Source organism: Sus scrofa, chromosome 16 (assembly GCF_054392235.1).
Source record: "Sus scrofa isolate SSC_HxYL_T2T_F1_AM1 chromosome 16, Sscrofa_HxYL_maternal_Yorkshire_Landrace_v2.0, whole genome shotgun sequence".
NCBI classification, from domain to species: domain Eukaryota; kingdom Metazoa; phylum Chordata; class Mammalia; order Artiodactyla; family Suidae; genus Sus; species Sus scrofa.
This window is the reverse complement of record NC_139398.1, coordinates 83,681,242-83,969,599: the sequence shown is the minus strand read 5'-3', so window position 1 is coordinate 83,969,599 and position 288,358 is coordinate 83,681,242. Positions and strand designations below refer to the sequence as shown.

Sequence of the window (288,358 nt, the reverse complement as noted above, 5' to 3'; positions counted from 1 at the left end):
GAACACCAAAGACCCTGTTCTTAAGGAAAACGCTGCCTCTTATACCCATTTTCCTTGGAGACTGAAAACACACACACACACACACACACACACACACATATGAATAGACTCTGTGCTCTGAGTTTCCCCAGTTTTACTTTGCTTGACTGTTTCCCAGATACTCCCCCCTTGGGGGCGGGGTCACCCACGGCCATCCCCGCAGAACCTGAGGGCGACAAAACCTGAACCTGAGTGTGACAAAACCCATGCCGGGAGGCACTGAGTTCCTTCCTGCTTCTCCCCGAGGTGGGGAGGGGACCTCAGCTCTCCAGGGACTCGAACCACTTATCTTTGTCCACAAAGTACTGGGCCTTGCAGGTGCCCTGATGCTGAGGTGTGACCTGGACCAAGTTGTCCCTTCCTCTGAAGGGGTTCAACTGTGCCTCTACTTGCCTGCTGTGCCCCAGTCAGAGATGGCACCTGGGGCAGCTGACAGACTGTTATTTTTTTGTCTTTGCAGTGGGGCTCACCCCTTTCCCTGCCTCCTGGAGTCAGCGAGCAAGGCTCATGATGACATGGACATGGCCTCCCAGGACACACAGGTACAGCAGGGTGCAGGCAGCATCCTGTATGCGGGAGAGGCCTGGGTGGGGGAAGGTGCCATCTGTACCTACCAGGCTACTGATCTTGGGGGCACAGGGGCAGCTACCATCCATGTCCTGTGTCTCCTGCTCCCTGGCATCCAGGGAGCAGTGGGTAGAAGCAGGGATAGGCAGCTGTGTGAACCTCAGTGGTTACGAAGCCAAGGAGGTGCCCCCCTGCCCCCTGGAAAAAGTAGAAAGAAGCTTCGCATTCACCCCTTAAACTCTGGAAGCCCCATCACTGCTTTTGCCTCTTGATTCAACCCATGACCTCACTCCAGTCCTTGATCTGTTGTGACAGCCAGCCTTGGAGCCAGCCTTTACTTCAGCCCCAGGCCCCACATCAAGCCTGGGCAAAGCCAGAACCTGGGGGTGCCCGTGCCTGAGGAGGAGCGCAGAACTGCTGGCAATTCCCCCAGGCCCCAGGACTTAATCCTCAAGAACCCCCGCCCCTAGCAGAGGCCTCCAGGAAGGGCCACCTACTCCCTCTTCCAGGAAAACAGAGGCCAAATCAATGTGGTCCCATGTATTCTTTTTTAGTTTCCATAGCTCACCTGCCCCGGGTGTGATGGTGTGACCCAGGGCGCCTGGTCACATCCACCACAGGCCACATGGGGGAAACCCCTCTGCCCACACCCTGCCCCTCCTCCAGCCCAGCCCCTCGCAATGAAAACCATGTCTCTTAAAGTGCATTTTGCAGCCTGAAGTGCTTGGGTTGGGGGCAGAAACTTGGTCAAAGATGTTTGGGAGATGCTGGACACTTGGCCTCCTTCTTGGGAATCTGCAGTGAGTGCATGTGAGCACATTAAAGGCTCTGAGAAGTCCTGCAGTTTGCAGAGCTATTTAAGTGGAGTGAACCTAGAGTTTCCCAAATTATTTGGCCACCAATTCTTTTCCTTGCTGTCACCATTAATGTCTAATGAACCAGCCTATCCCAGCCAGGTTTTGGCAAGAGTTACAGGAAGAAGCATGTGTTTCACTCCAGAATGGGCCCCAAGGCGCCTGGCTGACCTGTCTGCCCAGGGCTGGAGAAGCAGAGTCCCATCTGAACCCTTAGAACTAGAAGAGGGTGAAGCCCAGACCCCAGGGAAGGAGGAGGGCAGCTGCGGAAGACAGGAAACCTCAGTTCCAGTGAGTTGACTTTTCCTACCTGCTGGCCCGAGGGCCGGGGGTGGGGGGTGGAGGGTGGGCGGGGGCTCGGGCAAGGTCCATTGGCTCCTCGACCTCAGTTCTTCAGTTGGCTTTCTGCTAAAGCTGGCTAAGAACCTGCTTGAAGGATCTTCAGTGGATTGGGGGGGGGGGGGGCGTGTGTGAAAGCATTTAATTAAAATGCTTGTCTCCAAAAGATCCAAAGCTTCCTGAGAAGACTCCTGAATCCACAGATGGGGCTGGACAGGCTTGCGGAGGTTAGTTACCCCAGCACCCAGCCCTTCACACTGACGGGGAGACTGAGGGCTGCGGCGGGGGGGGGGGGGTAGTGGAGAGTGGGCGTGGAGGAGACTGGAAAGGGCTGGGGGCCCGAGAGAAAGGAGGAGAAAGACTAAGTCCCAGATCTCACCTCCCAGAACCTGGGGAGAAAGAAAAAGTACGATAAGGTAGAACCTGGGAGTTCCCGCTGTGGCTCAGCGGTAACAAACCCCAACTGGGATCCATGAGGACGCAGTCTTGATCCCTGGCCTCGCTCAGTGGGTTAAGGATCTGGCGTTGCCATGAGCTGTGGTGTATGTCTCAGACATGGCTCAGATCAGGTGTGGCTGTGGCTGTGGTGTAGGCTGGCAGCTGTAGCTCTGATTTGACCCCTAGCCAGGAAACCTCCACATGCTGCAAGTATGGCCCTAAAAAAAAAAAAAAAAAAAAAAAAAAGGTAGAGCCTGGGTGACAGATGAAGTCCTAGTCCCCTGGCTCTGTCGGTCCTACTTCTCCCTAGGTTTCCTCATCTGTCCACAGGCGAAATTCTGGCTCTGGCTGTTGAGGGCACTTAGAGCCACTAGGTGGCCCCCGTGTCCTGGTGGCACTAAGACTGAGGGAGCTGGAGGGCTGGGGAGTGAGCCTTGCCTGGTCCAGGAGGAGCAGCCCAGCCTGTAAGCCCTGGATGGACCAGACTCTGGGCCCGGGACTCTGTCCCGCGTCCTGCAGTTGGCAGGGCCTCCAGTGCCCCCTCCCAGCTGCTCCCTTTTCCTAGTTTGGTTCACAGGGTGTGGCCCACGTCCTCTCCGGTCCCCTAGTCTGACCTTGAGACAAATCCCCCAGTGGGACAGGGAGGGACTCCAGGGCCATTTCAGTTTCTGCAAATGGTTTAGAGCTGAGAGAAGCCGGGGTAGAGGGGGAACGTTGAGTGGTTGATGAGGCAGCAGCGAAGCTGACAAGTTAGGACCAGGGGGGTGTCGCCTCTTGCTCAGGTGATCAGTGTGGCGTGGCTGCCCCCGGGGGAGCCTCAGATCCACCCCCAACCCCAAGTTGTGCAGGGAGAAAGGGGGAGGGGAGAGGATTCCTCTTGTTTGTTCCCTGCATCAGCTCGAGGGGCAAAGCTGCTCAGGCCTGGGCAGCCCCATGGGTGGTGCTCTGTGGCCCGAGCCCCCAGGCCTCATGGGCACGCAGCCTGGCTCCCCCCTCACTCCTGTCCTTGTCCCCGCCTGGGAAAAGGACCAGAGGTCCCTGCCGTGTTCTCTGCCAAGTCCTGGAGAGAAAGCTGTGACCACAGGCGTCATGGTGGCCCAGGCCCTATGTGGCGAGGAAGGAGACCTCCGTGGGGGTGACAGAGGCCAAGGGGAAGGCGGGGGAGGCGTCGGCCCCCAGGACCCGGTAGAGCAGCTCCTCCTTCTCCTGTTGGAGCTGCCGCCGTAACTGGATCTCCTTCTCCAGGGCCTCGCGGGCAAGGAGCAGGTCCTCTGAGAGCTGCCTGTGGATGCAGACAGGGCCCAGGGTTGCGTGTGGGGAACCGCCTCTTGGGGCCTCTGGCAACTGCAGAGACCAACCCATTCCTCCAGGAAGCCGTCCTCGGATGGGCCACCACCCCATGGCTTGCCTGTCCCCAAGAGCCAAGTCTGTCTGTGGACCAAGGAGTGTGGGCCTCACGGGCAGACAGTTCTGGGCTCGCACCTGCTCCGCCGCTTCCATGTGTAACTTCAGACAAGGCATTCACCCTGGCCCAAATTTTAAATGGGAGGGTAACAGGACTCGGCTCCGAGTAATTATGAGCATTAGAGCGGATAATGCGTAGTCAACAGATTACGTGTGACACACGATCCCAGCTCGCGTTGACTGAGCTCTCACAGCTGGTTCCTTTGTGTGGCTTCTGGAGCGCTAAGCTTCCTGTTCCTTCTTCCTGGACTGGCTTTTCCCATGGAGCCCACTCAGCCAGCATGGGGACACACAGAGCTGCCTCAGCCCTGAGACTTGGGTTTCTGGGCAGAGCTGGGCTCTCGGGACTCTGAGCTCCGGAGGAGGGGAGCCACTTTCCCCAGAGGGGCCTGAGCTCATGGGTCGATCCCTTCCCCGGGCCTCTTGGAGACTCTCCCAACTGGAGATTTTAATAAATAAAAGGGGCTGGGGGTGGGAAGAGTCGGGGTGGGGGCCGCTACCTCGACACAACCATCTGGTTGTGGCCTCGGGCGTGCAGGTCCTCGTTCTCGTGCTGCAGGGCGGTGATTTTCTCCTCCAGCAGCAGGTTTTTTTCTTTCTGTAACAAATCAGAGCGAGCTCAGGAAGCCACCACCCTCATTCGGCACAGTCCGTGCCGTCCCCTTCCTCTTATCTGTGGCCACGGAAAAGACTGGTTCACTTTAGAACAACCGTTACATTTCATGAAGCAATGAGATAACTGAGAACAAGGCGACTCAGGCAGGAGCCAGGGGCTGCCAACTTTGCCAGGCAAGACTCTTTAAAGACAGCAGATGCCCACTATCATCTGAAATTCTCCACCAGCTCATAAGAGGAAGGCTTTTTGGGGTTCTCCAAAAGTCAAGCATGTATAATTTATATAAATGTTATCTGTTGTGCTATTCTACAAAAATGGTTGAACACAATTTATAGGTGACATCCGAGATGGTCTGAGTTAAAATCTAGGTTGTATTGGGAGTTCCCGTTGTGGCTCAGAGGGTTAAGAACCCAACCGGTATCCATGAGGATGCGGGTTCGAACCCTGGCCTCGCTCAGTGGGTTAAGGATCTGGCATTGCTGTGAGCTGTGGTGTAGGTCGCAGACACGGCTTGGATCCTGCGTGGCTGTGGCTGTGGCTGTGGCTCAGGCTGGTAGCTACAGCTCCCATTCGACCCCTAGTCTGGGAACGTCCATATGCCGCAGGTGCAGCTCCCTAAAAAAAAAAAAAAAAAAAATGTAGGTTGTGTGGCACATAGGAAGCCAGGAGACGTCTTCTGGGACAATATAATACCTGTGTGCATTCAATCCTAGGTTCCCAAGGCCTCCTTTCTCCTGGAGACATAGCCACCTGTGTCCTTAACGCCCACCACTGCCCAGGCCTGTCCCGGCTGACTCTGGCTTCCCATATCTGTCTTTTTTTTTTTTTCCAGCCTTGACTCATTTCTCAGCTCCCGTGCAATTTGTGACACTGGCCAGCCCCTCCTGATTAGCCAGGCTACCTGCCCCAGTGTCACCCAAATGACAACAAGATGCGTAGACAAGAAAAGTACAGGACCTGGATCAGAAGGAGCCACTGCTGGACCCAGACCAGCCTCAGCAGCTCAAGGGCCAGCATGGCCAGCAGGTTGAAGCTGGTGTGACCAGGCAGGGCCTCCTCAAGGAACCATCCCTCTGCACACCGGACAGAGGAGATGCCCACAAAGCGGAAGCATGAGGCTGCCGCCCGCCCGCCCCCCACTGCTGCTGCCCACAGACCACTGTCTCCGTGAGGATCAGCCGCTTGTCTAGGTCATGAATCCGCTCATTCTTCATTTCGATGACAAAGTGTAAGCTCTCCAGCTCCTGCTCCCAGAACTGGCTGGGGCTCCCGTACTCCTAGACAGGGACAGGGAGTGACCTCAGCAGACCAGCTGGAGGGAGTATTGGGGGCAGGGGGGTGGCAGGAGATCCCACCCTCCCTCCCCTTTCTGCCCCCAACTCTGTTTGACTCAGGACACCTGCTCCCAGCCCATGGCAAGTGCTTGATCGAGTGCTTGATGGGCTTTATCTCAATTCTCGACTAACAGAGCCCCTGGAGGCACGAGCTAGGACCCTTGCAGAGGAGGACACCGGGGTTCAGAGGGGTTACGTTGCTTGCGCTAAGTGGGAGGTTTGCTCCTTACACCTGGTTCTCTCTGAATCCAGAATCTGAGCACTCGACCACCTCGCGGGCCTCTCTCTCTCTCAGCCTCACCTTCCCCCTTGGTGACAGGGGACCGATGTTTCCTCCAGGCCTCTGTGAAGGTAAGCGTCAGGTCTGTGCCCTGAACTTGAAGAGGGACTGGCCTTTCCTATTGCCAAGACCTGGACCCTCCCTGGTGAGTCCAGAAGGAGAGGCCTTGGCGATTTTGCCACCTACCTGGATGTGCTTCTTGTAGTCTCGGCTCAGGATGGACTCCTCTACCCTCTTCATCTTGGCCTGGAAGGCCTCCAGCTGTGCAGTGAGGCCATCAATGGTCTCCTGCCGAAGCAGAGGGAAGAGGAGGATGAAGGGCTGGAGGTGACCCCCAGGGAGGGGTCCGTGTTGGGTTCTTCAGTCTGCCTTTGCTTCACCGAGCAGTGCAGGCTGCTTCTATTTGACCCACTGCTGCTGGAAACGTACATCCACCTCCTCCGTAGCCTTGGGGCCCATATCAGGGCATTCAAGGCCGGTGGTGGCCTGGCATTCAACACATATGCAAATCAGGCGCAATGCCCTTTCCCATTCTCACCTCTCACTGCTCCTGTCTCATACCTCCTAGTGCAGCCATACATCCTGTCACTGGTCCAGCTGCAAGGTGCATTCTTGTCTCCTTGCTTCTCCCCCGGCCAAGCATCCCTTCCACCTACACCTCGCCCCCCACCTTCAGGGTAGTGCACCCCATATCTTGGCTCACAGGCTCCACCACGTGGTCCCTGTCTCCCCCTCCAGCCTCAGCTCTCCCCCACTCATGCTCTACACTCAGGCATCATGGACCTGTTTCAGTGGGTACTCTATCATTTTGCCCTTTCCTCTCTGTCTATAAACACTTTTTTTTTTTCCTTTCTAAAGCACTCTTCCTATCCTTCTTCATCTGAAAAAATTCTAACCTGTCCTCAGGCCCCAGCTTAGATCTCACTCCCCCTAGGGAACCCCTGACCAGCCCAGCTGGGTCAGATGCCTTCTTTCCTGCTTCCACAGCTCCCTGTGCATCCACCCACCTGCTCTAATCACAGTGTGGTATCCAGGACAGGAAGTCTCCAAAGCCCTGGGAAAAACAGGCCCACGCTACTCTCAAACCAAGGCCTCTTGAGCTAATCATGCGGTCACCGCAGCAGAGGCTGACACGGCTCAGCTCTTCTCACCTGCAGGGCCGCCTTGGCCTCCTGGAAGGAGTGGGTAAGGGCTTCTTTCTCCTGCTCATAGGAGGCCCGGAGGACTGTAGAAAAAGGAGACGTGCATGAGTCCAGACACCTGACCTTTCATCCTAAGCCCTTCTGGCAGGTCCCATGAGGGCCAGAGAGCCCAGGTGACCCCCTAGGGATGAGGAGTCTGAGGATGCTTTTATTCATCCTTCTATCTCATGGGCTTGGGGCTAGGCCAAACTATAGGAGGTATTTAATAGAAGCCCAAGGGAATGGAAACAGATGAGATCCTGGGAAGACCTGTGACTCCTACACAACTGTGGCTGCCACCCAGACCTTGGCTGAAGCCAAGATCCACAGATCTTGCAGCAGGCTGTTCATCTCAGACCACAGCATGCCGTGGAAAATGCACAGGGCTGATGGTCTGTCAGGTGGGTTGCCCAAAGCACAAAATCACTGAACAAATCACTGGTTGTCAAATGATAGAAAAACACTGTGGCAAGTACATTAGATTTGGGGCCAGGAAAGCTACCTGGTCTTGATTCTGCTTTCTTCTGAGAAATCTGGAGGACATCCTTTGAAATACTTAAATGTCCTGTTGCCTCAACTGTGAAGTGGGTCTAAGTAAGCCTGGTCTAGTTGTCTCTAAGGGGTGAGAAAAAGACACGCAAAGGCTCTCCAGGCTGGGCACTGCTGGGCAGGGCTGGACTTATCGCCTCCCAGATTTAGAGAGTTGATTTTTCATCCTGCCTCCCCTCCAAAGTTCCTTTTGGAAAATTCCGACTTTGTCTTAGCCAAAAGAAGACAACAGGAAAATGACCAGTTACTGGGTGGGATGGGAAATAGGAGAGAAGCCAGGAAAGTGTAATGCAGCCAAAGCCAGGTACCCAAGGCAGCAGGCAGTGACACAAGGAAAAGAGTGTTCAGTAATATGGGATGGAGCTGTCAGAAGTGGATAAGCTCAGCTATCTAAAAACTACAGGCTTAGATTTTATAAATTATGGACATAATTTGCTTAATTAGTTGGCATATCAAGACCAGTTCAGTTCCAGGTAAGAGGGAGGAAGTTCACTCCATCCAGTCTAGTGACTTTAGCTATAAAATCAGGACAGAACGAATGGAATAACTATTTTCAGGCTCTGAAAAGTAAATGGTAGGAGGAAGACTGGGCAAGAAGATCAGAATTCAAAATGCCACTCAACCAATATGTCTAACTTAAACAAGACTCAGAATCTGATGTGTTCAAATATTCAAAATGCCCCAAAGGCAATACAAAATTGCTCAGCATACAAATCCAACATTTCTCAGCATGCAATTCTAACTACTAAGCATGCAAAAAAAGTGGGACAGCTTTCTCAACTCTCCTGAGAAAAGGCATTGAACAGATGCCAACATCGAGATGCCACAGATGCTGGAATTATTAGGACACTTTCCTATTACATAGAAAGCCACTCTAAAAATGCTCTAAAGGGTGAACACTCTTCAGAAGAATCGAAAACCATAAAGTCTTACCAAATAGATATTAAAAAACCAAGATGAAATTTTAAGTAAAAAAACTCACTTAGTGGGCTCAAAAGAAGAACAGGAGTGACAAAAACTTAGACAGCAGTAGAAATTACCCAATCTGAGTTCCCGTCGTGGCGCAGTGGTTAACGAATCTGACTAGGAACCATGAAGTTGCGGGTTCAGTCCCTGCCCTTGCTCAGTGGGTTAATGAGCAGTGTTGCCGTGAGCTGTGGTGTAGGTTGCAGACGTGGCTCGGATCCCGCGTTGCTGTGGCTCTGGCGTAGGCCGGTGGCTACAGCTCCGATTCGACCCCTAGCCTGGGAATCTCCATATGCCGTGGGAGCGGCCCAAGAAATAGCAAAAAGACAAAAAAAGAAAAAAAATTACCCAATCTGAACAAAAATAGAAAAATATTGGAAAAATATGGACAGATCTTCAGGCACCCATGAGGTAATCCCCAAATGTCTAATATTTATGTCATCAGAGACTCAGGATGCAGGGCAGAAAAGTTATTTAAAGCAAGAATGGTTAAACACTTCTCAAGTTTAGTGAAATGTAATCCTACAGATTAAAGGTGTTCCCAGATCACCAAAGTAAACCCAGTGAAATCTATATTCAGACCTATCATTTTTGAAAGCCAATGACAAAAAAATCTGAAACAGAACCAAAGGAAAATGGCATATTGCATAGAAGATACAAGTTTGAATAAGTGTAGATTTCTCATTAGAAATATTGGGACTATGGGAGTTCCTATCATGGCTTGGTGGAAAAGAATCTGACTAGCATCCATGAGGACATAGGTTTGACCCCTGGCCTTGCTCAGTGGGTTAAGGATCTGGCATTGCCATGAGCTGTGGTGTAGGTCACAGACTCAGCTCAGATCCCAAGTTGCTGTGGTAGGCCAGCAGCTGCAGCTCTGATTCAATGCCTAGCCTGGGAACCTCCATATGCCTAATCCTAAAATTAGGATTAGATGGAATAAAGAACATCTTAAAAGTGCAGAAATAAACAGTGAATCCAGTAAAAAGTGTGCTTAGGAAAGAAGGTGAAATAAAGACATTTGAGTTGAAGAAACAAAAGAATTCATCAGCAACAGACCCTGCTCTGAAAGAACTGCTCAAGGAAATTCTTTAGAAGAAAGCCAATGGTATCAGAGGGCAACTTGTAACTTCAGAGACTAAGGACAAGCAACAAAACTGATAAATAGAATAGACTTGTTCCTCTTCCTTTGAGCTCTTTAAAATATGATGGTTAGAAGCAAAAATTATAACATTTTTTGATGGGGCATTCAATGTATGTAGATGTAATACCTAAGCTAAGTACAAAAAAAAGGGGAGAGGAGAGACCCACATCATGGTAAGGTTTGTACATCATGTTTGAAGTGGTAAAATATTAATTCTAAGTAGGCTGCTATGCATATTGTAATTCTCAGATCAATAACTGATACGTACATATAAATACACACATATACACACACAAAGAGATACAGTAAAAGAGACTAGGTAAATTAAGGAATACTAAAAAATGTTGAAATATTCCACAAAAAAGCAGGGAAGAGAAAATAGAGGATGAAAAAACAGAACAAATGGAAATAAGTATGAAAACAACAGATCTAAATTCAACCATATCAATAACATTAAATTGTCTAAACAGTCCAAATAAAAGAAAGGGATGTAAAAAGAAAACCCCAGGGGTTCCCATCGTGGCTCAGCAGAAATGAATCTGACTAGGAACCATGAGGTTGCGGGTTTGATCCCTGACCTCACTTAGTGGGTTAAGGATCAGGTGTTGCCATGAGTTGTAGTGTAGGTCACAGAAGCAGCTCAGATCTGACATTGCTGTGGCTCTGACATAGGCCAGCAGCTGTAGCTCCGATTAGATCCCTAGCCTGGGAACTTCCATATGCCACGGGTGCAGCCCTAAAAAGATGAAAAACAAGCAAACAAACCCAACTATGTCCTATTTATAAGGTACCCACTTTAAATATATCATTAGTAGGTTAGAAGTAAAAGAGTAGAAAAGCAACATTCAAGAATAAGGAAGATTTTCAGGGATGAAGTACATTACATCATGATAAAGGGGTCCGTCCTGTCTCCAGGAAGACATAAGAATATTAAATATTTATATACCTGCAATCGGTCTTCAAATTATATGAAGCAAAGACAGAACTGAAAGGAGAAACAGACAAATGCATAATTACAGGTGAAGATTTCAACATTCCTCATAAACAAGGCTTTACGAATTATAAAAAGAATGAGATATAAACTGTTATCTGACCATAATGGAACCAACCTGGACATAGTTGAACACTCCTCAGATAGAAAAGGTAGACACTCGGAATAGAGAACTGAACGACACCATCAACAACTTGATTTGATTCATTTCTAAAATCAGAATATATATTCTTTTCAAGTGCACATGAAACATTCACAAGATAGATCATACCCTGAATCACAAACAAGCCTTTACAAATTCTAAAAGGAATGAAATATAAACTATGTTCCTCGACCACAATGGAACCAAACTGGAAATCAGTAACAAAAAGGAACTGGAAAAGCTCCAAACCTTAGAAGGAAATGCACTTTTATTATTTATTTATTTGTCTTTTTACCTTTTCTAGGGCCGCTCTCACGGCATATGGAGGTTCCCAGTCTAGGGGTCGAATCAGGGCTGTAGCCACCGGCCTACACCAGAGCCACAGCAACATGGGATCTGAGCCACATCTGTGACCTACACCACAGCTCTCGGCAACGCTGGATCCTTAACCCACTGAGCAAGGCCAGGGATCGAACCTGCAGCCTCATGGTTCCTATTCAGATTCATTAACCACTGAACCATGATGGGAACTTGTGAAATGCACTTTTAAATACCCAAGAGCCAAAGAAGACGTCTCAAGGGAAATCAGATATTTTAAACTAGACAAAAATAAAAACATAAAATATCAACTTTGTAGTTGATAATGCAGTACCTAAGGGAAAATTTATAGCACTAAGTGTTAGGTCTCAAATCAATAAGATTCTACTTTAAGAAAGGGAGAAAAGAGCTAACTAAATATAAAGCAAGCATAAGGAAGGAAATAAAAAGAACAGAGACCAATGAGATTGGAAACAGAGAAATGGGGAAAAATCAGTGAAAATAAAAACTGGTTCTTCGAAAGGATTAATAAAATTGATCAACTTTAAGCAAGACTGACAAAAAAGAGAATGCAGATTACCAGTTACAGAAACTAAAGAGGGGCTATCCTTATAGACAGAAATGACATTTAACACAATAGTCAGGGCCCACTATGAACAATTCTACGCACATAAACTTGACAGCTTAGATAAAAAGAACCAATTCCGGAAGCACTACCAACTACAAAAACTCATCCAAGGAAAAATACACAACCAGGACGTTCCTTTAACTATTAAAGACGTGACATATGTACGTCGATGCTTTCTGGAAAAGCAATGTCAAAGCACATCTTTCCTTGTGTTTATTTGCTGCCAGTAAATCCTCTTTGGTCGAATGTCTGCTCAAATCTTTAGGTTTCACGGACACATTCTAGCAAATATTTAAAAGTGATATAGTACCAAGTTCCCTTGTGGCATAGTGGTTGTCACTGCAGTGGTTCAGGTCACTGCTGTGGTGTGGGTTGGATCCCAGGAATTTCCACACACTGTGGATGTGGCCCATATATATAGTGTCGGCTCTATACAATCTCTTCCAGAGAAAGAAGAGGAAGTGACATTTCCCAACTCATTCTATGAGGCAAGCTTTCCTCTGACGCTAAAACGAAACAGCACAAAAAAGGGAACTACAGACCAGCTCTTATGAACACAGTAACATCTTCAAGAAAACATTAGCAAATCAAATTCAGTAATATACAAAAAGACCGCATGGGTAGTTTTTTTTTTGGGGGGGGGGGTTGGCCAGGAATATAAGGCTAGTTCAAAATCTGAAACTCAATGCAATCTACCATATTAATCTGAAGAAGAAAAAAATCATATGATTATATGGATCATAGATCTAAATGAAAACTTAAAACCATGGAACTTTTGGAAGAAAACCTAGATCTTCATTACCAGGAGTTCAGCAAAGAGTTCTTAGACAAGACACCAAAAGCATAACTAATAAAAGAAAAAATAACTTGGAATTTATCAAAGTTAAAAGCTTTGCTTTGTGAAGGCTATTAAGAGAATAATAATTTTTAAAAAGCCACCCACACAGACTAGGAGAAAATACTTGCAATTACAAAGGATTTATATCTAAAATATATGAAGGTCTCTTGGACTTCCTGCCAGGGCGCAGTGGGTTAAAAACCTGACTGCAGTGGCTGGCTCAGGTCACTGGGGAGGGGTTCCAGCCCCAGCCAGGAACATCAGGTTAAAGAATCTGGCATTGACCCACTTGTGTCTCAGATTCAACTCCTGGCCTGGGAACTTCCATATGCCCTGGCTGTGGCCATAAAAAGACCTAAATAAATAAATAAATATGTTTATATAAATATATATTTGTGTACATATAAACTCAACAGTCAAAACAAACAAGCTAATTATAATGAGCAAAAGATTTGAAGAGATGTTTGACCAAAGAGGACATACAGACAGAAAATAAACACAAGAGACACAATTAGATTATTGAAATGCAGGATTCCCTTCTGGTGCAGCTGGTTAAGGATCAGTGTTGTCACCGCAGTAGCCCACGTCACTGCTATAGTGCCGGTTCGCTCCCTGGCCCAGGAACTTCCTCATGCCACAGGTGCAGCCAAAGGCGGAAAAAAAAAAAAAAAAAAAAAAAAAAAAACCAAACAAAAACAAAATCCCAAAGATTATTGAAATGAAAATTACACCTACAATGAGATATCACTAATTATCATTAGATATCATATTAGAATGAAAATAAAAATTATTGACAAGTGTTGGTGAGACGGAACAGTGGAACTTGCCTATCACTGATAAGAATGTAAAATGATGGCCCCTAAGGAAAGCAGTTTGGTCATTTCTTTTGTTTTTGTTTTTTGGCCAAACTGAGGCATGAGGAAGTTCCTGGGCCAGGAATCGAACCACAGCTGCAGCACAGCTGCAGCAAGGCTGAGTCCTTAACCTGCTGTACCCCAAGGGAACTTCCTAGTCATTTCTTCTAAAGCTGAACTTACATTTATCATATGACCGTTTCACTCCTAGGTATTTACCCAAAATTTATGAACACACAGCAACGGGAACACAAATGTTCAGAAGAGCTCTTTTCATAATTGCCTGAGGCTAGAAATGACCTGAATGTCCTGGGACCCGGGGATGAGCGAACCCTGGACCACAACAGCCGGGAGAAAGAAGGCACTGTGGATACCCCTGAACACTTACAGCACTTAAAGGCATCACGATGAGGGAAAGAAGCCAATGCTGAAAATTACATTGCACCATTTTGTTTATATAACAGTCTTAAAAAGACAAAACCATGGTGGTGGAGAGGAGATCAGTGGTTGCCAGGGGATGCGGTGGGGGAGGGTGTGAGTACAAATAGGCAGCCCGAGAGAGTGTTTTGGGGGTGATGGAACATTCTGTGTTGGGTAATCTGTACATGTGTTAAAACTTATGAAACTATATGTCAAAAAGTCAATTTTAATGTACGATAATTTAAAAAATAAAAAGAGCAAATAAAAGACAACAAAAGGGCATCAGATGTGAAAACTAGACTCTCCCAGTTATCTGCATACGTTCCCCCCAAACAAATAAAAGCCCATGTACTTCCCCCCATGTTATGCTTTCAGTCACTCATTTAATACACACTTACTGAAGAGCAAGTAAGTACCAAGCAGTTTAAAATGACTATGAAAGAATTCTGACGGATGGGAAGAACTGAAGACCAGCAGTCCCTTCCCTTCTGGGGTTTTTACCATAAGATAATTTTCTTATTGATATATTTACATTGCTAAAAATATCAAAGCGGAGCTTAGCTTAGCAAAGAAACTTATCTTCCCATAATAGCCTTGGGACGGAGGGAAGGTAGATTTTAGAGAACTGCAAAGTGGACCAAGCATATGCGTGACTGGGTCACTATGCTGTGCCGCAGAAATTGACACAACACTGTAAATCAACTATATTGTAATACAAAATAATAAAAAGTGGACTAAGGTCAAGTGACAGGCCCAGTTTCACAGGATACATTAGTATTAAAACACAACCCTTCAGATTTCCAGGGCAAGGGCTTCAATTCTGTTTCAAAATGTTTTGTGCTAATGTTGAAATATGTTTCAAAGTTGTTAAAATTGTTCAGACCTCTGTTCTAGTTATTTTATTTCTGGGGATCTAAGGATACAATGTAAAATGTGGGCACATCTGTATGCAAAACACAGTGTTACTTACAAGAGTTAAAATTTGTATGTCCAGACTCACAGGAAATAAGACAAACGATGTATATAATGCTCTAGACCTTACAAACATTTTAGTAGCAGAAGAATTACCTAGAAACATGTTCGCTACAATGTTAAATAAAAAAAAAAAAAAAAAAAAAAAGGATACGAGTTCCCAGAGTGGTTCAGTGGTTAATGAGCCTGACTAGGATCCATGAGGACCTGAGTTCAATCCCTGGCCTCGCTCAGTGGGTTAAGGATCTGGGGTTGCCATGAGCTGTGGTATAGGTGACAGATGGGGCTCGGATCTGGCATTGCTGTGGCTGGTGTAGGCCAGTGGCTACAGCTCCAATTCAACCCCTGGCCTGGGAACCTCCATATGCCACGGGTGTGACCCTGAAAAGACAAAAACAAAACAAAACAAAATGAAAAAAAGTGATATAAAATTTTACATATAAAATATCTTAACTATGTTTTAAAAAGATAAGTAATTCTGGGGAAAGAGCTCATGCAGATACTGGTGATTAAAGAAAACATTTTCTTTTTTTTTAATTTAATCATTCTAATTTTTAAATTTAATTTTATTTTTTTAATTTTCCCACTAAAGAAAACATTTTCTAAGTCAACCTCAATAGCATCAAAAACCTAGATAAGCTTCCCCAAAGAAGCCGTACAAATGGCCAAGATGCACATGAAAAGATGCTCAGCAAAATTAGTCTTAGGGAAATGCAAATCAAAACCACTATGAGATATGATTTTGCCCTCACTAGGATGGCAATAATAATAATTATAGTAGCAACAAGGGAAAATTAGTGTGGTGTAATTGTGACCCTTGTGCATTGCTGGTGGGACTGAAATGCCTGTTCAGCCACTGTGGAAAACAGCCAGACGGTTTCTCCAAAAGTTAAGCATAGAATTACCACATGACCCAGAGGTTCAACTCCTGAGCTACACCTGAGGGAACTAAAAGCAATTGTTCAAGGGCGTTCCCTGGTGGTCTAGCTGTTAGGACTTGACGATTTCACTGCTGTGGCCCAGGTTCCATCCCTGGTCTGGAAACTGAGATCCCACATCAAGCCATGGAACAGTATGGCTAGAAATAAAAAATAAAATATAAAAGAAAGTGTTTAAGCAGGTGCTTGTACTGGTGGCACTGGTTCACAGCCCAGGTATCCATCACCTGATGAATAGATAACAAAGGGTGGGGCATCCGTGCAATGGAATACTATTCAGCCACAAAAAGGAATGGCATAATAAAAATTGGGGGGGAGAAAGGGATCGGGTACAAATGCACACACTGCAGTATGGATGAGCCTTGGAAATGTTATGCTGGGTGAAGGAAGCCAGGTGTGGGGGCCACAGATTGTACCATTCCATTTACATATATATACATAAACTTTGCCATACCATCTCTACAAGGATGTTATTCTAATGATAAAATCACCAGTGTGGCAAAGATTTTACAAAATGGGGTTCACCGCGTAAGTATCATTGCTTTTATAAACAATGGCAAAAGTCTGAAATTGCCAAAATGCTTAACCAAAGGGGCTCAGTTAAATGAACAACAGTACAAACTGGAATGCTATGTACTTGCTAAAATATGTGCTACAGGAATTTACTGACAAGATATTAATACAGTTCAAAATGAAAAAATCAAGTTATCTCCTCCTCCCAAAGTGTGTGTGTGTGTGTGTGTGTGTGTAGATATATACTCTTGGTAGATACAAAAAAAGAACTCAAAGGGATCTATATCAAAAGGTAACAGTGGAGTTCTTGTCGTGACTCAGCGGTTAACAAAACCGACTAGTATCCATGAGGATGTGGGTTCGATCCCTGGCCTCGATCAGTGGGTTAAGGATCCTGTGTTGCTGTGAGCTGTGGTGTAGGCTCACAGCTATAGCTCTGATTCGACCCCTAGCCTGGGGACCTCCATATGCTGCCGGTGCGGCCCTAAAACAACAAAAGACAAAAAAAAAAAAAAAAAAAAAAAAGGTAATAGTGACTAGTTCTGGATGGAGTTACACACAATTTTAATTTTCCCAGTAATAAGATAATAAGTGCTAATAATTATCTGCTAAATATCTTGTGAAATATCAAAGACTTCAAAGACATCTAGATTCTATCTATCTATCAATCTATAAATTACAATATTTAATTCTCATAAAGACCCTATGAATAAGGGTTAACTAACTTCTTCAAGGTTATACAGCTGGAAAGCGGCAGAGCTGGAGTTCAAACTCAGGGACCATGGCTGCAGAGACTGAGCTCCATCCATTGTGCTAAAAGATCTTTTTAAAAAAATCCATATATTCTCAATTTTATATGATGAGCGCATTACATATAAAAAGTTACTTGGAAAAAAAAATCAAACTCACCATAAATTCTAAGGAATGTCATAAACATGGGGAAGGAAAATGGATATTTAAAAATTCTCCTAGGAAATCTCAAAGGATACTGCAGAAATACAAAAACAAAGAAACAAAAAAAAACCCATAAGAGAATACTGTGAACAATTACATGCCAACAAATTTGACAACCTAGAAGAAACGGACAACTTTCTAGAGACTTACAGCCCGCCAAAACTGAATCAAGAAGAAAGAAATCAACTGAAAAGACCGATCACCAGAAATGAAATTGAATATATCATAAAAACACTCCCTACTAACAAGTCCAGGACCAGATGGCTTCACAGGCCAATTCTTCCAAACATACAAAGAAGAACTTATACCCATCCTTCTTAAAAATTTCTAAAAGGTTGAAGAAGAAGGAATACTCCCAAAGACATTCTATGAAGCCACCATCACCCTAATACCAAAACCAAAGATACTACCAAAAAAGAAAATTATAGGCCAATATCTTTGATGAATATAGATGCAAAAATTCTCAACAAAATTTTAGCCAACCAAATCCAACAATATATAAAAAAGATTGTATACCACGACCAAGTGGGATTCATCCCAGGTTCACAAGGGTGGTTCAACATTACACCAATCAATTAACATCATACACCACACAGACAAAAGAAAAGGTCAAAAACCACATGATCATCTCGATAGATGCAGAGAAAGCATCTGACAAAGTCATACATCCATTCATGATAAAGACTCTTACCAAAGTGGGTATCAAAGGAACATAACATTTATGATAAACCCACTGCAAATATAATACTCAATGGAGAAAAGCTCAAAGCTCTCCCACTAAAATCTGGAACAAGACAAGGATGCCCACTCTCAGCACTTTTACTCAACATGGTATTGAAAGTCCTAGCCATAGCAATCAGACAAACAAAAGAAATGAACGGTATCCAAATTGGAAGAGAAGAGGTAAAATTGTCACTCCGTGCAGATGACATGATACTATGCATAGAAAACCCTAAAGACTCTACACAAAAACTACTCAAACTGATTAATAAATTCAGCAAAGTAGAAGGGTACAAGATTAACATTAATAAATTCTTTGCATTTCTGTATACTAACAATGAAATATTAGAAAAAGAATATAAAAATACAATACCTTTTAAAATCATAACCCCCCAAATTAAATACCTAGGAACAAACCTGATCAAGGATGTGAAAGACTTACATGCTGAGAATTATAAAACATTAATCAAGGAAATTAAAGAGGATTCAAAGAAATGGAAAGATATTCCATGCTCCTGGGTTGGAAGAATCAATATCAGAAAAATGGCCATACTGCTCAAAGCAATATATAGATTCAATGAAATCCCTATCAAATTACCCATGACATTTTTCACAGAACTATGACAAACAATCCAAAAATTCATATGGAACCATACACGACCCACAATTGCCAAAGCAATCCTGAGGAACAAAAACCAAGCAAGAGGCATAACTCTCCCAGACTTCAGGCAATATTACAAAGCTATAGTCATCAAGACAGTGTGGTACTGGTACCAAAACAGACATACAGAACAACAGAACAGAATAGAGAACCCAGAAATAAACACAAACACCCATGGTCAATTAATCTTTGATAAAGGAGGCAAGAATATAAAATGGGAAAAAACAGTCTTTTCAGTAAGTGGTGCTGGGAAAACTGGACAGCCATATGTAAATCAATGAAACTGGAACACACCCTCACACCATGCCCAAAAATAAACTCAAAATGGCTTAAAGACTTAAATGTAAGACAAGACACCATCAAACTCCTAGAAGAGAACACAGGCAAAACATTCTCTGACATCAGCCTTACAAATGTTTTCTCAGGTCAGTCTCCCAAGGCAACAGAAACAAAACCAAAAATAAACCAATGGGACCTAGTCAAACTGACAAGCTTTTTTTTTTTTTTTTTTTTTTTTTTTTTTGTCTTTTTGTCCTGTTGGGCCACACCCGTGGCATATGGAAGTTCCCAGGCTAGGGGTCTAATTGGAGCTGTAGCTGCCAGCCTATGCCACAGCCACAGAAACTCTAGATTGAACCACGTCTATGACCTACACACACCTCATGGCAATGCTGGATCCTTAACCCACTGAACAAGGCTAGGGGTCAAAGCTGCAACCTTATGGTTCCTAGTAGGATTCATTTCCGCTGCACCACAATGGGAACTCCAAACTGACAAGCTTTTGCATGGCAAAGGAAACCATAAAAAAAGACAACCTACGGAATGGGAGAAAATAGTTTCAAATGATGCAACTGACAAGGGCTTAATCTCTAAAATATGCAAACAACTTAGACAACTCGATGGCCAAAAAAAAAAAAAAAAAAAAAAAAAAAATCAACAACCCAATTGAAAAATGGGCAAAAGACCTGAATAGACACTCCTGCAAAGATATACAGATGGTCAACAAGCACATGAAAAAATGATCAACATCCCTGATTATTGGCGAAATACAAATCAAAACTGTGAGGTACCACCTCACACCTGTCAGAATGGACATCATTAACAAGTCAACAAACAACAAATGCTGGAAAGCATGTCAAGAAAAGGGTACCCTCCTACACTATTGGTTGGAATGTAAATTGGTACAACCACAATGGAAAACAGTATGGAGGTACCTCAGAAAACTAAATGTAGAAGTATTTTATGACCCAGCAATCCCACTCTGGGGCATATATCTGGATAAAACTTTCATTGAAAGAGATACATGCACCCCTATGTTCACTGCAGCACTATTCACAATAGCCAAGACATAGAAACAACCTAAATGTCCATTGACAAATGAATGGATTAAGAAAATGTGGAATGGAATACACACAATGGAATACTACTCAGCCATAAAAAAGAACAAAATAATGCCATTTGCAGCAACATGGATGGAACTAGAGACTCTCATACTGAGTGAAGTAAGTCAGAAAGAGAAAGACAAATATCATATGATATCACTTATATCTGGAATCTAATATATGGCACAAATGAACCTTTCCACAGAAAAGAAAGTCATGGACTTGGAGAACAGATTTGTGGTTGCCAAAGTGGAGCGGGTGGGATGGACTGGGAGCCTGAGGTTAACTGATGCAAACTATTGCATTTGGAGTGGACAAGCAATGAGATCCTGCTGTATAGCTCAAGGAACTATATCTAGACACTTGTGATGGAACATGATGGATGATAATGTGAGAAAAATAATATACATATATATGTATGACTGGATCACTTTACAGTAGAAATTGACAAAACACAGTAAATCAACTATAATGGAAAAAATAAAAATCATAAAGTAAAAATAAATATTCTCCTAGGAGTTCCCATTGTGGCTCAGTAGATAATGAATCCAACTAGTTTCCACGAGGATGTGGGTTTGATCCCTGGCCTCACTCAGTGAGATGAGGATCCGGCATTGCCGTGAGCTGTGGTGTAGGTCACAGACATGGCTCGGATCTGGCATTGTTATGGCTGTGGTGTAGACCGGCAGTTGCAGCTCCAATTTGACCCCTAGCCTGGGAACCTCCATATGTTGCACATGCAGCCCTAAAAAGCAATAAATAAATAAATATAAGAAGTCTATTTGTCTAGGTTTTCCAAACGTCCTATAATGAAAAGGGATTGCTTTTAAAATGGAAAGAAAAAACATCTCTCAGCCAAGACAAAACAAAGCACGGGGCCAGACTTTTACTTGCCCGAAAGGACAAGTCCAAGGACCTGCAGACTCCACCTCTGAAAAGGCCAACTGCTTGTGGACCAGAGGTGTGAGGGAGGGGCCAGTGGGGGTCCCCGTGTGAACTCGGCAGGTGGAAGGAGGGGTCCATCCCACACCCTCCCAAGTGCACCTTGTCCTTACCTTGCAGAGCCTCCTCATGCTCTTTCTCCAAGACCCTTCGCTGTTCATCCAGTTTCTCTCCAAGCTCTAGCTCCCTTTCCTTTTCCACCTGCGGGCAGAGGGTCCCAGGCAGGGTGAGTCTGGGTAGTTCAGGGCAGCCCCACTTATCTACCCACAGACCCCTGAAGCCTGTGGAGTTTGGGATCAGAGTCCTGCTCCCTTGTCTAAGTGACTCTAAAGACAGGTGCCCAGAGAGGACACAGCAGGTGGGGCTGCCTTTGCCCTCTTTAGGGCTTAGAGGGAGCTCCCAGAGAACTACCAGGTGGAAAGGGGTTTAGGAGTCTTCTAACTCTGCTGCCATGGAAGCAGGAAGCCCTTTGCTGTGTCAGTGTTTCCCCACATTTTACTGCACAGAATAAATCTCATCAATTACAGGACATCAGTTACAAGTAAGTGCTCAACAGATAATAGACTCCCTTCTTGGCAAAAGGGGCTACAACCATAAACCCAAAAGTTGGCCCCTGACTCTGGGATTGAACAAGGTTAGCTGAGCAGGAGGAGAAGGGCTGGGACTTACCTGTAGGGCCCATTTCTTCTTGTCCTCTTCATGTTGCTGGAGAAGTCTGGCGATAGCCTTTGGGTGCTGCCCAGCCTCCTCGGATGTGCAGAGACGGACAGTCGTGGCTAAACAGGAGAGAGAAGAAAATCCAGAGCAGAGGTTGGGTCGAGGCCCAGCAGAGAGGGGAGGGGAGGGTGAAGCTAAGGGGTGGGGAGCCTGGTCTCCCCTCAGGAATGGTTTCAGTTGGGCATCAGCCTCCAGAGGCAGCCCCTTCAATCTCCCTGGCTTTGGGGACCCTCCTTCATAAAGTGCAGGAGCCAACAGTCTCCTAGAATCCACAGCAGAGCTGCTAACTCACAGGACACATTCAGACCACAAAGGGGCTATTGCCCTACCCAATATCTAAATTAAAAAAAAAAAATACTGGGAGTTCCCTGATGGAACTAGCAATCAAAGATCCAGTGTTGTGGCTCAGGTCCCAGGTTTGATCCCTGGACTGGGAACTTCCACATGCCCCAGGCATGGCCAAAAACACCATAAAACACCAAAACACCAATAGTGGCTGATGCTCAATAGCTGTGTGGCCTTTACTCAATACTACAGACAACCAACCTTTTTTCTTTATAGATTTTACTTTAGTTTTATGGTCATACCCATGGCATATTGAATTTCCTGGGCCAGGGACTGAATCCAAGACACAGATGCGACCTAAGCCACAGCTGGATCCTTCACCTCACTGCACCAGGCCGGGGATTGAACCTGCACCTCCACAGCAACCCAAGCCGCTACAGTCGGATTCTTAACCCACTGCACCACAGAGGGAACTCCTGTCCAACTTTTCTTGAAGAAGCCAAAGAAGTGGCAGTGGGTGCCTTTGGGTCAACCAGGAGCTGGACTGAGGAGCAGCTGCCTCCTCGTCCATCCAGGACGTGGCTCTCCCTTTGCTAGTGTCCCCAGTCCTTCTCGCAGAGGATGCTGGAGGGGCCACTTGCTGGTCACTCGCTCTACTTGCTGGGCCCTGTGTATGTGGCCCTCACCTTTGGCATCTGCCCAAGCTGGGGGCGGAGGGGCTGCTGTGAGCCAGGAGGAGATGCCAACAGGAAGTCTAGTCCTTGCTCCAGGAAACTCCCCCACAGGCCCTGCTGATGCCACTCTGAGTCCAACAGGCTCTGGGTCTGACCCAAAGCTGGGACCCACCCTCCCCGTGCCTCAGTTACCCAATATGTGAAATCAGGATGATAATGATACCTTACCTACCTCATGGGGCTGTTGAGATGATGAAGTTAGAAAACAATGGGGATTAAAAATAACAATAGCAAGGAAGCTTCCCACACTCAGGAACATGCCCAGCTCTGTTCCAAGTATCTCACAGGCTTTCCACGCTGAACCCTCACAATCACCCAGTGTGGTGGGCACTCTGATCAGCCCCATTTCCCAGACAAAGGAACTGAGGGCCCAAGATTACCCAGTTCATAATCAATCAGGATAAAAGGCTACGAACCTACATAATCTGATTCCATAGCAGACACTTCAAACTACCACCCTGTTCTGCCTGGTCCCGCATAAAAACCAGTTAAGTGTACAATAGCCGGGAGTTCCTGTTGTGGCTTCAGTGGTTAACGAATCTGACTAGGAAGCATGAGGTTGCAGGTTCAGTCCCTGGCCTTGCTCAGTGGGTTAAGGATCCGGTGTTGCCGTGAGCTGTGGTGTAGGTTGCAGACGTGGCTCGGATCTTGTGTTGCTGTGGCTCTGACATAGGCTGGTGGCTACAGCTCCAATTCGACCCCTAGCCTGGGAACCTCCATGTGCCACAGGAGCAACCCAAGAAATGGCAAAAAGACAAAAAAAAAAAAAAAGTATATACAATAGCCATCATATGGGAGCAACCTAAGTGTCCATCAACAGATGAATGGATAAGGATATGGGGTATATGCACGTGTACACATACATACAATGGAATATTACACAGCCATAAAAAAGAATGAAATTCTGCCACTTGCGACATAGATGGGCCTAGGAAGTATTATGCTTAGTGCAGTAAGCCAGGGAGAGGAGGACACATATTACATGTTATCACTTATATGTGAAATCTAAAAAATACAACAAACAAATGAATTTTTGTTTCTTTTTTATGGCTGCACCTATGGCATATGGAAGTTCCTAGGCTAAGGGTTGAAGCAGAACTGCAGCTGAGGCCTACGCCACAGCCATACAGCCATGGCAACACCAGATCTGAGTGGCATCTGCAAACTTCACCACAGCTTGTAGCAACGCTGGATCCTTAACCCACTGAATGAGGCCAGGGATCAAATCCATATCCTCAGGGAGACTAAGACAGGTCCTTAACCCACTGAGCCACAATGGGAACTCCATGAATGAATTTTTAAAAAGCAGCTGTCAGCAGCTTGGGTCACTGCTGAGGCATGGGTTTAATCCCTGGCCCAGGAACTTCTATATATCATGGGTGTGGCAAAAAAAAAAAAAAAAAAAAAAAAAAAAAAAAAAAAAAAAAAGGAGTGTAGTGCCAGGCATTTGGAGATGCTCAATAAATGCTCTTAATTGTTCGCTAAATTCTCTAATCGTTCCTGAGTGGTCATGACAAGCATTAGAGGGTAATACTAGCATTGTTAGCGTTATTATAAACATAGATAAACGTAGTAGTATTATTATTACAGGACTAGGCTGGGTTAGGCACAGGGTTAGATGAGAAATGTGAGGAAGAGGCTGTGCTCAGTCTACCACGGCAGGAGGACTGAGCCCTGGGTCCGGGGTTGGGTGGGAGGCAGTGATCACGGTCAGAGAGCTCCGGCCTCTCATAACTCCTGGGGCTCCGGGTTGCAAACGTTGCTCAGCAGTCCAAGTCTGGCTCCGACGGGGGAGGAGCTTCTTAAAAGATTTACCATCACTACCAATGCAGTCTTCAGCCCCACTTCCAGAGATCCTTGTTTAGTGGCTCTGTGGTGGGGCCCCAGAATCTTTATCTTTGAAAATCCTGCCCCTGCCACCAAACCCCCCCTGCCCCCGCGCCCCCCGCCAGGTAAATCTATGTACAGACTGGAGAACCAATCTGACCCAGTTGCTTAGCTGCTACTTGAACTTCATCCACAATATTCCTGACAGCCTCCAGGTGGTAATTAAACACTTTCAAAGATGGGGCGCTCATTCTATTATGAGGCAGCTCTGACATCTTACCCCAATGACCACACAAAACATCCTCTGAGACCGAACTGAATTCTGCCCGCCTGTTTCTGCCACTGGGAGGCCCTAGTCTGACCTCTGGGTCACACTGAACAAGCCGCATCCTTCTTTTCTGTGACGGCACTTCAGTCACTTGCAGGGAACGCTTGTGGTTTACAGCCATGTCCTCTGGTGCTTCAACTGCTCCTTACTAGACATGGTTTCCAGAGTCCTCCCCAGCCTCATCTTTCTCCACTCGACTGTGGCCAGGTTTTCGGGATTCCCTTGAAAACGTACTTTCCAGAAATCCTGCCCCAATTGTGGCATCAATAACCAGGAACAAGGGGGAATTATCACCTCCCTGATTTTAGACACGAGACTCCTATTAATATAATCTAACTAAAATCTCATGAGATATTTACTTATTTTATATATATATATAAATGGTTTTTAATTTTTTTCATTATAGCTGGTTTACAGTGTTCTGTCCATTTTCTACTGTACAGCAAGGTGACCCAGTTACACACACATGGATACATTCTATTTTCTCACATTATCGTGCTCCATCACAAGTGACCAGACATAGTTCCAAATGCTACACAGCAGGATCTCATTGCTTATCCATTCCAAAGGCAATAGTCTGCATCTATTAACCCCAAATTCCCAGTCCATCACTCCCTCCCCTTCCTTGTTGGCAACCCCAAGTCTATTCTCCAAGTCCATGATTTTCTTTTCTATGGAAAGGTTCACTTGTGCCGATATAAGTGATATCATGAGAGATTTAAATAGCCATATCATGCCCACTGACTACAAGGTAGGAAAGCTCACAGATATCAGGGGGGGCATGTATAGGGCTGGCTACTCACTTGTGTCACCATTGAGGGGCCCCAGTTCCTGTGGCTCTGATCTGGGTGGCTGATCTGGTCCTTGGCGCCTCTGGAAGAGATGAGAGAGAAGGACGAAGGTGGGAGGTGAACATGAGGACGGATGCTATGGTAGGATTCTTCCAAAGGCAAACGGGAATTTCAGTTGTCCAGCCCCTGCCCTGTGTCCAGATTTCCTCCCTCATCATCCCGAAGGCAGCCCTCCCTCCGTTGGGGGGGAAGAGGATCCCAGAGCAGGACGTCTCATCTTGGCCAGGGAAGCCCTCGTTGGGGATGTTGAGCTGGGGGAGCTCTCTGTAGATCCTTGTGGTTTGGCTTCTGCCACCAACGCATGGACCCCTCCCTGTCCATTTCTTCCTTCTCCAGGGACCCAGACAGACCTTCTGCTGCTACCCTCACCACAGTTACGGCTTTCAGCTGTCCTTCCCCACTTGAATTCCCAAGCCCAGTTCACAGACAAGCCCCCTTCCCTCTTTGGGCTCGTGGCTACCATAATTTCCAGCCAAGCTCCCTGTGCTGAAGGTAGAGCATCACAGTTCAAGCCATGGTTCTGCTATGCTGCTTCTCTGCTAGAAAAGGATGCTTCTCCAACTACAGGGAGGCAGCAGTACTTAATGTGACAGATGTGGGTGAGATGCTGTAACCAGCATGGACCATGCACTATGCCATTTTGTCCGCACTATCTTGGCTAATCCTCAGAAGGACCCTGGGAAATATGAATGCCCCCCAATTTAAAGATGAGAAGGCTGAGGCAGGTGAAGACTCAATCAAGGCAGATTATGGGACAACTGGCACAGTCAAGTATTTGAGCCACTCCTAGTGGGCGCTTGAACCAACCTTGGCCAGTGTGGTTGAATCTGATCAAAGGAAAGAAGTGAAACAAAAGGACTTTCTGTACCGCAAAGGAGTGTCAGTGGTTCCCAGATTGCAGTTTCCATAAATAATTTTTTTTTTTTTTTTTTTTGCTTTTTAGGGCTGCACTTGTAGCATATGGAAGTTCCCAAGCTGCAGCTAGTAGACTACGCCACAGTCACAGCAATGTGGGATCTGAGCCACATCTGTGACCTACACCACAGCTCGTGGCAACACTGGATCTTTAACCCACTGAGCAAGGCCAGGGATTGAACCAGAGTCCTCCTGGACCCTAGTTGGGTTTGTTACTGCTGAGCCATGATGGAACTCCAAAATATTTACTTTTTTACTGTAACTGTAATAATAGATAATTATTAGAATAAAAATTTTTAACCGTTTTCTGAACTTAAGAACGAATGAAATGCTGTTAGAAAGCATACTTCTGGTTGAGGAGGGAAGAGAAGGGAAGGCTTCTAGAACATTCTGCTCCGCCCCACAGTGCCGGGCACAGAGCCTGGTACAACATGAACCCTGGCAAACCAAACAAGCCAGTTGTCCCACCCCCACCCCCCAGGCCCTAGTCCCTGTATCTTCTCAGTGGCTGGCAGGTCTGACAACTAAGCCCCCCTCCGCCCACACTGTGAAGTCTCAGCCCTCCCTGACAAGGGGAGGGATGCCTGGTCCAGGCACAAGCTGTCAACACAGAACTCCCGGGAGGTGACAGGAGCCACCTCTCCTCCCTGGGCTGGAGGAGGAAGGGAGATAAACATCACCAGTTGCCCTTGTTGTCACCACTGGTTACACTAATCTGGTCAACGTTTTTTATGGGAGTGAGATTTTCTGAATTCCAGTCAAGGCTTTTCCACCAACTTGCACACATCTCTTCCCTCCCTGGGGCTCACACCTCCTCCTTTGTGAAGTGGGGGTGAGGAGCGCTTAGTTTCACCCAGCGATTTGCACGGTGTTCAGAGGGTCTGAGCTCCACTCCTCACAACCGCGCTGTGAGACAAAGGTTATTACATCGAGGAAACTGGAGCTCGGGGAGGGAAGACACGGGCACGCGGGGCCCTGATGTCCAAATCAGCAGAAGAACAGGGTCTCTGAAGATGAGAGACTGGACCAGTGTGAGTAAGAATTCTGGGATTCTTACATCACCCAGATCTGGATTCAGATGCTAAATCCAACACTGTGGGAGCGCATGGCCTCTTCAAGCCTTGGTTCCCTTGTGAGGCTGTTTTGAGGATTAGATACGGCACCTGTGACATCTGGTCCATCCTAAGAGCTCGAAGCTGGCACACAGGTGCTCCTTTAAGTTGGAAAAGCACAGGGAGCACAAAGACCCACGGGGCTTTGCTAGATCTCATAGGCTGCCATTGGCCTCAGGTTCCCTGAAATAAGATCATTAAGATCTTATCATGAGAAACTGTCTTCTCCCAAATAACCACCCCAGAAGGTGAAAAACTCTTCTTCACCAAGAGCTTCCAGACCTTAGATGGGACATGGCCTTGTGCTCAAGCATCCAGATCCTGACAACGCCCCACCCCCCTAACTCCCCACAATGACATTCAAGACTCATCATGGCCGGTCCTCACTCTGTCGTTCTTCTCTCCATTTTTTTTTTCCATTGCTTTTTAGGGCCGCACCCATGGCGTATGGAGGTTCCCAGGTTAGGGGTCCAGTTGGAACTACAGCTGCCAGCCTACACCACAGCCACAGCAATGCCAGATCCAAGCCGTGTCTGTAACCGACACCATAGCTCACGGCAATACCGGATCCTTAACCCATTGAGCAAGGCCAGGGATCGAACCCACAACCTCACGGTTCCTAGTCGGATTTGTTTCTGTGGCATCACAATGGGAACTCCTCCATTTTCTTAAATATTGGCATATTTGTAGACATCTCTTTCCAATGATAGTGGCAGGAATATATATTTGTTCATTACTGTAATATTATGTTACATCCTTCTATCTTATTTTTTCAAATATGAGCATTCACTGCACAGCACTGGATCCAAGTGTTACATCCTTATGAATGAATTTAATCATGTAATCAATAATCCGCTGCTGAATATTTACATTGTTCTATTTTTGAATTTCCAAATCATGGTTTAGTGAACATATAGATTTGTAAGATTTCTTTTCTTTTTATGGCCACACCTGCAGCATATGAAGGTTCCCAGGTTAGGGGTCAAATTGGAGCTGCAGCTGCTGGCCTGTGCCACAGCCACAGCCACAACCATGTCAGATCAGAGCTGCATCTGTGACTACAGCTTGTGGGAACTTAGATCCTTAACGCGCTGAGCGAGGCTGGGGATGGAACCTGCGTCCTCATGGACACTATGTTGGGTCCTTAACCCGCTGAGCCACAGCAGGAACCCTGATGTGTAGGATTCTTTACGCATCTAAAATTATTGGCTCTACCGTCCAGAACGGTTCTACCAATTAACTCACCTACTAATCACACACGAAAAGGCCAATTTTCACTCCAACATTGCCAGCAAGAACTAGTATCAACTTTTTTTTTTTTAAATACTGGCCAATTTGCTAGGCCAAAACCAAACCAAGCTGATGTCTTGTGCTCCTGGCCCCAATATGCACCACTGTGTGTTCCAGACTCCCCCAGCATGACATCCAGTCAATAATTTTTCAGGCTCCCAGGCACAGCTCACATATTATTTCTACTTGGTCTCTTCCCAGGGGTGAGTTAGTTCCTGCCTCCTCTTTGCTCCAGGGCCTGTTCAGACACTCATGCAAGTAGCTACCTAGCTACCTGCGCTTCTCGTGCTAATCCAAGGGGGGCTCCTTGGGGATAGGGACCATTTTTCAAACCCACTTTGGAGTCACCCCCGTATCTGCTATGGTGCTCAGAAGAGCATTTCCAGGCCCAGCATCGGCCTCCTGGGTTAGGACCACCTGGAGGGTTTGGGGGACAGGGCTGCCAGGCCTGGTGCTAGACCTACAGAATCTGAGAGTGGCGTATGTGCTGGGAAGCTCCCATCCAAAGCCTGAAGAGATGCAGCTCAGAGCCGAGCAGGAATTGACAGGCAACGACTGCAGGGAAAATTCCCAGGGTGGGACCCGGGCAGCTTCCTCGTCAGAGGTCATGGAGCAGAGCTCACCTGGCAGTGGGAGAGGCCACAGGAAGGCCCCCTTCCAAAAGCAGAGTGGGGAGCCTGGGGGCGGGGGGAGGCGCATCCGGCCTGAACTCTGGAAGAGGGGTGACTGCTTCCCATGTCAAGAAAAACCTGGGAGAAAAAGGCTATGAGGCGGCCGCCAGCAGCACAGGATGCTAAGAGGCCATGCGACCAGGGTTCCGGCTTCGCTGTGTGACTTGAGGGAAGTGCTGTCCCCTCTCTGGACCTCAGTTTCCTATCTGTCATGGGCCAGGGTGAGAACAGACATTCTCGTCCTTCGGAACCCTAGGGCAGACCTTCCACCAAGAGGACTGGACACAGAGGCCCTCCGGCTTGGTAACAGCATAGTGCTGGGGCCCAGCTCCTTGATGTTCGGCTGACCAGAGCCCTGCTCAGGGGTCAACCACAAGCAAACCTGCTTTCTGGTAGAATGAGGCTGCCCTAAGCAGACAGAGTCTGGGCAGAAGGGCGGGACGGCACCCAGAGCTGCGGGGCAGGGAAAGCCAGGCCAGCTTGGACCAGGCCTGCTGAGACCCCCTCGGATACGCTTGCATTTTGGGGTGTAAACTGACCAACTAGAAAGTGCCCAAGAGGAACAGACAGGATGGGGTGGGAGGCTCAAACCAAGTCACAGGAGGAGGAATTCCCGTTGTGGCTCAGTGGTTACTGAACCAGACTAGCATCCACGAAGACGTGGGTTGGATCCTTGGCCTCGCTCAGTGGGCTAAGGATCCAGCATTGCTGTGAGCTGTGGTGTAGGTCACAGATGGAGCTTGGATCCCCTGTTGCTGTGGCTGCGGCGTAGGCCGGCAGCTGTAGCTATTTGATCCTTAGCCTGGGAACTTCCATATGCTGCAGGTGTGGCCCTAAAAAGACAAAAGACAGAAAAAAAAAATTTACAGGAGAAAGTGTTAACTACGGTTGATCAGCCTTGAGAACAGGCAAAAGGAAAACAAATCCCCGTCCCCAAACCCCTCTGGCCGCCTTCCTCAAATCTCTGCAGGACTCTCTGTCATGGCGTGAAATCCACACTGGAGTCACCCCAGTATCTGTTATGATGCCCAGAACAGTATTTCTAGGCCTCATACAGGCCTCCTGGATTAGAACTACCTGCCTCATACCTGTCATGAGGCAGAAGCTGCTGATATGTTGGCCCACAGCCTTGGAGGGCAGGATGGTGGCTAAGGACTAGAAGTTTCCAGGAGATGTCTCAGTTCAACATGAAGAATTTCAGAACTGTCCCAACCAGAGATAGGCTGTCTCACTTGAGGGCGAGGTAAGGTGGTGGCAGTGAGCCCTCCGTCACTGGAAGCATGCAAGAAGAAGAAAACTCCATTCTGCAGGCTGGACTGAGTGATCACAGAGGACACTCAGCTCCAACAGTCAATAATTCTATAAAGCATCCCTGAGGTTCAACAAGGAAGGACCCCTGGCAAACATCAAGTGTTTAGCTAGTGCAGGTGGCATGGAAAACCCACCAACATTAACAGGGTCTCGGGCTCTGTTGAGTGTTATTTGGGTTGCAGTATTTTGTGAATTTTCAGTCTTAAACTAAAGCTTCTGGAACAGACTCCTTGATTTCCTTCAAATTCTGAGCCTCACTGGGAAAGAATGAGGAAGGCAGAAGCAACTTGGATAGGAGCTGCCAGCTCTTCCTTCCCTTGGGAATCCTATGAGGATGGAAGCCAAGCCCTGAGGACTGCTCAGGCTTTCCTCAAGACACTTGGCCTAACCTTGCTTTAGGGACCACCAGTCCATCCTTTTCCTGGCCTTCCGGCGCTGGGTATTTCTGACTGAGTGGTGTAATTTATGGCTACATCCTTGCTACTTAGTATTTAGTCATCAAAGGACTCTTAAGAGTTCACCTATGGAGTTTCCTTTGTGGCTCAGCAGTAAACGAACCTGAGTAGCATCCATGAGGATGCAGGTTCAATCCCTGGCCTTGCTCAGTGGGTTAAGGATCTGGCGTTGCCGTGAGCTATGGTGTAGGTTGCAGATGTGGCTTGGATCCTGTATTGCTGCGGCTGTGGTGTAGGCCAAGAAGCTACAGCTCTGATTGGACCCCTAGCCTGGCAATCTCCATATGCTGCGGGTGCGGCTCCAAAAAGCTTAAAAAAAAAAAAAAAAAAAAAAAAAGAATTCACCTATCTCTCTGTCCACATAAACTGCAGCCCTGGCTTCTGGCTTCCCTCACCACATAGTTCTTGTCACACATGCCTTGGCTGAGGAAGGCTTCCTGGGACCCAGGAAGACAAATTTGGAAGGGACCCGGGAGACAGACAGCTTATCCCAATCCTCACCCTATTTCCAGATGGAAAAACTGAGGCCCAGAGGTGGGGTGGGCAGTGCTCATTGGAGGCCACTGAGAAGGGAAGCAGCGCTCTCAGGGGAATCCAGACTCAAGGCGGAGCCCCTTCGGCTTCCTCCTCCACACCCGCCAGATTGATTCAGGTAGGGGATGGAGCCTCAAGGGACTCGGGGCGCAGCCTTCTGCAGAGTCAGCTGCCTTCCGGTGTCAGGAGTCAGCGTGGGTGTGGCCCCTGTACTCTGAGTGTGGGGATTTGAACAACCGCAGTCAGAGCCCATTGGCTGACGGTAAGAGGCAGGAAGGAGGTGGGGGCGGAGGCCCCAGGGGCCCCTTCCAGGGCTTCGGGTGGAGGAAATGCAGGCCCTAAATGTTCATGGCTATTGAGAAATGTGAGTGTTGTCACCCGGACTACGGAGGCTAAGGTGTAAGAACGGCAGCATCATGGGCCTCAGCTTCCCCGTCTCTAAGATGGGCAGAAGTATTTTGCCAAAGCAACACCTGACTTTGATTTCACTGTCGCACCGCCAGGGACACTCACGATTTAGTTTAATGCATTCATTTCACACAGCGCCGTGTCGACATGGCCCAGCGCCTGCCTGGGGACATGCCAATGTGACCGAACAACCAAATGAAAGGTAGGAGCACCAGCCGGGGCCACTCAGCTTCAGCCCCCTTTCCTGCCCCTTCTCTGAACACCTGCAGTGTGTCTCGCGCACCCAAGTCAGGGGCGGATGTGGTCTCCGACCCTCCTTTACAATCAGCTGATGAAAGAGACGTCAGGCGAGGATGGAACCACTTCCCTCCCAGGCACCTGCTGAACCTGACCTTGGCAGACGGTGGGGTCACAGGCAGGGCCCAACTGCTCATTCACAGATGGAGAGGCTGAGGCCTAGGAAACCCACTCCAATAGGCCAGATCCCCTTCCTTCCTCCCTGGAGCCCCCCTTTTCCTGTCCCATATCTGCCTGCTCTGGTCGCCTGAGGAGGCCCCGAGCTGGCCGAAGCACGAGGCACCATTTCTGGCATTTGGGTCAGCGTGGGGGCAGGAGAACCCTGGAGGAGCAGGACAGAAAACGGTGTCAGGGGCCACGGTGGGGGAAGAGACAGGCTGAGCGACAGATACGTGGCTTCGGATACCCAGCAACCCAATGAAGAATTCCCCCAGGGGGAGGCCAGAGTCTGGGCCCTGACTTGCTACGTGCTTGCTGTGTGACCTTGGGGGAACACCCTCCCTCTCTGGGCTTCTGCTTCCTCCTCTCTACGGCACGGAGTTAGGCAAGAGGATACATCAGGGCCCTTCTGGTTTTGATACGCCGCAGATGCCCAAGAAGGGGCAGAATGAGGTCATCCTGACGCCTCATCCTTTGTCAATCCTTGTCACGCTTGTTGGCTCAGGGCAGGGCTGGCGGGTGACACTCCGCTGTCAGCCCGAGCATGGAGAGGGTGCCTCTGCAGGACAAGGAAGGAGGGCCTGTGCTCAGGAGGGCCCTGGAGGAAGTGATGCCCCAAACCCCGCGTCGCACCCTCTGCTCCTGAGCAGCCCCTGCGAAGACTGTAAAAGGGGCAGGCGTGCCCAGAGTAGCGGATGACAGAGCCCAGAAGCCACCGCCCAAGGTACATGTGGCATGTGCCCCCACCCTGTGATGGCCCTGCTAGCAGAGAGAGGTGCCATTAGTGAGGACAAGGGTACCACCAGGGTGCTCTGGGCAGGGTCACATGTAATAGCGAATCACCAGAAAACAGCCTCACCTCTGCAACGGGGCACTGGCTCGATCCACTGAGACACATAACCCTGGGCAACGCCATCCATGTGTTTAAAATAAAACAAAGTAGGGATTTAGCAACAAAGGCAGAAAGACACTTGGTAGAAGATTGATATGCAAAACAAACTATTTCTACCAAATAGAACTGCACAGGAAAAACTACCTAGAAAAGCTGACGGCAGTTAGTTGTCATCTCTGGAGAAAGGACTAGAATTGCTGTGGTCCAGGAGGGGAGCTTTGTTTTCACCTCAGTGCTTAGAATTCGTAAAACAATCGTGCATTCAAGTTTGACTCGCAGAGTTCCCTTCGCGGCTCAGCGGGTAACGAACCTGACTAGCATCCATGAGGACGGAGGTTCAATCCCTGGCCTTGCTCAGTGGGTTAAGGATCAGGCAGTACTGTGAGCTGTGGTGTAGGTCACAGATGCGGCTCGGATCTGGCGTGGATGTGGCTGTGGCTGTGGCTGGTAGCTGTAGCTCTAATTTGACCCCTAGCCTGGGAACCTCCATATGCAGCAGGTGCAGCCCCAAAAAACAAAAAACAAAAAAAAAAAAGTTTGACTTGTGAAGGAAGAACTTAACAACAGGAGGGATAAATACCTCTCATGGAACCTCAAAGTAGCTGCGGGGGTCATTTTAGAGGTGGGCGGTCGAGGCCTGGAGAGCGAGCCCACCACCTGAGATCACAGAGCACGATGCTTAAAGAGGCAGGAATAGGACCATCCCTGACCGCTAGTCCACTGCTCTGACCTCTGCAGATGCACAGCTGGTGTCCAAAAGCACCTGGGCCTTGGTCTAAGCACCTCCTTCTTTGACATGCTCCCTACTCTCCTGCCAAGCCATGGTCCCAGCAGGAGGCACAGCGTTCCTCCTGTGCATTTTGACTGGGGCAAGGTGGCAGGGAAGAGGGGGGAGTAATTAACCATAAAAATAAAAGAAAACTACGTTTGCTAGGACTGCTGTAACAAATGACTGCAAGGTTGCTGACTTGACACCACAAAAATTCATTCTCTTACACTTCTGGAGGTGAGACGTCCAGAATCAGGTGTCAGGTGGGTTGGCCCCTCCTGGAGGCTGCGAGGGAGGTCCTGTTCCATCCCCCCCACCCCCCGCCTCCTGGGGGGCTGCCAGTAACCCCAGGTGCCGCACCACTCCCATCTCTGCATCTGTCATCACATGGCCTTCTTCCTGTGTGTCTGTGGCCACATTTTCTCTAAGGACACTAGTCCCCGGATTAGGACATAGGCCGTAATCCAGGCTGACCTCACATTAACTGAATTACATCTGCAAAACCCTGCTTCAAGAAAGATCATACTCGGAGTTCCCGTTGTGGCTCAGCAGTTAATGAACCCGACTAGCATCCATGAGGATGCGGGTTGAATCCCTGGCCTCACGCAGGGGGTTAAGAATCTGGCGTTGCTGTGAGCTGTGGTGTAGGTTGCAGACGCGGCTTGGATCCTGCGTGGCTGTGGTGTAGGCAGACAGCTGTAGCTCCGATTGGACCCCTAGCCTGGGAACCTCCATATGCCGTGGGTGTGGCCCTAAAAAGACAAAATAAATAAATAAATAAGTAAAATATTAAAAAAGGAGGTCGTACTCATAGGTTCTGGGTGTATGTGAGTTGGGGGGGGACACTAACCCATCACAGACAACATCTCTGAGGTCGGAGCTGTTTCCTTAAGGAGAGAGCAGGGGACGGGGTTTCAGGGGGCGGTGGGGAAGTGGCAAGATCCTCGACGGTCCTTGCGCAGAAGTGACCAAGAGCTTCACTGCCAGGGAGGAAGGACGCTGGAAGGAGGTCAGTTTGTACATCACTTATCTGGGGGGAAAGCCTGGATGTGGGATGGACGGTTTATGCCTTTGAGGCGCTTGGCCTAGATGTTCTGGAGGTTTCGGGTTTGAAAACAACCTGACACAAGATAAATGATTTTTAGGGATGCATCGTCACCCGGTGACAGAAGGCGGGTGGCTCGTCTTCAGATAATGGATAGATTTGGATCGATGGATGCCAAAGATGGATGGATGGTCTCATTTGCTCTTGCTCCTTCTCTCTGCCTGCGGTGGCCTGTGGGAGCTCCCCTGCCCCCACCTGCAGGTCCTGGGCCCAGGCCGGCCCTCTCCCTGGTCATCCAGGTATCCAGGTGGCTCACATGCCCTGCGGGTGGTGGACACAGAGAGGACAAAGCACAGGCCTCAAGGATGGAAACCCAAGGGCACCCCAAGATATCAGAGCCATCTAGCCATCGTCTGATTCTTTAGTTTATAGAAGCCACCCTACCTTTTTTCCAGCTTTTTTTTTTTTTTTTTGGTCTTTTTAGGGCTGCACCTGTGGCATACGGAGGGTCCCAGGCTAGGGGTCGAATCGGAGCTGCAGCTGCTGGCCTATGCCACGGCCACAGCAACTAGGGATCTGAGTCGTGTCTGTGACCTATACCACAGCTCACGGCAACACCAGGTCCTTAACCCACAGAGCGAGGCCAGTGATTGAACTCGAGTCTTGGTGAATGCTAGTTGGGTTCATTAACCACTGAGTCACAATGGGAACTCCCCATTCCAGCTTATTTTTTGAACACGAACGTTCAAGAATGTTCTACGGGGGCCCTTTGGAGCTCCATTTCAGAGAGGTTTCAGACTTTTGCTCACTAGCCGACCTATGAACAGTGAGATGCCAGGTGGCCGTCTCTCCCACCGGGAGGGCTGCCATCCTGATTCATTCAGCAGCCTGCGTCCAGACAACGGAGGTGAGGTTTTATCTTTTTTGCAATTTTCCTAACAACCACAACAAATACAAGAGGTGGCGTGAAGCATGGTCCCCAAACTCAACACACCACTGACGCAGCGATGGAAGTTTGAGGGGGCTGGGGGCCTGGTCAGGCTCTCAGGGACGTCCTAGCCCCCTGGGAATTCAACTTCAAAGGAACAGCTACACATGCAGGACAGGTGTCGCCAAAGGTTGTTTCCCCAAGGAAAGGATGATTAGCAACTTTTCCGATGGGTTTCAGGTCACAGGGCACCGCTGCCCCTTTCTAGCCCAGAATTCTGGTTTTCAGAGGGTGTATGTATGGAAGCCTCTATGGCCTGAGCTGGGGCTGTGAAGTGGGGGGGTGTCATTTTGTTCACTGGGCAAAAACCACTAGCTCAGCGGCCGCATACACACCCAGACGCCCACGATTTTGGGACAGAGGGCTCAGTGCCTAGAAAATCAGTTTCCTTCTACAGACCCTCTGTCCGATCCTTGGCAAAGAGATTTAAAAGGTCAGATTTAACACCATGGACTGGGTTTCAGGGAGGCCCCAGCCTGCTTCTCATAGGTGCCCCTCCACCTGCACCTCCGGCTTCAAAGTCACACTTTCCCTGGCTTAGGATGAAAACATGAGGCTAGGAGTGGAGAAGTAAGCAATCAAGCATCCAAACTGCTTCAACAAGGCAAGGAACATTCAAAGGACATTAGATGGCCATTAAAAATCACATTTCTGGAGTTCCCGTTGTGGCGCAGCGCAAGTGAATCTGACTAGGAGCCATGAGGTTGCGGGTTTAATCCCTGGCCTCGCTCAGTGGGTTAAGGATTTGGCGTTGCTGTGAGCTGTGGTGTAGGTCACAGATGCAGCTGGGATCTGGCGTGGCTGTGGCTGTGGTGTAGGCTGACAGTAACAGCTCCAATGGGACCCCTAGCCTGGGAACCTCCATATGACACAGGTGTGGCCCTAAAAAAGCAAAACAAGTCACGTTTCTGGAGTTCCCATCATGGCTCAGTGATAACGAACCCAACTAAGATCCATGGGGATGTGGGTTTGATCCCTGGCATCACTCAGTGGATTAAGGATCCGGCATTGCTGTGAGCCATGGTGTAGGTCACAGACACAGCTCGGATCCAGTGTGGCTGTGGCATCAGTCAGCAGCTGCAGCTCCTATTCAGGCCTTAGCCTGGGAACCTCCATATGCCACAGGTGCAGCCCCAAAAAGAAAAAAAAAATCACATCTTTGTGGACTATTTAACAACATAGGAGAACCCCTGAGCAAAACATTAAGTAACTCTTTAAACTTGATTCCCACCTCTGTAAAAATAGTCACACTCACATATATCCTGTGTGCAGGAAAAGAGTAGAAAGAGAGACACCAAAATGTCACAGAGGCCATCTCTTCATGGAGGGATTAAAAACCCATTTTAAATGTCTTTATCCTTGTCCCACTTTTGCAATCTTGCCTCCAATATTGTAATAATCAGAATAAGAATTCGGTGTCTTAAGTGGAATCCTCAACAGCTGCCTGTCCTAGGCTGGCATCTCCTCTTCAGCTCATGCCAGTCTTTTCTGACCTTTGCTTAAACTTCTCCACGATGGGGAACTCACTCCCCTTCTTCCTCGTGAGAAATAGAATCGGGCTCCCTCGGACTCCCCGTCCCCAACCACAACCGTGTCTCTCGGAACAGCAGAGAACAAGGCTGCCCTTGCTGCTTGATGATACCTCAGAGGTCAGAAGGCAATGGCCAGGCTCCAGGCTTCATTCTTCCAACCCTGACAGCCTTCCAAGGACATCAGTGTCCCCCTATCTCCCCCATCCCTGTCCGGTTTCCTTGGGGATAATCCAGGCATTGTCCCCACATTCTCTCCTATCAAGGTCGGTGTATCAGGGACTCTAGGAGAGGCATGTTTTTCACCTAACCTTAGAACACCCCTAGGACCCAGGAGCTAACATCATGCCTATTTTACAGATGGGAAAACTGAGGCACAGGAAAGCCAAGTCCCTTCCACGGTCACTTAATGGATCCCCGACGGAGCCAGGACTGAAGCAGCACCTGACCCCGAGTCTGGGGTGTCGAGGTGGTCAGTGAAGACGTGAACCCAGTTCTAAAGCGTATATGCCCCCTGTGTCTGGTTTTGTTTCACAACTGGTTGTGCCCGTGCTGCTCCCTTCCATGTCATTCACTTCTGCATCTCCGTCTCTGTCCCCTGGTCTCTGTCCCCTGTCTGTCCTGCAGGGCTACTGACAACTGACTATTGAGGACCTGTTGCCTGAGGTCCAGCTCCGGGACAGTGCTGGGCCAGGGGCTCTGACTCAGGGTTGGGCCAACCAAGGCCAGAGCCGATGCCCTGGGGGCTGGGGGTTCAGATGTCACACCAGGCACACACACAGGGGCTTGACCAGGAGGCACCAGCTATCTGTCCCCACCACCGCCCAGAGGGAGCCAGTAACCTGCTGGGGTGGAAGGTCCCTGAGTATCCCCATGTCACTCCTACAGGTGAGTCCAAAGAGGGCTTGTTTCCTTGGCCCCACCCCTGTCTGTCGGTCCCTTCCCAAGTCCTCCCAGGGGATGTCACCATGTCAGCCAGGGTCTCTGCCAAAGGGCTTAGGAAGGACCTCACAATGCAGATGGCACCTCAATATCTTGCCCAGCCTGCCAGCGATCTCCATTCTTTTTTTTTTTTTTTTTAAACCAGAATTTCTTTTGTCTTTCTTTTTCGCTGTACCCTGGGCATATGGAAGTTCCTGGGCCAGGGACAGAATTGAATCCAAGCTACTGCTGTGACCTACGCCACAGCTGAGGCAATGCCAGACCCTTTAACACACTGCCTAGGCCAGGGATCAAACTCGTACCTCTGCAGCAACGCAAGCCACTCTAGTTGGATTCTTAACCCACTGGGCCACAGCGGGATCACCCCCCAGGATTTCAACTTGTCCCCAAAGATCTCAATAACACTTGGCCCCAGGTCAGGCCTCTCAGTGGGGTCTAGAACAGCTGGTCAGCTAAGGCCACCAGGCACTGTCAACCCCAGGACTCAGCAAACCCTCAGGTGCTTGCCCTTGGTGGGATCTCGAGAAGTTCCAGCAGTCAAGCCAGGGAAGTCCCCTAAAAGCCCCGGCCTCATTTCTCACTGCTGGCCAACTCCTCTCTCTACAATAAGCAATGTCACCCCACGCTTTCTAGGGCTCAGCCTCCATTCAGGCCGTCTTCTCTGTTTCAACTGGGTAACTCCCTACCCAACCTTCAACACCCAGCCGAGGCCTGCCGGCCCTTCAACCCAGAAGCCTTCCTGTAGCTCTCGAGATGGGAATCAGATACTCAAGCCACACCCTGGGCTAACCCCTAGCCTGGCTCTTACGTGGCCCTCATTTAGTCACTCAAAGATTTATGTGGCACCAGCTCTGGGCTCTGGAGGGGCAGTGAGGCCTCGGGCGGGAGGTGGGGGCGATGCTGTGTGTGCGCACGTGTGTGTGTGCAGGGGTGGGGGATGCTCTCTGCAGCTTGGCCACCAACTGGCTCTGTGACTGGGCACACAGCACTCCCTCCTGAACCTCAGGCTCCTCACCTGTAACACGGGGAAGATTCTGCAGCTCAGCCAGGCTTTTGTGAGGCAGGCAGGATGTGAAAGTACTCTGTCAACTGCCACTTAGGGTGAGTCATTGTTGTCGTGACCTGAGCCTCCAGCGATCCGAGCTCATTTTTGTACCACCCATCCTCAGAGGCCCCCTGCCCCCAAGGGGCTGAGAGCCTGCGAGGGCGGGTGGGGGATGAGCCTGGAAGCTCATGCCTTCTGGGGGAGGGGGTAGCACCGGGATGATAAATAGAGCAGGAGCACAGCACAGAGGGATGGCAACAGGCATGAACTTTAAACAAAACTGGCTTATAAATCCTGCCACGCAGGGGCACAGGCCTGGCACTACTGGAGGAGGAAGACAAGCCAGGCTGTTCCCAGGCAAGAGGGTGGCGGCTTTAATGCCAAAGGGCTTTGGGAGCCACATGAAGCCACTGGAAGCATCACATGGGGCAGAGGCAACACGGGTCTTTCTCCAGGCTTCAGCCCAGGTGGTACCCAAGGCCCTTTCCCACTGGGATCGCCTGGGCCGGCTTTATGCCCTTTACAGCTTAGGACAGGGGGTCCAATTCAGGCTGGGCCGGGGACAGACAGGGACAGCTGGCAAAGTCTAGGAGGCAGGGGAACCCACGCTCGCTGGGGTCTCCTCTTCCAGACTAAGAGTCAAGGCCTGGAATAGGGCTCCTCCTCCAGCCTCTTCCCGCCACCGTGTAGATGGAACTCACCCTTGGCCCACTTTGCAGGCTGAGAGGTTGACACAGGGGCAGAAAACACAGACTCTCAGAAGCCATCCGGCTCACCTCTCTCCCTCTGCAGTTAGAGGGAGAAACCGAGGCCCAGAGAGCACGGGGGCTTCCTTGGGGGTCACACAACATGTTTGTGGCAGAACCAGGATCAACACTGAGGCTCAATGTCCACCTGACACCAGCCTGGTTCTAAGTCTCAAGCCAGGCTCAGGTTGATCTGCTCATGCTCCCAATAGCCAGCCCTCTGCTTCTGCTGCTGAAGGCCAACCTCAGTTTCCCTGTTGGAGCCAGAGAAGATATGAGGGTTTCTGGGTCAGAGCTCTGAGGGGTTGTTTTTTTGAACTGGGAGTAAAAAGGAAGGCAGGGGAGGTGCTGTCCTTGGGACAAAAACTCTTCTCCCTGAAACAGGCACAGGGCAGGGAACAGGATCACTGGGGTTGGGGACAGTGTTAGAAAAGCTTGTGCTTGGGCACAAGCAAAGCAGGCGAGAGAGAGACTCAAGTTCAATGAGCAGCTACTAAACAGTGTCACCGTGTGGGGTCTGTCAGGGTCTCCAGGGGATGGATCGCCAAGTTTATAGACCACCTCCTCCCACCTGGCTGGAGGACAGGTGGCAGTGGGAAGAAGGCTCAGAACTGGAGGATAGCCCCTCCCCTCTCTGTGCCTCTTGCTGTCCTCTGGTTCCAGGCTCTGACCTTCGAGGCTTGTCAGACCCCAAGGGGCAGCTGGTCCCACTGCAAGAAACCCGAGTAGCGAGTAGCGTCTCCTGGGCCCTAACCCAGCTCAGAGGCCCCTGGCGGGGGGGGGGGGGGGGGGGAAGAAGAGCTGCAGACGGCGGTGGATCGCCTCCCTGGTTGGCCCCTCCCAGCTACCCCTAGGACAGCCCACATGCACCGGCTCTGGGGCCTGAAGAGGCTTCAGACCAGCACTTCTCAAACTTGAAAGCCTATTGTAATCACCTGGGCATCTTGTTAAAAGGCAGGTTCTATTTTAACTCCCCTGGGGCACAGCCCCAGATTCTGCATTTCTAACAGGTCCCAGGTGATGCCCATGATATAAATCCACGGACCACTCTGCGTGTAGCAGCCCTGGACATAATCTGCTTCTTAATGGTGGGAAAGCCGAAGGCCCAGAGGGGTCAAGTCACAAGTCCATGGCCACACAGCGAGCAGCTCCGACCGACCAAGGAAAAGGGCACCTGCCATAGGCACTAACATTTTCCCAGTCTGCCATCCGGAATGAGCTGCTTTTCCCGGGCCCTGGGGCCGTGTTTGTAAACTCCGCTGCCCCGTGCAGCGCAGTCCAGGGCCGGGAGAGAGAGCGCGCCGCCCGGCCGAGCCGTCCCCACCTCCCTCAGTGCCGGCCTCTAGCAGTTGGGGAACCCAGGGAGCCGAGGGTCCCCTTCGGCGTAGCGGTTCCGCACTCCCTTCCCCTCCGAAGACAAACTTCTCCGCCGGCGCCCTTTACCTTTTTGGGGGGTTTGCAGCAACTCAGCCTGCTGTGTCCGCAGCCCATCCTCCTCCGGGGGCTCCCGGACGCCGCTTCCCAACTCCGGGGCCCCCAGAGAACCTTGCGGTCCGCGCCAGGCTGCCCGCTCCGCGGTCGGCGAGACCCTGAAACTGAACCTGGAAGCGCAGACTTGAGCCGGAGCTGGGGCGGCCGCGCGCCGTAAATACCCGAAAAGCAGGGCCTCCGAGAAGCCCTCAGGGCTCACAGGGGCGCCGCCTGAGGCAGGTGACCAGAATCTTCGTAAATGATAGCGACTCGGGTCAGAGCGGAAAAGATCCCCACGAACAATGGATTCTTTTCCAGGCTCGCTGCCGAGAAAAGGCCAGATAATTGCTACTAAAAGAATTATTTAGTAACACAACAGCTAGCCTTGATTGAGAGTTTCTGTCGTGGCTTCTTTGCACACATTATTTCTATTTCTTGCTCTCTCTTTGCCGCAAAGGTATGATTTCCTCCATTTTACAGGTGAGGAAAATGAGGCTCAGAGATAGGATTTGCCTAAGCTCCTGCAGCTAGGAAGTACCAGAGCCTAGATAAAATCCAGTTCTATGTCCAGAACCTAAGCTTCCAACTACTTCCCTACAAATACATAAGACTGTGAAGTTTAATTGTAATGCCTCCTCACTTCTGGGTCTATAACTCTTTCCAGTTCACAAGCATTTGTAATATTCTATCTATCCAACTTTGTGAGGCAGATGCAGGGAGAACAGGACATAAATATCAGTGCCCGGGAAAAAGAACTTTTGTGTACCCTCGCTTTTTTTTTTTTTTTAAACTAGCAGAGGTTTCCAGCAGTGGCAATCAGAAAAAAGACACCTAACTTTGAAAATTAGTGTGAGTGCGTATGCTAGAAACTTATACACAGCCCAGAGACCCTTGGAAAGGTGGACTGATGCAAGGGATGTACGGTGATGGATGGAAAAAGAATGTGAGATCGCAAAAGAACTTCCCCCTCCCCAGAGTAGAAGACCAGTTGCAGCAGGTTCAAAGAAAGGAACCTGAGGACACGGGCAATATTGGGTTCTTGGAAAGAAGAGTCGTGTAAGGCGGTGGTTTACAAAGTATGATTCCCCAAAGCAGCAGCAGTTAGACATACAGACTACCACACGAAGTGAAGTTAGTCAGACAGTTGAAAGACAAACAGCATATGGTATCACTTATCTGTGGAATCTAAAAAAAAAAGGATACAAATGCATTTATTTGCAGAACAGAAACAGACTCACAGACTTTGAAAAACTTACGGTTCCCAAAGGAGACAGGTGTCAGGGGTAGGGGAGGGGGGATGGACCAGTGGTTTGGGATGGGCACAGGCACACTGAGGTATATGGAATGACTGGCAAATGGGGACGTGCGGTATAGCATGGAGACCTCTACCCGATCTTCTGTGATCGTCTGTGGGAAAAGAGTCTGAAAGAGACTGGAAGAGTATACGTGGATAACCGCATCTCTTCCTTGTACAGCGGAAATTATAACAACATTGTAAATCAACTAGACGCCAATAAACTTTTCAAATGAAAACAACAACAAAAGAAATACAAACTCGGGGAGTTTCCTGGTGGCCTAATGGTTAAGGATTGGGCATTATCACTGTTGTGGCTTGGGTTCAGTCCCAGGTCTGGGAATTACCATATGCCATGGGCCTGGCCAAAGAAAAGAGAAAAGAGGAAAGAAACACAGATGCTCAGATCCCACCCAGACCTATGGATCCTAAACTCTGAGGAAGGGGATCAAGATTATCCAGCTTCCCAAGTCCTGAGCATATTCAAGTTGGAGAAGCACCTCTGCAGGATGGGCTGAATGGGTAATGAAGAAAGAGGTCTACTTAAATTATAATGATTACGGAGTTTCCATTGTGGCTCATCAGGTTAAGAACCCAACTAGTATCTGTGGGTATGCAGGTTCAATCCCTGGCCTCGCTCAGTGGGTTAAGGATCCCGAGTTGCCACGAGCTATGGCTTGGGTCCTAGGCCTTAGCTGCAGCTCCCATTTGACCCCTAGCCAGGGAACTTTCATATGCAGCAGGTGTGGCCCTAAAAAGAAAAAAAAAATTAAAATGATTATGAACTAGAGCTCATGATTTACTAAAAACCCCAACCAACCAACAAGCAAATAACCAGAACATAAATATCCAAGAAAAGAAGCTTAAGTTAATTATGATTTATCCATAAAAATAGAATGTCATGTCACCAATAAAAATAATGATGAGGATGAAGTTTTAAAATGTTATAAAAGGTAACAAATTCATCCTTATCTTAAAAAAGTGTGCATAGTGATTACCTCTAGATGAGGGTGAGATTTGGGATATTTAAAGCTATTCATTTTCTTATCTTTACAACATGAGTATATGCTTATTACTATTATAAGAAAATGACTGTTGTAATAAGAAAAAGTTTTCAAAAAATATGTTTTTAAACCCAGGTATGAGATTGAGACAAGTTTTTCACCATCAAGTGGGTATGTGAGGAGTTCCTGTCGTGGCGCAGTGGTTAACGATCCGACTAGGAGCCATGAGGTTGCGGGTTCGGTCCCTGGCCTTGCTCAGTGGGTTAAGGATCCGGTGTTGCTGTGAGTTGTGGTGTAGGTCTCAGACGCAGCTCGGATCCCGTGTTGCTGTGGCTGTGGTATAGGCCGGTGGCTACAGCTCCGATTCGACCCCTAGCCTGGGAACCTCCATATGCCGAGGGAGCGGCCCAAGAAATAGCAAAAAGACAAAAAAAAAGTGGGTATGTGAAAACTCAAAGAAATAGACAGTGGTTATGAATGAACTACCTAGAAAAGCAACGTAAAGAGCAAACAGGGCCAAAAATTGGGGGGTGGGGGGATCACACCAGTAACGCCCTGTGTGGTCTGAACCTGTTGTTTCTCCTTTTGGAGAGTTTCTCATCTGAACATCAAAGAACTGAACTTTCTACACTGATCTTGAATCTTAATGTCAACAGTTGAAATGAATAACTTGGACTGGTAGGTAGGAATCAGGGAGGCCAATTCTGTTCCCCAAGCCTCTGTTCTCAGGAGCGCTTGCCTTCAGCATCTTTAAGCTTCCTGGGAGACCAGGATCAGATTGCCTACTTCCTCTCAACTGGCTTTTCAGTTATGTGCTTTGAAGTTTCCGACAGAGGGAAACCCCGAAAGAGCTTCTGGTAGGAACTTGAGTTTGAACAAGTTGCTAATGAGATTTGGGGTGGTTGATGTGCTAGTCAGGTTCAGTTAGGTTTTGCTGCAGTGATGAATACAAATCTCAGCAACTTATCATGAGTGAAGCTAAGTTTTGCTCATAGCACATGCCCAGCATGGGGAGGCAGAGGGCTCAGCTTCACAGAGACACTGACACCATCCTGTGATGCAGCCATACCCATGCCATGACTTCAGGGGCTGCCAGGACAAAAGAAGGCAGGTACTGAGAATGGTGCCTAGAGTCTTAAGTCCTTCCACTCAGGAGAGACACATATCAAGTGCACTCGCATTTTGTTGACTAAAGCAAGTCCCATGGTCATGGCTGACTTCAAGAGGATGGGGAAATATACTTTGTGCCCAGGAGAGAACCAGAAATACTTGTGAACGGCGGAAATGCCTACCATAATTAGCAATCAATAAGCAGGTACAATGATGTGCCCATTTCTTGGGCAACCAGGATGACTAACGACCTCGGAAACTCCTTGGTTCTAGGGACATTGGGATTATTGGCTACCCTATGGGCAAGGCAGAATGAGGACGCAGTTCTTATCTTAAATTAGTTATAATCTGGGAGTTCCCACTGTGGTGCAGCGGAAATGAATCCAACTGATGTCTATGAGGATGCGGGTTCAATCCCTGGCCTCACTTAGTGGGTCAAGGATCTGGCATTGCATGAGCTATAGAGTAGGTCACAGACACAACTCAAATCCCGAGTTGCTGTGGCTGTGGTGTAGGCTGGCAGGTATAGCTCTGATTTGATCCCTAGCCTGGGAACTTCCATACGCTGTGAGTGTGGCCCTTAAACAAACAATCAAACAAACAAAAATTAGTTAAAATCTATTTTTTTTATATTAGACCTCTACATTGAGAAACTTACCAAAGCAGGTTATAAAGCGAGTGTTGAGCCCTAGTCTGGAAACCTCCATGAGCTGTGGGTGTGCCCCTAAAAAGCAAAAAAAAAAAAAAGTGTATTCCATATGGAAGTACAAGCATTAAAAGGAGATAAGAAACCAGGCTGGATGGGGATGGGAAAGGAGCACCTCCAGGAGAAATACTAGAGCCAAGGGCCATTCATGCCAAAAGGAATCCTAGACTCCTAGGTTGGGATGGGATCTGATGCTTAGCCTCGGTTGCTTGCCACTCAGATAAATCTCTTATAATTTCCTTTCTATCGTCCCCCTTCCTACTGGGCTGGTGCAGTCTGTGAGTCCTTCCAGTGATGGGGAAATCTCTACTTATCTTTCAGTATCTAAGGGGAAGAGGAGAAGCAGGAAGGAGTAATTATAAAGAGGAAGGAACAGCATGGGTCAACTCAGGGTAGAGTGTGGAGGCTGGGACGTTGGGGAGCCAGAAATTAGTGTTGGTGACTAGGTCGTGGGTAAAGGGACACAAGCTGAGGATGGGGGATCTGCTCTTTGGGGAAAGATTGGAAAGAACGATACGGGAATGATCCTGAACCTCTGTCATATGAAAAGTACAATATACTCACACGTAAAATGTTTTGCCTGGAACTTCAGGAAGTTCAGGGCCCCCTGCAGCCCACATGGTGGGGCTGCTTGTAGATCTCAGGTTAAGAACTGCTCAACTCAGGGGTCACTAAACATCTTTCCGGCCTTAAAAGCCTGCTCTGTGCAGGTTCTGATTGAGCCCAATTGTTCCCCAAACATGTTGTCTGCCTGAAGTGACTTCCTTCACCACCCATCTCTGTGGGTTATCATTCTGCTTGTACATCAGTAAGCAGCTCAGATGCCCTCTCCTTCCAAAAGCCTTGCAGCACCTGTTCTACAGCTCTCTTGCTTGGGTACTCTGCGAGTCTCCCTAATGGACTAAGGGTCACACAGCTCTGCCTCCTCCCTCTACTTAACCTGGTCCTTAGCACATCGTGGCAGAGACTTCCAGTCCCCTTACTCAACTTCCAGTCTTCGCTCTTCCTTGATGACAGACTCCTGATGTTCTCTGGGATGGCAATGTGCTGGGCTGTCAGACGACTTAGCTTCACTTGCACCAAAGGATGGTCAGTGATATGTAAGGGGAAATTACTGGTTGGGGCTTCCAGGAAAACATTTAACAGAAGAATGACTCAGCTGGGTGTAGAGCTCCCCCTTTCCTTGCCTCTGCTTTTCCTGCCTGGAATAGAGACATGATGGCTGAATTCCAGCAGCCATTTTATTACCCTGAGCAAAACGGTGGAAGGAGCCTGGATCATCAAAGCATTTATGGAGCCCCAACACCAGCTTTGATTAACTACTTCCTAATATTTTCACATAATAAACACCACATGTATTTAAGCCACTGCCACTGAGATTGTCACTAGCAGCAGAATGCAATTTATAACCAATTCAGAGGTCACTCAATAAGGTTTTTTTTCTATTGAATTTAATTAGAATAAATTACTCTTGGAGACACTATATGTGCTCCAGCTTCTGGAGATGGGACATGAAGCTCCGATGAGGAAGTTATCCTGGATTTGACAGACCCTTGATGGACATGTTGGTTTTGACAGCTTTCTCTTGGAAGTAAACATTAGAGAAGAAAACGAGAGGGAACCTAAAATTGTTGCATTCTCAGGGTTCTATCGGAGTGTTTCTCAAGGAGTGAGCAGACTCCTTTGCTTCAGAATCATCTGGAGTCCTCTCTCCTTTCCCCATCCATTGAATCCAGCGCCGGGGGACTGAGTCCCAGGAATTTTCACGATAAAATTTGAAATTGTTTGCTCCAGTGGTTGTGGTGGGTCATCTCACCAGGGAATCAAATTGCTGCATGAATTGTATTGAATCATAGTGAATTGAATTAATGGGGAGGTCCCTGGAAAGGAGGACTGAGTGTGAGTAATGCTAATTACAAGCAGACATCTCTGCCTATTTTCCCGGGAGACCTGTGGTTTGGGACTTGGGGGCTGCCTCGGGAGAGGCGACTAGATTCACTTTACCACTTTCTTCATAAGAAGAGTGAATTCATATCCGTCACCATGGGTGAATGCTTCTCTGGTCCAGGAAGGTCAGATGGAGGTCCTCAAGGAGCTTCCACGGTGACGGTGACACAGAGGAGGTGGCTACAGAGCATCACCTAGGAATTCTAGGGGACACTGCACATCACCTCTCTAAATGGGCTCCAGGGTCTGGAATCAACATTTCTTTACATCAGTGGTTCTCGAAATGTGGTCCAGATATCAACAGCATCAGCATCTCTTGGGAAATGGTTAGAAATGCACACTTGGAACTCCATCCCAGACCAGCTGCCTCAGAAATGCTGGGTATGGGGCCCAGAAATCTGTGATTTGTAAGTCCTCTGGGTAATTCTTTTTTCTATTTTTTGTCTTTTTGCCATTTCTTGGGCCGCTCCCGTGGCATATGGAGGTTCCCAGGCTAGGGGTTGAATCAGAGCTGTAGCCACCGGCCTATGCCACAGCCACAGCAACGTGGGATCTGAGCTGTGTCTGCAACCTACACCACAGCTCACGGCAACGCTGGATCCTTAACCCACTGAGCAAGGGCAGGGACCGAACCCGCAACCTCATGGTTCCTAGTCGGATTCGTTAACCACTGTGCCATGACGGGAACTCCCCTCTGGGTAATTCTGATGGGTGTAGGGACCCGAGCCACAGAGGTGATGACGACAGATCCTTAACTTCTAGGTTACCAGGGAACTCCCTGCTTTCAACCTTTCTGTCCTCCTGACAGCTTCCCCCTACCCCCCATTTTTCAAGATATTATCGAAGTATAGTTGATTTACAATGTTGTGATAAGTTCTGCTGTGCAACAGTGATTCAGTTACACATACACACGCATGAATTCTCTTTCAGATTCTTTTCCTACATAGATGGTCACAGGATATTGGGTAGAGATCTCTGTGCCATATAGCAGGTCTCCCTTGACCAACCATTCCATATACCTCAGTGTGCATATGCCAGTCCCAAACCCCCAGTCCACCCCCACCCCCAACAGCCTTTTTTTTTTAATGGGCACAGAGATGAGAGATAGATTGGGGTCCAGGGCTCAGTGAGTCTCATTTTCCTTAAGACATCCTTGGCTGGGCTGAGGCCTCTAGAGTCTAGGCCACCTCTACCCGCACCCGCCAGGTGAAACACACTTGGGGACTGTTCCACAGCTTCTGAGCCAGACCCTGAGCCATCTCACATCTAGGGACTAAGGGCGAGTCCTTCCGGATAGAGTCCTCCGATGAGAACTTGCTGGTTTAAATGTAATTGAATGAGCAGGACTTCACCACTAGCTGGGAGCTTTCCAGGCCCAGATCAGGGTTGGATATGGACATGTCTGGTTGCATCTAAGTCACCCATTTACTGTCCCCCCCTTCTGTTATCAGAGGACTGTTTGTACCTTCTGCACTTTGCCACCTGATATCATGTCTCAATTCTATTTAGTTCCAAACATATTTATTGTATATTCTTTTTTTTTTTTTTTTTTTGCTTTTCAGGGCCACACTTGCAGCATATGGAAGTTCCCAGGCCTGGGGTTGAATTGGAGCAACAGCTGCCAGCCTACACCACAGCCATGGCAATGCCAGATCGAGCTGAATCTGCAACCTACACCTCAGTTCACAGCAGCACGGGATCTTTAACCCACTGAGCAGGGCCAGGGATTGAATCCTCATCCTCATGGATACTAGCGGGGTTTGTTATCACTGAGCCACAAAGGGAACTCCCTAATATATTTTTAATGTGATCCGAGTTTCCGGCAGCTCATCTCATTCTCATATTTGAAAAATTGAATATTTTCCTACCTATGTCACCTGCTATGTAACTGAAATTCCTTTTTTTTTTTTTTTTTGGCTGTACCCAGGGTATGTGGAAGTTCCTGGGCTGGGGACTGAATCTGTGTTGTGGTTGTAGCCTGGGTCACAGCTGTAGCAAATGCTGAATAATTAACCTGCTGCACCACACAGGAACCTCCTGTCATTGAAATTTAAGCAATGTTTTTCAGACAGCTTTCCTAATCCAGGTTCTGGAAAACCTGGCATGTGCCTTCTGGATGCCATGTTCCTTGCTCCACTCCAGTGGGAGCGTCTTACCCACAGGGAACTAACTGGAGTGAGTGGGAGGATGGTGAGGCAGGGACTGTTTTCCAAGCCAAAAATTGGAACACATGACTTAGAAAAGGAATTTTTGATATACACACACACAAACACACATATATATATATTTTTTTCTTTTTAGGGCCACACCCATGGCATATGGAGGTTCCCAGACTAGGGGTTGAATCAGAGTTGCAGCTGCCAGCCTATGCTGTAGCCACAGCAATGCCAGGTCTGAGCCACGTCTGCAACCTACACCATAGCTCAGAGCAGCACCGGATCCTTAACCCACTAAGCAAGGCCAGGGATCAAACTTGTGTCCTTATGGATACCAGTTGAGTTTGTTACCGCTGCGCCACCACAGAAACTCCTTGACATTTATATTTTTTTTTATCGACTTGATTCTGTTCATTTACTATTTGCCGACATACTGGAATTTCTGGGACATCTAAGTGGTTTGTGGGGAAAAAGGAGACAAAATATTTGTAAATGGGAGCAAGCCAGAATACATAAGACGTATGGTCTAGGTTCAAGGTTTAAAACCCAAATGTCTACAAGGCTGGTAGGTTTGTAATGGGCCTAAGACAGGGGTGGGGTGTAAACTGGGGAGTTCCCATAGTGGCACAGTGGAAACAAATCCAACTAGGAACCATGAGGTTGTGGGTTTGATCCCTGGCCTCACTCAGTGGGTTAAGGATCTGGAGTGGCTGTGGCTGTGCCGGTGGCTGGCAGCTGTAGCTCCAATTTGACCCCTAGTCTGGGAACCTCCATATGCCGTGAGTGCAGCTCTAAAAAGCAAAGAACATTTTTATTTATTTATTTATTTATTTTTGTCTTTTTTTGCCATTTCTTGGGCTGCTCGCGCGGCATATGGAGGTTCCCAGGCTAGGGGTCAAATCAGAGCTGTAGCCACCGGCCTACGCCAGAGCCACAGCAACGCAGGATCCGATCCAGTCACTGCAACACCGGATCCTTAACCCACTGAGCAAGGGCAGGGACCGAACCCGCAACCTCATGGTTCCTAGTTGGATTCGTTAACCACTGCGCCACGACGGGAACTCCAGAACATTTCTTTTTTAAATTAAAAAATAAATAAATAAATAAAAGGCCCACAGGTGGGTAAGTTGGGGTGGATGGGCCTTAGCAGGAAATGAAACCCCAAGATGGCCTGACCTAAATTTTCAAGAGAAACTAGAACTCTGAGGCGGGGGAGGGTTAATGTAAAATCTCTCTCTCTTACACACACACACACACACACACACACACACACACACACACACACATGCACACACGCGCATACACACACACACCCCAACATGAAAGCTAAACAAAATATCTACAGGAGGTGAGATGGCCTCTGGTCCAGCTAAACAGATATTGTAACAAAGGATATGGAAAAATACCATGGAAGCAAAAAGGAGCAACAGAGTCTATCTGGGAGGAAAGGGAAGGGCAGGCTTCCCCAGAGAGGTGACATTTAACCTGGGCTCTGTAAGTTAAGCAAGGATTCTTCTTGTCAAGAAAGTGAGGAACAGCCCCGATTCAACCCCTAGCCTGGGAACTCCCATATGCCACGGGAGCAGCCCAAGAAAATGGCAAAAAGACAAAAAGACAAAAAAAAAAAAAAAAAAAGCAAGTGGGGAGGTGTAACACTGTGAGGCGATGGGTGTGTTAACTAACCTTACTGTGGTGATAGTTTTTGCAATATATACATATATAAAATTAAAATTAATCAAAGAAAGTGGGGGAGAACCTTCCTGCCCAGTGCCGTGTGGGCTTTCAGGGGCGCTCTGCCACTCTGGGAGGCTGGAGTGCTGGGTGAGCTTAGGGACTGCACACAGAGAACCTTGGCAGCCTGGCCGAGATGTTCTTATTTTATCCTGGGGACAATGGGGGCATCACCCTCAGATTGCTTTATTTGCGGTCCCTCTGGGGCGCGGGTGGAGGCCCGACAGAAATCTCTATTCCGGAGCCATTGAACAGGAGGGAACCGGTCCAAAAAGCACTTGGAAGAAGAGCTGCAGCCCCAAGTCAGGCTCAGGCCCTGCCCCAACTGCGCTCCCGGCCTCCACCCTGAGATAATATGGTAACCAGGCGGGCACTGCAGGCGAGTGTAGGTGCCCCCGGGTAGGCGGTGGGCAGAGAGCGGTTTCCTCTCCTCTCCGCCTGGGAGGTGGCAGCTAGCAGCCGGCAGTGTTGTGGTTACCAGGGCCTGGGGTTACAACACATGTTTGTTTTTTAAAAAAGTTGCAATACCTTTTAAATCAGGGCTCTGGACAGGATCCAAGGACAGTAGCAAGGACCAGCCCCCATGGCGCTTCTTAAAGAAGCAGCTGCAGAACCTGGATCTCTGGGAGGGCCCGAGTTCAGGCAGGGCTTAGAGGCTGGCCAAGTCTGGAGGGAGATCAAATCTCCAGGGCGCCCCATCCCCCCTCCTCCTTCTTCAGGGCACTTTGGCATAGGGAGCGCTTGAAGATAATCAGTGTTTGGAGCTATCTTGGAAAACCAGAAGCAGTGGGTAGAGGAGCCCAAGAACACGGGGTCCGGCTCATGGGGAGGAAAGACTTTCCACCCGGTCCAAGATTCAGCAGTCTGGCTTGGCAGGGAGTGAGGTCCCCACTGCAGAAGGTATGCAAGTAGAAGCTAAAATTGGTAGGGCAATGCTGGAGAATGCAGGCAAGGGCCTGCTGGGGTAGGGGTCCTGAGGGAATGGATGCTATTGATATATATATTTTTTAATATATAATGATTTTTTTTTAATTGTGAGTGGAAGGGACCTTTGTTGTGGTCTCTTTGCAGAGAAAGAAGTTCTTCCTCAAAGCGATCAAGATCAGGATTGGAGTTCCCGTGGTGGCACAGCGGAAATGGATCCAACTAGTAGCCATGAGGGTGTGGGTTCGCTCCCTGGCCTTGATCAGTGAGTCAGGAATCTGGTATAGCTGTGAGCTGTGGTGTAGTTTGCAGACACGGTTTGGATCCTGCCTTGCTGTGGCTGGCAGTTGTAGTTCCCATTCGACCCCTTGCCTGGCAACTTGCGTATGCTGCAGGTGCAGCCCTAAGAAGCAAAAAAAAAAAAGAAGAAAGAAAAAGATTGGGATTCTAGAGACTTTCATTTTGGTGCTTGTTGGTGGGAACATAAGATGGTGCAGTTGCTATGGAAAACAGTAGGAAGGTTTCTCAAAAAATTAAAAAATACGTTAATGTGATGCAGCAGTCTCATTTCTGGGTATATATCCAAAAGAATCGAAATCAAGGTCATGAAGAGATATCTGTACTCCCACCTTCAATGCAACATTATAACATAGCCAAGGAGTTCCCACTGTGGCTCAGCAGTAACGAGCCCAACTAGTATCCATGAGGATGTGGGTTCGGTCCCTGGCTTCGCTCAGTGGGTTAAGGATCTGGCATTGTCGTGAGCTGTGGTGTAGGTTGTAGATGTGGCTCAGATACTGTGTTGCTGTGGTGTAGGCTGGCAGCTGCAGTTCTGATTCAGACCCCATCCTGGGAATCTCCATATGCCACATGTGTGGCTCTAAAAAGAAAAAAAGAAAAAAACAAAAAACAATAGCCATGCTATGGAAACAACCCGAGTGTCCGCTGATAGATACATGGATAAAGAAAATGTGGTGTATGCATGTAATCAAATTGTATTTAGCCTTTTAAAAAAGGAAATTCTGCCACTTGTGACAATGGCTGAACGTGGAAGACATTACGCTAAGTGAAATAAACTAGTCACGGGACATGTACAGCATGATTCCGCTTTTTGAGGGTTTCAACTAGCCTGTCTCATAGAAGCAGAGTATAGAATGGTGGCGCTGGAGATGTTTAGTACATCAGTGTCTGCAGTCAGCAGTTTGAAAGCACTGGGCGGAGAGGGTGGATCTTTGCTAAGCGGTTTTACCCCCAAAACAAAGCAAAAACAAAAACCAAAACCAAAAGGGCACAAGGAATCTTTCAGAGGTGATGGCCGTGTCTGTTACCTTGGCCAAGGTGATGGTTTCAGAGGTGCACGCATATGTCCCAACTCATTCAATCACATATGTTTATGTACAGTTTTTTTTTTTTTTTTGTCTTTTGTCTTTTTGTTGTTGTTGCTATTTCTTGGGCCACTCCCGTGGCATATGGAGGTTCCCAGGCTAGGGGTTGAATCGGAGCTATAGCCACCGGCCTACACCAGAGCCACAGCAACGCTGGATCCGAGCCGCGTCTGCAACCTACACCACAGCTCACGGCAACGCCAGATCGTTAACCCACTGAGCAAGGGCAGGGACCGAACCCGCAACCTCATGGTTCCTAGTCGGATTCGTGAACCACTGCGCCACGACGGGAACTCCCTATGTACAGTTTTTTGTATTTCAATTACACATCAAGAAAGTTGCCTTGGAAACAAGAGAGACTCTCATTCGGATCCTTGGCTTACTACTGATTTGTATTTTGACTCTGGGATAATTTACATGCATTCACTTCTCGGGCCTCATCCCCACCCGACACTTTCCCCAGTGCCTGGCACTGTGTAAGCGCTAGCAAAGATTTGGGGAGCAAATGAATGAATGAATGAATGAGCTGGATTGGATGCAAAGCTGGAGTGGGATCAGCAGGCTTCAGAGGCTACCTGAACTGCCTGAAATTACATACACAATTGCGCATATTCCAGCAATTCCGTTTTTTTTTTTTTTTTTTTTTTTTTCTGGGTAGAGGGCCTATGGCTTTAATTACCGTTGCTCTCATTTAATGAGGATTTGCTATGATATGCTAAGGTCTGTACATACTTTATCACATTTAATCTTCAGGAGCCAGGCAGAAGATTGGAGGGATTACTCTTTCCACTGTACTAAAGTGGAAACGCTTTGGGGGAGTATAAGGACTTGCTTAGGGTCATATGCTCGCTCGAGTGGAACCCAGGTCCATCGGCCTCCACATCTAAGCTCTAAATCACCGTGGTAATTCACTACAGCTTTCCAAAGGGGACTGTGGCCCCTGAAGAAGAGCAAACATTCTAGGACTCTGGACTTCTATTTCTCTGCGGGATCGTGGGGAATGGGGAGCGAGGGGGGTGGAGGTGGAGGAGGCAGCAAGCCAGCCTGAACAGGGCAGCGCCCACGCCAGCAAGGGCTGCTATTTACAGCGGCCCCAGAGCCCCCAGAAAGCAGGATAAGGGGGCGGGCGGGGAAGAGCAATGTAAGAGGAGCCCCGGAGGGGGAGAGGGCTATCTCCTCCCCCGCCCCTGCTGCCTCCAGCTCACCCTGTCGCCTGATGTCTAAATAAGGCTTAGAGGCACATTCTAGGCAGCTAAAAATAAACTCCGGCTCCCCCCCCCCTCCCCCGCCCTTGGGCTCTGGCGACCTCCCCAGCCCCGTCAGGGCTCCCCCTGGGCAGGACCTGCCCTCGGAACACACCCTCACTGGAGCTATAGTCTCTTCTCGCTAAGACCCCAGGGTTCTGGTAGGAAAATTTCCCACGGCCAGAAGACCTGGACAAGATGTCAGGATTCCCCTGGTCCTACTCTTGGCTCTGCCCTAGGAAACCTGGGCAAGTCCGTCTTTTCTCTGAACCTCATGCAAAATGCGGGCGTTCGACGAATGATGTAAAGCGTTGGCATTTCTGAATGAAATCAGGATCCCACAGTCTGCGGTCAAACTTCTGAGTGTGCCCACTGGAGTTCTTCAGGGTACATCTGTCCTGCACACTCATCTTTAGCTCACCCAGTCTTTTATTAGGATCTGAACTAGCTACCCATCCTTAGCGATGTGAAACATTCACATAAAAGCCTGGATTTCCAGCTTCTCTTGAAAAATCAGTCTGTTTACACCGGGCCAGGTGGCTGGCAACAAGGAGCACGAATTGGGTAGTGGTTGCCCCCTGCCGGCCGTTTGCGGTACTACAGGTAGCGACCGTCACCCTCACTCAGGCTCCCGCCCAGCTGGGCAGCGATCTTGTGCGAGGCACCTGGAGTGAGCACTTTGCGTGCCAGCGGATTCGGTTTTGCAGGCCAGCGCTGGAACATTGGCACTGCTCTGCTCAGCAAATGCTTGTTGAATGAATGAATGACATAGCTAATAGAATGCTTTGGAAACCGTATTACCAAGCTGCTCTCAGCTCTGGTCCCCCTGTGCGCAGCAAAGCCAGTGTACTGACACTGTGTGGAGGTGAAGCAAGGACCAGCATTTATTGCAGGGGGCCAGGGAGGGAGTGGAGATAAGCCTCAGATCTGCTCCAACTTAGTCTTTTGAGTTAGGATTTTTTTTGTAAGGGGAGGAACAAAGAGGATGGGCTTAGTCATCCTTCTGTGACATTTCTTAATTGTCGTTTCGGGAGGTTAGGTTATCTCTGGTTTATAGTTCTCTGGCCAGATGGTTCATGGCTCAGGGGTCTATTAGCTCCACTTGCCCTGGAGAAACCACCTGCGTTTACCATTCACGATGATACCTATAACAACTATTTCAGTACCTTAGCAACTTATCAACAATGACAGTTTTAGTTATCAGACTCTGGTTGGTTATCGTTCAGTTAGCACGGGATTGACCTCAGAAGGGACAAGAAAGGGAACAAAGTTTGGGTAGAGAAGGCACTCAGTTTTAGCGAGACTTGGTTTCAGCTGTCAAGAGCCTCATGAAGGAGTTTTAACAACGGTGCTGACCAGCTGAAATCTGTTGCCAGTGCATTGCAAGCCACTGTCCCAGAGTCCAGGTCCTAAGCCCTCAGAAGGGGCAAGATCCTCATTCTCTGCCCCCACCCAGCTTATTGGGAGTCACCAGACAGTTAAGGACTCATTGCCCTAGCCTCCTTCCTGATAAGTCTGTGGGATTGTTCTTGGTTGGAAAATTACTGGCAGGAAGAACCAGGGTGTGTTCAGCTCCAATTATCCTTGGGAGCCATTTTTGGAGAGCAGCAAAGGGGCAGGGAAGGAAGCGGGAGGGAGGCAGGTGGAGCAGAGCTGTTCAAAGAGCAGACCTCAGGACAGCCTGCTTGGATGCCCCCAGCTCCCCTCGGGCAGCTCACGAGCTAGACACTGCGTAGAACCCAAGAAAGCTGCATCTGGACTGACCTTCAGACATCATGGACTCCATCCTGCCTCAACATGCAATGGGGAGATGAGCTGCAGAGGGAGAACCTGGAAACAACAGAGGCTTTGTCCTTCCTGCTCTGTTTCAGTAAACAGAGGCGGCAGGGAAAGTTCACTGGCAGCCATCCTCAGAAGCAAACAGCAACTCCATCTGTGTCCCACCCCTGCCTCTCAGAGGTGAAGAGTGTCTGGTCCTGACCATGCTATTTATTCCATGGTCCTCAGGTTTGCAGCCTTGGCATCATTAGGAGCTTCTTAGAAATGCAAATTCTTGGGCTCCACCCAGGGCTGCAGAATCATAATCCGCATTTTAATGAGATCCCAGGTGTTTTGCAAGGTATTACCATCAGAGAAAAGCTGCTTTGGTCTAGGACTTTGCCAAGCTGGCTGCACCTTGGCATCCTCTGGGGGTTACATTTTAAAATGTTGCTACCCTTACAGTAGAAAAAAAAAATGTATTGGGGAAATAACAATTAAAAAAATTAAAAAAAAAATGTTCCCGCCTTGTCCCACCCTGGACTGCAGCCTTGGCTCCTGGGTGATTTGTTCAAAGTTCACCAGGTGATTCCAGTGTGTAGCTCTAGGCAAAGGCTCTAATGAGATGAAAATTTGGGGGGAATCAAAGCAATGCAAACTTGGAGCTTCCCACCCTGGGCCCTCAGACAGAGGGCGATGGGGGAGGCTGTTTCTTAGACACTTTCCCCAGCCCTGGCGGGCCTGCCCGACCAGTCCAACCCCTGTTCCCCAAGGCGTTTGTCAGGCCTCCAGCTGCCCTCCCTTTTCAGAGGGGTGAGGTGAGAAAGGGGTGAGGCTCCTATTAGCCTTGCAATTCTGCCCAGGGGTGGGGCCCTGAGCTGGGAGGCTAGAAACTTGGATTCACATCCCATTGCTGCTGGGTGGCCCTGGGCAAAGTCTCGCCCTCTCTGGGCTTCAGTTTTTTGACCTCTAAAATGGGCTAGGAGTTCCCGACGTGGCGCAGTGGTTAACGAATCCGATTAGGAACCATGAGGTTTCGGGTTCGATCCCTGGCCTTCCTTGCTCAGTGGGTTCAGGATCTGGTGTTGCTGTGAGCTGTGGTGTAGGCCGGTGGCTACAGCTCTGATTAGACCCTTAGCCTGGGAACCTCCAGATATGCGGGAGCAGCCCTAGAAAAGACAAAAAAAAAAAAAAAAAAAAAAGGGCTAGTCAGAGAGGATTGAATAACTTCTAGTGCCCCTTCCAGTTTTATACATATACAGACAGGCCCTCAAACTTGCAAGGGACCTTGGAGATCACCTAGTTTGATCTTCCCTTCTTACAGATGGGAAAACAGGCCCAGTGACGGTTAAAGGCATTGTTTAAAGCCAGAAATACCATTACTATTTAGAGAAAAATGTTGGCTTCAATGGAAAACTCTTCATTGTCTAGAGCATGCCCTTCCGCATGTCTGCTCCTGGTTCCCTGAGGGTTCTGGGACCATCATTGCCTCTGAAGCTGTAGATAATCCATAACAATGGAAAATCATCTTTGCCTATGGAGACACAATTTTTTTGTCCTGTGGAGGTTAAATTCACTTCCCTCCCCCACTATGGAAGAGGCCAGTTTTGCCTCCATTTGTACTTGTATTTCAGTATTTTTTTTTTGTCTTTTCTTAGGGCCTCACCTGCAGCATATGGAAATTCCCAGGCTAGGGGTCAAATCAGAGCTGCAGCTGCTGGCCTACACCACAGCCGCAGCAATGCAGAATCCGAGCAATATCTGTGACCTACACCACAGCTCATGGCAACACCGGATCCTTAACCCATTGAGCGAGGCCAGGGATCGAACTTGCATCCCCATGGACACTAGTTGGGTGCGTTACCACTGAGTCATGATGGGAACTCCTGTTTCAATATTTGTGATCCATACTTGTGTTTATTCTTTGGATTCTCCTTTGCACTGGTTGTAACATCTCACAGGTTCCCTCATTGAAGGAGTTAAAAAATAAAATCACTTATCTGTATGAGAGTTATGATTTTACCCTCTTTTAAAAAATATCCTTTAATGGGGAGTTCCTGTCGTGGCTCATTGGAAACAAATCTGACTAGTATCCATGAGGACACAGGTTCAGTCCCTGGCCTCACTCAGTGGATTAAGGATCTGGCATTGCTGTGAGATGTGGTGTAGGTTACAAACACAACTCAGATCCCCCGATGCTGTGGCTGTGGCGCAGGCCAGCAGCTACAGCTTTGATTCGACCCCTAGTCTGGGAACCTCTATATGCAGTGGGTGCAGCCCTAAAAAGACAAAAACAAACAAATAAAACCAAAACAAACCAAAAACCTACCCTTTAATAACAAGAACAGTCAAGATTTAAAGCCGGCAGTCCGGGAGTTTCCTTGTGGCACAGAGGGTTAAGGACCCTGGCACTGTCACTGCAGCAATTTGGGTCACTGCTATGGCGTGGATTTGCTTTCCAGCCTGGGAACTTCCACATGCTGCAGGTGCAGCCATAAACCCCAAAGAAACCCCAGAGTTCCAGACTAAACTTACGATAGAAACCCACAGGTACCAAGCAGTAACAAAATTGAGAGATGTACGACCTGCAGGGGCTGTGGACACTGCAGAGCCCAGGCCCCCATTAATGACAGCTCCGCTTCAATGGACTGTTGCCATGTGGGAATGTGGCCCAGTGTTTCCAGATCCTCTCATTTTTTTTTTTTTCAGGAAAGCAGAAATCCATAATTTAATGGGCAATCACCTGCTTTTATTATACACTGGCAACCAAGTAAAAACCAAGTATACACACTACTACATATATAAAGTAGATTAAAAAAAAAACAATCCAAGGTCCTACTGTATAGCTCAGAGAACTATAGCTCAGTATCTTGTAACAAACTATAATGGAAAAGAATCTGAAAAAGAGTATTTCTCTCTATATATATATCTATATCTGAATTACTTTGCTGTACACCAGAAACTAAAACAGGGTAAACCAACATTACTTCAATTAAAAAAACAACAAATAAAAATTCTAAGAAACACCACGTAGACAAACAGATGATGTCTGAGGCTTGTATAGCCAGCTATTTGTACCCATTTGAGGTGTCCCCAATTTCTTGTTTGTAGAAAAAAGCCCCCCCCGCCCCATTTTTTTGCCTTTTAGGGCCACACCTGTAGCATTTGGAAGTCCTCCGGCTACCGGTGGACTCGGACCTGCAGCTGCTGGCTCACACCACAGCCACAGCAAGGCTGGATCCTTCACCCACTCAGCAAGACCTGGGATGGAACCCATATCCTCATATCTAGTTTATAACCCGATGAGCGACCTCAGGGAAAAAAGCCTTTAATCTCTTAGGCCTTCCCTGAATTCCAAGAAGCAGATTCAATCAGTTACTAATTAGGGAAGTGAGAGAATGCAAAAAAAGGGAAGAGCAGCTCCAATGAAAACTTAGTGATGAAACAGTCCCAGCTCCTCGGGGGATGTACGTCTTAATCTGATATATACCTTTGAGTTATTCTGCAGCATCTGAGGCTCCCACCCAGCTGGAGGATGGCAACTACTTGCTGAGACCCCAGATTGGTAGACTGATGATTGAGATTCCTGGAACACACTGTGTTACCTCACTACCAACCAATCAGAAGCAAGTCATGCCCCCTGCAGCTGGCATCGCACGTTTCCTTTAAATCTATTCCCTGAAAAGCATCAGAGAGTCCGGGGTTTTTGAGCAGAAGCCACCTGCTTTCTCTGCTCCAAACTCTGCTTTTTCAGTTTGTTTGGTCTCACTGTGCATCAGGCACACGGCCTTGGGTTCGACAAAAGGGCACTTCCCACCCCAGCCTTTATATACACACATACGCCAGGAGCACTCACCCCAGCACACACATGCCTAGCTGAAAGGTCATCCCAGGCCATGATAAACACGACAGTGACAACAATTTCCAAGGCTGCAACCCATCACTCCTAGGATGCAGGTGCTTTAAGAACAAGGGCCTTGTTTGAGTCTCACCACTTTTATGTATGTGTGGACCCAGTGAATGCCAGGTGCTTTATATCACTGGATATCAACTTTGATTGCACGTTTGGTTTTTGCTTTTATTTGCTTTTTAGGGCCTCACCTGGGGCCTATGGAAGTTCCCAGGTGAGGAGTCGAACAGGAGACACAGCTGCTGGCCTACGCCCCAGCCACACCAATGCAGGATGCGAGCCATGTCTGCGACCTACACCACAGCTCATGGCAACACTGGATCCTTAGCGCCACCGAGTGGGGCCAGGGATAGAACTCGTATTCTCATGGATACTAGTCGGGTTCATTACCGCTGAGCCACAACGGGGACTCCTTGATCGCACATTTGAATCACCTGGAATAAAAAAATTTCCAACCTTGGGTCCCACCTCCATAGATTTAGATGCACCTTGTCTGGAGTGTGGCCTGGGCATTAGGGTTTTTTTTTTTTTTTTTTTTTTTTTTCTTTTTATACCTGCACCTGTGGCATATGGAAGTTCTTGGGCTAGGGGTAGAATGGGAGCTGCAGCTGCCAGCTTATGCCACAGTCACTAGCCACAGCCACACCAGAGGTAAAAGCCGTGTCTGCAACCTACACTGAAGCTTGGGCAGCACCGAATCCTTAACCCCCTGAGCCACAACCAGAACTCTGGAGTTGGGAATTTAAAAGCTCCTCAAAGAAGTGCAGTGTGCAGTCCTGGGCTAGAAATGATGGCCTGGTGGTCTGGGCCATTTTAAATTTCCCGTTGGGCTCTTCTCCCAAATGTTTCTATTTCTCCCAAAGATGCTCAGAGTCCACCTCTCCTGAGAGTTATCAGACATATGAATGCGGCCCCCCTGCCCTTTGCATTATTTAATCTGATTTCTTGTCTTTCGGTATTAATACTTTTGGATAATTTCCTTATGTCTTGTCAACCCAAAAACCACATGATGTGAGAGCTGTGAGTTTCAGTTGGGAACTTACTGTAGCCAAACGATAGCCTCTCAGATAACCCCGAGGAACTGCTCTGAAGAGGTCGAGGTCGAGGTCGGGGTCGGGGTCAGGGCGGAGGTTAGTATTTGTGTAGTTCTGGCGAAGGGGTACATGCTATCAGGCACACGTCCTGGGAGAAGGTTGCTGCTGGTCATGAGGAAGAGAAATATTAGATAATGGTTTTAGTGCTTTTCAGATTACGGGAAAATGCAAGAATCTAGGTTCATAAAATGTTTTCCTGAAAACATCGAACTATCCGAAAGCCTGTTCTGTGAGTTTTCTCAGAGCAGAGGGCCTCGTCCTGGCCCCTGTCCCTGCACTCCTTTCAGGCTCTGCTGCAGGTGGAATTGGATGGTGGGCCGCAGTCTTCGTTTCAGTCTCTACTTGCCAATTGCTTTTCTCCAATGTGGTGGTGTGGGGGTGTGATATAGGGGTTGGGGCAGGACCTTTCTTTTGTCTACCTGTTGAATCTGTAAGTGAATAACTTAGCACTGGGGGGTTATGTATTATTATTATTTTTAATCCTTGTTTTGCAAATGAGGAAACTGAGCCCAGAGAGGTTAAGACCCTGCTCTGGCTCTCCAGGGATGCAAGCCTGGGTCCCCCTGACTAGAAGCAAGTACTTTGAACAAGCCTGCGTCCTCTTCTGATTTGCATCTTTGTGATGGTCTTGGTTTCCAGCCCCTGTGTCTATGGCCTTCCAGAATCTCCTCCAAAGCCCTTCAGGTAGAGATGCCAGGCACTCTAATCCCCAAGAACCATGCCCGCTCATTGAGAGGTTCTCCCAGGGGGCCAGGAGCCTTGACATTTTACTGCCTAAGGCCACTGACTTCTTGTGTGAAGGAGCAGAACTGAGGCTGAGCAAATGGAGTATTTAGGAGCTGGGAAGAAGTGGTGTTGGGCTGTGCCCCCGAGTCCTGCAATCCTTGCAATTGCCCAGCCATGAGACTGAACCTGGAGAGAGTCAGGGACAGAGACCTCAAGGATTGGACAGGGACTCTTACAAGTCAGAGCAGAGGTCCTAGAGCATTGCAAGCCCCTGTCCCCGCGCCCCCCACAGGTGGTGGCAGGCAGGGCACAGCTGCACCTCTGTTATACCAGGGAGGAGGAGGCTGTTAATTATGGGGGAATGATATCAGAAGGGCTCCTTGGTCCTGGCACAGTGGAAACAAATCCGACTAGGAACCATGAGGTTACAGGTTCAATCCCTGGCCTTGCTTAGTGTGTTAAGGATCAGGTGTTGCCATGAGCTGTGGTGTAGGTCGCAGTCGCAGCTCGGATCTGGCGTTGCTGTGGCTGTGGCCCAAGCCAGCAGCCGTAGCTCCGAATCGACCCCTAGCCTGGGAACCTCCATATGCCGCAGGTGCGGCCCTAAAAAGACAATAGACAAAAAAATAAATAAAGAAAGAAAGAAGGGCTCTTTGGTTGCCAGGGGACTATTGGAACATTGCCCTGCCTCCTGTCTCTCCACCCCCCCCCACCCCGCGCCCCAATGGCTCTTTGGGTTAGCAACGCTTTCGAGGTGCCATTGGTTCCTACTGATGACCGAACATGCTGGAAACCATTCTGGTTCCAGGGCTAGGAAGATCGTTAGCTGAGGGTCAGGCCACCCATGCAATTAAATTTAATGCTGATTAAATTTTTACCTTAAGAGGGGGAGACAATCACGAGGATAAGATAAGAGTAAGGCAGGGCGGGGTCAAGCAAAAGATGTGCAGAGAGAGGAGAGCAGCTGTCTTTTGGGGCCTGACCATACACGTGAGTAACAGGGCCTTGGCAGGTGCAAAGATGAAGCAGGAATGTGCTGGAAGGAAGTTCCGCAGCCCCTTTCCTATTTTCCAGTGAGGCTCTAGGCACACCAGAGTTGGCATCCAGGTCCCCCACCCCCCACCTACATGTCCATCTAGCAGCACGGTCACAAGGACAACTCTTATACCTCTGGGGGATCAGCCTAAGGAGAAGTGAATTCTAGTTTTGCTTGCACAGTGTGACTTGGACAAGTCCTCTCCCTGGAGCCTGAAATTACACTTGTGTGTAATGAAGAGGTTATGCTAAATGAAAGAGGGAAAGGATTATCCGAATGGGAGGAAGACGTGCAATTAGAAAAGCATATTAAAAGATCAGGTTAAGTCTGGAGCTTAGTTAACAGTAATACATCAATACCAGTTCTTAGTTTTTATAAAAATATCCTTATGCCTTAATGTTAACAGTGGGGGGAAATAGAGAGTTTTGTGCTGTTTTTGTGACTTTTCTGTAATCTAAAACACATTCTAAAATTAAGTTTCTTTAAAAAAGATCATTAAGTTTTTGGAGTTCCCGTCGTGGCGCAATGGTTAACGAATCCGACTAGGAACCATGAGGTTGCGGTTTCGATCCCTGCCCTTGTTCGGTGTGTTAAAGATCCGGTGTTGCCGTGAGCTGTGGTGTAGGTTGCAGACGCGGCTCGGATTTTGCGTTGCTGTGGCTCTGGCGTAGGCTGGAGGCTGCAGCTCCGATTCGACCCCTAGCCTGGGAACCTCCATATGCCGCTGGAGCGGCCCAAGAAATGGCAAAAAGACCAAAAAAAAAAAAAAAAAAAAATCATTGTTTTAAAAAATCAATCAACAAAGATCGATTATCTATTATGCACCCAGGCACTGGGTGGTGGGTGGTGGGTGGTGGGTGGTGGGTGGTGGGTGGTGGGTGGGGGACCTGGATGCCAACCCTGGTGTGCCTAGAGCAGGCACTGGGTACCTAATAGTAGTGACCAAAAGTCACTGTCCCACTCCTTGTGAGGTTTACCATCTATCAGTAATTTCTCAGGAATAATATCCCTATTGCTTTTTTAAAACACAAACTTTAACTACGAAGTGTAGTAGCTTAAGGAAATCCTGGTTGATGTGATACATATAAGTAGAATCCTTGCTCTGTCACTTCCTAGCTGTGTGACCTTTGCAAAGCTAACCTGCCATATCGTGTAGGTTTCCTCACTGGTAAAATGGAGCACAAAAAGCTATTCTCTCATAAGTGCTTAACAGTGCTTGGCATTTACTAAATATTAGTAATCCTTATGATTATGGTAATTATTAAAAAGACTCAGTAATTGTAACAGCTATGAAGAAGCAACAGGAAGCGTGACATTTTTGTCAAGGGCTTGAGTGTGAAAACACGGTGATTCTTCCAAGCAGTGATGGTATTCGGAAAAAAAAAAGAAAAAAAAAAGGCAGTAACAGCAGAGTTCAGACACAGCCCTCCCCTCCCTTGCGCTCCGGCCCGCTCCCGAGCTAAGCCCCGCCTTCCACGGCGCTCTGGCCCCTCCCTTCTCGCTGCTCAGCTCCGCCACGCCCTCCGGTATGCTTCAGACTCCGCCTCCGCCTCCTGAAGGCGGGGCCTGACGCCCACGCGCGAATCGCGGGACCGAAGGAGGAACCTCTAGGGGGTGGAGCCGGGAGAGCTCTGTCCAATTCCCGGCCAGGAAATCTCATATCCAGAGAGGGCGGGGCGAACAGGGAAGTGGCTGCATTCAGCCTTGCATAGCAATGCACAGCTTTGCATAAGCAATAGAGGTAGGCTTTTAAAGGCGTCGTCACCAGCACGAATCTTGTAGTTATCCCGGCGCGAACCCATCTTTCGTGATGAGCCCTCTGATGCAGGCTCCGCTTCTGATCGCCCTGGGCTTGCTTCTCACCTGCCCAGCGGCTCCTGCACTCCTCCTCCCGAACCAGGTGAGCGCCCTCTCCTTTAGGAGGCTGCTTCCAGCATCCCAGCCCAGTTCGGGGTGTGCGGGTTGGGGATGGAATATAGGGGAGACTACTCTGGTCTCTAGAATTACTTCTCTGCAGCAGAGATGCCCAGAGTCACTAACTATGGGATTCTAAGTGGGTCCTTTTCTCTCTGCGGTTTCCCTCTGAGTTTTCAGTTGAGTTTCAGTTTCCCTATCTGCGCAAACGGCGGGCTATAAGGCCTTGCTCTGTTCCAGACTATTTTGGAAGGGTTGACCTCACTCCTGTCTGGCTTTCCTGTCCTCTTTCCTATCATCTGAGTGAGATTTTGCAGAACCGCAAGACCCAGGCTCTGCTCCCGGGTCCAGAGACTCAGGCCAATTTACCTGGCCTTTTTTCCCCCCATGAAAAGGCTTAGCACCCATCCGCTCCCCTCTGTACTGCTCTGAGGCGCTGCTTGTCCTGGTGGGTGGGTGGGTTTGAGAGGCTCTTCAGACCAGAAGGCTCAGACTTGTTTCTCTGATAACAAAGTTACAACCTTGCTTCTGGGTGTGAATCGCAGGGAGATTCCAGCCTCCAAGCTTCCCTCCTCTCTTCTCGGTCACCAGACCTTGGGAAAGGGAAGTTCTGTCATTCTGAGACGAGAAGCCTAGTTCCTTTTGCCTTTTTGCTGCACAGCTAGGGGCAAGATACTTAGGGTCAGAGGCCCAGCCTAGATTCCCTTCCCTCCAACCTCCTTAGACATATTTGTCCGTGGAACTGGGCGGTGCAGGGAAAGTGGAATGGGACTGGGAGACTTGGCTTCTGATCCGTCTCTAATTCATGCGCATGGCATCTGGGTTCCTTGAGGTTTGATCTTCTCATTTGTAAAATGGGCCTGAGGATGCTAACCTGCCTCTCTCCAGTGGCTGTGGGTGAAGGGAAATTCTTCCCTGGATGGAAAGATCTTAAACTTAGAAACTGATAGAAGCTGGCAGCTCAGCCTCAGTCTACCCCAGGGACAAGGAGTCGATTTTGACTATTGAACAGAGGAGCAGCTCCTGGCCAGAGGATTCTCTGAGTGCGGTTGGGAATGCTTCTTTTGGCTCCAGGTCTGACCGCTACGAGGTGGCCTCTGGCTAAGGCTGGAACTTGCCCTGCATTCCTGCTCTTCTGCATGTCTTGGCTGTGGATGCATGCCATCCCAGACCAGAGGGTCTTACAGTGGCAGTTTTGGAGAGGTCATGGGACGTCAGGGAGTTCACTCACTTTACCCAGCCCCATAGAGGATAGGGGACTCATCCGAGATGACACAACAAGGGGGGCACTTCCCATCCTTTTTGTTTGTTTTTGCGTTTTAGGGCTGCACCCGAGGCCTATGGAGGTTCCCAGGCTAGGAGTCGAATCAGAGCTATAGCTGCTGGCCTACACCACAGCTCACGGCAACGCCGGATCCTTAACCCACTGAGTGAGGCCAGGGATGGAAACTGCAACCTCATGGTCACTAGTCAGATTCATTTCCACTGCGCCACAATGGGAACTCTGCACTTTCCATTCTTATCTGCTATCATCTGGGACTTCTGTGGGCTCATGTGATTCATAACCCTGACCCTGAGATCCTGGGCCAGATGAAGAGAGTGGAGCCATGGTGAGTTGTTTGAGCACCAGGAAACTCTTCTTGCATGAACCGATCTCGTGACCCTGGGCTTTGATGAAACTTAGATAATAGGGGAGAATGTCTAGTCCCAGGCTGGACTTAAGGTAGGCGCTTAATAGACTTGCTGATGCTGTCTAATGACTGTCATTTATTGTGTACATCTCTGTGCTAGATCTTGAGCCTTGTGCTCATGAACTTTTCTAGGGAATACTTTTAGACTTACAGAAAAGTTTGCAAAAATAGTACAGAGTTCCCATACACTCCTGACTCTGTTCCCCCTAATGTCAACATCTTATATTCCCGGGGTACATTTGTCAAGACTGAGAAACCAACCTAGGTACATTACCATTAGCAAAACTGCAGATTCCCTTGGATTTTACCGATTTTCCCCATTAATGTCCTCTTTCTGTTCCAGGAGCCAATCCAGGGCACCACATTGCATATGTTGTTCTGTCTCTCCTCTGGTTGGTGACAGTTTCGCAGTCTTGTGTTTTCATGGCCTTGACAGTCTTGAGGAGTTGTGGCCTGTACCTTCTGTACACAGACTTCTCACTCTGAAGATATAATTATGCACATTTAATAGATGAGGAAATGGAGCCTCCAGAGGAGAAACTGACCCATGTTCTCAGCTGGTGATAGTGGCTGAGGTATGGTTCTAATCCAGATCTGTGATTTGCCTTTTTGTTTGTTTGTTTGTTTTTGTCTTTTTTTTAGGGCCGCATCACTGGCATATGGAGGTTCCCAGGCTAGGGGTCTAATCAGAGTGACAGCTGCCGGCCTACACCACAGCCACAGCAACGCTGGATCCTTAACCCACTGAGCAAGGCCAGGGATCGAACCTGCATCATCATAGATACTAGTCGGGTTCGTTACCCACTGAGCCATGATGGGAACTCCGCAGATCTGTGATTTGAACCCATATTTCTTTCCTCCTCATCTGTGCCTTTTCCCTTTGCCATATGCTGCCACTTCCCACATGTTAGCCTAGGCTGGGATGCCAAATAGCTGGTGCCAGGCCTGGCTTTAGTGGGCATCGCTAGTCCATCATACTTCCTTTTCCAGATGAGTCTGGACACAGCTGCAGAATTCATTGCCACAGAACCCTCTAGTTGGGCAATGGGAAAGCACCTTGTTGAGTCTCTGCAGGGCCTGGGGGAAGGAGGAACTGGGCTCTGGACATCTCCCCCAGCCTGGAATCAATCCGCACTGTGAATCAGGCTGCCTTAGCATCTGAAAGCAGCTCCAGAAAACAGCTAGTTCTCCCACCCACCCTCCAGCCCAACTCTTAATCCCAGACCCTCTCATTTGACAGTGGCCGCCCACCTGGTCTCCCTCCTTCTACATGTGACCCTTTGCAGTCCATTCTCAACAATAAACCAGAGCATGGCACTCTCCCGCAAAGGCAGCCCATTGCACTTATAAGAAATCCAGCCTCCCAGTGATGACCTGTGAGGTCTTGCATTAAATGACCCTGCAACTCCTTTAAGCTTGTCTGGGTCCCTTGGCCCCCATGTCGAGCCCACTGCCTTGGAGGGCCCAGAAGAGCTGAGCGTCTTCCCACTGCAGGGCCTTTGCGCCTGTCCCCTCATCCTGACATTTTCTGGACTTTCATGGCTGACTCCTCATCTTGCTGGAGTCCAGCTTAAATATCACTTCCTCATCACCCTATTTGAGTCCTTTGTTACTCTCAACATAACCCTCTGTCTGTTTCTTTTATGGCACCCAGGGATCATGATGGGTAATATTTTCTTACATTGAACTGAAAGCCCCTCAAGGTAGGGCAGGCACATTTCTAATTATTGACCTCTGTGAACAGCACTTAGCTCTGGGCCTGTAATCATTGCTCCATTAATATTCGTGGAATGCATGTGGAAGGAAATGTTTGTTGGTACCAACCTTGTCTGAGGAGCCTTGGGGAATGCAGCATGAATCAGACCCTGTCCTGCCTTTCTTAGTCATGGCCAGGTATTTCATTTCAAGGAACAAAAGCCCATTCCAAGAGATCAAGTAAAGGGAAGTTTATTCCAGGTATACAAGGAATCTCACGGACCTAATGGCAGAAAGTGGAGGTTGGGATGTCTAATGGCCATCATTTCGGGAGCCAGCTCATGCTCTGTGCCTGGCACTGCGTTAGGAGCTTTATGTACATGCTCTTACCCTCATAATATGTTTGAGAGGAAAGCATAAATGACTCTATTTAAAAGACGCAGAAATGGCTGGAGTTCCCTGGTGGCTTAGTGGGTTAGGGATCCAGCGTTGTCACAGCCATGGCCTGGGTTGCTGCTGTGGCTTAGGTCTGATCTATGGCCCAGGGGCTTCTGCATGCTGTGGGTAAGGCAAAAAAAAAAAAAAAAAAAATCCAACAAGATACGGAAACTTCAGCTCCAAAGGGGAAACTGGTGTATAGAATCACATGATATTGTAGTCGAGCTATGATTTCAAGCCACATGTGCTGACTAAAGCCTTGACTTATTCCTTATCTCATTCCATGCCCTTAGCAGCTGCCCCCATGCTGCCTATTTAGATGGGGGTGACTGTCTTTTCAGTAGACCCAGCAGAGCCTTTGGTTCTCGTCCCTTTGGCTTGGTCATGCGTGGAGGGGTTCTGGCTCCATCTTAAAGCTTATGACCTCATGACAGCTCAAAGCCCAAAGTCCTTTGCGTGATTCTGCCTCCGTCTCACCTCCCAAACTGGAGGCAGAGAGAATCCGTCAGCTTAGCTTGAGTTAGGTATTCTCTTTTGGCCCACTGACCTTTCGCTGTGTTGATGCCCAGGGGTGGGGCGTAGGCTTGGGGATGTGGGACTGGCAGGTTTTCCTTCTAAGATGGGGTGGGCATGGGGGGGCATGGCCTTCAGGGACTGGGAAAGGTGTGAGTGGGTGGGCAGGGTCTGCATGGTCTAGGAGGTGTTAAAGGTCATGGACAGGGTTCCGTTGGGGGGGGGAGGTCGTGGGGGGGGTCGTGTGTAATCGGACACAATGGCATCAGGAGCCCTTGGGATGTGAAGAAAGAGGGGAGGGGACAGGGTGGGGCATGAGCAATGGGATGGGAGAAAGAAAGCACTGGTTAGGATGGGGGGAGTTTGTTCATCATCGAGTGGCCCCCTAGGGATCTTTTCATGTGTGTCCTAGTCCCTCTCTGGGTGCCTCCCTAAGGGAGGGGGGGGGTTGGATGCTGTTCCGTTTCCCACAATAAACACAGTGGGGACAGTTGTGTATTCCTGCTATTGTTCCTGGGCGTGGAGTATGACAGCCTGGGCACAGGCTGCAAAGGCTTCCTCCAAGGATAAGCCAAGATGAGCTGGGGAGGAGTGGGCAGCAGGACGACGGGCCATCAGAGAAGGTATCTACCTAAGGCGGATATGGTTAGTCTCCTCTTGTGCAGTTCAAGGCCTGTTATATCGTGCTCTGTAGTTCACAGCACACTTTTGGCAGATTATGCCTTTTCGGTCTTTTTCGGTTTAGTACTGCCTCTAAAATGGTGGGACCAGGTGTAGAGAGGTGGAGGTGGAGATGAAGCCCAGGAAAGGCACGGACTCAGTTCAAGGGCACGCCATCAGTGACCTGTGCTGTGAGTGCTGTTAATTCTGACCTGCGAGAGTTCCTTTTGTCAACTTTTCTTTTCTTGCTGCCTTATTGTCCTTGGCTCTCCCAGCTCAGTCACTTCTCCTGGGAAAACTGTGATGGCGGGAAGGACCCTGCGGTGATCAACAGCCTGACTCTGAAACCCGACCCTATTGCCATTCCTGGGAACTTGAATGTCAGTGCTGAGGTCAGGACCAGTGTTCTCCTTAATGATCCTCTGAAGGTGAGCCCAGGGGTGTGGGGGTGGGACCCGGGCTGGGGGTGGGGGAGGTGCTGGAGGGAAGGTATCTTGGCCAGAGGGCAAAGCCCTGAGGCATGTGTGCTTGGAAACAGAATCATTGGGAATCCTGGAATCCCGGAGCAGCAAAAGAAGCATAGATCATCCTTTCATAAGTGTATGTGCCTTTAGTATTTTGTTTAGAAATAACCAGTTCATTCAAGTCTGTTGCCGGTTTGGGGGGCAGGTATCTGTTACAATTCCATATATTGTATTCCTTTGCTCACTCACTCATTTCAGTTGCTGCCTTTATACCACCTTTTTTTTTTTTTTTTTTTGGTCTTTTTGTCTTTTTGCCTTTTCTAGGGTCGCTTCCACGGCACATGGAGGTTCCCAGGCTAGGGGTCTAATCGGAGCTGTAGCTGCCGGCCTACACCAGAGCCACAGCAACGTGGGATCCGAGCCGAGTCTGCCACCTACACCACAGCTCACAGCAACACTGGATCCTTAACCCACTGAGCAAGGCCAGGGATCGAACCCAAAACCTCATCGTTCCAAGTCGGATTCGTTAACCACTGAGCCCCGATGGGAACTCCTATACCGCATTCTTGTAAATCTTCAGCCTTTCCCGGAGCCCCAGTTCCCTTTTGACTCTTTAAAACGTTTCTGATTTGGAATCTGAAACCACCCTTCGACTTGGTTAATCACCGCCTCTACCTCATAGGTTTCTCTAAGAAGTTGCTGAGTTAATGATACAGAAAGTGCTTTGCACAGGGCCTTGCACACAAGATCTGCTCAGTTACATGTTAGCTCTTGTTATTATTTCCTTTAGTATCAGTCTCTTCCTGTGGCCCCTTTGACCCGGACAGAGTCCTGGATGTGCGCACAGCTCTCAGCCTCTCCTTCCCTCTGTACCTCTTCTCTAGTCTTCTCCAGCCTAGGTCACTGCATTTTCTTTAGCTACTCTTCGTGATTTTCTACCAGGGTCCCACAGACCCATGCTCCCTCTCCTGAGTCTGGATCACATGGCCCTTTGGCGGGCAGGCCACCATGTTTGCTTTCCTGCCGTTGCCATGCACGCTGTGGGCGTTGCCATGCACGCTGTGGGCGTTCCCAAGAGCGCTGATGCAGTGCAACGGACTTGGAAGGAAAAGGCTGGTGAAATTCTTTCTCCGCCCCCGTCCTGCTTTTGCTGGCTTCTTTGTAGGCCCTTAAGATGGGTTCCCCCACCCTCTTTTCTTACAGATCTTCCTTAACTTACATCCCAATAAACCCATCATAAGTCGAAAATATCATTACGTCGAAAATACATTTAATACCCCTAACTTACAAACATCAGAGCTTAGCCTTGCCTACCTTCACTTGCTCAGAACTTTTATATTAGCCCATAGTTGGGCAAAAGCTTCTAACACAAAGCCTGTTTTATGATAAAGTGTTGAATATCTCATGTAATGTATTAAATACCAAACTGAAAGCGAAACTAGAATAGTCATTTGGGTACCGAACGGTTTAAGTGCATCAGCTATTTACCTTTGTGGTTGTGTGGTTGACTGGGAACTGTGGCTTCCCGCCTCTGCCAAGCATCACAAGAGAGGACAGTACTGCACACCAGCCAGCCCTAGAAAAGATCAAAATTCAAAACTCAAAGTACAGTTGCTACTGGATGTGTATTGCTTTTGCACCATCAAGTTAAAAAAAATTGTAAGTCGAACCATCCTAAGGCTATACTTTATTATCGTCGTAAATTGAGCCATTGAGCTTTGTAAAAACTGGACTCAGATTCCCACTGCCCCTGCCCTTCCTCTGACATTTCTTAGGTACATATTTTTGATTTAGTTCCTTTATCTTTTCAGGATATGTGCATACTAGCTGTTAAATGAAAGCCTTTTACCACTTGTGTAGCAGAAAAGACGATGAGCTTCATTGCACAGATAAGGGAAATTGAGGCTCCGAGAAGAATGTAATTTGCCCCAGGTCCACATTCAAGGCCTGTGTCCTTGTCTGATGTTTCCTGTTCCTGAGCTCTGTCTGGCCAGAAGGTAGAATTAGTGCTTGGAGTTTTAGCAATGGAGCCAGCCAAAGGGGGAGCCTGCCAAAACTTTTCCTTTGCCAGGCAAGATCCCTTTAGGAGAGGTGCCCGGCCTCAAGCACTGCAGGAGCCTGGAGGGATTTTGAGGTCAGTGGCCTCCCCACTTGTTACTGGGGCCCAGACGACTGGTCCAGGCCATGTGGCCTGTTAGCGGCAAGAGAGCCACCTCCTCCTCTACTTTGCTGAAGTGAAATCAGAAGTCTCACCTGGCAGTTCCTTGTGGGTTAAGGATCCAGCGTTGTCACTGCTGTGGCTCTGTTTACAGCTGTGGCCTGGGTTCAGTCCCTGGATGTCTCACCTACGACCTGGATGAACTTGACCCCAGCTGCAATATTTAGAAGTCAGATAGATGCCCCAGATTCTGTGAGCCATGGGCAAGAGCAAAGCCTGTCCAGGAACTCTTCTTTCTTCTTTTGATGTGTTTCACAAGATTTGGCATAATTTAGAACTCCCTTTTTTGAGCTCTCAGGTTCCCCCATCTGAGACCGTGGTCCCCCATCCTCAGGAATCATACATTGCTGTGCATTTGGCACGCATGCATATTTCAGACTTTTAGACACCTGGCTTTCAGGGCTGATGATCTTTAGCTTTTATTTTTTCCCCTCTAAAGTCCTGTACCTGCAATGCCCCTGCCTGAGCCCTGTGATTGAGCTATAACTGCCCTCTCCCCACTCTCATCAAATGGTTCCCCTTCAAGTCAGTTGCTATCTGTCATCTTCATCCAGAACCGTGCATCCCTAGCCCTAGGCTAGAGGCCAAGAAAAGAAGTTGTTTTCAACCTGCAAGAAACTTTGACTCTTAGGATGTCAGCACCGGTAGGTCTCTCCCAAGATTAAGAGATCCAGATGCTCTGAGATCAAGATGGAGCAGAGGCCTGAGAGGGGAAGGAACTTGCTCCAGAGCCCCAGCAGGGCGGGGATCCTGATTCCACTACAGGTCAATGCCCCCATCTGTCTTGTTGGGCCAGGTCCCACGACATCAGTTTGTTTAAGTTGAGCTGCGGGGGTGCCAAGAAAATATGTCCTGGACTAGGGGGATTGGTGGTCCCTTCTTACTCAGCCTTGCTTGCTCTTCTGAGCCATATCACCAAGTAGCCTGAGAACAAGAACTGGAAAATCAGCTATGGTTCGTAGTCTGCAACTGGTAGCATAGCTGTGGCCTTGAGTTTGGTGCACCCGTACTGAGCGCCTCCTGCGCCGGCTTTGTCCTGATTGGGGAGGCCTGGCTTCTGGTGAGTGCAGCCCCACCAGCTTCCAGCTGGTAGGGGGAACCCAGGGAAGCTTTGGTTCCCACGGGTCCCCTCAGCTGGGTGTTCTTGTTCAGGGCAGAACTGGCTGAGCCATTTTCACTGGGGTGATGGCCAAACAAGGAGGGGTATTGGCCAAGGGAGAAGGTGGAACAGGTAGTCTAGTAGGAAGTCAATGTTGAAGATGAGGGAAGTGAGAGAGAAGAAATTCCCCAATACCAGGAAGTGGCCAAGGGATGTTCTGCCCAGGCCCTCGGCTCTTCCTAGGCGAAGGGGTTGGAGCAGGCTTGGTAGGGGAGGAGACAGGAGGACTGGCGGAGGGGGCCTCCCGTGCACGGCGGCGGGTGGGGGATACTGTGTGAGTCAGCAGAATGGGATGGGACACATTTGAGTGTCCACTTAGGATCCAGGGCACACAAACCCCTCTTTTCCTCCTGGGTCTGGATCCTGACACTTGGGACAGTTGGAAGACTGAGTCCACAGCCTAGGGAGTCAGCCTGAGTCCAGAGGGCTCAGGGGGAATAAGTGTCCATCCAGGATTTCTTAGAATCAAAACTCCCAAATCAAGTGAGCCTGGAGGCCGGGTTTCAGAGTGTGCTGGACTACCAGATCTGAAAGTGGTTTCCTGCCGTTACCCCCACGAGGAATCAGACCTCCTCCTGCCCTTTCCCTACAGTTTTCCCTGATACCTTGCTCAGGGGGGACACAGATATGGTTCTAAGAGAGCTCATTTGGCTCTTAGGCAGCTAACACTTAGTGACTGTTTAGCACGCACCAGGCACAACTGGGTCAGCCCCAACCTCCAGAATGGGAGCAGAATCGTGGCAGCCTTTTCTCATCCAGCTTCTCTCTGAGCGCAGGGGTCCTTCTGTGGCTTCCCCAACTGGGTCCGGAGAGCCCACCTCTTCTTAGGGTAGTTCCGTTGTAGCCTCTGTTTAGAAGATCTTCCTCCAAATGATCTCCTTGGCAATTCCTGTTGTTTTAAATTCAGTCTCCTGTGACTGTACAGATAACACAAGATCCAAGAATAGCAAATAGGTTTCATCTTGGTAACTGACTCTAAACAGCTGCTGGTAGCTGCCTGAAGTTCTATGAAGGAAAAGGATCTGAAGCCAAGATTGGGCTCGGAAGGAAAGTTTAGAAGCAATGCCACAGTTAGCCAATGAGCAGTGAGATGACAAGCACATTTCAACTTCAACCAATGGGTAGTGACTACCTAAGGAATTCTAAGACTTTGTGGTTCAGTGTGGGGGGCGGGGGAGGGAAATTTGCCTTTGATTATCAATGTCCACCATGGGCACAGGAAAGAAAAAGACTGGGCATGTGCTGTGACATTGTCATTTCTGAATCAGAGCATCTCCAAGATCCTATCCAATTAAAATACAATGCTGATCATTGTGGAGTGCCCATCGTGGCTCAGTGGTTAACAAATCTGGCTAGCATCCATGAGGACGCAGGTTCGATCCCTGGCCTTGCTCGGTGGATTAAAGATTGCCGTGAGCTGTGGTGTAGGTTGCAGATGCAGCTCGGATCCTGCGTGGCTCTGACTGTGGTGTAGACTGATGGCTACAGCTCCGATTGGACCCCTAGCCTGGGAACCTCCATATGCCGTGGGTGCGGCCCTAAAAAAATAAAATAAAATAAAATGCTGATCATTTAAAGAAGCAGAGGAACTGGCATGTTTGCTTGGAATTTTACACTTTCTCTAACTCTCTCACCAGGTAGAATTAACTGTGGAGAAGGAAGTTGCTGGCTTCTGGGTCACAATCCCATGTGTGGAAAAGATGGGGAGCTGCACCTACGACAACATCTGTGATATCCTTGAAGTCTTAATTCCCCTTGAGGATACCTGCCCAGAACCTCTGCACACCTATGGCCTTCCCTGCCACTGTCCCTTCAAAGCCGTAAGTATAGGGAGGGGAGCGCATGTGACTAGGCTGGAGGCACCCTCTTATAGATCCGGATGTCTGCGGATGTAAACTGATATGATCTACCGTGAATCACTTACCTTTGGAGGGCCTCGGTTTATCCGTCTGTGCAATGGGAGACTTGAAGCTCGACTTGCCTTCTGCTGCCCTTTTGCTCTCACCTCCCGGGCTCTGCAGAGCTGCTGCAGTGTCTAATCTCACACTGCAGATTAGAATGGGAAGAGGGGCAGTTCGTGTCTGCAGTCCTAGAGGTCCGTCCAGGACAGAGTCCCATCTATAGACTCCCACTGATCTGGGGTCCACTGCCTTTCTTTCCCACAGGGCACCTACTCACTGCCTGAGTCCGAATTCATCCTGCCTCAACTGGAGCTACCTGGCTGGCTCAGCTCCGGGAACTACCGCATCCAGGGCATCATGAGCAGCAATGGGAAGCACCTGGGCTGTGCCAAGATCTCCCTCTCCCTAAAGGGCAAATAAGGTGGCACCCGCCACTCCAGAATGAAGGGGGTGCAAAGACGGCATCATCTTCTTCTGTCTTACGTTGACCAAGGCCAAGTTCCTTTTTCAAGCACCTTTCTAGAAACAATGACACTCTCTCACTGAAAGTTGTTTTATGCCCTCTATGCAATTTTTAGGCATGATCCAGCAGCCTTAACCCAAGGGAGGTTGAGCCTGGTGGTCTGTAACAGCCCAGGACCTCTGCTGGGCTGGCCACTGCATTTTCCTCCTCACCCCATGGCGTCCTCTTTAAGAACTTAACTCTTCTTCTAAACCATCAAGGAGGGGGGCTAACACGTTTTGTGACCCCCCCCCCCAAGTTCAGACTGAACCAATCTTGGTCTCCTGAAGTACATTTATGGTTTCCTCATTGATTTTTTTTTGGTGCACTGACCTAAAAGCAGTGTGAGGGTACTAACAGTTTTTATTTTTCTCCAACATTCTCTTACAATGAAGGGTCTGATGTAGTTGCTCTCACCCTATTTGTTCTATTAACATCTAGGATTAATTTAGTGTTCTTTTCTAAACTGGTCCAGTTAACCGCGGGGCACAGTGTTTCCTGGAAAGGCAGGGCGTGTGGTGAGAGTGATGTTTGAGGATGCTCTGTGTTTAAGATGGTCTGCAAACAGGTGCCTGTGGAGCCAAGTGCAAGATATTGGTGAAGGATAAGGACCAAAGGAAACACGGTACTTTTGGGCTTGCCTGTCATTTTTTTCCCTTTACATAATAGCACCACTCTGAGGCAGCCGTTGCCCAGTCGGCAGGAATAATCAGTGATGTGGGGACTGGGGTGAGTTGGAAAGGACACATCTGGCCCAGAGTGGCAGCTGCTGTCACGCTGTAGCCAGTAAGAGTACCACAGGAGAATCTGGGCCAAATATTCTCAATTTTTTCCCCCCTAGAGAATCCAGAAATCCAGCCTTTGATATAAAATTATTTTTAAATATCGGTCACAAATTATTTTTTATAAACACTGAGCAGGCAGAAGGGACCAAACAGTCAATGGGGAAATCTGGCTCCTGGGGGCTGTTTGTGACCTTGGATGTAAGAACATGTATGCCTTGTCCTTTTAACCTTGAGACAACTCCTTCGGCACTGCTTCTCTCTCTCTCAGGCCAAGTCCATAGTGCCTGACCCTAGAAGGCTCCTCCGGGGCCTGGGGAGGCAGCCTCAGAGCTGTGAGCTCATGGATCAATGGATGCCAGCGTGGCCTTGGCTCGCTGTCAGGGTGAGCGGGGCAGGTGCTAAGGAGCTGCAGCAAAGAGATGCGGACTCACATCTGGTGCCTGGGTTTGTTCACCGTCCACTTCCCCTGTGACAGTGTAATCACTCACGACCAGCCCCAAGTTCTGGGCAAACATGAAGCCTGGAGTGGTAATAAAATCTTTTTTAACTTGTTCAGAATTCTTCCTTGGTCGTGGCTACATTTTTTTTTTTTTTTTAATCAATCACATCTTGGGGTTTCCAGAGCTTGTTTGCAGTGGGCTATTTCTGCTAGGAGTTGGTGGCAGTGGGACAGGTGAGCCGAGGCAAAGCCACAGACTAACTCTTCTGTTTGTCTCCTGTGCAGACTGTTATCTCTGCTTCATTCTGTCTCCTCAGCATCCAGCTTCCTTGGCTTGTTTTCTTGCCTTCCCATCGCAGTGTGACCTCTCCAGCCTTTTTTTCCCCCTTCTTGGATCTTTGGGCATTATTCTTAGCCATATTTTATTTTATTTTATTTATTTATTTATTTATTTTGGTCTTTTGTCTTTTTGTTGTTGTTATTGTTGCTATTTCTTGGGCCGCTCCCGCGGCATATGGAGGTTCCCAGGCTAGGGGTTGAATCGGAGCTGTAGCCACTGGCCTATGCCAGAGCCACAGCAACGTGGGATCTGAGCCGCGTCTGCAACCTACACCACAGCTCACGGCAACGCCAGATCGTTAACCCACTGAACAAGGGCAGGGACCGAACCCGCAACCTCATGGTTCCTAGTCGGATTCGTTAACCACTGCGCCACGACGGGAACTCCCTCAGCCATATTTTAATTCATATCCTTGCATAGAATCTCAGTAACTCAGCTGGTCTTTGTGCCTCATGCTGTGCATTTGGCTCCAGTGCTCCTCCAAGTCACAATGGAGACATTGGCGGTGGAGTCAGGGGTGGGGGGAAGGTGAGAACCTCAAATCACAGGGCAAAGTGGACTTTGTAATAAATGGTTCTGAGCCAGCTGGAAAGCTACTTGGAAAAAGTTGAAATTAGGTCCATATTTTATATCACATGTAAGAATAAACTTCAAGTGAATCCAGGGTCTAAGAGTAAAAAAAAAAAAAAGAAACTAGGCATTTCCTTTGTGACTCAACCTGACCGGGGACCATGAGGATGCTGGTTCAATCCCTGGCCTTGCTCAGTGGGTTAAGGATCTGGCATTGCCATGAGCTGTGGTGTAGGCCACAGACATGTGCTGGGATCTGGAGTTGCTGTGGCTGTGGTGTAGGCTGGCGGCTACAGCTCCGATTAGACACCTAGCCTGGGCACTTTCACATGTCACGAGTGAGGCCTTAAAAAAAGTCAAAAAGCCAAAAAAGCCACAAAAAAAAAAAAAAAAGGAAACATGGGTGAATAATCCAGAGGCAATAAAAGATTGATAAATTTACTACATAAAAATAAAAAAATTAGGAGTTCCCACTGTGGTACAACTGGAGTCCTGGGACATAGGTTTGATCCCTGGCCTGGGAACTCCATATTCAGGGGGGTGGCCAAAAAAGAAGAAAAAATTTTAAAAGAAAAAATTACTTGGTGGAGCTCTCTTGTGGCTCAGTGGGTAAAGGATTTGGTGATGTCACCACAAGCTGCTCAGGTCACTGCTGTGGTGTGGGGTTTGATCCCTGGGCTGGGAGCTTCTGCATTGCCATGAGTGCTGCTAAAACAACAAAAAAATTACTTGGTAAAAACACCAGTCAAAAGACTGGAAGAAAATATTTGCAGCATATATCATAAAAGGCTAATATTCCTACTACAAATAATTAAAAATTAAGGGACAAGGGATCAAGAACCTGATAGAAAAATTGGGAAGATAAATGAACAGACAACAATCACAAACATACCCATTTATATAAAGATACAAAAAACTCTTCTTGGGAGTTCCTGTGGTGGCACATGGAAACGAATCCGACTAGAAACCATGAGGTTGCAGGTTCGATCCCTGGCCTCGCTAAGTGGGTTAAGTATCCGGTGTTGGTGTGAGGTGTGGTGTAGGTCACAGACGCAGCTCGGATCCCACATTGCTGTGGCTGTGGTGTAGGCTGGCAGCTATAGCTCCAGTTGGATCCCCAGCCTGGGAACCTCCATATGCCACGGGTGTGGCCCTAAAAAGACAAAAGATAAAATAAAAAAAAATATTCTTAAACATGAAACTTATCAGAGAACTGTAAACCAAAACTACCATATATAACATTTTGTCACTTCTCAGATCAGGTGCACCACTACACCCCACAAGCAAGGCTGTGTGAAAACAGGTCCTCAAACACAGCTGGTGGGACTGCAAACTGGTCCAGCCCTTTTGGAGGGGATTTTGTCAGTACCTAATAAAACCGCGTGAGCTCTTATCTTTGACCCAACCATCCCACTTCTGGGAATTTCCTCTGAAGATACACCTCAAAAAATACAAAATACCTATGTACAAGATTATTCATCGTACGTTATAACTGCAAATATTGGGGACAGCACAAATGTCTATACATATGAGAGTGACTGAATAAGCCATGGTGTAGCCACATGATAGAGCGGTAAAAAAGAATGAAGATGATCTCTATGCATCTATATAGAGTCATTTCCTGGATATATATATATATATATATATATTTTTTTTTTGTCTTTTTTAGGGCCACACCCATGGCATATGGAGGTTCCTAGGCCAGGGGTCCAATCAGAGCTGTGCCATTGGCCACAGCCACAGCAATGTGGAATCTGAGCCACGTCTGCGACCTACACCACAGCTCACAGCAATGCCCGATACCCAACCCACTGGGTGAGGCCAGGGATCGAACCCACGTCCCCATGGATGCTCGTTGGGTTTGCTAACCACCGAGCCACAATGGGAACTCCCATTTCCTGGGTATATTGCTAAATGCAAAAGGCAAAGGACAAAAAAGTATAAAGTACCACTACTTCCAATGTAAGAAAGGAGCGTAAGAAAAATAGAAATGTATTTGTTCATTTGCACAAAATAAGAGACAGAACCTAAGGAAGTGAGTTATTTACAGAGGGTGGGAAGGGAGTGGGAAAAAGGGACATGACAATAGTATAATAATGAAGAGGGTGGAATATTTCTGAGTATATCTTTTTGTGTATCTGACTCTTAGGACCCTAAGAATGCTGCTGATATCCAAACCATAATTAAAATCATCCAGGAGGTGGAGGGAATTCAACATGGAATACAAATGGCAGCAAAACCTATTTCAAAGGAACAGTACAAGCACACTGAAGCAGGTGGCCAAAAAAAAAAAAAAAAAAAAAAAAAACCCAGCTAAGTCACAATATTTTGATGGGAAACTATAAAGCTAAAGACAAAGTAACTACACACAAATACTGTATTCTAGTAAGTCAATTTGCTTTTCATAGAAGTAGCAGTGAGCAATTCTGAAAGTATTTTATGTGTTATATTAGGACCAAGAAAATGAGTAAACATATCATGCCTGATGATAGCATGGGGACATATTGAAAGGACACAGGAATCTACTTGGAGCTCTCAATGGTCAAATCTTGGACAATTTGAGCAAGAAACTAATGACAGTAATGGGTTATAATCTGTAGAATAAAAATAAATATTCATGAGCATATACTCAGTAGAATCCCAACTAAATGGAGAAGGAATGATAGATACAGGAGAAAAAAAAAAAAAACCACCATTGGGCAAATATCACTGTAATAACTGTTGCAGACAAGAAATATCTATGGATGCTAAAATCATTGGATGAAAGTCTGATGAGAAACAGGATTTTGCAAAGTCTCAAGAAATCTTCCTTAAAGGACACAATACAAGAAGAAACCTGGCAGACACCACTTAACCGAAGTTAACTGGTGATCAAAGTTAACACCATCAGTGATAAGACTTACTGACATCAAGTACCTCCCATACAGTGCACTGATAAAGGACAGCGACACTTCTCCGGTGTAGTCAAAAACGTATAATCTCAATTTCATCACGAGAAACATCAAACAAACCCAAATTGAGAGACATTTAAAAATAACTGGGTAGGCTTCAAAAGTGTCAGGGCCATGAATAGTAAAGAAAGACAGTCACAGATCAGAAAAGAATATACGAATTGTGAGATCTTGGATTGGGTGCTGGATTAGAAAAAGGACCAGAAATAGAATTTCACCAGTGTTAATTACTTGGTTTTGGCACTGTGCTATGTTTGGGTAAGATGTTAACATAAGTGAAAGCTAGGTGAAAGATACATGGAGACTATTATTTTTGCCACTTTAAAGTTTTTTCAAAATAAAGATTGCAAAAAAATATTGTTGAAGTTTCTCTATGACCAATGAGAAGTGTTACCAAATAGAGGCTTATCAGGGATTGTAGAGTCTGAGTCAGTGGGTGAAGTCACAGAGGGTTTTCCTGACGAACTTATAACAGATCTGGCAAATGAGTAGGAATTAAGTAGGTATAGAGGGGGAAAGACTGCCAAATAGAGGGAATAGCATATGCAGAGGCCATGCAGCAAGAGGGAGCTGCTTTTTTGGAAACTGGGCAAAGGCTGGGGTGGCTGGAGGGTGCAAGAGAAAGGTGGGGAAGGACCAGATCACAGGGCCTTTTAGTTCATGTGTGAGCCTCCCTGACCAGCAAGTCCAACTTCCCAAGTTACAGTCCACCTGAAGAATTTCCCTTAACAGGGCCATATCACTGAAGTTTCACCTCTAAGTGGCATCAGTATGCCAGGTAGAAGTTCTGACCTTTTTTTTTTTTTTTTTTTTTTTTTTTTTTAACCTTTGAACTCAGATCAGGTAATTGCTTTGAGGGGCTCCTATGTGGGTTTGTGTCAGGCTCAGTCTAGACATTGTTTGCTAGTAACAAATCTTGTAGATCCTTCAGGGAGTTGCCTGTCAGTTTCATTCCCAGGGTCACAGTGGCTTATAAACCATTGCCTCACTTGTATACACTTAGTAGCCAACTTTATTTTATTGGCCGTGTCCATGGCATGCAGAAGTTCCTGGGCTAGGGATCGAACCCACAGAAGAGCAGTGACCCAAGCCACAGCAGTGAAAATACCGGATTCTTAACATGAGGCTATCGGGGAACTCCATATAATATATTCTCTCTCTCTCTCTTTTTTTTTTTTTTCTTTTTCAGCCTCACCTATGGCATATGGAAGTTCCCAGGCTAGGGATCGAACCTGAGCCAGACCTTCAACTTATGCCACAGCTGCAGCAATGCTGGATCCTTAACCCACTGCACTGGGTGGGGGATTGAACTTGTGCTGCATACAGAAGTTCCCAGGCCAGGGATCCAACCCCCGACACAGCAGCAGCCTGAGCGGCTGAAGTGACAATGTCAGATCCCTAACCCACTGAGCCACACAATAACTCCTTTTTCTTTTTTCAGTGGGCTTGTTGAAGATCTGAATTCAGCCTCTCTTTAAAATGATTTTGTATATAAGTCCCCTCTATGCCTCAACCACAGTCCTTGTCAGTCATGTTAAGACAGATCACATTCATGGAGTCAAGAAATGCAATGAGAAATGATTCTGAAGGTCTTGGGGATCAGAAATCCCCCTATAGCCTCTGTATTCTCTCAAATATCTCTATTCCAACTACCAGGTCCCAGTTTTTACAAAAGCAGCACATGGCAGCAGAGAACGCAGCACACATTGCTAGAACTGGAAAGGCCAGTTTGGGTCCTATCAGTGATCTCAGAGTGCTGGCTGCAATCAGAAAGTGGGTTCTGTAACAGTCATATGGTGACCTGAGCTTCCCCATCTGGTAGCTTACCTCCCTAATCTGATTTTGCATATTGTTCCATTCTGCATTCAAACCAGGGTTGGTTATCTACCACCTGCAGATTGTTCAATGTCACCAGAAGCCGAAACTCTTGCATTCCTTTTGATAGAGGTTCTTTTGCAACCCAGGGTCTATTAGTTTCATGGAGTTTGTGATTGCTCCTAAAATTGCATACGAAATTTAGTATGTATGCATATACGTGACTTTTATAGAAGGAGGATCCATGGCTTTTATTAGAATCAACAAGGTGTATGACTACCACCAGAGTTAGAAAATACTGACATGCAATTTATTGTTATATATTCTGTAGTAAGACTTCCATATATTCCCTAAAGTCTCACCTCCTCCAGGCTCATGGTCTGTCCCAAAAGAGTAAACATCTCATGACTTGCATAGCTTTCTTATGTAGTGATAAAATGCTACTCTCCACATCTCTTTCCTGCCTGATGCCACAGCTACTTCACATCTCCTCTGAGAGGCCATTGCTTAACATCTGCCCATTGGTAAATGAATGAAGAGGCATTGTATCTGTGAAATTACTAATGGCACTTTTCACAGAACTAAAACAAAAAAATTTTAAATTTGTATGGAATCACAAAAGACCTTAAATATCCAAATAAATCTTGAGAAAGAAAAATGGAGCTGGAGAAATCAGGCACCCTGACTTCAGACTATACTACAAAGCTATGGTCATCAAAACAGTATGGTACTGACACCAAAAAAATCCCAGAAATATAGATCAATGGAACAGAATAGAAAACCCAGAAATAAAACTTATGTACCCATGGGCAATTAATCTATGACAAAGGAGGCAAGACTATAAGATGGAGAAAAGACAGTCTCTTGAATAATTGATGCTGGGAAAATTGGACAGCTACATGTAAAAGAATGAAGTTAGAACATTCTCTAATACCATACACAAAAATAAACTCAAAATGGATTAAATACATAAATGTAAGGCTGTATACTATAAAAACCTTGGAGGAAAACATAAGAATTTTTTTTTTTTTTTTTGGCTTTTTAGGACCGCACCTGCGGCATATAGAGGTTCCCAGTCTAGGGGTCAAATCGGAGCTGCAGCTGCCAGCCTACACCACAGCCACAGCAACTCAGGGTCTGAGCCACATCTGTGACCTATACCATAGCTCATGACAATGCCAGATTCTTAACCTGATGAGTGAGGCCAGGGATCAAACCCTCAACCTCATGGTTTCGAGTAGGATTTGTTTCTGCTGCACCAGGACGGGAACTCCAAGACACTCTTTGCTATAAATTGTATCAATATCTTTTTGGATCCACCTCCTGGAGTGATGAAAATAAAACCAATAATAAACCAACAGGACTTAATTAAACTTAAAAGCTTTGCACATGGAGTTCCCATCATGGTGCAGTGGAAATGACTCTGACTAGGAACCATGAGGTTGTGGCTTTGATCCCTGGCCTCGCTCAGTGGGTTAATGATCCAGCGTTGTCATGATCTGTGGTTTAGGTCACAGATGCACCTTGGATCCTGTGTTGCTGTAGCTGTGGCGTAGGCTGGCAGCTGTAGCTCCAATTTGCCCCTAGCCTGGGAACCTCCGTATGCCACAGGTGTGGCCCTAAAAAAAAAAAAAAAAAAAAAAAAAAAAAAAAAAAAAGCTTTGCACAGCAAAGGAAACCACAAACAAAATGAAAAGACAACCCACAGAATGGGAGAAAGTTTTTGCAAACACTGCAACAAACAAGAGATTAATCTCCAAAACATATGAAGAGCTCATTATAAAAAAAAAAAAAGACAAACAACAAAAACCCCACAAACAACCCAATAAAAAAAAGGGGGGGCATTAGATCTAAATAGATATTGCTCCAAGGAAGACATACAGATGGCCAAAAAGTACATGAAAAACTGCTCAGTATCATTAAATTATTATAGAAATGCAAATCAAAACCACAATGAGATATTATCTCACATCAGTCAGAATGGTCATCTAAAAAACTCTACAAACAACAAATGCTGGAGAGGGTATGGAGAAAAGGGAACCATCCAACTCTGTTGTTGGGGATGCAAACCGGTATAGCCACTATGGAGAACAGTATGGAGGTTCTTAAAAAACTAAATATAGAACTACCATATGACCTAGCAATCTCATTCCTGGGCACATATCTGGAGAAAACCATAATTTGAAATGACAGCGTGCCCCAATATTCATGGCAGCACTATTTATAAGAACCAAGACATGGAAGCCACATAAATGTCCAATGACAGAGGAATGGATAAAGAAGATATCGCTCAGCCATAAAAAAGAATGAAATAATGCCATTTGCAGCAACATGGGTAGACCTAGAGATTATCATACTAAGTGAAGTAAGTCAGACAAAGACAAATAGCATCTATCATTTATATATGGAATCTAAAAAAATGTTACAAATGAACTTATTTACAAAGCAAAAACAGACTCACAGACTTCAAAAACAAACTTACAATTACCAAAAGGGAAGGGGAAGGGATAAATCAAGAGTTTGGGATTTATATTTATATATATATATATATTACTATGTATAAAATAGATAACTAACAGGGACCTACTTTAAAGCATAGGGAACTCTATTCAATATTCTGCAATAACCTATATGGGAAAAGATGCTGAAAAAGAACAGATATATGTATAACTGAATCACTTTGCTGTACACCTGAAACTAACACATTATAAATTATACTCCAATATAAAAAAAGAATAAAAATTTAAAAAGCATATGTAAATAAACTATTCACTGGGAAAAAAGATGCACTGCAGGATGATAACTTTGCTAACCCCAGCTGGGATTCTTCTTATTTAGGCCATAGAACTAATCATCAAATAGAAGCTGGGGTTGAAAAGTGATTTTACCTATAAACACTCAATATGCTATAGATTTATGCTCTTGTATACTTTCCTGTATGGGTATTACAGTTTGATGTTTTCAAAGAGTGGTGTTTCTATTAGAGTAAAACAAATCATTAAAGTTTCCCATTATATTAGTTTTCTTTGGTCATAAAATCAATATATTATTGTCAAAAAAAATACTATAATATGGAGTTCCTGCTATGGCGCAGTGGTTTAAGAATCTAACTGTAGTGGACCAGGTTGCTGCGATCCTGGCCCAGAGCAATGGGTTAAAGGGATTCTGCATTGCTGTGTAGGTTGCAGCTGCTGTTCATATTCAGTTCCTGGCCTGGGAATTTCCATATGCCATGGGCGTGGCCACAAAATTAAAAATATTTTTTTCACTCATAATTCAACCCATTTAGAGAAAATTCTTTTAACAGTTGTGTATATCCTTCAAAACTGACTATGTGTATATGACTTCTTTTTAAAAAAAGAACAAAAATGGCATCATGCTTCATATTCTCTTTTTAACAGCTCTGAGTTAGAACTGATATATAATAAAACTGCACATATTTAAAGTGTACAATTTAACACCTAGGAAACCATTCTCACAACTGACATAATGAACATATTACCCATCAGTTCTGAAGCCTCCTCATGCCCCTTTGTAATACCTCCTTCTCACCTTCAAGCAACCACATTTTTTTTTGTCCCCTATAGATTAGGTTGCATTTTCTAAACTTTTATATGACTAGAATAATACAATTTGTACCTGGTAGTCTTTTTAAAATCTGGATTCTGTCACTCTATATATTTTAAGATTCGTCCATGTAAATTTTTTTTTTTTTTTTTTGCTTTTTTTAGGGCCATACCTGTGGCATATGCAAGATCCCAGGCTAGGGGTCAAAATGGAGCTGTAGCTACTGGTCTACACCACAGCCAAAGCAACGTGGGATCTGAGCTGTGTCTGTAACCTACACCACAGCTCATGGCAATGCCAGATCCTCAACTCACTGAACAAGGCCAGGGACCGAACCCACATCCTCATGGATGTGGATTCGTTACTGCTGAGCTGCAAGGGGAACTCCTCATCCATGTTACTGTGTGCATCAATGGTTTGTTCCTATTAATTGCTGAATGGTATTCCACCGCTTGGATATACCATAGTCTGTTTATCCACTCACCTGTTGATGGACATTTGGGATTTTCCCCACTTTTTGCTATTCCAAATTAAGTTATTATAAGCATGTGTATACATGTCTTTTTATAGGTATAAAATTCCTTTTCTTTCAGATAAATATCTTAAGGTAGAAGAGTTGGATCATATGGTAGGTGTGTGTGGAATTAAGGAACTATCAGACTGTTTATCAAAGTGGTTGCACCATTTTCATCCACAACAGCAGAATACGGGCATTCCAGTTCCTCCATATCCTTGCAAATACCAGTAGGGTCGCTCTTTAAAATTGTTGTCATTCTAAAAGGTATACAGTAGCATCTTATCATGGTTTTAATTTGAATTTCCCTAATTACTAATGATGTTGGACATCTCTTCCTATGCTTACTTACCATCCATATATTTTCTTTGGTGATGAGTACATTCATATCTTTTGCCCATTAAAAAAAATTAAGTTGTTTTCTAATTGTTGGGGTTTGAGAATGTCAAAGCTGGAAAAATCCTTAAGAGCCAGTTAGTCCAATCCTTCATTTCACAGAATGGGAGAGTGAGATGGAGATGGGGAGAAACTTGCTCAAGGTCCCACAGGAAATCAGTGGCAGAGGCAATGTTAGACGAAATTACTGCTAAGTTCCATTTTTGTTCTGTGACTTTCCCACTTAGGCCTGTAACTAAACAGAAATTCCTCTTCCCCCACTATGTACTTTTCTAAACCCAGTGCTTTCAGGGCAGTTACTGCAGAACAGAGAAGACAGCTACTTTTGTACTTATATTCATGCTTGATCTTTGTTTTCAGGGATATCATGGGCAAAAGGCATCCTTCTTCCTGTTAAATGAGGCTGATAAAATGAATGGCTGAATGTGGTTTTGGTGCAGAGGTACAAAAGGCCTCCAGAGAAATCCCCAAACCAGAAGAGAGATATCAGCCCTGACTTGTGTCATCGACATTTCTCTCAGAAAGATAAAGAAGCCACTAATTCACAGAGAGATGTTGAGGTTTGATGAATGTATATAACATCCACAATAGGAGTCAAACGGGGGATGGGAGTAAGGAAGAACTCTTATCATAAAAGTAGACAATTATGCATAGACACCTGTGGAGTTTGCTATGGAATGGCTGACGGGTTGGATCAACTCATAGAGGGCTTGGTATGTTCCAAATACACACCCCAAAAGGCCCAGCATGCTGATCATGATGTCCTTTGCAATGGTGACGCAGCTCATGTCTTCAGGGTAAAAGGTGATGAGCTCCAGGAGGGGCGGGATGATGAGGGCCAGGGCGCTGCTGCTCACGGAGCCCACCAGGGAGATGACCAGGTCCAGGCGGGGGATGAGGATGGCTGAGACACCTGCAAGGGGGGAAGAAACTTAGAACCGCTGAATGTTCCTGCAAGAAGGGAGCCCAGAAACAAGCCATTTCTCTGGAGCCTTATCATTCCATGCCTGACAGGCCACTTGGAGCAGTGGGAAAGGTGCCTGCTGTGACCTGGAGCAGCAGGTCAGGCACTGTGGCTCTGGACTCCCACCCCTCTTGTAACTGCCAATATACGTGCTCTCCTTTAACGTTTTATGTCTTTGGGGTTTTTCTCTACAGTTAAACACCAATTCATGATAGGGGACTTGTCCTTAATTTCTGATAGGAAGGAAGAGGGCACAGTGAAAACACAGACTTTTGTGCCACGCAACTTGCATTCAATTCCCAGCTCTGTTACTTACTTGCTATATGATTTGAACATGCTACTTGATTTCCTGGGTCACAATTTCTTCAACTGGTAATTTAACACAGCTAGGCTATTACGAATATTAGATACTGTCAGTACTGTGCCTGGCAAACAGGAAGCATGTAGGATTGAATAAATGATACTTCTTCTGCCCATATGCCAGCCAATGTGTACTTGCTATGTGTAGACAGTAGAGTATTTACTATGCCAACTGCGCTGTTAAGCCCATTTTTCAGTGGAAAGTTGAGGATCAGGGAAGGTGAACTAGCTTGCTTGGCTAGTGGCGAGGCCAACGACAGTGAAGTAGAGACACTTTCATCCTACTCACAGGTCAGACAGACCAAGGCTGTGCGGACGGACAGGTCTGCAAACAGCGCCCAGCTCTCTGACACCTGGGAGATGACGATGGGGATGATGATCTCGGCCGGGACGTGGAACTGGAGGGCGTAGGTGAAGAAGATGCCGATGGAGTAGAGCAGCTTAACCGACTGGTACAGCCTGCAGAGAGAGGGATAATACACACAACTTGATGTGGCTCCTGGGCAGGGCCGTGCAGGCCTCGCCCACTGCTCGGAAGCTGGTACTTGTCACTGAGTTATAGAACTGCCTAACTTCCACTGATTTAGCCTGATCCGCCATCTGAGCCACCTGGGAAGCTTATGAAAAGTGCACATTCCTGGAGATTCTGATTCAATAGGCCTGGGCCTCAGGAATCTCTGCCTTTTATTTTCCTTGATTGATTGATTGATTGCTATTTTAGGGCTGCACTCTCGGCATATGGAGGTTCCCAGGCTACGGGGTCAGATCAGCCTTCGCCACAGCAACAGCAGTGCAGGATTTGAGCCACATCTGTGACCTACACCACAGCTCATGGCAATACCACATCCTTAACCCACGGAGCAAGGCCAGGGGTCGAACCAGCAACCTCATGGTTCCTGGTCGGATTTGTTTCTGCTGCACCACAATGGGATCTCCTCCTTTACTTTTTTAAAGAGTAAAATTCATAGTACAAAAGTCATACCATGACTCCACCCAACTTTTGATGGCCAGTTCCTCCCTTCACAGACAGTTTTCTTGAATAGAAATAGAGTAGGTACAAACTTATACAGAACGTAGCTACATACACACAGTAGCAACCTCTAGACACTGCTGAGCTACGTTTTTGTTCACTAAGCATTCTCAGATTTTGTTCCGCATTAGTACATACAGATCTGGCTCTTCTATTTAATAGCAGTTTGGTATCCTAACTGCATGGATATACTGTAATTTTTCAACCAGTCCCCAGTGCATGGATATTTAGATTATTCCCAGTCTTTTACCAGTAAACAGTGCTGCAAAGGATATCCTTGTATCTACATATCCATGTGCACATACTATACAACCCCAGAAGTAAAAATGCTAGGTAAAAATACATGTGATTTAACCTTCTGAAAACTCTTGGAAAAGGGAACCCTTGTACACTTTTGGTGGGAATGTAAATTGGTATAGCCATTATATAAAACAGTATGGAGGAGGTTTCTCAAAAAACAAAAACAGAACCACCAATTTTACTGCTAGGTACATATCTGAAAAAAAAATGAGAACACTAATTCGAAAAGATACATGCACTCCAATGTTCACTGCAGTATTGTTTACAATTGCCAAGACATGGAAGCAATCTAAGGGTCCATCAATAGAAGAATGGATAAAGAAGATGTGATCTATATGTACGTATCAATATATATTCCATTATGTACATAATAGAATACTATTCAGCCATAAAAATTAAAAATCGCCATTTGTAACAATATTGATGGACTTGGAAGGTATTGGGCTAAATGAAATATATCAGATAGAGAAAGACAAATACTATATGATATCGCTTATATGTGGAATCTAAAAAATAAACTAGTGAATGTAATAAAAAAGGAAGTATATCCCCATATGAAAAGAACAAAATAGTGACCTAATCAAACTTAAAAGTTTCTGCACAGCAAAGGAAACCCTAAACAAAACAAAAAGACCACCCACAGAATGGGAGAAAATCTTTGCAAATGAATCGACTGACAAGGGATTCATCTCCAAAATTTATAAACACTTTCTGCAGCTCCATACCTAAAAAACAAACAAGCCTATCAAAAAATGGGCAGAAGATCTAAACAGACAGTTCTCCAAAGAAGACATAGAGATGGCTAAGAAACACATGAAAAGATGTTCAACATCATTCATTATTAGAGAGATGCAAATCAAGACCACTCTGAGGTACCACCTTACACCAGCCAGAATGCCCATCATCCAAAAGTCTATAAACAATAAGTGCTGGAGAGAGTGTAAAAGGAACCCTAGTACACTGTTGGTGGGATTGTAAATTGGTGCAACCACTGTGGAAAGCAGTATGGAGATTCCTCAGAAAACCGAAAATAGAACTACCATTTGATCCAGCAATCTCACTCCTGGGCATCTACCCAGAGAAAACCAGGACTCAAAAAGACACATGTACTCCAGTGTTCATTGCAGCTTTATTTGCAATAGCCAAGACATGGAAACAGCCTAAATGTCCATCGACAGAGGAGTGGATCAAGAAGGTGTGGTACATATACACAATGGAATATTACTCAGCCATTGAAAGAAATGAAGTACCAGCATTTTTTGCAACATGGATGGACCTAGAAATTATCATGCTAAGTGAAGTCAGCCATATAATGAGACACTAACATCAAATGCTTTCACTCACATGTGGAATCTGAAAAAAGGACAGACTGAACTTTGCAGAACAGATGCTGACTCACAGACTTTGAAAAACTCATGGTCTCCAGAGGAGACAGTTTTGGGGGTGGGAGGATGTGTGGGTTGTGGGATGGAAATCCTGTGAAATTGGATTGTGATAATTGTACAACTACAGGTGTGATAAATTCATAGAACAATAATAACAAAAAAAGAACAAAATAGTGGTTACCAGAGAGGAGAGGGAATGAGGGAGAGATAAGATAGAGGTAGGGGATTAAGACATGCAACCTACTATGTACAATATAAGGATATATTGTACAACACAATACAGGCAATATTTTATAATAATTATAAATGGAATACAACCTTTAAAAATTGTGAACCAAGCCAAAACCAAATATTGCATTTGCAAAAAATGAAAAAAAAATACACTCAAGCAGATAATAACAGGAGACCATCCAACCAAAAAAAAAAAAAAAAAAGAAAGGAAGAATGGAGAACCATAGAATCAACTGGAACACAAGGTTCAAATGGCAATAAATAATCATCTATCAATTATCACCTTAAATGTCAGCAGACTGAATGCCCCAATCAAAAGACACAGAGTGGCTGAGTGGATAAAAAGGCAAAAACCTTCAATATGTTGCCTACAAGAAACTCACCTTAGGACAAAAGATACATATAGATTGAACATGAAAGGGTGGGGGAAAATATTTCACGCCAATAGACATGACAGAAAAGCAGGAGTCGCAACGCTCATATCAGACAAAATAGACTTTAAAATAAAAGACACAAAGAAAGACAAAGAAGGACACTATTTAATGATTAAGGGATCCATCCAAGGAGAGGATGTTACTATCATCAACATATATGCCCCAAACATAGGAGCACCCAGATACATACAACAAATATTAACAGACATAAAGGGAGATATTGATGAGAATACAATCACAGTAGGAGACTTTAATACGCCCCTCACATCAATGGACAGATCCTCTAGACAGAAAACCAATAAAGCAACAGAGATCCTAAAGGAAACAATAGAAAAGTTAGACTTCATTGATATCTTCAGGACACTACATCCAAAAAAAGCAGAATACACATTCTTCTCAAATGCTCATGGAACATTCTCAAGAATCGACCACATATTGGGACATAAAGCGAATCTCAATAAATTTAGGAGCATAGAAATTATCTCAAGTACCTTCTCTGACCACAATGCCATGAAATTAGAAATCAACCATGGGAAAAGGAAAGAGAAAAAACCTACTCCATGGAGACTAAACAACATGCTACTAAAAAACCAATGGGTCAATGAGGAAATCAAGAAGGAAATTAAAAACGACCTTGAAACAAATGATAATGAAGACACAACCTCTCAAAATCTATGGGATGCTGCGAAAGCAGTGCTCAGAGGGAAATTTATAGCAATACAGGCCTTTCTCAAAAAAGAAGAAAGATCCCAAATTGACAACTTAACCCTCCACCTAAACGAATTAGAAAAAGAAGAACAAAAAAGACCTAAAGTCAGCAGAAGGAAGGAAATTATAAAGATCAAAGAAGAAATCAATAAAATAGAGATTCAAAAAACAATAGAGAAAATTAATAAAACCAAGAGCTGGTTCTTTGAAAAGGTGAACAAAATTGACAAACCCCTGGCCAGACTCACTAAAAAGAGGAGAGAAAGAACCCAAATCACCAAAATTATAAATGAAAAAGGAGAAATCACAACGGATACAGCAGAAATACAAAAAACCATAAGAGAATACTATGGACAACTATTTGGCAACAAGTTTGACAATCTGGAACAAATGGACAATTTTCTAGAATCTTACAGCCTGCCAAAACTGAATCAAGCAGAAACAGACCAACTGAACAGACCGATCACTAGAAATGAAATTGAAAATGTCATAAAAACACTCCCTACAAATAAAAGTCCAGGACCAGATGGCTTCACAGGCAAATTCTATCAAACATATAAAGAGGAATTGGTGCCCATCCTCCTTAAACTCTTTCAAAAGGCTGAAGAAGAAGGAATACTCCCAAAGACATTCTATGAGGCCACCATCACCCTCATTCCAAAACCAGACAGAGATACCACCAACAAAGAAAACTATCGCCCAATATCATTGATGAATATAGATGCAAAAATTCTCAACAAAATCTTAGCCAACCGAATCCAACAACATACCAAAAAAATTATACACCATGACCAGGTTGGGTTCATCCCAGGTTCACAAGGATGGTTCAACATACGCAAATCAATCAGCATCATACACCACATTAACAAAAGAAAAGTCAAAAATCATATGATCATCTCAATAGATGCAGAAAAAGCATTTGACAAAGTTCAACATCCATTCATGATCAAGACCCTCGCCAAAGTGGGTATAGAGGGAACATTCCTGAACATAATCAAAGCCATTTATGATAAACCCACAGCAAATATAATCCTCAATGGGGAAAAACTGAAAGCCTTCTCACTCAAATCTGGAAAAAGACAGGGATGCCCACTCTCACCACTGCTCTTCAACATAGTTTTGGAGGTCTTAGCCACAGCAATTGGACAAACAAAAGAAATAAAAGGCATTCATATAGGAAGAGAAGAGATCAAACTGTCACTGTATGCAGATGACATGATTCTATACATAGAAAACCCTAAGGACTCAACCCCAAAACTCCTTGAACTGATTAATAAATTCAGCAAAGTGGCAGGATATAAGATTAACATTCAGAAGTCAGTGGCATTTCTGTATACCAGCAATGAAACATTAGAAAAGGAATACAAAAATACGATACCTTTTAAAATTGCACCTCACAAAATCAAATACCTCGGAATACACCTGACCAAAGAGGTAAAGGACCTATATGCCAAGAAGTATAAAACTTTCATCAAAGAAATCAAAGAAGATGTAAAGAAATGGAAAGATATTCCATGTTCCTGGATTGGGAAAATCAATATTGTAAAAATGGCCATACTACCCAAAGCAATCTACAGAGTCAATGCAATCCCTATCAAATTACCCATGACATTTTTCACAGAACTAGAACAAACAATCCAAACACTTATATGGAACAACAAAAGACCCAGAATTGCCAAAGCAATCCTGAGAAACAAAAACCAAGCAGGAGGCATAACCCTCCCAGACTTCAAGAAATACTACAAAGCCACAGTCATCAAAACAGTGTGGTACTGGTATCAAAACAGACAGACAGACCAATGGAACAGAATAGAGAACCCGGAAATACATCCTGACACCTATGGTCAATTAATCTTTGACAAGGGAGGCAAGAGCATAAAATGGGAAAAGGAAAGTCTATTCAGCAAGCATTGTTGGGAAACCTGGACAGCTGCATGCAAAGCAATGAAACTAGAACACACCCTCACACCATGCACAAAAATAAACTCCAAATGGCTGAAAGACTTCAATATACGACAGGACACCATCAAACTCCTAGAAGAAAACATAGGCAAAACACTCTCTGACATCAACATCATGAATATTTTCTCAGGTCAGTCTCCCAAAGCAAGAGAAATTAGAGCAAAAATAAACCCATGGGACCTCATCAAACTGAAAAGCTTTTGCACAGCAAAGGAAACCCAAAAGAAAACAAAAAGACAACTTACAGAATGGGAGAAAATAGTTTCAAATGATGCAACTGACAAGGGCTTAATCTCTAGAATATATAAGCAACTTATACAATTCAACAGCAAGAAATCCAATCAATCAATGGAAAAATGGGCAAAAGACCTGAATAGACATTTCTCCAAAGAAGATATACAGATGGCCAACAAACACATGAAAAAATGCTCAACATCGCTGATTATAAGAGAAATGCAAATCAAGACTACCATGAGATATCACCTCACACCAGTCAGAATGGCCATCATTAATAAATCCACAAATAACAAGTGCTGGAGGGGCTTGGAGAAAAGGGAACCCTCCTGCACTGCTGGTGGGAATGTAAACTGGTACAGTCACTATGGAGAACAGTTTGGAGATACCTTAGAAATCTATACATAGAACTTCCATATGACCCCCCAATCCCACTCTTGGGCATCTATCCGGACAAAGCTCTACTTAAAAGAGACACTTGCACCCGCATGTTCATTGCAGCACTATTCACAATAGCCAGGACATGGAAACAATCCAAATGTCCATCGACAGATGATTGGATTCGGAAGAGGTGGTATATATACACAATGGAATACTACTCAGCCATAAAAAAGGATGACATAATGCCATTTGCAGCAACATGGATGGAACTAGAGAATCTCATGCTGAGTGAAATGAGCCAGAAAGACAAAGACAAATACCATATGATATCACTTATAACTGGAATCTAATATTCAGCACAAATGAACATCTCCTCAGAAAAGAGAATCATGGACTTGGAGAAGAGACTTGTGGTTGCCTGATGGGAGGGGGAGGGAGTGGGAGGGATCAGGAGCTTGGGCTTATCAGACACAACCTAGAATAGATGTACAAGGAGATCCCGCTGAATAGCATTGAGAACTATGTCTAGATACTCATGTTGCAGCAGAAGAAAGGGTGGGGGAAAAACTGTAATTGCAATGTATACATGTAAGGATAACCTGACCCCCTTGCTGTACAGTGGGAAAATAAAATGAAAAATTGTGAACCACTATGTTTTATACCTGAAACATATAACATTGTACATCAGTAGTACTTCAATAAAAAGAAGTTAAAATTTTGATAACTCTTGGCATATCACCTAGCCTACCGGAATGCTTGCCTCCCTATATTCTTGCAAGATCCCAGTGCGTGAACACATGCTGGTCTGTGCCATTGTGTTTTATTAAAACTGGCATTTCTATTATTATTAAGGAGACAAAGCATCTTTTCAAATATTCTCCTGTGAACTTTTTCTCATGCCCATTTCTTCTCGGGTTGTTGGTGTTTTTCTCATTGGGCAGGGATATTTGTTTATTCCTTCTTTAAGGCTCTTTTGGAGAATCTGATCACTAGCCAGGTTCAGAGAGGGTCTGAAGTCCTTTCAGCATCTGATGTGTGCTTTTTTTCCAGCTGATGCTCCAGAAGTGCCCTACCCAAGGAGGCTACTGGCAGCCTGAATTGCCCAGAATAAGACCAGCATATTAGGCTGATACCCAACTGCTGTAAAATAAGCCACAACTGCATAGAAATTCCATGTTCATTATCTCATCTAGTTATTACCACAAAGCAGGGAGTGGATGGGACTGGTGATATTTTTGTCATTTTACAGATGTGGTCTTGTAGGAAACGAATGTCCATCATCCTATCCACTTCAAAAAGACCAAGGTTGTAGGGGAAGACATTACAATGATAACAGTTAACGCTCGATGAACACGTATTTCGTGCCAGACCCTTTTCTAAGCATTTTATGTATTAGCCAATTCATCCTCACAATCACTTCCTGAGAGGATGTAGCAGTCATTTGTGCTGCTCACCAAATACTTTCTTGTCTTCTGGACATGTGGCACAATTTCACTGCCCTGTCCCTTGGAGTGAAGCATGGCCATGCAACTTACTTTGACTAATGAAGTGTGAGCGGAAGACACATACGTCACTTCCTAGCGAAGTGTTAGCAGCTTCGTGGTAAAGGGCATGATTCGATGTGCTCTTGGCCATGGCAACCACCAGCATTTCAGGGAGCAGCTGTTCCATCAGCCTTGGAGAGGGATGGTGCTGAGCTGAGCCCCAGCCATCCCATAGTGGACACGTAGCATGAGTAAAGAATTAAGCATGTGTGTGCGCTCAGCCATTGAGATTTTGGAGGTGTTTGTTTCGAGAGCATAACCTGTCCTGACTGATACAAATAGGCAAGAGTATTATCCTTATTTTATAGAGGATGGAAATGGGGTCTCCAAAATTAGGTAGCTTGTCCAAGGTCACATAAGAACCAGGATCAAATCCCATTGCTCAGGTGTAGAACCTGTGCCCTTAAACACTTGGTTTTGCTGACTGAGTCATTCTGCACCCAGTACTGCCAGAATCATGATGGTAACTAATACTGGATGAATGTTGTGTGCCAGTACTCAAAATGTTTCCTGGATGAATGAAGAAATGAGTAAATGAATCAATGATTGAACGCAAGAACTCCAGTCCAAGTTCCAACTGGGACATAACAGTGGCAGCCTAGGTTCATTTCTGGAAGTAGGGATCCGAGCAGTGGTCCATTCGCAGGACCCTCAACTACTACTTTGGACTGATACTTTTTATTGTTGCTTTTCTGTTTCCCAAACACCCCTGGATCATTCCTGTTTGAGAGCCTTTGAACCACAGAGTCAGAAAGATACAGTTTCGAGTTTCAACTTCTCACTAACAAGGCGAGCTAGGAAAGTTACTTACCCCCTCCCCACATAACAACCTCCTCATCTATTCAGTGGAGTAGATAATAATAATGCTAACCCACAGGGTTGTTGTGAGAATTATATGAGATAATACACAGTGGCTGGAAGAGCAAACATACCTGTTATTATAATACCACTATTAGGAGTTAATATTCATTGGTAATAACTCAAGGATGCCGCATTCTCAGATCCTGTGACTCCCCTCCCCATCCTTCTCCCCGTGATGGGCAGAGACGTACCAGCAATTGGGCAAATTGAGGGTGATGCTGGCCTGGGTGTTCGATCCAAACTTCATGTAGCCCAGTGTCCCCAGGCAGATGTAGAGGACGATGACAAGAGACATCCCCAAGTACAGAACAAAAGAAAACTGCTGTGGATGCTTCATCTGGTTTTTGAGAGACAGAACCTGAGGTGAAAGGAGGTTGAGAAAGAAAAGGTAAAAAGAGAGGTAACAGGTTCCCCCACAAGCACAGACATCCTTCTCCAGGTGGCCTAAGGTCAGGAAGGGGCCACATCCCCTTTCATTTCCTCCCATATCTTCTTTTCTTTTCTTTTCTTTTCTTTTCTTTTCTTTCTTTCTTTCCCTCTTTCTCTCTCTCTCTCCCTCTTCCTTCCTTCCTTCCTTCCTTCCTTCCTTCCTTCCTTCCTTCCTTCATTTTCTTTCTTTCCCTCTTTCTCTCTCTCTCTTTCATCTTTTTGCCTTTTCTTGAGCCACTCCCGAAGCATATGGAGGTTGCCAGGCTAGGGGTCCAGTCGGAGCTGTAACCACCAGCCTACACCAGAGCCACAGCAACTCGGGATCCGAGCCGTGTCTGTGACCCACACCGCAGCTCATGGCGACGCCGGATCCTTAACCCACTGAGCAAGGCCAGGGATTGAACCCGCAACCTCAAGGTTCCTAGTCAGATTTGTTAACCACTGTGCCACGACGGGAATTCCATTCTTTTTTTTCTTATTTTAGTCACACTGCAGCATGTGGAAATCCCTGGGCCAGGGATCAAACCCAAGCCACAGAAGTGACAACACTGGATCCTTAACCACTAGGCCACCAGGGAACTCCCCTCTCCATTTTCTACAGTCAAAAGGGCCCCATTCCTGGACTTCCCCTGTGGCTCACAACATAGCTACACAACATTGCTTCTACCAAAGCTGCCCCCTGCCACCCCGACTCCATCTGGGCTGATGGTAAATTCTCAGTCTTCAAGGCATGATGTGGTGTATGGAGCAGGTGGTGCTCTGTGACTGAGTACTGACTTTTCCTTCCACCCGGAGAAGATTGTATTCTGCACTTTTCATAGTGCTATTATTTAGACACATGGAACAATGACTGGCTTCCCTAGAGAGCACTGGGGACCATTCCCCCAAACCCTGTACTTACTATACCGACACCTTCAAATGTGAAGATGGCTGTGCCGAAGAAGAGCAAGAAGGTCTTCCAGCTTGCCATCAAGGGGAGGTTCCTGGGATCTGGAATCCCCTGAAAGAACATAGAAGGACATTGGTTTTGCCTGAGCATAGAAGTCACCGCAAATCTGGTAGAGCGCTGGGCTCACCGACATCAAAAGAGACAGCGTTAGAAGCATCCATGAGATACCTACAGCTATGTCAGCTTTCTCATCTTTCAAAAAAGTTGCTTATTTTTATTGTGTTAAAATACACTTAGCACAAAGTTTACCATTTTAAACATTTTAAGTGTACAATTCAGTGGCATTAAAGACATCCATACTGTCATACAACCATCACAGCACTCTCTTTTTTTTTTTCTTTTGTCTTTTCAGGGCCACACCTGCGGCATATGCAGGTTCCCAGGCTAGGGGTCCAACAGAACTGTAGCAGCTTGCCTACACCACAGCCACAGCAATGTGGGATCTGAGCTGCATCTGTGATCTACACAACAACTCACGGCAATGCCAGATCCTTAACCCACTGAGCAAGGCTAGGGATAGGACCCGCATCCTCATGGATGCTAGTTGGATTCGTTAACCCCTGAGCCACGGCAGGAACTCCGTATCACCGCATTCTATCGCCAGAACTTTATCGTCATCTCCACTGAAACTCTGCACCCATTAAACAACAACTCGGAGTTCCTGTCGTGGCTCAGGGGTTAAGGAATCTGATTAGGAACCATGAAGTTGCGAGTTTGATCCCTGGCCTTGATCAGTGGGTTAGGATTTGGTGTTGCTGTGGCTGTAGCGTAGGCTGGCAGCTACAGCTCCAATTAGACTCCTAGCCTGGGAACCTCCATATGCTGCGGGTATGAACCTAAGAAAGACAAAAAGACAAAAAAAAAAAACAAAAACAAAAACAAAAAAATCAATAACTCCCTATTTCCCAGCCCCTCATGACCCCCTATTTGGCTTTCTGTCTATATGAATGTCATGATTCTAGTACCTCATACGAGTGAAATTGTCCTTTTCTGATTGGCTTATTTCACTAATAATGTCTTCAAGTTTTATCCATGTTATAGCAGGTGTCAGAATTTCATTTCTTACTAAGAAATACATTGTATGTATTTACCACATCCTTACAGATGAAAAAAGTGGGACCCAGTGAGGAGAAGGGAATTGCCCAAGGCTACTCTGTGAGTGGCACAGTCCAGGTAAGAATTCAGGTCTTCTGTTTTCCAGTTTCTCTAACATACATTTCCCATCACTTCTCTCTGAGCCATGAAGTCTCCTGGCTGATACAGTAGCTTTCATAGATCAAGAAAGAATGATCATTTAAGAGACTCCTGTGGGCAGAATAATATCCATATCCTAATCCCTGGCATCTCACATATGTTACATTACAGGGCAAGGGAAAATTAAGTTTTCCGACTGAATTAAGGATGCTAATCAGCTAATTTTAAATTAAGGAGATTATCTTGGATTATCTGGGCAGCTCCAATATAATCACAAGGATCTTTAAAAGTGGGAGAGGGAATCAGAAGAGAGAACCAGAGAGAACCAGAGAGATGGCTGCGTGAGAAAGCCTCAGCCTGACGTTGCTGGCTTTGAAGGGGGAAGTGTGCCATGAGCTAAGGTATGGAGGCAGCTTCTAGAAGCTGGAAAAGGCAGAGAAATTGATTCTTCCTACAAGCCTTTGGAAAGAAGTGCAGCCCTGCTGATTTTAGCCTGGTGAGATCTCCAGAACTCTAAGATAATTTTGTGTTAAGGCACCAGATGTGTGGTAATTTGTCACAGCATCAGCAGGAAACTAATACCAGTGCAGACTTTCAAAAAATGAAACTATAATGGTGGAATTTCAGGGCCTGTATGTAATGATAGCGCAGCATGGGCTTGGGAGGCAAAATGTCTGTAATTAGTGGAAAAATTTCTGTTTATCCGTCTCCTTGTTTGTGAACTGAGGATAAAGGGGTACTACTTCCAAAATAGCATCATTGTGGGAGTTCCCATCATGGCACAGTGGAAACGAATCCGACTAGAAACTATGAGGTTGTGGGTTCAATCCCTGGCCTCGCTCAGTGGGTTAAGGATTTGGCATTGCCATAAGCTATGGTGTAGGTCACAGACGTGGCTCAGATCCTGTGTTGCTGTGGCTGTGGTGTAGGCCAGCAGCTATAGCTCCAATTTGACCCTTAGCCTGGGAACCTCCACATGCTGTAGGTGCAGCCCTAAAAAGCAAAAAAAAAAAAAAAAAAAAAAAAAAAAAAAAAGAAGAAGAAAAAACCTCATTGTGAAGATTAAATGAGTTAATTTACTTAAAGAACTTGGCACAAAGTAAATCAAATCCCTTTATCATCCACGTATCCTTTGTTAACCTATTATTGTTCCAATCGGGGTTGCTTATTTGATTGAAGTTTATCTCCCCAAGTGACTGTAAGCTCCATGAGAGCAAACACCCCATCAGTTTTACTTATCACTGAATCTCCTGCCCTTGGCACAATGCCTGGATCACAGAAGCTATCAATAACTGTTCTTGAATGACCCACTGCTGTCCAGCATCGTCATAATGATGATAAGCATGACAACTAGCTTTTACAGGTTGTGGAGCAGAAGTGTTCAGAGTCACTTTGGTAGGGACTGCTCAGAGCAGGTCACCTTCCTCACTTTCAAGGGCTCATAATAACAGCGACCCTCCCCAGGGGTTTCAGAAGCCCTGGACACTGACCCCCTTGTGCGGTAGTTTCAGGCACAGACCTGTACGATATATTCAAAGATCAGAGCCATGCTCCCCAGGGTGGTGATGTTGGCCAGTGTCGAGAAGATGGACAGCACCCTGAGGTTCTGGATAAACACCAGCAGGACCAGGAAGGGCAGGATTATCAGCATGTAGAAGCGAATGTCCAGGATGGGGGTCAGCACCAGGATCTTCCTGGGTTGGCAGGTGTTGGAGGTCACGTGGGCTTCTTCCACCATCTGACGTGGGGCACAACGAAAGGAGTGTAATTAGAGTTGCCACATTAACACAGGGCACCCAGTTACGTTTCAATTTTGGATAACTAACACATGACTTTTTAGTAAAAGTATGTCCCAGCTATTACTTAAAGACACGCTTATAGTTAGAAAAATGGGTGCTGCTTATCTGAAATTGCAATTTAACGGGGTGTCATGTACTTTTATTTGTCAAATCTGGTAACTCTAAACTGTAGTGTCCATGACTGTGACAACTAGAAACCCTTAGAATCATCAAATCTCAAGGCCAGATGGTCCTTTTGTCATCTAGCCCAATCTCGTCTCCCGTAATAAATGGTTTTCTTTCATACATCCAGAGAGCAGGGATTGATTACACAGGGATAACTTCTTCGACTTTAGATAGCCCTGAAAGTTAAAAAGCTCTGCATTTTGAGCAAAATCTGTCTGCTTGAGTATTCCATCTACAATGCTTGTCATATTTCTGGCTATTTGAGCGCCCAGAAACAAGTACGCTCCCTCCGTTCCATGAAGCCAAGAAAGAATGCTATGACTGATTTGTTATGCCTGTGAGGAGGGCAATGAGGACAAGGCTGCCACTTGTTTGCCTTAATTTAGTCGTCGTCTACATGGCAATCCTAAGGTATCTAAAGAAAATCTCACCAACATTTTTAACCCCCAAATTCTCAGTCATTTCTGATTGGACCTCATTGCAAGCCTCTCTCCCCATCCTGATTGCACACCTCCAATGTTGCTTTGGCTTCCGTATGATTCTTTTATTTCATTATTTTTGTTTTTAAATTTTTTGAGTAGAGTTGACTTATAATGTTGTATTCGTTTCAGGACTACAGCAAAGTTAATCAGCCATATGATCCCTTTAAAGAGTGATTCTCAGGACAGAAAGAACTCCCTTGTCTGATCAGGGAGTAGAAATGAAGGCATCTCCTCCCATAATCTGAACACTATACTTTTGCTAGTGCAGCCCTGCCAGCAGGAGGTCTGCTTTTCCCCTACTCAGCCCAGAAGAGGCCTCTTTACCTGTTGCAAATTATCTGCCATAAACATAAAATAAACACTGCAGAAGCCCAGTTGGGTGATGATTAATAAGAAGCTGACAGTGTACCTGAGAAGGAAGAGGAGAGGCAGACAGAGGGAGAAATGAATTATTTTTAAAATGAAAATAAAAATTATAAAAATGCATTTATTTTTATTTTTAGAAAGTTATTTCCTTTGTTATTATTTTTAATATTTCCCCTTTTTTTTAATTAAAAGAAAGTTTTTTTTTTTTTTTCCTTTTTAGGGCAGCACCTGCAGCATATGGAAGTTCCCAGGCTAGTGGTAGAATCAGAGATGCAGCTGCTGGCCTATGCCACAGCCACAGCAACACAGGATCTGAGCTGTGTCTTTGACCCACTGCAGCTTGCGCCAACAACGGATCCTTAACCCACTGATGGAGGCCAGGGATCAAACCTGCATCCTCATGGATACTAGTTGAGTTCTTAACTCATGAGCTACAATGGGAACTCCCCCATTTTTTAATTAAAAAAAAAAATTCAAGTCCACAGAAAAAGTTGAAAGACTAATATACCTAACATTCTTTCACCCCTTAACTAGATACACTGGTTTTTAGCTTTCAGTCTTAACTGCATTATGTGTGGACGGATAAATGTGTTCTTCCATACAGACCCAAGCGTGTGCATTTTTTCAGGACTATACTATGCGAAAATTAATTGCAGGTTTTATAACACATCAACCCTAAATACCATAGCATACCTCTTTTAGGACTATGATACCCATAAAATCAACTTCAATATCCTCAAATATATAGCCTACATTTTAAATAATGCAATTTTCTCCAAAATATCTTTTATAGTTGTTTGTTTGGGTTCTTTTTTTTTGGCCTCACCCATGGCATGCAGAAGTTCCCAGATCAGGACTGAACCCACGCCCGTCACAGCAGTGACCTGAGCCACAGCAGTGACAAGGCCGGATCCTTAACCCCTAGGCAACCAGGGAACTCCTATAGCTGTTTTTTAGTTTTGTTTTTGTTTTTCTGGTTCAGGTTCTTTTTTTTTTTTTTTTTTTTTTTGTCTTTTCTAGGGCTGCGCCCACGGCATATGGAGGTTCCCAGGCTAGGGGTCTAATCGGAGCCAACAGCTGCCAGCCTACAGCCACTGCAACGCAGGATAGGAGCCATGTCTTCGACCTACACCACAGCTCACGGCAACGCTGGATCCTTAACCCACTGAGCGAGGCCAGGGATCGAACCCTCAACCTCATGGTTCCTAGTCAGGTTCGTTAACCACTGAGCCACGATGGGAACTCCAAAGTTAAGGATTTTTTTTTTTCCTTTTGTCTTTTTAGGGCCACACCCGGGGCATATGGAGGTTCCCAGGCTAGGGGTCTAATCAGAACTGTAGCCACTGGCCTGTCCCACAGCCACAGCAATGCCAGATCCGTGTCTGTGACCTACATCACACCTCACGGCAACACCGGATCCTTAACCTACTGAGGGAGGCCAGGGATTAAACCTGCAACCTCATTGTTCCTAGTCGGATTCGTTAACCACTGAGCCACAACAGGAACTCTGTTCAGGTTCTAATTAAGGTTTTTACAGGCATTTAGCTATATGTCTTGAGTCTTTTTTCAGTTGGAGCATCCTGTAGACATCTACATTTTTGGTTTTCTACAATATTGGCTTTTTGGGAAGAGTCTAGGGCATTTGTCCTGTAGAATGTCCCACACATGGACTCATCTGTTTCCTCATGGTTCAGATAAGCACCTTAGGCAGGCACACCACAGAGGTGATACTTGGTACTTCCGTTTCATGATGCTGGGAGGCCAGAGTGCCCTGTGGTTCCACCGTGAGGGTGACTGCTATCCCCTTCCCCAGGGGAGGGGTACCTTTCCTGCTTTGTAACCTGGGGGTTAAACTTGGAGATGGCATGAATATCCCATCCTTTTTAAACCAAGGATTTTAACATTCACTGGTGATCCTTGCCTCAATCAATTATTTCATTGGTGGTTGCGAGGTGGTGATTTTCTAGTTCTCTCATTTAATCTTAGTTTATTAGCTAGCATTTAAGATATATTCTTCCTTCTTATTTTTCATCACAATAAGTTCATATTAATTAGGAGTTCTCGGCGTGGCTCGGTGGAAATAAATCTGACTAGTATCCATGCAGGTTCGATCCCTGGCCTCACTCAGTGGGCTAAGGATCTGGTGTTGCCATGAGCAATGGTGTAGGTCGCAGACATGCACCGGGATCTGGAGTTGCTGTGGCTGTGGTGTAGGCTGGCGGCTACAGCTCTGATTTGACCCCTAGTCTGGGAATCTCCATATGCCGTGGGTGCAGCCCTAAAAAGACAAAGACCAAAAAAACCAAACAATAAATTCATATTAATTATTCCTTATTATATTATACTCCATTGTTATCTTTATTCTTAAATTGTCCTGAATTTGGAGATGCATTTTTTTTAAGAGAACATAAATATGTCCCTCTACTTCAGTTCTAATGTTTAGACTCATATTTTTTAAGATTGGTTTTGTAGTAACCATTGCATCAGAATCATCTGGCATTTATGGTAAGTATATAGACTCCTGGCTCTCACATCAGCCTATTGAGTCAGAAGCTTGGCAGTGTCATGTGAGACTTCAGAACAGAGATGTTTTTTGACTTTACAGTGGAAAATTTCAGACAGGCATGAAAGAATGACAATAATTCAGTGACTCCTCGTGTGCTCATGCTTCAACAACTAACTTTTTGCCAATCCTCTTCCACCTAGTCTTTCACTGCCACTAAAAACATGCTTATTTTGTTGGGGTATCTGAAGCAAACTAGGGACCTAAATTCATTCCACCTGTACATAATTCAACATGCAGCTCTAATGGACAAGAATTTAAATATAACCATTATACCATTATCAACCCTTAGAAAACTAATGATAATTACTTACATCATTTAATATTCCATCTATATTGGCATTCCCATCATGGCTCAGCAGTTAATGAACCCAACTAGCATCCACGACAATGCGGGTTTGATCCCTGGCCTCGCTCAGTGGGTTAAGGATCCTACATTGCTGTGAGCTGTGGTGTAGGTTACAGATGCAGCTCGGATCCCGCGTTGCTTTGGCTGTGGTGTTAGGCTGGCGGCTACAGCTCTGATTAGACCCCTAGCCTGGGAACCTCCATACACTGAGGCTGCGGCCCCCAAAAGACAAAAAGATAAAAAAAATTCCATCTATATTAAAGATTTTTCCAATTGTTTCAAAAATGTCTGTTTTACAGTTGGTCTGTTAAGTCTATTTATTGCATTTTGTTATTCAGTCTCAAGTTTTTTAAACTGCTATTTAAACTGCTTTGTTTATTTTTTTTCCTTTGCAACTTTAATTTTTTTAGCTGGTATTGAAGATAGCAAAAAACTATCCCGTAGTATGGTTCCACTTTCTAGATTCAGTAGATGAATTCATAATGTCATTTATCTTGTTCTTCTATCCCCTGTGTTTCCTATAAACTGATATTAGATCTAGTGGTTTGATAAGATTAAGGTTTTCTGTTTATCTTTCTGGAAAGGACATTTCAGAGGCAGTGCTCTGTAATCCCTAACATATCCCATTATGAGACACATCATGTTTGGTTGTCTCGTGTCTAAACATGAGACGCTGAGTACATGGGGTCAGGTGATGTGAGTGTATTCTTTCTTTATAGTTTTCCAATGATCTTTCACAATGAATATCCAGTGATGATCACTGCTTACATGAATAGAGAGTTTTTGGTTATTTTGTTTGTTTGTTTTTTGCTTTTTAGGACCACATCTGCAGCATATGGAGGTTCCCAGCCTAAGGGTTGAATCGGAGCTGCAGCTGCTGGCCTACACCACAGCAACGCCAGATCCGAGCCATGTCTGTGACCTACACCACAGCTCATGGCAATGCTGGATCCTTAACCCACTAAGTAAGGGCAGGGATTGACCCCCATCTTCATGGATACTAGTCGGATTCATTACCACTGAACCACATCAGCAACTCCCAAGGAATAGATAGTTTTTAATCAAACTACTCGAGTATCTCCTAATGTACTAAAACTTACAAATCCTTGGTTTACATAAAATAGTTTCCCAAATCTTTCTCAGTTGTTGGGCCTCCAGAGAAATGGCACTGTGTAGTGGATGAGAGCTGAATGTTCTGATGTCAGTCCTTGCTCTGCTGTTAACCCCCTGGGTAAACTTGAGCAGCCTTATCTGGTTTTAATTTTCCTCCATTTAAATAAATATGGGTATAGTGATCTCCAAGGACCCTTCCTGCCCGAAAGTTTTTTTCAGGGTTTTGTGAGAAGCTGACAAATCTTGGTGAGAAGGGATGGATAACTGTGAGATCTCCATTACTACTGCCCATGCCTTGCCTGTCTGATGATCGGAGTGACTCCTAATCTGGAGATCGGTGACCTACTGACATTCCCAAGAGAGGAGTTGCAGGAGGGATCTTGTCAGGTGAGGGGCTGACTCACCACCCCCTGAGGGCTCTGCTGGGAAAGGCCAATGTGTTAGTGCTTGGTTGAAACTTTGCTGCACCACTAGCTCTGTCTACGACCTTGAACATGTCATTCTGTCCCTGGGAGCCTTGGTCACTGTATTTCCACCCAATAAAGACCCACCTGCCTCACAAGGTCATTGAAAAGATCAGAGGCAGTCAGACATAGAAGAACGTTTTGTATACCACAGACCTTTTATCCAGCAAGGGAGCAACCTAAATGTTCACCACTTGGGGAAGGATTACATTAAATCTTAGGATCCATCTGTATTGGGGAACATTATAAGCCTTACAAAATAATGTGATCGGGAGTTCCCTTCGTGGTTCAGTGGTTAATGAACCCAACTAGTATCCATGAGGATGTGGGTTCAAATCCTGGCCTTGCTCAGTGGGTTAAGGATTGGACATTGCTGTGGCTGTGGTGTAGGCCGTCAGCTGTAGTTCTGATTTGACCCCTAGCCTGGGAACTTCCATATGCCATGGGTGCGGCCCTAAAAAAGCAAAAACAAAAACAAAAACAAAACCCAGACAAAATAAGGAGGTCAATCTCTATGTCCCAACGTGAAAGAAATTAGAGACATTTTGTTAGATGTTTGAAGGCACAAAGTTCCAAAAAAAAACATTCCAACTGATATACAAGAGAACACAAAATATGTCTATTTCTACTTGCACACAGATACCTTGTACATGCAGAGAAAAGATCTAGAGGCATATTTATTGACTAGCTATCATCAGTTAGTTCTTGGATGAAGCGTGGGATGGGGGTGGAGCTATGAGAGGAGATTCTATTGTTTGATAGTTTGCAGTAAGAACACATTCGCTTAAAACTTGTGTAACTAGAAATAAAGGAAGAACAGATGAGGATTATGATTGTTGTTGTTCCTACTACTGTGGCATGTATGACTATTACCTTCCCCACACCGAGTGGGTCCTCAGCCAGGCGTTTGGGCAGGTTTCGAGGCCATACATCATGGCTTCTCCATAGTTCACAAAAGTTTTCTGCAGCCTAAGGAAAAAACCAGCAATGCATAACTTAAGATGTCATTTTTAAGCACAATTTACTCCTGAAGTGAGTAATTGTTATACATTTGTGTGTAACCATGGAGTATTCTGGTAACTGCTTAGCAACGGTATTACTGAGATATTTTATAATGGTATACTTTAAAAATCTTCAGAATTCTGCCTCTTTTTTGTTTTTAGTTGTCTTTTTTCCCCCCTTTGGTCTTTTCAGGGCCACACCCATAGCATAAGGGGGTTTCCAGGCTAGGGATCAAATTGGAGCTGCAGCTGCTGGTCTACACCACAGCCACAGCAACGCCAGATCCAAGCCTCACCTTCGACATACTCCACAGCTCGAGGCAATGCTGGTTCCTTTAACCCACTGAGCGAGGCCAGGGAGCTAACCTGCATCCTCATAGATACTAGTCGGGTTCTTAATCCGCTGAGCCACAATGGGAACTCCTGTAGTTATCTTTTTAAACACTAATATTTAATTGATATTATTATTATTTTGGTAAATAGTAGCTATGAATTGATTAGGTCTGCAAACAAGGACAGAGTGGATATGGAAGCTGTGAGGTGGGCACACCTGGTTGGGGAGAGGAGGAAGGAGAGGGCTGGGGAGGGGTACAAGTATGACCAAGTCAGTAGTTCTGGTTTTTCTGGACTTATATTCTCTTGCTAAGGGTGTTGGAACATTTGAGATGCTTGCCAGATTCTGTGCAGAGGGGATGTTTAGGCTCCTGCTCAGTATCCCTGTAGGATGTTGCACCCAAGTTCCAGCCTGTCCCTTTTCCCTGGGTGGCCCTTCCTTGAGGAGGGGAAGGCCTTGCTGAGGGCTGTCGACAGGGCAAGTGGGAGCAAACTGCCCACGTCCCAGATCCCTGGCATTAATTGCATAACTAAGGGGAGTAGTTGGGAGAGGGAAAGGGCCCCATACTTGTCAGGACACCAGGGTATAAATCCCAAACATGCCCCTCATATGGCTGGGAGATTTTGAGCAAGTCTCTATACTTCTGGGCTTCAGTCTGGGTTTTGGGAGGGAGACAGTGAGAGATGGACATGGTGATGCACTGGGAACAGGGCATGATGCTTCTGTTTTTATTATTACCCATTGTGCTTGGCACTTGAAATACAAATGAGGTCACATTGCATAGGACTGGCAGGTTTGAGAATTGCAAATTCAAAAGCAATGCGGACCAGGCAGGACTCAGATACATGGTGAGAAGGGCCTGGGTATGAGGCAGAATAGGGAAGAGCGGAGATAGCGGCCAAGCCTCTGGTACATGTCTGGTTCCAAAAGGGGTTGATCAGGATGTGACTCCATCTGAATGATGAAGGAATGAAGCCTCAGAGATGTCAGAGTGTCTAACTGGCAAGAAGGTGTAAATTTTTTTTAAGTGAAATTTCCAGGTTTTTGAAGCATTGGCTAAAAACAAAAGCCCCGACACTGTAGAAGTCCCCCCAAATATATCTGAAAGCCACTGTCAGCTCTTAGGCCATGAATCTATAACTTCCATGTCAGAAAAAAAGGAAAAACAAGTCATTAAAAACAAAAATCAGCCGGGTCTGGTAAAGATGGTGGAAGAGTAGGGGGACACGCTCACCCTCTTCCACAAACACAACAAAAAAAACCACACCTACAGGATAAATGACTTGCACAGAACAGCAACCAATCACTTGCAGAAGAACCTAAACTCCAATAATGGCAAAAAGTTCGTGACATTACTAGGCAAAACAAGAGAAAAGAGGAGAGTGACAGAAGGTGAATCCGAGCAGGACGGGCGCTCCCGAAAGGGAACTGCAGAGGAGAAAGGGATCCTGCACCCTCGAAAGTCACCTACTCAGGGGAAAGATCAAATGAACCAGAGGAATCTCCAGATGCAGAGAAGAGTGCAGTAGTAAGTTGGAGTTCTGAAAAGTAGATTGAGAACTGAACGGACCATCTAAACTATGGGCACAGTCACCAAAAATTGAGACGCCTGGGTGGGGGCTGGGCACCGAGACCTCGGCTCCGGAGGTTAGTCCCCAGGAAAGGGCTGGGGGGCGGGGAGGAGCGGAGACTGCTTGGGAGGTCTAGAAACTGGTCTGTCAAGTTTGACGGGGCAGAGACTGCCTGGGAGACTAGAAAGCAAAGCTGTCGCAGGGGAAGGGAGCAATACTCTAGGGGCAGGGGAGTGGAAAGCCACATCAGAGGGAACCCAGGAGAAGAGCCTGGTCTGCGCCCATGCTGGGGAGGGGAGGGAAGAAGGGGTGGGTCCCCATAGAATACTCCCCATGCCACAGCAAGCTTACAGGCCCGCTAGCTAGCAGAAAGCTGTGCTTCCTAGTGCATCCTCTCCCCCCACCCCTGCCACCCCCTACACACTCGCCAGACCTGGGGCTGCCTGCCATCCTGGAGGGTTGGTCTCAACAATTGCCTGAAGTCTACCACCGCAGGGGCTGTCCCTGCACAGGCCTGCTTGCCCTTTGGAGGGGCTACACCCCCGCAGAGCAGCACCAAACAGCACCAGCTCCCGAGAAAAGGCCTGCAGCCCAGAAAAGCTAGATCAAGCCTAGCCAGGCCTTGAAAAGATCTGCCTAATTCTCGGACAGTCTTTCTGAGTTGGGCTGCCCTGGGGAGGAGCCTCTTGGGTTGGCAGTGGCCCAGCTAGCTTCCCAAGCCCTCAGGGGGGGCTGAGCTTTTGCGGATCAGCTGCACAGGACTGCCAGCTCCTGGCAGGACCCCCTGCAGCCTAGAAAAGCTGCAACAAGCCTGGCCGGGCCGTGAAAGGATCTGCCTAATTCTTGGACAGTCTTTCTGAGTCGGGCTGCCCTGGGGAGGAGCCTCTTGGGTTGGCAGTGGCCCAGCTAGCTACCCAAGCCCCCAGGGGGTGCTGAGCTCTCCCAGATCAGCTGCATAAGACTGCCAGCTCCAGGCAGGACCCCCTGCAGCCCAGAAAAGCTACAACAAGCCTGGCCGGGCCGTGAAAAGATCTGCCTAATTCTCGGACGGTCTTTCTGAGTCAGGCTGCCCTGGGGAGGAGCCTCCTGGCTTCGCAGCAGCCCAGATAGCTGCTCCAGCCCTCAGGGGATGCTGCACTACTGAGGAACAGCTTCCCAACATCGCCAACCCCTTGCAAGAACCCCACAGCCTAAAAACACCAGAGCAAGCTCTGCCTGACCGAGTGAAATCTGCTACCATCGTGGTGTGGACCTCCCAGTCCTGTCTGCCCTCAGGAAGTCCTCCTTTGCTTCAAAGAGACCCTGTTAGCCCCATCAACACTCCAGAAAAGCCGCACTGCCTCAAAAAAGACTGACCAACAACGCCAGCCCTCAGGAAACATTCCACGGCAGTGAAAAGGCAAACACTGCCCAGTCACGTAGAGTACAACTCCCTCAGGAAAAAGAAAATAACAAGCAAGATGAAGAAGCTGAGAAACCACCCCCAGCCAAACCAACAGGTGAACTCACCCAAAACAGTCAACAATGAAACAGATCTCTGCAGTCTGACAGATCCGGAGTTCAAAAGAGAAATAGAGGGAGTTCCCGTCGTGGCGCAGTGGTTAACGAATCCGACTAGGAACCATGAGGTTGCGGGTTCGGTCCCTACCCCTGCTCAGTGGGTTAACGATCTGGCATTGCCGTGAGCTGTGGTGTAGGTTGCAGACGCGGCTCGGATCCTGCGTTGCTGTGGCTCTGGCGTAGGCCGGTGGCTACAGCTCCAATTAGACCCCTAGCCTGGGAACCTCCATATGCCGCAGGAGCGGCCCAAGAAATAGCAAAAAGACAAAAAAAAAAAAAGAGAAATAGTGAAAATACTGAAGGAATTAAGAGAAGATATGAACAGTAATGCAGATACCCTCAGAAAGGAACTAGAAAATATAAGGAGGAGCCAAGAAAAACTAGAACATTCATTTGCAGAGATACAAACTGAACTAAGGGCAGTAAAAACCAGAATGAATAATGCAGAAGAACGAATCAGTGATATGGAAGATAGAATAATGGAAATCAACCAATCAAGTCAGCAGATGGAAAACCAAATCAAAAAACAGGAAAGCAATATAAGAGACCTATGGGATAATATAAAGCGGGCCAATCTACGCATAATAGGGATTCCAGAAGGAGTAGAAAAAGATAAGGGAATGGAAAATATATTTGAAGAAATTATCGCTGGAAACTTCCCAAATCTAAAGGATACTGGGTTCAAGATACAGCAAGCACAGAGGGCCCCAAACAAACTGAACCCAAATAGACCCACACCAAGACACATCATAATAAAAATGGCAAAAATTAGTGATAGAGAGAGGATCCTAAAGGCAGCAAGAGAAAACCAGAATGTTACCTACAAGGGAACCCCCATAAGAATATCAGCTGATTTCTCTACAGAAACACTACAGGCCAGGAGGGAATGGCAAGAGATATTTAAAGTGCTAAAAGGAAAAAATATGCAACCTAGAATACTCTATCCAGCAAGAATATCATTTAAAATAGAAGGGGAAATAAATTTTTTTTCCAACAAACAAAAACGAAAAGAATACAGCAACACAAAACCCAGGCTAAAAGAAATACTGAAAGGGCTTCTCTAAACCAAAAAGAAAGGAAGGAAAGGGAAGAAAAAATAAAAAAAAAAGAAGAGGAAGAACTAGGACTGAGGAAACCACAATCAGAGAGCAGTCACTCAAATAAGCCAGCATACAGATTTAATCATGAACATGCTTCAAACAAAATAAAATTAAAAAGGAAAAAAAAAAGAGTCGTCAAAATCATAAAATGTGGGCAAGGGATGTTAGGAAATAAATAGACCCTTTTTGTTTGTTTGTATGTTTCTCTTCTTAATTTTAATATAGTAATGAAGCGTTTGAACCTACAGGACCATCAGGCTAAAACACACAAGTATAGAAAGGGGTTAGCATACTTAAAAAACAGGGCAACCACAAGCCAAAACCAAATATTGCATTTGCAAAAAATGAAAAAAAAAAAAACCACTCAAGCAGATAATAACAGGGGACCATCCAACCAAAAAAACAGAAAGGAAGAACGGAGAACCATAGAATCAACTGGAACACGAGGTTCAAAATGGCAATAAATAATCATCTATCAATTATCACCTTAAATGTCAGCAGACTGAATGTCCCAATCAAAAGACACAGAGTGGCTGAGTGGATAAAAAGGCAAAAACCTTCAATATGCTGCCTACAAGAAACTCACCTTAGGACAAAGGATACATATAGATTGAACGTGAAAGGGTGGGGAAAAATATTTCACGCCAATAGACATGACAGAAAAGTGGGAGTTGCAACACTCATATCAGACAAAATAGACTTTAAAATAAAAGACACAAAGAAAGACAAAGAAGGACACTACTTAATGATTAAGGGATCCATCCAAGGAGAGGATGTTACTATCGTCAACATATATGCCCCAAATATAGGAGCACCCAGATACATACAACAAATATTAACAGACATAAAGGGAGACATTGATGAGAATACAATCACAGTAGGAGACTTTAATACGCCCCTCACATCAATGGACAGATCCTCTAGACAGAAAACCAATAAAGCAACAGAGATCCTAAAGGAAACAATAGAAAAACTACACTTAATTGATATCTTCAGGACACTACATCCAAAAAAATCAGAATACACATTCTTCTCAAATGCTCATGGAACATTCTCAAGAATCGACCACATATTGGGACACAAAGCTAACCTCCATAAATTTAGGAGCATAGAAATTATCTCAAGTACCTTCTCTGACCACAATGCCATGAAATTAGAAATCAACCATGGGAAAAGGAAAGAGAAAAAACCTACTCCATGGAGACTAAACAACATGCTACTAAAAAACCAATGGGTCAATGAGGAAATCAAGAAGGAAATTAAAAACGACCTTGAAACAAATGATAATGAAGACACAACCTCTCAAAATCTATGGGATGCTGCGAAAGCAGTGCTCAGAGGGAAATTTATAGCAATACAGGCCTTTCTCAAAAAAGAAGAGAGATCCCAAATTGACAACTTGACCTTCCACCTAAATGAATTAGAAAAAGAACAAAAAAGACCTAAAGTCAGCAGAAGGAAGGAAATTATAAAGATCAAAGAAGAAATCAATAAAATAGAGATTCAAAAAACAATAGAGAAAATTAATAAAACCAAGAGCTGGTTCTTTGAAAAGGTAAACAAAATTGACAAACCCCTGGCCAGACTCACTAAAAAGAGGAGAGAAAGAACCGAAATAAGCAAAATTATAAGTGAAAAAGGAGAAATCACAACGGATACAGCAGAAATACAAAAAACCATAAGAGAATACTATGAACAACTGTATGGCAACAAGTTTGACAATCTGGAACAAATGGACAATTTTCTAGAATCTTACAGCCTGCCAAAACTGAATCAAGAAGAAACAGACCAACTGAACAGACTGATCACTAGAAATGAAATTGAAAATGTCATAAAAACACTCCCTACAAATAAAAGTCCAGGACCAGATGGCTTCACAGGCAAATTCTATCAAACATATAAAGAGGAATTGGTGCCCATCCTCCTTAAACTCTTTCAAAAGGCTGAAGAAGAAGGAATACTCCCAAAGACATTCTATGATGCCACCATCACCCTCATTCCAAAACCAGACAGAGATACCACCAACAAAGAAAACTATCGCCCAATATCATTGATGAATATAGATGCAAAAATTCTCAACAAAATCTTAGCCAACCGAATCCAACAACATACCAAAAAAATTATACACCATGACCAGGGTGGGTTCATCCCAGGTTCACAAGGATGGTTCGACATATGCAAATCAATCAACATCATACACCACATTAACAAAAGAAAAGTCAAAAATCATATGATCATCTCAATAGATGCAGAAAAAGCATTTGACAAAGTCCAACATCCATTCATGATCAAGACCCTCGCCAAAGTGGGTATAGAGGGAACATTCCTGAATATAATCAAAGCCATTTATGAGAAACCCACAGCAAATATAATCCTCAATGGGGAAAAACTGAAAGCCTTCTCACTCAAATCTGGAACAAGACAAGGATGCCCACTCTCACCACTGCTCTTCAACATAGTTTTGGAAGTCTTAGCCACAGCAATTGGACAAACAAAAGAAATAAAAGGCATTCATATAGGAAGAGAAGAGATAAAACTGTGCAGATGACATGATACTATACATAGAAAACCCTAAGGACTCAACCCCAAAGAGAAGAGATAAAACTATGCAGATGACATGATACTATACATAGAAAACCCTAAGGACTCAACCCCAAAACTACTTGAACTGATTAATAAATTCAGCAAAGTAGAAGGATATAAGATTAACATTCAGAAGTCAGTGGCATTTCTGTATACCAGCAATGAAATATTAGAAAAGGAATACAAAAATACGATACCTTTTAAAATTGCACCTCACAAAATCAAATACCTCGGAATACACCTGACCAAAGAGGTAAAGGACCTATATGCCAAGAAGTATAAAACTTTCATCAAAGAAATCAAAGAAGATGTAAAGAAATGGAAAGATATTCCATGTTCCTGGATTGGGAAAATCAATATTGTAAAAATGGCCATACTACCCAAAGCAATCTACAGAGTCAATGCAATCCCTATCAAATTACCCATGACATTTTTCGCAGAACTAGAACAAACAATCCAAACATTTATATGGAACAACAAAAGACCCAGAATCGCCAAAGCAATCCTGAGAAACAAAAACCAAGCAGGAGGCATAACCCTCCCAGACTTCAAAAAATACTACAAAGCCACAGTCATCAAAACAGTGTGGTACTGGTATCAAAACAGACAGACAGACCAATGAAACAGAATAGAGAACCCGGAAATTAACCCTGATACCTATGGTCAATTAATCTTTGACAAGGGAGGCAAGAACATAAAATGGGAAAAAGAAAGTCTATTCAGCAAGCATTGCTGGGAAACCTGGACAGCTGCATGCAAAGCAATGAAACTAGAACACACCCTCACACCATGCACAAAAATAAACTCCAAATGGCTGAAAGACTTCAATATACGACAGGACACCATCAAACTCCTAGAAGAAAACATAGGCAAAACACTCTCTGACATCAACATCATGAATATTTTCTCAGGTCAGTCTCCCAGAGCAAGAGAAATTAGAGCAAAAATAAACCCATGGGACCTCATCAAACTGAAAAGCTTTTGCACAGCAAAGGAAACCCAAAAGAAAACAAAAAGATAACTTACAGAATGGGAGAAAATAGTTTCAAATGATGCAACGGACAAGGGCTTAATCTCTAGAATATATAAGCAACTTATACAACTCAACAGCAAAAAAACCAATCAAGCAATGGAAAAATGGGCAAAAGACCTGAATAGACATTTCTCCAAAGAAGATATACAGATGGCCAACAAACACATGAAAAAATGCTCAACATCGCTGATTATAAGAGAAATGCAAATCAAGACTACCATGAGATACCACCTCACACCAGTCAGAATGGCCATCATTAATAAATCCACAAACAACAAGTGCTGGAGGGGCTGTGGAGAAAAGGGAACCCTCCTGCACTGCTGGTGGGAATGTAAACTGGTACAGTCACTATGGAGAACAGTTTGGAGATACCTTAGAAATCTATACATAGAACTTCCATATGACCCCCCAATCCCACTCTTGGGCATCTATCCGGACAAAACTCTACTTAAAAGAGACACATGCACTCTCATGTTCATTGCAGCACTATTCACAATAGCCAGGACATGGAAACAACCCAAATGTCCATCGACAGATGATTGGATTCGGAAGAGGTGGTATATATACACAATGGAATACTACTCAGCCATAAAAAAGGATGACATAATGCCATTTGCAGCAACATGGATGGAACTAGAGAATCTCATGCTGAGTGAAATGAGCCAGAAAGACAAAGACAAATACCATATGATATCACTTATAACTGGAATCTAATATTCAGCACAAATGAACATCTCCTCAGAAAAGAGAATCATGGACTTGGAGAAGAGACTTGTGGTTGCCTGATGGGAGGGGGAGGGAGTGGGAGGGATCAGGAGCTTGGGCTTATCAGACACAACTTAGAATAGATTTACAAGGAGATCCTGCTGAATAGCATTGAGAACTATGTCTAGATACTCATGTTGCAGCAGAAGAAAGGGTGGGGAAAAACTGTAATTGTAATGTATACATGTAAGGATAACTTGATCCCCTTGCTGTACAGTGGGAAAATAAAAAAATAAATAAATTAAAAAAACAAAAACAAACAAACAAACAAAACCAAAAATCAGGGAAAGGCTGCCATAAATAACATAGATAAGAGAAGCCTATATGGTAATAGGATGGTCCCAGCAGGCTTGAGGGAAGAAAAAGATTTGCAGGTAGGTTAAGGGGTAGAGTCAGACTGGTCTTGGAATACTGGCTCTGCCACTTCGTAGCTGTGACCTTGAGCAAGGCATTTAACTCTTAAGCCTCAGTTTACTCATCTGTAAATACGAAGAATAGTGCCTGCCATAAAATTTGACTGTACCAATAAAAAGAATTGTACTCTATAAAAATAAAAGAAGGCTTACAAAGCTCTTGTTACATACCTGGCCCAATGTAATTGTGCAATAAATTTAATTGCTGAATGGATATGTTCTTCATAGCATGTTTTGTGAGCTGGAAAGTACTGCACAAGTTAGGTGTGACTGATATATACTCCAGATACAACTCTTTGGACTACGATAATTTGACATTAAAAGGAGCTTCGTTTAACAACCCTCCTTTGACTCATGAGGACTTTCTGTACACATATGAGGACATATTTGGATTTGCCTGCCATGGGAGCAGCTGAGCTCTGAGGAAAGAAAGCCACCTGGCTGTTGGCTGAAAGGAACTGTGGATTCACCATGAACTGCTGGCGTGTAAACATGAAACTCTCAGCACTGTTCGTTTTCACTACATTTGTCTTTTCTTTCTGGAATTTTGTTTTGCATTGAAGTTTTTTGGTTTTGGTTTTGTTTTCTTTTTAGGGCTGCACCTGGGGCATATGGAAGTTCCCAGGCTTGGGGTCGAATCAGAAATACAGCTGCTGGCCTACCCTACAGCCACAGCAGTGCAGGATCCCAGCCGCATCTACAACCTACACCATAGCTCATGGCAACCCCAGATCCTTAACCCCCTGAGTGAGGCCAGGGATGGACCTGTATCCTCCTGGATCCTAGACAGCTTCGTTAAGCACTGAGCCACGAAGGGAACTCCTATATTGAAATTTTGAACATTCAGACATTGAGGATTGTATGTATGCTTTACTAGGGATTTAAGTCACTGTGAATTAGTCATCCCATTGCTAACTATTTATTCACTGTTACTAAATTGTCCAATAAATGGTTTACTTGAAACAAATTTGCCTCATAAGGTGTGTGTACTAGAGTTCAGGGAGGTTGGGGGTGGGGAGGTTAAGAGGAAAAGAAGGATGTATCTGGCGTATGCACAGCAGTATGTAGAGCATGTCTGCATCTTTTATCAATTTGATCTTTCTACACGTGGATATTTGAGCTCAGATGGTGCAGGAGCTTGGCAAAATTGTCCAGCTAGTTAGCAGCAGAGTTGGGCCTGGACCTAGGAGTTTCAAGCTGGGATTTTTGTGTGCTTTTTCAGGCCACACTCATGGCATATGCAAGTTCCTAGGCTAGGGGTCACATCGGAGCTACAGCTGCCAGCCTACGCCACAGCCACAGCAACGCAGGATCCACGCTGTCTGTGACCTACACTACAGCTCACAGCAACACCTGATCCTTAACTCACTGAGAGAGGCCAGGGATCGAACCCGCATCCTCATGGATCCTAGTTGGGTTTGTTAACCGCTGAGCCACTAAGGGAACTCCTTCATCTGGAATTTTAATCACTCCTTCTGCTGCCTTTGTAGCACCTAGAGCAGCAGGGGCAGTGGGCTGGAGAAGTGCAATGCAGGGAATCTTAGCACATCCTCAGGGGAGGCCTGGCGCCAAGGGAGAGAGATGCGGGACTCTCACCTCTGACTCAGGTGATGAGCACAGTTCAACAGGATGACCATGCAGTGCACGGTGAGGATCCCGATGGCCAGCAGGCTGAAAGGACCGACCTGGAGGGGAAAGCAGGGGTGGGCACAGTGAGCCACGGATGGCTTGCTCCCACAGCTGGTCCTCTCCCTGCCTTAACAAAGGTGAGACTGTGGGATGAGAGCCCCTGCCCGAATGTCCTGGTCTCCCTGGCATCACTGCAAATTGGGTGCTAGAATACTCCTAGTAATGGAGAGCTCACTACCTCTCAGGCAGCCCAGCCTTTATTTCCTCATCTGCCTTCTAGATTCCTGATTCCTTTTTTACACCCCAGCCCTCACCTCTTTAAGATGCTTAAAGATCAAGGTTCCTCGGGACTTGGTTCTCTTCTGCTCGTACAAGGTTATCAATAGAGGCACCACTGACATTTTGGGCCAGATCATTTTTTGTTGCAGGGGGCTGTCCTGTGCTTTGTTCAGCAAATCCCTGGCCCCTACCCACGAGGTGCCAGTAACACTCCTTTCCCCCACGTGCCCCCCCGAGTTTTGACAACCAAGAATGTCTCTAGACACTGTACATGTCTTTAGTTAGGTAGGTGGGTGCAACATTGTCCTTGGTCCAGAATCACAGCTCTGTCATGTCTAAATTTCCATATCCCTTTTACTTTTTAACTACAAATTGTATATATTTATGGTGAACCACATGATGATTTGATATACATAAAAATGTTTACTATAGTGAAACTAGTGAACATATCTTCTCACGGAATTTCCAATTTTTTTTTTGTTGCGTGAGAGATGAAAAAGCAGGGCTCATTATGAATCACTATCTTTCAGATGTGATCACAGGGGCATAGAGCAAACGAGGGACTCTCTCAGTCCCTTTGTGCAGAACACCTGTGCCTTTACTGATGTGACCTGTGCTCACATTATCTATCACAAAGGGGCAAATGAGCAATGAAGAGCATCACTGGGTTGCACCAGAACGTAGCCTCCATCCAGCAGAGACCTTTTTTTTTTTTGTCTTGTTTATATCTATATTCCTAGGGCTTGAAATATGCCCAATACATATTTCTCAAATGAATCATGATTACAGGTTTTGATGTAAGATGGAGGATAAAGAAATCTAATAACTCTTAGGAAGCAAAAATCAAAGGATAAAAGAGCTATTGTAAAAAGCAAAGACTGGCAAAGAGAGTTTGGCTGAGCGCCATGTGGTCATAATACGCTTAGGAATCCTAAAATTCTAGAATCCTGAGAATTCCAAGCGTCCCATCTCTGGGTTAGAAGTGATACAGATTGGACATCATGTTAGAAGAAGCCAGGGTCCCCATATGCCTTTCTTAGACACACAGGTCTCTTATCAGGCTTGGTGAGAAGGAGAAATTCTCTCTGACTCATGAAAAACAGCTACCTATCCAATTCCATAGACACGAATTGGGGCTTCCAGCATGCCAATCTCTACAGCAGGTATTGTGGGGCGGTGTAAGGATGAGTCAGAGCGTTCTTGCCCTCAGAGCTTTCAGGTAAGTTGAGGAAGACAGGTATATTTAAAAAGTAAGTATGTCTCATCTTCGTAACTGCTGTAAGAATTCCAGATTAGGTGGACGTAACCTCTAGAAAAACACAAGGTAAAGGCAGAATTAATTGTAATAGGAAACAAATTTTACAGAGGAGGCAGATTTCAAGGACAGAAATAAAGGAAAAGGGAACAGCATGAGCAAGAAGACAGAGGTGGGAGGGCACAGGTAGTGTCAGGGGATTGGTGAAGCCTTTGTAACCTTCATCTCCGGAGCCACTTTCTCACAACCAATCAAATGGTTTGAAACGGGAGTCACAGGCTCAAATGCTTGGGGAAACCAAGCCTTGGATATAAAGGAATGAAATGGCACGGATATATTCCTAGGGAGTTGGGAGAACTGTTGCAAAGTAACTCAGTAACATATGTGAGGGGGGGGGAGGGTCTTTAGGAATAGTGGTGGGGAAGGGGAATGAGATGAAGGTGATGGAAATGTCCAAAGTTCTGGGAACGAGATAAAAGAGGTTCTGGGAATGTAATGTACATTGATGACTACAGTCAGCACTGCTATACAGTAGATGTGTAAATCGCAAAGAGAGTAGATCCTATAAGGTCTCATCACAAGAAAATAAAAAACATTTTTGTAACTATATGAGGAGATGGATGTTAACTACACTTCCTGTGGTAATTGTTTTGCACGATACAGGTCAAGTCACTATGTGGTACACCTTAAATTTATACAGAGCTGTATGTTCATCATTATAAATCTGGGGGAAACAAAGAGAATGGCCTCCAGGCATGCTCCACTTGGCTCCTGGTTGGCTCTAGTGGATTGATGCCAGCAGGTACATTTCCTGTTGCCGGGAGTACCCCCAAATTGCCCACTGATAAGCAGTGCTAAGGCCTTAGGGACCAACCACCCCTTCCCACCAAATGAGTAAACTTGGTTGCCATTGCACAGGTCTGTCTTACCAACAAGCCGGCGTTTTTCATGGCCAGAGGAAGCCCCAGGAGCCCTGTGCCAATGTTGCATTTCAACAAATGGATCAAGGTTTGCATCATCCTGTAGGGGGAGCACAGGATATGTTAGCGGATGGAAAGGCCAATAGGCTTCTTTCAGCTTCTTCAGCACCCTCTGTTGGGAAAACGGACAAAACCATATGAAGTGGACTCTGGTTGAACTCTCAGTACCCAAGATCTGTTCTGGAAGCTCTAGATCCAGGGCCGGTATTAGTTCAGGTGACTCAACAAATTTAACAGAGAGTGGGCTCTAAAGAAAATGTTAACCTGACCCCCTTGCTGTACAGTGGGAAAAAAAAAAAAATGTTTGTTAACAACTGCTATCATACTGGGTAAGTCCCTAGTACCGGTTTATTCATTAATTAATCCAGTGATTTCTTTTGTGGTTTATTCGCTCAAATATATTTATTGAAATTTACTACATGCTTGGCATTTGGATAGACAATGAAAAAAATTAACAAGAATTTTTCTCAACTTACAGAGTAATTATTGGTGCCCAGTCATTTATTAATTCACTTAATAGAAAAAAAAAAACCAACATATGCTACAACATAGGGAGTGTTTACTGGTTTTAGTTCACCCTTTCATCTATTTACTCAACCAATAATTCATGGTGAATTTATTCCATGCTTTGTATTGGATGCAATTTAATAACAATTGCTACACTGCATACAGAATGCTTACTATGTGCCCAGCAGGGTGCTAGGTAGCTAGGCTCCATTGTGTTCCATGCCTGTGTTGGCAGCTCCTGTTCGGGCTCCCACTGGGGAGTGGGAAGGTGAGAAAAGGTCATGAGAAGAGCATCAAAAAGCAACTGAAGTGAAAAGTTGACTACAAAGCATTGAACTCAGACGTAGGAGCACAGGATTCTGAGTTCCAGCTCTGCTATTAACCTACTGGGTTTGGTCACTATTTGGGGAACGTCCTTGGGTGCTTACATCTCCTGTTTCTTCCTCTGCCCCTCACTTCCCCTTGCAAAAAGAAAGAGAGAGAGAGAAAAAAAGAGAGAGAGGAGAGGGAGAGAGATTGGTTCTGACTCCGTCTACCTCCCAGGGATGTAGTGAGAATCAGAAGAGGTAATGACGGGGAATCTTGGAACTGTGAACTGCTCCCAGATGAGGGGGGCATCATCATTGTCATCATTGTCATCATCACCACCACCGTGGTCTGGCCTTATGATGCTCTCCTGTTAGAACGGGCTTCCGAAAGGGCTGGGTCGATAGAAAAAAAGGCGAGCATGGGCTGGTTTTTAGCAGGTGGAGGTTTTCCCTTCTCCTGGAACACAAGGTACCTGGAGGAGGCTGTTGAAGGCACCTCCTTGTGCAGGCTTTGTGCTGTCTGGGGGGCAGCCTGGACAGTGGAAATAAACTGACCAAGGTCACAAGGCGAGTCAATGCCCATGTCTCCAGATCTTGTCCTGTTGGTTAGGGTGTCAGGGCTGTGTCAGGTTTCTGCATTTCAATACTCACCAGGGACAGGGTTGGGGCTGAGAGAAGAGTGTGTCCCTTGGGACCTCTATAACTTTCTGTTATCTGTTAGTTCAGTCTATTCATCTAAGCAATGGAGGTGGGGTGGGGCGGGGGTGTGACAAGCTGACCGTTCACTTCCAACAGTAACTTGTTTCTTGGTAACTGCAGTTATTGGAAGATATGTCAAAGCAAAACACTCCTATTTTCAAAAATCTTTTTGTTAATTCTTTAGTTGTAATTTCTCCAAAAGATGTACTCCTTTCATGCCCTCTGTCCCTCCAGCCTTCCTTTCTTTCCTACAGCAGAATTTTCCCCCACCTGAATCAGATCGCTTGGAAAACAGGAGACAAAGGTTTGGAGAAAACATTGCCCCTTAGTTAACAGCATCATAGAGCAGGGATGTGGGGAGTTAAAACCCATGTCGAGAGATCCCAGCAACTTAAAAAAAAAAAAAGGTTTTTTTCTTCCTTGTAGAAGGAAACACTCGAATTCCACCAAGTGGAAATAACTACCTTTAACACTGATTAACATTCCCTGTTTCTCTTTAAGTGCACACAAGTTTTACACAAGGAGCGCCATTATAATACTGTATTTTAATTTTCTTTATGACTAGTATGTCCTACTGTTTTCCTATAACCGTAGATTTCTTTCATCCCTCCTAATGGCTGTGTGTGTGTGTGTGTGTGTGTGTGTGTGTGTGAGAGAGAGAGAGAGAGAGAGAGAGAGAGAGAGAGAGGGAATATGAGTAATAGCAGATGTCCTGAAGGAGAGGAAAAACTTGAAATTGTTGAGGAAAGAGCAGCCAGCCTGAGGTAGAAAATTATTCCTGCAATCAGAAAGCTCATGTTGGGGGTGATTATCTGGGTTTTTGGCAAAACGTGTGAAACAGGTATAATATCCAGAATCGCATGGATCACCCATCTTAGAGTCTGACGGTTTGGTCTTTGATCCGTGCGTCTCCTCTTCAATGGGAATAAATGTGTTAGTAAGAGAAAAATGGGACGATGTGGCCCAGAGCGCCTGACCTCAGATCGGGAAGGGCAGGGCAGCCACTTACGACAATCCATTGGCTTCCTCTGCTGGATGGACACTCTCAGAAGTGATGCTACTGCTACTCTCCGAGAGTGACTGGGACCTGTCATCCAAGGACTTGACCTTGCTGTCGCAGTTCCTTCCAAGCAAGGATATCTTCAACATGGTGGGCTCAGGGTGAAGGCCTGTAACAGTCTGGAACCAGCCTCCCATGGGTTTTTCTCCAGAGAAACCAAGGCTGCAGGCCTGAGATGCTGGCTCCTAATTCCTGAGGGTGCTGGGCTGTGGCACTGGTGAGAGAGGGAAGCTGAAACTGGCTATGCGCTTCACCTGGCTTCGGGGGACTTAAGAGCGTCTCATCTCAGGATGATCCTCGGGGCCCCTGGTGATCGCCCAGCCTCACTCCAGGACTTGCCCCGGCTTTTAGCCCCTCCCAGTTTAGCCCTTAGTGCGTTAGGGCCGAGTGAACAGTGCAACTGGGAGGAAGAAGGCACCATTGGACTGGAGGTCCCAGTGCCTGGATGTGGGCCCAGGCTCAGTGCGCATCTGTCTCTGGCAAAGAGGAAACCAGGGCTACCTCACAATGGAGGCTGCTTGGCCAATAAAGTGCTGCTGAAATGCAGGATGCAGGTGTGGCCCAGCAGGGGGTGATTTGCTTAACACCTTCCCTGTGTGGGGGTGGGGTGGCTTTGTTTTTTAATTGATACATAGTTATTTACAATATTAGTTTCAGGTGTATGACATGGCGATTCAAAATTTTTACAGACTGTCCTCTTTAAAGTTATTATGAAATATTGGCTATGTTCCCTGGGTTGAACAATATATCCTTGTAGCTTATTTATTTTATACACAGTAGTCATACCTTTTAAGCCCCTAACCCCATTTTACCCCTCCCTCCTACCTTCTCCCCACTGGTATCCCCTAATTTGCTCTAGTCCTTTGTCTCACAGAGTTGGTTATATTTTTATTTTTTTTGTACACTCCACACATAGGTGATAACATACAGAATCCGTGTGACTTAACTGCACTAAGAATAATACCCTCCAGGTCCATCCATGGTGTGGCAAATTGCATTTTTTTTTTAGTGACTAATATTTGACTGCGTGTGGTGTTTTTTTTTTTTTTTTTTTTTTTTTTTTTTTTTTTTTAGGGCTGCACCTGTGGCACATGGAGGTTCCCAGGCTAGGTGTCAAGTTGGAGCTACAGCTGCCGTCCTATACTACAGCCATAGCAATGCAGGATCTGAGCCGTGTCTGCGACCTACACCATAGCTCATGGCAACGCCAGATCCTTAACCCACTGAGTGAGGCCAGGGATGGAAATCGCAGCCTCATGGTTCCTAGTTGGATTCGTTTCCGCTGCACCACAATGGGAACTCTGATTGTGTGCATTTATATATATCTGTTAATGGACATTTAGGTTGCTTCCATATCTTGATGATTGCAAATAATGCTTCTATGAGCATTGGAGTGCATGTATCTTTTTGAATTAGTGTTTTTGTTGCTTCAGATATATGCCCAGGAGTGGATTTGCTGGATTATAGGGTAGTTCTATTTTTAGTTTTTTGAGGAATATCCATACTGTCTTCCACAGTGGCTGTGTCAATTTACATTCCCACTAACAGTGTACAAAGATTCCCTTTTCTCTATATCTTCCAATGATATCTCATTGTGGTTATGATTTACATTTCTCTGATGATTAGTGATCCTCAGAACTAGACAACTTCACAGATGAATTCTACCAAACATTCAAAGATTTAATACCTGTCCAACTCTAACTCTTCCAAAAAATTGAAGAAGAGGAAATGCTTCCCAACTTCTTTTATGAGGCTAACCCCCCCATACCAAAACCAAAGACAAAAGTAAAATTACAGGCTGATATCTCTGATGAACATAGTTGCAAAGATCTTCGACAAAATATTAGCAAACTGAATTCAACAATATATCAAAAGGATCATAAAAGATTTTGCAGGAGTTCCCGTCATGGCTCAGCAGAAACGAATCCGACTAGTATCCATTAGAAGATCACAGGTTCAATCCCTGGCCTTGCTCAGTGGGTTAAGGAGCGGCATTGCTGTGAGCTGTTGTGGAGGTCGCGCATGAGGCTTGGAATATTTGTTTTTTGGAGGTTTTTTTTGGGGGGGGGGTTGCTGCACCCATGGCGTATGGAAGTTCCCAGGCTATGGGTGGAATCAGAGCTGTAGCTACCAGCCTATACCACAGCCACAGCAACTTGGGATCTGAGCCACATGTGTGACTGATACCACAGCTCACGGTAACACTGGATCCTTAACCCACTGAGTGAGGCCAGGGATTGAAACAGCGTCCTCATGGATACTAGTTGGGTTTGTTACCTAATTCCTTTAGGTGTGAGGTTAGATTGTTTATTTGAGACTCATTGGTTCTTGAGGTAGTCCTGTATTGCTATAAACTTCCCTCTCAGAACTGCTTTTGCTGTTTCCTATAGATTTTGATATGTAATAATTTCATTTTCATTTATCTTCTGATAATATTTGATTTATCCTTTGATTTTTTCATGGACCAAATAGTTGTTTAGTAGCATGTTGTTCAGTCTCCAATATTTGTGATTTTTCCAAATTTCTTCTTGTGGCTGATTTCTAGTTTCAGGCGATTGTGATTGGAAAAGATGCTTGCTATGATTTAATCTTCTTATATTTATTGAGACTGGCTTTGTGTCCCAACATATGGTTTATTCTTGAGAAAGTTTCATATGCACTTGAAAAGAATGTGTATTCTGCTGCATTAGGATGGTATATTCTGTAGAAATCTATTAAATCCATCTGGGATAATTTTTCATTTAAGGCCACTGTTTCCTTTTTGAAGTTGCCAGAAAATGTTGACTTCCACAAGAAATAGATGCTTCCCAACTTATTTTATGAGGCTAACCCATTGATGTAAGTGGGTGTTAAAGCCCCCTACTTTTATTGTGTTGCAGTAAGTTTTTCCCTTTACGTCTGTTGCTAATTGTTTTATGTAATTCAGTGCTCCTATGTTAGGTGCCCATGTATTAATCATTCTTACATCTTGTTGAGGAATTGGATATTATTTTATATATATATATTTATTAAGTTGAAGTCTATTTTGTCTTTTTTTTTTTTTTTTGCTTTTTAGGGCTGCACCCGCAGCATATGGAAGTTCCCAGGCTAGGGGTCAAGTTGGAGCTACAGCTGCCAGCCTACACCACAGCCACAGCAATGTGGGATCTAAGCTATGTCTGTGACCTACACCACAGCTCATGGACACGCTGGATCCCCGACCCACTGAGCAAGGCCAGGGATCGAACCCACATCCTCGTGGATACCAGCTGGATTCATTTCTATTGCACCACAACAGGAACTCCCTATTTTGTCTTACATGATACTTTCTTTTGGCTGACATTTGCTTAGAGTATCATTTTCCTCCCTTCACTTTTAGCCTATGTTTGTCTTTAAAGCTGAGGTGAGTCTCCTGGAGGCAGCATATAGTTGTTTTTTAAAAATATCCATCCACTCAGTGTCTGTTCGTTGTGAATTCAATCCACTTGCATGACGATTATTATTGATAGATGAAGACTCAGTAGAGCTATTTTGTCTTTTGTTTTCTGGTTGATTTGTATCTCCATCGTTTCTTTTCCCTGTTTTTTGTACCATTTTGGTTTGGTGGTTTTCTACGGTATCATTCTCAGTTTCCTCTTTATTTTATATTTTGTGCTTCTGCCTTATGTTTATGTTTCGTGACTGCCCTGAGGTTTGTATACAATGTCTCTTAGATAAAAGTCCTATTTCTGGTGAGAGCATCTTGTCTTCATGTACATATACAAGCTCCACTCTTTTCCTCTTACCCAAGTTATCCCTTTTGTATTGTGAGTTTGTTACCAAATTGAAGTAACTATATTTTTTCTGCCTTTGCTCTTCTTTTGCTATAATAAAGGGTTTGCAAACCTATTCTGATACTAGAATTGCAATTTTCTGGTTGTCTATAACCTTGCTCAATGTTTTGCGTACTTTTGCTTTTTTTGTTTCTGGTAGAAGAGCTAATTTCAACATTTCTTGTAAGGCAGGTCTAGTGATGAATGCTGATAAACTCCCTTAGTTTTTGTTTGTCTGGGAAAGCAGTTCTCCTCCATATCTGAATAATAATTTTGCTGGATAGAATATTCTTGGGTGACAGTTTTTACTCTTTCAGTATTTTGAGAATGTCATTCTATTCCCCCCTGGCTTATATGGTTCCTGCTGAGAAATCTGCTGATAGACTAACGAGGTTTCCTTTGTAGGCCACCATCCTTTTTTCCTCTGGCTGCCTTTAAAATTCTTTGTTATTGACTTTTGACAATTTTAATATTGTGTGTCTTGGAGAAGGTCTTTTTGCATTGAGGTAATTAGGTATTCTCTTAACCTTATGGACTTGTATATCCAGTTCCTTCCCCATATTTGGGAAATTTTCAGCTATTATTTCTTTAAAAAGCTCTGCTCCCTTCTCTTTTCTTCTCCTGAAATAGCCATTATCCTAATGTTACCTTCCCTAAAAGCATTGGATATATCTTATAAAATTTACTCATTTTATTAAAAAAATTATTTTTACATTTTTACTTTTTTTTTTTTTTTTCTTTTTAGGGCTGCACCTACAGCACATGGAGGTTCCCAGGCTAGGGGTTCAATCCGAGCTACAGCTGCCGGCCTATGCCACAGCCACAGCCACAGCAATGCAGGATCTGAGCCACGTCTGCAATCTACACCACAGCTCACAGCAATGCCGGATCCTTAACCTACTGAGTGAGGCCAGGGATCGAACCCACAACCTCATGGTTCCTAGTCGGATTTGTTTCCACTGCGCCATGATGGGAACTCCAGAATTTACTCACTTTAAACACCTTATTTCTCTTCCCTCCTCTATTAGTATCACTTGTAGATTTCTATCTTCAAGCTCTCTAATTCTCTCTTCCATGAGGTCTGCTCTATTTTCAGTGCCAATACATTTTTTTAAATCCCATTTTTTGAGTTCCTTGGTTCCAGAATTTCTGTTTGATTCTTTTTTTAGAATTTTATTCTCTTTGGTAAATTATTCCTTTTGTTTGTTAATTTTACTCCTGAGCTCATTAATCTGTTTTTTGTGTTTTCTTATAGCTCGTTAAGTGTCTTCAGGACAGCTATTCTGGTATAATGTTATCGTGTTGTTGGTTCTTGTTCCTCTCTTTGTACATTTAAAGTTAATGATGTTAGCAGTTAGACTCCTTTCTTCTTTGTTCAGGTAGGTGGCACTATAACACAAGTTTTTGGTTTCTCTTACCTGAGCAGCCCCTGGTCATCCCGGAGAGTCGGCACTTTACACCTTCTGCTGTCTCTGTAAGGGGTGTGGCTCTGTGCCTGTTATTGCTTCTTGTGCCTCTGAGGTCCTTGATGCCTTACTTCTGCCAGAACCACTGTTGTCACTGGGATGGTTGGCTCCTCCCTAGTGTCTATGATCCCCTGAGTTGCAGGCTCTGTTGCCATGGGGGAAGGGGGATGGTACTGGGGGCGTGTAGAGCTGGGGTCATTTAGGTGCCTCTACCATGTCTGGTGCAAGGGTTCCACCACTGCAGATGAATGGGTTATGTGTGCCTCAGTGGCTGGAGAGACATGTTCTGGGCTCCACTGCCACTGCTACCCAGGTCCCTGTGGCTCCAGGCACAGCTGTGGTCAGGAGGCTAGAGTCATGGGCACTACCTCTCCTCTGCTACTGGGTTCTCTGAAGCTGTGGGCTCAGATGCCATGGTCAGAGAGCTGGGATTGCAGGGACCAACTCTGCTGTTCCCTGGGTTCTGCCTCCTCTCTGTGTTTCTGGCTCCTCTACCCACCTTTAGCTGTATAGACGTATGAAATTCTCTGGTGTCCTAGTGTGTTGGGTAGAGGATGCTGAGTTGTGGATGTTTGGTTACAGATTTAAGGGGATAAAAAGAGGAAGCTCTTCACTCTACCACGTGGCTGACATCATTCATTGTTTTTTGATGACAATTAGTGTATAGGAAAGATAATGAGTTTGCAGATTTTGTTTTGTTACTGCCCATTTTACTGATTCCTTTTTTATCTAACAGCCAATTCTCCTGAAGTTTCCGTGAATTGTTCTGCAAATAATATTTCTATCTTTCAAAATTATACTTCACATTATTTTGTGTTAATAACAGAGTGACATCAAACATCCTTTTCCAATTTCACACTTTGCTGAAACTGCTTTTAGTGTTTCAGTATTAATTATAATGCCACCTCTGAGACCACCTTCTTTTTGGTCCTCAGATAATGTTTCTTACATTTTTACAATACTAAGAGGTTTTTTTTGAAAGTTAGGATTGCATCATAAAATTCTCTTATTTACAACGGAAATAGACAAAACACTGTGAATCAACCATAATAAAATATTAAAAAGAAATTCTATTATTTTTTCTTTCTGATCTCAAATGCTATCTATAGCAATAAATTTATTAATGTCAAATCATTTTTGCATTCGTAAGGAAGGCTCCAGGGTGCACTATTTATATTATAGCTGCTGTTTTTAAGATGCTTGTATTGATACTGGCCATGGTTTTTCTGTGTGCTTTGTCAGATTTTGGTTTCTGAATAAGGATATCTTTGTATAAAAATAGGGAAGACTTTCTTCTCCCTCTAGGCCTGAAAAGAATTTAAATGGCATCCGGCAGAATCCAGGGGTGTCAAGGGAAGTCCTGCTTTGCTCTTCATTCACCATACAGTCTCCAGAAACTCCCTCCTCAGTTTAGAGCTGATTTATTACTTACAAAGAGAGGCTGTGGGTTTTCTAATTTTTAAAAATGTGTAACCCACTGGACACATTTTTCCCCCATTTTTCACTTTGACCACCACCATTCAAAGGTCTCTCTTGGGCTCTACAGAGCAGTGCGGAGTGCTGCCACGCAAGTGCTTCAGTCTCAAACTCTACATGTGTGGTCATCAGCAAGTTACTCAATATCTCTAAGCCTATTTCCTTATCTGAAAATGAGGACAATGACACTACATGCCTCCTAGTTTCCTTGCAGGGATTAAATGAAATAATCCCATGCAAAACACTTAAAAAGTGCTCTATGAGGGAAGGAAGGATTTTCTCTTACCCTTGCTTCAAGAGCTGGGTCTAAAAGTTAAAGAATCAGTAGGGGGATGTGGAGGGGGAGGCAGTGTGTGTGTGTGTGTGTGTGTGTGTGTGTGTGTGTAAAACCCAGTATCAAACTAAAAAAATTTAATACCCCAACACTCAGACACAATTCTAATAGTTGGTATTCTTTAGCGTTGCTGATAATTACTAATGATTCCTCCCAGGTTTCTTTTATTCCTGGCATCAGTGTTGCTGAATGTGTTTTTTCTTTCCAAGATTTAACTGTAGCCATACGGATCTAAATCATACAGTTAACCTGATTATCTCACACAGTAGAGGCTTGTTCTTGGAGAATGTGTGACGTGACCATTTTTTAACCACAGGGAAAACAATCTTAAACTTAGCAAGGTTGGGTGGGGTGCTGGTTGGGCAGGGTGGAAGAGTCCAGTTTGGAGAGAGGGAGACCGCTTTGCCGCGGCTCTGAACCAATCAGTGGAAGTCCTTTGGGTCTTCTAATGAAACAAACAAGTGCAGTGTGGAAATAGCGACCCAGCCCTCTGGCTAGGTGGCCTGTGGACCACTGCACAGGCTATGAGTGTCCCATTTCCCTGCAGGTGCTCTGCAGACTACAGGATCTGCGTATGGAGCTTGTCTTCATGAACTACCTTCTGGAAATCCAGCAGGTAGAAAGTAATACACAAAAAAAGATCAGGACTTGAGATTTGGGGCAGATCTCCCTCCACTCCTGCATGCCTCGCTTAGACTGCTCAAGGAAGATGATGACTAAAAATAAGCAAGAAAGGGCTTTTTACAATGCTCTCTTAAGGAGTTCCCTGGTGCCCTAGTGGTTAAGGATCTGGTGTTGTCATTACTGTGGCATGGGTTTGATCCCTGGCCTGGGAACCTCTGTACATTGTGGGCATGCCCCGCCTCCTGAAAAAAAGTTCTTTTATAACCAAGGCTGAAACAAGCCTGGGTCACTTCCCCAAACCATAGAAAGTATAATGAGAAATAAATATCCTTACCCCCCCAACTACCTAACTATAGCTCTGCCTACAATATCTCATTTATTTAGATGTCTTTCCCCAATTTTAGTAATTTTTGGGAGAAGGGAGGGACAGTCACTTCCAAAAAGGCTGAAGTGGTGTATTGGGTTGACAGGCCCCTGGCTGCCAGCCAAGGTCAGACATGAGAAAAAGCACAGGAATGTCAAGTCACCAGGACTGAGTCAAAGAAGGGCCAGGTTCAGTGTTGAGAGACCCAAGTTCTACTTAAAACCCACCTATGATAAGTCATGCTCAGTACTCCAGAGCAGTTAGTGCCTCCCTGCCTTTATGGCACTGACTTAGTTGATTACATGTCATTCTTCCCCAGTGGACAGCAGACTAGTTTGAGGGCAGAGGTTTTTTTTTTAGGGCTGCACCTGTAGTATATGGAAGTTGTTCTCAGGCTAGGGGTCAAATCGGAGCTGCAGTTGCCAGCCTACCGCATAGCCACAGCCACACCACATCCGAGCCGCATACACGATCTACACTGTAGCTCACAGCAATGTAATGCCGAATCCTTAACCCACTGAGCGAGGCCAGGGATTGAACCTACATCCTCAAAGACACTAGTCGGGTTCTTAACCCACTGAACCACAATGGGAACTCTGAGGGCAGAGATTCTTTTCTCATGCATTAGCGTATCCCTTTTAGAGTAATGCATCAGTTAGCTTTTGCTGCATAAAAACTTCCACGTTATGGCTTAAAACTAAAAGCAGTAATTATTTTTCATAATTCTGTGGATCGTCCAAGCAATAATGAAGGTCTGGGCCAGACTGACTGGGGCTGTATGTAGCCTGAGATACTTCACTCACGTGTCTGGAAGTTGGCAGGCTAGTTGTTCTAGGAGTTGGGGCTCAACTGGAATGATTCATGTCTGCTCCATAGGGTCTCTCATCCTCCAACAGGCTTCTTCCCCTGGTGCTCTTGGCTCCACAGAGCATCCAGATGAAAATTCTGATGCATAAGCCATCACCAAACCTCTGCTGGCATCACATTTACTAATGTTCTATTGACCAAAGCAAGTTACAAGGCCAAGACAAGGTTCGAAGGGAAGAGATACACATGTCACCTCTTGATGGGAGGAGCTGCAAAGTCACTTTGTCAGGAGGAATCTGTAATCTACTACAAGAATCTTGAACCATGTTTGGTGCATGGTGGGTAAGCAAGAATGCTTGTTGCAAGAATCAAGAGGTAAATAATGAAACCATGTCATTGTCCATCCCCCTCCCAACCCCCCTGCCATTGGCAAATCCACTTCTGTGATGCCATTCCTTTGTTGAGATCTTTGAACTGGGCCAAAACTTTATCCAGTGGTTTGGAAAGTTTGTTGCCCTTGACTTAAAAATGACGGCTTGGAGTTCCTGTCGTGGCGCAGTGGTTAACGAATCCGACTAGGAACCATGGGGTTGAGGGTTCGATCCCTTGCTCAGTGGGTTAAGAATCCGACGTTTCTGTGAGCTGTGGTGTAGGTCACAGGCACGGCTCGGATCCCGAGTTGCTGTGGCTCTGGTGTAGGCCGGTGGCTGCAGCTCTGATTCAACCCCTAGCCTGGGAACCTCCATATGTGGTAGGAGCAGCCCAAGAAATGACAAAAAGACACACACACACACACACACACACACACACACACACACACAAAATGATGGCTCCTTTCTGAGAGTTGCAACTCACACTGGATCTCTGCATCCTATCCATCTTGATGCTGGAGCTATCTATGCACACCTTTCTGGGTTATGGATTATGTCCCCACTCCTAATCTTTGCTGCTCTTTAAACAGATCTAGAGAAAAGAAAACCCTTTGTCTACCAAATCACCAACAGCCTTAGCTGGCTGCACCTCCTTCTGTCAGTTGCTGCCTCTTGGATGCCCCCTGGTGGCTTCCTCTTGCATAGCCCCACTCAAGGTGTGAACATGAATTGCCGAAACGTTGGATCAACTCAAAAGCCTTCATTGGAAGAGCTCTCAGTGTAGTGGAAAGCCAGAGATGGAAAGGAAATAAATAACAACAACAAAAAAAATTTAAAAATTACCGTATAGACCTTGTAGCTGGTGAGTCCGTGCTTGTTTCACTGTGATGTGGCCCAGAGAGAGGTAAAACGGCAAAATATAGATGATGTATATAAAAGAGATTTCTATCATCAAAAGTCAGGTGCCGGTACATAAGAAGAAGTGCTTTTTTTTACTGAATAAAAAGGGTGGAGTTGGAAAAGGTGAGAGAGTCTCGGGACTGGATCAGCTCATCCAGGGCCTGGTAGGTCCCCATCACAAAGCCCAAGAAGCCCAGGATGCTGATCAGGGCATCCTTGATGATGGTGAGGGGGCTCATGCCCTCCGAGTAGTAGGTGGCGATCTCCAGGAGGGGCGGGATGATGAGGGCCAGGGCGCTGCTGCTCACGGAGCCCACCAGGGAGAGGACCAGGTCCAGGCGGGGGACGAGGATGGCCAAGACGCCTGCAGGAGGTGATACAGGGTAGATGGATTTCCTCAGGCTTAGCCAGAGTTTTAAAGTTTGTTTTAAAAATCCTTTTTCTTAAAACACATACCAGCTGTTTCTCATAATTCAGTTGTATATAGAAAAACTGAAATTCCTGTAATACCCCCAATCACATTCACTAGAGGTTACACAGTAACATTTCAATCATTTTTCAAATATACACATGCATATTGTTGGGAAGAAAAACGTTCCTTCTACCCATTTAGGTTCTGTGATTAGAGACCTGTGAATTTAACTGACAATAGACAGATTAACAGGAGGAAAGAGAAAGTTTATTTAGGGCTGGGGAACCTTCATACGAATTGGCTCCCCAGACAAAGACAGGGGTTCGTTCATATACCCACTTCAAAAGGGGAACTAGATGGGGAAGAAATAGCGTCCATGCAAGAACAAGTCGAAGGTGTGACATTCCCTGATAATGTAAGTAATTACTCAGTCTGTGATGACGCTGAGTCTCCTGACTGAAAATCTCCCAGAAAGGGGGTTTCTGGTGCTTGTATTTTTCAGAAGCTCCTGCTTAATCTAGCAAAGGAAGTTTAGATAAAGTTCTCCACAACCCCAGCTGCTTGTTCTAATGCTTTTAGCTTCAGATGATTTTCATGCCACAGAGGTACATTTTGAATCTCTACATGTTCAATGATTAAGCTCTTATTTAACAAACAACACTAAATAGCAGTGCTGGGAACTGCCATAACTGTTTGGAATATATCAGTGTACACAACAGACAGCCCCCCCCCCCATCTTCATGGAACTAACATTTTAATAATTAACGTGACGACAAATACCTCTTACTCGCAAACAATTAGACTGTGAAATTATTTATAGGAGAAACGGGTCTTCGGGGGGACCAAGATCACAGGGTCTCTTTAAAGGAGTGTCTTCTCCAGGTTTTACGTATATGTCAGAAAACGTCTAACTACAAAACATAAAGCTCAAGATTTTAAACTTCGATGTATACATACATTTTTTTTGGTAGGATGTTTTACAGGCTTGGGCTTTTGCATTTTTTTGTTTACTTGATGGACAATTTTCCTGGTTACAAAGAAAGCGCCAGAGGACTCCCCCAGTCCTCCCGTGATGGAGTGTGGTACAACAGGACAAAACAAGGCTTCTCCTTGTGTGGCCCTGGGTGAGTCTCTACCCATTTCTTAGCTTATTTCTTCCTGGTATACATCCTTTTAGGTATCATGGTTCATAGTGCAAATGGGGTTAAAGTTTTAAATGAGTTAATGGATGTAAAGCACTCAGAAAAGTTATTTTTATTATCACTTTAAATTTACTCATCTGTATTGATTAGGGCAATGCACGCAAAAGCTTAAGGAACTGTTGCTATCTTCATATTTGGGCCAAATTCATTGATCTCTCTGGAGTCGCTAATGTTCTGAATGGTATTGTCCCTGCCTCCTAGGGCAACTTGGGATAAATGACTTCAAAGGAAGAAAAATTAGGGTCTCATGATTTATATGGGCTGGTTCGAGCACAGCAAGAATCACAATTAAAAGGAGCCTTAGGTACAGCTGGGCCATGCCACACACAGTGCAGGCATTTCTATCATCTTTGCCTCCACTAAAATATTTACGATAAGAGGCACCCTGGATCACAGGGCCTGGAGCACAAAGAGGGCTGCAGAGGTGGTGAGTGGGGCCAGCTGAAGCCAGTGGTGAACGGAGCCCATCGGCAGGCTGCTGCCAATAGGGAATGTGACCCTAGGTTTGCCAAATCATTTTATTCACCCCCCAGCATTAGAAATCTGCATTTGTATGGGAGATCGCTCCCCATTTTTAATGTTGGCCTAAATTTATATAGCATTGTGAGGGTGAAACGACTTACCTCTGATGCCAGATTAGACTCACTGGCCACTATTTTCAATCTCTGTCCTGGAGGTGAAGGGTAATAGGTTTGAACTTGGATGACTTGGGTTCAAATACCATCATTGGCATTTCCTGCTCTATTATTTACCACTCCCTGCTTCAGCTTTCTCATTTGTAATGTAGGGTTTACCACAGTCCTACCTCAAATGAATTCTTAGAAGGACTGAATAAATACTATGAAATACGGAACAGAAAGGGTTTAGCACAGTGGCTGGCACACAGTAGGTGTTTCATAAAAATCAGTTCTTATTATGGTTATTATCTGGTAAGCTGTCATTCCCTCAAGCTCGAAACCAGTAGATCTGCCTAATTAGGTACCTATAAGAATTAAGTCATCCCTGAAGCTTAAATGAATCATAACTTGGAAAGCCTTAGGGGGCCCCTGACATACAGTTGGTACACAATCAATGCTGGCTATCACGACTATCGTCCACCGTCTGGCAGATTCTTGATAGCCCTCGGGAAAAGAACACTGCGGGGCTCTACTTACATGTCAGGCAGACCATGGCGAGGCGGATGGACAAGTCCAGAGGCAGTGCCCAGCGCTTTGACACCTGGGAGATGGCAAAGGGAATGATGATTTCTGCAGGGACGTAGAACTGCAGGGCGTAGGTGCACAGGATGCCAATGACGTAGAGGATCTTGACTGACTGGTACAGCCTGCGGAACAAACCAGAGCAATGCTCTCTCCATGCCAATGTGCTCTGACCCCTGGCGGCCTTGTACCTTAACCTCTGACCTTAAATAGACCCTTGGGTGAATGTTTCCTTGTCCGAACATGATGGGGCGGGACCTTTTAGGGGAGGAAGTGGAAAGAGAGTGAAGAGCCCACAGTGGACACCGAGTGAAGCTTCTTCACAGACCCATATTAGACAGGTGAGAGAATCGCCTCTAAATAAATTGAAAGAATCTCAGGTATGGGTATAAATAACATCTTTACAAAGTTAGCGCTGAATTTTAGATTTTAGGAGAGAGAGGAGATACAAGTGAAAAGTGGGAAAGACCAAAAACCTGGGTCTAAAAGATCTGGTTCTTCGTGATCTCTCTCTGTCCTCAGGAGCTCTCTGGATCCCCCATAGCTCTTGGCTCATAACAGCCTCTCAACAAATGCTTCTAGTAGGTTGAAAGAAGTGCAGAATCCTGAATGCTTGGGGGAGGAGGTGATCTACAAAGAGAGATGTGCGGTGGAGGGGGAGTAAAAGGAGAGGCAGGGTTAAGTGCAGACCTCAGACTCGGGGCAGAGAGAGCACATGATGGGGGAGAGCGAGTTTTATCGATGCCTTTTTCGATCTCTGGAGACAGGGCTTTTCCCCTTTAGTTCACTAACGTGGTTAGATGCATCTGCCATGTTTAATAAAACTGTATGTCTGGGTCTGGGTCTGTATTTCGTCCACTCCTTTAAAAGGCTAAATCCCACAGTTTTGTGTTTCTTGCTCACACTAGTTCTGCTGCTTGGAACACCCTCTCTGCTCCATTTCCATCTGTGCCAACCCCATCTGTTTATTTGAAATTCCCATCTTTTTTTTTTTTTTTTTGTCTTTTTAGGGCTGCACCTGCAGCATATGGAGATTCCCAGGCTAGGGGTTGAATTAGAGCTATAACCATCAGCCTACACCACAGCCACAGCCACGCCAGATTCGAGCCGTGTCTGCGGCCTACACCACTGCTCATGGCAACACCGGATCCTTAACCCACTGAGTGAGGCCAGGGATTGAACCTGCGTCCTCATGGATGCTAGTCGGATTCACTAACCGCTGAGCCACGACAGGAACTCCTGAAATTCCCATCTTTTGAGGAGGTACTATAAGCCAGATGCTTTTAGACATGCCAAAGTTAATCCACATGATAACTCTGCTTTCTAGAAGAGGAAACCGAGGGTCAGAGAAGTTAAGTAGACCACCTAGGACCATGAGCTCGGAGCTGGTACAACTGGATCCAGAGGTGCTTTAGTTGTCCTTGTGTGGATGGAGTCATCTGCTGGACAGGAGGATTTCCCGCTGTCCCATTCCTCTGTACTTTCTTCCCTGGGGAGTCCCCAGGGCCTCTCCACTCTTCTGGAGGGCATCCAGTCTGCTCTACGTTACATCCGTGTACATTCACCATCCCTTGAGCTCAGAATCTTAGGCTACTCACATCAGCACCCTCCACACCCCCATGCATCTAGACTGGCATCTGCATGTAATTAGGATGCCGTAAGTGCTTGATGAATGATATTGATCAACTTGGGAAAGGAACTCCATTTAGACAAATTAAGCTTCCAAATCACCTTTAAAAAGACAGGCAATTGCAATGTATACATGTAAGGATAACCTGACCCCCTTGCTGTACAGTGGGAAAATAAATAAATAAATAAATAAATAAAAAGACAGGCATCTTGTCATTCCTGACATGCCTCGGTGTGGGAGAAAGCGCTCCACAACACGACAGCGGTTCACGTGCCTATTTAAGTATCACGCTGTTGCAGTCTGGGTTGGCTAACTGTTGCATGAACTGGGTCATCTGAATATAAACATTTTCCAGATTCCAATGGTCTCCTTCAATTAGCTCTTATCTTACGACGTTCTCATCCCAGCTACTCTGCAAGACTCGGGGGAGTGCAGCCCTTGTAAATGTGATTGGAGCCACAGGCCGGCTCCTCTCTCTGGCTCTTGCCCTCCTCTGTGCCCCTCCGTTCTCTCCTTAGGTGACCGAGGACTGTCACTTCTCCTTTCTCTTCCTAAATCACGCCCATCGTCACATTAAGCTATCAAGTCCTCACTCAACGTGGGAGACTGCTGTTGAAGAGCTCCCTGGACAGAGACTCCAGAGCCCAGGGTTCCAGTGGCAGCCCTCCAAACCTCAGCCTGCGTTCCGTGGGAGGGAGGAGAAAGTGACCTCTATGCACCCATTCCCACCAGCCCTGAGTCCCCACTTCCTGAGGGCCCGTGGAGTTACCAGCAGTTGGGCAGGTTAAGGGTTATGCTGGCCTTGATGTCATTTCCGAACCGCAAGTAGCCCAGAGTTCCGATGCTGACATACAGGGCAGTGATGATGGACATTCCCAAAGACAGGATGAGTGGGAAGCGGCGGGCATCCTTCATCTTGTTTTCCAGGGGCAGAACCTATAGAAATATCAGTGTAAGAATAGAGGAGGAGAAAAAGGAACACAAGCACAAAGAAAAAAGGCATGCTACTTCTGAGGGTATATACACAAAAGAATAGGAAATGGGAGCATGCACAGCTATTTGTGTACCTGTATTCATAGCAGTATTAATCACAGCAGATAGAAGTTGGAGGCAACCCAAGTGTCCGCTAACGGAGAAATGGATAAACAAAATCTAGTCCATACACACAATGGAGTATTATTCAGCCTTTGAAAAGAAAGACATTCTGGGAGTACCCGCAGTGGTGCAGTGGGTTAAGAATTCTACTGCAGTGGCTCGGATCACAGCTGCAGCTCAGATTCAGTCCCTGGCCCGAGAACTTCCATATGCTGTGGGTGCAGCCATGAAGGAAAAAAAAAAAAAAAAAGGGACATTCTGACACATGCCACAACACAGATGACTCTTGAAGACGTTAAGCTAAATGAATAGGCCAGTTACTAAATGACAGGTACTGTGTGATTCCACTTATATGAGGTACCTGGAGTAGTCAGATTCAGAGTCAGAAAGAAGACTGGTGATTTCCATGGGCTGGGGGAGAGGGAGAAATGGGGTGTTATTGTTTAATAATAGGCACACAGTTTCACTTCGAAAGATGAAAAGAGATGGATGGTGATGATGGTTGTACAATATAAATGTACTTTATATCACTGAATCGTACACTTAAAAATGGTTAAGATGCAGAGTACCCGCTGTGGTTCAATGGGATTGGTAGCATCTCTGCAGCACTGGGATGCAAGTTCGATCCCCAGTCTGGCACAGTGGGTTAAGGATCTGGTGTTGCTGCAGCTGTGGTGTAGGTTACAACTGCGGATTGAATCTGATCCCTGGCCCAGGAACTCCATATTCTGCAGGGTGGCCAAAAAAAAAAAAAAAAAAAAAGAAAAGAAAAAGAGAGAGAACTGTTTACAAAATAGTTAAGATGGTAAATTTTGTGTTAGATATATTTTTCCGCAAATAAAAAAAGAAAAGGGAGGCCTGGAGTCACAAGATAAGCCCTGGACAATTCAGAGCTGGAAGAGCCCTGCAGGGTGACCAGACCAAAGAGCTCAACTCCCTGGGGCAGCCCCCTCTGGCCAGCAAGCGCATTCTGGCCAGTCTTCTAGACACTTGGATATGAATGCCCTCGAGCACAACATTCTTCCCCCACCCACAGACCCACCTCTCCCTCTCACACTGACATATACCCGGCTCCCCACCCACATGGCCTTCCAAAGGCATCTGAGTTTGAGACGCCCAATTCTACTGCACTTGCCTCTCTGTGTACAGATGAGGAGGCCGAGACCCAGGTTATGCAGGGGGCTGGTAGCCATGCTGGGACTAGGGCTTCCTGGTCCAGCAGCACATTTCCCCATGTACCATGTTCTCAGGATCCTTCTTCCCCAGATGCAGACCTGGCTCTAAGAGAACCGAAATTGAGGCCAGCTTGCCTCTTGTGTCTGTTGGTGGGCATTCAAAGGTCACTTCTGTCTTTGGCACCAACTCTTTGGCCACATCTCATGGATTTCTTCTCAGGCTTCTAGTACCTGAGAGCTCATTCTCACCTTCCTCTTCTCTTCCATCAGGCTGTGTGCTAAGCACACCACATGTACCATTAGGGTGATCTGTGTCTCTGAAAACTTATCTGTTAGGATTTTTTGGAGAACTACATGAGCATTGTAATGGCACATAGTAAGGGCTTAGTAAATGTTAGATGAAATTATTTTTTAATACTGGGAAGACCACAACTCTATGAAGCTGGTACTTGTATAATTTTTATTTTACAGATGAGGAAAACATGGCTCTGGAGATGAAGTAACTTGTCCCAAGCCACACAGACGGGCAGCGGCAGAGGCAGACTCCAGACTGGGGTTGTCCTCCAGAGTCTCAAGGACTTGCTTCTACCTGATCCTGACTAAACTACAGCACTGGGGATGTTTATTACTCAGTGAGAATTTAGCATCCATCCCCTTGTACATAAAAAATCATTTTTTGTCCTAGATGCACCTGCCCGCCTTCCCATGCAAACGGAAGACACTTGAGGGGAGTCTGTGTCAGGGTCATGGCTGTGCCTTTCCACTTTCTTCTGGGTTGGGTGCACATTCCTAATTGTAGCATGTGCTCAGGAAAACGTCTAGATTACGTGGAGAGCAGACAATCCAACCTGAGCTTTCCTACTCTGCAATACCTTTTTGCTGCATAAATTATCCAGCCTAAAGTGATCTGTTTACAAGGCCAGATCATTCTAAGTAGCTGGCTTTCTCTGCTCCCCACTTCCCCGCAATCAATCATGGAGATAAACGGCCATTCATATAAAGTGGGATGATCAGTTCCCAGCTGGTGACGCAACTCAAGACCCGTTCCCTCTTTGGGGTTAGACTCTTATAAAACTGGGGACTGGGTTAGAAGATGTCTAAAGGTAATTTAAACTTAGATACTCATAATCACTAGCACGTAGTAGATGTTTAATAAATACTAACTGAACACACGTTATCATCATTCTATAGTTGGAGAATTAGGGTTCAGAGATTAGCCTGTGACTAAGGTAAGATTCCGGCACATTCTCCCTCCGAAGTCATTTGCTCAACCACTGTACTCTTCTTTTTGCCATGAGTGTCCAAAATTCTAAACATAAACTGCTTCCAGTTCCCTTAAGATGGTGTAAGACACTGTGCCATCTCTTTCTCACTGATTAAAACTAAACATCCTGGACAAAATACATAAAGCAACTATCCATGGACCCTGAAAAGTATATCGTACAAGGCAAATTGCTCAAAGCCAGTAGAAATGGCAAATTGCTCAAAGCCAGTAGAAATGGCCATTAAGGCAGTGAATTTTTCCTGATCCTTCTTCCCATTATCTTCCAGTTTAGACTCCAGGGGATCCCAAATGCTAGAACTACGTAGTGAATGCAGTCAGGAAAAAAACTCAAAACACAAACCCTCTTTCTGACCAGGGGACCTAAAATAGGGGACACTCAAGGCAGGTCTCAGTCACAAAGCAGCAATCTGCTGTATCAATGCCTGTGCTGGCACCTAAAAATCTGAGACAAACTCCTTCTCTTGGAGCAGAGGAACAGGGAAAGAGGGTTTTGGGACCTCAAAGAGTATGGGAGGAATCAGGACTGGCTATATAATTTGTGTGACCCAGTGCAAAATGACAATATAGGGCCACCTGGCCAAAGATATTTCAAGAGGATGAAAGCAGATCATTAAACAAATGTGGGATCCTTCTAGAGGCAAGGCCCTATGTGACTGCACAGTTTGCATGCCCACGAAGCCGGCCCTGGAAGGAGTCCGCATTACTCTTTTTACTCTCAGTGCTCACCTAGGGTTAGGCCCAGTCACAAGAAGTGTATAGCAGTGTAAAACCCTGGCTTCCCAGCTAGAGGACCAGAAAAAGGAGCTGCCATGTGAGCATGCAGGACACTGTGAGTGTGCAGGAAAACAGTGGAGACAGCGATCCCCCTAAATCTGTGAATGAAATCTGGGCTCAGCCTCGAGATGTACATGTGTGGAACTGATGCAAAGCATCAAAGCAAAGACTTTGAGAACCATCGTATAGACCACCATGTATATCCCGGACTGGCCCCCGGGGAGCACATAGGCAAGGTAAAGCTAAATATCACTCCAAAGTCTTTGAAAACAAATCTGATATTAAAACCGTGGTCAGCGTTTCCACTACGGAAAAGTGGAAGGATCTGGTATTATCTCTGGGGCAGTAAGGGTCTAATCCCCAGCCCGATGCAGTGGGTTAAAGATCAGGTGTTTCTGCAGCTGTGACACAGGTGGATCAGGATTCGTGGTCTGAATCTAATCAGACTGACAGCTTGCTAAATTAAAAAAAAAAAATCAACATTCCCTGGAAGATTTTAACAGGCTCCAGAATCTCATAAAATAATATTCAAAATGTGTAGGATAGGTGAGTTCCTGTTGTGGCACAGCAGAAACAAATCCAACTAGTACCCATGAGGATTCGGGTTTGATCCCTGGCCTCAATCAGTGGGTTGGAGGTCCGGTGTTGCCATGAGCTGTGGTGTAGGTCACAGACAGGGCTTGGATCCTGTGTTGCTGTGGCTGTGGTGTAGGCCGGCAGCTGTAGCTCTGATTTGACTCCTAGCCTGGGAATCTCCATATGCCACAGGTGCAGCACTAAAAAAAAAAAATGTGTAGGATAGGAATTCCTGTTGTAGCTCAGCTGTGATGAACCCGACTAGTATCCATGAGGTCATGGGTTCAATCCCTGGTCTTGCACAGTGGGTCAAGTATCCAGCATTGCTGTGGCTGTGGGGTAGGCTGGCAGTTGCAGCTCTGATTTGACCCCCTAGCTTGGGAATTTCCATATGTCTCAGGTGTGGCCCCCCAAAAAAAGAAAAAAAAAAGCGAAAAAGAAGGAAAGAAAAAAGAATGTGTAGGATATAGTCTAAAATTAAATAGCATATAAAGAACCAGGAAAATCTCAACAATTCTCAAGGAAAAAGACAATAGATGCCAACCCTAGGATGATGCAAATTATGGAATTATCAGACAAAGACTTTAAAGTAGCTATTATAACCATCCTCTATGAAATAAGGGATACACTGTTGAAACAAATAGAAAAATATAAATTCTCAGCAAAGAAGCTGAAGGAATAAGAATCAAAGAACCAAATGGAAATTTTTAGAACTAAAAAATTCCACTGGAGGGGCCCAATGTAAATGACAAAACATCAATGAACTTGAAAATAGGTTAATAGGAACTACTGAATCTGAACATAAGGAGAAGAAAGCTGGTTTTTTTTTTTTTTTTTTCAGCTTTTTTTTTTTTTCTTTTTTTTTTTTTAGGGCCACACCCACAGCATATAGAAGTTGCCAGGCTAGGGGTCAAATTGGAGCTACAGCTGCTGGCCTACACCACAGCCACAGCAACTCGGGATCCAAGCCGTGTCTGTGACCTACACCACAACTCACAGCAACACCATATCCTTAACGCACTGAGCGAGGCCAGGGATCCAACCCACATCCTCATGGATACTAGCAAGATTCATCACAGCTAAGTCACAATGGGAACTCTGAAGAAAGTGTTTAAAAAATGAATATGGGAGTTTCCATCTTGGCTCAGTGGTTAACGAACCTGACTGGCATCCATGAGGATGCGGATTCTAGCTTTGGAAGTGTTCAGCCATTTTTTTTTCAAAATTTTTTTCCTGTACCAATCTCTTTTCCTTTTTCTTCTGGGACTCTAGTGACCTAAACGCTAGACCCTTTGATATATGCCCCACCAGTTTTTGAGTCCTTTTTTTTTTTTTTTTTTTTTTTGTCTTTCTAGGTCCGTACCACGGCATATGGAGGTTCCCAGGCTAGGGATCCAATTGGAGCTGTAGCTGCCAGCCTACACCACAGCACAGCAAAGCAGGATCCATGCTGCATCTGCAACTTACACCACATTACATTTATATTTACAGATTCAAGAAATTAAGTGAATTTCAAACAAGACAAACTCAAAGAAAATGATACCAGACAATACAACTGCTGAAAACTAAAGATTTAAAAAAAAATGTCTTAAAAGTAATCATATAAAAACATTACATCTAGGGGAACAATGATTCAAATAACTGCAGATTTCTCATCAGAACCATTGAAGGCAAAAGGAAGGGAAACCATATTTTGAAAGTGCTAAAAAAACCTCTGTCAACTTAGTATTCTATATTGTGCAAAAATATTCTTCAGGGATAAAGGAAAAATAAAGATATTCTGAGGGTTTTTTTTGGTGGTGGTGGCTGTTTTTAGGGCCACACCTGTGGCATATGCAAGTTCCCAGGCTAGGGGTCGAATTGGATCTTCAGCCACCAGCCTACACCACAGCCACAGCCATGTGAGATCCAAGCCACATCTGTGACCTATGCAGCAGGGCAACACATGCTGGATCCTTAACCCACTGAGAGAAGCTGGGGATTGAACCCACATCCTCGTGGATACCAGTTGGGTTCTTAACCCACTGAGTCATGGGTTTTTTTTTTTTTTTTTTGTCTTTTGTCTTTTGTTGTTGTTGTTGTTGTTGCTATTTCTTGGGCAGCTCCCGTGACATATGGAGGTTCCCAGGCTAGGGGTTGAATTGGAGCTGTAGCCGCTGGCCTACGCCAGAGATACAGCAATGCAGGATCCGAGCCACGTCTGCAACCTACACCACAGCTCACGGCAACGCCGGATCGTTAACCCACTGAGTAAGGGCAGGGACCGAACCCGCAACCTCATGGTTCCTAGTTGGATTCGTTAACCACTGTGCCACGATGGGAACTCCTGAGTCATGGTTCTTAACAATGGGAACTCCTGAAATATTGTGAGCTTTTAAAAAATGTAAAGAATTTGTCACCAGGGTAAAAGAATTGTTGACGCAGTTTCTTCATATTGACAGGGAGAAATGCCAGAGGAAAACATGATTTCAGAAATAAGGAAAGGGCAACAGAAGTGGTAGTTACCTGGGTAGATGCATTAGATTAGTAAGTAAGTTCATCAAAAGGAGTATATGTAACTACTGAAAGCAAAAATTAGAACATTGTCTGATCGTGTTTTGATATATTTAGATGTAATACATATAGGCATTACAGCATAAAGGGGGGAAGTAAAGAGAACTCTCTAACTGTAAGATTTCTAGTTTTAGAAATGATAAAATGTAAACTCTGATTAAACTATGAAAAGTAATGTATGTATACTGTTATCCCTAGAATAACCATGAAAAGTGGTATAGAAAGAAATATAGTCAAAACTCCAAGAGACAAGTTAAAATAGAATACTAAAAAGTATTCAATGAATCCAAAAGAAGGCAAAAGGAGAAAATGGGAAAGCAAAAGGAAGGGTAAAATAGAAAATAAACAATAAAATGCAGACCTAATAAACAATCATTACATTAATTGCAAATGATATAACCACACCAATTAAAAGACAAAGACTGCAGTTGTCAGGGGCTGGGAGCAAGGGGGAAAGGAGAGTGACTGCTTCGTGGGCATAGGGTGATGGGAATGTTTTCAAATTAGACAGTGGTGATGACTACACGATATTGCGAAGTTATAATAAGCCACTGAATTACATACTTTAAAATGGTTAAAACGGTGAAATTTATCTTGATTTTTAAAAAGGATGGAAAAAGACGTATCACACAAATACTAATGAGGATGGAGTTGGAGCTCTAATATTATGCAATTTGAAGATAAAGCTTGTGTTGTCAAGACATTTTGGTATTCATGAAAGGATAGACACACTGATCAATCAATCATTACACGAAGTCCAGAAACTGACCCATACTCATACATCAATTAGCTTTTCACAAAAATGCAAAGGAGAGTAGACAGTCTTTTCAATAAATGATGCAGGAAAAATTGGGCATCCTTAGAAAAATGAGTATCAACCTATAAACACTTTTTAACAAAAATTAACTCAGAATGCACCACAGATCTAAACATACAATGAAAACAATAAAAACATTTGGAAGAAAATATAGGAGAAAAATCTTTGTGACCTTGGATTAGGCAAAGTGTTTCAGATAGAACACCAAAAGTAGGATCCATAAATGAAAAATTTTGAACTTTTTCAAAATTAAAACTTGTTCTCTGTGGAAGAAGACACTATTAATAGAATAAAAGGCAAGCCACAGACTAGAGAAAGTATCTGCAAGTTACATATCCAATAGAGGATTTTAAAACTCAGCAATAAAAGACAGTAACTCAGTTTTTTAAAAGTTCACAAAAGATTTTAACAGACACTGCACCAAAAACAACGTATAGGCGTCAAATAAGCTCATAAAAAGATGCTCAAAATCACTGGTCATTAGTAAAATGAAAAGTAAACCACAATCAGATACCACCACATACCTATTAGAACGGCTGAAAATGTTTTTTAAAAAAATACTGATGGGAGGGGGAGGGAGTGGGAGGGATCGGGAGCTTGGGCTTATCAGACACAACCTAGAATAGATTTACAAGGAGATCCTGCTGAATAGCATTGAGAACTATGTCTAGATACTCATGTTGCAACAGAAGAAAGGGTGGGGGAAAAAACTGTAATTGCAACGTATACATGTAAGGATAACCTGACCCCCTCGCTGTACAGTGGGAAAATAAAAAAAAAAAAAAATGAAAAAAAAATACTGAAAATACAGATAAGAACTAGCGAAGGAACTCTAATGCTCATACATCTGGTGAGAATGCAACATGGTGAGAGTCATTCGGGAAACCTGTTTGGCCATTTCCTATAAACATACATTAACATGACCTCACACACCTCTCCTAGAGAAATGAAAACATATGTTCATACAAACCCTTGTACACAAATGCTTACAGTAGCATTACTCATAACTGACAGAAACTAGAAACAACCTAAATGTCCTTCAACAAGTGAATGGATAAACAAGTCGTGGTGTTGCCCATACAGCGGATGCTCGCTTGGCAGTGGGAAGCAAGGAGCTCCTGATGCATAAATGCAACCACGTGGATGACCTCACATGCAGCTAAGTGAAAGAAGGCAGGCTCAAAAGGTTACAAATTGTATGATCCCATGTGGATGGCATTCTGGAAAAGATAAAACAACTGAGACACAGAAAGTGTAGGCCAGGGTTAACGGGGGTTGGGGGCATTCGATTACCAAGTGGGCAGCACAAAGGAGCTTAGTATGCTGGGAGAACGGTGCTGTGTCCTGCTTGTGGTACATCTATGACTCTATGCATTCATCAAAACTTAAAGAAACGTACACCAAACAAAAGTGAATTATACTGTATATAACATAAAAGTAAACTTAAAACATATAGAGGTACAAGAGGCTCAAACTCCTACTTGCAAAATAAACGAGTCACAGGTATGAAATGTATAGTGTGGGAAATAAAGTCCATAACTATGTAATATTTTTGTATAGTGATGTTATCATAACTAGACTTATCCTGGGGATCATTTAAAAAAAACTTTTATGGCCATACCTGCAGCATATGGAAGTTCCCGGGTCAGGGACTGAATCTGAGCCACAGTTGCAGCCACGCCGGACTCTTCAACCCACTGCGCCAGGCTGGGGATCGAACCCGCACCTCTGCAGTGACCCAAGCCGCTGCGGTTGGATTCTTAACCCACTATGCCACAGTGGGAACTCCCTGGTGATCATTTTGAAAGCCATAAAAATATCGAATCGCTATGTTGTAATAGGAACTAACATAGGGCTGTAGGTCAATTACAATTAATTGCTGTATGTTACATATGAAAGTTAAGTAAATCCTGAGTGTTCTCATCACAAGAAAAAATATTTTTTCTATTTGTTTAATTTTTTATCTATATGAGATGATGTACGTTCACTAAACTTGTGATAATCATTTCGTTATATATATGTCAAATCATTATACTGTACACCTTAAATTTATACAGTGTGTCAATTATATCTCAATAAAACTGGATGGAAAAGAATTATACAATGCACTATCCTTCCTTAGGTGTGGAAGTAAGGACTGCATAATAATCTATTGTAAATATACTATATTTTCCAGTTTAAAACTCCGTTATGTTTCATAAAAATCTTATAATTTAAATTGGACACCTTCATTTATCTTGATTTTAAAAGATTAGGAAATACATGTTGATATGGAGGTAAGTGTTTAATAAACATATTGGGACAAGAATAAAACTGTCTCCTGACTGCCTCTCTGCTGTGACCTATTTTCTCCTGCTGGTGACAACTGACCCAAGTGAGATCAGAGGTTACTTTCTCCATGTGCACACAGAAACCCAGAGCTCCCAGCTCTTGTTCAGAAGGCCACCCACAGCACCTGGGAAAGTCTACTATGATTTAAACCTTACCACACCAATGCTTTCAAATGAAAAAACCGCTGTTCCAAAGAAGAGTGAGTAGGTCTTCCAATTTGCTGCCAATGGCAGCTGGCCTGGGTCTGGAATTCCCTGTGGGAGAGAGAAGGGTGGTTAAAGACATTTATTCTCAAGGCATGTTTAGGCTTCCTCGAGAGAGGAGTATTCTGAGGGTAAGCCTGAATTATTAAAAAAAATGAATATCAAGAAATTCAGAAAACTTCAAAAGGAAGTAGGCAACAGTCAAAGTCGATTTTAACACTGTCCAATACCAAAGAGCCAGAGGAAAGAAAAGACGGCGGTACTATGAAAGTGCTGAAAGCTCAGGCTCTCACAGAGGGAGTTTGCTTTATCAGAATCCTGCAGAAGAAAAACCTTACACACCACAGGTTACTACTAGTTTAAAGCGCCCAAGAACGCTTTGACTGTACCAGTGGTTGTAGACATCAGAAATTAATGCGACTGTAGTTACAGTGACATTCTAGGGAGCCCAAAGTAATTAAATACCAAAGTCCTCTTCTTCAATGAGCTATAAATAAAAGGAGAGGAAAGTACGAGAAAGAAATATTTTATGTACCCGGTGACCAGGTATGTGAAAATAATGACAGAACCATTTCTCTAATTAAGCAATCTCTGGAATCGTCCAAAAATAAATCAGAGGTAGCTATCTCACTAGAAAACTCAATTTTGTAGACTCTATCAATATTGCCTTAAGGAATACGACTCATCTATAGTTATCCTAAAATATTTGGCTAATTTATTTTTACAAAATTCCTTGGACAATATAACTGTTTTTTTTCCCCTTGTGACTTTTTTTTTTTGGTTTTTAGGGCTGCATCTGCAGCATATGGAGGTTCCCATGCTATGGGTTGGATCAGAGCTGCAGCTACTGGCCTACACCACAGCCATAGCAACATGGGACCAAGCTGAGTCTGTGACCTACACCATAGCTCACGGCAAAACTGGGTCCTTAACCCACTGAGAGAGGCCAGGGATTGAACCTGTAGCCTCATGGATCCTAGTCAGGTTCATTAACCACTGAGCCACAAAGGGAACTCCCCCTTGTGAGTTCTGAAAGAGAAAACCACCTTAAAGATATTAGGCAAGCCAAGGGTCTTCTGGGTTTAAAATTCTATGCAGTTTTGTCCATTTTAAAATGAAAATTAGGAAGGAGAGACAAATAGAAAATTGAGGGGAAAATCAATATCTGTAACTCAACTTGAAAGATGTGATTTACATCGTGATAGACTTGTTTGTGGTCTTTTAAGATTTTCTATCTATACTCGCTGACTTAATATTGGTTGCTGTCATTGTTGTTTTCTCTTGAGTTCCCTACAGGTAATTTTGGAATTACCTGGAATTGTAGCTTAGAGGATAGAAGATTAGTTCAATAAGTTTTAGCTATGGGAGAAGAGCCTACTTTTTATCTGCCTTGGGCTGCTATCCAACCATTATAGGAATGGTTCCCCAATCGATGTAGCTCACCACTCAAGATGTTTTCCATGCAAAGTGTAATTTTTTCCCTAAAGCCAGGATTTGACATGAAAGGAGTGTTAGAGAAGCACATGAAAGAGGGGCTAACACAAAGAATGAGCGTGGCACAGACATCTTTGTGGAAGAAATGATGTGGTCACTAGGTTGAAGAGTGAAGGGCATACTTACCACCCTGAGGGCTGGCCCCAGGTGTCAGTCTCTTACTAGTAAAAGGCTCTGCCCGCTGGGAGTCAGGGGTGTGGTGTGCTGACCTGGATGATGTACTGGGTGATGATGACCAGGCTGACGAGCATGCTGACATTGGCCAACAGGGAGAAGATGGTCAGGACCCTGAGGTTCCGGATGAGAACCAGCAGCGCCAGGAAGGGCAGGAAGGTGAGCATGTAGAGGCGAGAGTCCATGGTGGGCGTCAGAATCACTGTCTCATTGTAATGGCAGTTGTTGGTTGTGCTGTTAACTGCTTCCACTACCTGGGAGGGGAGTGGGAAAAGGGCAAGATCCGATGAGTCTTCTGGCCACAGGATTAGCTCAGGGCCTGGCCCATAATCAGACTCCCTCATACAGAGCTGGCAAGGCTCACGTGCCAGGGTCTCAGAGTGACTTCGAGCGACTTTGGACTTCTTATTGTAAATCTTTTGCACCAATCTTCCTCAAAAGAAGCTGCAGAAATAACTTTAATAAAAAATGAACTTAATAAATGCCAATAGCTAAGGTTATAGTGGCTCTTTGTTGGCGTTTGGCAACCCAGAATCCATTCCTCCTGATTTTGATTTCTCTTTGGTGCATTCCCTCTCACCTGCATACAGCCTTGGTGGACTGTAAATCATGATCACGTGGCAGAGCCAAAGGACTGGCCTCACATAGGGGTACTCACATAGCTCCTGGAATCTGAATCTAATAACAAGCAAAATGCCATAAGACAGACCTAGAAAAGGGTAAAAATTAATTTTGACAGGGGATCCCTGAAGAAACTGCTCATCAGTTCTATCATCAACATCCTCCTAAGTTGCCCTGCTTCCTGTTCTTTTCTGAGATCCCCCCTTTTTTTAAGTTTTCACTCTCATTTTGGAAGTTAACCAATGTTCTTCCACTAAACTTATTTTCTGCTTAAGTTCCACACAGTCTGTTTCTTTTGCTTATGACTGAAAAATCCCATCACTTACTGCTTCTTAATTAGATCAAGAGTGAGGGAACTCTTCCTTGTGAGAATTGGACCATTCATTGCAGGACACTTAGCATCCCTGGATGCCACCCAATAAAAGCTATTAGCATCCTTAGTCACTGTGATAAACAAGGAGCACCCCCTGGGCATTGTACAAACATCCACCCCAGGCAAAGGGGGGGTAAGGGGTAGGGTACCACCCTTCTTTGGAATCAGCAGGGCTTAATGGATACAGTCTTATTGTGCAAGCAACACAATCTACTGCAGAACAGTTAGAAACTAGAGTTAGGCAAAAAGAAAATGTAAAAGCAATGATAATCTCAGTACCCATGAGATTATTCATCTACCATTTTCTAAACAGTATCACAAATTATGTGTATTATATGCATCCTTTTTCTTTTATAAGACTGTAATCATTACGTACACTCTTATTTTGAAATCTCCTTTGTCACTTAGCAACACATCATGTATACTTAAATGAATCATTAAGGCTTGTTTCTTTCTTATTCCTCCTTACTACAGAAGGAAAAATACTTGGAACATTAGCCAGGTATTCAAGGCTCTCCATAAATGGGCCCATTCAACTGTGAAAGCTCTTCCTCTCCCAAGGCACATATGTTCTTCTACAGCCACTTGTACTGCCTCTCCTGAGCAAGTCTTGTGCTTCCTGCCGCCAGGTGTTCACTCCTCCCTTCTCCCACCTTGGCTGCCACCATTTCTCCTCCAAACTGCCCTTTGATGCTCAGCTCAGATGCAACTCCTCAAGGGAGACTTCTCCAATGACCTCTCCTGCTCCTACAATTTCTGCCCATTAGTTCACAATGAAGCACCCCCCCATCTTACGATGTTAGTGGTATCCTGACCCAGTACCAAATTATTATATTGATATTTAGCTTTTTATATGGCTTAGAGCCACTTAGTTTGTGAATTCTCTGAGACAATGCTTACCTTGTCTCTAGACGGATGATTGATAAAGTTCTGCTAATGTCAGATTGATTTCCAAGCAGCAACTGGGCAATTAAGAGCCTTCAAATCAAACTACTTGACCCAGTAATTTTACTTAAAATACATACTTTTACATATACATACAAAAGAAATAAAGGGGTATGCAAAGACTTGTACAAATTATAGTAGAAAAACAATGAGAAACAAAGAAAATATCAAATGATAAAAGACTAAGTCATCTGTGTGATGGAAAATTATGAAACTATTAAAAATTATGCTAAAAATTTAAGGACATTGAAAAATGCTTATCATTTAATTAATACTCATTTGAAACAATAACCGTGGTTGGATTAAAATAATTTTATTTTGAGAAACAGGATAGCATATTGTTTAAGAACTTGAGCTTTGATGTTTAAAGGCCTGTGTTTTTTTTTTTTTTTTTTGCAGATTTATTTATTTATTTATTTTAACCTTTGCTCTCTGGCTATGTTTATATGCACTGTAGAATTCATAACATGTTTTCCCATCTGCAAAATGGGAATAACCATAGTACTTACTCTGATAAGACCATGGAAAGAATAAATGAAAGAAAACTTATAAATGGTCAGTAATGTGACTGACACATAACAGAAGCTAACTCTGAATGCTTATGATTTTTTTCCCTTCTTTTTATTTTTTTAACATTTCCAAATTCCTGGTATTACTATAAGCACAAAGAGAGCCCTAAAGAATAGTTTTCTTTTTTAAGCCTATTGATTGAATAAGGATAGCCCCTGTTATTGCCCATATTATTTTGCTCCAATTGCCATAAGATAACTACTGGGTTAGATCAAAAAAACTTCTTGGGGATGAAAACTGTTCAAACCATAGCGATCAAGCAGCTAAAGGTAGATAAAGATGGCCCAGAGATGAGGTATCAGGCAAAAGCACTAATATCAATTTGAGAAGAGTTAAGGATGATTAAGCTCCAAGGTGGGACAACTGACAAAATTCAAGGTTACTTCCAGCTCGTGTGTGTGTGTGTGTGTGTGTGTGTGTGTGTGTACTTTCTAGGGCCACACCTGTGACATATGGAAGTTCCCAGGCTAGGGGATGTACTGGAGCTGCAGCTACTGGCCTACACCATAGCCACAGCCACAGCAGCGCAGGATCTGCTGCTACACCACAGCTCACAGCAATGCTGGATCCTTAACCCACTGAGAGAGGCCAGGGATTGAACCTGTATCCTCATGGATACTAGTTGGGTTTGTAACCCGCTGAGCCACAACAGGAAGTCCCTACTTCCAGCTCAATTTTAAAGACCAGCCTTGAGGATAGGTCCTGTTATAGAGACTACCCTCGGACAAAGGGTATGGTGGACAAGTAACCACTGACAGAAATCTGCGGATGTGTGAACTGGGGGAAGCCGAATTCTTTGAGAACATCTAGTTTAACTTCTTTTGTTGTATGATGAGGATACTAGGGCCCAAAGAGAAGAAGCTATTTGTTGAATAACCAGCAGAGGAGTCTCCTTTTCCATAGCCTTTTCCCTCTCACCTTCTGTAGGAGACTCTACCTGTTTTAAATTATCAGCCAGAAACACAATGTACACGCAGCAGAAGCCCATCTGGGTGACTATAAGAAAGAAGCTCACGATACGCCTGAAAGAGAGGATGGAGAGAGAAAGAAAATATCTTGTTAAAAAAGAAGAGTTGCCTTGTCATTTCCATGTCTTTCCCCAGGGGTTGGTGACCCTCAACTGGCGCCCTGGGTCCTGCCACCACAATCAACAATGCGCCAGTAAGAAGAGACATAACAATAGTTCTTTAAGAAACATGTTTCTCAACCACCCCCGCACTCTCAACTCAGCAAGTGGTAAAATTCTTCATTGTCAGGAAACTTGCCTCATACCCAGCTCTGTGTTGACTCTAATTGATGTAAGGCAGGAGGCACAACTTATTAGCTATCATTAATATTAATATTAAATTTTTTCCTACCAGGTATCAGACACCATATTAGGCACTGAGGCTACACAGACAGATAACATATAGACCTTTCCTCTAGTGGCTTAGAGACTAGTGGGGGAGATGGATAAAAAATAATATTATAATAGCATGGCCATGGTAAAAAGGGCATTTTACCTGAATAAGACAGCAGATAGCTTTCTTAGAAACACTAAGACCCGAGTGGGAGTCCCTTGGGAAGAGGAAGAAAGAGAGAGAAAAGGAACAAAGAGGAGGAGCGGATGGTGAGCAAGGAGTGAGGAAAAAGCATTTCAGCAGAGGGATTACGCAGATTTCTCTAGCTGCCTTGGGGAGAGTCCACTGCAGGGGGCAAGATTGAAGATGGGAAGATAATGGCAAAAGATGGCAGCCACCTGGACAAAGACGTGGCCATTAGGATGCAAGAACTGAAAGCATTTTAAGAGATATCAGAGAGCCAGAATTTACAAAACCTGGTCCCACCTGCCTCGAGGGGAAGGAGAAAGGACCTGAGTTAGTGACACAAGTTTGGCTTGGACAACAGCATAAACTAGGAAACTAAGAAAGAAGAACAGGGTTTAGGGACAGGAGACGACATGGCACATATGGATAACCAGTATCTTCCCAATTATATGACCCAGGATGAGGCTTTTGCCTGTCACAACCCATCCCATAGTCTTCCTAGTCTGTGCATAGGCTGAATTTATTAATTCAGTGTATGAATGGGCTTTGGGCCAAAGAAGTGCCTGACCCATGATGCTTGTTGGCCGGGCATATCTCAGGGAGTGTGGTTTGGGGTACCACAGTTCAAAAGAGACTTTGATGATCTAGAGATGATCAGAAAAGAGCAGACGGATGGGGTGGGGAGAGGTCTGAAAACCAAGACAAAAGAGTAGATTTGATACCAAGCGACAGGACACAGAAGCTGTAACTGTTTCCTTCATCCTCAAAACTGAAGAGGTGGGAGTCGCAGAAGGAAGACTTCAGCTCACCAAGAGATCCTTACCATCTTGGTCTTTTTCTCTCTTTTCTTCTCACTGTACACTCTCTCCCTAAGAGCGTCTTCTGTCCCTGGCTTCATAGCTGAGGTCTTCAATTCTGTGTCTCCTGCATGAAGGCAGGTTCAAACCTACACCTACAACTACCCACTTAACACCTCTGCTTGAATGTCCAAAAACACAAGTCATCCAGAGCCTGAGTCGATTTTGACTCTTTCCTTTCCCCACAACTCTGGGATTCAAATCATGGACAAATTCACTTTTCTCCATCATCCCCACTGCCATAAGCTTGGATCCAGCCATCATGCCACCTGCCTGGATATTGTCAAAAGCCTCTTCACGGCTCTAAATCTATTCTTGCTCCCTTACAATCTATTTTCCTTACAAAGGTCAAATAGACCTTCAGACAATATAAATAGGATTAAAACAGGAAAGCCTCTGGAGTTCCCTGGTGGCTCAACAGGTTAAGGATATGATGTTGTCACCACTGTACCTTGGGTCACTGCTATGGTATGGGTTCAATCCTTGGCCCAAGAACTTCTGCATGCAGTGGGCATGGCCACCCCCCTCCAAAAAAAAACAAAAAACAAAACAGGAAAGTCTCTGATTAAAACCCTCCACTGGTTTCCTGGTTGCTTTTAAGGAAAGAGTAAAACTTTGAAAATGGTTTAAAATGGTACAGCTTAATGGGCCCCTGGATCATTCTTTGGTGCCATTTCCCTGACTATCTGCCCTCAACCTACCTTGTCGTTCTATACTCTGAAATTGTCATGTACTCCCACATGCTTACACCTCCAAGCTATGGCTCACTTTCCCCTAGGTAATCCTTCGAAACTCACCTCAACTGTTCCATCCTAAGAAGCCTACCTGAACCCGTGCACATCTCCTTACCTGCACGGTAGCAGCTGGTACTTCTGCCCTTCATGGTACTTACCCTACTGGCTGTTAAGTAACTGTGTCCTAAAATGTTTAAGGTCTGGCTTTCCTATTGGACTGTGGGTTCTGCAAGGGCAAAGCTTTGTTTGCCTTGTTCCCTGTAGTATTTCTAGGGCCTGGTATGTAGCAGCAGCTAGATAAAAGCGGTTTAATAAAAAAGAGAATGACATTAAAGTTGCATAGCAAAGGAATGAGCAGCCTGTCACTGGAGGTATACAAGGAGTGGGGCTGGATCAGGAAGATTGCCATTGAACCCCTTCCAGGCGAAGTCCAATGCTCTGTGTTACATGACAACTTTCCAGGGAAGAGGGCACCCTTGACAGCCGCATTTCCTCCCCACTTTGGGTAAAGCAAGAACAAGATACCTTCCCCAGTGTGCGTGGTTCTGGAGCCAGGCGCTGGGGGTGGCTTCTAGTCCATGCATCACTGTATCTCCATAGTCCAGAAACGGTTTGTTCAGCCTGTAGGAGAGAGTGCATACAGTTACCAGGAAGCAGTTTAAACTAAGATCATATAACAAAAAGTCAGGAGAGACAGAGCAAAGCAGGACCCAGCTGGAATGCAAAGAGCACTGGGGCAGAGACCCTAGTTCAGATTTTGACATCTGGCTCTGTTTCCTTGGTGGCTTGTTTTCCTTACCTCAAGTGAGGTGGTGACTACATAACAAGGGTAATAATACACACCTTGCCTGGGTACAGTAAGTAGTTCTCATGTCCATGATGCCATTGGATCCTCACGACAATTCTCTGAAGCAGGGTTAGGTATGGAATGTTTATGCCCAATTTACAGATGAGCCACACAGATAAGCACAATGGCCTGATTGAAATCACCTAATGAGTCATGTGGCGGAGGCTCACTTTAGGTCCCTGCCCCAAATGGTTTTCTTTCTTGTCTTTGTTGGAGGAAACTAAGCAGTGAACTCTTGTTATATGTGGGATGTTTCTGGGATGTCCCTGAGAGCCAAGTACGTGTGGTGTTTTCCTTACCTGTGGCAGAAGCGCTGGGCACACCTGACCAGGATGTGCATACAGTGGCAGGAGATGAAGCCCATGGCTAGCAAACTGAGTGGGCCCAGCTGGAGGAAGGCCAAGGGGCAAAAGGGAAGAAAGAAGAGAAGGGGTCTGTGAATAACACCGCAGGAAGGAGTTGGTAGTGCCGATATTTAGGACTCAAAGAACTTTCTTAGAAAACTGGTTTGCAAGCTTTTTTTTTTTTTTTTTTTTTTTTTTTTTTTTTTTTTTTTTTTTTAGCAGTGACAGCTATTCTTTCTTTTCTCTTTAAAGTAGAGTGGATTTACAATGTCCATCTTCTTTCACATATGATCCCAAGTAGTACACGAATAAAGTGCAAAAAGCAATTGTGTTGTGGTGGGAGTAGGGGACTCAGAATTCTAGTTTTTAGAGGCTTCTGAGGCATCCTGAGAGCTAGTGCTCTATGGCGCACAATCGGAAAACTAGTCACAGTCCAATCCTTGCATCCCACAAGGGAGGAAACCGAGGCCCAGAGAGTGGACAACTGACTTGCTCATGCCACTCAAAATCTACGGCAGAGTCAGAATTCAAACCCAGGCTAGATGTCTAGGCTCCAAGTTGGGACCAAGCTGCTTTTCAGAGAGATCGCTAGTTGTGGCCATCATGAACCCTCTGGGGCTGCCCCCCCTCCCTCTCACTACCATCCAGTTGTAATGGCCCCACCTGCCGCAGCCCCTCTTACCAAGATGCCTGCATTCTTCATAGCCAGGGGTAGTCCCAGGATCCCTGTGCCTATGTTACCTTTCACCAGGTGAACCAAGGTCTGGAATGCTCTAGAGGAGAGGAGAAAGACATGAGGATGTGGGGGCACAGATGGGAGGAGATCCAACAGGCATTTCTTGCCAGCATGCCCACACCTGAGTTGAGCTGGAGAGGTGGGCTCAGGGCTGCCTCTCAGTCCCCATGGCCTTTCCTGGCACTCTGGGTCTCCTGAAGGGTGACCAGCCATCCTGGTTTGCCCAGAACTGTCCTGGTTTTAGCAGCTAGCACTCAATACGCCATTAGAACACTTGCTACACAACAGACATTACGCTACGGATTACCTGTATCATCTCATTCACTCCTCTTGTCAAGATTGGGAAATAGGTTACTGCCTTTATTTTATAGATGAGGAAATTGAGGAATAGAGATATTTTAAATGACTTATCTAAGGATATAAGACAATTTGAACCCAGGACTCCTGGGTTCCTTGTTCTTGTTCTTCACCCCACTTCTACTGGCCTGCCTCCCTCACTTTCAGAAATGATCCCAGACAGATGAGTAAAGGGATGGCCCTATTTCATAATTGAGGGACTTGAGGCTCAGAGAGGGCAGCCATCAGCCCCAGGTCATAAAACTAATAGCAAATACAGGACTGAACTTAAGAGAAACGGAGAAAGGGCAGGAAGCAAAGAAACATCACTGTGACTTCTGAACCAAGAGGTCAAATGACTTGGGTCCCCAGATGCCATCTCTTGGAACAGGGTTAATTAGGGTTTGGGCTCCAGAGGGATGTTTTACCCCTCAGGCCAGCATAGCAAACTGGGGAATGGCATGTTTCCTCTTATCTCTGACAAAAGCAAAACCAAAAACTCAGATGTGAAGTGGTCCAGAAGACAGGGTCTAAACCACCAGGGATGAAGTTCTAGGGAGGTACCCTCGCTGGTGGTGCATCAATAGAACAATCTATTTTTACACTTCTTTGTACCTGGACCAGGTTAAACGAAAGTGAGGATTGGGTTTACACCCACAATTTGAGAAATCTTGGAAATTCCCCAGGAGACCCTTCCAGTGAGAAGACTTTACTGCGAAGAATGGCAGAGGTATTCTGGAAGGTCCCTAGCCTCTGTGGTTGGACAAACCAGGGGTTAAAACCCAAGGCCACTACTTAACCAGCTGTGTTATCTTAGGCAACGTGTCTGCTTTGCTGAGCCCCTATAAATGTTAGGAAGAATGATATTTTGAAAGAATTGCCCCAAATACCTGTATTTTTGTGTTAACCCCTGGATTCTCTAGTTTCCTGAGGATCTTCCCATCGATTTGTTAAGGGTTAAAGAGAAAAACAGAGGGAGAAAGGGTGGAGAGTCTGCGTGCCTCCCTCTCTCGCTGTGGGTGTCAACATTGCTGACAGAGCACTGTACCCCACGGCCTTCCAATGATGGTCTTGTTTTGTAACTAAGGTCAGTGTGTAAAAAGGACTTAAGAAATCAGAATTTAACTTTGGGCCACTTAGCCAACTTAATAATGTGGTGAGTTGTGCAAAGCCCTGGGTTGGGAGGCAGGGGACCTGGGTTTTAGCCCTAACTCCTTTGGGGACTTTGGAACATTACTGTAGTGGTGGCAGTCAGTTCACAGATACTAAACTTAGGGCTTCATGTACAAAGAGCCATCCTGGGATGAGCCAAATGTTATTTCACAGGGGAGAAACGAGAGTACCGTGAAGTTGCATCACTCGCTCAGGCTGGTAAGCAGCTGAAGTGGGGATTCAAACCCAGCCGAGCTGACCCCATAGGTACCACGCCTAACCAACCTGTTTACCACCTCCCTCCAAGCCAGGAGCAAGTTCTGATTAATTTGCTTCTTTGATTCATAGGTAGCTAGAATTGCCATCAAACCATGTTCAGGACATAAGAGCTAACTGGTTCCCTCAAGGCTTCTGATTGAGAAATACCCCGCCTCAGCAATGGATGGCCCCAAGGTCTGGAGGGATCCCTCAGGATCATGAATTCTTAGTCACCCCCAGGACTAGCCATGGGGCACCTGAACCAGGCCACTGTGTCAGTCATTGGGTCTGTCCCTGGACTGTCCTGCAGAGTGGCCATGGTATCCTGCATAGTATCCCCCACTGAGGCTGAGAGAGAGAAGGGGCAGAGTCACACCTTGGATGCAGGTGGCCTTTCTACCATGCCAATGGTGTCAATAATTTCTTCATAAAGTGGCGGAAGTGCACCACCACGCCAGCTACCCTACCCATTCTTCCTTAGTGAACTAGCCGTGCTGCCTCAGTAGTAGAGGAGAAGGGAACTGGAGCCTGCAGCTTGGCTTCCCTGCTAAAACTCCTTCATGACACCCCTGCTTGTCCCTGTTTGAAAGCCTCTCGAGAAATTCCCCCACCCCCTCCCCGGGCCCCAGCCCCCACACAGACCCCAGGGAGGTGGAAAAAACTAGACTCTTCTACCTACTGTGCTTTTGATGTTGTCACTGCGGTTCTCAACTGAAGTAGAGGCCCCGGTAACTGCAGGAAGGAGGCAGTGCTTGGTTGTCGGTGGTTTTAGCCCGAGTCACCTTTCCTTCAAGAAGCTGGGAATTCTACTTCTTCCCCCCCTACCCCCCACCCGCCCCGACATTATCAGGATTGGCCAGGAGCAAACTGACTCTAGGGCTATACTTCAATTAATAACTAACAAACAAACAAACAAAAAACTGACTCTAGGGCCAGCCCTGGATTCCGGCCCCCATCCTGCCGCTGAGCCAGTGTGTGTCCTGGAGTAATAGGCCCTACTTTCCCCACCTGCTCATGTCTGGGGCTGGATCACTATATCCTGAGGGCTTTCTGACAGTCTCCCCTCCTGCCCCTTTAAGCTCTCAACTCAACACAGCCTCCAACTGCACTTTTTACAGCCTTGGTTTTCCCATCTGCATGATGGGCTGGGGGTGGGGTCGGATACACCCACCTTGAGGTTTCTGCCACTGCAAGTTTCCAGGCTGGAGGGCAGAAGTGGGGATGGCAGAAAAGAGCACTCACGTTATGCCCTTGGTCGTCTCTGAGCCCGGTGACTCAGAAGGGCTTCCATCCAAGAAATCGGAGTCCTTGTTCTGCTGTTTATTGGCACTTCTGGGAGGGGGCTTGAGGTCCAGTTTGAGGTCAGCAGCTCCCTGGGGACCCCTGGCACTCTTTGCCGTGGGCATGGCTGCTTCAGAAAGAGAGGGCTCCCGGTGATGCCAGAGTCTGCACTGAGCAGGAAGGTGTCTAGTCAGGTGCAAGCCCCAGCGCAGCAGCTTGTGCCTTAGCAGGCTCTGGCCAAGCTGGAACGAGGCCCCGCCCACCTCCCCCGGAGTGCTCCTCCTGCTCTAAGAAGCCCTGTGGAAGAGGAGCAATCCCCAGGAGGACAAGGTGGAGGGGGAAGAGGAGGAGGAGAGGAGGGGAGGGGTTTGGGAAGGGAGGCGTCCACACTTACCTAAGGACAGCAATGGCAACGGTGACTGCGATGCTGATTATTTTAATAATGAATATTAATTAATCACTTCTCTAGGGGATGGACGCTCTTCTAAAGGCTTTACTTCTATTTTCTCATTTAGTCCCATCCATTACTAATGAGGAAATCAGGCTCTGAACCAAAGGAACCTGCCTCAGGTCACAGCTAAAAAAGTGAGGGCGGAGGGAAGAGAGCCCGACACATCAGGGTTTTTAGTGATTACCCTATTTCTATCTCCAGGAGTATCTACACACCCTCGCCTCCTTATCCATCCCAGGAGAGAGGCTCCACTCCCCAGTGGATGCATGTCTGCTGTAAGGCATCCTTCTGGGTGTTCCCCTTGGGCTGGAAAACGAGGAGCACTTAATCCACCTCTCACTGCTTCTTAGCTTTCGGGAGGCCCCAAGGAGAGCAGAGTGGGGATTCTTGTGGGAAAGGGCGGAGAGGCAGAGCTTGTACAACCCCTAACCTAGCTGCATTGCACTGGGGAGGCCACTGGCCTCTGGAGAGGGGGTAAGTTGCCTAAGGCCACAGTGGACAGTCAGGATAGAATTCTGCTGCTAAAGAAGGCTTTGGAGGTTTCACCAGTGTTCCATTCTCTGTCATTATCTCTGCTTCAGTGACAGACGAATGGGCCAAAATTTCGTCCTCCCTCAAAATTATAGCGTTCTACTCAAGTCATACCAATCCCCATGTCATTATCTCGTGCGCCACGAGCTTTACTTAAAGGGACTCACAGCTAACTGGTAGCGTCCGAGACAGATTTGTCTGGACCCCTCCCTTACCTGGGACCCTTTCCAAGGTCCTACATGCAATTCTGAATAGTTTGTAATTTTGTATTTTTCTTAAAGAGGCTCTTTCCACCCTTTACTGCTACTCCCAGTGGTATAAGCTGCAGACCCCACAAAACCTGTCTACTTCTTTGGGTAGCACTGTTATTTTGCTTCCACAGATGTGGAAACTGAGGCTCGGGGAAGTCAAGAATAGCTTGACCAAGGCCACAGAGAATCCTTGGATGAGCCCAAACTGTACCCTAGTCAGGTCTTTCTATCTGTGGAGCCTGCGGCCTTGACACTACACTGACCCCTTGGTTTGAATCCCGGCCCCACCCTTCAAGTTTTTCACCCTGAATCAACTGAAACACTTACTGTGGTTTGAGAAACATCCTCTAATCACTTGTCTGGCACTATTACGTGGCAGTGTTCTTGGCCTGTAGGGTGGCAGGATGCACCCTCTGGCCTGTTCATTCATGGCACTGAGATTCCAGTCTCAAATCTCATCCTACTGATAGCTGGTTGTTCTCACTCAGGCAACAGAGTCAGGAAGTAAGACTGTCAAGGACCTTAAGATGTTCAGATATAAGTCCAGTTCTTGCTTTCCTTTCCAGGTAGTGAGAAGAACTCTGAGTTAATCTTCACACCTTTGAGAACAGAGCTGCTGGAATATCGGAACTTGGCTAGGACCCTTCCCAGACATCATCAACTAAAAGAAAACTTGCAGGGCATTGCCTGCAGACTTCCAACTTGTTGTACCACGTGTCAGTAGGCAAGAGGGATTCTTCCAGAATGAAAGCCTCCAAAATAAGCCCTTCTAACACTGGCCCAGGCATCTGTAGTTCTGGGTTCCACTGTGGCTCTACCAGGCGGTTGTGACCCTGGGAGAGGTATTGCTGCTCTTTACCCCTTGGTGAAATGGGTACTAGATTATAGAGGACTTCCGGAGACTGAGCATCCCAGGGCCTGCACTTCTTATTCCCACTGGATGCTGAGATGCAGGCCCAGCTTCGCCTGGGTTGTGGCACATACAACTTGTGTGAGAACAGTTTCAACTGCCCGAGGCCTCCATAGAGGGTGGAATAAATGGGATTTAAATAATGATACTCCTTTATGGCCCTTTGGAGTAAACAGAGAACCTTGTGTCATTTCTTCTCTTACGGCAATTTGGCACGTTGGTGTGTTATCAGAATCATCTGGGGAAATAATAAAGCACGTGGAGACCTAGACTCATTGAAGTAGGGAGAATCTGGGCTTTTTTGGGGGCCACACCCATGGGCATGTGGAAGTTCCTGGGCCAGGTATCTAACCTGAGCCACAGCAGTGACAAGGCTGAATCCTTAACCCTTAGGTCACTCTGGGCCTTTTTATTTTTACCAAGTTCCCTGGGTGGTTCTGATACTGGCCAGAGGGTGAGTTCTACTGTCCTATGGAGGAGGAGGAATTGTGCCCTCTTTAATAGATTACAGAACCAAGGTAGAGAGCTGGGGAATGCTTTGTCTGAGGTTGCATAATCTGGTGGAAATGAACACAGTATTCTTTGGGGCTGGGTTTAGGGACTTCAAAATCAACAAAGAAACCAATACTCAGGTGGAATTTATTAATCCATACTTATTTTCTCAGGCATCTTTTTATAGCCCCTGGCTGTCTACTGTGGCTCTCCTGTTGCCTAGATAATAATGATAATACTAGCTCACATGTAAGTGTGTTACATTAGGTAGGTACTATTCCTACCCTTGTTTTATAGGTGAGGAAACCAAGGCTCAGAAAATTTACTTCACTTGCCTAGGATGGTGCAGTTAGTACTAGAGGCAGAGCTCTGAATTGAATCCAAGCCTCAGAAGCTGTAGTTAGGCTATCTCCATGTTTCCCAACATGCCTAGTGCATTGCACAAACTCCAAAACCAAAACCAAACCAAACAAAAAACCCCAAACTCCCTCGCATGTACATAATTTATGTGGTTCAAGACTTTGAGGTTTCATGCATCAATCAAATTTCCAAATGAATTTTAGGAGCAGGCATTTGAATACAAAGAATGTTGCCTGCCATTCCAGTTCTACAAGGATGAAGCCATTAGCCACTGCAGCTGCCCACTGACAGCACATCCTGAGGTAAATTCAGGAAGCATTTTGTGCTTTGACATGGGCCCTGTATAGTTAAGATGCATATCTAAAGAATAATTTCAGTGAACTCAGATTCTTGCGTCTTCCCAAAGAAAAATACGAAAATCATTAACTTGAGATGTGTGTGCTTTGTGATTAGAAGTAACCTTTTGATGTCTCACTAAGCATTTGTTTTTTTTCCTTTTTCAGGTGCACCCAAAAATTCATACCCTAGCTCCTCTCTTATCTCTTTGGAGCAGTTCCTCAGGGGTATCAGACAGGCTGTCTCCCAGGCTATAGTCCTCACTAAGGAAAGAAACTTTTGTGCATTTGTCTTTCAGGGGACAGTGCTGGTGACCATGAAGGGATTCAGAACAGACTTTTCTCTGTCTGAACTTCATGAGGATCTAGGGTCTTGGTATCACCAGAGGCCCTTTGTGTCTATCTGCCTCCTCGGCGAGTCCAGAAGAGTTTGGATGAGTCTTTCCTGGGTCTTGGCTCTCTCATTATTGGCTGATGATTCTAAGTTTTATTCGACGGTGGTTTATCAAACCCCTCGCTATGCGAAGCAGGTTTTCCTTGAACTTAGTTTCAAGAAGAGGTACCTGGGTTACCCAAGTTGGAAAACTGATTAGGTTTAGACTGAGTAGTTAGGTAGGAGTCTGGTCTGTTGTTTTCCCTTGAATCTGGCTACCTCAATAGAGTTTATCGGAGTAAAAGTGAAAAATGTCATATAAGAGTTTTGAGCTCCAAAGAAGAAAAGGGACATCACCTCCAGCCCAGTAATGATTTTCCCAGGCAACTGAGAAACTTGCAGGACCAGTAGAGGCAAGTCTTCATGCCATGTAGCAGTCCTACTGGGAAACCCACTTATTTAATTTAAGAAAATTTTCTCCTCCAGAGACCATGTATAACAGCAGGCCATCAGTGATCAGAGCGTTGGTTTTAACCCGCCAGAGGGAAAAGCTGACACATCAAGAGCTGAAATAACTCTACGGTGACACCTAGAGGATGCAAGCTCACAAACAGCACGTCAGCCCACCACACAATTATCACGAGCAGTTTTATCTTGGCAAACCAACCAGAATGGAAAACACAGCTTTCAAAATAAAGAAAAAGGAGCGAGAGATGACTAATCTCCAACTAACACTCCAGCCCAGTTCATGTATATCACCTACGGAAATTACACTTGCAAATACTTACTTAATTGGGGGAAATACACCAAAGATCTCAATCTGAAATGGCCAAACTGGGGTTCTTTGACGTTCTCAAATTAATTTTTTTTTTTTGGCTGGACTTGCAGCATGAGAAAGTTCCCAGGCCAGGGATCGAACCCTTGCCACAGCTATAACCAGAGCAGTGACAACACTGGATCCCTAACCTGCTGAGTGACGAGGGAACTTAAGAAATTAATTTCTGTGTGTATCCACAGCTAGAGAAAGTTGGCCATGAAATCAAATAGACTGAATGGAATGTTTATTTCAATTGGTCTTTAGAAACTTATAAAAGAGGAAAGGATGAACTTTTGTAGAAAACCAGCTTAAAGATTGCTTGAAATGATATTGGAATTTCAAAAAAGTCTGCTAATGTTAACCCTGCCTCTCCCTCTACTCCTCCTTCGTATCCTGTTTGACCTGAGCTCCCTGACTTAGAAGCCATCTCTCAGCTCTCAGTCACCTGACCCTCCTGCTGCTGCCTCTTCCCTAGTAAAGGAGGAACACGCATTTCTCTCTCTGTGCCTCTAAGATGTTGTCCTATCTGATCTTAGGCATTTTGTTCTGTGTTTTGAGACCTTGGTCTCTGCCATCCAGAAGGTACAGATTGGTTTTGCAGTCAAACGGCCTGGGTCCAAGCAGTCTTTTTGACTGGATATGCCAGCTTTCAGGGAAATTTGTCATAATGGATGACAGCCCATAAGGAACCATTGCCATCTCAATCTTTGTTGCTTCTCCTCTGCAATGAAGGCCTTTTCTTTCATAGACAATTTTGGGGAGCAAGGTTTTTGGAACTTGTGGAGGCTGGATCCTTTGCATTCTCTTTTGAGGGTGACTCTGTGTCTTCTTAGTTTGAGTTGCTATTAAAATACTACTCATCAATGGCCAGATAATGGATACTTTAAGTTGGAGAAACTTCTAAATTGGTAAATTTTTAGAGAGTTCTTTTTTTTCTTCTTCTTCTTTTTATAGCCACACCTGCAGCATATGGAAGTTCCTGGGCTAGGGGTTGAATCGGAGCTGCATCTGTTAGCCTGTGGCCTACACCACAGCCACAGCAACACTAGAGCTGAGCTGCACCTGCCACCTATGCTGTAGATTGCAGCAACACTGGATCCCTAACTCACTGAGTGAGATCAGGGATTGAACCCACATCCTCACAGAGACAACATCAGGTTCTTAACCCACTAAGCCACAATGGGAGCTCCAGGGATCTCTCTTATACATAACTGTTTTATGAGTACTTATAAAAAGACTAAATTAGAAGGTGGATATAAAAAATATAACAGCTAACCTTAAGAAGAATTTTAATTTAAAACAAACAAACAAAAAGTGGTTTAGGAAGCCTCATTTGCGGTCTTAGCTTTTCCTCAAAGGGTTTTACTGATGTAAATAAAAACATTAATATTAATTAGATTTATTAAGAGGTGACAAAGAAGAAGCTGGGGGGAAAGTCTAGAGACTTCTTCCCAAAAGGTGGAAATTTTAAAAGTACTCCTCCTAACAGGATGGAAATCTTTAGACAGTTATTAAGAAAGTGAACATTGATGAGATTAAAACGAAGGTTTTGGTACAATATCACTTAAAGTTGGATGGGCCAAAGTGATTACCTATTGGCTCCCCTCTCAACAGTACAGGATCCCAAACAAGTCTGCTCTTTAAAAAAAAAAGGTATAAAGTTAGAAGAAAATTATGCTGAGATGCTTGAGGGCAACAATTAGATCAATTAATCAAGTTAAAGAATGACAAAAAGGGCCTGAGTCCCTTTGGCTCAACTTGTCACTGTTCACCCCAAAGCCTTTTATAAAAAAATGTATAAAATGGTGGGGGAGATAAAAATGAAAGTTTCTGGAACTTCTTGTAAGACAAAGACTTATTGGTGAGGCCCTAACGGAAGCTAAAGTTAAAGGTACAAGAGTTGATAGAATTGAGATAAAAGTTGATAAAAATTTGTGTATTTGAATAGGCTTTATATAAGATGGTTACATCTCTTTTGCCTAGTTATATTATGGGATAGACATTATATCTCACTGGGGAATACTTGTTTTGCCTGGTACTAAAAATCTGCTTCCCAATAAATATTAATTAAAATACTGAAAGAAACCAATAGGGTTACCTGACCCCCAAAAATATGAAATAAAAATTGGGGGCTAATATTCAGGAGAAAATAAAAGCAATAATGGAGGGGTCTTTTGCCCCTAGGGTAACTGCTCTGGGTTTAACTTGTGTACTCAAAAGAAAGCTCTTGTGGAATGCTTTGTACAAACTTCTGAAGACATGATAAATTGAATCTTAAACTATTAGAAGATAGAACTACTTGATTTTCAGACTGGTTGGAAATCTTTCAGGTGTATTTTTTTTTTTTAAAGCCAAATTAAGGAAAACATAGTTGGGCAAATCAAGCTTTTGTTATCACTTAGGAGGCAGACCATTTCTTTGGGGAAATTGAAAGCAACTACCTTTGTCTTGCAAATCTCTACAAATCAGAAATGTAATATAGCCCACAATGACCTGAGACTAACTGGCTCAATCATATAGAACCTGGAACCAAATGGAAAAAAAAAAAAAAAAAAAAAAGAGAAAACGCTTTTTAAAACTCAAACTGCTAGAAAGGCTCCCTCGCCCAAAATCTAATTCAGTCTTCATAAGGATTTGTCAAGGACAAATACAAATCTTAAAAATCTTCTCCACAAATTTCAGCTTTAGTTTTCTGTGCAAATAAATTTAACTTATTCCAAGTGTTATTTATAAACTAGTAAATTTATACTGTGATACACGATTCATGACTAAGTTTTAAAATGAAGCTATGAGATCTCTGGTTATGTCTATTTATATGTCTATGTGTACCTATGCCTCTACCTTCAGAGAGCATTATCAAAATTAAATTTATAAAAAAGCTCTATTTAAATGACTTAAAAGTGCTTACAAATCAAATATTTCTAAATGTAATAGAAACTAACCCAAATGAATTTCAAGTTCACATGATCTAGGAAATATTCAATATTAAATTAATATTCATCATTAACATTTAAGTTTGTTAGTTTAATTAAAATATACATGTTTTACTTTTGTTGTGCCTAGGTTTACTAAAAGTCAAATAAGGTCATATTATCTCTGTTATAAAACTCATCAGTAAGAGAAACAGCTTGGAATGCTGGCTGATTTGGTCTAATGTTTCATAAATGTTTCATGGGTAATCTAAACATAACTGTTGGGAACAAGTGAATTAAATAGATATAAATGGGGTAAGAGCTTTTAGATGATCTCTTTAAGAATAACTATATTTTACAGTATGTCTACTTAAAAATAATTTCTCCAGATTTTTAGTAACTTGAAACTTTAGAGTTTTGCTAAGTTAAATGATGAAAGTTCATTAAATATCTTAATCATTCACAAACAGGAGAAATGAAACAATTACTGAACACAAGCTTCCTTTTATAGATAAACTGAAGATATCTAGGACTATTAATAAAAATATTTAGTACTACACTGAAAACTTTTCTATAAAAATAGCACATTAAAAAAAATGACAAATATGTCAGAGAGTGTTTGGCCTATGTTTTCCTCTAAGAGTTTTATAGTATCTGGTCTTATATCTAGGTCTTTAATCCATTTTGAGTTTATTTTTGTGTATGGTGTTAGGGAGTGTTCTAATTTCATTCTTTTCCATGTGGCTGTCCAGTTTTCCCAGCACCTCTTTTCTCCATTGTATATTCCTACCTCCTTTATCATAGATTAGTTGCCTGTAGGTACGTGGGTTTAATTCCGGGCTTTCTATCCTGTTCCACTGATCTATATTTATGTCTTTGTGCCAGTACCATACATTTTTGATGACAGTAGCTTTGTAGTACAGTCTGAAGTCAGGGAGCCTGATTCCTCCAGCTCCATTTTTCTTTTTCATGATGTCTTTGGCTCTTCTGGGTCTTTTGTGCTTCCAAACGAACTTTAAAATATTTTGTTTGAGTTCTGAACACTTATAAGTTTGCCAATCTACAGAATGCTAATGTAAAAGATAGTTCCTACTTGCTTATGTCTTAGTTTTCACTAGAAATTAAAGTTTTTAAAAGTTAAGAATGCTAATTAATATATGTAATTAAAGCTACTAAAATTAATAGGGAAAACCTCTGTATATGAAATGAAAAGGTATAAGCAATGAAATTGCATTTTGTAAAGGGAAAAGAAAATAATTTTGTCCTGGAGAGAGACAAAGAAAGGGAAAGCATAAGACAAAATCTGAAGAGAAAAAAGAAAGTTTTAGGAGGTTTGTGGGAAAGGGACCCTGAGAAAAGTTTTATGCATAGTCAAGACTGGCTAAGATTAAAATAAAATTTAACTGAGTAAATTTAAATATTAAAAGTAAGCTGGTACAAAACTAGAATTTGGTTTTCTTTCTCTGTTGAGAGAACAAAGTTTTCTTGGAATATTGATCTGATTTTAATAACATGTAAAGTTTCTTTACCATTTAATTTATCCATTGTAACTTTCTGTAGTTGTCTTTAAAAGCTTTTATTGTCACTTTGTTTAAATGAATAAATATTGTTTCACAGAGGCCTATGATCCTATTTGACCAAGTGTTTTAAAACATTATGATCTTGATGAACTTCCACAAGTCAAATTCTAAATGAAATCCTTTTGACCTCTAGCTAACTTTGGGATGTTTCGAAGCATCCCTGAAAAGAGATATCCCCCCCAAAAGAGATATTAAACTAATTAGGTTTATTTGGTATGCTTAATTACATGGGGAACATTGTCAAATAAGTGGTAATAAACCTTCTTAGGTTATATTGTGTGGATTAATGTATTAATAATAGCTATTCTAAAAACTGTATGGATTTCCAAAAATCTAGTATGCCCTTAGTATAAAGTTATCAATCTTAATTCTAGTTACTATCTTAAAATATTGTATGTCACAGAAATAACCAAGTTTCTTTGTAATTGCACGTAGTCAAATCTTCAGGCACGTCATTTTAAGTCTCTTGTCATTTATATACAGTCATTGTTTGATGCTTCAAGACTTAGGAAGATTCACAAAAGGGACTTTTCGCAAGATAAGGTTTCTATGACTTTTAGGAGGTTCCAATCTTTTTTTTAATCAATGGTTATTCAGGCCCTAGTAGTGATGCTGGTGTTGGTGAGCTCAAAGGTCTTTCTACTCTGCCCATCTTGTCTCCTCTCCACTCTCTAGTGAGTTTTAGATCAATCTCGCTAAACTGAATAAGAACATAAAAAATATTAATGGAAAACCTGACGGCTTCCTCCAGATGAACAGCAATTAACTGCATGGGACTGAGTGAACTGATACATATGATTAATAATTTCATAACTTTTTGTCCAAAACATTATAGGCCCTTAATATTTTCTTTCTAGAAAACCTTTCCTCCTAGGATAAATATGACCTACAAGAAATTGATGAAGTATACCATTGCAAATGAAAATGAAATATGTATCTTTTGCTCTCTGTCTGACCCATCCAGAATTTGGCCTCTTCACCTGGGTCCCCTCTAGACTTGATGGCTTATTGAGGTCCACATTACGACAAGTTATATACTAGTCACTATTTTAAATTTTTCTCTCTTTGTTGTTTTCAAAAATGTTTATGCTTTGTGTCTTTGCTGTACCATGACCTTATTAATGTTACTGGCTGTATTACTTATATCCTGTCTACTGTATAAGATTGTTGCCTTTTACATTATTCAATGTGCAACCAAGCCTATGACAAAATTAATGATGGCTAAACATCTTGAGGGAATTGATCACATATATAACTCTTTATAAAATAATTATAATAGTGCAACTCTAGATACAGCAAGAAGCAACAAAGGAAAATATTTCCCAGATAGTAACAGAATAGTAAGACCAGTGATTCAGTGCTGGAGTTATCAACAAGATCTAATAAAGAAAATAACACATTGAGTGGCTTATCAACATAATCCTTGTCTGATCTAGCACCATGGGACAAACTGGTCATGAAATTGGCCCCAAACCTTGGTTGAATTTATCACTTACAGAGAGCACTATAAGCAAAGAATGTTGCCTGCCATTCCCGCTCTATAAGAATCAAGCCCTTGCTGTACAGTGGGAAAATAAAAAAAATTAAAAAAAAAAAAAAGATTCAAGCCATTAGCCACTGCAGTAGCCCATTGACAGTGCACCCAGAGGTGAATTCAGGAAGCATTCTGTGCTCTGGACACTAGCATGAGATAGTTAAGATGCATATCTCAGGAATAATTTCAAAGAACTCAGATTCTTGTATCTTCCTATATAAAATAAAGCTTTAAAATTGTTAACTTGAGATGTGTGTTCTTTGTAATTAGCAGTAGTCTTTTCATGTTAGATTACATTTTTTTCCCCAGCAAAAGAACTGGGATATCCTGCCTCTTCACTTATATCTTTGGAGCAGTTCTTCAGAGGTATCTGAGAGGCTATCTCCTGGGCTACAGTCCTCAGTAAAGTCCTCTCCCAAAAAACTTAACTCTCAGGTTTTACGTTGTGCTTTTTTTCTTTCCATCAACACACTGAACATCAAATTCTCATTTTTCTTCTATAAGTACCTTTAAAATGCCACGTAATTTCTTAAAGAACATTTCAACCCCCACCCCACAAAGCTGAGGGATGCTTCATGGGATAAAGGACAATGTTTTTAATGCTAAGAGCACTCCTCCCCTTTCTGGCAGGTCAAAGCTCTTTGGGTTAGGGTTAGGGTTAGGGTTAGGGTTAGGGTTAGGGTTAGGGTTTCTCATTGTGAAATGCTGATGAGGGCATCTATAGTTTTCCAGGCAGGAGGAAGGATTAAATGAGAAAAGAGACAAGTCCAGGGTCTGGTCACAGTCAGTGGGCCCCAGATGGGGTGGTATTTTTATTATACTACTTATTACTAGAGGGAACTAGAAATATCATTTTGTTGATTTGTATTATGTTACCAATTGAGGAACTAAGGCTCAGAGTGAATTAAGAGAAGTGTGCCTCGGAGTTCCAGTCATGGCTCAGCAGGTTAAGAACTTGACTAGTATCCATGAGGATGCTGGTCCAATCCCTGGCCTTGCTCAGTGGGTTAAGGCTCTGGCATTGCCACAAGCTGTGGCACAGGTCGCAGATGTGTCTCAGATCTGACGTTGCTGTGGCTGTGGCATAGGCCAGTGGCTGCAGCTTCAGTTCAGCCTGGGAACTTCCACATGCCACAGGTGTGGTCCTAAAGAGAAGAAAGAAAAGAGTAGTGCGCCATGGCAGGACCAAGACTATAACCCAGCCCAGGTTTCCTGATTTCCCAGCCCTGTCACTTGCATCACTTCCCAGGCAGCTTGAAATACAGTACAAACAGGACGTTTAATTCATTCATTCGACAAATATTTACCAAGTCCCTGTCATGTGCTGAGCACTGTGATAGGACCGGGAAGAAGTAAAACCAACAAAACAAGTGCTCGTGTCTTAGCTGGAGTTGCACAATGAGATACCACAGGCTGGGTGGCTTAGGCACAGCCATTTATTTTCTCACAGTTCTGGGGGCGGGACGTCCCAGGTCAAGGTCTGACAAGGTTGGCTCCTTGCGAGAACTCTATTCCTGGTCTGTAGATGGCTGCCTTCTCCCTATGTTCTCACATGGTCTTCCTTGGGGGTGGGGGGTGTGAGTGTGTGAGTGTGGAGAGAGAGAGAGAGAGAACTCACTCTCTGGTGTCTCTTCTTATAAAAACACTTATCCTGCTGGATCAGGGACCCAATGCGATGACCTCCTTTAACTTTAATTATTTCCTTTAAAGGCTCTATTGCCAAATACTCGGGTGGGGTAGGGGTGGTTAGGGTTTCAACATATGACTTTGGGGGGGGGGGGGACACAAACATTCAGTTCTTGACCACAGGCCAGAGTGCTCTCAGTCTAGTGGGGCAGACAGATGATAATGGAGAGCACAACGATGGCAAACTGTGGTGAAGGCCTTGAGGGAAATGAGCAGAGTGCAGCTGTGGGAAGGAAGGGGCAACTTAGATACATTTTTTAGGGTAGGACTTTGAGGAGGTGGTACTAGAGCCAAGAACCAGAGAGAGAGAGAGAGAGAGAGAGAGAGGCAGCTGTGGGGAAACTGGAGGTGAGGGCAGAGTGGGCAGTTGGCAGCTCTTCCAGGCAGAGCAGGAGAGAAGGGAAGGCCTAGGGCAGGGAGTGGCAGAGGAGCTGAGAGGTGGCTGAGCTGTAAGTCCTGTCACTCGTGTGGTGGGTGTGGGGGTCAGAGCCTGAGAGCAGGGCAGAGGCGGATCACGGTATGGAGCTTGGATGTTAGTCTGAGAGCTGGGAGGTCGCAGAAGAGACCGGGGAAGATCTGTGTGGAGAATGGGCACAGGAGAACAAGAGAGGAGGCAGGGCGGCCAGTGAGGAGGCACCTGCCAACCAGGAGAGGGAGGATGGGCTTGGGTCGCTGAGATGCTCGGACACAAAGAGAGGGGTGTGTGCGTGTCTGTGTGTCTGTGTCTGTCTGAGAGAGGCAGACAGAAAGACCCGGTCAGTGATATCTTGAGGAATTTTCACATAAATATCATATGAGGTCTTATCTCCAAAGGTCCACTAGACTCACCATGGCACTTATACAATTAAAACTCAGAACTCCCAAGTGGCCTAATGATGTATCCATGTGTGCAGGTATGGCCTCAGACGCATTTCTCGGTTACTGAACTTGTTGGGGGAGGGAGGCTGGGAGGGAGAGAAGGCCAGTGGCTTCAGCAAGTGACTTTTCCTGGTGAACACAGGGAGGCCTCTCTTACCTGGGTCAGGCGTCGACTCTGCTTATACTATCCAGTGTGATTTCATTCAGCGGAGTTTGTTTTCAGCAGAAGCTAGTGGTGGTGAGGATGAAAACACTAATAATAACAATACCATAATTGGAGCTCCTATTTATGGAGCATTTTCTATGTCCCTGGTACTTAACACTCCTTCTGTTACTCAGGGTTCCCATCCGTCCTTCATCCTCACCCACCCCCCTGCCCTCATTCAAGCCAGCATCATCTCTCACTTGGAACACAGCAAGAGCTTCCTAATAAGTTTCCCTGCTGCCCTCCTCCATCCTCACAGTGGCCAGAGGCGATGCCACTCCCTGGCCCAAAACCTCCCCTGGGAACATAGCCTAGACTCATGACCATGGCTCACAACCCTGCAAGCTCTGGCCCCGTCACCCTTCCCACCTCTCCTTGTTCATCCCTCTTCCTAGAACACTGCACCCTAGCCACAGAGACCTCCTGTTTATTGTCCAACAAAGTCTGTCCTTTCCCCCTTAGGTATCAGTACATGCGGCTCCCTATGCCTATACTAATTATCTGCTGCGTTTGTATAGCTGGTCTCAGCTCCAATGTCTTTTCTTCCAGGGGCCTCCCCTGACCACACAACCTAAAGCCAGGCCCTGTGGTTGCCTGGTTACGCTCCGTTACCCACCCTACTGTTTTCCCCCAGTTTGTAACGATCTTGCTTATATATCTGCTTCCCCGTTGTTGTCTGTATTCTCCTGCTAGAATTCAACTTCATGAAGGTGGGAAAGCCTTGGTCACCTCTGAGCCCCTGGTGCTTAGACTTGGCTCATGGGAGACTCTCAAAAATATTTGATAAATGAAGGTACTCTTGTTCCCATTTAACAGATGAGGAATAACTGCCAGAGAGGTAAAGTCTTTGCCTGCCTACCACTGTCACAAAATTAGTGGCTTAAAACATTACAAAACTATCCTCTTACAGTTCTGGATGCCAGGGCCTAAAATTAGTTTCAGTGGGCTGACATCAGGGTATCAGCAGGGCCCTGTTCCCTCCAGTTTATGGGGAGAGTCAGTACTCTTGTCTTTTCCAGCTTCCAGAGCTCTAGTCCCTGCACTCCTTGGCTCATGGCCCTGGACATGACACTTCATGTAGTATCTTCATGTAGTGTCTTCTTTCTCTGCCTCTGCTTCTATCACATGGCTTTCCATAGTCAAATCTCCTTCTGACTCTCTCCCATAAGGATACTTGGGATTACATTCAGGGCCCACCTGGACAATCCAGGCTACTCTTCCCATCTCAAGATTCTTAATTTAATCGCAACTGCAGAGCCCAGGATAAGGTAACACTCACAGATTCTGGGGATTTGGACATAGCTATCTTTGGGGCCATTATTCACCGTGTCACCGCTACACAGCCAATCATCTAACCTGGATCCATCTGGGTTCAGAAGCAAACTGCTGACCATCAGGCTGTGGTGTCTGCATGCAAGCATTTCTCTTCCCTTGCCAGTTTCGTGCATCTAACACAGGCTGTGCACATGATCACCTCGCATTTAGTGCTCATTCGATAAATGTAATGGACTCTGTTTGGGAAGCAGAGTGTTTCACAATCAGTGAGGACTGAAGACACAGATGAGGTTCCTGGCCAACCTCTTTCCCTTTATGTTCACCCAAAGAAGATACCACTGAAGGCTCTGACTCAGTCTGACCTCTTCCCTACTACTTGATGATTTTGTGGGTTTTAGGTCCCTTTCCTCTTCCCCTTCTGCCTCTTCTCTCCTACCTGACTCTTTTTTTCCTTCCTTATTTCTAACCTCTTAGCTATCACAGAACTGTAGCACTTGGAAGCATTGAATAGTCTCTTCCTTCTGCAGATTGTGAAACTGAGACTCAGTGAACATACACAAAGGCATGCTGTGTTTGGGAGAGAGCCAGGAACAGAACCCCAAATATGGTTCCCAGTTTAGGGATTGTCTACCAAAACCTGCATTGTCTTTAAAAATTGCTAAATTATTAATAGATTTTATTTTTTAGAGCAGCTTTAGGTTCACAGCAAAACTGGGGAGAAAGCAGAGAGTTCTTATATACCTCCTGAGCCCAAACACTCACAGTCTCTGGCCTCCCCCGCTGTCAACATTGCCCACTGGAATAGTACATTTGTTGCAAGTGATAAACCTAGACTGACACATCATCATCATCAATCCCAAAACATAGTTCCCAGTAGAGTTTATTCTTGGTGTTGCACATTCTGTGGGTTTGGACAAATGTAGAATGACACGTGTCCACCATTATATATATAGAATAATTTCATGGCCCTAAAAATCATCCATGCTCTGCCTACTCATCCCTCCCTCCTTCCTAACTCCTGGCAACCATGGACCTTTTTTTTTTTTTTTAACTCTCTCCATAGTTTTGTCTTTTCCAGAATATTTTGTAATTGGAATTATACAGTATATGTCCTTTTCAGGCTGACATCTTTCCCTCAGTAATATTCACTTAAGGCCCCTCCGTGTCTTTTCATGCTTGATAGCCCATTTCTTTTTAGTTCTGCATAATATTACACCATCTGATGTACATAGTTTATTTATTCAAGCACCTACTTAAGAACACTTTGATTGCTTCCAAGTTTTGTCCATTATGAATACTGCTGTGGTAAATATATGAGTGGATATTTTTGTGTAGACATAACTTTTCAACTCATTTGGGTAAATACTGATGTCCTCATTCTATTAGATCAGGTTTGTACAACAACTTCTCCTACCTGGACAAGTGTCTGTGTTTCATGTATGCAAAATCACATGAGCTAAAATGACCTTGGAAATCACAGAATCCAACCTCCTCATTTTATAGGAGGGGAACTTGAGGGAGACTGACCTTGCTCTCACCTGAGGGCCCTGCTCCTCAGCACAATAGGAAAACGGCAACCTGGAGGAGGGTCCTTGTGTGACCATGATGCTACCCTGAACTCAGGCTTCCAGCCTCGAGAACCTTGAGAAATAAAATTCTGTTATTTATAAGCCACTCAGTCTATGGTATTTTGTGCAGCAGAGTGGAAGACTAAGACACATACATGTTATATCCATGTTTGTATATGCTTGAAGAAGGACTGAAAGAATTTACAATAGATTTCCTACATTGTAGAAGTGGATACCTATAAGTGGGAGCAGGGGTTGGAATTTCACATTTCAATGTCAATGTTTTGATTTTAAAGACATATATACATAAAAAATTGAACATTTTAAAGGAGTGTGTTTAGAAAAAGGAGGGTGATACAGGTCATTATCTTTGAGACATATGGATGCAAAAAATTCTCAATAAAACACTAGCAAACCAAATCCAACAACACATAAAAAAGATCATATGGCATGACCAAGATTATTCATGATTCATCCCAGGGTCACAAAGATGGTTCAAAATACACAAATCAGTCAATGTGATATATCACATCAACAAAAGAAAACCACATGCTCATATCAATAGACGTGGAAAAATTATTTGATAAAGTTCAACATCCATTCATGATAGAAACTCTTACCAAGGTGTGTATAGAGGAAACATATTTCAACATAATAAACCCACAGCCAATATACTACTGAACAGTGAAAACCTGAAAGGATTCCTGAGAAAATCTGAAATAAGACAAGAATGATCACTCTCACTACTTCTACTCAGTATAATATTGGAAGTCCTAGCCCGAGCAATCAGACAAGAAAAAGAAATAAAAGGTATCAAAGTAGAAGGAAAGAGGTTAAGTTACATTATATGCAGATGACATGACACTATATATAGAAAACCCTCAATTTTCCACACAAAAACTACTATAACCAAAAAGCAAACTCAGCAAGGTAGCAGAATATAAGATTAATATGCAGAAGTTGGTTGAATTTCTTTACATTAAAAATGAGATATCAGAAGAGAATAAAAAAATCCCTTTAAAAAATCACATTAAAAAAATTTTAGGAATAAATCTGACCAAGGAAGTGAAAGATTTATATGTTAAGAACTATAAAACATTAATAAAAGAAAGTGAAGATAAATCAAAGAAATGGAAATATATCCCATGCTCTTGGATTGGAAGAATCGATATTGTTTAAAATGGCCATACTACCCAAAGCCATCCCTATTAAATCACCCATGATATTTTTCACAGAACTAGAACAAATAATTCTAAAATCTATTTGGAAATATAAAATACCCAGAATTGCCAAAGCAATCCTGAGGGAAAAGAACAAAACAGGAGGCATAATACTCTCAGACCTCAGAAAATACTACAAAGCTACAGTAATCAAAGAAGTGTGTTACTGGCATAAAAACAGACATGCACCACTGGAACAGAACAGAGAACTCAGAAATAAACACACACAACTATGGTCTTTAGTCTTCAACAAAGGAGGCAAGAAAATACAATGAAGAAAAGACAGTTTCTTCAGCAAGTGGTGCTTGGGAAAGCTGGACGGCTGCATGTAAATCAGTGAATTTAGAATACACTGTCACACCATTAAAATACCCAAAACTCACAAAAATAAACTCAAAATGGCTTAAAAACTTAAAACTTAAATATAAGACATGACACTATAAAAACTCTTAGAAGAGAACATAGGCAAAAATTCTGTGATATATATTATACCAGTGTTTTCTTAGGTCAGTCTCCCAAGGCAAAAGAAATAAATGCAAAAATAAAAAAATGGGACCTAATCAAATTTATCAGCTTTTGTACAGCAAAGGAAACCATAAACAGAACGAAAAGACAACCTACGGACTGGGAGAATATATTTGCAGATGATGTGACAAATAAAGGCTTAATTTCCAAAATATTCAAATAGCTATTACAACTCAATAACAACAACATAACCTAACACCATAAAAAAAATAAGCAGAAGAGCTAAACAGATATTTCTCCAAAGAAGATATATATGGCCAACAAGCTCAAGAAAAAACACTCAACATCACTAATATTAAAGAACTGCAAATCAAAACTAAAATGAGATAGGTACCACCTCATACTAATCAGAATGGTCATCATCAACAAGTCTACAAACAATAAATGCTAGAGAGGGTATGGGGAAAAGGGAACTCTCCTACACTGTTGGTGGGAATTAAATTGGTGCAGCCTCTATAAAACAGTTTTAGTCTAGTCAAAAAAACTAAAAATAGAGTTGCCATATGATCTTTCAATCCCACTCTTGGGCATATATCTAGACAAAACTATAAATCAAAAATATACATGTGGAGCTCTTGCTGTGTCACAATGGGATTAGAAGCATTTTGGGGACACTGGGACATGGGTTCAATCCCTGGCCCAGAACAGTGGGTTAAGGATCCACTGTTGTCACAGATGCAGCTTGGTTTGCAGCTGTGGCTTGGATCTGATCCCTGGCCCAGGAACTCCATATGCCATGGGGCGGCCAAAAACAAAAAACAAAAAACAAAATAAACCCCTAAAGAAACATGTGCCTCTATATTTATTGCAGCATCATTTACAACAGCCAAGACATGTAGCAACCTAAAGATCCACCAAGATAAAGAAGATGTGATACATATATATATAATGGAATACTATTCAGCCATAAAATGAAATAATGCCATACTAAGTGAAGTAAGTTAAACAGAGAAAGACAAATACTGTATGATACCACTTACAACTATGACACAAATGAACTTATCTATGAAACAGAAAGAGACTCACATAGAGAACAGACTTGTGGTTGTCAAGGGGGAGGGAGGAGGGGGAAGAATGGATAGGCAGTTTGGGATTAGCAATTGCAAACTATTTTATATAGAATGGATAAATAACAAGGTCCTACTATATAGCACAGGGAACTGTATTCAATATCCTGTGATAAACCATAATGGAGAGACAGGATTAAGATGGCAGAATAGAAGGACTGGAGCTCAACTTCTCTCCTAAAAACAACAAAATTCGCAACTAAAGATTGAGCACTCTTCACCCAAATGGACCAGAAACCTTAAAAAAGATATCCTACTCCAGAAGAAAAAGAGGAGGCCACATCAAGAGGTGGGAGGGGCAATTTCACCATATAAACAACCCCATACCTCCTGGGTGGGAAGCCCCACAGATTGGAAACTAACTGGTTCAGAGACTCACCTACAGGAGTGAGAGTTCTGAGCCACACATCAAACTCTCACGTGTGGGGATCTGGCACGGGGAGAAAGAGCCCCTGGAGCATCTGGCATTGAAGGCCAGTGGGGCTTATGCACAGGAGCTCCATGGGACTGGGGGAAACGGAGACCCCATTCTTAAAAGGCGCACACAGACTTTCACGTGCACTGAGTCCCAGGGCAAAGCAAAGTCTCCAAGGGAATCTGGGTCAAACCTGACCGCAGTTCTTGGAGGACATCCTGGGAAAACAGGGGTGAATGTGGCTTGTTGTGAGGGAAGGACATTGAAAGCAAAGCTCTAGGGAATATTCAGCAGCAGTGCCTTCCTCTGGAGGTGGCCATTTAGGGAAAATCTGGCCCCACCCGTCAGTCAGATGCTGAGAAGCCCCAGGGCAAACAACAACCCAGGAGGGATCACAGCCCCACCCCTCAGTAAACAGGCTACCTAAAGACCCCTCAGGCACACAGCTGCCTCTAATCCCATCCAGAGACTAAGCCTCACCCACCAGAGGGATTAGAATCGGCTCCACCTACCAGTGGGCAGGCATCAGCCCCTCCCATCAGGAAGCCTACAGCAAGCCCCCATACTGACTTCAGCCACAGGGAGGCAGACATCAGAAGTAAGAGAGGCTACAACTCTATTATCTGTAAGAAGGTCACCACACCAAAAACCTATAAAAATGAAAAGACAGAGGACTATAACTCAGATGAGGGAGAAAGGAAAAACCCCAGAAAATCAGCTAAGTGAGGAGGAGATTCTTAGCCTCCAGAAAAAATATTTTAGACTGTTGATGCTGAAGATGATGCAAGACATTGGAAATAAACTGGAGGCAAAGATGGATAACTCACAGGAAACACTGAGCAAAGAGATACAAGATATCAAACTTAAACAAGAAGAGATGCAAAATACAATAACTGAAATAAAAAATTCACTAGAAGCAGCTAACAGCAGAATACAGGAGGCAGAAGAACGAATAAGCAAGGTGGAGGACAGATAGGTGGAAATTACGGGTGCAGAACAGAAAAGAGAAAAAAGATTGAAAACAAATGAAGAGAGTCTCAGAGAACTCTGGGACAATGTTAAATGCACCAACATCCGCATTATAGGGGTGCCAGAGGAGAAGAGAGAGAGAAGGAGACAGAAAAAATATTCCAAGAGATAACAGCTGAAAACTTCCCTAACATGGGGAAGGAATCACTCACTCAAATCCAGGAAGCACAACGAGTACCATATAAAATAAACCCAAGGAGGAACACCCTGAGACACATACTAATCAAACTGACCAAAATTAAAGACAAAGAGAAAATCTTGAAAGCAGCTAGGGAAAAGAAACAAATAACATACAAGGGACCCCCAATAAGGTTATCAGAAGATTTTTCAACAGAAACTCTGCAGGCCAGAAGGGAGTGGCATGATATACTCAACGTGATGAAAGGAAAAAACCTCCAACCAAGATTATTCTACCCAGCAAGGCTCTCCTTGAGATTTGAAGGAGAAATCAAAACCTTCACAGATAAGCAAAAGCTGAGAGAATTCAGCAACACTAAACCAGCCTTACATCAAATACTAAAGGAACTTCTCTACGCAGAAAAGAACAAGACAAAAAGGAAAGGAAAAAGAGCTGCAAAAACAAATCCAAAACAGTTCATAAAATGGCAATAAGAACATACATATCAATAAGTACCTTAAATGTGAATGGACTAAATGCCCCAACCAAAAGACATAGACTGGCTGAATGGATACAAAAACAAGACCCATATATATGCTGTCTTCAAGAGACCCACTTCACTTCTAGGGACACATACAGATTGAAAGTGAGAGGATGGAAGAAAATATTTCATGCAAATGGGGATCAAAAGAAAGCTGGAGTAGCAATACTCATATCAGACAAAATAGACTTTAAAATGAAGAATATTTTCAGGGACAAAGAAGGACATTACATAATGATCAAAGGATCAATCCAAGAATATGTTATAACAATTTTATATATCTACGCTCCCAACACAGGTTCACCACAATATATAAGGCAACTCCTAACAACCTTAAAAGGAGAAATTGACAATAACACAATCATAGTGGGGGACTTTAACACCCCACTTACAGCAATGGACAGATCAACCAGGCAGAAAATCAATAAGGAAACACTGGCCCTGAATGAAGCATTAAACCAGATGGACTTAATAGATATTTATAGGACGTTTCATCCAAAAGCAACAGAATACACATTCTTCTCAAGTGCACATGGAACATTCTCTAAGATTGATCACATCCTGGGCTACAAATCCAACCTCAGTAACTTTAAGAAAATTGAAATCATATCAAGCATCTTTTCCGACCACAATGCTATATGACTAGAAATCAAAAACAAACAAACAAACAAAAAAACTGCAAAAACCCCAAACACGTGGAGACTAAACAACATGCTACTAAACAGCCAATGGATCACTGAAGAAATCAAAGAGGAAATTAAAAAATACCTAGCAGCAAATGACAATGAAGATACGACACTCCAAAACCTATGGGATGCAGCAAAAGCCATTCTAAGAGGAAAGTTTATAGCAATACAAGCCCACCTCAGGACACAAGAAAAAGCTCAAATAAACAAGCTAACTTTACATCTGAAACAGCTCGAGAGAGAACAGACAAGACCTAAAGTTAGTAGAAGGAAATAAATCTTAAAGATCAGAGCAGAAATCAATGAAATAGAAACAAAGAAAACCATAGAAAAGATCAATGAAACGAAAAGCTGGTTCTTTGAAAAGATCAACAAAATTGATAAACCCCTAGCCACACTTATCAAGCAAAAAAGAGAGAGGACTCAAATCAATAAAACTAGAAATGAAAAAGGAGAAGTAACAACGGACATCACAGAAATACAAAGGATCATAAGAAACTACCATAGGCAACTATATGCCAATAAAATGGAAAAACTAGAAGAAATGGACCAATTCTTAGAAAAGTACAATCTTCCAAGACTAAACCAAGATGAAATAGAAAAGATGAATGGACCAATCACAAGAACTGAAATTGGAACTGTGATTAAAAAACTTCCAACAAACAAGTCCAGCACCAGATGGCTTCACAGGTGAATTCTATCAAACATTTAGAGAAGAGCTAACACCTCTCCTTCTGAAACTATTCCAGAAAATTTCAGAGGAAGGGATACTCCCAAACTCATTCTATGAGGCCACCATCACCCTGGTACCAAAACCAGACAAAGACTCCACAAAAAAAGAAAATTACAGGCCAATTTCACTGATGTACATCAATGCAAAAATCCTCAACAAAATACTAGCAAATCGCATCCAACAATACATTAAAAGGATTGAACATCATGATCAAATGGGATTTATCCAAGGGATGCAAGGGTTCTTCAATATCCACAAATCCATCAGTATGATACACCACATTAACAAACTGAAGAATAAAAACCACATGATCCTCTCAATAGACACAGAAGAAGACTTTGACAAAATCCAACACCCATTTCTGATAAAAACCCTTCAAGTAGTGGGCATAATGGGAACCTACCTCAACATGATAAAGGCCATAATATGACAAACCCACAGCTAACATCATTCTCAATGGTGAAAAGCTGCTGAAAGAATTCCCGCTGAGGTCAGGAACAAGACAAGGATGTCCACTCTTGCCACTACTCTTCAACATAGTTCTGGAAGTCCTAGCCACAGCAATCAGAGAAGTAAAAGAAATAAAAGGAATCCAAATTGGAAAGGAAGAAGTAAAACTATCCCTATTTGCAGATGACATGATACTATATCTAGAGAATCCTAAAGACTCTACCAGAAAACTGTTAGAGCTCATTCATGAATTTGGCAAAGTTGCAGGATACAAAATCAATACACATAAATCGACAGCATTTCTATATACTAACAATGAAAGAGCATAAAAGGAAATTAGGGAAGCAATCCCGTTTACCATCACATCCAAAAGAATAAAATACCTAGGAATCAATCTGCCTAAAGAAATAAAAGACCTGTACTCTGAAAACTACAAGCCACTGATGAAAGAGATCAAAGATGACACAAATAGATGGAAAGATATACCATGCTTGTGGATTGAAGAGTTCATATTATCAAAATGACTATACTACCTAAGGCAATCTACAGATTCAATGCAATCCCTATCAGATTACCAAGGACATTTCTCACAGAACTCGAACAAAATATTTTTAAGTTTGTTTGGAAGCACAAAAGACCCAGAATAGCCAAAGACATCCTGAAAAAGAAAAATGGAGCTGGAGGAATCAGGCTCCTGGACTTCAGACTATACTACAAAGCAACAGTCATCAAAACCTCATGTACTGGCACAAAGACAGAAATATAGATCAGTGGAACAAGATAGAAAGCCCAGAATTAAACCCACGCACCTACAGCCAACTAATCTTTGACAAACGAGGCAAGAATATACAATGGAGAAAGGACAGTTTGTTCAATAAGTGGTGTTGGGAAAACTGGACAGCCACATGGAAAGAATGAAATTAGAACACTCCCCAACACCATACACAAAAATAAACTCCAAATGGATTAAAGACCTAGATATAAGACCAGACACTATAAAACTCCTAGAGGAAAACATAGGCCAAACACTTTCTTACATAAACGATAGCAACATCTTCTCAGATCCACCTCTCAGAGTATTGACAACAAAAACAAAAATAAACAAATGGGACCTAATCAAACTTCAAAGTTTCTGCACAGCAAAGGAAACCCTAAACAACACAAAAAGACAACCCACAGAATGGGAGAAAATCTTTGCAAGTGAATCGACTGACAAGGGATTAATCTCCAAAATATACAAACACCTTCTGTAGCTCCATACCAAGAAAACAAACAAGCCTATCAAAAAATGGGCAGAAGATCTAAACAGACAGTTCTCCAAAGAAGACATAGAGATGGCTAAGAAACACATGAAAAGATGTTCAACATCATTCATTATTAGAGAGATGCAAATCAAGACCACTCTGAGGTACCACCTTACACCAGCCAGAATGCCCATCATCCAAAAGTCTATAAACAATAAGTGCTGGAGAGAGTGTAAAAGGAACCCTAGTACACTGCTGGTGGGATTGTCAATTGGTGCAACCACTGTGGAAAGCAGTATGGAGATTCCTCAGAAAACTGAAAATAGAACTACCATTTGATCCAGCAATCCCACTCCTGGGCATCTACCCAGAGAAAACCAGGACTCAAAAAGACACATGTACTCCAGTGTTCATTGCAGCACTCTATACAATAGCCAGGACATGAAAACAACCTAAATGTCCATTGACAGAGGAGTGGATCAAGAAGATGTGGTACATATACACAATGGAATATTACTCAGCCATTAAAAAGAACGAAATGCCAGCATTTTTTGCAACATGGATGGACCTAGAAATTATCATGCTAAGTGAAGTCAGCTGTACAATGAGACACCAACATACAGTGCTTTCACTGACATGTGGAATCTGAAAAAAGGACAGACTGAACTTCTTTGCACAACAGATGCTGACTCATAGACATTGAAAAACTTATGGTCTCTGGAGGAGACAGTTTGGGGGGTGGGGGGATGTGCCTGGGCTTTGGGATGGAAATCCTGTGAAATCAGATTGTTATGATCTTTATACAACTACAGATGTGATAAATTCATTTTAGTAATAAAAAACTAAAAAAAAACATAATGAAAAAGAATATATATAAAATCACTTTTCTATACATGAGAAATTGGTCAACTATACCTGAATAAAATAAATTTATTTTTTATTTTTAAAATATTTATTTATTTATTTATTTATCTTTTTGGGCCACACCCATGGCATATGGAAGTCACCAGGCTAGGGGTAGAATCAGAGCTATAGAGAGCTATAGCTGCCAGTCTACACCACAGCCACAGCAACACAGGATCTGAGCTGCATCTGCGACCTACACTACAGGTCACAGCAATATCAGATCCTTAACCCACTGAGCGAGGCCAGGGATTGAACCCACGTCCTCATGGATGCTAGTTGGGTTTGTTTCCACTAAGCCATGACGGTAACTCCTGTGAATAAAATAAATTTAAAAGGAAGAGTAAAGGGGGTGGTTTCTGATAAAGTGATAGAAGATGGAGTTCCCTTGTGGTGCAGTAGGTTAAGGATCTTGCATTGTCACTGCAGTGGCTTGGGTTGCTGCTATGGCATGAGTTTGATTCCTAGCCCAGGAATTTCCACATGCCACTGGTTTGGCCAAAACAAACAAACAAACACCACAAAAACAAGCAAAACAAACACACAAAAGTGCCAGAAGAAAAGAGGGGAGTAAGAAGTATATCTGTTACTCAAGCCTCCTGCCAGTAGGAGACAGGAAACTGTAGGAGGAGAGGGGCTGTGTTTTGATCATCCCTGCTTTCCTTTTATTCTGAGGGCAGTGCTGGGCACATGGTAGGTACTTCTGCTGCACTCAGTCTTCTCCCTGAAAACCCCCTCTCAGGGACTGGCTCTTCAGAATCTTTGCAAGGAGAAGTTCAAGCACTGAGGTCTAGTTTCAAGTGCCACCCTTCCATCCACTTACACAGAGACAAAGAAGGAAGCAGTTCAAAAAATCCTCCCACATCAAGGTTAACCTGCTGGGATGCAGCTTGTGGTCAACCTGTCTTCTTGGCCATAGTTCTCTGCCTTTAAATTTAGGAAAGAACATGCTATAGAACCAAGGATACTTTTCTTCCTTGGATTTAACTTTACCAGCATCTTTTCCCTTCTACCTGCTCATGATCCCTTGTTCAAAGTGAGGATCCTTAAGGGAGGAAAAAAAGAAGATGCTAATTGTGGCCAAGGAAAGAGAGCCAGTGGCAAATGATTATATTTACTTAGGCAGAGTGTACCCAAGGGTACAGGACTATGCAATTTCCCAGAGCTTCACTCATCCTAGAACCTGCTGATAGTAACAACAAACCTAGAAAAGGGTGGGGTTTATAGTCCTCCTTGTAACAGGTTATAAAATAAAAATATTTTTAAGGCAAAAAATTTTAAATATAAAATTCCCTTTGCCTGTTTGAGACAGTACCCCCCTCTTTTAGTGTGCACTGTGCATCTGTATGATGCATTAACTAGATCCCCTTAGAAGACACAGGAATGCCTACTCTCACACACAAAAAAGCAATTTCCTCCTGCTGCCAGCAAGGTAACTCCTTAGGAGATAACCTTCCTTTCCTGATACTGTAAGAGGGTCAGAATAACCCACACTTGCCTTATTGGACCATGTAAACTGTCAATGTATTACTTTGATATATAATCTTTGTCTCAAAAACTTATATAACTGTGCCCCTTGACCTCTAACAGGTGGAACATGCTACAGAACTTTCTAAAAGACTGTCTCCCAGATTATAATCCACAGGTTGGCTTGAATAAAAATGTTCCATGGCTTTCACAGATTGACTATTGATTAATTTTTCAAGAACACAGATGAGGAATATGATGCTGGAGGGGTTAATGATACGTCCACAAGTGGTGGTAGACAACCAGAAAATCCTCATTCCTAAGAGTTGTCTCCCATTCACAAAGCCACAGGAGGCCTGTTCCTGGGTCAGCCCAAAACTCCCTTCTGTCCTTAGCTGAGGAGTTTGGCACTGCTGTGTGACAACAGGCAGTAGGCAGCAGGAGAAAGGCAGTTGGCTGGCATTATCAGCATGACAAAAGCCATCATTCTCATTTGTACTAAAAGGAGCCATTCTGGCACCAGCCAGGTGGGATAGACATTCTAACACGAGAGGGAAGGAGCTTCTATTACTATTTTTGGAGATTAAGAGTCCTTGTCAACTCCCACTTCCTTACAAGATGACTAGGCTGACTTCGTGGGCCAAATATTGATACCGATCTGATTTGATTTCTCTCTCTCTTCTCTTGTGACAACCCAACTCAGGGGTTAGCAAACTATGACCTCTTGGCCAAATCTTTATAAAGTTTTATTGGAGCATAGCCATGCCCATTAACTTACGGAAAACCAGAAAACCCTCATTCCCAAGATCTCGGTCTCTTTCTATGGTTGTTTTCATGCTACAACTGCAGAATTGCTTTTGTGATAGAAACTGTATGGCCCACAGAGTTTAAAATATTTATTATCTGGCTCATTATAAAAGGTATTTGTCAACCTCTGACCTAAGTTAATAAATCTTTTTTTATTGTTATAACTTACATATGATAAAATCACTTATTGCAAGTATATGATTAAATGATTTTAGTCAACTTATAGCTATGCAATCATCACCGTCAAGTCACTCAGGGAAGTTTTGGATCACACCAAAAATCTCCTCCTACCCACTCAAGTTAATCTCCAGTCCTACCCCCTCACCCCTGCCCCAGCAAATAATTGATCTGCCTTTTGTCTCTGTAATTTTGGGTTCACACTCCCCAGCTAGCTAAAGGTAGTCCTGGTACTGACATCCAGGTCTATACGAATTCCTGTTCATTGATGTTCTCCCTGAATCAAGATGCTGCCTATGCTTATATAGATGCTATGCTAGGGTTCAACAGCATCTTCCTCTGACCAATTAGGGCACCCAGTTGCAAACACCTCAACATCCCTGTCCTTACTTTATGGGCTCAGGGAAAGCAACCAGTTCAGGGACCACAGAAGCTAGAGACAAAGCCACATCTGGCCCCACTAACCAGGGGAGAGGTCAGCCTCCTATCAAGAAGGCTTAAGTGTGGGAGTTCCTGTCGTGGCTCAGTGGTTAACGAATCCGACTAGGAACCATGGGGTTGCAGGTTCGATCCCTGGCTTTGCTTGGTGGGTTAAGGATCCAGTGTTGCCGTGAGCTGTGGTGTAGGTTGCAGACGCGGCTCGGATCCTGCGTTGCTGAGGCTCTGGTGTAGGCCAGCAGCTGTAGCTCTGATTAGACCCCTAGCCTGGGAACCTCCATGTGCCAGGGGAGTGGCCCTAAAAAAGGCAAAAAGACAAAAAGACAAGAAAAAAAAAAAAAAGACAAGTGTAGAGAGCAAAGATGGTTTAGGGCCCTCAGAGATCTATCCAATGTTCCCATTTTATAGATAGGGAAGCTGAGTTCCAGATAGAAGTCACTAAAGTCATGTGGCTGAGGTAGTGACAGGGTTTCATCATTATGAACATGGCCTTCAGCACCTAGAAGGCTAGTGTTTAAATTCTGGCCACTTGCTAACTGTATGACTTAGACTGTCACCTAACCCCTTGGAGCCCAACTGTCCTTTCTCTTAAAAGGGAGGAGCTACTGTTTGCCGCACAGAGCTCTGAGGATTATTTAGTGACATAATGGATGGGATGCTCTCTGCGCACCGCCTGGCCCACAGTGAGCCTCCATCAGTGGTGCCTGTTCTTGAGGTTGCTGTAATTCTCCTGGATCACAGTGAGTGTCTTCTCAGTTCCTAAGCTGTTGGGACAGGAGATAGTTCAGCTTGGCTTAGAGAAAGGCAGCTTCCTTTCATATCTCTTCTGGCCCTAGGAAATAGTGAAATAATAAGACCCACTGACATTTGTAGAGCACTTTACCTTTTCAAAGTATGTTCACCCACATGCTCTCACTTGTTACCCACAACATTCTGAGGTGGGTGAGGCTGGGCTTTTTAATCCCATTTGTGAAACTGAGGCTCCCCACAGAATGTGGCCCAGCAAAGATGGAGTAAACGACAGAGTTCTGGATTAGAACTCAGGTCTTCCGACCCCATTTCTGGGCTCTCTGCCCAGCACCATGGTTGCCTCATAAAGGTAGAGACATTAGCGATGACAGGAGGACTTTGCTCCGCCAAGTCCACAACGTCAGATTAGGGAGTGAAGGGAGACATGTCAGGTTGAAAGCTGGCCACTGTTCCAAGGTCCAGGGAGTGGGAAAGATGTGAGTGTCCTGAGGCCGGATCAGGTCATCCAGCGTCTGGCCGGTCCCCACCACAAAGCCCAAGAAGCCCAGGATGCTGATCAGGGCGTCCTTGATGATGGCGAGGGGGCTCATGCCCTCCGAGTAGTAGGTGGCGATCTCCAGGAGGGGCGGGATGATGAGGGCCAGGGCGCTGCTGCTCATGGAGCCCACCAGGGAGAGGACCAGGTCCCGCTTGGGGATCAGGATGGCCATGGACCATGCTGGGGAAGAAGACACCTCGTTTCCAGCGGCCTGGGAGGGGAATATACCTACACTAACAGAATCCTAGCATGGCAGAGTGTTAGGAAACATTTCACTAGACAACAGATGGCAGCTTCTTGCCCTGATTTACGCTCTAGGGGGACAGAATATCTTGGTGAGGTAACTCATGAGGTAAGTGTGGCTATACGGAGGCCAAGATTTGATAAAGCCTCGAGTATAAACCATTAAACTTTTGGTCTCCTGTAAAATTACCAAGTATTGTAAGAAAATATTTCTCACCCTGTTTGGGGGCTTTACCAGCTTTTCAACTCTGGGTCAAACCTAGAGTGAGGCACATTCAGGAATGAGGAAAGGAACATGTCCCTTTAACTATCACACGGAAAGAAAGGCTGGAATTTATGGGGTTTGATCTCTTAATAACGAAATGTCCTCTGAGTCAAAATGACTATAAAATATTTCATAATTTATGGTTTTTTTTGTTTGTTTGGCCGAGATATAATTGACATATAAGCCCTGTATAAGTTTAAGGTATATGGCCTAATGATTGGACTTACATATATTGTGAAATGATTATCACAATAAGTTTGGTTAACATCCATCATCTCATATAGATTTATTTTTTGTCTTTTTATGGCATATAAACATTCCTAGACTAGGGGTCCAATCAGAGCTACAGCTGCTGGCTTACACCACAGCCATGGCAACGCTGGATCCTTAACCCACTGAGCAAGGCCAGGGATCGAACCTGCGTACTCATGGATGCTAGTTGGGTTCGTTAACCACTGAGCCATGACGAGAACTCCTCATATAGATTTTTTTAAAAAGGAGAAAAAAAATGTTTCTTTCCTTGTAATGAAGACCCTTAGGATCTACTCTCTTAACAACTTTCATACCATACAGCAAAGTCAACTGCAGTCATTACGCTGATATTACAGCCCTGGTACTTTTTAATCTTATACTGGATGTTTGGACTTTTCAACCACCTTCATCCAATTGCCCCCCCCCCCACCTCTGGTAACCACAATATGATCTCTTTTTCTATAAGTTTTGTTGTTGGTGTGGTGGTAGTGGTAGGGTGTGTATGTGTGTTTTTAGATTCCACATATAAGTGTGATCATAGAGTATCTGTCTTTGTCTGACTTGTTTCACTTAGCATAGTGTCCATATTGTCATAAAATAGAAGGATTTACTCATTATTTATGGCCAAATAATATTCCATCCTATATACATATACCACAGCTACGTTAGCCATTCATCTGTTGATGGACACTTAGGTTATTTCTCTTTTTTTGGCTAGTGTAAACAATGCTGCTATGAACATGAGGGTGGTGCAGATATGTCTTTGAAATATTGCTTTAATTTTCTTCAGATATAGTCCCAGAAGTGGAATTGATGGATCATACAATAGTTCTATTTTTAATTTTGGGGGGAGCCTCCCTACTGTTTTCCATAGTGGCTGTAAATTTGGTTTTTTCTTTATGCCAATAGATCAAGTCACTTTCCATCACTGAGCTTCTGTTTGTCTACAACACTGCAGAGTGAAGAAGACGATGACTCAAGGGAAGTTTGGGCTAAACGATCAGCAAATTCTGCAAATTCTCCAAGTTCTGACATGCAGTGGCCTAGGAGTTCCTGCTGTGGCACAATGGGATTGAGAGCGTCTCTGCAGCTCCAGGACGCAGGTTCGATCCCCAGCCCAGCACAGTGGGTTAAAGGATCCAGAGCTGCCACAGCTGTGGCACAGGTTGGATCTGATCCCTGGCCCACAAACTCCATATACCACTGGGTGGCCAAAAAAGAAAAAAAAATATTCAGCGGCCTAATATAATCTTTACGATACTTTGTTTTGCTTAACTATCAAAAAAGCCTATCCTTTTTTCATATTAATTAGTTCCTAGATCTCTTTAATCCCCAAGAAGTAGGCTTTGTAGGAAGGAAATTGAGGGTCAAAGAAAAAGTAATTTTCCTAAATTTTCAAGAACGAGACTCTTTACAACCTAGTGATTGGAGGCTGACTTATCATAATCTGACCTCTTCTTTCGGTTGTTTTTGTGATCTTTGACAATGCTTTCTTCTTTATCTTTACCTACCGAGTGGCTATTGCTTCGCCCTTTGAGATAAGACAAGGATCATTTAGGTCCTTAAAAAGCTCTTAGGCACCCAGAGGAGAGCCTGATAAAAGATTTGTGTCAGGAGAATGTATCTTAGAGCCGAAAGACTAAACAGTTGACTTTTGCCTTCCATTGTTTCTAAGGGAAGAGAATCACCCTTTTCAAGGGCTGATCAGGATCTGGAACAGGGTCTGACACTAAACAAGTAGGTATTGAATGAGGTTAGTCAGAAGCTTTGAGGAACTCAGAGCTTTGAGAAGCCTCTCCTGAAAACGAAGATTTTACCCAACTGGTCTTCAAATCCAAAACTCTTGCACCCCTTACCTCATTCAATTTTCGCTCCTCGCACATCAATTCATTGTTTCCTAGAATTATAATACTAGATGGGGGCTGAGCCATTATGCCTTCAAATCTGCTTCAACAGAAAATGTGCAGGAAAGCAGAGTGCCTACCCCACACCTGATGTTTGCTATATAAATGGAGGATGCAATGGAGGTTTTCTTTTTTTCTTTTTTCTTTCTTTCTTCCTTTCTTCCTTCCTTCCTTTCTTTCTTTCTTTCTTTCTTTCTTTCTTTCTTTCTTTCTTTCTTTCTTCCTTTCTTTCTTTCTTTCCTTCTTTCTTTTTTTTTTTTTGGCTGTGCATGAGGCATGTGGAAGTTCCTGGGCCAGGGACTGAACCCAAGCCATAGCAATGGCCCAAGCCACAGCAGTGACAACACCGGATCTTTACCCCGTCGTACCACAAGGGAACTCCAGAAATGGAAGTCTACATTCATGAGGAAGACTTCTTCCTGAAAGTTTTTGCTTCCTACCCTTGGATATCAAATACTCACCAGCATATAACTAACCTATGTACAGAGAGATGGATATCCAACTAATCAAAAAACACAGGAAGAGATGTTCAACTTCATGGAAACAATGAAATGGATGTTCTTTTTCTTACCAGATTGGTAAAAATAAAGAAGTAAAACATAAAAGAGGTGTAGTAACAGCAGATGTTGGCAGAGGTGTAAGGAAAGAAACCCTTTCTTTTGCTCCATTAGGAATATAAATTTGTAGGGCCACTTTGGAGCACAACTTAGTAACATTTTCTTCAATCACTCTCTCAGACATGCAGGTGCCAAATGTTGAGTTAATCATATTTCCAGGAAACTCTTGTTCTGTCATCATAGGTCCATGCAAAGCTCCTTTCTGGGTTTACTCATTTGTCTTCCTCTTTTACTCAAACCAGCGTTTTCGAACTGGGGGCACTTCTGCAGCCCCTAGGAACACCTGGCGTTATCTAGAGACATTTTTGCTTATCACAACTGCTGTTAGTATCTAGTGGGTAGAGGCCAGGGGTGCTGCTAAACATCATATAATGCACATGACAGTTCCCAGAATAAAGAATTATACAGCCCAAAATATAAGTAGTGCTGAAGCAGGGAAATGTGATTTACACCATTCCGTTTCCCACCACAGGCAATAATTCTGGCATATTTAGGGCATATTGTCTTGTATTTATTCTTCTAAGATGTGTATCATTGCTTTGTTGCTGTGTATGCTTAATGTAAATGGTATTATGTTAAAATCTCATTCTGTTTCCTGATTTTTTTCTTTAGCTTCTATTTTTAGACTTCATCTGTGCTCCTATGTTTACAGATATTGTTAAAACTAAGAATGGATTTACTCATGGGCCCAGCCACTCCACTCCTTGCTATCCACTTTGAAGAACCTTCCCACATTTCTTAAGAATGCATATGTAGGAGTTCCCTTTGTGGCTCAGTGGAAACTAATCTGACTAGCATCCATGAGGACACAGTTTCCACCCCTGGCCTCGCTTAGTGGGTTAAGGATCCAGCATTTCCGTGAGCTGTGGTGTAGGTCACAGATGCAGCTTGGATCTGGCATTGCTGTCACTGTTGTGTAGGCCAGAGGCTACAGCTGTATCTGATTTAAATTGCTTCTAAGTGATAAGCTGTCCTGTGCATTGTAGGATACTTAGCAGCATCCCTGGTCTCTTCTCACTAGATGCCAGCAGCACCATACCCCTAGTTGTGATGATCAAAAAGTGTCTCCAGGAGTTCCTGTTGTGGCTCACGGAAACAAATCCGACTAGGAACCATGAGGTGCGGCCCTTAAAAGGACAAAAGACAAAACAAACAAACAAACAAACAAAACTCTCCAGACGTGGTCAAACGTCTCCCTGGGGAGGGATAGGGAATGTCTCCAGTTGAGAACCACGGGTGTAAATAAAGACAGAAGATAAGATAAAGAAATACTTATAAGGAGGGACTTTGCATGGACCAATGACAATCATTCCTTATATTTGTGTAGAACTTTGGAGTTTTTCTACAATCTGATCTCTCAAAACCAATTTTTCTATTATGTAGAAAAATTAAAAAATATACATAAGCAAATAGGAAATGAACATATCACGATTTTATCACCTAGAGATCAACTGCTAGCCCCCTTTCTTTTCTTTTCTTTTCTTTTTTTTTTTTTTTGTCTTTTTAGGGCGGTACCCACAGCATATGGAAGTTCTCAGGCTAGGGGTCTACTGGAGCTGTAGCTGCTGGCCTACAGCACAATGCCAATGCCAGATCCGAGCTGTGTCTGCGGCCTACACCATAGCTCACGGCAATACCAGATCCTTAACCCACTGAGCCTGAGCGAGGCCAGGAATTGAACCCACCTCATGGTTCCTAATCTGATTCGTTTCTGCTGCACGATGGTGGGAACTCCCTAGCCCCCTCTTTTATACACGCACACACAAAACACATATACACATTCACACACATACATTCATTTTTTTACAAATAACATTGCCTGATTATATATCCTAATATCTGTCTTTGTTGCTTAATGTATCATTAACGTTTTTGATGTTACATTATAGCATTTTAAAACCTCATAGGGAAACAGAAATTGATCCTGCTTTAGAGATGAGGTTATTGAAGCCTAGTGAGGTTAAAATTATTCTCTAGTTTTAATAGAAATATTCTCTGGTTATAATAATTTGTTTTATTATCAATTTGAACTATCAACAAAGATTTGGAAAAGCAAATTTAAGGAAAAAGATGTTCAAGAGGCTAGGGCACAGTCTTGTCTTTTTATTCCTTCCTTTCATGAGAAGGAATTGAGACTTCATATCCAACAGCATTATGTAACACTTTAAAGAAGACAAGTGTGTGCTGCTCTTCCTTGGTTTTGCTTCTGCTGCTCAGTGGCTATGTCACTCCTAGTGTATGTGGAGGCAGAGAATAGGGGAGGGGAGCTCCTGCTTTCACAGTGACTGTGACGCTCTGGACAGGGACTGGACTCCCCCTAGTGGTGCTGTAACATCATCCTACTTGAAGCAAGATGGCTTTCTCCCTTTGGGTTCAGCTGCCTTGTGAGTTGATAAATTCCCACCCCCTGAGGTGTTCAAGCTCTTAAATTCAACTCTAAAATCTTATGAATTTTGTTTGAACCCTAGTTTCCAAGATTCCAAGATGACAGCTTCTAGAATTCTGAGGTTCTGTGACTCCAGTGGAGAATCCCTGGGTTGTTATCCTGGGTGTCCTCTACAAAAGGCTATTCTTACAGACAAATTCAGCCCAGGACTCCTCCCTATCCTCCCAGGAGTCAAAAGGAGTTGAGAAGGGGACTATTTCTGAGTACTTCAAGGCATTTCTGAAGTTGATTTGAACAATACAGAATTCAGACGGAGAGATAGAAACTGTAAAATTCATCAATTGAAATGCTGGTAATGAAAAAATACTATGAATAATTTTTGATAGGAGATGGCAAATTCTTTTAATAGGATTATCTTTATCTAGATTCAACAAGGCCAAGGGAAAAAAATCTGTGAACTTAAAGAAAGGTCAATAAAAATTGGCCAAATTGAAATACAAAGAGGAAGAAGAGTGGAAAAACTGGAAAATCCAAGAGCTGTAAGATAATATAAATCAGTCTAACATATGAGTTATTGGAATCCCACAGAGAGAACAAAGAATGTAGCAAAAGAAATATTTAAAGAAATAATAGCAAAATTTTTTCAGAAAATGAAAAACATAAAATTACAAAGACTATGAAGAAGTTACAGCAAAACACCAAAATAGAATAGGATAAACACCAAAAAATACACACACACTCTCTCTCTCTTTCACCTAAACAAAATCATATTCAAACTACTGAAAACCAAAAACAAAAAACAGAACTTGAAGGCAGCCAGGGCAACCATTTATATAGAGAGTAACAAATTCAAGAATTGTAGCATCCTCATCAGAAATCATGTAAACCAGAAGACAATGAAGTGATATCTTTAAAATGTTGACACACAAAAATATCTGTCAACCCAGAACTCTATACCCAGATAAAATATATTTCCAAAAATGAAGAAGAAATAAAGATTTTTTATTTATTCTTTTTTTTTTTTTTTTTTGGTCATTCCTGTGGCATGTGTAAGTTCCCAGGACAGGGATCGAACTTGTGCCACAGCAGTGACCCAAGCCACAGCAGCGACAACAGTGAATCCTTAACCTGATGAGCCACTAGGGAACTCCAGAACTAATGATTAAAAAAAAATTCAAGCAAAAACCGACATAATTCATTACCAGTAGATCATTGCTATGAAAAATATTAAACGAAGTTTTTTAAGAAGAAAGATTGTGATAAAAGATAGTTATGGATCTATAAGAAGAAATAAAGATGATTGGAAATGGTTAAAGGAAGGGTAAATATAAAAATTTTTTAAACTTGTTTTAATTGCTCTTAAAGAGATTTGATGATCTCAAGCAGGGATAAAGAAGATGTGGTTATACAGTGGAATACTACTCATTCCACTGAGTAGTACTCATCAAACTACAGTCTGTGGGCTGGCAATTTTTATGAGTAAAGTTTTACTGGAACACAGACATGCCCATAATTTATTATTGTCTATGGCTACTTTTTAAAAATTGAAGTATAGTTGGTGTACAATATTAAATAACTTATAGGTGTACATTATAGTGATTCACAACTTTTAAAGGTTACGCTCCAATTTATAATTATTATATAATATTGGCTATATTCCCCACATTGTACAAAATATACCTGTAGCTTATTTTATACCTAGTAGTTTGCACCTCTTAACCACCTAACCCCATACACCCCTTTCCACTTCCGTCCCCCTACTGGTAACCACTAGTTGGTTCTCTAGATCTGTGTTTCAGCTTCCTTTTTGTTATATTCACTAGTTTGCTGTATTTTTTTAGATTCCACATGTAAGTGATATCATGCAGTATTTGTCTTTCTCTGTGTGACTTGTTTCACTTATCATACTGCCTTCCAAGTCCATCCACATCCAAATGGAAACACTTTATCTTTTTACTACTCAATGGAATGAGTAGTATTCCACTGTATATAACCACATCTTTATCCATTCATTTGTTGATGGATACTTAGTTTGCTTCCATATTTTCACAATTGTAAATTGCTGCTGTGAATATTGGGATGCAGGTATTTTTTTGAATTAATGTTTTTGGAGGTTTTTTTTTGATATACACCCAATGCAATTGCTGGGTCACATGGTAGTTCTATTTTTAGCTTTTTGAGAAACCTCTATACTGTTTTCCACAGTGGCTGCATCAATTTACATTACCACCAACAATGTACGAGGGCTTCCTTTTCTCCACATTCTCTATGGCTGCTTTTGAGTTATTATGGCAGGGTTAACAGTTGCAATAGAGGCTGTGTGGAATGAAAGACTAAAATACTTGCTATCTGGCCCTTTAAGAAAAAGTTTGACAACCTCTGGTTTAAAGAAAAATTAGAAGCAATGTATTGTGGGTTTATAGCATACATAAAAATAAATATCTTACAAAAAAGGCACAACTATGGAGGAGAGGACCTGGTAGTATACCACTGTAAGCTTCTTAAATTGTACATGAAATGGTATATCATTTGAAAGTAATTTTTGATTAGTTAAAGATGCATGTTGTAAATCACTGGGCAACTACTAAGAGAGTCATACATAATAAGGCAGATTTTTAATAAATATTCAATCAAAGAGGAAGCAGAAAGACATGGCAAAGATCAGATTAAACAAATAGAAAACAATTAGCAAAAGGCTAGATATTAATCCAGCCATATCAAGAATCACATTAAATATAAATAGTCTAAATACAAATTAAAAGACAGAGACAGTTAGGAGTTCTTGGGTGGCTCAGTGCATTAAGGAGCTGGTTTGTCACTGCTGTGGCCCAGGTTGCTGCTGTGGCCCAGGTTCTATCCCTGGCCTGGGAATTTCTGCATGTCATAGGTGTGGTCAAAAAAAAAAAAAAAAAGATAAGAGATAGGCAAATTGGATGTAAAAGCCCACTTAAACTATAAAGATGTAAATCTTAAAATTATGGGAGAGAATGTATTTCATGCAAATTTTTATATTTTCTTAATATAAAGAACCATGGAGAGGCTGTATTAATAGACAAAGTGGACTCTGGAACAAGGAATATCCTCAGAGATAAAGAGAGACATTATATAGTGATTAAATGGTCAACTGATCAAGACAAATCTAAATGATGTAAACATGTATGAATCTAACAACAAAGCTTCAAAATACACGAAACTGATGGATCTGAAAGATGAAATACACAACTTCACAGGTATATTTGGAAACTTCAATACTCTCTTCCCAGTAATCAGTGGAATAGATGGAAAATCAGTAAGGATATATAAGACTTGAACAATACCATCAATCAACTTGGCCTACTAAACTTCAGAGTATGTTCCATCTAACACCGGCAAAATATACATTCTTTTCAAGTACACATGCACATACTAAGATAAACTATATTCTGGGCCATAAAACAAACACACAAGTTTCTAAGAACTGAAAACATACAAAAAGAATGTTCTCTGACAAAAACATAAAGTAGAAATCAGTAACAGATGGATATCTGGAAACTCACTAAACATGTGGAAATTAAACAACACATTTCTAAATAACCCATGCTTAAAAGAAAGTTGTGATGATAATTAGAAAATATTTTGAATTGAATGTAAAGAAAATACAACATATCAAAATGTGAGGGTGGAGTTAGAGCAGAGTTTAGAGCAGCGATGTCCAATAAAAATATAGTGTGAGCCACGAATGCAAGTCACATATGTAATTTTAATTTGTCTACTAATCACATTGAAAGAAGAAAAAAGAAAATAGGTAGAATTAATTTTAAATACTTCACTAAACATAATATATCCAAAATAATTACTATTTCTTTTGTAACCACATAAAAATGACTAATGAGATATTTCACACTTTTGTACTAAATTCCCCAAATCTGGTGTTTATTTTACACTATAGCACATCTAAATTCAGACTGGTCGCAATTCAAATACTTAATAACTACATATGACTACTATATTAATGCAGGCTTAGAAGACATTTTATAACATTAAATGCTTATATTAGAAAAGAAGGTAAGTCTCTAATCAATGATGTAAGCTCCCATGTCAAGAAAATAGGAAAAAAACTTCACCCAAAGCAAGCTGAAGGGAAGAAATAATACTCCTAAGAGAAGAAACTCATGAAACTGAAAATGGAAAAACCAGCAATGAAACTAAAAGTTAGTTTCAAAAAAATCAATAAAAGTGATAAAGCTCTATCTAGACTGATTGCAATTCCAGAAAGCTCACGGAATATTGTTCAGGTTTTCCGAGTAACCCCTTTACAAACAGAGGGCTGGGGGTTGAACTTAGTTTCGTCTTGATCTACAGTCTTTACTCTTTTTGTTACTTGATCATTTCTTTAAGTTGACTACCATCGAATCTGCTTCTTCCTGCTTCCTTGAAGTTACCCTTACCTGGGGACGTCTGTCATCTGGATGGTGATGTCCACTTTGTGTGGACATCTGTTGCTATTTAACAACCCCCTGCCCCCTTCAACTCCCTCTTCTTTTGGTGTGGAAGCCCATTTTCGGTCTGAGGTACCATCCCTCTCTTACTGCATGGAGGTCTTGGTGGCCTGACGCCTGGAAATTTCTAGGGCCCAGTGGAGAAACAGGAGAAAAGCAAGGCTGTCTGCCTTTTACTCACATGTCAGACAGATCATGGCAGTGTGGATGCCCAGGTCAACCATGAATACAGAGCTTCAGTATTTGGGAAATGGCCAGATCCGCGATGATCTCCGAGGGGACACTGAAATCCAGGGAGCAGGTGGGGCAGGTATTATTCAAGGAGAGGAGCTTGATGGACTCGCACAACCTGTAGAAGGCAAAGGGAACAAGGAAAGATCAATTTGCAGATACCAGCCGCCCCTGGAGGATGTGCTGAGAACAGGGGCGAAAGCAGAGCATGAGGCAGGACTTGGGAATTGTCAAACAGCCTTGAATAATCCCGTAAACACCCTAAAACACAGCAATGTGTTTAGAGGCCACAGTAGAAAACATTACAGGCATATCTCTAGGTGTGAGTCTCACTCTATGAAGGAGCATAAAGGGACCAAGACCTAACAGAGAAGATGTGGGTCTTCATTTCCCATCTCGACTCCTTCAGAAACATTTATTCCATGAATGGGGTGATGGGTGAAACTGCCTGCATCTAAAAAAAATGGCTCTCTTTTTCATTATTGAATTTGCATGAGATCAGAGAGCATATTATATGTGTGTTGGAAAAAATGGATTGAGTTTCAGGAGATGTGAATTCTAACAGCCTCCAGCCCTATTTAAATGACTTTACTTCCTGACCTTCATTTGCCACATCTGTAAAATGGGGATATACTCTGTATGTGCTTAAAAGTAGGGGCTGGAAGTGATGGTTATTGAAAATCTGTGATCATGAAAGGCTTACCACATGGAACTCTTTTTTTATCAAGAGTAGAAAAAATACATTGCTTTTTAGCGGACACAAGACAGAAATGATTCGTGATTATGTTACTACATTGCTCAAAAAGCTTTGAATGGTATCTATTGCCTACAGGAATGAGTTCCAATCCTGAGCCTGGGAGTCAAAGCCCATTGTACTTCAGGTCTAATTTCCTATTATCTCATTTCACAAGAGTCCCTCCCTCTGTCTCCACCCCATGCGCTCAACACGCGACCAAACTAGACAACTAGAGGCATTCCTTCCCGGAGCTGGCAATCCACCCTCACAACCTGTGTCTTTACACATGCTGTCCCCTCCGCTAAGAATACCCTTCCTTTCCCTCCATTTGTAACCTGTCATATTTCTGATGACAGTTCAAGTCTCAGAGGCTTATGTGATGCCTCTCTGTTCCCTGGTCAGGATTAATTCTCCTTTTGGGGGTGGGGGGAGTTTCACCCACAGCATGTAAAAGTTCTCAGGCTAGGGATCGAACCCACAACACAGCAGTGACCCAAGCCACTGCAGTGATAACACTGGATCCTTAACCTGCTGTGCCACAAGACAACCCTTTCTCCTCCTTATGGTGGGTAGGAATTACACACAAAACTAGGTCCAAAATTATCATATTATATTTTTCTAAACATTATTTCCATTAGATTAAGAATGTGAATTTCTGGGAGTTCCCGTTGTGGCTCAGTGGTTAACAAATCCGACTAGGAACCATGAGGTTGCGGGTTCGATCCCTGGCCTCGCTCAGTGGGTTAAAGGATCCGGCGTTGATGTGAGCTGTGGTATAGGTTGCAGATACGGCTCGGATCCCACGTTGCTGTGGCTCTGGCGTAGGCCGGCGGCTACAGCTCTGATTCGACCCCTAGCCTGGGAACCTCCATATGCTGCGGGAGCGGCCCAAGAAATGGCAATAAATAAATAAATAAATAAATAAATAAATAAATGTGAATTTCTGTTCTTTAGGGCAATTAACTTACAGTAGACAAAAATCAGGGGCTTATACACAAGAAAAATATCTTGTTTTAATTATTTTTTTATGGCCATATGAAAGTTCTCAGGCCAGAGTTTGAATCAAAGTCGCAGCTGCAACCTATGCTGGATTTTTTTTTTTTGTCTTTTTAGGGCCCCACCCGTGGCATACGGAGGCTCCCAGGCTAGGGGTCAAATTGGAGCTGTAGCTGCTGGCCCACGCCACAGACACAGCAATGTGGGATCCAAGCTGTGTCTTCGACCTACACCACGGCTCTCAGAAATGCCAGATCCGTAACCCACTAAGGGAGGCCAGGGATCAAACCCGCATCCTCATGGATACTAGTTGGGTTTGTTAACCACAGAGCCGCGATGGGCACTCCTACACTGGATCTTCTAACCTCCTGCACCTGGCTGGGGACTGAACCCAGGCCTCCACAGTGACCCAAGTCACTGCAGGTGGATTCATAACCCCCTGCACCACAAGGGGAACTTCTATTTTTTTTGGAAAAAGAAACAAAGTGGATGGGATTGCACTTTCTGGGGAAACAATATTAATAAGAACTAAAATGTATTGGGCCACTTCTGTGTGAGAGGCCCTGCACTAAACTATTTACCTGGATTTACATTATTTCTGACAACAACCCTATGAAACAAATACTGTTATTATTATTTTTTAATTGAAGTAAAGATGATTTACAATGTTATAGTAGTTTCAGGTATACATTTGATATTTGTATAGGTTATACTCCATTTAAAGGTATTATAAAATTTGGCTATACTCCCCGTGCTGTACATGATATCCCTGTATATTTTTTTAAAACTAGTACTTTGTATCTCTTAATCCCCCTGCTACATTGCCCTTTCCCTTTGCCCTTCTCACTGATAACCACAAGTTTGTTCTCTATGAGTCTGTTTCTGTTTTGTTATTGTCCTTTGTTTTATTTTTTAGATTCCACATATATGCTAAACCATAACAGTATTTGGGGAGTTCCCTTTATGGCTCAGCAAAAAGGATCCATGACTTCTGACTAGCATCCATGAGGACACAAGTTCTATCCCTGTCCTCGCTCAGTGGGTTAGGGACCCGGTGTTGCCATGAGCTGTGATGTAGGTTGAAGATGTGGCTTGGATCTGGCATTGCTGTGGCTGTAGCTGTAGGCCATTGGCTACAGCTCCGATTTGACCCCTGTCCTGGGAACCTCTCTATGCCACAGGTGCGGCCTAAAAGGCAAACAAAACAAAACAGACAAAGAAACAAACAAAAAAACCCAGTATTTTCTTTCTCTGACTTACTTCACATAATACTCTCCAGGTTCATCCATGTTAAGCAGGTACCCCCACTTTACAGGTGAGGAAGCTGAGCTTTTGACAGGTTAAGTAATACTCCCAAGGTCATACAGCTAGCAAGTGGGGAGGAAGGACTTAGCTTCAGGTCTGACTGACTTCAGAAACCAAACTAAGCATTTTGTAAGGGCTCAGAGACGCAGCTTCTCCATGCTGCAGACTTCTGTTACCCTTGCCCTCCTGGTTAGTGACGTGAAGGATGTGAAGGAGCAGGTGGAATATGTCCTGACCATAGGCATTGTGATCACAGCAGTATGAGGCCACATGGACTTCCCCACGGGCCTGGCAAAATTAAAAGCAATCACCACTCAACCACATTCGCAGAGCTTGGAAAGCACTTTCATCACCTTACCTCATGGGATGCTCACACCAGCTCCTGGTCCCAGGCAGACAGCTCTCGGCAGTAGGTCATCACGGGAAGCTTGCTGCAACCACGTTAAAGGACCAAACGCTTTCAGTGTATTCATCCCGTGCACAGACACAGAGAAGGTTCCTGGTGAAGATGTTAATATAAGGGTCTAAAACTGGAAGCAGAATACAAGAGGGGGCCCATGGGCTTGAAGCCCTGAGCATTTTTGCAAAGTCAAGACAGGTGGGAAGAAGGGAGAAGCTGCTAGCTACCCTATAGTGATACCCCACTTAGCATCCTTTTCAATGAGTCCCAAACCTTGCCAGGCTTACCAAGAAGTTGCAGGAATAATATTAAACAATCTGTGATCCTGAGGTTTGACTATAATTGCTACGTGCTCTAACAGACCTCAGTTGGTCTATTAACTGACCTGGCAACTGTTGGGCGACATATTTCTACAATCTTTTCTTAGCCTCTCTCTTTCTACTTTCTGTGTTAAAAACCCCATCTTGTCCTGCTTTACCTTTACCCTATATTCCTGCTTGAAAAACAGTCACAGTGCTAGTAAATAACTTAAGATTAAGAACAAAGACCTAAAGGCATAAGTTATTCATGTGGTCAGCTGAATGAGGTCATAATGTGTTGGTCTAGGCATGCCGGACCTGTGCAGATAGGCAAACTATTTGCACAGCATGATATGTCCTGTTAAAATAAGAGAAAGAGGAGCCTCAAGGCCCCAGGGGGGTTATGAAGGGTCATTAGCAGAATATGTATCAGCAAGGAGAACGGGGTGCAAACATAGTCATGCCAGGTTGCCGCAGATAGGCATGCCATCTGCAGATGCACAATGATGATTCTCCAGATGCTTTGCATAGATAGCTGATGCCAAGCTTCCTCAGTGCTAATGATTATTAAATGCCTAAAGGTCAGAATAAAAGCTTATCCAGCTACCAGCTATGTGACTTTTAAAATAATAAAATATTTTGTTTGTTCTTCTTTTTCTAATTAATTTAGGTGTTGGGTTGTCGACTTGAGATTTTTCTTCTTTTTTGAGGAAGGCTTGTATTGCTATGAATTTCCCTCTGAGCACTGCTTTTGCAGCATCCCATTGATTTTGAGTGGATGTGTCTTCACTATCATTTGTCTTGAGGTATTTTTTTAATTTCCTTCTTAATTTCCCATTGACCCATTGGCTTTTTAGTAGCATATTGTTCAGTCTCCATGTAGTAAGTTTTTTTCTCATTGCTTTTCCTGTGGTTGATTTCTAGTTTCATGCCATTGTGGTCAGAGGAGATACTTTAAATAATTTCTATATTCTTAAATTGTTGAGGTTAACTTTGTGCCCCAGTATGTGATCAATTCCTGAGGATGTTCCATGTGCACTTGAGAAGAATGTATATTCTGATTTTTTTTGGGATGTAATGTCCTAAAAATATCAATTAGGTCTAACTTTTCTATTGTGTCCTTTAGGATCTCCGTTGCCTTACTGATTTTATGTCTAGAGGATCTGTCCATTGTTGTGAGTGGGGTGTTAAAGTCTCCTACTATATTGTATTCCCATTGATTTCTCCTTTTATGTATGTTAGTATTTGTTGTAGGTATCTGGGTGCTCCTATATTAGGGGCATATATTTACCATGCTGTACAGTAGGAAAAAAATTATATTGGGGAAATAACTATTAAAAAATAATAACGGGAGTTCCCGTCGTGGTGCAGTGGTTAACGAATCCGACTAGGAACCATGAGGTTGCAGGTTCGATCCCTGGCCTTGCTCAGTGGGTTAACGATCCGGCGTTGCCGTGAGCTGTGGTGTAGGTTGCAGACGCGGCTCGGATCCCTCATTGCTGTGGCTCTGGCATAGGCTGGCAGCTACAGCTCCGATTAGACCCCTAGCCTGGGAAACTCCATATGCCGTGGGAGCGGCCCAAGAAATAGCAAAAAGACAAAAAAAAAAAATAATAATAATAACGAATTAAAATAATAAAAGAACTACATCCTGCACCTACAACCCCCTCCTCACTTGACGTAATCCCAAAGAGCACAATAAAAGCAGTGTGGTTTCTTGATGCAGCGCTCTTGGTCCCTGAGACCTTGAGCCCCCGGTTCCCACCTTTACTTAAGATAAATGTCTATGTGTCTTGGTTTATGTTAACTTTTTCTTAAGTTTCACAGCTGAGCTGGTCTCGGCAAGCAACTATCTCTCCCTCAGTTAACACGAATCACTTTGCCCCCACTCTCAGTCCACTAGGTTCAGGATCCCCCCACCACCACTCCAGCAAGGGGTGTAATCCAGGCCCAGACAATCAGCCTGTTTTACCTACCAGCCACAGTACTGGTTCAGAATGAAACATGACTCTAGCTGGGGCTATCAGCATTAATTCCAAGGATTTAATAGACCTTCTGAAATAGAGAAACTCTTTACCTTGGGCCTGATGAGAGAAAGGCCTGTCCAAGGGGTGCTGGCAGTCATATGCTCCAGTAAACCCAATGGGTTTACTGTAAACCCACAGCAAACTGTATGTGAAGAGGGTCCTTGAAGAAAGTCCATGCAGAAAAACAAACCTGAGAGATGGAGAGAGACGGAGACCTGGGGATACCACTTGACTAGCTGGCTCTAGCTATGCCCAAAGTTAGCTATATGCACGGACTTCTTTTTGTTTTAAAACCTAGGCCAGTTTAGATTGGATTTCAGTCACTTGCAAAGGAAAGAGACCTACTAAACATCAATCAAAGCTGGCAGGGCTCTTAGAAATCATTTCGTCTAGTCCCTTTGTTTGGTAGATGGGAAGAATGAGAGGAGAAATATCTTGCCCAGAACAGAGGAGATGTAATGGCCACATTGGACAAAAGCCAGGTCTCATGAGTTATCCAGCTGACTTTTTTTCATGGTGCAGTTTCCTGTCATCTCTTATATCCGTGGAAGACTGAATTCTCAATCATGTCTTTGCTACTCTCCTCTGATGAGGGGAAGCCAGTCCCACTCAGCACATCATCCTTCTGGCCACCACTTGGGGAAATAGAGGGTGATACTTACCTGGGTGGTGGCCCCAGACGTGAAGTAGACCAAGGCCTGGAGCCTTATATATAGGGCGCTGATCACCAACATTCTCCCGTATAGGATGAGCGGAAACTGGGCATGGTCCCATATCTTGTTTTCAGAGGCAAAACCTGTGAGCGGAGGGGCCATAATTACTCTGTGGTCCCCATTTATGTGGAGACCCCATTGAGCCACTGTTTATCATTCTACATTCATTCGTTCTTTTCAGTCGTCAGAAAGCTTGATAGAGGAAAAAAACTCCAACATATGATGGTGTAACCAGGTACAAAACCCAACTGAATTACAATAATATCAATTACTAAAAAGACCTTAGGGGCTTTCTAGTCCAGTCATGTGTAGTCAAGTATCCTCTTTCATGCTCAGGAAAGGCTCTGCTTCCAAGCAGCTCCGTGGCCCGTGGATGATAATGATGGTGACTGCCGTTACAGAAAATTACTGGTAAAATGGATAAGCTGGTACCTTGGCAGGACTTGTGCGTCTGGGATTTGACCACCCGGGGCGGGGGAACACCATCTCTAATTTTAGGTCTTGAAGATGACCTAGCAGCACAGGTGTGCCTGCTGCAGTATGATTTTGGATTCCTTTTGTGTAGAGGGAGAGGAGAGAGGCTATTATAAACCAAAACATGACATAGTTTCTGTCCAAAGGATGGAAAAGGAACATAGATTTACTGGCACCAGGACTTGGGGAAATTGAGGGTGATACTTAGCCGAGTATCCTTATTTGTGTGTCTTTATTTGTGGTATTAGTTGTCTAGGAAACTCTCTATATGCTCATCCTTCATTCCAGCTCTAGCTGTCTGTGATCTGTAATTTTGTGTCTCAGAGTGAAACTGTTGGGCATCAGCTCCGAATAATGGTTCAGGCAGCCTTGCTCGTGTGTATATGTGTGTGTGTGTGTGTGTGTGTGTGTGTGTGTGTGTGTGTGTGTGTGTATGGATCAGTGAGGGAATTGGTGGTGGGAGGACCTAGACACACTTCTGAAAAAGGAGAACTGAAAAGGAACCTGTCTGAAGGAAAAAGAAGACAAGAAGGAGCAAGTGAGAGGGGAAATTTGGTGTGCAAGCTGGGACATGAGGGCTTAAGCCTTGGCTTTTGAATTTAACAGCCTTATGCACTTAAAGCTACATCGCTTTTCTAGCCCTTGTTTTCATTATCTGTGGGTGGATGTAAGCACATACATTCAGTGCTGACTTTTTTCCAATAATTTTTCTCCTGCTGGATTAGAATAGCTCTAGCACCCAAATGTGTCAAGTAAGAGCATACCAAAAATAAATAGCTTTTTAATAGGGACACCATGGTGTTTAAGTAGGTTGACTTGTTGGCAGGGATTGTCATAGAAGTTTTTACTCCTCCCATTTTATAGATGGGTAAAGTGAGTCCCACTGAAAAGAGAAGATTTGTTCAACATGCATCATTCTTTCAGATATTTTCTCTGGCAGGTTAGAGGATGAGGGAGCTGGATGGCCAGAGGTGCTTAGCCCTGTCATCAGACGCCTTCATTTTATAGACAGGGAGCCTGAGGCTCAGAGAGACTAACAGTGATCACATTAATAAGGTTCCCCATCTAACACAGAAAACGTGAGGTTCTTAGGTCTGTATGATGGACCAGCCAATGTGCAAAACGCTTTAAATGCACCGTTTAATTTTCACCACAATACTACAAAGAAGGGATTATTATTAAGAAGAAGAAAATCAAGGCTTAGGGCTTTTCTTGCTTAACTTTCTCCTTCTATAAAACAAGGGAGCTGAACTCAAACAGCATGTCTAAAACTTGTCATTTATCATATATGTGTTCTACTGATATTTTTCTCAACAAGGCAATATTTTAAAATTAAATATAAAAAGCAGTATTACAGTTAAATTCTAAGTTGCCATGAATAGAACATATTAACACAAACACATGATGAAGAAAGTAAACAAACATTACCTATCTCCCCACTAAGTGCATCGCACACACCACCAGAGGCATGGAGACACACTGAAAAACCACTGAATTAAAGGACTTCCAGGGGCAGTCCTATCCCTGACTCTCTAAAAACAGAATTCAGGAGGCTGGTGGGGACTGACACTCAAGAGCAATGCCCTTCAAGACGTACCAGCCATGAGAGGAAATCCCACTAAGACTCCACTGCAAACAACGTGACCTCCAGCTTATTTATACCAAAAGGGACTCCAGGAGCCTCTGAAGGTTCTAATTCTTTCTGGGAACCGAGAGGCACCTTCCTAGCCAGGAGAGTGGTGAATGGATGACCTTCTCTGGGGGGGTTTCCACGGTGCTCAGGCTTCAGGAGATAGAGGCTATCCCCAGAGGTCACACGCAGGGTCCTTTCCTTACGTTGCTGTTGGCTCTTGAGAAGGAGAAACATCGGCAGCTGTTTCAGCTCACCCCTTTGGCATTGGACAGGCTCTGGGTCCAGGAGCATGACTGAGGGCTTGGAAACCAGGACATGCATGTATAAAGTGTTTTGAGGCTCTCTGCCTCAAAGTGTGGCCAGAGGACCAGCAGCATTGGCCTCACTCGGGGCTTGTTAGGAAAGCGGGCTCTCAGGCACCACCCAGATTCCTGGATCAGAACCTGAATCCTAACAAGGCCCCCAGGTGGTGTGTATGCACATTGGAGTTTGGGTGGCGCTGTTCTGACTTGCTGCTGATGCTGATGGTCTGAAGATCACATGCTGCAGAGCGACACTTCAGAGCAGTCACCCCCAAACTTGGCTGATTCTCACAATCAGCTGGGGAACTCCAAAACCCCTAGATTCCTTGATTCCCAATTGCAAAGACTCAGATCCAGTAAAATGAAGGCAGAGTCTAGGAATCTGTTATCAGATAGGCTTCAAGGTGATTCTTAAAGCTTAATCAGGTCTAGGGGAGATAAAAGCTGACATTTAGGGAGAACTTACTATATGCCAGGCAGTGGCCTAAGTGCTTTACATCTATTAATCTGTGTGAGCCTCATAACAGCCTTAGGAGAGAGAGAGAGACACTAGTATTAGCCCCATTTTCCAGATGGGAAAACTGAGCCACAAAAAAGTATGGGGATTTGCCAAGTTTTGAAGTGGTGGAGCTGTAAGTAAAATCCAGGTAGCTTGGCTCTCTCTGGAGCAGGGTTTCTCAGCTTTGGCACTATTGACAACTGGGGCTGTCCTGCATGCCGAATGTCTAGCTGCATCCTGGTTTCTATTGACGGGTTGCCAGCAGCACATCCTTCCTACCTGGTACAACCTAAAATGTCTCCAGACTTTGCCAAATGTCTCCTTGGGGGCAGTCACCCCCAGTCGAGAACCGTTGCTCTAGAGTCCATACTTAAACGCCAAATTCCTTGTGCTACCTCTCTAAGAATCACTGGGTTCTCACCAGTAGTTTGTTTTTTACCACAACAGCCTGCTCTAAAAGCCGATTCACACAGTTTGTGAGATGCAAAGCTAGTACTCACATCCACATTTCAAGCCTTAACTGATCCCACACCTGGTGGATGTCTGGGGGGAGTTTCTGTGCCTCTTGAGTGAGTAAAACTGAAGGCAAGAGGGAGTTCCCGTCGTGGCGCAGTGGTTAACGAATCCAACTAGGAACCATGAGGTTGCGGGTTCGGTCCCTGCCCTTGCTCAGTGGGTTAACGATCCGGCGTTGCCGTGAGCTGTGGTGTAGGTTGCAGACGTGGCTCGGATCCCACGTTGCTGTGGCTCTGGCGTAGGCCGGTGGCTACAGCTCCGATTCAACCCCTAGCCTGGGAACCTCCATATGCCGCGGGAGCGGCCCAAGAAATAGCAACAACAACAACAACAAAAGACAAAAAAAAAAGATCAGGTACAATGAGTTCATGACCTATTAGTAAGCAAGAAAAAAAAAAATAAGTGGCAGATCAATGCCATCGTTTGAAAAACTTGATTATTTTATGTGCATATGCAAATACATGAATTTTTAAAAATAGGGCTGAATTGCGAAGGGAAAAATAAAGTAGTGATTCTGTTGTGTGGATCAGGGAGAGATACCTAGAGGAGGTGGGCAGGTAAACAGGGTGTAATTTAGATATTCAGAGAGAGAGTGGAGGAGAGAAGACACTGCGTGTGGGAAGAACCGCAGAAGGAAGGGCTCAGTGGTAGGAAAGACAAGATGTGTGGGAGCAGTAGAAAGATGTTTTGGAGCACAGGACACATACAGAAGAGATGTGGAAGATGGGGCTGGAGGGCAGGTGGGGGTCAGGTCCCCCAGAGTCTTATGAGCCAGATTAGAATATATCCTGGGTCCATCTGGTCGGGAGACCTTGAAGATTCTCAAGCAGAAAGGGTATGCTCCTTTTATCAGTCGTTGCTTTGAGATAAGGATCTGGAGGTTCCAACGGAAAAGCTGAATTGTTCAGGTTTCACTAACTTGGTTGGTTTGGAGGAAGCTGCTCAAAGCTCAAGCTGAGATATCTCCTGCCACCTTGCATTTCTGCTCCAGGGCTCTGCCCTACCTGTTTACCACAAACATGAGGAACACGCAGCAGAATCCCAGCAGGTCCACAATCAGGAGGAGGAACATACTTGCACCTGGGTGTCGGGAGGAGAAGTTTATTTGTTATAAAAAGAGGGAAGGCAGAGAGAATATGGGGCCATCCATTGTGCTGGTGGTGTTAACTCCTGCCTCACCGCTCTTGCCAGAAAGCCCTTGCTATCTGCAACTATGGGTAAGAAGCCTTGTGGAAGCTGCAAGCTTCCTGCTGCTCAAGAAGAGGCAAGAATGTCCTGGCAGGCTCTTTTAACCTGTGTTCAAGTATGTTTCCAGGCAGAACCTCTCTGCCCAGGCAGTTATTGAGCCAACGGCATGCTTTGGCCTCCCTATCCTATTATCCACGGCCCAGTCTCATCTGCTTGGAGAAGGAAGCCGCCTTCTGCAAATTCTGACTTGACATTCTGCTCAGGATTGGCCATCCTTTCTCCCATGGAATGAATCTGCTTCTTCTCTTGGCCCTCCAATCTAGGATCCACACAGAACAAGAGTGACCTTTTAAAAGATATTGGTTACACCACGCCCTTCCTCTGCTTATGATCCGCAGGGGCTTTCCTCTGCTCTTGGGATAACGTGCTGGCACAGGATTGGCTCCCGCTCACCCTTCCCTTCTCTCCTTCTGCATCTCTTCCTCCTCACTCGGGGGCTCTGCCAGCTTCTGGGGGACTCGGAGCTCCTCCCACACCACGCCTTTGGCTGATCCTATTCCACGCCTCTTCAATCCTTTTGCTCTTGTCCTTCAGATCTTGGCTTAAACTTCACCTCCTCAGACAGGTCTTTCCTACCACTCTGTAGTTACCCTAATTCATATTTATACATTTACTCATTTTATCATTTATTTTTTGTCTCTACTGCTACATTGTGAAACTCCATCCAGGGATCATGCCTATTTTATTCACCCTTTTCTCCCTAACACCTGGCATGATGCCTGGTCTATAGCAAGCACCCAGTTGATACTTGTTCAGTAAGTGGATGAATGAATGAATACATGAATGGGATGCTGGCTTCTTAATGAATGGACTGCTCTTCTAGGATGTACACACAGGATCCATCTGAATTTGAGTCACTGTGTACTACTCAGGGTCATAAGCCATCTTATACTCTCCTGGGGCCTCCTTAGCCTGGCCCCTCCTCCTTTGAGCTTACATGACCCTTCTAGCTTCTCAACCCTGGCTGCTAAAGCCGGTGGAGTTGAAGGGCCTCCAGTGCCCACATCCTACACTTTGGTCCCAGGTGCCTTGGACCTAGGTCTTCCTGCTCAGGCTGGTCCACAACTAACAGGGCCAATAAGGGTGAGTAAAGATGTTTGCAGAGTACCCCAAATCACACACTTCCACCATCACACCCCACTTTCAAAATCTCTATTCCAAGCATCTCATTCTCTGAGTGCTCCCACTGAACCACCTCAGAGCTGCTCGTTTGCAGACTCTACCAGATCTTTGACCTCATTAGGGTCTCCAGTCTACCGATGCTACTCTGTTACATGTCTACTGTTCTTTGCCTCTTAGAGCTTCCTCCCCCGCCCTTTTCTTGTCTTTTTAGGGCTGCACCTGCTGCATATGGAGGTTCCCAGGCTAGGAGCTGTAGCTGACAGCCTACGCCACAGCCACAGCAAAGCCAGATCTGAGCTGCCTTTGTGACCAACACCACAGCTCACAGCAACGCCAGATCCTCAACCCACTGAGCGAGGCCAGAGATCAAACTCGCAACCTCATGGACACTAGTCGGATTTTTTACCGCTGAGCCACGATGGGAACTCTGCTTCATTCCCCTTTTGACCCAGTGTTTGGTCACTCACTGCACAAACTCTCATCATCCCTTCTGTCCCTCCTCTGTGTGGTGTCCACCTTTCTAGCCGCAACACGGACTGGATGCCCCTTTGGCTCCACTTGGAGACTACACTCCAGCAGTTGTATGTGGTTGGAGAACAACAGGCAGATTTGCCATCTGGCCACATTTTAAATTTATGAACACAGCCTCAGGTGGGTCCTAGCACTGCTGGGCAAATCTACTCCTTGTCTTATGGACGCTGCCTTTTCACTCTTCAAGGCACTATTTCCTCTCTCTCCTCCTGAATCAAATGTCCATTACTCTCCCCTTTTCACTGTCCACTGATGACATTTTTCTTATTTCACTGAGAAAATAGGAGCAACGAGAAAAGAAGTTCCTTATCACCTAGCCGCTAAATCTACCCACTGACCTGTATCTGAATCCATAGACTAGGCTGCTTTTCCACAGAAAGAGCTGAGCCAGCCTCATCCTGTGCTAAGTCCCTTGATCTTGTGCACTGGATCTCATCCTCTTTCTCCTACCTACTCAAGAGCCTTCCTCCTGCTATGATCCTTCCCTCTCTCGTACCGCATCAAACGTTCCCCTTCTACGGAATCATTCCCATGAACATACAAACACACCACAGTACCTTTATTTCTTTCTTTAGTAGTTATTTTTCTATTTTTACAGCCGTACCTGTGGCATATGGAAGTTCCTGGGCCAGGGGTTGAATCAGAGCTGCAGCTGCTGGTCTAAACCAGCCACAGCAATGCCCGATCCAAGTTGCATCTGTGATCTACATCACAGCTTGAGGCAATGCTAGATCCTTAACCCACTGATCGAGGCCAGGGATCGAATCTGCATCCTCACAGACACTATGTTGGGTTCTTAACCCCGAGCCACAACAGGAATGCCCAGCACAGTACCTTTGATCTCACCTCTCTGCTCCCTTTCATGGCATCCTCCTTTAGAAAGTTGTCTCTGTTTCCTCTCTCCAGGTTCTCATTTTCCATTCCCTTGTATCTACCTCAGTCGACTTTGATCCTTGTTACATCACTGAAACTGCTCTTGCCAAGGGCAATGATGCCTCCCGTTGCCAAATTCAATGGCTGAACCTTAGCCCTCTTCTCACTGGTCTTGACAGGAGTAGAAATTTCAGTCCGTTTTATACTTAGAATTTCCCCCATCGTGCTGGGTAGACACTAAGATGCCACCTCCTATGCCACCTCATGGTATTTATGCCCTTGTTTATTTCCTCCTCTTGAGTGTGGGTGGGCCCTGTGCCTACTTCTAGCTAGTAGAATGTGGCAAAGATGATGTGATGTTACTTTCATGACTGCATTATGTCATATAAAATTCTGTTTTAAGAGCAGGCTCTAGAGACTTCAAGGTCTAATTGGCTTTAAAGGAGTGGCCAAGTTGGGAGGCCTCAGTCCTACAACAGCAAGAGAATTTATTGTGCCAAAAACCTGAGTGAGCTTGGAGGACTATTGCCTCCAGATGAGACTGCAACCCAGCGCCTACAAGCATAAGGCCCAGTTAAGCCGCGCCTGAACTCCTAACCTATAGAAACTGTGAGGCAATAAATGTGTCATTTTTTTTTTTTTCCTTTTTAGGGCCACACTCTCAACATATGGAGGTTCCCAGGCTAGGGGTTGAAATCGGAGCTGCAGCTGCTGGCCTATGCCACAGCCACAGCAATGCAAGATCTGACCTGCATCTGAGGGAACTCCATGTATGTTATTTTAAGCTACTAAGTTTGCGGTAATTTATTACATACAAATAGGAAACTAATATAACCGTGGAACTTTTTTATATGGTTGTTAAGTTTTTTCCATAATGGCATCTTACACTGTATTTAAAAAAACAACACGGGAGTTCCCATCGTGGCGCAGTGGTTAATGAATCTGAGTAGGAACATGAGGTTGTGGGTTCGATCCCTGGCCTTGCTCAGTGGGTTAAGGATCTGGCGTTGCTGTAAGCTGTGGTGTAGGTTGCAAATGTGGCTTGGATCCTGTGTTGCTGTGGCTCTGGGGTAGGATGGTGGCTACAGCTCCAATTCCACCCCTAGCCTGGGAACCTCCATATGCCATGGGAGTGGCCCAAGAAATGGCAAAAAGACAAAAAACGAAAACAAAAACAAAAACGCAGACACAATTTATTTGCATAATAGGAACCACTCTACACCATCATATGGCAAATTGTGATCGCAGAACCCTAGGGTAGAAGTGAGAGGGGGTCAGAGGAGAATCCAGAAGTTCTCACACTTCTTACCAAGTATGACTTTGAGCAAATGCCTCTGTGCTTCTGAGACTCAGCTTCTCATATATAAAAGGAATGGGTCATAGCAGACTGTCTCAAAGAAACTCCAAAGTTTGGCATATAATGATTCTGTGGCTGACTGAAGGGCCATCTGCTCACCTTTGGAGGGAGGAATGTGGCTCATGCAGGGAAAAGAACTCACATCACTGAAAGATCTGGGAGCTGAATTTCCTCCCCTCCTAGTGTCATTGATCAGAAACTCAAACTCAGGTGGAAGGGACTTGTAAATACCTGGCAAGGATAGCCTCACCCTTCCCTTTGGGCTCCTACATCGATGTGTTTTTTTTCAGTGGCAACAGGGGGCCCCCTCTCTCTGCTAAGCTTTCCCAGGTCCTTTGTTGCCATTGTGAGGTAATCCTGAGGTCTGCCTGCCCTACAGATGGGGCTTAGTGATTTCCCTCCAGATCTCTTAGAGGGGTGGGCCCAGTCCTGGGAACATTCCTCATTCAACGCTGCCTTCTCCTGCCTTATTTCAGGAGGACCTATCAGCTGGTGCTGTCTTGTGTTGAGCTTGAGATCAAGGAAGGTGTTGGCTGAGTAAGAGATTAGGGGAGGGTCTGAGGGTGAGGCAGAAGCTGGAAGCTGGTTTCAGGTAGATCAGAGGCTACTTCTTTGAGAACCTAAGCCCAGTAAGCTCTTGGAGGGTTTTCACTACACAATCTTACTTTAAAAATTAATATTCACATTTTAAAAATGATTCCCATAGTTAACCTCTTAATTTTCTAAAACCAAAGGATTTTGGTTAAAAAAGCTAGAGTTTCCTTATTGGACCCTCTCCATTCCTCCTTCTGGGGCTATCTTTCTAAAATTAATTTTTTTTCATTTTTAAAGTTTTTGTTTGTTTTGTTTTTCTTTTCAGGGCTGCATCTGCGGCATGTGGAAGTTCCCGGGCTAGGGGCTGAATTGGAGCTGCTGTTGCCAGCCTACACCACAGCTGCAGCAATGTGGGATCCGAGTCACACCTGCGACCTACACCACAAGTTGCAGCGGAGCCAGATCCTTAACCCATTGAGTGAGAATAGGAATCAAACCTGCATCCTCATGGAACCAAACTAGTCTGGTTCTTAACCCACTGAGCCACAATGGGAACTCCATCATTTTTTAAAGTTTTATTGATTTGTATAGCTGATATACAATACTGTGATCATTCCTGCTGCACAACAAAATGATTCAGTTATAAACATACACACATCCATTCTTTCTCAGATCTTTTCCCACATAGGTTATCACGGAATATTGGGTAGAGTTCCCTGTGCTAAACAGCAGGTTCCTACTGACCATCCATTCTATACACTACACATCGCATATGCCAATCCCAAACCCCTAATCCATCCCTACTTCCACTTGTCCTCTTTGGTAACCATAAGTTTGTTTTTGAAGTCTGTTGGTCTGTTTCTGTTTTGTAAATAAGTTCATTTGTATTGTTTTTTAAGATTCCACATATAAGTGATATCATTTGATGTTTGTCTTTCTATGACTTACCTCACTTAGTATGATAATCTCTAGGTCCATCCATGTTGCTGCAAACGGCATTATTTTATTTCATTCTTTGTTACAGTTGGGTAATATTCCATTGTATGTATGTACCACATCTTCTTTATCCATTCCTCTGTCAGTGAACATTAGGGTACATGTATCTTTTTGAATTATGGTTTTCTCCAGATGTATGCCCAGGAGTTGGAGCACTGGATCATATGGCAGTTCTATTTTTAATGGATTTTTTTTTTTTTTTTTTTTTTGGTGGGTGGCATGCCTGCAAAAGTTCCCAGGCCAGGGATCCATCCTGCATCACAGCAGTGATGCAGGTTGACAATGCTGCAGTGACCACACTGGATCCTTAACCTGCTGCACCACCAGGAAACTCCCTGTATTTAGTTTTCTGAGGAAACTCCATACTGTTTCCCATAGAGTTTGTACAAATTTACATTCCCAACAACAGTGTAGGAGGGTACCCTTTTCTTTACACCCTCTCCAGCATTTGTTATAATTTATAGATGTTTTGATGATGGCCATTCTGACTGGTATAAAGTGATACCTCATAGTGGTTTTGATTTGCATTTCTCTAATAATTAGTGATCTTGAACATCCTTTCATGTGCTTTTTGGCTACCTTTTATTATTTTTTGTTATTGAGCTGCATGAATTATTTGTATATTTTTGAGATTAATCCCTTGTCAGTTGCTTCATTTGCAAATATTTTCTCCTATTCTGTGGGTAGTCTTCTCATTTTTCTATGGTTTCCTTTGCTGTGCAAAAGCTTTTAAGTTTAATTAGGTCCCATTTGTTTATTATTGTTTTTATTTTCATTACTCTAGGAGATGGATCTGAAGAGATATTGCTAAGATATTGCTGTGTTTTCCTCTAAGAATTTTATAGTATCCAGCCTTATGTTTAGATTGTTAATCTATTTTGAGGTTTTTTTTGTGTATAGTATTAGAGAGTACTAATTTCATTGTAATTAATTTCATTCTTTTACATGCAGCTGTGCAGTTTTCTCAGCACCACTTATTGAAAAGACTTTTCTCTATTGTATACTCTTGCTTCCTTTGGCATATATTAGGCTTATTTCTAGGCTTTCTATCCTGTTCTATTGATCTATATTTCTGTTTTTATGCCAATACCATATTGTTTGATGGCTGTAGCTGTGTAGTATAGTCTGAAGTCAAGGAGCCTGATTCCTCCAGCTCTGTTTCTCTTTCTCAGGATTGTTTTGGCTATTTGAGGTTTTCTGCGTCTCCATACAAATTAAAAATTTTTTGGTTCTAATTCTGTGAGAATGCCATTGGTAATTTGGTTAGTGTTGCACTGAATCTGCAGATTATCTTGGATAGCACAGTCATTTTGACAATACTGATTCTTCCAATCCAAGAACATGGTATATCTTTCCATCTTTGTGATTTTTTTCAACAGCATCAGAGTACAGGTCTTTCACCTCCTTAGGTAGGTCTATTCCTAGATATTTTTTTTCTTTTTGATGTTATGGTAAATAGGATTGTTTCTTTAATTTCTCTTTATGATCTTTCATTGTTAGTGTATAGAAATGTAACAGATTTCTGCTCATTAACTTTGTATCCTGCAACTTTACTAAATCCATTGATAAGCTCTAGCAGTTTTCTGATAGCATCTTTAGGATTTTCTATGTATAGTATCATGTCATCTGCAAATAGTGACAGCTTTACTTCTTTACTTTTTCTGTGATATCTTTGCCTGGTTTTGCTATCAGGGTGATGGTGGCCTCATAGAATGAGCTTGTGAGTATTCCTTCCTCTGCAAGTTTTTGGAATAGTTTCAGAAGGATAGGTGTTAATTCTTCTCTGAATGTTTGATAGAATTTGCCTGTGAAGCCTTCTGGTCCTTTGCTTTTGTTTGTTGGAATTTTTAAAATCACAGTTGCACTCTTAATTTCAAATGCCTTTCCAAATCCTACAATCATATTCACCTCATGATTACTGTTGTTGATATAATATTTGTATGTGGATGATTTCTTACCTTTACTATGTTTTTACCAGTGAGCCTTCTCATTTGTAATTTTCTTATGTCTTTGCTTTTCTGCCTAGAGAAGTTCCTTTAGAATTTGTTGTAAAGCTGTTTTGGTGGTGCTGAATTCTCTTAGCTTTTGCTTGATGTAAAGCTTTTGATTTCTATATTGAACCTCAATGAGAGCCTTGCTGGGCAGAGTATTCTTCATAGCAGGTTCTTCCCTTTCATCACTTTAAATACATCATGCCACTCCCTTCTGGCCCACAGAGTTTCTGCTGAAAAATCAGCTGATAACCTTATGGGGCATCCCTTGTACATTATTTGTTCCTCTTACCTAGTTGCTTTCAATATTTTCTGTCTTTAATTTTGGTCATTTTGATTAGTTTGTGTCTCATGGTGTTCTTCCTTGGAGGAACTATATGGGACTCACTGCTTCCTGCTCTTGAGTGTTTCCTTTACCATATTAAGTAAGTTTTTATCTATTATCTCTTGCCCTTTCTCTCTCTCTTCTCTTTCGAGGTCTCTTAGACTTCCCTCATTTCTTTTTATTCTTTTTCCTTTATTCTGTTCTGCATCAGTGATTTCCACCAGTCTTTCTTCCATCTCACTTATTCATTCTTCTGCCTCATGTATTCCGCTATTGATTCCTTCCAGTGTATTTTTCATTTCCGTTATTATTCATCTGTTCTCTGTTTGTTCTCTAAATCTTCTATTTCTTCATTAAACGTTTCTTTTAATTTCTTGATCTTTGCCTCTATTTCCCCCTCAAGATCTTGGATCATCCTTACTACCATTACTCTGAAACTGTTTTCATGTAGGCTGCCTATATCCACTTCACTTAGTTGTTCTTCTGGGGTTTTGTCTTCTTCCACCATTTGCAGCATTCTTCATTTTTCTGACATTTCACTTTGTCTAGCTTTCTATGTTTGTGCTCTACTTTTTTGCAGGCTGCAGGATTGTAACCTCCCTGGTGAGTGAAGCCAGTCCAAGGGCTTGCACCGTCTTCCTGATGGGAGGGACTGGTGCCTGCATCCTGGTGGGTGGAGCTGGGTGGAGGAGTGTGATTAGAGGTGGTTATGAGCCTATGGAGGACTTTAGGCAGCTGGTCTGCTGATGGGTGGGACTGTGTTTCCACTCTGTTTGTTGTTTGGCCTGGAGCTTCTCAGCATTGGTGCCTGCACAATGCTGAGTGGGGCCAGATTTTTTCCAAAATGGAAGACTCCAGGGGAGCTCATGCTGATGATTATTCTCTGAGACCTCTGCTTCCAGTGTCCTTTCCCCACAGTGAGCCACAGTCAACCCCTGCCTCTCCAGGAGACCCTCTAAAATCCACAGGCAGGTCTGGTCCATATTTTTATGGAGGCCCTGCTTTGCCCTGGGACCCAGTGCATATGAAACCTTGTATGTGCCCTCCAAGTGTGGGGTTTCTGTTTCCCCCAGTCCTACAGAGCTCCTGCACTCAAGCACTACTGGTCTTCAATGCCAAATGCTCTGGGGGCTCCTCTTCTTGATGCCAGAACCTCTGCTGGGGACTCTGATGTGGTTTCCAAGTCTCACTCCTATGGGAGAGCCTCTACAATACAGTTTTTTCCAGTCTGTGGGTTGCTCATTCAGTGGGTATGGGATTTCCTTATATCACGAAAGAGGCCCTTCCACTATCTCGTTGTGGCTTCTCTCTCTTTGGTGTAGGATACCTGTTTTGGTAGCTTCCAATCTATTTTGTCAATGGTTGTTTAGCAGTTAGTTGCGATTTTTGGTGTTTTTGCAAGAGGAAGTGAGCTCAAGTCCTTCTACTTCACCATCCTGTCTCTTCATTCTATCTTTTATTAAAAATTTTTTTCTTAATGAATTTCATTATATATTTAAAAAAATTTTTTTGGAGTTCCCGTTGCGGCACAGTGGAAACGAATCCAACTAGGAACCATGAGGTTGCAGGTTCGATCCCTGGCCTCGCTCAGTGGGTTAAGGATCTGGCATTGCTGTGGCTGTGGCACAGGCCTGCAGCTATAGCTCCAATTTGACCCCTAGCCTGGGAACCTTCATATGCCATGGGTGCGGCCCTAAAAAGACAAAAAAAATTTTTTGTTGTTGTTTTAATTCTGAAGTTTTCCATCTCTCTGTAAAATATACTTTAATATTTCTCAACTAATCAACATAATGTTAGACAAAAATTTATACTTGTTAAACCTCCCCCACTCCTCTCAATATAATTACTTCACTGTTTTAGTTTTTTTTACTCATCTCTATACCTTTTAAAATTATATAAGTGGGAGTTCTTTGATGGCCTAGTCTAGCAGGTTAAGGGTCCTATGTTTTTGCTGCTGTGGCTCTGATTGCTACTGTGTGGTTCAGGTTTGATCCCTGGCCCAGAAACTTCCACATACTACCAGAATGGCAAAAAAGAAAGCAACAACAACAAGAGAGAACCTGTTGCAACTCTCATTGGAGTTCCCATTGTGGCTCAGTGGGTTAAGAACCCCACATAGTGTCCATGAGGATGCGGGTTTGATCCCTGGCCTTGCTCAGTGGGTTAAGGATCCAGGTTGCTGCAAGCTGTGCGGTAGGTCGCAGATAAAGCTTGGATCCTGAATTGCTGTGACTGTAGCATAGGCCTGCAGCTATAGCTCCAATTTGATCCCTAGCTGAGGAACTTCCATATGCCACAGGTATGGCCCTAAAAATAAAAATAAAAATAAAATAAAATAAAATAATAAAAGCACAAAGATAAACATCTTATAAATTATAAGTACTATTTGTGTTGATTTCCTATTGCTGCTATAGCAAATTACTACAAATCCTGTGGACTGAAACAACACAAATTTGTTAAAGTCCTAGAGGTCAGAAGTCCTAAAATCAAGATGTTGGCAGGGATGCATTCTGGAGGCTCTAAGGAGAATCCACTTCTTGCTTTTCCAGCTTCTAAAGGCCTGCCACACTCCCTTAGCTTGTAGCTCCTTTCCCCATCTTCAAAGCTGGCAGAGTAGCATCTCTCTTCTCCCACCTTCCTGCTTCCCTCCTATAAGAACCCTTGTAATCACATTAGGCCCATGTGGATAATCTAGGATAATCTCCTCTCTCAAGATCTTTAACTCAATCACATCAGCAAAGTCTCTTTGCCATCTAAGGTAATGTATTTACAGGCTGTGGGGATTAGGACCTGGACATACTTGAGGGCCATTCTTCTGCCGACTCTACCATACATCCCAGTTTACCTGGAACAGTCCCACTACGTGCCAGGTGTTCTGCTGTAAATATTAATTCAGATCCTGTTGTTCTCAAAAGTGAACTTGAACAAAAAAGTATGCAAACACCCTACTGATCCAATGTTTCCCAATCTTTTTTTATATTATAGCATATGTGGAAAAAGATAGCATTTTATAGATCCTCAAGATAAAAGAATAAGCCTGCTCATGATCAGAAGTAATTGTCTCAGAAGTTCCAGCCACTTTAGCACCTACCTGGCTGCTCCATGAGGCAAAAGTACCAATATCTCAGCACCTCTATAACCCATTCATGGTATCCCATTGACCAACACACATCATTGGGAAGGTCTTCCTTACACTAAAGCAAAATAATATGTTTGAAAGCCTGTTCTTTTGATGTGCTCCTGTGTGCGTGGTATTTGACTCTCAGGAGTGTACCTGGTTTCTCACACATATGCCCTGATGCTCCTGCGTGCAGTTAATTCAGGATGTCAGACATCCTTTGGCATCTTTTCACATGTGCCCTCCAGTTTTGTGTCCTTGCAGAATTCCCCATAGTTTACACACTCTCTCAGGCATCAGAGTGTTGGTGTTGGTGGCAGAGCAGTTCCATTGGATTTTTTTGGTTGGGCTTTTGCTTTATAGACTTGTTTTTTAATGGCCACATTTGTGATATATGGAAGTTCCCACATCAAAGACTGAATATGGGCCACAGCTGTGACCTACACCGCAGCTGTGGCAATGCCAGATCCTTTAACCCATTACACCAGTCCAGGCACCAAACTCATGCCTCTGCAGCGACCCATGCTGCTGCAGTCAGATTCTTAACCCATCGTGCCACAGTGAGAACTCCTCTGGTTGGGCTTTTGGACAGCTCGCAAAATTTTTCTTTGGGCCTTTAGAGTGCATAAATCTCTTTGCAACACTTAGAAAAAAAAACAACAACAAAACTTTAAACATACTGTTTACTACAAAAATACTAGTGGTAAAACACTGTATCATCATTACCTCCTTTCTAGTCATGAAGTCACAAGAGCTTGGCTCAGAGGCACATTATAGTGTGTGGATCTGGCACCAGCTCTTCTAGTATCTGAGCTGCTGTTTGCTCCCTTAGTGGGGTCCTGGCTTTAATGGTTGCTTTTCATTTCAACTGTGTTACTAGTTTACTGTACAGGATGCAGTCTCCTTAGTTACGAGCATGTCATATCATGATGGTGTTTAGCTTTCTTTATGGCAATTTATCTCTTCTAATTTCCATTCCAAAATTAAGGATTTTTAAAAGTTAACGTTTTGGCACTTGTGCCACCTAATGAATTATTGCATTATACTGTTTGGGCTGATAGAATATTTTCAATTATGCTACTAGAGCTAAAAAAAAAAAAACTACTCTAACCACCCACCGAAGTTCCATGTGAACAATGGCATTTTTCTCTGGCGTCTGACAAAGGTGGGCAGGCACTTCTGTGTCTCAGCCCAGGGGAAGCATAGCTTACAGTTCATTCTCTTGAGCACTAGTCAGGCTATTATGGGAGACCTCAGGAAACTTTAAATGTGGGTGGGATTCTAAACACTCTAAATTCTGTATATGAAACAGAACTTTATTAATATTTTTATATCATACTTTCTTCATGAAATTCAGATGTGTATACAGAGACTGTGTTGTTCTCTCTGGATTTTTGGGGTTTTTTTCCTTAACCAAATGTGCTCATTCTACGTGCGCTACTTTGTAACTTCTGTGTGATGCCAGAGCCAAGGCTTTGGAAGCCAGACCTGAGAGACACATGGCGTGTGTGACTCTGGGTGCATGGCTCCTCCTCTCCAGGCCTCAGTTTCTCCGCTAAGGATGAGAGGTTGGACTCACTGACCTGAGCGGGGCTTTCCAGCTGTGATAATCTACGGAGTTAAAGGAGGCTTGATGGAAGAATCTCTCCTTCTCTTTATGCTTAGGGATGTAAAAAGAAGAAAAAAAAAGCAAACAGGAAGGAAAAGAAACAACTAAAGGAGAAGCAGGAAGGAACAGATACGTGTTGATAAAAGAAGGGGAGAGGAAGGAAGAAGCAAGATGCCTAGACTCACAAAGCGTGAGTATGAACTTAATTTATTAAAAAAAAAATTAGGTTTCAACTCAATGTTTTTTTAAAGAACATGAGCTCTGGAGTTATCCTGAGCTAGACTCCTGGCTTTATCACTTAAATCTCATGTGGCTTCGGGCATGGCTTTTCTGTCTCCTTGCCTCAGTTTCATCTGTTATGTGGGATTAAAAATAACGACCTAGGGTTTGAGGGGAATAAATGAATTTAAAGCACACAGCAAGCACTCAGTGAATCTGAGTTCTTCCTATCATTCTTCGCTTTTCCTGGGGTTCCTCCGAGACACTGGGGACAGGAATTCTCCTTCCTTTAAAAGGTATTTGTAGGCCCTCCTGCCCCTTCCTGTCCTCGTGAGGCTGAACAACCCCAACCCCTGAATGAAGAACCCAGAGAGGCGAAGCAGGCAAGGTCCCCCATCTAACCAGATCTGCCCTCCAGGTCTGTCCCTCAGTGTGGACAGTGACAGTAATGAGGACCACCTCCTGCACAGGTTTACTGATCTCCAGGGCACCAAAAGCTCTGACACCCATTGACCCTCTTCTAGCTGAGAGAGGAGGAAGCAGAGGTTTCGGGAGGTTAAGCCCCAAGGGGTCATGTCACAGTCATGTGTCCAGGGCTCTGGGAAGCTGGAAACCAGTTTTTCACCCCACGACCTGGGGAAGGATCTGCTCAGCTTCTTCTGCATGGGCTCTGCCCTTTGATGGCATTCCCCACTCTTCTGCTTCACGAACTGCAGGTGCTGGGGAGTGGCGGGTGTGGCGAGATGGTTAAGTAAGTGATTGCTAGACTTCTGGCTTCAGCGCTGCTCAGCCACGTGACCTCAAGTCGTGTTTTTAACCTTTATAAAGCCCAGTTTCCTCATCTGTAAAATGAGGGTAATGCCTCATGCCTAGAATGAGAAGCTGAGACATGGTTTCTTAAACATGTGATCTATGGAGGGCGTGTTCTCAGGAAAAGGGGTGTGAGGGAAGCAGAAGGGAAGAAAAAGGGGAAGGTTAAGTGAGGCTGCAGTCTCTGCCAGAGACTAGCTTCGGCCTGGATCCCATGGGGAGCTCTGGAGTACAAGTTGCATCCGAGAGCTGGTCCCACCTGGAGATAAGGGGACTGATTTTTTGTTCCCATCTCCCTGAACTAATTGCCTCTGGACTGCATGTACCCCATCTGTCATACGGCGTGAAGGAAATGGTTCAGGGATTCAAGGGATCATGAAAGAAGAGATGGAAAGAAAAAGAAGAAAGCGAGCAGGACTCATATGACATAAAATCAGTAGACAGATGTTCGCTTCTTCTTATACAAAAGGCTACATCACTGTTCTCTTCATTTTTTCCCCTTAAGAAGATAACTAGAATTTGCTTCCAAATAATTTAGGGTGCAGGGGCACTGGGTGAGAATAGATAAGCGGGGGTGGTATGGGGTGTGTGTTGGGCCAGGATACAGATAAACAGTATGAACCAAGAACTCTCTCCAAATAGAGTTGGTTTCACTCCCACCACCCAGACAAAGCTGCTCATTTTTTTTTTTTTTTTGGTTTTGTTTTGTTTTTAGGGCTGCATCTGCGGCACATGGAAGTTACCAGGCTAGGGGTCTAATCAGAGCTACAGCTGCTGGACTCCACCACAGGCATAGCAATTCAGGATCCGAGCCTCGTCGGCAACCTACACCACAGCTCATGGCAAGGCCGGATGCTTAACCTGAGCAAGGCCAGGGATCAAACTCCCAGAAGTCCCAAGCTACTCTTTCAAACCCCATCAATGGTCACTTTGCTAGTTCAATGATCAGTTTTCAGACCTCTTTCTATGTAACTTAATTAGTAGTTCTGACATCGGTAGTCCCCACCATCCTTGCAAAACTTCATCTACTTGGCTTTCGGAACAGCACCACTCCTGATTTTCCTGCTAGCTCAGGGCCCATGCCTTTATGCTTCCTTTTGCTTGCTCCTAATCATCTTTCTGTCCTCCCCTGGAACTGATGTTCAGGCTTCCTCTCATCTTTACTTGCACTTACTTCCTTGGTGAGCTCATCTAGTGTCTCTGCTTAACTACCACCAAAATGCTGACAACAGCCACATTTTTATCTCTAGGCTGGGCCCCTCTCCTCCCCACAACCATCCCAATGCCCACCTGACCTCTTCCTTTGAGTGTCTAACCATGCTCCCCACTCAACAGGCTCCCCTTGCTCTGCACAAAACCTGCTGCTGCCACTCTTTCAAATCTAGTCAAAGGAAACTTTGTCTTTCCCGGTGCTCAGGCCAAAGCACTTGTCTTCTCTGTTTCACACTCCACTTCCTGTTCATCAGCATCTCCAACTTATTATAAAAATAATTTAGAAACTAACCGCCTTCACTGCTAGCCCTCTTGTCAAGCCATCACAATCTTCTCCTGGCTACTGCAATGGCCTCCCAACTGGTCTCCATGTTTCTGTTCTTGTCTATATCACCCCGATAGACAAAGTGTGCTTTTCTTGTCTTTTTTTTTTTTTTCTTTTTAGGGTTGAACCTGAGGCATATGGAAGTTCCCAGGCTAGGGGCTGAATCAGAGCTACAGCTGCCGGCCTACACCACAGCCACAGCAATGCAGGATCTGAGCTGAGTCTGCAACTTAACACCACAGCTCTTGGCAACGCCGGATCCTTAACCCACTGAGCGAGACCAGGAATCTCATGTATACTAGTAGGATTCATTTCCACTGTGCCACAACAGGAACTCTGATCTTTTATTTTTTAAAAAAGTTAATTTTTTTTCCTTTTTTGGTTGCACCTGCTCTCAGGCCAGGGATGGAATCTGAGCCACAGCTGTGGCAATGCCACATCCCTAACCCACTAGGCTGGGCCAGGGATCAAACCATCAATGCCACAGAGACAAGATGGATCATTAACCCACTGTGCCACACAGGGAATTCCCAAAGCATCCTTTTAAATCCCCATCAGATCATAGCACTCCTCTGTGCAAGCTCCTCCAGGATCTTCTCATTTTTCTCAAGATAAAAGCCAAAGCCCTGAAAGTGGCTCACAGAGCACCATACACTCTTCCCCATTTGTTGTCACCCTGTCTTAATCTACTTTTCTTTCCCTGGCTCCCTCGGCTCCAGCCACACTGACCTCCTTGCCACTCTTCACACAGGCAAGGCACACACACTCCTGCCCCAGGGCCTTAGCAGAGGCTATGCCCTCTGCCCAGAAGGTTCTCCCCAGAGAAGTCCACGTGGCCTGTTTCTTCACCTACTTTGGGTCCTTGTTTGCATTTCATCTTCTCCACGAGACCTTCCTTGTCTATTTCAAAAGGGCGCAAGCCTTTCCCTCTGCCCCCAGACTCCCTCCTCCACTTTCCTGATTTATTTTTTTCTCTACAACAGATACACCTACAGACATGATATGTATATTATTCTTAGTTATTTTGTTGTCTGTCTCCTCCCACTAAAACATAGCTTCACAAGAGCACGGATTTTTGTCTATTTTGTTCACTGTTTCATTCCCAGAGCCTGGCACAAAGATACTCAATAAATACTTATGGATAAAAAAATAAACACACTTCCTCATCCTTATCTTCTTTTATTTCGCTCTTAATTTCTGTTATTATACTTGAAATTATGCTTTTAATTTAATTTAAAATTTTAATTTTAAAATACAAAATTCATCCTTCAATTTTTTTCTCAGAATATTCTTTTTTAATTTTAATTTATTTATCTTTTGCTTTTTAGGGCTGCACCTGCAGCATATGGAAGTTCCCAGGCTAGGGGTCAAATCGGAGCTGCAGCTGCTGGCCCATGCCAGAGCCACAGCAATGCCGGATCCGAGCGGCATCTGCACCTACACCACAGCTCATGGCAATGCCAATCCTTAACCCACTGAGCGAGGCCAGGGATTGAGCCCACATCCTCATGGATCCTAGTTGGGGTCATTAACCACTGAGCCATGAAGGGAACTTTCAGAATATTCTTTTTAAAACACATTTTTTATTTCACGATTGCAATACCTTGGCTTGCTGACAATTTTTAGGGCAGCATTTCTCTAACACGAGGGAGCATCAGCATTTCCTAGAGTTCCTGTCGGAGTGAGTGTGGAGCGGGACCCTAGAATTTGCATTTTTCAGTAAGTGCCCAGGTGATGCTGACACTGCCGGTCCAGGTACCACAGTTTGAGTTTTTCTGTTTTGCATAGTCTCTTTCAAGGAGCTTTCATGTGTTTGGCATTTAATTATTCTCCTAGTTTTTATCTTGGAGGCTTTTCTCAGTTGTCTCTCTAAAAGTTTTAAATTAACGCTCACATATGTTAATTGTCCAGGTAATGGCTTTTGCCATATCCATTAGCCTCAGCGGCCACCATCCCACTCAAGATGTAGAGTGTTGGCATCACCCCCCACAAGCTCTCTCACGTCCCTTTGCAGTCAATCCCCACCTCACGCATTCCAAGCAACCACTGACCATCTTTCTGCCACTAGACGAGTTTTTGCTCCTTCTATATGTCTATATAAACCGAGTTACCCAGCATGTAATCTTTTACGCCTGGCTTCTTTCACTCAGCATAATGACATTCATCCACATTTTCCCAGGTACCAGTAGTTCCTTCCTGCCATACAGAGCACCGTTTGTTTACCCATTTACCTGCTGAGAAACACTTGAGTTGTCACTACTTTAGCTTTATTAAGCTGTTTGCTGTGAACACGTGAGTAGAGTCTGCAGTCGATCACAGCCAGGGCTAGGGTGAGGCAAGCCAGGAAGCCTAGGTGACAAAATTTAAGGCGGTCCTCACTCCTGTGTATGTCGAAGTGCCAACCCTGCATCTGCACATCCCTGAGAGTGAGTCCCTCCTTAAACTGTCCACCCAATGTAATTTAATTTAATTTAAATATCCACACCGTGGACCTCGGTGTGGATATGCTTCTGTTTTTCTTGGTTAAATACCTACAAGTAAAACTGCTCCATCAGAGGACAGGTATGTATTTAACTTTATAGCAAACTGCCAAAGAGCTTCCTAACGGGGTTATACCCTTGTACACACCTACCAGCAATGGATGAGGGTCCTGGATGCTCCGCATCCTCACCAACACAGGTATTTCCAGTCTTTGCTTCTCTGTTGTCACAGACGGATTGCTCCAAACATGGCTTATCATTGCAATTCTTTCATCATCCTTGGCTTTCCTGATCTAAACCAGATTCAGGAGAGTTTGTCTTGCTGGTCTTACTGAGCTGCCCCTGCCTGTTGTTGCAAAAAAAACAAACAAAAAAAGGGATGCCGCTGTGCAGCTCTGAGGGAGCTCTTCACCCGCAAGAGGAGAGTTTTTACTGATGCTTTTCTGAGATCTTCCCCCTACCCCTGGGTCCCTTCAGTGAGTGAAGCGGTCTGATTTCAGCTGCTTTTGTTAGCTCTTACAGGAAGGTATTTTGGTATCTGTGGATTCTATTTCTCTTGTGGCGTTGCTGTAAATAGAAGTTTCAGAGTTTTTTCCTTTTTTGCTTTTGTATCGTTTCTAACAGTAAAAGAGTCAAAATGCTTATTTACACATCCATTCTGCACTGGAAATCTGGGTCTGTCTGAGTAAACAGTGGGAGCAGAGGTAGAGATTTGTATATTGGGGGAAAAGCTATCTGGGAAAGTTAAGGAGACGCTATTGTATGCTAATTTCTAATTAGGACTGCAGAATGATAAAACCGATAGAGTCCTAACAGTATCTGCAAATGGTGCAGCCTTCTTTTCAAGGGACTCTCTAAAAAGGGTATGGTGGTCAGGTCAAAGGAAGAACTTTATCTAGTTAATGCATCGCAGGTGCAGGTGGGGGAGGCAAGTTCCCACTTGCATCTGTAATTCCAAAGGGGAGCTGCGTGATTCTCATAAGCTCTGCTTTCCTGGGATAAAACTTTAGGAGTTAAGGAATCAATGAAATTCGAGGTCTGGAGGTGACCTAAAGGGGGCATTCCTTGACTGGAGCTCAGCAGCATTCCAAGGACAGCTCCTGGCCCTGAACAGTTAATGCACTGGGGAGTTCTTCCTACGGATGCAATGAACTCATTTGTCTTCATATTTTGAGCATGAATCTACATTCTTTTCTCTTTTGCTGGTGAAATGAACCAACTGTCGTAGATTTTAAAAAACATATGTATAGTTTATAGAACATGGAATTCCCATGGTGGCTCAGTGGTAACAAACCTGAATAGTGTCCATGAGGATGTGGGTTTGCTCCCCAGCCCTGCTCAGTGGGTTAAGGATTCAGCATTGCCGTGAGTTGTGGTGTAGATGCGGCCTGGGACCTAGCGTTGCTGTGGCTGTGGTGTAGGCCAGCAGCTGCAGCTCCGATTCTACAAAAAAAAAAAAAAAAAAAGAAAAGAAAAGAAAGAAAGAAAGAAAAAAAGAACATACAGAGATTTTAAACATACATACCTATATAAAGTAACATGTTTATGGAGCCATACAAACAGCACAGACAGGCCTTCCTGTTGTGGCTCAGCAGAAAAAAACCCAACTAGTATCCATGAGGACGCAAGTTTGATCCCTGGCCTTACTCGGTGGGTTAAGGATCCAGTGCTGCTCTGACCTGTGGTATAGGTCACATATGCGATTCAGATCTGGCGTTGGTGTGGCTGTGGTGTAGGCCAGAAGCTGCAGCTCCGATTCGATCCTTAGCCTGGGACCTTTGATATGCTACAGATGCGGCCCTAAAAAAGGCTAAAATAAAATAAAATAAACAGCACAGATAGTAAAAAGTGTTAAGCAAAACAATAACTACTGGTATTTATGATCCTAAATTTTAACACCAGGTATCTGCACATGTCTATATAAAGATATTTCTATAAATACATAGGGTTTGGAGGATAATACATGCTGGTAACTATAAATCTTTGGCGAGGAGAATAAATTTGGAGAAGGGGAATGTCCACTGTTTATACACTTATTTCTACACTTATACATTGCCTAACAGCTCTAATAAAATATGTTAATGTTTTACTTATACAATTTAGTGAATATTTTAACAGATTTATTGAGGTATGATTTACATACAGTAAACTGCACATATTTAAATTTCATAGCTTTCAACATATATATTCGTGCAACCATCACCACAATCAAGATAATATATTGGTCACCTTGAAAGTTTCCTTATGCCCCTTTCTAATCACTCTTTCCTCTCCTGGTCTCCTCATCCATTCCCAGACAACCACTGCTGTGCTTTCTGTCAGTGTAGATTATTTTAAAATTTCTAGAATATTGTATAAACAGATTCTTTTTTCTGACCTCCCCCCTTTCACTTGGCATAATTAAGATTTATCCAGATATAATTATTTTAAGATTTATCCATTTGTAGCTGTAGCAATATATTTCTTTTGGCTGGGTAGTTAATTTTCAAAAGTAAAATCTGCTAAGAGGAGGAAAGAGAAGCTTAGATAATACATACACCTCAAACATACAGAAATGTTGCCATTCATTTAAAAAGGTTACTTGGGAGTTCCTGTCGTGGCGCAGTGGTTAACGAATCCGACTAGGAACCATGAGGTTGGGGGTTCGATTCCTGCCCTTGCTCAGTGGGTTAAGGATCTGGCATTGCCGTGAGCTGTGGTGTAGGTTGCAGACGCGGTTTGGATCCCGCGTGGCTGTGGCTCTGGCATAGGCCGGTGGCTACAGCTCCGATTCAACCCCTAGCCTGGGAACCTCCATATGCCGCGGGAGCAGCCCTAGAAAAGGCAAAAAGACAAAATAATAATAATAATAATAAAAATAAATAAAAGGGTCACTTAAATTTTTAAAATAGGAGTTCCCATCGTCCTGGCTCAGTGGCAACAAGTCTTACTCGTATGCACGCGGACTCAGGCTGGATCCTGGCCTTACTCCGTGGGTCAGCGATTCAGCGCTGCTGTGAGCTGTGGTGTAGGTCGCAGATGCGGCTCGAATCCGACACGGCTGTGGTGCGGGCCGGCAGCTGCAGCTCCAATTGGACCCCTAGCCCGGGAACCTCCATATGCCACAGTGAGGCCCTAAAAAGACACACACACACAATTGTAAATATGTTTAAAAAGAGTGTTGCCTTACCTCACAGTTCTGTGTCCGGTCGCAAGCTCCCGTTTGTGTAAAACGTCTAAAAATCTGACCAGAGGAGATTTTTTTTTAGTGTACTATTTTTCGATGATAAAAGCAACAAGTACCCATTGAGACGTGTTAAAGAAAAGGCCGCGGGTGTAAAACGGAGCAATTTCTCATAAGACCACAGCTCAGGGGACGGTGCTGCGACTCGGGACTGGCGGCAGGCGCTCGGATCTCCCACGCCCGACTCGGTCCCCAGCCACATCATGCTGCCTGTAGGGGCAGCATCCGGCCGCGAGGTGGCGGTGCGGAACTGAGTTTCCGAGCCCCGCGAGAGGAAAGCAGCAGCCTCGCGCGGGAGCACGTGACCCGGCTCTCGGGTTTGGGCGCCTGGGTCACGTGACGGGGCCCGGAAGCGGCTGCCAGGGCAGCCGGCGGTGGAGATGGCAAGGGTTCCACGCTGAGGCAGGGACAGGTGGGCTGCTGGGCTGAAGCAGGAGCCAGAGCTCAAGTCGGAACCCCGAGCGGTGAGTCCGTGCACGGACGGGCTGGGGCTGGCGGCGGGTCAGCGCCTTTGCTGAACCCATGTCCCCTTCCTCCCCGCGCCGCAGAGGCTTCGGGTTAGACACTGACTGGCCGACTGGCCTGGGCTGCGGGTCCGAGTCTCCTCGGCTCCCCGACCGCAGCTGCGGTGTGGTGCATACCCCTCCGGGAGAAGGGGAGCTGGAGAATCCCTTGTCCTTCGCGCTCTTCTCCCATGACCTCCCTGACCTGTTTGACAGGTGTGGAAACAGATGGGAAAGATTACCAAACGACCACAGGGCTTCTGCGGAGGTTCCTGGAGGGGTCAGGAGGTCGCGGTCAAGTGACCTGCCCGCTGTGGGAGTCCTGCTTGGAACTTGCTAGTAGCGGGTCTTTGAGTCGTAGAGTAAGGAACCGCAAGGACTCTGGGAAATTACCTTTTACAGCCCCCATCTAGGGCTCTTGCGGAGATTGAGGTCCAAGGAGTGGCGGTTGCCTACGGTCATGCAGTGAGTTAGTTGCAGACGTGCGACGAGAAACCAAGTCTCCCTGAGCTCTAGCGGCTCTTTGCTTTTCACTACCCTGCCTCCTGCGAAAAACTTAATAGGTGAGAAGTCACCGTACCCTTTTGCTGTCCCCTTCTCTTTCATTCCACTCCCCTTTTGTAGCTCTTCGTTCTCTCTCGCTGGGATCCGGCTCTGGGTGTGGTTCCCTGTTTTCAGTATTCAGGATTTTTCTGCAGACTCATCATTCAGTAGGTTCTGTTTCTAACCGTCACGCAATTTTGTGTAAACCATCCCAAAACGTGAAATAAGAGGCGGAGTATGCTCCTGGGAGGGGTAGGTGGCTCCCAGCTCTGGTTGTGAAGAGCTCTGGCATTAAAGACTGTCAAGACCTTTGCTTTATTTGTAATGTAGCTTGTCAGATTCGAAGAATGCTGGTTATTCGGATGGATGTTTTGCAGTTATTTGAGGCTTGCTGAAAGTAGATAGTGTGAGGTAATGGAAAGAACCGAGATTGAAGAATCAGGAAATTTTCTTCTAGTTCTGACCGTTGGCTTTGCAACCTTGAGTGACTCCCATCCTTGCCTGGGTGTAGGTTTCCCAGTCTGCACAGTGATGGGGTGGAATCTCGAAGGGCTCCTTCTGCTTTGCCGTTCTTTGCATCTCAGGCTGTTTGTTTCCTAATCAGAAAGGTTTTTTCTTTCCCTCTGTGTATATTAGTATCTGTCTGTAATAAGGCTTAATACAGTTGGCCAGGAGGCAGTTTTCCCTTCTTGTTTGTAGGTTGCCATGAAATCTACCTCCTCTTTCTTCCTATCTCTGTGTTATGTCTAAGCTTAATGCTGATAGCTGAAAATGATTTTAACTTTTATTATTTTAAATATGATCAAGGCCCTCTTTGAATTTTATTGAGAGCCTAGGCTATAGTAAATAACTCGTACATTTACAGTGTGTGTGTGTGTGTGTGTGTGTTTTTGTTTGTTTGTTTTAAAAGATGTCCTTGAAGCCAAAAGGAGACAAAAGACTTGGTCATTTGCTCTGAGTTTGGGACTGTTTGGGATGCAGCCCGTTTTTGGCAGAAGTTATACTTATGATGTTAAATCTGTCTTCCTTTGTTTTGTGAACAGTCACAAAGCCATTTATAATTGTCTGCTATTGAGTTCTTGTTTTCCCTTTAAAGCATATATCTGTTCATTTGACCTTATCCCTGTGGCAGCTTGAAGTGCTCAGTGCTGTCTTTGTCTATTTTAAAGGCGCTCTGAGGAAGTAGATTCCATTTTTTTGGGTAGTGTTCCAAAGACCACACCTTGGACCTGTGGATAGAAGTACCAGGAGGGAGGTGGTTTTGAATGAGCCTGAATAAGGGCTTTAAAAGAATTAGCGCTCTCACATCACAACGTGGTGGTCTCTGTCACTGGAGGTCCTTGTCCCTGGCCAGCTACTTTGGAGAATGTAGTAGATTGGATCACCGTGTCGGGTAGAGGGTTGGACTAGATAAAATTTTAGAGTTTCTTCTAACTCAGAAGGCCTGAGAAATTCTAGGACCAAAGCTCTTGTTTCGTAGGGCATGAAGTTGTGTAGATGGAACAGATGTCTGCTCTTGTGACTGCTTTATCTTCCTCCTTTACTCAGATAACCATTCTCATGTTGAAAACTCCTACTGTTTCTTTTTATCCCTCCTCCCTTTGCCAGTGAGTGTCTCAGTCCTTTATGTTCTTGTTACCTCTTCCAGGGTCAGAGGCTGGAGAGTCATCTCTATTGATAATATAGTGCTTATTTCTACCCTGACCCGAAATGAGATCCCCAAACGGGGCTGAGTGAATGGCTTTGGCTTCTGCTTTGCTCTCTGGTCCTGGAAGTGTGGGACTAACCACTAACTCTCAGGCTAGCTTTTGTCTTTTTCCCGTAGAGAAAACCTACCTTGAGTCTAAACCCAAGCCTTGGAAGAATCCTGTAGCTCCTTCCTTTGGCCAGGCCTTACTGGGTCTGAGCACACAAAGCTAGCCTCTATTTAATGGGTATGGGGCCCAGTGGTTAGATCATTCTGCCTTTGCCAAAAGAGAAGCTATAGGATGCTATTATTTAGTGCTCTTTTCTTTTTTTCTCCCAAACTTTTCTCTTGTAATCCTGGCCACCCAGGGCTGGTTCTCAATGGCCCCCCCTAGTAGGAAAGCCTCCTCTGTGTTTGCCTTTTCCATGAAGTTCAGATTTCTGTCTCCATGGGTTACTGGGATGCTCATGGCACATAGATCACTGTTTCTGAAATGGGGACCTGGCTCAGCTCTCCAGCGATGGAATGGAGGAAGTCCTGAAAGCTTTGTTTGTGTAGTGACTCCCTGACTTGAACTTCTGACTTCCTGTCCCTGAACTCCTCTCCCGTAGTAATCACAGTTGCTACCACTAATGAGCCTGCATTATGGACCAAGCAACATATGTAACATCTTTTCCCTCTGTCTTTATAGCAATATTGTGACATAAGTGTTATTAATGACATTTTTCAGATGAGGAAACTGAGACAAAGAGAGGTTAGGCTCACACAACCAGGGTACTCATGTACTTTTTCTGATGCAAGAATTCTTCCTGCAGACCTAATCCTGCCCCATTTTTGTTCCTTCCTTATCAGCCGCATATAGGAACACAGTCTGCATTGTTGTTCATGTTTTTGGAATCCCAATAATGAAGAACAACATATATCAAGAGAATTCGCTGCTTCTCTGGGTTCCAGAGAATGTAATTGTTTCAGAATAACAGGTAGAACCCTTAGTCTGCATCTGTCACCAATCCATGAACTTTGGTAGGACGTGAGGGCTGATAATAAGATCACATCTGTATATTTCTTCTTAGTGCTTTAGAGAAATCTGCCTGTAATCAAGACCTTCTAAGAAGCTGGTTACGACTAGAATGCCCAGTTTGAATCAGGTTGGGCCCAGAAATCTGCATGTGTGTGTGTGTGTGTTTTTAAAGCACTTTTTTGGGATAGAATTCATAGAGCATACTTTTCAACTATTTAAAGTGTACAGTTCAAAAAGCTTTTATATTGAATTCGAAAAGTTGTACAACCATCGCTGCAATTTTAGAACATTTTCATCCCCCTAGAAGAAACTCTGAACCCTCTGCTGTCACCCCCTAATCCCTCCCAGCTCCCTCCCCCAAACCTTAGGCAGCTACTAATCTGCTTCTTGTTTACAGGTTTCCCAATTCTGGACTTTCATATAAATGAAATCATGCAGTATATGGTCCTCTCTGGCTGACATTTCATTTAGAATATTGTTTTCAAGGTTCGTCTGTGTCGTAGCATCTATCAGTATTTCATTTATTTTTAGGCTGCAGAGTCTTCCATTGCATGGGTCTACCACATTTCATTTGTCCATTAGATTTTTCTTTCCGTCTTTTTGGCTGTTAGGAATAATGCTGCTATGAACATTTGTGTATATGTTTTTCTGTGGACATCCATTTTTATTTTGGTAGGTACCTAGGAGTGGAATTGCTGGGTCATATGGTAAACATGTTAGCCTTTTGAGGAACTGCCAGCCTGTTTTCCAAAGAGATTACACCATTATACATTCCTACCAGCAGCGTAAGAGGAATTTCCCTACAATTTCTCTACATCCTTGCCAGTCCTTGTTATTGTCTGTCATTGAGTCTAGCCATCCTGGTGGATGCGAAGTGGTATCTCATTGTGGGGTTTGTTTCTCATTTACCTGATGGCTAAGAATGTTGAGTATTTTTTCCTATGGTTATTGGCTCTTTTCAAATCTTTGGACAAAAAGCTATTCAGAGCCTTTGCTCATTTTTTAATTGGGTTGTCGTTTTATTATTGAGTTGTAATAGTTCTTTGTATGTCTGAACAGAAGTCCCTTATCATAAGTGCAATTTGCAGAAATTTTACCCAGTTCTGTGGGTTGTCTTTCATTTTCTTGAAGGTATCCTTTGAGGTATATAAACATGTAAAATTTTGATTATGTCTAGTTTACTTATTTTTTTCTTTTTTGCTTGTGTTTTGGCTGTTGTATATAAGAAACTGCTTAATCCATGGTTGCAAAAATTTATGCTTATGATTTCTAAGAGTTATTGTTTCTTTATTTATTGCCTTTTTTTTTCTTTTTCCGGTCTCACCTGTAGCACATGGTGAGGACCCTTAACCCGCTGAGCAAGGCCAGGGATTGAACCCACAACCTCATGGTTCCTAGTTAGATTCGTTAACCACTGAGCCACGAATGGGAACTCCCCACGTGAATTTTAAAATCAGCATGTCAATTTCTGCAGAAAGGTGGCTAGGATTTTGCTAGGGATTCAGTTGAATCTGTAGATCAATTTAGGAAATATTGCCATCTTAACAGTATAAATCTTCTAATCTATCAATATTGGTATGCTTTTCATTTATGTAGGTGTACTTTATTTCAACAATGTTTTATAGTTTTCATGTACAAGTCTTAGGTCTACTTGGCCAAGTTTCTTCCTAAATATTTGATTCTTTTTGATGCTGTTGTAAATGGAACTTGTTTTCTCAATTTCATTTTCAGATTGTTTATTGAAAGTGTGTAGAAATTACTGATTTTTGTGTATTGATCTTATATCCTTCAGCTTTGCTGAACTTATTAGTTCTAATAGTTTTTAGTGGATAATTTTTTGTGGGTTTACAAGTCAGCCTTAGAAGTGTTGTTTAGTTTTTGATAATGAAACCAACACTTTATTAACTAATTTATTTATTTTCACAGCCATACCCCCACCATATGAAGGTTCCCGGGCCAGGGATTGAATCTGAGCCTCAGCTGTGGCAGCGCAGATCCTTTAACCCACTGCACTGGTTGGTGGATTGAACCTGCACCTCTGCAGTGAAGCAGAAGCATTTTGGTTCCTCACCTACTGCACCACAGTGGTGGGAACTCCTGGCCAACAGTTTAGTGCTGCCTTTCCTTCCAATCTCTCCATTCTCCTCCCCAACCTTCCCTTGTACCATCAAAGAGACCTACCAACTCATATGAATGGATTCTCCTTCCTGTATTGGAGTTATCTTTTTATTGTACTGAATTTGGAATAGAATCTAATCAATAAACTCTTAAACAGCTATCTTGAGAACATTTTAGTATTTTCAAAAATGAGTTCAGAAGTGAGTTTAGTATTTGCAAAAGTGTAAGTCTGATAGGTGGGGGAAAGATGCTCTTAAGAGTTTTTATGCTCAGGGGTCTTTGTTGGAAATTAAAGAAATACAAAGTAAAACAAATATAGGAGGCACCCACTCATCAGACAGAGCAAAAATTAAAATGATAAAATCCATTGGTGGGGTTATGAAAAGAAATACATGTCCGTATATTGCTAGTGATGCTGTAGGTTCCTCCCATCATTCATACAGTAAGAATCATAAAAAAAAATCTGTTCATCTAGCTCTATTCCTAGGAAATGACTTGAAAATTAAACACTATTTTCAAGAATTTTTTAGCTGTGATATAAGATAGTCATTAGAAAAAGAGAAAGCAGAAGCCCCTGAATCCAGTAATTGGGAGCTAGTGAAACAAATTATTTTGTTAATATAATAATGGAGCATTATATTGCAACTAAATATCATTAGTATGTGCACTGGTTAGAATCAAGGTAGAGTAGATATGAAATAAGTGGGAAAAAGCCTTAAAATAATGAGGATATCAGTTAACTAAAAATAGTTTATGTAAGGAAAAAGAATAAAATTTATCAAGGTTATTCAAATAGTTGATATTTCAATGCAATTTTGGTTGAAGGTACACTTGAAAAAAATATGTATATCCATATTTTTCCCACTGAACATGCAGACTTTTAAAGTGTAGTTAATTTACAATGTTGTGGCAGTTTCTGCTGTATAGCAAAGTGACCCAGTCATACATGTATGTGTGTGTGTGTGTATAATATAAGAAAAGGAATGTGTGTATACACACACACACACACACACACACACACACATTCCTTTTCTTATATTATCTTCCATCATGGTCTATCCCAAGCAATCGGATATAGTTCCCTGTGCTGTACAGTAGGACCTCATTGCTTATCCATTCCAAATGTAATAATTTGCATCTGCTAACACCAAACTCTCAGTCCATCCCACTCCCTCCCCCTCCCCCTTGGCAACCACAATCTGTTCTCTATGTGAGTCTCTTTCTGTTTTGTAGATAGGTTCATTTGTGCCATATTTTAGATTCCACATACAAATGATACCATATGGTGTTTGCCTTCCTCTTTCTGACTTACTTCACTTAGTATGAGAATCTTTGGTTGCATCCATATTGCTACAGATGGCATTATTTCATTCTTTTTTGTGGTTGAGTAGCATTTCATTGTATATGACATCTTCTTAATCCATCATCTGTTTATGGACGTTTAGGTTGTTTTCATGTCTTGACTATTCTGAATAGTGCTGCAGTGAACATAAGGGTGCATGTATCTTTTTGAATTATAGTTTTGTCCAGATAAATACCCAGGAGTGAGATTTCTGGATCATATGGTAGTTCTTTTTAAACATTTTTTAAATTATAGTTGATTTACAGTGTTCTGTCAATTTCTGCTATACAGCAAAGTGACCCAGTCATACATACATATACATTCCTTTTCTCATATTATCCTCTGTCATGTTCCATCACAAGCGATTAGGTGTAGTTTCCTGTGCCATACAGCAGGATCTCATTGCCTATCCACTCTAAATGCAATAGTTTGCAACTACTAGCCCCAGACTCCCAGTCCATCCCACTCTCTCCCCGCTCCCCCTTGGCAGTCACAAGTCTGTTCTCCATGTCCATGAGTTTGTTTCTTTTCTGTAGATAGGTTCATTTGTGCCATATGTTAGATTCCAGATATAAATGATATCATATGGTATTTGTCTTTCTCTTTCTGACTTACTTTGCTTAGCATGAGAGTCTCTCGTTCCATTGATGTTGTTGCAAATGGCGTTCTTTCATTCTTTTTTATGGCTAAATAGCACTCCATCGTGCATATGTACCACATCTTCTCAATCCATTCATCTGTTGATGGTCATTTAGGCTGTTTCCATGTCTTGGCTATTGTGAATAGTGCTGTGGTGAATATAGGGGTCCCTGTATCTTTTTCAGTGAAAGTTTTATCTGGATATATGCTCAGGAGTGGGATTGCTGGGTCATATGGTAATTCTATATTTAGTTTTCCGAGGTACCTCCATACTGTTTTCCATAGTGGTTGTACCAATTTACATTCCTACCAACAGTGTAGGAGGGTTCCCTTTTCTCCACACCATCTATAGCATTTGTTATTTGTAGACTTACCAATGGTAGCCATTCTGACCAGTGCGAGGTGATAGCTCGTTGTGGTTTAGATTTGTATTTCTCTAATAATTAGTGATGATGGAAATTTTTTCATATGCCTTTTCGGCATCTGTATATCTTCTTTGGAGAAATGTCTGTTCAGGTCTTCTGTCCACTGAAATCTGGAACAAGACAAGGATGCCCACTCTCACCACTTTTATTCAACATAGTATTGAAAGTCCTGGCCACAGCAATCAGACAAACAAAAGAAAGAGGTATCCAAATTGCAAGAAAAGAGGTAAAATTGTCACTCTATGCAGATGACATGATACTATATATAGAAAACCCTAAGGACTCTACACAGAAAAACTGCTTGAATTGATCTATGAATTAGGTAAAGTAGCAAGAAACAAGGTTAACATTCAGAAATCGGTTGTGTTTCTGTATACTAGTAATGAAATGATAGGAAAGGAGTATACGGCAGTTCCACTTTTAGTTTTCTGAGAGCCACGGTACTGTTTTCCATAGTGGTTGCACAGACTTCTCTTATACGTGTACTCTTTTGAGTCCTGTGTAGTCTTACGTAGATTTTTACTCTGTGTTGATGAGCTGCATGAGGTGCATAGACTCTGTTCATTGTCCTGCAGAACCTGAGGACAGTGTTCCTGCTTGTCTTGAACGCTCACATATTACAGCCCTCGTTTTGACAGTCGACAGATTCTGTTAAAATCTCCCACAGGGCAGGAATCAGCAATTACAGCTTTAGATGGTGAAAACGAGGTTTCATTAAAGAAAGCCTGGGAGAAGGTGGCCATGGAGCCTAGTGCTAGAGAGAAGAGGAAGAGGCCTTGGTTGTCAGAAAGAAGTCCTGGGAGGTACTCCCCGGAGTGACTGCAGCCACCATCTACAGTGTTGGAATTTCTGCTCAGCAGCTCTGAGAAGGGCTTGCTTGGATCTTTTCAGGGATAAGGAACACACCATCTCCTGGAGCAATCCATTTGGCCAACTCCTTTTTTGTTTTTTTGTTTGTTTTGTTTTTTGACAACTCCTTTTGATAGAAGCTTCTTCCTATGTCTAGCCAAAGACCTGCCTCCCTTTAGTTTGCACCTGCTGATCCTGTTTCTCAGTGGTCTTTGAGGCGCCAAAGAAAGAGTGTGATGCATAGGACAGCTTTTAAAGACAGTTTTTCTCATTCCCAAATTGCCACGTCTCCAGGTTGGGCCTTCCCAGGACTTCCACCCCTTCTTCATTTAGCTGGTTTCCATGCCCCTCACGATCTTGGTGCTGACCTCTGGCTAGACCACAGTTTATCCTTATCCTCCTTAGAGTGTCCTGCCTGGAACAGACTACAAGGTGTGGCCAAAAAGAACAGACGCTCAGCGCTCTGGAGTCCTCTCTTGTAGAGCAACCCAGAATTGCAGTAGCTTATTTGGCGTCTATTATGATATCATTGATTTCTGTTGAGCTTATCATCAACTTAAGCCCATAAGTAGCATTTTTTTTTCCCTTTCCGACATGCATGCAGCTGCCAAGCCACAGTTTCCCCGTCCTGCGGTTGTTTATTGGACTTTTGATCTGCAGATTTCAGCCTCTTTTTGAGCAGGTTTCTTAACAATAATCTGCCCTGGGTTGCCTCAGTTTTTATACACAACATAAAGAGGCCTCTTTACAGTGTTCAAAATAAAATTGAGAGTCTGTGCCAAATAAGCAACAGAGTGGCTTTCCTGGTTGGTAGGGAGGGATTGGGGAACTTGTCAGTGCCTGTATTCTGTCTCTCTTACTTAGTAATATGCACGGCTTGCCTGGAAGGCTCTGTTGTTCAGACATTTGTGGTATGTTGGAAGTAACTAGAAATTAGCTGTTGTTTGCATAAAGAATTCCTTTAATTGATGCCTGGACTATTAGAGCTGGAGAGCTGCTGATAGTTGGTTCAGTACACCCCCCCCCGCCTTTTTGAACATTTGGAACTAAGACCCTAGAAAAATAAAGAAAACTGTTCCAAGTTACTAAGCAAACTCATGACAGAGGCACTTTTAGAACCCAGGCCTTCTGACATGCTTAGAAACTAACTTAATCACTTCTGCCTGTATCGCAGCTTTCAACTGCTCATGCTAGTATACTTTACAGCGTTGATTTTGTTTGTTTTTTTTTTTTTTTTCCTGACCCTCTTATGAGTTTAACTGCCCAAGAGCAAGATAAATTCTTTGAATTTCTCCCTCATGGGAGTAAATGATGCTCCCTTAGATGTTCAGCAAAGTCGGCTCTGGTGGTGAAGCGGGCAGGGTCCTCTCTGGGACTTCCAAGTCCTTTGCTGGCTTTCTGTCAGGCTCTTTCCTTATGAGATTAAGTGAGGTCCTTCCTCCTTTCACCTGGTGGGAGAAAATGACATCACTCCTGGATCACTCAGGTATGGGGGGTGGGGGGCCGGTTCTAAAGAGTCCCTTGGGACTTGACACTGCCCCGTCTGTTCTCTGGCAGCAGGTTTTGGGTATTGGGCCGGACGGTGTGTTGTGATGGCTGTGGGGGGTCCTGTCTCCTCACCAGGTATCTCAGATAGCACATCAGACTCAGGATGGGCCTCAGGCCACATGCTGGGGGAGAGCCTTATAGAGGCGGGTGGTTGTGCCAGTCCGCGAAGTGTCAGGAGGATTTTCCTTTGTTTTTTTAAAAATTTTTTCTAAAGTTTCCTTTTTATGTTTTGGCCACACCTGTGGCATGAGGAAGCTCCCGGGATCGAGCTTGCATCGATCGGGTAGCAGCAACCCGAGCCGCAGCAGTGACGCCAGGTCCTTAACACGCTGAGCCACCAGGGGAACTCCTGGAGGATTTTTAATTGTAGTTTTTAATGTCCGTGGAACCTTTTTTTCTTTTCTTGATTGCAGATTCTTGGAGGAAGCTGACTCTTTGATTACGATATTCCGTCACTGCACCTGTTGTGGTATTCAGTAGATGTTTCCAGATTCAGGCAGGGCACTGGGATCTGTGTTTCCTGCTTGGCCGCTACCTGGCAGTAGCAGAGCAGGTCATGTCATCTTTTAGGTGGTCGATTCTTTATCTGTAAAATGAGCAGTTTGGAGTGACGATCGAAGGTTCTTTTAGCAACAGTCTCTAGCATTCCGGGAGCCTGCATGACTCTCAGAATGTAGTCTTACTGTACAACTTGGTGCAGTCCTTGTTTTTCTCTTTTCTGCAGTATAATTACTGAAAAAGTCCACCCAGGGGCATCAGTCACCCTCACAATCCTCCCCCAACCTGCAACAGGAAGGGTTTCTTTTCACCGTCTTTTGAAAATTGGCAAATCTGCAAAAAATAAAGAAGGAAGAAGGGTTGTAGCAGGGAGATGTTAAGACAAGGGCCAATGGGGAGGGAGCACCTCTCGGGTTTCTGCTCTTCCCCTGAGCTGCTTTCAGCGGCTTTCTCTCGGTGTTCAGGCTGATGGCAAGGTAAGAGACCTAGGATGAGGGGATGAATATCGCTTCTTACCTCTAAAGAGTGTAGGACAAGCCAGAGGTCATGGCAGACAGAAAGAGAAAGTCCCTTGTGGCTCTGCGACTGGTGGGGGAGTTTGAGCAGAATTGGATGGTCTGGTGGGAATTTCTGGAATGCAGAAGGTTCTTGCTCCAGCCATTGCAGAGGAAAAATAAGGTGCAGTGGGGAATATTCAGGTTCCTGTCCTCTGAGAGCTTCTCTTGGGGAAGATGGATGTAGAATCCCTGCCACTGTTGCTCAAGATCCAAGACCTTAGCTTAAAGAAAGAGATCATTAGTCTCCGCCTGGGGAATGGTGAAGACTACGTAGAGGTGCCGTCTGCATCTTCCCCCGCCCCTCCCAAGCATTGGCTTACCTTTGCTCTGTCCAGATGTACTGGCAAATTTAGAAACTTGGGAGTGTAGCACCGACTGGATAGGTTGGGAGGCAGAAGCCGCGGGAGCTCAGCCCGCCCTTGTGTACTTTGTACCTTTTTCATTTCTCTTGGCATCAGGCACTTTGATTGTACTTACTCCATAGTGCAGCTGTCACTGAACGACGGTGGCAATGGCTGCTTCTGCCCGGGAGCCCACCCAGGGCTTGGAGCTAAAGGCCCCAGCCACTGGAGATCTTAGCGCTGCCCCTGTTCCCCCAGCTACCATGTCCACGCAGCGACTTCGGAACGAGGACTACCGTGACTACAGCTCCACTGACGTGAGCCCCGAAGAGAGCCCATCCGATACCCTGAACAACTTCTCTTCCCCGGGCTCCTACCAGCGGTTCGGGGAAAGCAGCAGCACAACGTGAGTAGCCGTTCCGTCTGCGCTCCTGGCTGAGATTCGTGTTCCTAAGTTCCATCTTCGTGGTATGGTCTCCCTGAGAGGGATATTTGCTCCCCTCTTTGATCCATTCTCTGCAGGTGAAAGGAGGATGCTAGTGATGCTGCTGAGATTTGAGCTTCTTGACTTCCTCTCGAGTCTTCCTTTTCTTTTAACAGTGTATTTAAAAATGTTATTATAGGTGACCTGCAGTGCTGTGTTTCAGGTGTACAACCAAGTGAATCGGTTATACGTGTGTGTGTGTGTGCGTGTATTCTTTGTCCGATTCTTCTCCTGTGTAGATCATCACAGTGTTAAGGAGGTTTCCTTGTGTTATACAGTAAGTCTTTGTTACTCAGTCTATTTTGTATATAGTAGTGTGTATCTGCCAATTCTAACCTCCCAATTTACCCCCCCCCCATGTTTCCTCTTTGGTAACCGTAAGTTTGATTTTGAAATTTCTGAGTTTCCGTTTTGTGAATAAGTTCTTTTGTATCATTTTTATTAGATTCCACGTATTAGTGATCTCATATGATATTTGTCTTGCTCTGTCCCTCTAGTTGCTTTCTTATTTGTTGTTCATTTGAACCATGTTGGTTCCAGAAGCCTGAGTCAAGTTCTGAACAAAAGAGAAACTTCCAGAGAGGACATTCCTTTGTTTGGAACCATGGGGAGTTCCTGCCAGGGCGCAGTGGGTTAAGAATCGGACTGCGGCAGCTCAGGGTGCTGCAGCTCGGGGTGCTGGGTTGCTGTAGGTCGCAGCTGTGGCTTCGATTCAACCCCTGGCCTGGGAACATCATGTGCTGTGGGTGCTGCTATAAAATGAAAAAAAAAAAATTTAGAACCATGGATCGTCTGTGTTAGAACCTCCAGTACCTCCAAGTCCAACTGGAAGCTTCCTTTGCAAAGTCTCCTCTAGACTTCTGCCCCTGTTCCCCAGCAGCCTGCAGGTGGGGGAGGGGCATGTGGCGGAAGATGTAGGCAGAAGGAGGAATAATTCCTCCTGAACTTAAGAGATTCAAGGGGTTGATAGCGAAGGCCTGAGGTGGCCTGCTCTGCATGCCCTCAGGAGGACTTTAGGTCTTATCCCTGGAAACTGAATTCCAAGCCTCCTCTGGGCCAAATCTGGCCCTCTGTGGGTCTCAGTTTTTCCAGCTGTAAGAGAAAATTGAGGCCAGCCCCCCACGCCACCCGGTGAAGTTATGCCAACTTGTCCGGTGCTCACCATTCCAATGAGAAGGTTTCAGAGGAGGGTTTTCTCCACTGAGTGTCTGGCCCAGTTCTGAAACTCAGCAGACTCCTGAGATTTCTTCTGGATCCCAGTATCCCTTTTGCAGCCTTTCTGTTTATTCGTCAAACTTTTTTGCTGTCACCCTCTCTGTGTTCTCTTGTTGGTTGAGTGTGACTTTCTGAGGGATTCATTATGTCCCCGTCCCCCCCCGCTTTTTGCTTTTTAGGGCCACACCCATTGGCATGCGGAGATTCCCAGGCTAGGGTTTGAATCAGAGCTACAGCTGCCGCCCTACGCCACAGCCACAGCCGTGCCAAATCTGAGCCGCGTCTGCGACGTACACCTCAGCTCACGGCAACGCTGGATCCTTAGTCCACTGAGCGAGGCCAGGAATCGAACCTGTACCCTCGTGATTCCTAGGCGGATTCGTTTCTGCTGCACCACGACGTGAACTCCTTCATTATGTCCTGGACTCACATCGTCCCCCGTGGCTGCTCCAGGAGACCAGGGCAGCTTCTCGTGGAGCTCATTGCTGGCGAAGCCCCTACTGGCTGCTGTCTCTCCTGGTGCTGGGCGTGTGTCCTCTGTGAACTCACATGGAACTAGTGGACGTGGTCTGCCCGCATTAAAGCCCCTCTCCACCCCTCGCCGCTCTTCCGCTCACAAAGATTCATTCTCCATAGCTTCTTGCGGCTGGGGCCTGCTTGCTGAGCTGGGTCCCCGCCTTGACTGGCAGTGTTGGCTGATGGAAAAGATTGCTTAGAGCCCAACTGGCAGCACTGAGGACTATCTTTCCTCTCTTTCCTCTGACCTTATCTGCCCAGCCGGCTTTCCCCAGGCAGAACGAGAGTCACAAGAAGCCAGTGGCTTGGAATAGCCTCTTTTCAGAAGTCATTGTCTCTCTCTTTCTCTAGTTTCCTTTCCAGTTTTTTTTTTTCCTCTTTGTTCTCAGGCATCCACTTGTGTGTGTAGTGCTTGCCATATGGGATCTAGATTTTCACTTTCAGAGGGACCTCCTTGAAGTTCAAAACTTAGCAGCCACTTAGCAACTTCAGGACGGTAGCTTAGAGGTTTTCTTTGTATTGAAGATAATGTGTGACTGTTAGCTACTCTGAATATCTCTTTTTCCACATTGGGTTATAACTAGTAGTTGACCCCAAATTATTACCCCTTGTTCAAAGAAGGATACTTCGCTTGGGCTTGCCTTGGGACATTTTCTGAGGGCCCATCCAGCCCTGATATTGTGAGGCAAGGTAGGTGACCACGAAAGCCCATTGTGGCAGGTATCACAATCCCATCACAAGTGTACAGGGCAAAGGGTTCCCTTGGTACTCGCAGGCGTGGTTGAGCACTTGCCACGGGCCTGCATCCACACAGGCGTTACGTGTAGAAGCATGCCAGGTGTGGTTAAGTATAAGCTGATTTGGGGGACCTCTTAGCTTAGTAGGTGAAAGTGTTAGGGACAAGTTTTGAGCTGGATTCCTGTCTCCTAGGACTTGGTCCACTGTGTTATCTAGTTTACTGAGGAACAAAGTATACGGGAAAAGTACATGAACAAAGTACAAGAATCAGCACATATGCCTGCACCAGCAGGCCCTTCTAGGGGTGAAGGGCTCAGTAAAAATCTTGACTCAGGGGAACAGGTAGGAACCACAGACACTTCCCTGATGATGTGTTTGGTGAGGTCATTTTCTAACACTTGATGTAATCCAGCTGTTGACTGCTTTGACGACAGCCTCGTTTTTGCCTTTTGGGCCGAGTTTTCTTTGTGCCCTCTTGAGCTCCATTACGCCGTAGCTCTTGAGTGAGCTTTGATACTTCTTTCCCAGGCTGGCAGGCTGATAAACCATCCAGCTGGAACTGGTCTTCTGGAGATTATCTGGAGCAGCTGTTTGCATGGTATAGTCTTCAGACCCTTTGGGGGCCCCAAGGCCATTTTAAGAAGTCTGCGAAGTCGAAACTCTTTTCATAATAATACGAAGATGTGATTTGTCCTTTCAGTTGTGTTGCATTTGCACGGATAGTTCAGAAGCAATGGTGGGTAAAATTGCTGGTGCCTTAGCACCAGTCGAGGTGGTACCACCAAATTCTGCTAGTCATCATTGTATTTTTTACTGATACACAGATAAAAAGAATAAGCACATTTTCACTTAAGCTCATCCTTGATGAAGCCATCAGATTACTAATTTTATTAAATCTTAACCCTTCAGTACAAGTCTTTTAATATTCCATGTGACAAAATGGGAAGTAGACATGAAATACTTTTACTGAACGACTAAAGATCTATGTGTCATTCAGAACTGAGGACCTGGCAGACATTTTCTTGAAAATGAAACTCGTGAAACTGTCACCTCAAGAAAAACAATGTAGAATTTGTTGCTGACAATAAAATTTGAGCTTTCAATAAAATCAGGGAAGAAAAAAGCATGTATGCAGCAGTGTGACCTCAACAGCTTCCCTCTTCTTAAAGGCTTTTCTGATGAGATTAGGGATGCTATGAATGGATGTGATGTTTTGGATGTTGTGTAATGAAGTGGTGTGCCAGCATTTGGAAGATCCGCATAACTCAGGGAACCGAAATCTTCCTGATGACCAAAGTGTGATGTTAGAAAATTGTGTCTGGGAGTCACCGTCGCTGCACGGTAGAAACGAATCCAACTAGGAACCACGAGGTTGCAGGTTCTTCGATCCCCGGCCTCAGTCACTGGGTTAAGGATCCGGTGTTGCTGTGAGCTGTGGTGTAGATCGCAGACGCAGCTAGGATCTGATGTTGCTGTGGCGTAGGCTCCAATGCCGTGAATGCAGCCCTAAAAAGCAAAAAAAAAAAAAAAAAGTTGTGTCTGGGTAAAAGAGCCATTCGAGGAGCAAGATCACCAATGGGTATTCATGAATAGTGCATGGAAAGTTCATATTCCACATTACAGCTGACTTCTAAGAAACGACTGTGTGTCGAGTTTTGGTGTAGCATCAGAGAAAAATGATCAAAATTATCTGAGAAGGCCGTTAAGATACATTCTAACTACATATTTGGGTGAGGACAGATTTTCTTCAGATACTTCCACTAAAACAACCTATCGCAGCAGATTCAATGCAGAAGTAGATAATCCAGCTGTCAAGACATTAAAGAGATTTGCCAAAAAAAGATAGTACCCTTCTTTTATTTTTTTTGGAAAATAGAATTACTTTTTATTGCAATTGGTTATTTATATTAACATGTAATAGGTTTATTATTCTTTTAAACCAATAAATATGTTTACATTTCTTGGTTTAATTTCTCATGTAATACATGTGAGCGGACATAATCCACATACTCAAAAAAGTATTTGGGATCCTCAGTGATTTATAAGTGTATAAAGGACTCTTAGGCCCAAAAAAGTCTAAGAACTATTGATTTGGAGCCTGAACAGACTACAGAGATTTGCAAAACTTTCCTTCTCACCCCCTATGGTTAAGACTATGCATCCATGGAGTTGGTTTTGTGATACTCATATAGTTTACCAGCTTGTGGCCATTGATTAAAATGAGTAATTTTGGTTAATTGCCTAGAATCCTGCTGTTTCAGAGCTGAAGTATACTGTTCTGGTCCAGTTCCTCCCTCACCGCCATTCTACAGATGAGGCAACAGAGCCAGGGAAGGGGTGGGACTTGTCATATGGGGTTAATGGCAGAGCCAGGGTAGAGGCACCTGATCTCCCACCAGATCCAGCTCAGATGCATTTGGGGGAGGCCTCTGGTAGGTAGGTGGGTTTGGGAGAAAGCTTACCTTTGCCCTTAAGTGATTAAACATTTTCCAGGAAGGAAATTTAGTTGATCTGCTGTCCTTCCCATAATCTCCTGGTCACTGGCCACTGATAATGAAGGAGTCAGCCCTGGGCCCTTGCATCCTTGAGCTTTTCCGTTCATTTAGGCCAGAAGAACACTTGCAGGGCTCTGATTGACTTACCTCTTGTCATTCAGACTTGAGGCAGTTTTCTTGATCTTGCCTGTGAAGCTTAGAGGTAGTAGGAAGGTCAAGAGATTGTCTTCCAGGAGGCTGAGGGTGAAAGGTTACCAAAAGTGAAATTCATTTATTACGTTCTTGATGAGTTAACACTCATATTTGCCATCAGTTTCTGCTGAGTTACAAATTTGGGGAAATATGCAGACCCATCATTTAGATGGTATTTAGGTTACCTGTGAAGATGTTTTTCCAGACAGGGCCAGGGGGCCACATCCTGAGTAAGTCAGTGATTTGGGGCCAAGCGCTACCATGTTGACCCTGCTGGAGATAACAGAGGATTGAAAATGCTGAAGACAAGACCACTGCTGTCTGTCTTTTGAGGGGTTCCCAATTCTCTACTGAAGCCCACCCTCACTCCCACCCCCTGCCAAGTGGCCAAGAAACTGACGCCCTCCTCCGTGTTGGTGCCTGCACCTCTCCCAGGCCCTTCCCCGTCAGCACACACGCGAGCCCTGTTGCCCTGCTGGGCTCAGCCCAGGTCTCTTTGCACTTTAAACACTCACCTGCCATCCGATCCCTAGGCACAGTTCTTGGGCTTTTCTGAAAACAGGCATCTTTCTACCTTGGGTGGTGGTTCTTTTGGGTGGGCCTTATTTTCCTGGAGATGTTAGTTTCTAGAGACCGAGGTCCCTATCTGATTCCTCCGGATTTCCACTGTTGTGTTGACACAATATTTTATACATTATAGATGATGTTTGTTGAGTGAAAAAATTGTGAGGGTCCATGAGAGGCTTTACAAATTTCAGCTTGCGGGGCACAGTCCGTACAACGACAAAAGAAGACACCCGTCCTCAAGGCAGAAGGAGAAACTAGTGACTGTCTGAAGAGGGCTTTTCCGATCCTAGGACTCCATGGCATTTGCCTATTTTTCTTTTTTTTTTTTTTAATACAAAGCAGACCAGGGACAGGTCTTTCATGGGACCATACAACTTTTACTCTGTTCCCTTTGCATAAAACTTTCTGTTAAGTGTTGGGGGTGCTATTTTTAATCCCCCCCCCCCCCCCCGTTCTTTTCTCACACAGGTGTCTGTCCTTCACAGTTATGCTTGGCATGTTCTGCTGCAATTCTGGATCTGAGTCTTTACAGAAAAGCTCTGGGGTGAAAGGCAGGCCCAGACAGACCAGGAATGAGATCCTACCACCCCTCTGGTCTAATCTCCAAGAGGGGCAGACTCTCGGAGATGCCCCAGGGAGGGAAGCTGTTAGCCCAGTGCCTGGGAGAGTGAGCTCGGGGCTAGACCTAGATGGCCTGGGTTTGAATCCAGGCTCACACTCAGGTGTGTGACCTTGAGCGAGTTTTGCTTCCTCACGCATGGGATCATACCTCTCTCGTAGAGTTCTAGAAATTGAGTGAGGTAATTCATAAAGGCCCGAAGCACAGTGCTGAATGCTCAATAAATCTTAGCTCTCATTATTGCTAACATGCCCTCGTCTGCCGCCTTCCCATTTCAGATGGTTCCAGACCCTGATTCACCTGTTGAAAGGCAACATTGGCACAGGACTCCTGGGGCTGCCACTGGCGATAAAAAATGCAGGCATCTTGGTAAGTGTCTGTGTTGGTGTGGGGAAGTACTGTGGCAGATTTTAGAAGGTGGTTTTTTGTTTTTTGTTTTTTAATTTATGTCACGTAAGACATTTAAAAAATTTTAAAACGGGAAGTTTTTCTTTTTCAAATTCAGTTGAGAAAAAGCACAGTTCAGGTGTTCATCTGAAGGTATTTGTGGAGGATCTTCTGCATGTCAAGCTCTTGGCCCTTAGGATGTTATCAGTGGGTAAAACAAAGATTCCTGCCATCATGGAGCTTACATTGTGGTGAGGAGGAAGTACTTCAAGTTTTTCTGGAAGTTTCTAGCAATTTTATATATATATATAATATAATATATATATATATATTTGCTCTTCAGGGCCACACCCATGGCATATGGAGGTTCCCAGGCTAGGGTTCTAATCGGAGCCACAGCTGCTGACCTACACCACAGCTGCAGCAATGCCAGATCTGAGCCGCGTCTGTGACCTACACTGTAGCTCGTGGCAACACCAGATCCTTAACCCACTAAATGAGGCCAGGGATCGAACCCGCAACCTCATGGTTCCTAGTTGGATCTGTTTCTGCTGCACCACAATGAGAACTCCTCTAGCAATAATATTAACAAATGAATTAGTAACAGAAGTCAGTCCATTTTCTGCGCTGTCCTCCGCTGCCCTACCCTCAGATGGCCAGCTCTGAGAATCTTGTTTTTCCTTTTATGATTCCCCCTCTACAGACTGCCTGTCGAGAGCCATTCTGGTTTCTCTGAAAGCTGAAGATAGCTCATAGCTGGAGATTGTTCCCAGCTAAGGCCTGTCATTCTTGTGGCGCTGCTCTGAAGAGAACTCTCCCCTTCCCACCACCTCTCAGCCTGTCTCTTCTTCCCAGAGAGTCACAGGAACCTTCTCTTCTGCGGAATGGCAACAGTCATAGAATGGCCTCATCTCGTGTCATTCTCCTCTGGGAGAAGAGCTCTCTAGGAGGCCTGCTGAGGGTCCGAGGGTGCCCGTCCTACGGAGCTAAGCTCTGGGAGCACATTTGTCTCTGGAGTGCTGTGCCGGAAGTTGTGTCATTGGAAGGTGCCTTTAGGAGCAGGTTGATCATTTGCAGATTCAGTTCTAATTCTGCCTGCTTGTCTCTCCCTCTCGTGCCCATGACGTCTGTCCCCAGATGGGTCCCCTCAGCCTGCTGTTGATGGGCCTCGTGGCTGTGCACTGCATGGGTCTGCTGGTGAAGTGTGCCCACCACTTCTGCCACAGGTGAGAGCCCGGGAGCTACCTCTCGCGTCTCACGTCGTCCTCTCGGGTTCCCTTACCAGCACCGAAAGAGAGCGCTTAAGACAGGTCACCCTAGACGCTTTGAGCGGCTAGTTGTCACAGCACTGCCTCTCCCTGGGGATTTCTGTGTCTTTTTTTCAGCTTATTGTCAGCTGTCATACTTACTTGGGTCCAGTGGACAGATCGCACATTCTGGCTTCATGTGCTGTGTAACCATTCCCCTTGTAAAGATTTACCAGCTGGTTGTTAACGATCCCAATGACTTAACACTTCTGCTCCTTGAAAGCATTAGACACAGGACTCAGTGCTGTGTCTGGGGTGGCAGGTGGGGAACCGGCCTAGGTCTCCTTGAGCTAAGTTTGTTCTCCCGTTGTTGTCTCACCGCCGCACTCTTCCCTTCTCTCCCCGCCCCCTCTCCCAGGCTGAACAAGCCCTTTTTGGACTATGGGGATACAGTGATGTACGGCCTGGAGGCCAGCCCCAGCGCCTGGCTCCGGAACCATGCACACTGGGGAAGGTAATGGGTTTTCTTTTCCTTTGCAGCCGTGGCCTCCAGGTCTGGGGCCTTCAGATGGGGAGGTGAGGTGTGGCAGATGATGTAGGTAGTGGGAAGAGCACTGTGGGCTAGAGTTCCGGCCCAGCTCTGCCAGAGGTAATCTGTGTGACCCCTCCCTCCCCTGGGCCTCATGTAAAACACGAACCTTGCCTGGAAGATATCTGAGAGCTGTGCCAGCTTTGACAGCCTGTGACCAGTGACCATATTTCATCCCCCATGTGGTCCATAGGTATATGTAAGCACACTCTTGTAAGTGGTGCAAAACCCTTCTAGGTATAGGGAGGAGGGGTTTCCCTGCGGTCACTTATGTGGCCCTGGCCCTTCAGGAGAAAGAGAAAGATGCATGGGAACCTCGAGAGCAAGAGATCAGGACTAGGATATACCAGCAGAGGGAAGAGTGTCATGAGCTGGAAATACATCCCAGGGGCTCTGACGGGGAGAGGAGCCTTAAAGATGCTCTTACCCACTGTGCTGGATGAGAAGTGCACATGATAGGTGCTTTCAGGGCAGGGCACTGGGCAGGAGAAGGAAGGCTTCAAGGAGGAGGTGTGAGGTGAGCTAGAACCAATGGGCTTGTTAGAGAAAGAGACATTTCACGAGGTGGGGAGTGGGGAGATGTTTGGAAATTTTGTAACTTTTTGGATGCGTGAAGAGTAATATTCTACTGTGTGTTTCATATTTGAGGAAATGGTGCATTTATTTATTTATTTATTTAGTCTTTTTTAGGGCTGCGCCCATGGTATTTGGAGGTTCCCAGGCTAGGGGTCGAGTCAGAGCTGTAGCCGCTGGCCTACACCTCAGCCACAGCAATGCAGGATCCGAGCCCCGTCTGCGACCTATACCACAGCTCGCAGCAACAGTGACCTAGGCCAGGGATCAAACCCGCGTCCTCATGGATACTAATCTGGTTTGTTAACCACTGAGCCATGATGAGATGATGAAAACTCCCGAAATGGTGCATTTAGATGTAGAAAGTTGATAACATCAAGAGCCGAATCCATTTTTTTTTTTTTTTTTTTTTTTAGGGCCATCTGTGTGGCATATGGAAGTTCCCAGGCTAGGGGTCAAATTGGAGCTGCAGCTGCTGGCCTACACCACAGCCACAGCAGTGCTGGATCCAGGCTGTGTCTGTGACCTACACCACAGCTCACGGCAACACCAGATTTTAACCCACTGAGTGAGGGCAAGAATCGAACCTACATCCTGATGGATACTAGTCGGGTTCATTTCCACTGAGCCACAACGGGAACTCCCTGAATCCTTTTTTAAAACAAGAACACAAAAAGAAAAAGAAAAAACTGAGCCATATCAAAGTTACGTTCTCCAGAAAAAACTCCCTTTTGTGGTCATAGGGAGACTTGTGCCTTCACACACAGTCAGCTGTGATACAGGTTTCTGTAATTCTTTCCGCAAAATCATTTTCTGTGCCAGGCAGAAGCCAGATTGCCAAGTGACCGCTGTTGGCTGGTTGGTCATTGGGGGATTCTTTCTTTTCCTCTTTCCTTGTCTTCATCTCTCTCCTCTCTCCATGCCTCCCCCCTCCTTCCTTACGCCCTTCCTTCCTTTAATAAAATTAATGTGTGTGCTCATGGTAAAAAAAAAATTTTTTTTAGAACAAGTTAGAAAGACATAAAGTGAAGAGTAAACGTATATCCTGGTCATAGTTGCACGAGTATTCTTCTGGAATTTTCTGTATATGTATGAACATGCACACATTTCTTATACAATTACTGCATTATGCATACAAATTGGAGACCTGTTGTTTTTTTTTTCCCTTAAAGTGGACATTTCTCTCTCCACGCACATAGATTTAACATCCTCTTTACCTGCTGTATACTGTTCCATCTCAGAATGCTCTATAATTTAATCACTTTCCTTTTGATGACCCCTTAGGTTGTCACCAGCTGTTGTTGTTGTAACAGTGCTTCAGCCAGCAGCCTGTTTGGTACATCTTTTTCTGTGTCCTTATGTGAGAGTCGGTTAGTTCTTGGATCCGAGTTATAGCAAGAGACCCTGAAGGGGTCGGTCCGCTTCTTGGGCTTTTATGCTGAGGGCTTCCTGTAGCTTGAGAACAAATGGTGTGAGATGGGACAGGTGAGCCGGGGGGAGGGGGAAGCCACGTGCCTGGGCAGTGGTCCTGGTGTGTGTGCTGCACTCTGGTCAGTCCAGTCCCGGGCCAGCCTGACCACGTGCAGCATTCCTGACACGAAGCCAGGAAGGGGACCTCGGGAACCACGTAGAGAGTGCCTCCCTCACCTTCCTCCAGGGATCTAGACCGGTGACACCTGGCACCCTTTCTCCTGTTACCAGGGCACGTTCATCCTTGTCACCTGTTGGGAAGGGTCTGTGATGACTTGGGGAAAAGTGCTGTTTAAACACCAGGCTCTCCCACAGTCTTGTTTTTTCTTTGTTACCGTCTTTGTCTTCCTTCCCCACCTGCAGGCACATTGTGGACTTCTTCCTAATTGTCACACAGCTGGGATTCTGCAGTGTCTACTTTGTCTTCCTGGCTGACAATTTTAAACAGGTAGGGCCCTGGTAAAAATAGGGGATGGCAGGATATGTGTGGCTTTTCTGTTTAGGGTCCCTTCCAAACACAAGAATTGAGATCTGAACCCTTTACATGGGTCATTGTCATTTGTTTGACTTTATCTAAAGACCCAGGGCATCGCGAAAGCTCAAGATGCCGTGGTGTCCTCCTCCTTTGGGTAGGAGCTGATCAGACCCAGCTCAGACCGTTGGGTTGCTGATGACTCTTAGGAAGACCTCCAAAGACAGTTCACCTGCCACTGACTTCTGTACAGCCTTGCTCATGCACCGAACCTTTAGCAAAGAACCCCTCCGCTGGGAGGTTCCCTGGCCTTTGTCATGTGATACGCTTTTTCTGTTTCCTTCCTTCCTCTCATTCTAGGTGATAGAAGCAGCCAATGGGACCACCAACAACTGCCACAACAACGAGACGGTGATCCTGACGCCCACCATGGACTCCCGGCTCTACATGGCCTCCTTCCTGCCCTTCCTGGTGCTGCTGGTGTTCATCAGAAACCTCCGGGTCCTGTCCGTCTTCTCCCTGTTGGCCAACGTCACCATGCTGGTCAGCCTGGTCATGATCTACCAGTTCATTGTTCAGGTACAAGCCCACGCTGCCCCTCCACCTATTAAATACTCAGAGAAGCAAACACCAGTAAGTGGAACGTGAACAGAGGTATGTGACTTAGGAGCAGGATCCTTAGAGTAGGGCTTCTTAACTTGGGCGTGTTGACATTTGGGGCCAGATAACTCTTTGTCGTGGGGACTGTCCTGTGCATCACCAGATGTTGGGCAGCATCCCGGTCTCTACCCACTAGGTGCCAGTAGCAACCGCTCCCCAAGCTGGGACAACCCAGAGTGTCTCCATACATTGCCAGATGTCCCTTGGTGGGGGCACAGTCAGCCCCCCCGAGATCACTGGTTTAGACTTTTTCCCAGTTAGATCATAATATGTCATCATTGTATAAGATTGGAAAATAGAGAAAAATATTAAGAGGATTCTTCTATTAAAAGATGTATGTTCTTACATGAAGTAACGCAGGAATCATCTTACTATACATTATATGATGAGGAATATTAGCTTATTGTTTTATTATTATTATTTTCTCATTCCAGTTTTATATTTATTTGTCAAGATTATAAATCCAGTGACTCTTCCCGCTTGCAAGGCCCACGTGGGTGGGTCTGTGGGGTAGATGCTGGAGAGGCATCTGTATATTTGGGTAGAAGACCAGGCTGAAGAAAAGGTGCCCTTTAACACTGTAGTTGATTGTAGACACTTTGCCAACATTTGAGAAAAGGAAAAGAATGAAAGCAAGTAGATCAAAGGATAACTTTATTTATTCATTGATTTTGCTTTTTCAGGCCGCATCCTTGGCAAATGGAAGTTCCCAGGCTCGGGGTTGAATCAGAGCTGCAGCTGCCGACCTACCTCACAGCCTCAGCAATGCCAGATCTGAACCTCATCTGCGACCTGCAGCACAGCTCACGGCAATGCCGATCCTTAACCCAGCAGTGAGGTCAAGGATCAAACCTGCAACCTCATGGTTCCTAGTCGGATTCCTTTCCGCTGTGCCATGACGGGAACTCCATAAAGAATAACTTTAAAAAAAAAGTATTTAAATTTAATTCCCCAAATAACTCATCAGTATTAAAATATGGACAACATAAGTACCTGTTTTTTTTTTTTTTTTTTTTTCTTGCTTTGTTTTGTTTTAGCCACACTTGCAGCATGGGGAAGTTCTCGGGCCAGGAATCGAACTGGCACCACAGCAGCAACCTGAGCCACATTGGTGGCAACGTTGGGTCCTTGACCCTCTGTGCCACCAGGAAATTCCCACAAGTACCTGTTGAAACCACATCCTGCCCTGAGCTACCTCCTCTCCAAGGCCCACTGCATGTGTTTCTAGTCTGTGAATACAGACTGTATTCCTATGTAGAGAAATATGTAGAACAAAAATTTGTTTTGTGTTATTCAAGATAATTTTAAAAATGATCATATGTGGCATTTCTCTACCTTGCTTTTTTTCTTTGACAGTGCCTCAGAAAGCATTCTGTGTTGCTATAACAGGTGTTACCTCTTTCTTTTTCATTGCGAAATAGTGTCTCAGAGAATAGATGTGCTGTAGTTTCATGGCTTATTTAACCAGTCCCCAGTCAGTGGCCTGTCAAGTCATCTCTCACCTTTCGTGTTCTCTCACTGTTCTGATGGTGAATATTCTTCTGCCTTTCTGTTTGTGGACCTGAATAAATACTTCTCCAAGTTATGCATCTGGGGGTGCTGGAAGTGCAATTGCTGGAGAGTATGCACGTTAGAATTTTTTATTTTGCCACGTTGCTTTTTCCAGAAGCTCTTTATCAGTTTCACATGGACTGCCTTCCCCAGTACGTAAGCATCCTGTGCTAGCCAGCATTGAGTACATCAATCTTTTTAATTCCAGTCAGTCTGACAGGTGAGCGTCACCTCATTTTCACAGTCTGCTTAACAGTGACCTGGTTACCCACTGATGTGGTTTCTAGGAAAACAGTGGGTCGTAAAACGCAAGGACTTCCTGTACTGGAAAAAAAAATGACATAATGAATCGAGATTAACATTGTTGTCAGCATTCACCGATTTTCCCTTGTCCTAGTGAGTCAGGTGGGTGGCAGATATTGACTCTTCTCTAGAACTATTTTCTAAGACATAAAATAGACAGCTGTCCGTGTCCTGTTTGTTATGGGACTGGAAGGAGGGCCTCTGGACACATGAAAGACCATTTCCAGAGAGTTTCTTTCCCTGTAGCTGGCCAATTAAGTTAAAACAAGGGAGGGTAAATAAATATATGCTTTGACTTCGTAATTAGAGATCTCTATCAGTGCCTAGGTCACACTGCAGTGAACATTAGAGACAAAGGGAGCGAGGCCAGCTCACGTAGACACCGCATTTGATTTCAAACCACCGCCACCGGCTGTCGGACCATTGGTGGTTGCTGTGAGCCTGGGGCCAGTGTGGCAGGATGGGTTCCATGGACACTCAGTTCCAGCTGAAAGCAGTGTCCATCAGAGCATGGTCTCTGCCTCACACAACCTGCACTTTTAGCTGAGGCTGCCCTGCTGATTTCCCGAGAACAGTCTTGAACCTGCCTCTGGGCTCAGCCAGGAGGTGTGTTGTGTCTGGGAGAATGGGGCTTTGGCTGTGTGTCCAGCAGCTTCATTTCATTTTGACATGGTGCAGAGCTAAACATATCCCTCTGGGTTGCTTTTGTTGCTGCTCTTACTGCTGTCCCATCTTGGTGGTTTGCCCTCTTTACCTTGATAATTCTCCTGCTGTCCAGAGTTCCTAAATCTTTCCCTAATCCCAAGGGGGTACATGACCGGTGCTCTTGCTCCTCGGGCATGCGCCGTCCTAGGAAGCTGACTGGCCCCTGCCACCAGAACAGGTCTTCCTGTGTCTTTATCACGTGCGTTGACGTATGGCACAGTTCTGAATAGAGTGCCTTGCCTGGAGGGGCTCCCAATAAATGTTTTATCACTGTACATGCTTAATTCTGGGCTGCATTTTTTTCACAGTTATAACCTTTCCAAAATTAGAGTAGATCTGGCAATCCTTATGTACATTTAATAACATTTTCTCAAAAAGCTGCTGTTATGATGTGATAGTGTAGTAGAATTGAGGAGATAATATGTTGAAAGTGAGCTGATTTTCATATGTATATTTCTTTGCAAATTAAAGTTTTTCATGGAGTTGGTTGAGGTATCAGCAGCCATTAGGTATATAGAATTATAAATTCCTTCTGCTAGTCTCATTCACACCAGTACCTTAGTCATGTATTTTGAAACCCCTTCTGTGATACCTCAGCCTGATTGGGTGTATGAACCTGGGCAGCCATCATGCACTAATCAGATTGTTCCTGTTTTTAAGAACTTGAGTTACACTGTGACTCAGGGATAATTACAGGGCCATCTTACTCTTTTGTCTCATCAAAGAGCAAAAGTACATTTTAGTTTGTCTTCATTCCAGAAATTGAAATGTATCTTGTAAAGAGATCTAACTGATTTCTTAGCAGGGGCTCAGGAAAAAGAAAAGTATTTTAAAGATTCTTTATATTTATGGAAACTGTAATATAATTGCCTTAAAATCTTTCAAAGAGAAGCCCATTACAGAGATTAATAGTAGATCTCTTTTTGTTCCCTGCTATTATGCTGTCGCATCATTAGAACATGCCCCATAGGTATCTAGATACATCTGGAGTTAAATCAGTTGTAAAACATTAAAGGCAGTTTTACAGTCATTTTTTAATTTTAATCTAAGCAATGTGTACACATGATGTAAAAAGCCAAACCCTAAAAGAACGGCAGCTTCTGCCCCCTCTGAGTCTTGCTCCTTTGATGCTGTCCATCACTGGGGACTCTTGCCCATTGGTCAGCCAGGTAGGTACATCTTTACATTGTACCTGCAGTTAACAGTTGCCTTGGTTTTTATTTGCCTACATTTTAAAATGCTCTTTTTGCAGTTTTCCCCCAAATGTTTCAATACTCTTGTTGAGTGCCTATCGGTATTTTTCAGGTGCGCAAATTGATTGACAGAATTTTAAAAGAAAACAGTAGAGAAAAAAGAAAGAAAGAAAGAGCTCTTCCAAATACCTACCATGTTCTCTTCCAGCGTTATCTGTGTATTACATCACAATGAATATGTAACTTCTTTTTTGCTTTTGCTTTTTAGGGCCGCACCTGCGGCAAGGGGAAGTTCCCCGGCTAGGGGTCCAGTCAGAGCTACAGCTGCCACCCTATGCCACAGCCACAGCAAGGCAGCATGCATGGCAATGCCAGATCCCTAACTCACTGAGCGAGGCCAGGGATCAAACACGCATCCTCATGGATACTGGTGGGATTCATTTCCAGTGTACCACAACAGGAACTCCCAATATGTAACTTTTTTAAACTGTTTTTCTCAGTATTATTTCATAAGCAGTTTTTCATGTACCACATACTTATCTTGCTTTGTACCTTTTAAATAGCGCATGATGTTCTGCGTTTTAGGCAGGCGATGTGCAGTAAACTAACTGTTCAGGTATTTGGGAGCAGTTAAAAAGCCTTGCTCAACTTTTTCTGTATTTTGATCATTTTTTTTTTTTTTTCTACTAGGATGGCTTATATTCTGGGGATGGGATTACCTAGTGAACAAGTGTGATTCTTTTTATGCAATATCCAACATTTGAGGTTTTTAAAAAGTCTTATTGGAGTATAGTTGGCTTACAAAGTTGTGTCAGTTACAGATGTACAGCAGAGTAAATCAGTTTACATACGCATATGTCCATTCCTTTTCTGATTCGTTTCCCATATAGGTTATTACACAGTACTGTGTGGATTTCTCTGTGCTATACTGTAGGTCCTTGTTGCCTGTCTATTTTATAGATAGTAGTGTATATCCAGCTTTTGAGTTTTTAATGGTACATTGGACTAGTCTTTTCCCAAAGCTTGTAGGGTTTTATCAGCTTGAAGAAAAAAATAGAAATCCTGTAAATGACCTCACATCATCCATCAAGTGTCAGACTTTCTCCCTCTGAGACTCTTGGATTTTGGAAACGTTTGACTTGTCTGATGTTGGAGTTGAAATCACGAATCTCTGTATAGCATTCACTCTGTTTTGTTTTCTCTCTTTCAGGAGATCCCAGACCCCAGCCACCTCCCCTTGGTGGCATCCTGGAAGACATACCCTCTGTTCTTTGGCACAGCCATTTTTGCCTTTGAAGGCATTGGGATGGTAAGAGTTACGCTGTGGTTCTCTGGTGTCCTCGGTCCGCTTTAAGGCATGCCGAGAAAATGCTATTAGAAAAATGGAGTGATTGGCCACCCAGGAGCTGCTGTATAGCACAGAGAATTCTACTCGGTATTCTGTGATAATCTACATGGAAAAAGGATCTGAAAAAGAATGGATGTGTGTATATGTATAGCTGAATCACTTTGGGGTTTTTTGGTTTGTTTTTTTGCTTTTTTGCGGCGGAGGGGCATCTGAGGCATATGGAGGTTCCCAGGCTAGGGGTCGAATTGGAGCTACAGCTGCCAGCCTACACAGCAATGCAGAATCCGAGCCGCATCTTCGACCTGCACCACAGCTCATAGAAACACAGGGTCCTTAACCCACTGAGCGAGGCCAGGGATCGAACCCACAACCTCATGGTTCCTAGTCAGATTTGTTTCCACTGTGATACGACGGGAACGCCCTGAATCACTTTGTTGTACAGCAGAAATTATCACAACATTGTAAATCAACTCCGATAAAACTTTTAAAAAATGAAGGAAAAAAAAAAAGGAAAGTATCTTCTGACACGTATTGACTGGTTAATGACCAGCATTTCAGGGGCTCCACTGAAGTTTCCCAGCTTCAGCTTTTGAAAATAAGTTGTATGTAAATTGAGACTGTTTCCCTTCCAGCCCCCTGTGTTGCTTACTCATCTCCTGAGTGTGCAGAGAGCAGCAGTGTGCGCACAGCACCTCAGAACACAGGGTCTAGACTCAGACTAACGTGGGGTGAGGCTGGCTCTGCTGAAGAGTAGCTGCGTGACCTTGTGCAAGAATTGGCCTTCTCGGAGCCTTCATTGTCTGCTTAGTGTTGAGTGGTTGTTAGGATTAAATGAGATGTATGTAAAGTGCTTTGCCTAGTCCCTGACATGCGGTGAACGTTAAGTAATTTTTATTTTCATTAATACTATCATTGGTTTTTGTGTTAAATCAGTAAATGTGTGAATAATTGCTCTGGAGCAGTGGCGTGTGGCCTCTCCCTCTGTGAGTGAGCAGCCTTCCCTCCCAGCTTAGTTTCCCTCTGTTGTGGCTGTGATTTTCACCACATTCTTCTCCTCCAAAGAGGAATCCGTCACTCAGGATTTCTAATTTGATTTGTATTTGTGTTTTTCATGCTAAAGGTCCAGAATTCTTCTCTGAGAAAGTTCTTCCTTCTGCTGGCCAAGGGCTTAGGAAATAGGAAGATACTTTTCCTTTCATGAAATAATTTTTTGCCCCCATTTAATTTCCCTATCCCCTTAATTCACTTTTAAGAAAACCTAGAAACTGGACTTTTTTTTTTTTTTTTTGGTCAAAATTGGAGGAATTGCACCGGCGGTGTTGCTGCAACACATGTGTTCAGGCTCTAACAGAGTAGGGGAAGTTGAGGGATCGTGTGTTGTCCTAAGTTTCTAAACCTTTCCTTGTGCCCTTTCTTGGGGCTTCTCGTTGCCCAAGAAGAATGGCTCACCTTGGTTCACAGACATAGAGAGTTTCCCTGCCGCTGGCGCAGAGACCTGAAGGGGAGCAGGAGAGAGAGCTCCTGAGCCTTGAGACTGGAAAGAAGAGGCAGAATGAGTGTGGAAATGTGCCCGGGACCCAGGGTTCTTAAGGAGCATTGAACTGAATGTACCAGTTTTCCCTAATAGCATAAGGTGGAAGTTGTTCTTTGCTTCAGTTCGTTAGCCGAGGCCTGGATCCGGAGACATTCTGTAATCATCGTTCTCTGTTGCTTAAAGATTTGCCCATGTTTTGTCTTTTTACAACAGAGATACTGCTGTTTTGACTCTAAGTTTGGATTTGGACGTGTCCAGGAAAAGGCCTGGGCTCCCTGGGGCTTTGCTTGCTTTCTCTGTTTGTGCCGCTGGCCCAGGTTGGCTGGCGTGGAGGAGATGGGTGCCCTGCCCTCTGGCTCCCGATGAGACTCTCCATGGAAGGAAACCTAGGGGAAGCCTAGGATGTGGATTTTCTCTCTGGATGTGTATCACCTGACGCCTGAGCCCCTTGAGCTAGTGGGGGGCGTGCTGAGGGCCAGCTGGAAATACAGATCCGTGACGATTCCCCTGCAGCCCCGGGCCTGCAGCCGGCTTGCACTGTCAGCTCTGTGCTGGATGCGTCTGGCTCAGACTTACTCTGTCTCGTGGCCACAGGCCCTCATGGACAATGAGTGTCATGAAGATCAAGACAGTGGGGGGCAATGAGACACTGACCCGAGTTGCTTTTCCCATGTCGGTCCAGCCGGATGCAGCTGATAGCAGATCACGGAGGTTGTCACCATGATAGCTGCTGTTTCCCCACATCCCTGTAGGAACCAGTCTGCCTCAGCTTTCGCTAACGTTGCGGAAGGTCCTCCACTGTGAGGAAAGATGCCATGAGGGTCAGTGGTTTGAATGGGGAGTTTGGAAACTGGGTCTTGTGCTACGTCTCCGAGAGCCTCGGTCTCCAGAGCCCTCTCCTCAGTCCAGCCACCCCCAGCACCTCACTGTCTCTGACTTGGAGGTTTAACCTGCACCACTAGCCTCCCTCTTTCGAGGTGAGTCAACAGTTTCTGGAAACTGAATTGGCAGTGTTCCCGGACCTCTGTTTTGCATCCTGGGAACAGGTTAGCAGGGCTGTGATCTCAGGTGAGGTACAGCTGGCCTGTGCCACCACCGATGTCTCTTTCCCATTGTGCCCGCCGGCCATGATGCGAGAGGCCCTGCTGGATGCCAGGTATCTGCATTCAAGGGGCAGAGAGTGCTCCCAGCCCGCAGGGATCTTGTAGCAGGAGGCGGAGAGCTGGCCTGTGTCCAGAGCCCCGGCTCCCCCGCCTGCTCGCCCTTACCTCCTAGGCCTGCCTGGCTCCGACCACAGGCTCCAGATCTTCAGCGCAGCGAGCATAACCTCTGATGCAACAGCGTGCATTTGCCTGTCTGGTAAAGAATGATACGAGGCTTGGGGGGTGCGGCATTCCGGGCAAAGCGAAGTTACTTTTTCCTGAGAATATTACTTTTTGTCACCCTTGGCCATTAGCACACCTTTATTCTATGCTTTCTCTTCTCTCGCTGCTCTCCTAGGTTCTGCCCCTTGAAAACAAAATGAAGGATCCACAGAAATTTTCCCTAATCCTCTATGTGGGGATGGCTATCGTCTCTGCCCTCTACATCAGCCTGGGGACTCTGGGGTACCTGCAGTTTGGAGCTGCCATCCAAGGCAGCATCACCCTCAACCTGCCCAACTGTTGGTACGTAGAGGATGGAAGCCTGGGCGCCCTGTGTTGTTAAAAAGTTAGTGAGCGTCGGGATGTGTACCTCTCCTCCTCCCCGCCTCTTACATCAGCCCGCTTCGCTTTCGTTCCCTCTTGCCACCTGCCCCCATGCCAGCACCACCCCTCCCTGGCTGCTCACCAAGCCTTTCGGCTCATCTCCCTGCCTGAATCTGACTCTCTCTCCAGATCTGTTTTCCCCATTACCCATAGGAGCCATCCCCCCCAGTCCGGATATGCACTCCCTCGTTGAGAAGGCTCAAAAGCTTCCTTTAGTTCTTTCCTTTTTTTTTATTATTATTAAAGTATAGTTGATTTACAAAGTTTCCTTAATTTCTGTGGCACAGCAAAGTGACCCAGTCACACGCAGTTCCCTGTGCTACACAGTAGGGCCCCATTGCCCATCCATTGCAAATATAACAGTTTGCATCCAAAAAACCCCCAAACTGCCTGTCCATCCCACTCCCTCCTGCCTCCCCCATGGGAACCACAAGGCCGCTCTCCTTGGCCGTGGACTGTTTCTGTTTTGTAGACAGGATCATCTGTGCCATATTTTAGATTCCACACAGAAGTGATAATCATATGGTGTTTGTTTTTTTCTTTCTGGCTTTCTTCACTTAGTATGGGAATCTCTAGTTCCATCCATGTTGCTGCAAATGGCGTTAGGGTTTTTTTCATGGCTGCATAATATTCTATATAAAGGGGAAACCCTTCCATGCAGTTAGGGCCACCCAGGCTCTAGCCCTACTCCACCTAATTCCTGCTCAGCCGGGAGGACTTAGCCTGGGAGGTGTTCTGTTTGAGAAACTTCTCTAATGTCTCAGCTACCACAGCTTCAAGTCTAGGTTAGCGCCCCTCCTCTCAGCTGCTGTGGGATCCCTTGAGGATCCTGTCCTAATTCTTACCCCGTTGTGTTGTAGTTGTCCATTTACCTGTACTGTGCTCTCCCTACGTTGTAAGCTCTGAGGGCAGCAGCTGTCCAGTTCTTCATTTTCCCCCCAGCCACTGGCACAGCATCTGGGACATGATCAAAACCCAGTGAAAGGCTTTTGAACAAGAAGGAGGACTAAGCGCTGAGATTGTGAGGCATTTGTAAATGCGGAGAGGTTACCAAGAAGCCGCTGGGGCGTGGGGGACAGAGGCGGTCTGCTGTGCCCCAGCTCTGGGGCCTTGGACAGGTCACAGCCTCTCGCTGCCTCGGTTCCCCCTTTTGGGAGCCAGGAACGGTCATTCTTCTTGCCAGGATTGTCATGATCAAATGATATGCATGAGCTTTGTAATACCATACTGGCACCATGGAGACGCAGGATGCTGCGGGAGCTTCTTGCGTTGTTTGGGTGAGTCGTTCAGATGGAGACAGATGCTGCACAGATTGGATGACCCACTGAGTGATGTGCCACTTCCCCCTGGAGACCTGAGCCCAGAGGGGCCAAGCATCCAGTCCACTGACCTTGAACTCTTCCAAGTAGGTGGGGAAAGAGGGAAGTAAGCCTGCCTGGTCCCCAGCTTCTGCTCTCCCCGTCCTGTGGCCCCCTCTAAGTGCCCGCTGTAAGTGCAGGCACTAAGGTGTCCCTGCTTATCACTCCCCCTAGGTCTTGGTTGCTGTATTGTAGGGAAACGCTGAAGCATACTGAAGTGCTTTCAGAAAAGGTAGATGTCACAGGGTGTGTCCTAAGCTGCAGTTCTGTTTGGAAGATGAAAATTTTATTGCTGAGAGCAGCCGTGAGTAGATTCTGAGAAGCTTGTCAGGTCCCCTGGGGATCAGAATAACCTTTCAGGCTGGCCGAGTGGATCTGCCTTTGTGTGTTAGAGCTCTGATTGGTGAGGCATTGTATAAGGACAGATTGAGAAAATCGAGAAGAGTGTTTATTCAGTAGTGTCTTCAGGATTTAGTACAAGATGCCCTTATCAGCAGGGCTCTGTGTTCAGCCAGCCAAGTGGTAGTTCTGAAATGGGCCATTGTTCTCAGAAGGTCTTTCTCTTTCCTTTGGATGCCTGCTTTTAAATTGCCAAGTGTTCCCTTTCGAAAGGTCAGAGTCAGGCGGTAGCTTGGCACAACTGAGGATGCATGGATCAAGGGCGGCAGAAGCAGCCCATGTAATCTGAAGCTACAGCTGAGCATCTGTCATCTTAGCTCTGTTGTTCCAAACCCAGCTACCCGAATCTTTCAGCCTCCATTTGGGTATGATTTATGTGGCCATCCCAGCAGGTAATCTCCTGATTCCAGATTTCCCAGTACTCCAGAAGGTTTTGGTGCTGCATTGAGTTTAATTATAGAGGCACCAGCTGTTTTTGTTGTTTTTTTCCCCCCAAAGTTTTTTATTATCTATTCTTGGAACAACTAAGACCTTTTGTCAATCTCAGTCTCTCCCAGGGTGTTCTCCTGCTTATACCATTGGAACATCTTCTAGGTATTAATTTCAACCACAGAGGAATTGAGTGCACATGATGCAAAATATAATCACCATCTTAAAAGAGCTTTCCAACAAGCTGGGGGGAGGCCCCTGTTTCTCGCTGCGTAACTCGCAGGGGCCTTGTTTGAAGTGGAACTTTGCTTGGGGCAGGGTGACCTTCCCTTTCATGACCATGTCGGATCATCAAACGAGTTCTTACTGATCAGACTTTTCTTCTGCTCTGCGCAGTCCTAGACCTGGGATAAGACAGGGATGTCCCAGAGTGGCATACCAGTTTCCCTGAGAAGTATGGCTCCCCATGAAGCGGTGGTAGGATGGTGGCCATAGCAGAGTGGAAAGATGGATTTCACTCCCGCCTCTTGGTCCTGTGTGGTCACCATCTGATTCTAGGGAGTCTTGAGTTGGGTGGGAAGGATAGAAATACGTTTGTTGCATTTAAATTACCCTTTTAATTAAAAAAAAAAATTGAAAGGATGTAGGCCTGTGGAAAAGATGCCCAATGTTCAGAGGGCATACAGAAATTGTTAAGTTTCCACTTGCCTCTGCAGGTCCCAAATTTTCCATTTCAAAGGCAACCATATTACCAGTGTCTTGTGTTTCCTTCAGAAGATGTTTCCTGTATATGGGAATGTCACATGTCTGTGTGTCTGAAGGGGACTGTTTTTCCCTTTTTTCTTTTTTAGATACTTGGTAGCAAACTGTCAGCACTGTTCTGCTTCATGCTCGTTTCACTTCATAACATGTCATGGAGCTAGTTGCATATCTGCAGCTGGATTTCTGTCTCCTACTTTTCACAGGTATAGCGGGGAGCAATGATTTATTTAACCAGGTCCCCACGGATGAACATATAAACCCTTTCCAGTCTTTCAGACTTAAATAATGCCGAAGCGACATATTTTTAACGTACGTTTATGTGCACTTGTGCAAGTATATCTACAAGCCAAATCCCTAGACCTGAAATTGCTCCTTCAAAGGACACGTGCGTTGGTGACTTGCGTGGAGACGGCCAAACTGCCACGGGACCGTTTTTGCACTCTCCCTGCTGGTATCCGAGCATGCGGAGGTGGCTCTGAACGTGTCCCGGCTCTCTCTGCAGGCTGTACCAGTCGGTTAAGCTGCTCTACTCCATCGGCATCTTCTTCACCTACGCCCTCCAGTTCTACGTCCCGGCCGAGATCATCATTCCTTTCTTCGTGTCCCGAGCGCCCGAGCCTTGGAGGCTGGTGATAGACCTCTCTGTACGCACCGTGCTGGTCTGCCTGACTTGTGAGTAGGAGACGAGATCGTCGCCTTGTCTGTTGTCTCCCAGAGGGCACCCAGGCCCCAGGGCGCTCATGAGGGAGCGCTTGTGTTACAGTGAAACAGCCAGTGCTGTGTGAGCAGGAAACGTGGGGTGCTGTCCCAGCTTCAGAGTTGAGACGTGGCCTTGCAGGAAGGACGTTGATTATGGATGTATTCTAAAGGACACGGGAATGGGGATGGCGGTCTCTTTATAGATATGGCTTAAAATGTGAAGGCAGTGGTCCTGATTCATAGTAAACATGTGCAGTCACTTTTCCATATGATATATGGCAGAGTTTAAGAGAGAGCCAGTTGAGTTCCCACTGCGGCACAGCAGGTTGAGGATCCAGCATGACCGCAGCTGTGGCATAGGTTGCAGCTGTGGCTTGGATTGGATCCCTGGCTGGGAAAATTCCATATGCCCCAGGTTCAGCCAACAAAGGGGGAGAAAAAAAGAGAGAGAGAGAGCCAGAGCCAATTATGCCATGTGCATGAGGACTGTAGATTACTTAAGACAGTGGGTGGGTGTTTTTTCAGATGATCGTGTTTCAACACGACAATTTATTCCTTGGATTTCATTTTGAGACTGTTGGATACTACACGAAACATTTTGAGTGTTGGTCTCACTAAATATGTTTCTTAGAAAATTTCTCCTGATTGACCTGGGTGTTTGATTTATTGATTTGTGTTTTATTCCTCTTCCTTGACCGCACACCCAGGATATGAGAGCTGAAATATCACCCTGTTTGCTCTTGGTTAAAACCGGCATACGTTCAAAGATAAAAATAAAAATTTTTTGGAAGTTTCTGTGAGCTGTTAGACTAGAGAACCCCTGTAATATCTGAGGTAAATTTCTAGGTGACTCGTAGTTTCTTTCCAAAATGAAAGTGCTTGACTCATAGATTATTTCTCCTTTTGGCTGTTTAGCTTTTTTTTTTTTTTTTTTTTCTTTAATGTTTTCTTTCGGGAAAAGAAACTCCTTTGCTTATCATATTGGGACTTGAGACTTCCCTGGGACTTTCCTTAAATTATCCAGTCCAAACCCCCAGCTTTGGCGTAAAGGTAGGTCTGTAGCATGTTTTAATTGGACCAACACAGATGGAGTGTTTTAGGGATGGACGGTTTGAAGGTTGTCTAGCGTTCAGAATGTCAGAAATGACTTCATTGGTTGTCTGTTAGCAAGAGAAGGGCAGGCAGGAGGCTGTTTATCCTTTCCTTCTACCCAAGAAAACGGGTGCAGACTAGCACCTGTCCCAGAATGGACGTCCCCAAGCCACCCGCACTGGTCTTCCTGATGTTACTTCTAGGATAGTGGTTGGAAGCTTAGCATCCTGGATCTGTGTGGAAAGAACTCACTGGAACCGAGGATTCAGAGACCTTCCCATCACCTTCTGTTTTAGCTTTGGGCAGCTCTCCTGCTGAGGATGTCTGGCAGGGTGGACCTGGTGAAGAGCCAGGCAGAAAGTGGTCACCTTGGCATCGCCAGCCCCAGAGAGCTGATGGCCACCAAGAATCTGGCTTGGTAGCCTTTGTTTGGTAGCGCCTCTGGCTCTCTCCCACACCACCCCAGCGAGAGAGCCCACTCGGCAGATAATCCAGCGCCCAGGGGTGCCGACAGGCCACTGCTGCCTCAAAGTGAGCGAAAGGAAGGAATGTGATACAGCTTGCTTTTCCAGGAAACTGCCTTGCTGTGGGCTAAGATAGGAGGCTTGAACTCTAGATTCTCCTTCTGCCTCATGCAGCAACTCTGGGTGCTCTGATCAAATCTGTCTCCTCTGTGGGTGGATTAGCTCTGAGTGTTGACGAGACAGCTTCCACGTGGGAAAGCGTTTGTGATGTCACCTCTCAGGGTCCCAATTCTTGAATCCAAGGGGGCATTGGAAGACAGGACAGGGACAACTCAAACAATGGGCTTTGTTTCTCAGCGGCTCCTCTAGAGAAAGTAGGTCTGCCTGGGTAAAGTGTGCTGTCCCTGCCAGAAGAGCTGGGTGGTGAGCTGGCCATGCCTCCTCTCACTGCCCCATTTCCTCCTCAAGCTGGCTCAGCCTCCGGTGGCATATGTCTAGCTTCCTGCCAGCTTCCTTTCCACCGCGCCTGGCAGGAGCCTCGGTCTCTGACTCACAGACCTAATGCTCTACTTAGATTCCTCTTGGTTTTCGCTTCGCTTTTCCTGGCTCTGTCTGTGGGTCTCACCTCCCTTCTGCAGCGTGACGCTCAGAGGACACGAGCTGCTTTTGATCTTCAAGCGCATCGGGTTGTTTTTCCTTCTCCTGTGATCTCGCCTGACTTTGCCTTGCATTGTCATACCATTAAAGAGTTCAGCCCCTTCATCTCTGAGCCCTCAGCTCCTCTTGCTTTCCCTGGAGGCTTTGAAGTAATGATGAGATTGAGGACACGCATTGTACTGTAGCACCAACGTAATTGCATTTATGGGAATTCAGTTTGTTTTTGTTTCTCTGTACTTTCAGATCCTTTTACAGAAGGTTCGTTGGTATATGATTTTAGATCTTCTTTCTTTCTTTCTTTTTATTTTATTTTTTTTTTTATTTTTAGGGCTTCATCCAAGGCATGTGGAAGTTCCCAGGGTAGGGGTCAAGTCGGAGCTATAGCTTCCAGCCTGCACCACACCACCAGCCACAGCAACGGGGGGAAATCCGAGCTGCGTCTGTGACCTACACCATCTCACGGAGACGCCAGATCCTTAATCCACTGAGTGAGGCCAGGGATTGAACCCACATCCTCACAGATCCTAGTCAGCTTCGTTTCTGCTGTGCCACAATGGGAACTCCCTATGATTTTAGATCTTTGATATAACTGATTGATTTCAATTATCTCCATAAACTTCAATGGCAGCTTGTGTTTGTGCTAGTTCAGGTATTTTCCTTTTCCCCGACTTTCCCTTCCTCTTCCTTGCCCTCCATCCTCAAGAGAAGCAGGAAAATTCGGTCCAGCCTCAGTTTGTTTGTTTGTTTTTTCCCACTTGGACTTCAGCTTTCTCACTACTCTTCTGCATCCTCCAAAGATAAGCTGTGTCTGCTTTTCAGTGCTGAATCTTAGACTGTTGGAGAGGAAAGGAAGGGAAAACACACACTCCAGGGAGTGGTGCTCATTTTGTTGTGGTTGCATGTGGGCCAGTATATACTTCCAGCCCATCTGCTTGGACCTGCAGACTGAGCAGGTCACCTTATGTCCAGAGCTTATGTAGAAGGAGAGGCTGCTCCACTGGGGGAAGCTGGAGGTGTAGGAAGACGAGTTTCTTTGGATTCCTTGAGGCACTAACCTGTCCTTCAGTGGTTTGTACCAATTCGCAGGTGCCACACGAGATGTTTTATTTCAGTTAGGTGTGGGAATGTCACAGACATGTCAAAGATTCAGTAATGATTAAGCCATCTCAGTTCAGAGGCCTGTTTATAATGTAAACTATTCCAAGCAGCCAGGCCTTTAGAGAAGGATGCTTCTAGGTCCAAACAGAATGGCTTCTCAGCACCTTTTGACCTTTCACGCATCTCAGTCTTGCAGCTCCAGAAAGAGAGGGCAGCCGTGTTAATTAGCTGTGCTCTGGGCACCCCCACCCCCAGGAAACCTCGTGAGGCCTCCGTGTAAGATACTAAGGCTATCTGATCACTAAGGTTTCTTTCTTGTCTCACATTCTGTAAGTCTGTACAACTGTTTGGAGCCAGATTTTAAATTCCTGCCAAAATATTGCTCGAGAAAAGAGAAAGTTAACGTAAAAACATTTGAAGAATGTCTAGGTCTTGAGTTCGTCAAGAAGACATTCCCAGTGTCCCACCGACCTAAAATAAATTTTTTTTCTTTGCATTTTATCATCTGTTAATCCTCACAGGTGCTTTTGGCACATAGTTGCAGCCATCGTATATACACTTTGGCGTTTTGTTTAAAATTACGTCATGAGGGTGCAGAGCCTTCAGAAACCTTTTAATGAGCGCATGATACCCGCTTTATTGGTGGCTCACACTTCCTAAACTGCTTCTTGAGTGTTGGTCAGGTAGGTTGCCTCCCATGAAATGAAATTACATGTCCGTCCCAAAGGGTCATCAATTTTCAAGGCAGACCTCTAGCCACCTCAGAGTCACACGGGTGGGCCTCACCAGCATCCAGCAAAATGAACAATAAGCAGTAAACACTTCTGGGCACAGGAGCTGTACGTATCCGAGGGATTTCTGCCATCAGGTGTTTGTTTCTTCAGTGCTTTCTCTCCTCTTGTGCCAAAGTCAGCTCTTCCTGTTGCTGGTCTGAACCACAGGCTCCAGACTCCCAAACAGTTCCTTCTCTGAACACGGCCGTTGGCCTCACTGCTGCTTCAGCAGTTAAACGGTCATATTTTCAGGGCCTCTTCACCCAAAGGGAAGATGTTTTGTAATCCTCTGGAGCCCTCTTGACTAGTCACGTGGGCTAGTTGTCCTCAGTGCCCCCTTTCTGGACAGGCCACGGCCAGGCTGCTGCCGAGGGCTGTGGAACTGCCAGCTGGGAGTATGCTGTCTCCTTCTCTCGGGGGAGGGGGTGTCTTTTTGTGGGGGAGTGGAAGGGGCTATTTCCAGTTGGCTGCTTCCTGAGATCTCTGCCTTCTTGGGTGTCTCTTTCCAGAGCCTTTCTTTAACTCACACAGTAAAGACATTTAGTGCTGGAAGAGGTTTGCGTTGCTCCCATCTCTTTCCTGAGTACCTGGTTCCCACCTCTGGAATTAGTGAAAACTAATTTGTGGCCAACAGATACCTTAGCTGTCGAGCCTGTGGTTTGGGTCCCTTTCTCTTGCTCTTCTTGCAGTGTATTAGTGGGGGCTCACTCTTCCTGCCTTCTCCAGCATCAGGCTGTGTTTAGGACTCGTTTATGTATCCAGCCCAGCTAGGACAGGAAGAGGGCCCTCTCTTTGCAGCCCTGTGGTCCTGACTTTAAAAGTTTTGCCCTTTAAAAAATATCCCTACGGGAGTTCCCCTTGTGGCTCAGTGGTTACGAACCCGACTAGTATCCCTGAGGATGCTGGTTCAATCCCTGGCCCCACTCAGTGGGTTAAGGATCCAGCGTTGCCAGAAGCTGCAGCATAGGTTGTAGATGTGGCTTGAATCCTGCATTGCTGTGGCTGTGGCTGTGGCCAGCAGCTGCAGCTCCAGTTCGACCCCTAGCCAACCTCCGTATGCTGCAGGTGTGGCCCTAAAAAGCAAAAAAATAAAATAAAATAAAATAAAATAAAGTAAAATAAAATAAATATCTCTACTAAGGACATTGTGTTAAACGTACTTATTATATATATATCTGTTGTAGTAAAAAATAAGAACAAGTTTTTAGATAGTCTTTTAAATGTCCTGATGAAATTGAATATCTCCATCCAATCTGAGAAAAGATTCCAATCTCACAAGCTTCTGTTTCTGTCTTCACTAAATTCTTATCAGAGTGGAGCACATGTGAGTTCACTTAACTCCCATCCTGAAGTGCCATCTCTCCCCAGGCTAATGTGGGAGAGGCCGGGACGGACTCTCAGAGCTGGGAGGGGCTCGTTGTCTTTGACAAAGGCCTCCGTTCCCTTGCGTGGGCTGGAGCCTCCTGGGGACCAGGAGGAGTAACTCAGCTCCCTTTAATGGTACAAAAGCAGGCAGGTGAGAACGTCTGTTTGCGGCCCAGCCGTGTGTTCTAAACATGGAACCCCTTCCCTCGGCTGTGTCACTCTGGAGCAGCACATGGTGCTTCCCAGGTGACAGTGAGTAGAGGGACGTGTCCCAGAACACGTTCCTGAGTGACTCCATCTGCATCGTGCCGTTTCCTTAAAATTTCAAAGTTGAGTGTGACTTGGGTGACCAACACTAATGCAAATGCAACCTTACTTTATGGGACCCGAGGCTCAGACTGGGAGCCAGTGTCCCCCCGGGTCACAGCCTGCTGCTGAGCAGGGAGTGTTGATCTCTTAGCTAACATTTACAAAGCATTTATTATGTGTGTACTACGTTATGTTCTTTAATGCGAATGATCTCATTTGACCACCCCTAGGTCAAGTTTAGTCAGCGATGGAGCTGGGATTGGAGCCTAGGTTATGTCTCCAGAGCCTGTACCATTAACTACGCTCTTGGACCGACCTCTCCCAGGCTCAGGTCTGATTGCTGCCTCAGCTGTTTCCACCCTAGAACTCACCCACATTGGAACATCGAGGGTCACCCCTGTGTGATTAAACATCAGGCAGTTGGAGACGTAAACCCCAGAGAGGGCAAGTGTCTTATTCCGGGTCACACAGCGGATCCACGCTGGTGGAGTGTTAGGGTATCTATGATGAGAACACCATTCTGTCATCACCCTGCAAATACTTCACCTCCACCTTTCCTCCAGACTCAACCCCGAAGGTTCGAGGGTTATCACCATCCCTAGAAATAGCTATGGGCTAAAACAGACTGTTTTAAACATGCAGGGCAGGTTAAAAGCATACACTTGTTGTTGACTTTCTGAGGGCTTTAGAACAGTGAGGCTGTTAGTGGACAATTGCCTTGATGGTTGAATCCTAGAAGGAAGGAAGGTATTGCCCCGAGGCCATCAGCACAGGCAGATCTGACTCATTTTCCCTCTACCCCCCCCTTTTTTCACCAGCCTTCAAAACCCTTGTCTGATGTCCTTTACAAAGCAGAGAGAGGTCAGAGGTGACTTTATACCGATTCTCTGCCAAACGATCGTGGTGCACCCCTGAGAAAGCTAACCTTGTATCTGACTCTTCAAAGACAGGCTCTTCCTGCCCACCAGCCAGATCCCCTCTTCTCCCTCCTTCTGCACTTACCATTTCTTGCTCATCAGGTCTGTGATGCGACTGTACTTGGGGGCTGGAGGTCCTGGACGTCCGTCCAGCTCTGTCACTTTCTGTCATTTAACCTCTCCAGGCCGCTTTCGGCGGGGACCACGACGGTGTGGTGGAGCTAGGGAGGCAGCTTCAGCTCAGTGAGTGTGTGGCTGCTTCCCAGGGCTCTCAGCTAGACACTGGAGGGTCTGCCGTGTGGGGAGTGCGCCACGTCTGTGCTGTCCGGGACAGCCGCTACTAGGCACGTGGCAGTGTGGCCAGTGTGAATGGGGAACTGCACGCATTTAGATTTAAATAGCTAGTGGCTGTTACCAGGCGGCACAGCTGCAGAGTTTGTGTCACTCTGCCCCTCCCCTGCTAAATCTCCATTCCCAGCAGGCCTCTCCCTTTCCTGCAGGGAGTGGCCTTCCAGTTTAAAAGTAACTCTTTCTCATAATACCTGGCCTCTGAATGCAGCCCACTTCTTTCTTTCGTCTGGTGCTCAGCCAAAGAAGCAGTGATCGATTCAGATAATCCATCTGGAGGGTCAGATTGCTCTGGACTAAGACTCTGGCCTCTCACCAGCGAGACGCCTTCCTCAGAGCCATTTGACTTCACTTCTGCTTTATGAAATGAATTAGAGCCGAAAGCCCCCTGTCCAGCATGAGTCTCTCGTAGGGATCAGTGAGGTAATAGACCTGCCCTGGTCGCTGTCTCAATGCTCAGGGCCTCCAGCGGGAGCCTGGCAGGGGGCAAGACCATCCACCAAAACACATTTGATTACTATCGACTTAATGATGCACATGCCATGAGCCGCAAAATACACACCAGTAATGATGATATGAACTGTACGAGGTGCCTCTTGTACACCAGGTCTTTGGTTAAGTGCCAGTGTGACCTCCTCTGATCACCGCGATGTCTGTGTGACTGGGAGCTTCTTGTGTCCCCATTTTGCCAACAAGAAAACTGGGGAATAGAAAGGAGCCACCTGTCGCTCAGGCCAGAGCCAGGGGTTCACACACGGGTGCCTGATTTCAGAGCCCGTGATCCTCCGTAAACCTGCGAACCGCTGACCTCTGCCCCCAGTGGAGAGCTGAATTAGTGGGGTGCGGTTGGGGTCAGTGAGCCTCCTCCCCCAGTCTGAAACAGCACTGCCAACCAGCCGGACGGTGGTGCGGGCGTTGGTATGGTGTGGAAACCACTGGCATTTCCTCATGCAGCCCCCATTCGTCTCCATCACCGGTTCGACCTTTGTCACGGACTCTGGGCTAAGTTTCACGCATGGGAGCCACGGCTTGTCCTGGCCCAGGGGACGCAGTCCTCTCGGGGACCTTGCTCCTGAGGTTGGCCTGCGTGGAGACCTGCTTCGCCTGCCCCTCTGTGAAAACGCTCTGTGTGATGGGGCAAGTACAAGATCCTTCCAGAAGGAGGGTTTTCCCCTACTTCCTTTCTTGTCAGTCAGGTGGAGAGGTTTGTGTTGGAGGAACCCTCGGCGGCAAGAAGATGAACAGTTGCTCAGAAAAGGCCCACTTCCTTTTCTGCTCCACACTCAGGCTCCTTTGGTGGCACCAGGTTGCTCCGGAATGTAATTGGGTTCCTTTTCCTCAGAAAGATGGAAGTCAAGGACTGTGGCAGGAGAAGCTGGGAGAATCTGGGTTCCAGACCCAGTTCGGCCAACGTGCAGGGAGACCCAGATGGTGCCACCCCTCGGGGCACCGGCACTCTCATCTGTGGAATGAGAGATTGGACTGGATAATGGCTAAGTTTCCCTGGAGCTCTCCATTCTATAAGGAGGACACTTGTAGTTTGCTGGACGGTGGGGAGGTCCCTCCCGGCTCTGGGCAGTCACCAACAGGCGTGTCCTCTCTCCCACAGGCGTCGTGGCCATCCTCGTCCCCCGCCTGGACCTGGTCCTCTCCCTGGTGGGCTCCGTGAGCAGCAGCGCCCTGGCCCTCATCATCCCGCCCCTCCTGGAGATCGCCACCTACTACTCGGAGGGCCTGAGCCCCCTCGCCATCATCAAGGACGCCCTGATCAGCATGCTGGGCTTCTTGGGCTTTGTGGTGGGCACGGGTGTGACCCTCTATGAGCTGATCCAGCCCAGCAGTGCTCCCATTTTCATCAACTCCACCAGTGCCTTTGTTTAGCAGGCTGGGTGCCGTTCCTGCCCCGGCCCTTCTGCCCCGTTTGCTCCTCAGCACTTGGCCCCGGAGCCTCACTGGCCCCGGAGGCGGGTCCAGGCTCTGGGGAAAGGCGATATCGCTGTCCTGGAACCCTTCTACCTGGCACTCGGGTACCCTGGGCCAACTGGCGTGGAGGGCAGGGGAGAGGGAGGTGCCACTAGCGGCAGCGTCGTCGCTGTCATTCGTACTTAGTTTTACCCGACACTTTCAGCTCTCTTTCCGGATCGTGCCTGCCCTCTTCCCACCTGCCTCTCCTTCTGACCCATCTCACCCAAATTATTGCTGGTGCACAGCTCACTTTACTTAAAAATGTTAGCATCCCCCTCCCCACGTTTTCTCCTTTCCTGGGCCAGGCCTCGAGGAAATAATTGGAAATGCCCCTCTTTGGAAAGCTGGGCCTCTCTCTCTTCTCTCGCCCCCAGACAGTAGGCAAGTCCCACCTAGTACTGGAGGCCACTCAGTCGTTGAAAACCAGCCCCCAAAGCGGGAGTTTTTCGCCTTCCTTCTCTGGCTCGCCGTGACCCTTCTCTCCTCCAAATTCCTCGTGTGGGTCACAGTGCTGTTTTCTTAGCTGCTTTCGCTCCTGCAAGACATCAAGTGCTGCCAGAATTGAAAATATTTATATTTTATTTAAAAGTAGCCTTTGTTTTTAGACGCTCTCTCCAGCTCTGGGGTGATAGTGAATCGTTCCTTCCTCAGTAAACCCTTCCCCGGCTTCTCCTGCTGAGAAGAAACTTATTCCAGGAGAGACGTCTCCCAGGGCCCTCAGCACCCTCGGCTGAGGCCCCCAGAGGTTTCATGGGATCATCAAGCGCGGACCTCGGCCAGGAGCCACGGACCTTGCCTCCCGTTGATCAGCCGGGTGTCCTCCCGAGAGGACGTGGGGGACTCAGGCCGTGTTTGCCGGTGCACGAGGCTGAGGGACCGCAGGCCCATTTGCGAGGCGTTTCTCTCTCCACAGAAGGTTGATGAAGTGGCCTCTGCGTGCGTTCAGGCCTCTTTCCCAGCCTCAGCCCCTGACAGACAAGCGGCATGGCAGCGTCCCTTTGCCCTCGTGCCAGGAAGACAGCCAGCCTCTTGTGGTGAATGAGGAGATGAGGCCAGTGTACACAGAGAACGTGCAATTCAGTTCCTAGGGTTTGCATCAGCTGGTCCAACACTAGAGCCGTGCCTGGTTGTTTACGGATGCCGGAGGGTGGGGCAGAAACGGTGCCCTGCCCCAAGCTGCCTCCAGGACCTGGACTTCTTAAGGAACCACTTGGTTGGGTGTCCTGTGTTCTAAACACTAATCTCGTGCCCTTGTCTCTGCCCCCCAGGCTCCCCCACCCCCACCCCCATGCCTTCCTGGGTATCAGAAAAGAGACAGCCTCAGGGCTGACTCAGCTCAAGGTCAGCCTTTGGGTTTGGGAACAAACTGCAGAGCAGGTGGGGAAGGCCCACGGCCTTGCTTTGGGCGGCCTCCACTTCCCTCTTGGTGGGAGAAGTATGGCAGAAGGGTGCTCACCGATTCTCCATCTCTGGAGTGTGTGTGCGTGTGTGTGTGTGTGTGCACGCGTGTCATTTGGGTGTGTAACAGGGTCCTACTGTCCTCCATCCGTGCCACCAGACTCCTGCTAACCTGACAGTGGGGAGAGCAGCACAGCTTTATCAGGGTCTTTTGTTTTTGTGTTTCACCAAAGCTCCTCGGGGCTGTGACCCACCCCTGCAGTCCCAGCTTTTTTCTTTCTCTTCTGTTCCAGAGCCACCTCATTACAGTGACTCTGGACCGACCTAAGGATGCGATCAGTGGTGACTTGCTCTCCCCTAGGAAAATGACCTGTTTCACCCACCATCTCTGCAGTTTGGTGGTCGCTTGCCGGTGCTAACATGACCTAGGTTCTAGCTGGAGGTGGCAGCAGCCCTACTGTCTGAAGCCTCAGGCATAGAAGTTTCCAAAGTATAACTTCAAGAACTGTCAGCTCCTGTTTGCAAGCCTGGGCCCCAGCCGTCTTTTCCGAGCAGTCCTGAGAGTTGTTTTCAGTGACAAGGTGCAGGCTAGTGGCCAGTGCAGGAAAGGGGTCAGCTGTGTGTCCTGCCCACAGCTTCTTCGGGGGAGGCTCTTGTGCTCTTAGAGTGCTACCAGAGGCAGTCCTGTCCAGGCAAGTCGTGTGAATGGAACTGTGATGCTTCATCTGAGGGCCGGACGCACAATGCTGAGGTTCTCTGGCCCTCACGTCTGCTGCTTCAGGGTCCCTGCCCAGAGAACGGGGTGTGTAGGAGACACTGCTTTCACTTTGGGGCTTTGGGAAGCTCGTTAGGCCGGCCTTGGTCCTGTTCAGTCACTTTCCTGTCTCTCGCTGCTTTGACAGCCCAGTTGCATGGCTGATTCAGGAGATCCAGGCCAGGCAGATCCCTTCCTGCCTTGTGCAGTTGCACAGCGATTAGGTGTTGAATAGAGGGCTGGCTGGGAGCTTGTCGTGGAGGAAGCCCTTCCTCTTCTGGAAGCAGCCCCTGCGAGGGGCCAGCTCCGGGAAGCTTAGGCCTCTGTTGCCATGGGCTCCTCAGTCAGGAAGCCCTCCCTGCTCTCTCCCCACTTCTCGTTAGGAACCAGCTTCCCAGCCTCTCCCCAGGCCCTGCTCCCGTCCCTGATGAAGCAGGAGACTGATCAGGTAGCAACAGATCAAAGGCTGGACTGAAGGCCAGCCATGAGCTCTGGCCCAGTGCTCACAAGCTATGTCCTCAAGTCTCCCCAGGGGAGTCCCACATTCTATCAGCCCAGAGGTAGCTTCTCAGATCCCCTTGTTCTCTCCTGCAGAAACCACTGTTGGGAGCAGGCTTCCAATTCCCTGTAGGCAATATACCTCTCTGTATATGTGGGTTCTTGCTGGAAACAGCATGACCTGGCCCCTGCCCAGAAGTTGGACCTTCCACAAGTGGCATTATTTGTATTTATGTTGTGCTGCTGTCCGGCTGCTGGGAGCCGTTCATCTGCACGGCCCCTGGCCAGATATGTGTGACTTGGTGGCATGTCTTAGCCTAGAACCTGCAGCTTCCCCGCTCCCTCTTTTCTCACTCGCTTCTCCAGCCAAATTCATTGGCTTTTGCTCACTGCTCACTCTCTACCCCCACAAAAGGTAAAGTGGGCAGTTTTACCAGTTGTCTTCAAGTGGTGATCCCAAACAGGCCCATTGGGGCCGCCTGTTCCCCGTCCTGTTCTCCTGTCTTGCTTTTTATCTCCAACCTCTCCCTTCCTAAATTGTAGAGTGTCATCTCCGTGTAACACTACACGTCCACCTCATGTTTCTTGAACGTGCAGAATCTCACTTTATGTCTGCTTACAGCTCCCGCTCTTCACTGCTTACCGCAGGGGGTCTGGGCCCGTTTGTTTGACGTCGTGGCTGCGTGGATGTTAAGACCAGCCCCAGTGCCTGCTCTGGTCAGAATGCAAAGCTGCTTCTTCACAGTGGGGACACACAGCGCAGATGGCACGACTTGGAGATTCAGGAGTCGGCTCCAAGTCTGCCTGAGAGTTACAGGTTTCCAAGTACCTTATAGCATCTCCAAGACCATTAAGGGGAACGGAGAGAATGTGGTTTGTCTTTGGAATCAAAGTTAATACTTTGAGACAGTTGCACTGGTTGCAAGGCTCTTTGTTCTCACAGCATCAGCCTGTGGCATTTCTTCCCTGTCCTTTGTCCCACTGGGTCCTTCCCTGGCCAGGGGACATAAATGGTGCTGATGGAAGTTATCAGTCATGGTGGGAAGCGAGGGTGGAGGGTGCCAGTTATAAACTGTGTTTTGTTTGAATCAAGGTGGTGCTGCAGAAGTGATTTTGTTGTACTCAGTGATAAAATTATGTGACCTTATTATAAAACATATCCATGGATGTGTGAATAGGAAGAATATGAAAAATTGCTGTCTGATAGGTCTTGCTAACCAGACAGTCCCATGTATGTTATGTGCCTACGTGGATGTGTGTTTCCTGCATGGTGCATGTAGAGATGTGGCTCAGGCAGGAGCTCTTAGAAGCTCTCGTTTGGGGTTCTGCACATGAATCATGTGTTAAAATTTTTCCTTAATAAATGAATTTTTTTTATTTTTGAGAGGTTCAGTCTGCGTCTTTGTTTTCCCATTTATTTATTTATTTATTTATTTGTTTACTTATTTATTTTGGTCACTCAGATCCGTTTACTAGATCTTAGGTCAGAATGTTTCTGGTTTCTGCCACAGAGCTCCTCTGAGGGAATAGTGTGAACAGTAGAACCATCTGTGGATTAAGAGTCCCCGAGAGGTGGTTTTTTTCTGTTAGACAACCCTGCCCCTCCCCTTCCTAAGTCTGCTCCTGGTTCTCTCGAAAACTTCAGTAGGAAGTCTCAGCCCTTTCTGTGCATATCACGTGACTGCCCAGCATAGGCGTGATGGTTGGTTCTAAATGTCAGCATGTCTGGGCAGTTGTATTGAATAACTCAGTTATTCGGTCAAACACGACCCTAGGTGTTGCTGTGAAGGCGTTTTGGAGATGCGGTTAATGTCCACAGTCAGTTGACTTTAAATGAAGGGGGCTGGAGTTCCCGGGTGGCCTAGAGGTTAAGGAACCAGCATCGTCACTGCTGCGGCTCAGGTTCCATGTCTGTCCTGGGAACTTGGTATGCCATGGGTGTGGCAAAAAAAAAAAAAAAAAATACAAAACTAACTGACTAACTAAAAGGGGTTATCCCCCAAATCTGGGTAAGGGCCCATTAGCTGAAGGGCCTGCAGGGAAAACCTGAAGGAAGAAGAAATTCCGCCTCAAGACCGCAGCCCCAGCTCCTGCCCGAGAGTTTCCAGCCGCCGAGCAGCCCTGTGGATGTTGGACTTGCTGGTCCCTGAGGCCCTCCTCTCCCTCCTCCAAGTCCCTGTTCACATGCGTGCAGGGATCGCTCCATCCCACAGGCCCGTGTCGCTGAGGAACCGTGACTGAGCAAGAGATTGATTTCAGGACTGTGGGAGAGATGACTCTCCTTCCCTTTCCGTCGCATTTACAGCCATCTGGTGATGGGAAGACTCATCCTGTTGGCTACTAGATTAGACTCGTCCAAGAGCAGAGCCCTCAAGCACAGTTGAAGTGCAGTTGAACCTGAGCACCGTCGAAGCGTTACTTTACTGAGAGCAGGAAGGGGGGACAGTATTATGACTGTTTTCGCTCACCAGTGTTATTCCTGGAACTGGGGCGGGGGGCGGGGGTGTCAGAGGGGTCGGGGACCCTTCCAGGACCCCAGCCAGCAAGGGGCAGAGCTGGGATACACACGCAAGCCCTTGGTGGCAGAACCTAAGCACTTGGCCGAGCTCTTTGTTACAGCCTCAGGAGGGAGGGCCACCCTTAGGGACTATTGAAAGGGTTGGAGAGAATGTTATAAAGTGCCTGGCATGAAGGGCTTATGAAACATTTTGTGAAATATTAGCTGATTTGAAGAATAGTGCAGAGAAGCAGGTCTTCTTGGTGTTTTTTTTGTTTTGTTTTGTTTTTTTTCTCGGTTGTGCGTTCATTCGTTAGAGTCTTGCTCACATGCTTTGAGCAGAGCATTCACCCCTTCTTAGTTCACCTCTTCTTGTTTTTATTCCTGCTCATGTCCGCATATCATGGCCATCAATCCCTCCTTCCCTGGAACCACGGTAAGCCCACTGCACTTGCACAGGCCTAAGTTGAGTGACAGTGGACTGGGTCTGAACCCTGAATCTAGGGTTTTGTCTAAGTAGACTGGAGTCCTCAGACCCAGCCTACTGCAGACATGTGCCAAGAAACTGCGTATCTTCACCTGGTGCCCTTTTTCTAGACCCTTGGCCGGTGGTCCGCCCTAGCCTTCTGGGGGGAAAAAATGGAGTATAATTTACATAGAATAAAAGTCACCTCTTTAAGTGCACAATTTGTTCCATTTGGGCAAATGCATACAGTCATGTGACAACGATTTCAATCAAGACGTGGATGTTTCTTTTACCCCCAAAGCTCCCTTGTGCCCCCCGCAGTCAACCCCATCCCTGTGCCTCTAGTCCCTTGGAAACAACTGATCTGATTTTTCTGTCTCTGGTTTTCTCTTTTCTAAAATAGCACATAAATGGAAAATTAAGTATAGTCCTTTCTGTCTGGCATCTTTGACTTCGCATAATACGTTTTATACCCATCCGTGGTGTGACATGTACCAAGAGTTTGCCTCTTTTTATTGCAGACTAATATTCCATTGTACGGCTGAACCGTAATTTGTTTATTCATTCACCAGTTATTGGATGTCTGGGTTGCTTCCAGTTTGGGGGTATTATGAATAAAGCTGCTATAACTATTCAAATACAGATCTTTCTGTAGACATATATATTTATTACTCAGAGTGGAATTGTGCATTTGAATGGTTAAGTGTATCCTAACTTTATAAAAATGGGAATCTTGCTTTCCAAAGTGGTTGCACCATTTTGAATTCTTGCCAACAGTTTATAAATGTTCCATTTGTTCTATATCCTCACTAGTACTTCATTTTGTGGTCTTTTCAGTTTTACTCATCTTAATGGGTGTGTAGTGGATCTCATTGTGATTTTATTTTATTTTGCTTTTTAGGGCCGCACCCACGGCATATGGAAGTTCCCAGGCTAGGGGTCAGATCGGAGCTTCAGCTGCTGGCCTACGCCACAGCCATAGCAACGCGGGGTCCAAGCCACGTCTGCGACCTACACCACAGCTCACGGCAGCACCAGATCCTTAACCCACTGAGGGAGGCCAGGGATCATACCCACATCCTCATGGATGCGAGTCAGATTCGTTTCCACTGTGCCACAGCGGTAACTCCTGATTGTAATTTTAATTTGCATTTGTCTAACTACTAGTGGTGCTCTGCATGTTTTCCTGGGCTTATTTACCATTTCTCTGTCTTATTGAGCAAAGTACTTGTTCAAATAACTTTCCTCTTTTAAAATTGGTCTTGGAGTTGCCTGGTGGCTCGTCAGGGTAGGGTTCCGCCGTCACTGCTGTGGTGTGGATTTGAACCCTGGCCTGGGAACTTCCACGTGCTGTGGAAGCAGCAAAAAAAAAAAAAAACCGGTCTTCAAAAAAATTAAGCTTTTTACTTTGCAGTGATTTTAGATTCACAGGAAAGTGCAAAGAAATGTACTAGGAGGCCCAGGGTACCCTTCAACCAGTCTCCTCCAGTGTTGACAGCTTGTATAACTATAGTACATTGTCAAAACCAGGAAATTGACACTGGCACAATCCAGAGAGCTCATTCATGTTTCTCCAGTTATATATACACTTGTTTGTATGTGTGCATTTTCATGTATGTGTGTTTGTGTATATCGCTCTAAGCAACTTTATCATGTGTGACTTCTAGCACCACAATGAAAATGCTTTACTGTTCCATCACCACAAGACTCCTTCATGGACACGTGCATGCCCTACACCTTCCCAGCATTCCTAACCCCTACCTACCACTGATCTGTTCTTCGTTTCTATCCGTATGTTATTTCACAAATGTCCTATACATGGAATTATACTTTGTGTGTCCTTTTGAGTTGACTTCTCAGTAAAATGTTCTTGAGGATCATCCAGGTTTGTGTGTGTATGAATTGTTTTGTTCCTTTTCATTGCTGAATGGTATTCCGTGGTGTGGATGTAGCACAGTTTATTTATCCATTTATCCATTGAAGGAAATTTTCATAGCCTCCAGGACTGGCTATTACATATAAAGCTGCCTTTGAATATTC

At 44.9% G+C, this 288,358-nt stretch overlaps 5 protein-coding genes across 24 annotated transcripts in view; 2 read left to right on the top strand and 3 right to left on the bottom strand.

Annotated features, from left to right (window-relative positions):
* The window catches only part of CCDC69 (coiled-coil domain containing 69), a 43,495-nt gene extending 1,004 nt beyond the window's left edge, over window positions 1-42,491 (bottom strand). The window contains exons 1-11 of one of the 5 annotated variants that reach the window (XM_085001938.1): window positions 42,338-42,491; window positions 35,759-35,965; window positions 33,798-33,840; window positions 25,739-25,808; window positions 21,714-21,820; window positions 21,158-21,245; window positions 7,083-7,156; window positions 6,118-6,219; window positions 5,475-5,594; window positions 4,202-4,299; window positions 1-3,519 (exon numbers count right to left, since the gene is read on the bottom strand). The exon at window positions 1-3,519 is cut by the window's left edge and continues 1,004 nt beyond it. In XM_085001938.1, the coding sequence (XP_084858064.1) occupies window positions 3,342-3,519; window positions 4,202-4,299; window positions 5,475-5,594; window positions 6,118-6,219; window positions 7,083-7,156; window positions 21,158-21,245; window positions 21,714-21,820; window positions 25,739-25,808; window positions 33,798-33,836 (876 nt within the window). In that variant the 5' untranslated portion in view covers window positions 33,837-33,840; window positions 35,759-35,965; window positions 42,338-42,491 and the 3' untranslated portion in view covers window positions 1-3,341. Of the gene's footprint in view, window positions 3,520-4,201; window positions 4,300-5,474; window positions 5,595-6,117; window positions 6,220-7,082; window positions 7,157-10,717; window positions 10,757-10,880; window positions 10,973-21,157; window positions 21,246-21,713; window positions 21,821-25,738; window positions 25,809-33,797; window positions 33,841-35,758; window positions 35,966-42,337 lie in introns of all 5 variants that reach the window. The other 4 variants (XM_085001941.1, XM_013984922.3, XM_085001940.1 and 1 more) reach the window with 4 other exon arrangements.
* Window positions 42,492-53,065: 10,574 nt separating this feature from the next.
* On the top strand, window positions 53,066-78,887 carry GM2A (ganglioside GM2 activator). Of its 2 annotated transcripts, none has more exons than XM_013984919.3 (4): window positions 53,066-53,212; window positions 71,576-71,728; window positions 76,779-76,961; window positions 77,307-78,887. In XM_013984919.3, exons 1-4 carry the CDS (start codon window positions 53,135-53,137, stop codon window positions 77,460-77,462), a joined length of 570 nt encoding a protein of 189 aa, XP_013840373.3. In that variant the 5' UTR covers window positions 53,066-53,134; the 3' UTR covers window positions 77,463-78,887. The 2 variants fall into 2 exon arrangements, with proteins under 2 accessions (XP_013840373.3, XP_003134190.3); XM_003134142.6 differs by lacking the exon at window positions 53,066-53,212 and adding an exon at window positions 66,054-66,289.
* Window positions 78,888-89,476: 10,589 nt separating this feature from the next.
* On the bottom strand, window positions 89,477-126,510 carry SLC36A3 (solute carrier family 36 member 3). Its single transcript, XM_021077075.2, has 10 exons — window positions 126,215-126,510; window positions 123,641-123,731; window positions 121,145-121,233; window positions 110,062-110,157; window positions 104,658-104,742; window positions 103,407-103,625; window positions 100,646-100,744; window positions 99,507-99,673; window positions 90,535-90,704; window positions 89,477-89,834 (listed from the first exon to the last, which is right to left on the bottom strand). The coding sequence occupies exons 1-10, from the start codon at window positions 126,400-126,402 to the stop codon at window positions 89,566-89,568; spliced, it is 1,473 nt and encodes a 490-aa protein (XP_020932734.2). The 5' UTR covers window positions 126,403-126,510; the 3' UTR covers window positions 89,477-89,565.
* A 9,733-nt stretch (window positions 126,511-136,243) lies between these two features.
* On the bottom strand, window positions 136,244-236,612 carry SLC36A2 (solute carrier family 36 member 2). Of its 12 annotated transcripts, none has more exons than XM_085001914.1 (17): window positions 236,290-236,612; window positions 235,340-235,393; window positions 233,465-233,613; window positions 232,323-232,516; window positions 209,946-210,079; window positions 206,916-207,056; window positions 203,471-203,638; window positions 163,860-164,028; window positions 160,818-160,908; window positions 160,091-160,179; window positions 159,470-159,565; window positions 156,765-156,849; window positions 153,354-153,572; window positions 151,603-151,701; window positions 141,611-141,777; window positions 139,167-139,336; window positions 136,244-136,762 (listed from the first exon to the last, which is right to left on the bottom strand). In XM_085001914.1, exons 7-17 carry the CDS (start codon window positions 203,511-203,513, stop codon window positions 136,491-136,493), a joined length of 1,500 nt encoding a protein of 499 aa, XP_084858040.1. In that variant the 5' UTR covers window positions 203,514-203,638; window positions 206,916-207,056; window positions 209,946-210,079; window positions 232,323-232,516; window positions 233,465-233,613; window positions 235,340-235,393; window positions 236,290-236,612; the 3' UTR covers window positions 136,244-136,490. The 12 variants fall into 12 exon arrangements, 11 of the variants coding, with proteins under 11 accessions (XP_084858040.1, XP_084858042.1, XP_084858041.1 ...); XM_085001916.1 differs by lacking the exon at window positions 236,290-236,612 and adding an exon at window positions 209,334-209,473 and having other exon boundaries at window positions 163,860-164,025; window positions 235,340-235,567; XM_085001915.1 differs by lacking the exon at window positions 236,290-236,612 and having other exon boundaries at window positions 163,860-164,025; window positions 235,340-235,567.
* On the top strand, window positions 235,719-284,739 carry SLC36A1 (solute carrier family 36 member 1). 4 transcript variants are annotated; one of them, XM_003134140.6, is made up of 11 exons: window positions 235,719-235,857; window positions 247,723-247,870; window positions 254,569-254,659; window positions 255,815-255,903; window positions 256,343-256,438; window positions 258,920-259,004; window positions 259,389-259,607; window positions 264,651-264,749; window positions 267,823-267,989; window positions 271,521-271,690; window positions 280,350-284,739. In XM_003134140.6, exons 2-11 carry the CDS (start codon window positions 247,728-247,730, stop codon window positions 280,619-280,621), a joined length of 1,431 nt encoding a protein of 476 aa, XP_003134188.3. In that variant the 5' UTR covers window positions 235,719-235,857; window positions 247,723-247,727; the 3' UTR covers window positions 280,622-284,739. The 4 variants fall into 4 exon arrangements, with proteins under 4 accessions (XP_003134188.3, XP_020932732.2, XP_084858039.1 ...); XM_021077073.2 differs by lacking the exon at window positions 247,723-247,870; XM_085001912.1 differs by lacking the exon at window positions 235,719-235,857 and having other exon boundaries at window positions 247,507-247,870.
* The last annotated feature ends 3,619 nt before the right edge of the window (window positions 284,740-288,358 follow it).

Coding starts and splice junctions, on each gene's coding strand:
- GM2A (XM_003134142.6), top strand. CDS start 66,200: ATGAGCCCTCTGATGCAGGCTCCGCTTCTGATCGCCCTGGGCTTGCTT. Junction 66,290..71,575: donor CACTCCTCCTCCCGAACCAG/GTGAGCGCCCTC, acceptor TGGCTCTCCCAG/CTCAGTCACTTCTCCTGGGA. Junction 76,962..77,306: donor GCCACTGTCCCTTCAAAGCC/GTAAGTATAGGG, acceptor TCTTTCCCACAG/GGCACCTACTCACTGCCTGA.
- SLC36A3 (XM_021077075.2), bottom strand. CDS start 126,402: ATGGGAGGCTGGTTCCAGACTGTTACAGGCCTTCACCCTGAGCCCACC. Junction 104,743..110,061: donor ACCCACTCGGTGTGGGGAAG/GTAATAGTCATA, acceptor CTTCCTTCTCAG/GTACACTGTCAGCTTCTTAT. Junction 90,705..99,506: donor CTCAATTTGCCCAATTGCTG/GTACGTCTCTGC, acceptor CTCTCTCTGCAG/GCTGTACCAGTCGGTTAAGC.
- SLC36A2 (XM_085001914.1), bottom strand. CDS start 203,513: ATGGTTGACCTGGGCATCCACACTGCCATGATCTGTCTGACAT. Junction 164,029..203,470: donor TGCCATGATCTGTCTGACAT/GTGAGTAAAAGG, acceptor CTCTTTCTGAAG/CAGCCATGCCCACGGCAAAG. Junction 136,763..139,166: donor CGCCATGGTCTGCCTGACAT/GTAAGTAGAGCC, acceptor CACCTCCTGCAG/GCGTCTTGGCCATCCTCGTC.
- SLC36A1 (XM_085001912.1), top strand. CDS start 247,635: ATGGCTGCTTCTGCCCGGGAGCCCACCCAGGGCTTGGAGCTAAAGGCC. Junction 254,660..255,814: donor TAAAAAATGCAGGCATCTTG/GTAAGTGTCTGT, acceptor GTCTGTCCCCAG/ATGGGTCCCCTCAGCCTGCT. Junction 264,750..267,822: donor CCTTTGAAGGCATTGGGATG/GTAAGAGTTACG, acceptor CTGCTCTCCTAG/GTTCTGCCCCTTGAAAACAA.